Source organism: Schistocerca cancellata, unplaced genomic scaffold (genome assembly GCF_023864275.1).
Source record: "Schistocerca cancellata isolate TAMUIC-IGC-003103 unplaced genomic scaffold, iqSchCanc2.1 HiC_scaffold_1169, whole genome shotgun sequence".
NCBI classification, from domain to species: domain Eukaryota; kingdom Metazoa; phylum Arthropoda; class Insecta; order Orthoptera; family Acrididae; genus Schistocerca; species Schistocerca cancellata.
The window spans coordinates 131,666-420,023 of NW_026047168.1; the positions used below are offsets into that span (position 1 = coordinate 131,666).

Here is a 288,358-nt window from a genome sequence, read left to right on the forward strand (position 1 = left end):
GAGGCAGGATTCGAACCTGCGACGTAGCGGTCGCGCGGTTCCAGATTCTAGCGCCTAGAACCGCTCGGCCAGGCCCGGCCGGCAGTTTGTTAATTGTTGAAATAAAAATTTTGTGAAACATTTCTAAGCAAACCAATAATTGCTAAAAGTTTTTTTTCTGTAATGGTGAGGTCTACAATCATTAGCATTAACTTTTTTTTAATTTATTTGTTCTTTGGTCTTAAAATATTTGCTCCTGACAGAGGTTTAGAATCTCATTTGTTCTATTTAAGTTGAAACTTTTACTGGTATCAGGTGGACAAAGATTTCTGAAGAATTTTATTAGTTTACTATGTCAAGATTTACAACTGCGGTTGGTGCTTTCGTTTTAAAGATTTGCTCAAATTAACTCTTAGTTTGCGTTGTTCAAGTACTACTGTACCAGTTGTAGAAGTATGAAACCGGAATTTCCCTGTAGACGGTGCTAGCCGTCAGTGTGGGGCCCCTTGAGATCGCGTCTGCAGGTCGTCTGCTTCCTGTAACGGCTGACGAGGAATGTCAACACAAAGTAACCCAAGTTCCATACATCGGTATCTGTTTCAAACGCGTAGAAATGTCGAGTTTTGCGTCTGCGAACTATGATTTGCAGACAGCATTGGTTTTTGTTATAATGAGAAGAAAACTGCTGAAGAATCGCATCGAATGTTTGTCGAAGCTTTCGGCAAACATGCTCTTGGGAAAACAAGTGTTTCGAATGGTTCAAAAAATTCAAAAGTGGTGATTTGGCGTGACAAACGACGAGCGCGAGAAACCACCGAGAAAGTTTGAAGGCAACGAATTGCAGGTCTCACCGGATGAAGATGATACTCAAACTCAACAGGAACTCGCGGAAGAATTGAATCCGACGCAGAAAGCCGTTTCATTTCGGTTGAAAGCTATTGGAAAGGTGCCGAAAGTGGGACAATGGGTCCCGCATGAACTGAATGAAAGACAGCAAGCAAATCGAAAGACCACTTGTGAAATACTGCTCGCCAGATACAAAAGAAAGTCTTTTCTACATCGAATAATAACAGGTGATGAAAAATGGAAGTATTTTGAAAATAATAAGCGTCGTAAATCACGGGTGAATCTGGGCAAAAAATATACACCCAGTTCAAGAGCAAATCGCTTTGGAAAGAAGACAATGTTCTGTGTTTGGTTGGATCAGAAGCGTGTCATTTATGAGCTGCTAAAACATCTACATCTACATCTACATCCATACTCCGCAAGCCACCTGACGGTGTGTGGCGGAGGGTACCTTGAGTACCTCTATCGGTTCTCCCTTCTATTCCAGTCTCGTATTGTTCGTGGAAAGAAGGATTGTCGGTATGCCTCTGTGTGGGCTCTAATCTCTCTGATTTTATCCTCATGGTCTCTTCGCGAGATATACGTAGGAGGGAGCAATATACTGCTTGACTCTTCGGTGAAGGTATGTTCTCGAAACTTTGACAAAAGCCTGTACCGAGCTACTGAGCGTCTCTCCTGCAGAGTCTTCCGCTGGAGTTTGTCTATCATCTCCGTAACGCTTTCGCGATTACTAAATGGTCCTGTAACGAAGCGCGCTGCTCTCCGTTGGATCTTCTCTCTGTCTTGTATCAACCCTATCTGGTACGGATCCCACACTGCTGAGCAGTATTCAAGCAGTGGGCGAACAAGCGTACTGTAACCTACTTCCTTTGTTTTCGGATTGCATTTCCTTAGGATTCTTCCAATGAATCTCAGTCTGGCATCTGCTTTACCGACGATCAACATTATATGATCATTCCATTCTAAATCACTCCTAATGCATACTCCCAGATAATTTATGGTATTAACTGCTTCCAGTTGCTGACCTGCTATTTTGTAGCTAAATGATAAAGGATCTATCTTTCTGTGTGAAACCGCTAGCACTGATCGCTACCAACAACAAATGATCCATTTAAATCGATCATTACTCGAAAAGGAACCGGAATATGGGAAAAGGCAACACAAAGTCATATTGCTCCGTGATAACACCGCATCACACACAGTAACAGTGATGATCGAGGCGTCCAGCGGGAAATATTCTCCAGACCTGGCTCCGACCGATTATCACCTATTTGCATCACGCTGTCGCCGCACAACGCTTCTGACAGGTTCCCTTCAAAAGAAGGACTGCTTTTTGGCATGCCATTCATAGCCTGCCGGAGGGTTAGGAGAAATGTATAAAGCAATAGAGATTATTTTGAATGAAATATTGTTTATCAGTTTCAAACAACAGATGTGTAATTATTGCAATCAAATTCCGGTTTCATACTTGTACACCTGATACGTAAGTAATTCCTGTGAGGCCTAATACATGACGAGAGGTGAAAGTCTTAAGGAAGAGGCCCAGTGTCTCGTCACCCGAGGATCTCTGTAAGCAAGCCATCCTGCTCAACCAGACGTGCTGCACTGCGCTGTGATCGCGTTTCTCACTCCTGCACTACAGTGCGTGCATTCTGACGCCAGCACCGAACTCTCTCTCCGCCTCAGCTGAACTGCGCCGCTCTCGCCGGCCCGCAGTGCACCTCCTTCTCCTTCCGACTCCAGGCGGCAGCCGTGGCCCCTCCTGCGCCCGCTCTGCACTCTCCTCCCCGTCTTGCAGTTCAGCCAACAGGCTTTCAACAGTCAGGCCACCTCCTACTCCCGCAAAATTCAGTTTGTACCGTAGTGTATTCCTCGTCTCGATGTTTGGGATGTGTGTGTGGGAATGTGGATCAGCTTTCTATACCTAGAATCACATCAGAAGCCGCAATGCCTTTTCCCGCTCGACAAATAAACTGAGACTGCTGTGTCTCTGAAAATCGTTGGCATCTCGTTACCTTAAACGTACGACACCAGGTACCTAAAACACGCAGTCTCGTGGCAGACATCCTCATAATGTTTAGCGCACTGTATTTCGCACATATGTTCACCGTCGTCACTGTGATCAACTTTTTTTTTCTTTTTTTGCTTAAGGTGCTATTATGCATTATCTCTAAGAGAGGCACGTCTGGCTATTTTTGTGCCGGAATAATAAACCAGCATTTCTGCGATACTTCCTGTAAGCCTGCAAGTGTGCTAATCGAACTCGTTGTCATTCTGAAAGCATGTGGCACACGCACGCAGAAAAGGAACGAATTCTTTTTTGTGACGGCTCTCGAAGCAAAATGGAAAATGGCTGTGTTCCGGACGAGAGACGTCATGCGTCCTGTGGTTAACTCATCCTGCGGAAAGACTTCCGCTACGTCTATCTCTGCACTGTCTCTGCGCCGCACGCGACGCACACTTGGCGTGTTTCCATTACGGCGACAACAGCTCACAATGCATCCGTGGCCTGCAGCCGCGTCGTGGCTGCTTTTTCTGGCAGCCAATGGCACCACGAAGCTCGACTGTTTCTGCACGCACGTCGCCGACGTCTATTACCAGGGCGGTGGTCTACGCTTTCAGACTGATGGCGAAGAAAACTTATGGTTGACCTACTGTGTATATCCGAGTAAGTACTTGTTCACACAGCACGGATTCACGCGACACTATGCGCCGCGCGGTTTTGAGCTACTGAGAAGCGCACTGGCTTGCGCGTACTGCTGCGAAGTGTTACGAAACGTTCTCTGCCCGGCAGAGAGTTTATTAGGAGGAAAATACACTTCATTTTTAACCTTTAAGATCAATGGACGTTGTACAGCCTTTCGCGAGTGAGGAGATAGCCTTTGAAGATCGTTCTTCACGGTATCAGCTAACCATCTACATCTCTTCATTGAGTTCAAAATGTTTCCCGTTTGTCTGAGAACAGGTGGAAGTCAGAGGCTGCCAATAATGACTGATATTACGGACCATGTTCGTGGGGACGTTTTGACTTTGTCACACCCGAGCCTTTTATGTGCAGGGTGTGGACAAATATGTCCTCGAATATAAATGTAGATGCTAGCCAAGCCCGCAGGTTGCACTCTGTGTCTGGCCACGAAGGGGGCCGTGCAGTTTCCTCAATAAGTCGCCAGGGTGAGTCGTGGCCAGAACAGTTTCCTGTGCCACGGTGAGTGCACCACGTCGGGCCTCTGTCCATTCGGACGCGGGCAGAATGTCGCAGCTCGCATAGCGGGTGCTTCAGTAACCGAGGCAACAGAACTGTTAGGTGCTTCAAGAAGTACCGTATCGAACATTTATTCCGCATACAACGAAAACGGAAAAAAGGCATGCCCTAATTCCAACGCAGACGAAATTTTGGTTTTGAGTGATCGTGACGAATGGTCATTGAAAAGGACTGTGACGCAAAATACGGAGACGACAGCTGCAAAGTCACTGCAGAACTGAATATCGCACTCGCGAAACTTGTCAGCACCAAAACAGCGAGGACTGACCTCCGTCACCATAAAATCTGCGCTATGGAACAATGAAAGAATTTCATTTCGTTGAATGAGACTTGTTTCAAACTGTTTAGTAGTTCTGACCGAGTTTACGTTCTAAGAGTGAAAGAATACGGCGGTTTGGTGATGATTTGGGCCGCCATATCACGATGCTCCACAGGACCCCCTGTTACCCTGCCAGGTCACATTAATGCCGAGCATTGTGTGACCACTTTGGCTCATCAGAAGTAGAGTAGGGGACGGACAGCACGAGCACAACTTGTTAGTGCAGGTTGCCTGCATCAGGGGCAAGTATGCATTCAGGGGCAAAACTATTGTTCTCTTTTGACTGACAGGTCCTTAGCCCACTGTTGTGCCAAGAAGATAATGACCTCCTGGAGATAATCTGTCCTTTAACTATTGTTCAGTTAAGTCATTTTCTATGTCACCCCTACCCCCTTCTACCCTTTCTCTTCCAACGCCCTCAGAAATCTAGCACTACTTTTGATGTCAAATTAACTGTCTAATTAATTAAATTGATTGGTAAAATTGGTGGGAAATAGATCAGTTGTGCCACTTTCGGTATTCCTGAGCTGCTCCAGGTTATTCGATTAGCCCCCCCCCCCTACTGTATCAAATTGATGGACTAATTAACTAATTAAATCGATACCTTTCAAATTTTCTTGCCCTTCCATTCTGGAAATATTGATTGATCAATTGCCCATGTATGGAATATTGTTTAAGCAATTTAGACAATATGTGGAATAGTACTTATTTAAGCAATTTATGGGATACAAGGTGGTGATGGAATATAGTTTATTCAAAGAATTATATCGCGATATGTAGAATACTCGAGCCATTGCGGCGATTTTTCATTCCAATCACATAAGGAAACATGACACTACACTGTCACAAACCTATTAAACATATCTGAAAAACTTTCTCACATCTCGCCATCCACAGTTGCGCCACACGATGGCTGTTTGGCTGCCAGACCATGCAGGCCTGTGCAAGTAGCAAGGGCTAATCACCAGCAACGAAAGCACACTTCCTGTTGGCATCCTCTCCCATCTCAAATGGTCTGTAAGCACGAATCAACCTGTCGGGTACCAGCACACGCGTTACTCGCTCCTTCCAAAGGAAGTGCCTGACTGGGAATCGATCCAGAAATACTATTGAATTTAATAAATCAATAATTTACAGTCACATGATCATGGTGTATGGCATATAAGGCTGATGCATTAACTATTTCATACATACACAGATTGGTGATTTCACAAAACTAGTGGCAGCCTGACTCGAAATACACTTTAAACAAAAAGAGAGAGCGAGAGAGAGTCGTAATTTGCTTTGCAGATGACAAAAACTAGCGTGCGATATTTAAAGAAGTGCGACACTTTCCCATTCTGCCTCGGACTCTAAATACCCCCACCTTCCTGGCGTACTTCCTTTGTGGTACACTTGACGTTGAACATGAACTCCTTCAGCAGTTATTAAATCTAGTGTGGATTATCACATTTTGAAGATGGCACGAATGTTGCTTCAGAAGCTGTGCCACAGGAAATATTAATTACATCGTTAATATAGATGTTTAAACAATTTTCTTCAAATACACACAGTAGTTTGCATGCATAAGCAATAGTTCTATGTTTCTGACGAGAAAATTTCAGGGAATAATGTAACCGAAAATTATTTGATATCTCGACTGGAAGCTGTGATGTATGAAATGATTGTTGGAATTTCAAATTTTTATATGAATTTATACAATCATCATTATGCAGTTCCCCACTGCTACTGGTCTGCTAAGCATATTTTGTTTTTTAAAAGCACTGTAGTATTCTTAAGTTGCCTGGTTCTCTCAGGTACACCTCGATGAAGAATAAGGGAAGAAAGAGTTTACCGCGTGATAGGATAGTAACAACAACAAATACCACCGCAACGTGTTGAGAAACACGGTCCGTTCAGGGTGAGATGCCTAAGATCGCCGAAGACACTCTCACAGCCCACATACTCACCTTCTGAACGTCCAAACGCAGCGCGCCTGTGCTCCACCGCTACTGCTCAGAGACCGGAGACAACGACTGCTGTGAACACGGCCCGTGTCCTCTCTGACAGCTGCTGCGGAAGTGTGCGTCAGCCAGAGAGAGGACCACCAGCGATGGAGTGTCCTCCCCGGGAGGACCTGAGTCGTAGGAATTCGAATGTTATCAATACGCCCAGCGCAAACACTCGCCGTATTGAATCTTCTCAGATTTCCACGGAGCATACTTGCAATATGCACGTTCGCGAAAGCTACCTAACACACACTGGGTATTAGTTCACTATTCCCCCGTCCAGGGGGAGCCGCGAGCCAAATTGTCAGAAGCCACAGCACACTGGAAGCTTTCTCGGACTCTGCAGACTGGTGTACGGAGTGCGGGCGAGCCCCGTCCGGGGACAGAGGCGTGCGCTGAGGTTCTGTTCCCAGCCCTGGCCCGCCTGCCGGCTGCTGTGCTGCCAGCGTCCATCTCCAGACTCACGAGAATGCTGGGAACCAGGCGCATGTCCATCAGTGCAAATACAGTTAAATATTACGACTGTTGCTGCAGTCTGACACTGAGCGATATAATGAAAATGTCTCCTCTTAATGTCTTTGGTCCTCGAACGAATCTCACGTTGAAATAACACTATCTATAGATCACACAATTTTCCGTGTAACATCTCTCTCATACGCTGATGTTTTGAAATTTTCCGTATCAAATCATTACCTCCTTCACGATGGACACACAGTCATTTTCTTTGCACATGTCAGAACATTAGCTGAAGTAACTTTATATTGCAACATATACACACTTCACACAAGCAGTGCTGTTCTCGTTTATATGTGTATAGTACATGAAAAAGTTATGGTATGCACATACTCACATCGGCTACAGGTCTCGATTCTCCTCAGTTCCAGAAAATTATTCGACATTTAAGTTTTCCAATCAGCGCTTCCGGAAGGTGCTGTATCCTGCCAAGACTCTCTCAAACAAGTGTTGTGAAGCACAGGCGTCCGGCGCTATGTGATAATCAACGGCGCTTGCATTGACGACAGGGTTGGAAAGACATCATCGACAAGGGTTGGTGTGCTGCAATCAACATCGCAGTAAAAAATGCAACAAAGAAAACGCGAGGATCTTCTTAAGGGTACCCAATAAGGGGATGTTCTGTGTATCAAATTTGTTAAGCTGTGTTGCCTGCCCTGTTTGTACATTAAGCACATCCAGTTGAACCCTCGGACCTGTTTACGAAATGCTTCTATCACCCCTTTCGTCCAGATATACTTCTCAATTCGTTGAAGTCACCATTCACGACGTTAAATCTCTCCTCCCGTACGACTAGACAAATGTAATTTTTTTTTACATGAGTAGTAATCTGATTACGTCCCACAAATGTCCGGCGTTATGTCGGAACATAAGCCACATTATTTGTATGTTCAAGCAGCGTAATATTCCTGATTCTCACTTATGGGTGTAAAAAAAAAAAAAAATAGATTCATTCACACACGCACAAGCTGGGTATAGTTTTAGTACTGCCCTGTAGAAAAAAAAGCCTCCCACCATCTCATGTTTGTCGATGAATAAAGAATGTAATTTCATGGATTTCACCACATCCACGAAACCTTCTCATATTTTTGATACTTGTAAATCCAATGAACACACAATATATTCAGACCGCCAATAGTCGAGGTTTGCGGCACTGCAATCCATGCACAGCTACCGTAGACCTGCCAGTCAGGCATACAAATTTCCCCAGACTAAGAAATCATTGCGAGTGGAATATAAACCAAAGAACAGCCATTCATAGTTAATTTTCAAGGGCTAAGGAAATGGTAGCAGAAACTGGAAAATTGTTATGTATGGAGTCTCGGCACACTTTAATTTCGTGTTGCTGAGCACAGCACCTGCTCAATATTTGGAGCAGGAGGAGGATCACCTCGAGACGGATCTGTTGTCGCAGCTGACAAAATTCTGTTCTTTTCGAAAAAATAAAAGAGCCTGTCAGAACGTCGTACTAAGATTTTGTTTGTTGTATGTGCGATAAACGGCAATACATTCCTGTTTAGAGCCTTTAACGTGTGTGTGGGGAGCTGAATTTTCAGTAAGGAATACCATGTTATGTAGAAACCTCAATTACATTTGAATCCAAAGAATGCTTTATTCCAAGCACACAATCGGCTTCTGTTTGTCTCTACCAGCGCACCAGCTGTATGTAACTAAATAATCACTACGAATCCGCCATCATTCAGTTATTCAACTTCAAATGTGTGCAGGATGTCTGTGAATAAGGTAATGTCGTAATTCTAATAGTGAATTTAAGGAGTGGTGGTGAGTAAATTGTGCAAAGTATGATCGTGCTTTAGTTATCGCCATTACAGGGGGATAGCGACTGCACAATTCTTCTCATTCAAGAACACAGCTGTACCCATACATTAGAAAAAATATTCTAGAGCTCTTACTTCCTCAATACGTTACGACAATTAGCCTTGAGGACTACGGACTCTCTGGGAAAAAAGGAATGTTACTGCTAACAACGTGTTTGAGCGATTGTAAGCAAGAGATGTGTGTAATGTGCTAGCGGATATTTGTATGAAACTGATTAGTACATGTGAACACTTTTGATTATTACGTGTTTCCTCCACAACTTGTACCATTGCTATGTAATATACATTGAAGCGCCAAAGAAACTGGTATGGGCATGCGTATTCAAGAACAGAGATACGTAAACAGGCAGAATACCGCGCTACCGTGGGCAACGCCTATGTAAGACAACAAGTGTCTGGTGTAGTTGTTAGATCGGTTACTGCTGTTACAATCCCGGTTTATCAAGATTTAAGAGAGTTTCAACGTGGTTTATAGTCGGCATACGAGCGATGGGACACAGCATCTCCGAGGTAGCGATGAAGTGGAGATTTTCCCGTACAACCATTTCACGACTGTACCGTGAATATCAGGAATCCGGTAGAAAATCAAATATCCGAGACCGCTGGGGCCGGAAAAAGATCCAGCAAGAATGGGACCAACGACGACTGAAGAGAATCGTTCAACCTAACAGAAGTGCAACCCTTACGAAAATAGCTGCAGACTTCAGTGCTGGGCCATCAACAAGTGTCAGCGTGCGAACCATTCAAGAAACAGAATCGATATGGGCTTTCGGTGCTGAAGGCTGTAACGGAACATATTAAAGGCTTTACTGTACCGAAGTATGCGATACCCTCCAAATTCAACCAGTTTAACGAGTATTTATGATTATAGAAAAGTTATTGTGTATGTTAACAATGATTGCATAACATGTCTGCATAAACAGTCAACCCATTAAATTATACTGAATAACTGACCCACACAAAAGTTTATATCACTTGATCACTGATACAGCAAATGTCATCATGTAAAAACTCTAAGTTCATCTAAAATAATTAATATGAAGTACGAAAATTAGTGGACAACTTGGGTATTTAGGATCTCCTTAAATAAAAATCACCCAGTGAAACCTATTTGTTCACTAGGAGCGGTTTCACTCAGTATTCACGAAATCAATCCTGTTTTAGACGAAAACCAATGTAATTCTTAATAATTCATGTTAATTACTTATTTATGCAAATTAGAGAAGTCAATTGACAAACTTCTAAAAAACGGCCTTTTTGTAACAAAGAATTATTCTGTCAAGTCAACAAATCTGTCTGTCATTTTAATAACATGTTAAATTATGTCACTCGATGCAAATTAATAACTTTTCTGCACAAATTATGATAACAGATGTACATGTGACTTGTAAACTATATCTCTTTTTAGTAGTTCTTTGACAATGTTATAAATACAAGCAGCAAGAACGGTCGAGGAGCAGTCGGAATGTCACTTTGGTAAAGTGTGTTTGTGTGTTATTGTTTGAGGTGGATAAACAATGCAAAGAACATGTAACGGAAATACTACTTTGTGTTGTGTCATGGTCTTTGGTGGACAGTGGAATTAAGATGGCCACCAGAGTAATAAATATTTGAAGTTCACATATTTGTTGGTTTCGCTCGTTCTTTATCATCAAAAGCATATAAAAAACACGGGACCTCATGTTTTTAACCCTAGACAACCAGATTTAGAGCCAGCATCAGCATCGAGACACGGCAGCGATCCAGCAAGTAGCAGCGATTACTACAACACAATGCATTTTAATGGCGCCAACCTAACATCAAGTGCTAACAAGCTCCGTAAATGGGAGTGAAATAGTGCGATTATAGCAATTAGCTATATCTACGACCAGGCGACCATTACAAAAGTGGGGGCTCGTCCGGGATCTTTAAGTGCATCGATGATAATAGTGCAGCGATAAATTTAGTAAGTGCTTATCATTCCAAAAAAGTTTATTTGTGCAGTGTGGCAACAGTGAAAATATGTCAAAAATAAATAAATTGTGTTTGTGCGACTACAGAAAACTATCATCACACCGCTCGGAAGATTAACGTCTGGATTATGTCAATGGAATTCATCAATCAAGACTTCAGCTTCGATAAAACCGAATATAAGTGAAGAAAGCCAACAAGAAGCTACATAAAGCAAGGTATTTTGTTGTTGTCATTTAAAATAATTAATAGTTAACATGTCTCTACCTGAGAGTGATGAGATCGTAGGAAATGTAAAAATTGAACCAGGGGATGGTGAACAATTAAACTTAACAGAGTGGCTAGCAGGGTTTGCAACTCAAATAAGCTCGCAACTTAAACAATCCAGTGAACAAGTACGTTTGGATTTTAAACAATCTAGTGAACATGTAAGTTTGAAACTTAAAGAAAACACAGATAGACTGGTTAAGTTAAGTTTGGATTTTGATCTATTAAATACTCATCTCAATGAGAAGTGTGAGGAAATTAAAACTACCCTCACTACCCTCAGTAAGGACACTAGAGAACAGTTGATACACTTCAGAAAAGAATTTTAAGTTGAAGTTGAAAGTTTAAATGAAAACATACAAGCTAACACAGACAGCATTGCTGTCATCTACAACAGAGTAGATACTGAAGTTGAAAGATTAGATCAGAGAATAGACAAAACTTCATAAAACCTTAAACAAGAATACAACCTGTATACCACTAATGTAGATACAAAAGTAGAAAATATACACACTAAATTTACACAATTGGAGGACGCATTGATGTCAAAACCAATGTTTTACAATCAAAATACAATGTATGGGCACATCCAAGTGAAATGCTTTCCTGGTGAAAATCTGCACCCTATTGACTTTATTCACCAATGTAAGGATATGTTTGTTGTAGGGATGTCAGATAACATAAAAATTAAGTTAGTAAAACGGTTTCTAGAAGGGGAGGTCCTATCCTGGGCAAATGAGAATAATGATTCTTGCAATACTTTTGAAGAGTTTGAAGCTAAATTTATTTGCAAATTTTGGTCACAATCCATACAAGCCAGATTAAAGTCAGAATTTCTAAATGGACCAGTGTATAGAGGGAAAGTATGGGGAATGCAAAAATTTTGCAGAGATCAACTGAAAAAACTTGCTCACTTGAATAACTCTTTTGATATTATGACACAAATTGATGTTTTAAAAAGAAGGTTACCAGAGAGACTGCAGTAGGAATTGGTCCATGGACCAGATGATTCAATGGAAGAGTTCCTGAAATTTGTAGATAGATTAGATAGGGCCTTGGAAAGAGAAAATAACCAAAGTTTTGGCTCTGGCAACAAACAGTATGGGGGGTGGAACAGGAATGTAAATAGAGATTATTATGGGAGGAGAGACTTTGAAAATTCTGGAAATAATGCTCCAAATAGAGGAGATAGGAGATATGAAAATGATTTCAGAAACAATACACAGGAGGGAGGATGGAGGAGAGATAACAGGAATGATAGAAATAGGTATTGGGGAAGAGAACAAGATAGAAGGGGGTTTGTTGAAACTAGTGAACAAAACGACAACTACAAACGGACAGACCAAGGGAACCAGCCGGGAAACGGTGGACAGTCCCACTAGATGTCCATAGTTTTGGGGCTAGACAATATTATGACAGGACAACACATAACCGAAACTGGAGAAGGAGAAGATACAATGTAAAGAGCAAGTACCATGAAAATACTGATGTTGTTAGAATGAATAAATTAGAATTTAATAAAAGGTTTTGGGATACTATGAGTAAAAGTGATACAGTTAATAAAAACAGTGCTCAAGCACAGGTAGTTAGTGAAAGTGCAGAAGTTGAAGGTATTGCAGAGTTCCATAGTTGGGCTGAAAAAGATACTGGTGTTAATAACAAGTCAGACACACCACAAATAGAATCTATTTTGGGGGGTTTATTTGATAAGAAGGGGGATGACGAAGTGTTTAATGGAGCCAAAGACTCAATTGCTGAGATTCAGATACATAGGGGGGAAACTGAAGATGGGGTTGTTGTGGTGGAGGAGGAAGAAGTAATAGAGGGACATTTAAATAATGATCCTAAATCAAGTGATGTTATTGATGAGAGTGTGGAGGGAGAAATAAAAGTATTTGTAGAATTGAAAAGTGATGATGAGGTAAAGGTAAGTGATGTGACAAACATGGGTAATAATGAGGTTAATGTAAGTGAAATGCGGACTAGGGAATGTGTATCTGAGGACAAGCTATTGCCTATTGGGAACTATGAAACACTAATCTATGAGAATGGTAATAATAATAATATTAAAGAAAATATAAAGGGATGGAATTAAATGTGTGTTTTCAAGAGAAAGGGGAAAAGTTTTTAGAAGTTTTGTGGAACAACTAAACAACTATGGAAACTGTATAAACAAAGATGCCTTTTGGAAAGAATTAGCAAAGATAAGTGCAACCTTGTATCCTACATGGTGGACAAGAATCCGTAGTGGACTTTATAAAAAAGGGGGTGAAAACAGTAGGTTGTTAAGTGACAACACAGTGCTAAAAGGAACAGATGAAAAGAAAGGTTTATGTTTAAATGTCAATGCTTTGCAAACAGAGAGGGATGTGTGTAAGTGTAGGAAAGAGACATTTGACTTAGGAACTAAAGAAATTGAACATGATCTATTGTTTGAAAATACTGAAATAGACAAAGATGTTGAGCTAGGTTGTCCATATGTTAAAGTAAACATTGACATTAGTCCATTTGAAATAAAAGAAAGCCCACGTCCTAATGCGTATAGACTTATCTTTCCCAGATCAAGAAGGTTATTTGGATTAAGAAACATCACTGAATTGAAACCATATAAACATGATTAAGCACATTTCCCTGTTTGAATACAGTTACTTACCCATTTTCCATAAAGCATGTTATCAGCAAAGATTTTTACTGGGTGTGTCAAATAGCAACTACCACTCATCCTACAGACCCTGGAAAAGTACCAGATCTCTGTGAGACTGTTTTTATATTTTTATTGTCACTATTGAATATTAAATTTTGAGACATCTTCTTTACTTGCAACGGGCAAGAAGGTGACAAACATTTATTACTTTCCTTTTGTATGGTTGAATATGGGACATACTTGCACCAAATAAAAGACAATGAAAAAATTGTTGTGCAAGACCCATCATTTTGTTACTATTGTGTTCTTAGGCATAAGATTTGTGTACAATTTTCTACAGCTAATCAGATGTTCACCAACTTTGATGTTTGTGTTATGTTGTGACCAATTTAAGTGTCCAATTTTAGTATTAATATGTTCTTGTACTGTCTTGACTAGGTGTCTCAATGGGAAACAAGTTCGTTAAATAATTCCTTTTTTTCAAATGCGTATTATATTCATACGTGTACTTCTCTAGTGTTTGTGTTTATATAACATGTCCATACTTATAATTATGTTCTTTGTTTTCATTTCTTTTATGTGGCTCAAAAAGAGCAGACAGTTGCAATATTTTCCTATGGACATATGACCTGTCCATCTATGTAATATATTTATGTTCCTTCTATTATCTTGATTAATCTGTGACTCGAAGAGAACTGACTTTGAAATAATTTACATATATTTTTGATATATCTTAAAATAGCATGTGATATATTTGTGTCTGTTTTTAATCATTTTCCATGTGGCTCACTGGGAGCAAAGATTAACATTTTTTATTACTTTCATATATTACTAATTATTTTTATTATGCAGTCATACTGAATGACATAACACAAAGTGCATTTGAAACAACACAACTAAAATATTTGCAGGAAAAAGTCATTTTGAAACGGTGTAACGGTCATTACATACGTACACATTATGCATAGTAAAACAAAAAAAAATTATTAAAGTAGTACTTTTCCAAATTTTAACCATTTGACACATTTGTCCTAGTCGGCTAATATCATTAACATTCTGTAAATGATATTACCTGAGGGGGGTATTGTAACGGAACATATTAAAGGCTTTACTGTACCGAAGTATGCGATACCCTCCAAATTCAACCAGTTTAACGAGTATTTATGATTATAGAAAAGTTATTGTGTATGTTAACAATGATTGCATAACATGTCTGCATAAACAGTCAACCCATTAAATTATACTGAATAACTGACCCACACAAAAGTTTATATCACTTGATCACTGATACAGCAAATGTCATCATGTAAAAACACTAAGTTCATCTAAAATAATTAATATGAAGTACGAAAATTAGTGGACAACTTGGGTATTTAGGATCTCCTTAAATAAAAATCACCCAGTGAAACCTATTTGTTCACTAGGAGCGGTTTCACTCAGTATTCACGAAATCAATCCTGTTTTAGACGAAAACCAATGTAATTCTTAATAATTCATGTTAATTACTTATTTATGCAAATTAGAGAAGTCAATTGACAAACTTCTAAAAAACGGCCTTTTTGTAACAAAGAATTATTCTGTCAAGTCAACAAATCTGTCATTTTAATAACATGTTAAATTATGTTACTCGATGCAAATTAATAACTTTTCTGCACAAATTATGAAAACAGATGTACATGTGACTTGTAAACTATATCTCTTTTTAGTAGTTCTTTGACAATGTTATAAATACAAGCAGCAAGAACGGTCGAGGAGCAGTCGGAATGTCACTTTGGTAAAGTGTGTTTGTGTGTTATTGTTTGAGGTGGATAAACAATGCAAAGAACATGTAACGGAAATACTACTTTGTGTTGTGTCATGGTCTTTGGTGGACAGTGGAATTAAGATGGCCACCAGAGTAATAAATATTTGAAGTTCACATATTTGTTGGTTTCGCTCGTTCTTTATCATCAAAAGCATATAAAAAACACGGGACCTCATGTTTTTAACCCTAGACAACCAGATTTAGAGCCAGCATCAGCATCGAGACACGGCAGCGATCCAGCAAGTAGCAGCGATTACTACAACACAATGCATTTTAATGGCGCCAACCTAACATCAAGTGCTAACAAGCTCCGTAAATGGGAGTGAAATAGTGCGATTATAGCAATTAGCTATATCTACGACCAGGCGACCATTACAAGGCCCACTCGTGTATCCTTGATGACTGCAAGACACAAAGCGTAACGTCTTGCCTGGGCCTATCAATACCGACATTGGACTGTTGATAACTGGAAACATGTTGCCTGGGAGGACGAGTCTCGTTTCAGATGGTATCGAGGGTACGGACGTGTACGTGTATCGTGACAGCTTCACGAATCCAAGGATTCTGCCTTGGAATGAAATAGCTTAAGTCCCGACCATTGTTCGTTGGCTAACATGTACTAATGTTTACTGCCGTTTATTAACGTGCACTAACGTGTACTAACCTACATTAACCTATATTACATTTTGTTTATACAAATAGGCCAAGTTTGAATTCTGATGGTCAGTTCGTATTTCGCTACCAACAGAAGAAAATTGTGGCAAACAGAGTCACTAACCGAAGTCAGCTGTGATGACTCAAAATCGCCCGCTCTGCCTCTCTCACGCACCAGGAGCGCGAGAACGCCCACCTCACAGCCTGGACCTTTGTACTCGCGTCGGACAGACTCCTCTGTAAATATTCCAACTAAACTATGACCCGAATACTGTTGTTCAATCCACACGGTCTAGGACATGGCCAGAGCACACCCTCAGTACCTAAGCCGACAACATCGCTCGCCCCACCTGTAGTTAACCGCTGAGAGACGGAGATATGCTGCAAACACATCCCCCGCGCTCTCGTAGCCACCTGCCTCAGCAATTTGATCTAACAAAACATCCAAGTAGAAAAAACAAGAACCAACTCGAACTCTCTCATATTCTATATCGTCCCACAAATACTTAACGTACATTTTATTTACGCATCGAGCATATCTATCACTCTCATACAAAAAACACTCGTCCTGATGTATCTGGTGTCATGTTGCACAATCAGCAGACACGCAAACAGCTCCTAATTTCAGTGCACAATATCAAACTGCTCCTAAATAATACAGTACACATAACTGTAAACACCGTCAGTACTCGTAATCTGTCCAAATAACGCATAGCGAAATAACTCAACAGACGCGCGCAATCGACCTGTCCCACACTACGTCACACAAGTCCGACAGCTCTCAGTTCGCTCAAAGGTCTCTATTCGACCTCTCAAACGTGACTTGAAGACAGCCGCATTCACACCTAACACCTGGACGCCGAACATGGCTATCCAAGCCAGGCCGCGCGCGTCGTCTGTCAACGTCCTATCTCAGTGCGGTCCAGCACACAGGTTAAGGCCGCATTCCATTGCTTCCCGGCCTATTTGCGACACACATCCACCTTCACGTCTGTTGTCAGAATAGCCGAGAGCGAGTTCACACACACACACCGCCTGCACACATCCCAGCGGTGCCCTCCCCTCACAATCTAAAACGATCATCTGACTGTGTAAAAAAAAATAAGAGCCCATTTAACCTCTACGAAATTGTATAGTGCCCCCAGAAATAGTTAACGCTCGCTTTCGTGTTTTCTCAGCTTGTTTGTAAATTCAAATCTTACCCTAACAGAACTTGTTCGCGAAAATAATACTGAATGCGCTCCTGACTTCCTACCCTTCCAGCTCTCAACATACGCAAATGTTCTCAACCCTCCTATATCCCAGCACAACCGATTAATCATTCCTATTCCTTCTTATCGAATTTACTGGCCTAATTTCCTAAGGCCCCGTTATCGAAGTACGATCCTGATTTTCTTTCTGAGGCTTTCTGTGCTTACTTTTACAGAGATCGCCAAATTACCTCTACAGCCCCCTCAATCTACACACACACACACACACACACACACACACACACACACACACACAGACGGTCATCCTCTTTACTCATCCCATAACATAAGCAATAGTAACTTTACAATCCATTATATACAAACCCTACACAATGTAAGCCACAGTAACTTTACAGTACCGACTATATGCCCCAATGCTCTCCATTCCTAAGGAAGTACTGTGAACCTGCTCTTTCTTTCTACACACGCGACACTCAGCGGTAATCAGCCCTTCTACATTAACGGACAGAAGTCCCTCTCCGAACTGTTCCACAAATTCAGCGATCGCTTCCCCTCAACACAAATGCGTTACTGTCTCATCTTCCTTGCCTGCTCGCTTTTTCTTCACAAACATCTCCAGGCTCATAGACTACAAGAACACACCAAATTTTTTCGAAGTACAGCATCCTGTAAACCACTGAGTAACTAGAAACAAACAGACCGAAAAATTATATTTGCACTCTCGAAACCGAAGTCGTTGATATCATTATACTTACAGTTAAATGTTACGATCGTGGTCTCAATTGATTGGCATTCGACAATGAGCTAAGTATCGGAAATACACTCTCCTGACCCCTGTTACTCTGGAAAAATCTCTACCGTCCTTACGACTTCCTTTCTACTCATCACATAACATAAACAATACAGTATATACACATTTGATAGAAAACAGTGCACTTAACCAGTATATCTCTTCAGTATGCGAAAAAAAAATCCCATTCCTACAGCGTCTATATACCGCAATGCTCTCCAATCCTAGGAAAGCACCGTCAACCTGCTCTTTCTCTCTACAGACCAGACACTCAGAGCTAATCTTCCCTCTTACATCAGCGGACCTAAGTCACCCTCAGAACTCTTTTTACAAATTCGGTATCGTCCCCCCTCAGCACAAACGCCTGACTGTCCCTCCTTCCTTGTCTGTTCACTTTTCTACAAACATCCTCAGACTCCTAGACTGCAAGAACACATGTACTTTCTCTATAAACCATCTATATTACACCATTTTAGCTGTACTTCTCAATATCATGCACTTGGCTACACCTCACCAATCACAAGTTCATCATAATTCACAAGATATAGACTTTAAATTAATTCTCTACAAACGCCGAACTTTATCTATGTGCAGCATGCTGTAAACTGCTGACTAACTAGAAACAAACATACGCAAAATGATATGTCCACTCTCGAATACTGGTCTCAGTCATATAACATATTCGAGATCTTGCCTATAATTTACACGTCAACTAAGGTTTGTCCCATGTCTAGAGAACAGACAAGCGTATATCCGACACACCACAGCTGATCTTCACTCAACTAAATAAAGGAAACAAATGTGCAGAAGTAGTCAACCGAACAATCTACATTCTATCGAATAACACCCCAACCCAAATCAATCATCTTCTCAAATTCTGACTTGACCACCAAAGCTGCCCAACACATAATATTATTTCGCTATTCGGTCGTCTGGAGGACATCAAAGTTGACTCTTACAGATCGATACACTCCAACAGGTCTCTGCATTCAGACAGCTGTTCAAGTTCTTTATTATTATTTATGATCATTTATTACTATTTATTATAATTTATTACTCATTATTATTTATATCATGCATGTGTGTTCGCCATGAGGTCCGGAGTCCAATTGGGTTAGTACACATCGCCACCAGCAGAGGGCCTCGTTCAAGATGTCCGATTTTGGTAGGGAGTTTGAATTTTGGCGGAAGATCATACAGTTCGTTTACCTAACAAACATGGCTCCAAGTTCAACTGTGTTTAGCTCCTATCACAACCGCCAGACCGCTTTGTCATCACATCATTTGATTATGCAATTACCATTATTCAAGATGGCTACACCCAGTGCAAAATGTGTCACCTTTCCCGAACCTGCATGCTACAGTAAAATTCCAACTTGGCTTTAGTCACACCCTACACATTGTTCAGCTGACCCCATTTCCAGATCTTTGCGCATCTGATATCTGCAATTTAAGTCAGAGAAAGACATATCCATTACCTTCTGCAGCCTGTATAGAAACAGAATGACCTCAGTTACTGCAACAGGACCTTGTCTTGACCATTCGCCGGAAATGCGAGCACCGTCGGCAGTATGTCAAATCCACATATCTGTCCATCTATACAGCCGTCCACTCAGCCCCAGGACCAGCATGCCGAAGTGGGCTCTCTCTATACCTGCTCTCCAGCTATTGTCTAACCACATACACTGCACAAATAGATTCCTGAATAGTGCAGATCTCTATCCTCCCCTGCATCTCCAGCTCGACATGTAAACAGTATCTCTCCCCCAGCCAGCAAACCCCACGTCATTCACATTGCGCTGACAATTTCCACTCACAAATCTTAAACACTTGCATATATAAATGCCTATTCACTCCTGCCAAAACTCGCTTAGTAATAAAAAAGCATTCTCCCTTTCTAAGTATAGATTAAGATGCATTTAGAACAAACAGACAAACATAATTCCAAGCAGAAGTCATACATATGATTAAAAAGAAAAAAATGACCTCAATTTACGTTATCCGACATTTATTACATGTCCTAATGGTACAGTCGTAGTGTCATCCACTCGCTCATTCCTTCAACATACACGTTCACAGAACTTGTTCTACTTATATGCCACCCACCCTGTTATAATAATTTTGCACAAGCATTTACGGCCCCCACATACAACCCAGCTCAATAGGACATAATAATTCCTTTTTCCACAGATAGTCATATTTGGTGAACAATTAAACGTACTAAATTACGCGTACATGTAGTCAAATAAGCATATACTTTTACCGACATACACAACCATCTCACTGAGGATAGGGCATTTAATATTATATACTTAAACACAGACCAATGATAACAATATTCCGACGCACACCTTGTCCTTGTAATAAAGATAGAATTCATTTTCCTATACATGCAGACTCGATTGACTTTCGAAGCAGCTCCACTTTCTTTGCTCTATTAGTCTCAACTAAAAGTGTACCATTCCTCAGGCGATTGATAGATTTCAGTGTACCTGTGAGTCCTTCTAAACCTTTATGAATATAGAAAGGATACACTTTTTCAAATGAGCCCTCCTTCCTCTTAATCATTTATGACTCCATGAGCCCTGTTACTCAGTTCCATCTGCTTATCTGGAAGACTAGCCTCCCTCATGCGCTTGACTGATTGCGAAGTTGGTGAAGGGAAATTCGTGGTTGCCACGTGCATCCCACGAGCAGCTAGGGAACTAAACATGCGCCCAGACAGAGACCCGCATGCCTGGGTAAGCCTTATACAACTGAGGTGCGGCAGGTTCCTCAGAGGCCGCCCACTAGCGACTGTTCCACCTCAACAGCCATGCATCTTATTGGCGCGCAGTACACCTTAAGATTGAAGGCTTTTTTTATAGAGGTATGTACCGTCCTCGCAATCCAGGCAATCAAGCCAAGATCCCCAGTCCCCGCGACACACAACGTTCCACTGTTGCACCACACGGTGGTCACTGAAGCATGCCCATAGCTTACGATGTCAGAGGACTGGCGGCGCACACCAGTCTACAGCTCGGGGACCCTGGGTTCACCGAGCCCGTACCCAGCAAATGAATGCTGAATCCCCAGACGGGGTGCAACGCGATCTGTGCTATTCTGCCTTCATTGGTAAAGACAAGTGACGCCTGGAGATGCCTCGAATATGAGACTGGTGTTAACTCATTTTGGAATGCTATGACAGTATAACTGTGCCTGTATAGAGGCATGCAATTCTCACCAGTGCTCAACAACACTGGCTCGGGGACTGTGACGGAGCATGCGGGAACTGAGCTGTGGCTGCCTCACTTGGCGTTGGTTGTGGAGACGCGCAGCCCTAAATGGAGGTCAGTGAGTGCTTTGACAGTTGATGGCTGCACTGACTGCACGTGTGATCGCGTCATCATCGGTGTCTAGCGTGTAATGCTATTGTGAATGTAATACTGCCATTAATCTTTATATTTTACATTTTTTTGTTCTGTAATAATTCTGAAAGATTTGAGAGGTGGCATGAGCCCTCTCTCATATTTATATCTTACGATTCTCCTCTCTAATTGCATGCGGTGGAAAGTTGCTATTCCTTCACACGCGGACTTCCCACGCAGCGTCTCTCGTCACCCGGGTGGTCCGGTGACAGGCGGGCTCTGCTGATTTTGAAAGGGTAAGCCGACGGGTGTGAGGGAGTCGAGTGAATGCTTTCGAGACGCCGACATTGTCAAGAGACACGCCCGCAGGGGCCTGAAGTAGTGGCTGGGCTAGAGGTTCTGTTACTTCGCAGAAACTTGGCGAAAACACTTTCTGGCGGGCTACCAGCGAGGCGTGGGAATGACTTGTGTACCCAGGCAGTTGTGGCGGGAACATTCCCGCCCTTTCTGCAAAATAGTAACTGTGATTGGCTTGCTCAGGGCATAGCTCCGTGACGTAACAAAATCAGCGAAGAAATTGGCGCCAAGAATCTCCATTGGTGGAATGGTAGTGTTCCGGCAATAGAGTGGAATTTTCCGCCGGTTTTCGAGTTGCTGATTGGAACGGTTAACCACGGCCACTGTCGTGGGGGCGGGAATGTTCTGTGTTCGGTTTTGTACGGGTGCTCTTGTGGGGAGTCGGCTCTCGCCTTTCGGTCAGGTTAGGTTACAAGACTGAGCTCTCGCTGCTCTGGTCAGCCTGCTTCCGTTGGCTGTCTAATATACGTTTATTTAATTGTAACTGCTTGACGAAGTTGCTGAAGTTTCGACTTCAACGTAACTTTCCGAGTACAGTTGGCAATTGAGCGTTCTGCGTACAAGAGGCCTATGTTGTCTGTCTTGAGCAGTTTTGGCTAAAGTTGACTGTATTGGAGTTACTGTGTGACTCCGCTTGTTGAAATCAATCACTGTACCGTCAGTGATTGTGTGGCGAGCCTTCTTCGTCTCCCTCAGAGGCGCATTTGTATTGCTAGGAAGTCTTTAGTCTGGAACAACCAGACCAGGACAATTTGTTTCGGGCTATACTCGCGACATTATCATCACCACGACGGGACGTCGAAGCAACCAGCCATCGCTTCCAGTACGCCAGATCGTGTCCTTGCAGCTAAGAAGACAGCTTGGTAATGTACGTCCGCAGCACCGGCAAAGCAGGCATTTTTGCTAGGCGATAATCAGAGCTCAGCAGAGCGCGCCTGTTCGTCTTTTCTAACTTTGTTCTATCTTGGGTGTTCATTGTCTGAGTTCTCACCAATGTAGCAGCAATTAATGTTGGGTTAGCTGTGTGTCTCTCTTAAGATTTGAGTTGCTAGGAATTGGCTCCACATACCACTTCGTCATCAACGTCACAATCTAGTTTAGGGACAACTTCACCTTCACAGCGTTTATTTGAGTATCCAATTTGAGCCAATTTGATGTATTGTAAATGTTTCATGTGTTTTTGTTTATTATTTTGTGTTTAGTCTTAATAAATCATATTGTTATTTTGGACAGAACTTTCATTCTGTTAATCGGTAGAGCAACCCTATCATTTCTCACTATGTTAATGAAACCTTCCTTTATTTAACTTATTTATCAAATTAAATTATTGCAGGTGCCAAACTCTTTTCTACTCCACTTGCAGGGTTGATCACAGTCAGTTCGCGTATCTTTTTAATCCATGTGCAACAGCAAAAGTCGGAGTTAGAATAGGGGGCGCTTAGAGCATTATTTGCATATGTAGATTCTAGAAGAATTTAGTGAAATACACTGCTAGTCCCGGCACCTCGCAAGCTCTCACATTCAAATTTTTCTTGGGACTGAGAGCAGTATGAAACCTGAAGTGGAACGCTCTGAGATATTTAGCAAGTCGCGGAACGTATACCAGAAAGACTGATTACAGGCCATAGGAGGGTGAGTCTTCACTACAGCTGACAAAAATATTGTCTTTGTGGAGGTCGAAGTGCAGTGCGTCAGTGAAGTTATCTGGTCGCTTATAACAGGTTTAGGTTGAAACCAAGTTAATTGCTGGGTTTTTCCCAGTCACCTGAATCCTTTCTGACGGTTGTATAGTTATTCGAGGAAAGTCTACGGTCATTAGCGCGTAATACCTAGATCGTGGAATTATAGTTGGAGGTGACTTTAACCTACCAAGCATACAATTGAACAAATTTCCTGAAAACTGTCTGAAGCAGCTAGCTCGGCTGTCCACGGACAGTGGAAATATGTCAGACCTTCTAGCTACAAACAGGTCGGATCTTATCGACAGTGTCAGTATAGAAACGGGGATTAGAGATCGTAGCAACTACGGTTACGAAAGTTAATAAATCTGTCAAGAAGGCAAGAGAGTGTTTCAGCTACATAGAACAGATAAGCAGTTGTTAGCATCTCACTTAGACATGAATTGACGTCAGTTGGTTCTAATAACATGGACGTAAAGGGACTATGAGCAAACTTCAAGCAGATAGTAAGTCGTGATTTGAAGAGTTATGTACCTAATATGTGGATAAAGGATGCAAAAGACGCACCATGGCTTAATAACGAAATTCAGAAGATGCTGAGGAAACAGAGGCTATCGCACCCTCGGTTCAAAAGAGAACGCACAATTGACGCCAAGCAAGGATTAGTACAGATTCGTGCATCTGTGAAAAGATCTATGCTCGAAGCATACAACTAATATCACCGTCACACCTTAGAAAAAGATCTGGCAGAGAACCCGATAAAATTCTCGTCCTACGTAAAATCGTTAAGCTAGTCTAAGGCTTCCACTCAGTCCCTTGTTGACCAGTCTGGTGTGGCAGCTGAAGATAATAAAACGAAAGCCGAAATTTTAAATTTCGCGTTCAAGAAAGCGTTCATGCAGGAGAACTGTACAAACATATCCTCATTTGACCATCGGACAGACGCCTGTATAGACGAAATAGAAATAAGCATACCGGGCGTAGAGAAGCAACTTAAAGATTTGAAAACAAATCACCAGGTCCGGATGGAATCACAGTTCGGTTTTATAAAATGTACTCTACGGCGTTGGCCCCCTACCTAGCTTCCACTGGTGGCGTATCTGTCGCCTAACACAATGTCCCGAGCGACGGTAAAAAAGCGCAGGTAAATTCTGTACACAAGAGAGGGAAAAGAACGAATCCGCAAAATTACACACCAATATCCCCAACTTAGGTTACCTGCAGAATCAAAGAACATATTGTAAGTTTGAAGATAATAAATCACCTTGAGACTGATAATCTTATGTCCAAGAATCAGCATGGTTTTAGAAAGCATCGTTCGTGCGAAACTGAGCTTGCCCTTTTCGTACATGGTGTACTGTGGACGATAGATTAAAGGCAACAGGCAGATCCCACATCTCTGGATTTCCGGAAAGCATGTGACACGGTGCCCCCTTGCAGTCTATTAACGAAGGTACGAGCATGTGGAATACGTTCACAGATACATATGTGGCTCGAAGACTTCTTAGATAATAGAACCCAGCATGTGTTCATCAGAGACAAGGGCATCGTCAGAAGTGCCACAGCGGTGTGTGATAGGACTGCTGTTGTTCTCTTAATATACAGGGTGGTCCATTGATAGTGACCGTGCCAAATATCTCAAGAAATAAGCATCAAACGAAAAACTACAAAGAACGAAACTCGTCTAGCTTGAAGGGGGAAACCAGATGGCGCTATGGTTGGCCCGCTAGATGGCGCTGCTATAGGCCAAACGGATATCAACTGCGTTTTTTTAAATAGGAACCTCCATTTTTATTACATATTCGTGTAGTATGTCAAGAAATATGAATGTTTTGGTTGGACCACTTTTTTCGCTTTGTGATAGATGACACTGTAATAGTCACAAACATGTGGCTCACAATTTTAGACGAACAGCTGGTAACAGGTAGGTTTTTTAAATAGTCACAAACCTATAAGTACGTGGTATCACGTAACATTCCGCCAGGGCGGACGGTATTTACTTCGTGATACATTACCCGTGTTAAAATGGACTGTTTACCAGTTGCGGAGAAGGTCGATATCGTATTGATGTATGGCTATTGTGATCAAAATGCCCAACGGGTGTGTGCTATGTATGCTACTCGGTATCCTGGACGACATCATCCAAGTGTCCGGACCGTTCGCCGGATAGTTACGTTATTTAAGGAAACAGGAAGTGTTCAGCCACATGTGTAACGTCAACCACGACCTGCAACAAATGATGATGCCCAAGTAGGTGTTTTAGCTGCTGTCGCGGCTAATCCGCGCATCAGTAGCAGACAAATTGCGCAAGAATCGGTAATCTCAGAAACGTCGGTGCTGAGAATGCTACATCAACATCGATATGGCGACGACTTTGAACGTCGTGTTCAGTTCTGTCACTGGGCACAAGAGAAATTACGGGACGATGACAGATTTTCTGCACGCGTTCTATTTAGCGACGAAGCGTCATTCACCAACAGCGGTAACTTAAACCGACATAATATGCACTAATGTGCTCCCTGCCGCCGTTGGATAAGCAGCTGCAGCAGCAAGTCGTATACTCCTAGCTCACTCATTTGTTACATAGTTTAATTCTTAATTTCTTTGCGTGTTTTTGGTACTTGCATTGTTTAATTCATAAATTTCGGGCGTATTATAGTATTTGAGAGTTGTAGCATCACGTTTTAGTACTCGAATAGTGTTAAATCGCGTAGTCTCCTTCCGCCGCCGAGCAGTGTGTCAGCAGTGCACAAGTGGCAGCATTACTGCATTTACTAGGCAATCTTGTATTTTAATAACCGCTTCAATTTTGTGTCGTTTTGTTTGCGCTCTCTGTAGATTAGTTCAGACGTTCTTTGCACAGTTTTTAGCATGGATAGGGACTGCAACTGCTGTGTTCGGATGCAGGCTGAGTTGGCATCCCTTCGCTCCCAGCTTCAGGCAGTGTTGGCTTCGGTCACACAGCTTGAGGCTGTTGCCAATGGGCATCACTGTGGGGGTCCGGATGGGGGTTTGTCGGGGACGGCCAGCTCGTCCCACGCATCCCCCGATCGGACTACGACTGTGGTTGCCCGGGATACTGCCCGCATTGAGGCTGATCCCTCACCTGTGGTAGAGTGGGAGGTCGTCTCAAGGTGTGGCAGGGGGCGAAAGACATTCCGGAGGGCTGAACGGAAGGCCTCTCCAGTTTGTCTGACGAACCGGTTTCAGGCTCTGTCTCAGGCTGATACTGATCTTCAGCCTGACATGGCTGCTTGTCCTGTTCCAGAGGTTGCCCCTCAGTCTGCAAGATCCGGGCAGTCGCAGAGGGTGGGCTTACTGGTAGTTGGGAGCTCCAACGTCAGGCGCGTAATGGGGCCCCTTAGGGATATGGCAGCAAGGGAGGGGAAGAAAACCAAAGTGCACTCCGTGTGCATACCGGGGGGAGTCATTCCAGATGTGGAAAGGGTCCTTCCGGATACCATGAAGGGTACAGGGTGCACCCATCTGCAGGTGGTCGCTCATGTCGTCACCAATGATGTGTGTCGCTATGGATCGGAGGAAATCCTCTCTGGCTTCCGGCGGCTATCTGATTTGGTGAAGACTGCCAGTCTCGCTAGCGGGATGAAAGCAGAGCTCACCATCTGCAGCATCGTCGACAGGACTGACTGCGGACCTTTGGTACAGAGCCGAGTGGAGGGTCTGAATCAGAGGTTGAGACGGTTCTGCGACCATGTGGGCTGCAGATTCCTCGACTTGCGCCATAGGGTGGTGGGGTTTCGGGTTCCGCTGGATAGGTCAGGAGTCCACTACACGCAACAAGCGGCTACACGGGTAGCAGGGGTTGTGTGGCTGGGCGGTTTTTTAGGTTAGATGGCCTCGGGCAAGTGCAGAAAGGGCAACAGCCTCAACGGGTGCGGGGCAAAGTCAGGACATGCGGGGACCAAGCAGCAATCGGTATTGTAATTGTAAACTGTCGAAGCTGCGTTGGTAAAGTACCGGAACTTCAAGCGCTGATAGAAAGCACCGAAGCTGAAATCGTTATAGGTACAGAAAGCTGGCTGAAGCCAGAGATAAATTCTGCCGAAATTTTTACAAAGGCACAGACGGTGTTTAGAAAGGATAGATTGCATGCAACCGGTGGCGGAGTGTTCGTCGCTGTTAGTAGTAGTTTATCCTGTAGTGAAGTAGAAGTGGATAGTTCCTGTGAATTATTATGGGTGGAGGTTACACTCAACAACCGAGCAAGGTTAATAATTGGCTCCTTTTACCGACCCCCCGACTCAGCAGCATTAGTGGCAGAACAACTGAGAGAAAATTTGGAATACATTTCACATAAATTTTCTCAGCATGTTATGGTCTTAGGTGGAGATTTCAATTTACCAGATATAGACTGGGACACTCAGATGTTTAGGACGGGTGGTAGGGACAGAGCATCGAGTGACATTATACTGAGTGCACTATCCGAAAATTACCTCGAGCAATTAAACAGAGAACCGACTCGTGGAGATAACATCTTGGACCTACTGATAACAAACAGACCCGAACTTTTCGACTCTGTAAGTGCAGAACAGGGAATCAGTGATCATAAGGCCGTTGCAGCATCCCTGAATATGGAAGTTAATAGGAATATAAAAAAAAGGGAGGAAGGTTTATCTGTTTAGCAAGAGTAATAGAAGGCAGATTTCAGACTACCTAACAGATCAAAACGAAAATTTCTGTTCCGACACTGACAATGTTGAGTGTTTATGGAAAAAGTTCAAGGCAACCGTTAAATGCGTTTTAGACAGGTACGTGCCGAGCAAAACTGTGAGGGACGGGAAAAACCCACCGTGGTACAACAACAAAGTTAGGAAACTACTGCGAAAGCAAAGAGAGCTTCACTCCAAGTTTAAACGCAGCCAAAACCTCTCAGACAAACAGAAGCTAAACGATGTCAAAGTTAGCGTAAGGAGGGCTATGCGTGAAGCGTTCAGTGAATTCGAAAGTAAAATACTAGGTACCGACTTGACAGAAAATCCTAGGAAGTTCTGGTCTTACGTTAAATCAGTAAGTGGCTCGAAACATCATGTCCAGACACTCTGGGATGATGATGGCATTGAAACAGAGGATGACAAGCGTAAAGCTGAAATACTAAACACCTTTTTCCAAAGCTGTTTCACAGAGGAAGACCGCACTGCAGTTCCTTCTCTAAATCCTCGCACCAACGAAAAAATGGCTGACATTGAAATAAGTGTCCAAGGAATAGAAAAGCAACTGGAATCACTCAACAGAGGAAAGTCCACTGGACCTGACGGGATACCAATTCGATTCTACACAGAGTACGCGAAAGAACTTGCCCCCCTTCTAACAGCCGTGTACCGCAAGTCTCTAGAGGAACAGAAGGTTCCAAATGATTGGAAAAGAGCACAGGTAGTCCCAGTCTTCAAGAAGGGTCGTCGAGCAGATGCGCAAAACTATAGACCTATCTCTCTGACGTCGATCTGTTGTAGAATTTTAGAACATGTCTTTTGCTCGAGTATCATGTCGTTTTTGGAAACTCAGAATCTACTATGTAGGAATCAACATGGATTCCGGAAACAGCGATCGTGTGAAACCCAACTCGCATTATTTGTTCATGAAACCCAGAAAATATTAGATACAGGCTCCCAGGTAGATGCCATTTTCCTTGACTTCCGGAAGGCGTTCGATACAGTTCCGCACTGTCGTCTGATAAACAAAGTAAAAGCCTACGGAATATCAGACCAGCTGTGTGGCTGGATTGAAGAGTTTTTAGCAAACAGAACACAGCATGTTGTTCTCAATGGAGAGACATCTACAGACGTTAAAGTAACCTCTGGCGTGCCACAGGGGAGTGTTATGGGACCACTGCTTCTCACAATATATATAAATGACCTAGTAGATAGTGTCGGAAGTTCCATGCGGCTTTTCGCGGATGATGCTGTAGTATACAGAGAAGTTGCAGCATTAGAAAATTGTAGCGAAATGCAGGAAGATCTGCAGCGGATAGGCACTTGGTGCAGGGAGTGGCAACTGACCCTTAACATAGACAAATGTAATGTATTGCGAATACATAGAAAGAAGGATCCTTTATTGTATGATTATATGATAGCGGAACAAACACTGGTAGCAGTTACTTCTGTAAAATATCTGGGAGTATGCGTGCGGAACGATTTGAAGTGGAATGATCATATAAAATTAATTGTTGGTAAGGCGGGTACCAGGTTGAGATTCATTGGGAGAGTCCTTAGAAAATGTAGTCCATCAACAAAGGAGGTGGCTTACAAAACACTCGTTCGACCTATACTTGAGTATTGCTCATCAGTGTGGGATCCGTACCAGATCGGGTTGACGGAGGAGATAGAGAAGATCCAAAGAAGAGCGGCGCGTTTCGTCACAGGGTTATTTGGTAACCGTGATAGCGTTACGGAGATGTTTAACAAACTCAAGTGGCAGACTCTGCAAGAGAGGCGCTCTGCATCGCGGTGTAGCTTGCTCGCCAGGTTTCGAGAGGGGGCGTTTCTGGATGAGGTAACGAATATATTGCTTCCCCCTACTTATACCTCCCGAGGAGATCACGAATGTAAAATTAGAGAGATTAGAGCGCGCACAGAGGCTTTCAGACAGTCGTTCTTCCCGCGAACCATACGCGACTGGAACAGGAAAGGGAGATAATGACAGTGGCACGTAAAGTGCCCTCCGCCACACACCGTTGGGTGGCTTGCGGAGTATAAATGTAGATGTAGATGTAGAATGGGCAACGGAAAATCCACGATGGCTACGACAAGTGGAACATCAGCGACCTTGGTGGGTTAAGGTGTGGCGCGGTATTATGGGAGGAAGGATAATTGGCCCTTATTTTATCGATCGCAATCTAAGAGGTACAATGTATGCTGATTTCCTACGTAATGTTCTACCGATGTTACTACAAGATGTTTCACTGCATGACAGAATGGCGATGTACTTCCAACATGAGGGATGTCCGGCACATAGCTAGCGTGCGGTTGAAGAGGTATTGAATAGCATATTTCATGACAGGTGGATTGGTCGTCAAAGCACCATGCTGTGGCCCGCACGTTCACCAGATCTGACGTCCCCGGATTACTTTCTGTGAGGAAAGTTGAATGTACGTCCGCAGCACCGGCAAAGCAGGCATTTTTGCTAGGCGATAATCAGAGCTCAGCAGAGCGCGCCTGTTCGTCTTTTCTAACTTTGTTCTATCTTGGGTGTTCATTGTCTGAGTTCTCACCAATGTAGCAGCAATTAATGTTGGGTTAGCTGTGTGTCTCTCTTAAGATTTGAGTTGCTAGGAATTGGCTCCACATACCACTTCGTCATCAACGTCACAATCTAGTTTAGGGACAACTTCACCTTCACAGCGTTTATTTGAGTATCCAATTTGAGCCAATTTGATGTATTGTAAATGTTTCATGTGTTTTTGTTTATTATTTTGTGTTTAGTCTTAATAAATCATATTGTTATTTTGGACAGAACTTTCATTCTGTTAATCGGTAGAGCAACCCTATCATTTCTCACTATGTTAATGAAACCTTCCTTTATTTAACTTATTTATCAAATTAAATTATTGCAGGTGCCAAACTCTTTTCTACTCCACTTGCAGGGTTGATCACAGTCAGTTCGCGTATCTTTTTAATCCATGTGCAACAGCAAAAGTCGGAGTTAGAATAGGGGGCGCTTAGAGCATTATTTGCATATGTAGATTCTAGAAGAATTTAGTGAAATACACTGCTAGTCCCGGCACCTCGCAAGCTCTCACATTCAAATTTTTCTTGGGACTGAGAGCAGTATGAAACCTGAAGTGGAACGCTCTGAGATATTTAGCAAGTCGCGGAACGTATACCAGAAAGACTGATTACAGGCCATAGGAGGGTGAGTCTTCACTACAGCTGACAAAAATATTGTCTTTGTGGAGGTCGAAGTGCAGTGCGTCAGTGAAGTTATCTGGTCGCTTATAACAGGTTTAGGTTGAAACCAAGTTAATTGCTGGGTTTTTCCCAGTCACCTGAATCCTTTCTGACGGTTGTATAGTTATTCGAGGAAAGTCTACGGTCATTAGCGCGTAATACCTAGATCGTGGAATTATAGTTGGAGGTGACTTTAACCTACCAAGCATACAATTGAACAAATTTCCTGAAAACTGTCTGAAGCAGCTAGCTCGGCTGTCCACGGACAGTGGAAATATGTCAGACCTTCTAGCTACAAACAGGTCGGATCTTATCGACAGTGTCAGTATAGAAACGGGGATTAGAGATCGTAGCAACTACGGTTACGAAAGTTAATAAATCTGTCAAGAAGGCAAGAGAGTGTTTCAGCTACATAGAACAGATAAGCAGTTGTTAGCATCTCACTTAGACATGAATTGACGTCAGTTGGTTCTAATAACATGGACGTAAAGGGACTATGAGCAAACTTCAAGCAGATAGTAAGTCGTGATTTGAAGAGTTATGTACCTAATATGTGGATAAAGGATGCAAAAGACGCACCATGGCTTAATAACGAAATTCAGAAGATGCTGAGGAAACAGAGGCTATCGCACCCTCGGTTCAAAAGAGAACGCACAATTGACGCCAAGCAAGGATTAGTACAGATTCGTGCATCTGTGAAAAGATCTATGCTCGAAGCATACAACTAATATCACCGTCACACCTTAGAAAAAGATCTGGCAGAGAACCCGATAAAATTCTCGTCCTACGTAAAATCGTTAAGCTAGTCTAAGGCTTCCACTCAGTCCCTTGTTGACCAGTCTGGTGTGGCAGCTGAAGATAATAAAACGAAAGCCGAAATTTTAAATTTCGCGTTCAAGAAAGCGTTCATGCAGGAGAACTGTACAAACATATCCTCATTTGACCATCGGACAGACGCCCGTATAGACGAAATAGAAATAAGCATACCGGGCGTAGAGAAGCAACTTAAAGATTTGAAAACAAATCACCAGGTCCGCATGGAATCACAGTTCGGTTTTATAAAATGTACTCTACGGCGTTGGCCCCCTACCTAGCTTCCACTGGTGGCGTATCTGTCGCCTAACACAATGTCCCGAGCGACGGAAAAAAAGCGCAGGTAAATTCTGTACACAAGAGAGGGAAAAGAACGAATCCGCAAAATTACACACCAATATCCCCAACTTAGGTTACCTGCAGAATCAAAGAACATATTGTAAGTTTGAAGATAATAAATCACCTTGAGACTGATAATCTTATGTCCAAGAATCAGCATGGTTTTAGAAAGCATCGTTCGTGCGAAACTGAGCTTGCCCTTTTCGTACATGGTGTACTGTGGACGATAAATTAAAGGCAACAGGCAGATCCCACATCTCTGGATTTCTGGAAAGCATGTGACACGGTGCCCCCTTGCAGTCTATTAACGAAGGTACGAGCATGTGGAATACGTTCACAGATACATATGTGGCTCGAAGACTTCTTAGATAATAGAACCCAGCATGTGTTCATCAGAGACAAGGGCATCGTCAGAAGTGCCACAGCGGTGTGTGATAGGACTGCTGTTGTTCTCTTAATATACAGGGTGGTCCATTGATAGTGACTGGGCCAAATATCTCAAGAAATAAGCATCAAACGAAAAACTACAAAGAACGAAACTCGTCTAGCTTGAAGGGGGAAACCAGATGGCGCTATGGTTGGCCCGCTAGATGGCGCTGCTATAGGCCAAACGGATATCAACTGCGTTTTTTTAAATAGGAACCTCCATTTTTATTACATATTCGTGTAGTATGTCAAGAAATATGAATGTTTTGGTTGGACCACTTTTTTCGCTTTGTGATAGATGACACTGTAATAGTCACAAACATGTGGCTCACAATTTTAGACGAACAGCTGGTAACAGGTAGGTTTTTTAAATAGTCACAAACCTATAAGTACGTGGTATCACGTAACATTCCGCCAGGGCGGACGGTATTTACTTCGTGATACATTACCCGTGTTAAAATGGACTGTTTACCAGTTGCGGAGAAGGTCGATATCGTATTGATGTATGGCTATTGTGATCAAAATGCCCAACGGGTGTGTGCTATGTATGCTACTCGGTATCCTGGACGACATCATCCAAGTGTCCGGACCGTTCGCCGGATAGTTACGTTATTTAAGGAAACAGGAAGTGTTCAGCCACATGTGTAACGTCAACCACGACCTGCAACAAATGATGATGCCCAAGTAGGTGTTTTAGCTGCTGTCGCGGCTAATCCGCGCATCAGTAGCAGACAAATTGCGCAAGAATCGGTAATCTCAGAAACGTCGGTGCTGAGAATGCTACATCAACATCGATATGGCGACGACTTTGAACGTCGTGTTCAGTTCTGTCACTGGGCACAAGAGAAATTACGGGACGATGACAGATTTTCTGCACGCGTTCTATTTAGCGACGAAGCGTCATTCACCAACAGCGGTAACTTAAACCGACATAATATGCACTAATGGGCAACGGAAAATCCACGATGGCTACGACAAGTGGAACATCAGCGACCTTGGTGGGTTAAGGTGTGGCGCGGTATTATGGGAGGAAGGATAATTGGCCCTTATTTTATCGATCGCAATCTAAGAGGTACAATGTATGCTGATTTCCTACGTAATGTTCTACCGATGTTACTACAAGATGTTTCACTGCATGACAGAATGGCGATGTACTTCCAACATGAGGGATGTCCGGCACATAGCTAGCGTGCGGTTGAAGAGGTATTGAATAGCATATTTCATGACAGGTGGATTGGTCGTCAAAGCACCATGCTGTGGCCCGCACGTTCACCAGATCTGACGTCCCCGGATTACTTTCTGTGAGGAAAGTTGAATGTACGTCCGCAGCACCGGCAAAGCAGGCATTTTTGCTAGGCGATAATCAGAGCTCAGCAGAGCGCGCCTGTTCGTCTTTTCTAACTTTGTTCTATCTTGGGTGTTCATTGTCTGAGTTCTCACCAATGTAGCAGCAATTAATGTTGGGTTAGCTGTGTGTCTCTCTTAAGATTTGAGTTGCTAGGAATTGGCTCCACATACCACTTCGTCATCAACGTCACAATCTAGTTTAGGGACAACTTCACCTTCACAGCGTTTATTTGAGTATCCAATTTGAGCCAATTTGATGTATTGTAAATGTTTCATGTGTTTTTGTTTATTATTTTGTGTTTAGTCTTAATAAATCATATTGTTATTTTGGACAGAACTTTCATTCTGTTAATCGGTAGAGCAACCCTATCATTTCTCACTATGTTAATGAAACCTTCCTTTATTTAACTTATTTATCAAATTAAATTATTGCAGGTGCCAAACTCTTTTCTACTCCACTTGCAGGGTTGATCACAGTCAGTTCGCGTATCTTTTTAATCCATGTGCAACAGCAAAAGTCGGAGTTAGAATAGGGGGCGCTTAGAGCATTATTTGCATATGTAGATTCTAGAAGAATTTAGTGAAATACACTGCTAGTCCCGGCACCTCGCAAGCTCTCACATTCAAATTTTTCTTGGGACTGAGAGCAGTATGAAACCTGAAGTGGAACGCTCTGAGATATTTAGCAAGTCGCGGAACGTATACCAGAAAGACTGATTACAGGCCATAGGAGGGTGAGTCTTCACTACAGCTGACAAAAATATTGTCTTTGTGGAGGTCGAAGTGCAGTGCGTCAGTGAAGTTATCTGGTCGCTTATAACAGGTTTAGGTTGAAACCAAGTTAATTGCTGGGTTTTTCCCAGTCACCTGAATCCTTTCTGACGGTTGTATAGTTATTCGAGGAAAGTCTACGGTCATTAGCGCGTAATACCTAGATCGTGGAATTATAGTTGGAGGTGACTTTAACCTACCAAGCATACAATTGAACAAATTTCCTGAAAACTGTCTGAAGCAGCTAGCTCGGCTGTCCACGGACAGTGGAAATATGTCAGACCTTCTAGCTACAAACAGGTCGGATCTTATCGACAGTGTCAGTATAGAAACGGGGATTAGAGATCGTAGCAACTACGGTTACGAAAGTTAATAAATCTGTCAAGAAGGCAAGAGAGTGTTTCAGCTACATAGAACAGATAAGCAGTTGTTAGCATCTCACTTAGACGTGAATTGACGTCAGTTGGTTCTAATAACATGGACGTAAAGGGACTATGAGCAAACTTCAAGCAGATAGTAAGTCGTGATTTGAAGAGTTATGTACCTAATATGTGGATAAAGGATGCAAAAGACGCACCATGGCTTAATAACGAAATTCAGAAGATGCTGAGGAAACAGAGGCTATCGCACCCTCGGTTCAAAAGAGAACGCACAATTGACGCCAAGCAAGGATTAGTACAGATTCGTGCATCTGTGAAAAGATCTATGCTCGAAGCATACAACTAATATCACCGTCACACCTTAGAAAAAGATCTGGCAGAGAACCCGATAAAATTCTCGTCCTACGTAAAATCGTTAAGCTAGTCTAAGGCTTCCACTCAGTCCCTTGTTGACCAGTCTGGTGTGGCAGCTGAAGATAATAAAACGAAAGCCGAAATTTTAAATTTCGCGTTCAAGAAAGCGTTCATGCAGGAGAACTGTACAAACATATCCTCATTTGACCATCGGACAGACGCCCGTATAGACGAAATAGAAATAAGCATACCGGGCGTAGAGAAGCAACTTAAAGATTTGAAAACAAATCACCAGGTCCGCATGGAATCACAGTTCGGTTTTATAAAATGTACTCTACGGCGTTGGCCCCCTACCTAGCTTCCACTGGTGGCGTATCTGTCGCCTAACACAATGTCCCGAGCGACGGAAAAAAAGCGCAGGTAAATTCTGTACACAAGAGAGGGAAAAGAACGAATCCGCAAAATTACACACCAATATCCCCAACTTAGGTTACCTGCAGAATCAAAGAACATATTGTAAGTTTGAAGATAATAAATCACCTTGAGACTGATAATCTTATGTCCAAGAATCAGCATGGTTTTAGAAAGCATCGTTCGTGCGAAACTGAGCTTGCCCTTTTCGTACATGGTGTACTGTGGACGATAAATTAAAGGCAACAGGCAGATCCCACATCTCTGGATTTCTGGAAAGCATGTGACACGGTGCCCCCTTGCAGTCTATTAACGAAGGTACGAGCATGTGGAATACGTTCACAGATACATATGTGGCTCGAAGACTTCTTAGATAATAGAACCCAGCATGTGTTCATCAGAGACAAGGGCATCGTCAGAAGTGCCACAGCGGTGTGTGATAGGACTGCTGTTGTTCTCTTAATATACAGGGTGGTCCATTGATAGTGACTGGGCCAAATATCTCAAGAAATAAGCATCAAACGAAAAACTACAAAGAACGAAACTCGTCTAGCTTGAAGGGGGAAACCAGATGGCGCTATGGTTGGCCCGCTAGATGGCGCTGCTATAGGCCAAACGGATATCAACTGCGTTTTTTTAAATAGGAACCTCCATTTTTATTACATATTCGTGTAGTATGTCAAGAAATATGAATGTTTTGGTTGGACCACTTTTTTCGCTTTGTGATAGATGACACTGTAATAGTCACAAACATGTGGCTCACAATTTTAGACGAACAGCTGGTAACAGGTAGGTTTTTTAAATAGTCACAAACCTATAAGTACGTGGTATCACGTAACATTCCGCCAGGGCGGACGGTATTTACTTCGTGATACATTACCCGTGTTAAAATGGACTGTTTACCAGTTGCGGAGAAGGTCGATATCGTATTGATGTATGGCTATTGTGATCAAAATGCCCAACGGGTGTGTGCTATGTATGCTACTCGGTATCCTGGACGACATCATCCAAGTGTCCGGACCGTTCGCCGGATAGTTACGTTATTTAAGGAAACAGGAAGTGTTCAGCCACATGTGTAACGTCAACCACGACCTGCAACAAATGATGATGCCCAAGTAGGTGTTTTAGCTGCTGTCGCGGCTAATCCGCGCATCAGTAGCAGACAAATTGCGCAAGAATCGGTAATCTCAGAAACGTCGGTGCTGAGAATGCTACATCAACATCGATATGGCGACGACTTTGAACGTCGTGTTCAGTTCTGTCACTGGGCACAAGAGAAATTACGGGACGATGACAGATTTTCTGCACGCGTTCTATTTAGCGACGAAGCGTCATTCACCAACAGCGGTAACTTAAACCGACATAATATGCACTAATGGGCAACGGAAAATCCACGATGGCTACGACAAGTGGAACATCAGCGACCTTGGTGGGTTAAGGTGTGGCGCGGTATTATGGGAGGAAGGATAATTGGCCCTTATTTTATCGATCGCAATCTAAGAGGTACAATGTATGCTGATTTCCTACGTAATGTTCTACCGATGTTACTACAAGATGTTTCACTGCATGACAGAATGGCGATGTACTTCCAACATGAGGGATGTCCGGCACATAGCTAGCGTGCGGTTGAAGAGGTATTGAATAGCATATTTCATGACAGGTGGATTGGTCGTCAAAGCACCATGCTGTGGCCCGCACGTTCACCAGATCTGACGTCCCCGGATTACTTTCTGTGAGGAAAGTTGAATGTACGTCCGCAGCACCGGCAAAGCAGGCATTTTTGCTAGGCGATAATCAGAGCTCAGCAGAGCGCGCCTGTTCGTCTTTTCTAACTTTGTTCTATCTTGGGTGTTCATTGTCTGAGTTCTCACCAATGTAGCAGCAATTAATGTTGGGTTAGCTGTGTGTCTCTCTTAAGATTTGAGTTGCTAGGAATTGGCTCCACATACCACTTCGTCATCAACGTCACAATCTAGTTTAGGGACAACTTCACCTTCACAGCGTTTATTTGAGTATCCAATTTGAGCCAATTTGATGTATTGTAAATGTTTCATGTGTTTTTGTTTATTATTTTGTGTTTAGTCTTAATAAATCATATTGTTATTTTGGACAGAACTTTCATTCTGTTAATCGGTAGAGCAACCCTATCATTTCTCACTACGTTAATGAAACCTTCCTTTATTTAACTTATTTATCAAATTAAATTACTGCAGGTGCCAAACTCTTTTCTACTCCACTTGCAGGGTTTGTTACAGTCAGTTCGCGTATCTTTTTAATCCATGTGCAACAGCAAAAGTCGGAGTTAGAATAGGGGGCGCTTAGAGCATCATTTACATATGTAGATTCTAGAAGAATTTAGTGTTAAATACACTGCTAGCCCCCGCACCTCGCAGATTAAGCAAATACTATAACGAAAGTAAGCTTTTGTGAAGTGTAGTTTATCTGTTTAAAATAACGTCTTTGACGTAAGTGGAATAAATGTATTAAAACATATTTTGTAAATAATTATGTAATATTTCAAGTACAACTTAATTAATTATGTCAGTTTTGTATGTATATGCTGTCATGCAATTGTAGATGGTTCACACTTAGGGTTTTTGTAAACAGGAGTGTAAATTGAAAATGTGTAGGTATCACAGGTAGAACGGAACTCCGTTCCATGGTGGAATGGAAAAGGTGGTTGGGTGCGTGGGTGAAAATTGGCGCGCAAGTGGCTCAGTCAGTCGGTAGCTGCCCTGCAAGTGGGGAACACACATTGTGTTGGTCAAGCACCTGCAAGACTGGGTTTTGGCCTCGGACGTGTTCTACATGATAGGCGCAGTACGGCAATAAATTAATAACTCAGAAATTTGCAATTTTATCTTCGCCACCAAGAGGAAGACAGAGCTATGTACATCAAGAGCTGTCCTGCGCAATTTTACTACAAAGCACCGCCTCACACCACCTTCGGCATCAATAACAGGCAAAGTACTTTATTTAGAAGTGTATCACAGTTTGAACCACCCACCTTCAATCAGTGGAATATAAGTGTTAAATGTACCTTTGTGTTTAACTGTAATTTTCCTATTTCATCTACCTCAGTAGGGTCCTTACCTCAACGAATTTATTCTGAGTGGCCGTTTCACTAAGCGAAACAGTTTATTGTTATGACAGGCTTTGTCTCACTAAAGGTTTCCGAAAGTAATTATTCTTACTGCTTTTCCCACAAACTGTATGATTCGGAGAAAAATAGTTCGATACTTTACCATTAGGTTGAACACAGTTAGAATCTCTCTCTGAGAGTCGATGGTTTGGAGTGTTAGTGCTGCGTAATTTTGTGGTGGTGTTCCTGCCGCTACTTACTACACTGTTCTGACATTCCGAATCGCGGAACTTCCGTCTTTACAGTGGTAGAATTTAAACGTTCTGGTACCATATTGACGACAACGCGAAAGAATCGTTGCACATGACGACCGTGAAAGGACTTTTGAAGCGGGGAAAATCTAGAACAAAGGTCCAGAGACACGAATTTGTAGCAGTTTGGGAGGTGTGAGTCAATTACGAGACCATTTAAAAGTAAACTGTAAGCTATATTTAATAAATCCATGGATAAATAAGTAGGCACGAGTACCCCAGTAACAACAACAGGGAATGTAATGGAGCCTGGCCGAAGTGGACAGTCAGACAGACAAACATGCAAAGCAACAACAAAACATAGCAGGGGACAAAGAAAGGGATGACATGTGGAGTCCATCAGCCATTAAGAAAGAAAGAGTAGACGAGGAAACTGTAGAAGAATTTGGCTATGTAACTGCGAAAGCCGAAATTGAAAGTAGTAATGTATTTGACATTCACGACTTACTGAGAACATTAATTCAACAAAATAGTAACCTAGAAAAGCAAATGAAAGCACAAATTAAAGAACAGGGTAACCAAATCGGTACACAAATTAGAGCACAAAATCAACAAATTAAGGAACAGAGTAACCAAATTAGTAAACAGGGAGAACACATCAATAAGGGAATTGATGACATGGGCGAAGTATTAAATACAGTTATAGGCGAAGTTAAAGAAGTGAAAACCAGAATGCAAGGGGTCGAGGATAGAGTAAGAACTGTAGAAAGTCAGGTCAAAGGAATCAATGAAAGATTCGACTCCAAAATTGAACAGATTCAAGAGAATGTCAAACCCCTCATTAATGAGATTATAACCGAGCGGTCTGAAGAAATTAAGTCTGAAGTACACTCCTGGAAATTGAAATAAGAACACCGTGAATTCATTGTCCCAGGAAGGGGAAACTTTATTGACACATTCCTGGGGTCAGATACATCACATGATCACACTGACAGAACCACAGGCACATAGACACAGGCAACAGAGCATGCACAATGTCGGCACTAGTACAGTGTATATCCACCTTTCGCAGCAATGCAGGCTGCTATTCTCCCATGGAGACGATCGTAGAGATGCTGGATGTAGTCCTGTGGAACGGCTTGCCATGCCATTTCCACCTGGCGCCTCAGTTGGACCAGCGTTCGTGCTGGACGTGCAGACCGCGTGAGACGACGCTTCATCCAGTCCCAAACATGCTCAATGGGGGACAGATCCGGAGATCTTGCTGGCCAGGGTAGTTGACTTACACCTTCTAGAGCACGTTGGGTGGCACGGGATACATGCGGATGTGCATTGTCCTGTTGGAACAGCAAGTTCCCTTGCCGGTCTAGGAATGGTAGAACGATGGGTTCGATGACGGTTTGGATGTACCGTGCACTATTCAGTGTCCCCTCGACGATCACCAGTGGTGTACGGCCAGTGTAGGAGATCGCTCCCCACACCATGATGCCGGGTGTTGGCCCTGTGTGCCTCGGTCGTATGCAGTCCTGATTGTGGCGCTCACCTGCACGGCGCCAAACACGCCTACGACCATCATTGGCACCAAGGCAGAAGCGACTCTCATCGCTGAAGACGACACGTCTCCATTCGTCCCTCCATTCACGCCTGTCGCGACACCACTGGAGGCGGGCTGCACCATGTTGGGGCGTAAGCGGAAGACGGCCTAACGGTGTGTGGGACCGTAGCCGAGCTTCATGGAGACGGTTGCGAATGGTCCTCGCCGATACCCCAGGAGCAACAGTGTCCCTAATTTGCTGGGAAGTGGCGGTGCGGTCCCCTACGGCACTGCGTAGGATCCTACGGTCTTGGCGTGCATCCGTGCGTCGCTGCGGTCCGGTCCCAGGTCGACGGGCACGTGCACCTTCCGCCGACCACTGGCGACAACATCGATGTACTGTGCAGACCTCTCGCCCCACGTGTTGAGCAATTCGGCGGTACGTCCACCCGGCCTCCCGCATGCCCACTATACGCCCTCGCTCAAAGTCCGTCAACTGCACATACGGTTCACGTCCACGCTGTCGCGGCATGCTACCAGTGTTAAAGACTGCGATGGAGCTCCGTATGCCACGGCAAACTGGCTGACACTGACGGCGGCGGTGCACAAATGCTGCGCAGCTAGCGCCATTCGACGGCCAACACCGCGGTTCCTGGTGTGTCCGCTGTGCCGTGCGTGTGATCATTGCTTGTACAGCCCTCTCGCAGTGTCCGGAGCAAGTATGGTGGGTCTGACACACCGGTGTCAATGTGTTCTTTTTTCCATTTCCAGGAGTGTATATATCGAATGCCAAACAGAAGTCTCAAATTTGAGAGAAACTGTTTGAAAGTCTGAAAAGCTGTTAGCAGAGAAGGTAGGTAATTGTAAACAGAAATGTAATAGCAACACATCCAATATTCTCGGTCATGTTAATGAGCTGGAAAAGAACATACAGGTGACACCTAGTAATGTGATAACTAAAGTAGAGTATCATAAGTTACTGGAAGGGGAGGAAAAATTCGATCCTTCCGAGAAACATAATGGGTGGAATCCGTTAGACTTTCTGAAAAATTGTGAAAGCTTTCCCCGGAAGTCTGAGTGACCAAGAGAAAATAAATTTGGTAATTAGTGCTATGACCGCAGACGCCAAAAGATGGAGTCTCAATCTAGAAACTGAAAGTATGTCTTTTGATGAATTCAAACGGCAATTCACCAACGAATACTGGTCCACACAGAAGCAGGATACCTCGAACATAAATTGCATGTTCACTAGATCGAGACGATACTCGTTGATATATTCCCTGGTTGGAGATCGGTTTGATTCTCCAATATTCTTGAGAGTGTCGTATGTATTTGATGACCTGTAGACAACTTTGCGATGTTTAGTTGTCGGTACAAAATGGTGATCAGTGTAAAATAGCTAACACCACTGAGTGTAGCGTCTGCAGAGAGAAAGACCAGGTTGGGGGCCTACAGATTGAGGGAACTGTCGGTGCAGTTTAGCAGTCTTTGCAAAATAACGACATAAAAGCCCCAGAAAGAAAAGGTGGATGGTGCTTTGATACCGACGGCGTTAGTAATTTGACTGGTAAATTCGATAAGAGCCAATGAGAAAGCTTGGTTAATTGTGGTGGGATATAGGAGCGGTGAGAACATTTGAGTATGTTGAGCGCAGGAAGGCTATCACGTTGTGTCTGGGAGGAAGACTGGGTCCGGCGATGTTGGTAAACAGGTTCTGTTAGGGAAGGAATTTTGGCACATTGAAGCTCAGACAGCAAGAAAGCGAGCGTTAACTATTTCTGGGGCACTATAAAATTACGGAGAGCTGGACTTGGCCGATTTTTTTTTTTCACAAAGCCATGTGACGTAAGAAAAACATTGAGAATGTTTTAGATGGCGATGTGTCAGTCACGCTGTGGAGGGTACGTGCGGTTGAACACGTGTGTCAACACGCTCTGTGCTATTCTGCCTTCGTCGGTAAAGACAAGTGGCACCTGGCGACGCCTCGAATATGAGACTGCCGTGAACGCGCTTTGAAATGGTACGACAGTATAATCGTGACGGAATAGAGGCGTGCAACTTTCACCGGGGTTCGATGACGTGTGACGGAGTGCGCGGGACCCGAGCTGCGGCTGCCTCACTTCGCGGGGGCTGTGTCGTGCTCGGCCCTAAACGGAGGTCCGTGAGTGCTTTGACAGTCAACAACCGTGTCGACCGTACGTGCGATCACATCATCATCGGTGTCCAGCCGATAGGAATTTCTCAGGTGTCACGTATGAATGGGGGTGCCGCCACCTCATCCTTGGGAAGCCGAGCAGGGGACTGTGTGCGCTTTGACACCTGACTGACGCGCCACTGCTCGCTTCCTCCTGTGTGCTCTACAGGACAGGGGGCGGTGGACTGTGCGTGCGTGCGTCGATTGCATTACTCCGCGAGCGGCTCTGTAGGTCGTGCTATGAGCTATTTGGACAGTTTACAAGTACTGAGCGTGTCTACACATCAGCGTGAAGAATTATTTAGGAGCAGTTTGCTATTGTGTACTGAAATTACAAGTTGGTTACGTGTCTGTTGGCTGTGCAACGTGGCCCCAGGCACATCAGGGTTGATCTTTTGTGTCAGTGTGATAGATATAGTCTATCGTTAAATAAGTCTTCGTTTATGTCAGGAAACGGACAACAGTGTCCTCTGCTGGTGGTATTGAGTACTACACCTCGTGGGGAACACAGTGTTTGCCGCAATTATGGATAACTGTACTTGCGTCAATAGCTGTGTCACGGTGGCGTCCTTTGGCGGCGACGAAATGTACTAATTCAGTTGGGTTCTGGAGCTCGTGGTGAATCACTAGGTGGTAGATTACGGTACTTCCATCATCACCTGACGTCACTGCAGCATCCTCTAGTGGCATCGATATGAACTAAGTCAGTTGGGCTGTGGACTCAGTGGCGAATACATTGGGTGGTGGTGCTGCCTCTAATTGTTTAAATAAAGGCTGGTGTATGATTTCGACAGTTGACGATTAGTAAGCAGAGTCTTTTAGAAGGATTATTATTTTGACAATTTAGGAGTTGTTTAGCTATCTGTACGTAAATGTATTGCATTATTTACGAGTGATTCACATGTCTGTAGGCTGTCCAATGCGTTATTTCTGACGGTTCACAATTAGCAAGAGTGTGTGTAGAGCCTTATACGTGAGTTATGTAGGAGTAGTTTGCAGGTCTGTATGCCGTGGAGCATGTCAGAGCTTGTGTTCTGTGATACATATACTCTATCCCTAAATAAAATGCTCCCAAATAAATAAAGTACATTCCTTCCTCTCTCCATCAGTCTAGTGCGGGCTGAGTCCTTTTACCAGCAACCCCTAGGAAGAGGTTGCGTCCTTTAGGCTTAGGGTAGTGGTGGTGGGCTTCGTTTGCAACAATTTTCTTAGGTTGGTAGCGAAAGGGCAAGTGACCTTTCTTTAGTGCTAGAATTCAAACTCGGCGCCGGTTCCTAGGAAGAGGTGGCGGTCTGGTCCTGGAAAAGTAGTTGAAACTAGGTAGTTGAAAGTATAGTGAACGCCTTTTCTTACCTGCACGAAAAGTAGTTGAAAATAGGTAGTTGAAAGCTAGCGAAGCCCTTTTCCTAAGTACATGAGAGAGAAGTTAAAAATGGTTCAAATGGCTCTACTTAAACCTAACTAACCTAAGGACAGCATACACATCCATGCCCGAGGCAGGATTCGAACCTGCGACCGTAGCAGTCGCGCGGTTCCAGACTGTAGCACCTAGAACCGCTCGGCCACTCCGGCCGGCTGAGAGAGAAGGCATTGCAGTACCTCTCTCTCTCTCTCTCTCTCTCTCTCTCTCTTTCAGTGCTTGACTGCAGGTGGGGTGAACTACGATCTAGGATTACGTAATGGGAGCATGCTCTAGCTGTGTCCTGGACCATGCGGATTGAATAACGGTACTCGAGTCATAGTTAGAATATTTACAGGAGACTATGTACAGAGCGTGTATTGAGGTGGCGGCCGAGGGTGTGTGACGCAAGCGGTCAGACGCCGGTGGCGCGGCGCGAGAGAGAGCGGACGATCTTGTGTCATCAACCGACGTCACGGTAGCGCCCTCTGGTGGCCACGATATGAACTAAGCCAGTTGGGCTCTGGAGCTGGTGGTAGATACACTGGGTGCAGCCATTTTGAATGACGGTACTTGCATCACGATCTGACGTCACGGTGGCGCCCTCTGCTGCCGTAGATTTGAACTAAGCCAGTTGGACTCCAGTCTCAGTGGAGAACACATGTGCTTGAAATTGTTTAAGTAATAAAGACAAGTCCTTTTTTCCCGCCAGTTTCTTAGGTGTGACGCATTATGATGTATGAATTAGAACTTCGCGTCATTATTTTTGGGGGGGGGGGGGGTGGAGGTTAGGTTAGTGGAGGCAGGAAAAGTGTCCTATCTTCCCGCCAAAATCCGTCATCTTGATTGACGTCACGGCTGCCGAGACCTACTTTGAGGTGACATCATCTTTGGGGGAGGGGGGCTGTCTATGACGTCACAGCTGTCATCTTGGATGACATCATGCCCTGTTGCCAAGTCTACATGACGTCATCTTTGATGATGTCGTCGTCAACATCTTGGATACATCTGGCAACAATGGAATGTGGGGCGACACATACGTTGCTCTACTACTAGTCTGATGAAAGAAAGAGACTTCATTCTGAAAGGATGAAATAAATTTGGACACAAAGCCAACCATCAAAAGCGACATTGGTTGAGTGTACCTAGCATGGTCCTGTTGGGCCCATATGTGAATAATTAAAAATAAACATTTTTATAGAAAATAACAGGGAAAGTAATTATTCGAATCCAGTAAACGTCTAGTTGCTAAACCAATAACTGGGACGGACTCTACCGAGAGTACACGACCGAGGCAGGAAGTAATGCTAAATCACACAGCAGCCCACAGAGCGCACCGAGTGACACTGTCGGCCCTTACACACATTTTACCCGAGATTTCTGTGTTGGTTACGAGCATAAAGATTTTCAATTTATAAGTTAAGTGTGTTTATTTGTGTCAGATGTTCAAAAATGGTTCAAATAGCTCTGAGCGTTATGGGACTTAACTTCTGAGGTCATCAGTCCCCTAGAACTTAGAACTACTTAAGCCTAACTAACCTAAGGACATCACACACACCCATTCCCGAGGCAGGATTCGAACCTGCGACCGTAGCGGTCGCGCGGTTCCAGGCTGTAGCTGTGTCAGATGTGTATTATTGTAAAGTTTTCAGTGCATAATTACAATTTGATGGCACTCCGATTTTTTGGTTAATATTGATGGCTACCAGTAGTTCTATAAGAGAGCCCTCTTTATCAGTTTGCTGCATGATATTGCTTCCGACTCCAAGGGACGTCATCCTAAACTATTTAAATATCTGCTTACGGTACTAACTTACGGCCGTACTAACTACATCTTAGCTCCCTCGGTGCAACGGATTTGTCCAGTGCATCAGTACAGCTCCAAATTCACTTCTGACGGGCTAAGAGCTTGTCTCTTTTTTCAGAGATATCACATCTCCTTCCTTTTTGCTTAATGCTACAGTCTTGGACTTGTCCCATTTTCGATGCCTCTGGTCAAGATGACTTGAGTCACACTTGCCAGTTAGTGTTTTATTCTTTGTAAGGGAGTCATCGGAGAAAACTGCTTTTGTAAGCCAGAAATCTCTGGTCGTAAACCCTCCGGCAGACGAAAGTAGACACTTCGTTCTTAGTAGGGTTCGACTCACTGCTCTCTGTGCTTTGACTGCTGCTTCATTTCCGGCTTGTACTGATGTGTCAGCCACAGTACCGTACCGGTGGACAAACTCAGTGGGATTATTTTTGAACAATTGGAAAACGTTTAGTAGTTAGCTGTCACAGTAACTTATTTTCAGCTCCAAAAGTGTTGCATGTTCTCAGACAAGTGCAGATCAACAAACTGTATTAAGAGGACCATCACACACGCATGCAAAACAGTGCACGGCAGCACGTTTTTTACCTAGCACACGATGTACCAGGCGTAACCATGGCGATAATTACAGGCGAAATACATCAGCACGTGATTAAAACAAGAAAATAATGATATGTCCCTTATATTAATAAGAATTCTTTCTTTACAGGATGTAGTTATTGTAAGTCAAAGACAAAAATTCTCAGCCAGACTATGATGGGAGAGTCTAAATACGTGTCGCTCAAGGAGATGAGAATGGAGAACGTCTGGAGGCAGGTGTGAAGTCGCCGTCTGTGGCTCCGGCTGGACTGGACCTCTGACGTCCGCAGCAACCCCCCACTGGCTGTCTGTGCTGAGGAGAAGTCTCGGGTCACCTCTGTGAGCTCCACGTAAAACTGCCCATGTCGTGCCTGATGTCTGCCACGAAGCATCGCACTAACGTCTCCCTCCTGTAGTGCTCTGCAAAGTCTTAGGTGGGTGTGTCCATATATCTAGTTGTCCAGCTCACATTCTCCAGCTCGCCAACAAATCGTTTAACAATAAGTGCATCTTTTTTACTGAAAATACACTCTCTGAGGCTAGACGAGTACATTCCAGGCTGCTCTGGAAGAATTTAGTTTGAGCTAGGCTGAAGTTCAGAACTTATGGAACCCGTGTTACGGCTTTACGTGGTTTTGCTCGTGGACTGCTCGTCCGACCATCCGTGCTCTCCGAGTCAGTGACTGCAGTGACTTTACAGATTATCTGTCCGAGAGTGTCTTATATTTGCTGCGTACCGAGTCGAGAAGTCGAAGTACCTTGAACAGATGGGAATTTTAGAGAACGTTATCGCCATGGCAACAATGGAAACCGTCTGTACTGAGGGCAGCTGGGGTGACGTGTGGTCTTGTGTTATCGTGTTAAAGGATAACGTCCCTGAGATCTCGAAGGTAGGGTACCACCGACAGTGCAGCAGCTGCTGTCAAATGACCGGCTCCGTACTGTGCACCAAAGGGCACCCCACACAATGGCGGCGTGACAGTGACGAGTGACACCTGGGAAGCTTTTTTCCTCGGAGCCTCCACGCTGGCAGTTATCCACTCCGATGCTGTACTCACGACGGGGACTCGTCTGTAAGGATACGACACGGTGCCTCTCCCCTGTCCGGCCTCATTGCCATTTTCACGTTGTCGACATTTCATTGGTTAGTAGTGTCGATGCAGACAGAAACAACAACAGCTTGTCTGAGCAGTCAGTGTGCAGACCTGTAGGTGACGGGGAAACATTCCGCAGGAGCTTACAAGCTGGAGGCGACGTGCGAGAACGTGGAGCGGCTGTCGGCGGCGGCTCCGGCCGTGGCGCGCCTGCTGCAGCTGCAGAGCCCCGCGGAGGAGAGGGAGAGGGGCTGCGCCGGCGCTCTGGAGCAGGTCCGCGAGTTCTCTGAGGGGGCGGCAGACGAGTTCTCCGTCCAGCAGTGGTGCCTCATCGCAGACCACCTGGCCGGCTCCTGCTCTGTGCTGGGGTGCGTACGCCACTTGAGGCCACTTCCATTAATTGTACACTTGATCCCCTTTTCCTCTTCTTCAGTTTGCTCTGTACACTATTTACTTTCGCTGTCTTCCGAGATTAACATTGTAAGTGGCGTAGGTAAAGGAAATCGCCATGTGTAAGTGACGTTGACTTAAGTGGTGTTTATGATATGAGGGGAGCCCTGAGCTATATCCAGATGGCTAAAAGAGCCACACGCAAATGGAAATGCTATCTGACATTAAAATCAAAGTAAAAGATCGGGTCGCCACTAACTCTAGCCACACGACAAGTAAGATGTTCGACAGAGTTGGAAAATTATTTAATTTAGTGATAAGAAAAAAATTTATAAAAGAACATTCATTGTAATGTCACTCGTAAAAATGGGATGTAATTATTAATATGATCCAGGGATTGTTCACATGAAACAAATATTAAAATACAGTAAAAAGTGTATGAACACTTGGTGTGACGTCATAAGCGAGTGACTGCGTGTGAGATCGCTCTCTAAGTTTTTCATATATTTTTAGGTTTCAGATACATATTTTAACGGTTTTTGTGATAATATTTACTATATAAGTGACTTATTAGTGGTTTCTTCATTCACCTCTGCCTTTCTTGTGTTGTGACTCGATATTTGTGTTTCGTATCGAGCAACGTAACCTCTTACCTGTGTTTACATTCCGCGCTGACCAGTTGCAGCTGTAGCGGCGCTTCGAAAGCTAAGTACTAATTAATTGTTTGTGTATAGTGGTTTATTTAGGAACTTCAGTAGTCTTCAACCGGAGTTTTTTGTGTTCTCTGATGAAATAATTTCAGAAGAACCTTTTGGGAATTGTTTTCAGATTCGTTACTGTGTCATTAGACGTTTGATTCTCTCTCTGTATTAGTCTTTTGTTTTATTCACATTTGTTGTTTATTAATACTGTTAATAATAGTAGTTACTTCCCTTGTAGAGTAAGTTTGTGTTTATTGTAGTCAGGTTTTTAACATCTTCTTATTGTAGTAGCGGAACTTAGAAAAAGTAAAATTTTACCATGAGTAGAAGTGTGGGATTTGCCGTAGGTTCGTGAGTAGTGGATTGCGGTGTGAGACTTGTCCGAAGTATTTTCACTGGGGGGAATGCAGTGGGGAAGCCAGTGGGCATTCTGGTGAGATCCTCTCCTGGAACTGCAAGTTATGTAGCAAGAGTAAGTTGATAGAAGAGCAGGAGCGTAAGATCTGTGCCCTTCAGGTGCAGTTGAAAAACGCACAGGAGGAGCTAGATAGGATGAGGAGGGAGAAGGGGGTTGGGGAATGGGAGCTGGCTGTTGGCAAGAGATCTGCTAGGAGAAGAAGATTTTCAGATAGTTTTACTATTGGTGTTTACAATAGATATGACCAACTGGAATCTCTAGTAGCTGTAGATGTAGGAAGTACGCAGCAGACCTCAGTAGTTACGGTGGCTAGAACAGTTGCAAAGTCGAAGAGGAAGAAGAAGGTTCTGCTGTTAGGTAGTTCCCATGGCAGAGGTGTAGGCCAGCAGTTGCAGTAAGTGCTGAGGAGTGAGTACCAGGTCACCAGCATTGTGAAGCCTAATGCAGGATTGGCTCAGGTGACTGTTAACATAGGGGGGTTATGTAGGGATTTTACTAAAGAGGATCAGGTAGTGATTGTGGGTGGGGCTGGTAATAGTATTGATAGGGATGGGGAGTATGACATAGATGGTGACCTGGAAAAGATAGACACTCAGACTGGCAACATGAATGTGCATTTCGTGGAACTGTTTCAGCGTCAAGACCGGCCTCATCTTGATACAGCCGTCAGGCGTAATAACATGAGACTTGGGGGTGCGCTGATGACAGAAAGCATGGGTCACATTTCAGTGGTGTCGGTGGAGTCTATCAGCAGGACGGGTTTCACTAGACATGGCCTGCATCTCAACAGGTATGGGAAGGGGAGGTTGGCAAAGCTTGTAGGTGATAGCATAGGTGGGGTTGGTGGGATCACTCATGGGAAAATTCCTGCAGTAGTGGGTGTTAGAGCTGCACCTTTTTTAGATTGAAGTCAGCTGATAGGTATTCCTGCTTAAGGGAAGTCTCTCTAACAAAGGAACCACTTTTGACAAAGCTTAGGTATCCGAGTAATGAGGGAATTAGTATATTTCATCAAAATATACAAAGTATTAGAGATAAAGTTAGTGAACTGCTTATAGATGTTGACTCTGAAATTATTGGTATATCTGAACGTTTCTTAAATAAGGAGATAATTCAGAGGCTTCCTTTACCAGGATACAGGTTGGCTGGCAGCTTTTCGAGGAGCTCTTTGCGGTGTGGGGGAGTAGCCATGTATGTGAAAAACGGCATCCCATTTGAGTCAATTGATGTTTCAAAGTACTGCACTGAAAAGGAGTTTGAATGTTGTGCAGGTGTGGTTAAATTTAACGGAGCTAAACTTCTAACTGTTGTTGTTTATAGATCCCCAGACTCCAATTTCACAACATTTTTGCTAAAGCTAGAGGACGTTCTTGGTTCACTTTATAGGAAATACAAAAAGTTAATTATTTGTGGTGACTTCAATATTAATTGTATAAGTGTTTGTGCAAGGAAGAGGATGCTGGTAGACCTCCTTAATTCATATAATATTATGCAAACCGTATTCTTTCCAACGAGAGTGCAAGGGAACAGTAGAACAACCATAGACAACATTTTTGTTCATTCCTCATTACTAGAAGGGCATTCTGTTAGCAAAAAGGTGAATGGCCTTTCAGATCATGATGCACAAATTTTAACTCTAAAAGATTTTTGTGCTGCAACACGTTTTAAATATAGTCATCAGCTGTTTAGTAAAGCTGATCCAGTTGCTGTAGAGACCTTTGTAAACCTTATCAAGGAACAAGAGTGACAAAATGTTTATAGTGCTGATACAGTAGACGATAAATATAATGCTTTTTTCAATACTTTTCTCGTGTTCTTTGAAAGTTGCTTTCCGTTAGAACGTTCAAAACAGGGTACTAGCACAAGCAGGCAGCCTGGGTGGCTGACTAGAGGGATAAAAATATCTTATAGAACAAAGTGGCAATTATATCAAAACGTTAGAAACAGTCAAAATCTAAATGCAGCAGCCCATTACAAACAGTATTGTAAGGTGCTTAAAAATGTTATTAGGAAGGCAAAAAGTATGTGGTATGCAGATAGAATAGCTAAGTCTCAGGATAAAATTGAAACCATATGGTCAGTCGTAAAGGAAGTGGCTGGTCTGCAGAGACAGGTCGAGGATATAGAATCAGTGCATAGTGGGAATGTCCGTGTTACTGATAAGTAGCATATATGTACAGTATTTAATAATCACTTTCTGAATATAGCAGGTGAACTAAATAGAAACCTAGTCCCAACAGGGAATCATATAGCGCTCTTAGAAAAAAGTGTTCCGAGACTGTCACCTGAAATGCTCCTCCATGATACTGACAAGAGGGAGATTGAGTTAATAATTAAATCACTAAAGACCAAGAACTCTCATGGATATGACGGGGTATCTAGCAGAATACTGAAGTATTGTTCTATGTATGTTAGCCCAGTACTTAGCCATATCTGTAACTTTTCCTTTAGGAGTGGGCGGTTTCCTGACCGATTAAAGTACTCGGTAATGAAGCCACTTTATAAAAAGAGAGACAGGGATAATGTTGTCAATTACAGACCTATTTCTATGCCATCAGTGTTTGCTAAAGTTATCGAGAAGGTTGTATACACAAGCATTTAAATTCACATAATTTGCTGTCAAATGTTCAGTTTGGTTTTAGAAATGGTTTAACAACTGAAAATGCTATACTCTCTTTTCTCTGTGAGGTTTTGGACGGATTAAATAAAAGGTTGCGAACGCAAGGTGTTTTCTTTGATTTAACGAAGGCTTTTGACTGTATTGACCACAAAATATTACTGCAGAAGTTGGACCATTATGGAGTAAGGGTAGTAGCTCACAATTGGTTCGCCTCTAACTTTAAGAACAGAAAGCAGAAGGTAATTCTCCGCAATATTGAGAGTGGTAGTGATGTTCAGTCCCAATGGGGCACTGTTAAGTGGGGCGTTCCCCAAGGGTCGGTGCTGGGGCCACTGCTGTTTCTTATTTATATAAATGATATGCCTTCTAGTATTACAGGTGATTCAAAAATATTTCTGTTTGCTGATGACACCATTTTTATAGTGAAGGATCTTGTGTGTAATATTGAACAGTATCAAATAATGCAATTCATGAAATAAGTTTGTGGCTTGTGGAAAATAATTTGATGCTAAATCACAGTAAGACTCAGTTTTTGAAGTTTCTAACTCACAATTCAACAAGAACCGATATTTTGATCAGACAGAATGGGCATATTATAAGCGAGAAGGAACAGTTCAAGTTCCTAGGCGTTCGGATAGATAGTAAGCTGTTGTGGAAAGCCCATGTTCGGGATCTTGTTCGGAAACTAAATGCTGCTTTATTTACCATTAGACCATTAGAACAGTATCTGAAATAAGTGACATTTCAACACGAAAAGTAGTCTACTTCGCATATTTTCATACGCTTATGTCGTATGGTATTATTTTTTGGGGTAATTCTTCTGATTCAAAAAGGGTATTTTTGGCTCAAAAACGGGCTGTTCGAGCTATATGTGGTGTAAGTTCGAGAACCTCTTGTCGACCCCTATTCAATAGTCTGGGAATTCTGACATTGCCCTCACAGTATATATTTTCTTTAATGTCGTTTGTTGTTAGCAATATTAGCCTATTCCCAAGAGTTGGCAGCTTTCACTCGGTTAATACTAGGCAAAAATCCAATCTGCATGTGGCATGCACTTGCTTGACTCTTGTGCAGAAAGGAATGCAGTATTCTGCTGCATCCATTTTCAATAAGCTACCACAAGAACTCAAAAATCTTAGCAGAAGCCCAAACTCTTTTAAGTCTAAACTGAAGAGTTTCCTCATGGCTCACTCCTTCTATTCTGTCGAGGAGCTCCTGGAAGAGCTAAAAAATTAAGCAAATTCCAGTGTTACAGTGTTGATTTTCTTTGTTTAAATTTACGATTTGGCACCTGAATATTTCATTTTATGTGTTTCTAATATCGTGTTATAATTTCATGTATTGACTCGTTCCATTACCATGGAGACTTCTCCTTAATTTGGTCCCACGGAACAATAAATAAAATAAATAAATAACAAGAGCAGCTTGCAGCAACACTCCTGAAAACAAGATCTATTCTAAAGAATTTGTTGTAAGTAAAAAGGGAACACTAATTATTGGACCTGTGCGCATGGAAAACGTATGGATGGGCTAACAAGGAAGCTACAAGGTCAATGGCGTAGGTAAAGGAGACGTAACATCGGTACAGTGGATAAGACTTGAAACAAAATTATTTATTTCTTAAGACATTGATATAAGACATCTATATAACTGCTGTTGCCTGGTGACTACGAACAACTGCTTGTGAAACGCTACACAATTCACAACAGAATCTCTTAATGTAGAATCGCAGTCGTTATTAGAGGGAGTCGGGAAAGGCTTAATACTCGCATTGAGACCCACATTCACTCAGAAAACATCAAGGACGGCACCAACACCAACATGCAACGAAGCTAGCAGGTTTCTTCCGCCGTGTTGAGAAATGATTAGATAAAAGAGTAAATCTGAATATCACGGTTACATTCAAAACTGAACCTCGGTTTGGAGAAACGGCCTCAACGAGTACCACACATACACGCTTATACGCTTAACATGAAATCACAAACTAAAAATACAATTGAATAATCCGCACAGGATATGTTCAATATTCCAAAATCAGAGCAATAAGTAAACTCTAGGGCAGAGGCAGGGGGCCACAGGAAAGTAAGCTTCACAGTTAACTCGTGTGCCCATGTCGTTGGCGGAGACACAGTTTCAACGTACCGTGGTCAAATTTTAGCAACATTAAACCACGCAGCCGCGAACAATTAACATTTTACACGGGACACATTTGAATAGACAAAGGGTAATGGCGGAGGGCTAACAAACTCTAATATTAACCCATGTGAATGCTTTCCAACGGACATATAGTAATGAAACAAAGAAAATTCACAAAGAGGCAAAAATTGTCAAGATTCGGAAAAGATTAGAATGTATACATACACAGTCGCAGGCACACAAACATTAACACTAAACAGAGGGCGCACTTCCTACGTGAGATCGCTTCAACATATGCAACACCTTTCTGCTACGTTCTCCTTACAGACCACATTCTGCATTAGGTATGAAACTGAAAGTCTGCAAAAACCATGCATTCCTTGCTGCGACCCAACGTAACAATCTTTATAAGAGAAAACGAATAAAGTGTCTTTTTGCTGGGTACCATGGGACCATGGAAACAGTATCTGCCGTAAAATGCCTAGGAGTAACTATCCAGGACGACCTTAGATGGAATGACCACATAAAATAAATCGTGGGAAATGCAGCTGCCATATTCAGTTTCATAGAAAGAATCTTAAAGAAATGTAACTCATCCACGAAGGAAGTGGCTTATAAGGCACATGTTCGACCGTTTCTTGATGATTGTTCATCTATAAGAGATCGCTACAGGATAGGACTGGTAGAAGGGAAGGTAAGATCCAACTAAAAGTGACATGTTACTTCACGGTATCTTTTAATTCGCACAGGGGCGTTACGGAGATGCTCAACAAACTCCACTGGCAGACGTTACAAGAGAGGTATTGTACATCTCGGAGAGATTTACTATTGACATTTCCATAGAGCACTTCCTGGGAAGAGTCGGACAACATATTACCTCCTCCCACATACGTCTCGCGTAATGACCTCGAAGAGAAAATTCGAGAAATTAGAGTCAATGCAGAGGTCTACCGACAATCATTCTTCCCACGCGCTCTTCGCGAGTGGAAGGGTTGGAGGGCTCAGCTAGTGGTACAAAAAGTACTCTCCGCCACACACCACTCCGCTTGCGGAGTATGATGTAGATGTAGATGTAGCAGCCAAGGGATTGTGTAGTGATTCTCACTTACTTTAGTGTACTATACCCCTGCATGCTGTCACCTCGTTATCGTGGTACAGTGTCATGTGTGAATGGGAGTAAGAGTGGCTGGAAGTGATCGATAATAAACTGCGTCTAGCGCAGTCCACAACGCGGCCACGGTGTTATCCTTGTCGCCCACGAAGATGGGATGACGTTCTCCTGACTGGTCTCCAGGTACGCCACAGGCCTCCGACTCGGACGAAAGGATTCATTCTCTGGCGAGAGGCCCCCCCCTCCCCCTTCAGCACAACGTGTGGTGCTTGTGCTGTTCTCATCTCTGTGCGCCACATTTTACTAGACTGTGTTGTATTTTCGGACAAGAGGGCAACGGCAGATTTGCCGGCAGATACGCCCTTTATATTAAGTGACGTTCAACCAAATTTGATGTGGCCTTTAAGGTTTTGTAGTGTGTCCTACTCGATTCCGAAAAGTTTAGGGAGACGTTTTTAATGTGTTAACAGGGTGACTGTCTCAGCTATGTGTTTTTGTAAGTAATCAGTCAGTTACATTTCACTTTTTCTATAGGCTCTTATATGGTTTTACATCTGTTTCATTACCAGGTGTAGCACCCTCCACCTTTTCTCAGTTGTCTTCAACCATGTGAGATAGGGTGATTATGTGGCTCAGTGCGAGTGAGGTGGAAGTGAGCGCACGAGCGTCCTTTTGTAGACTTCCTCCTCACTGTGTGCAACAGGTTTAGAGATGTTATCCACATTCGCTTGTTTTAATGAGTCTAAGGACGCTGATAAAGGCGTCCACAAGATACACTCACACACACACACACACACACACACACACACACACACACACATACACACACAGGCAAATTAGAACATGCAAATGTTAAACCTCTTCATAAGAAAGGTGATAAGACAGACTTAAAGAATTATCATCAAATTTCGTTACTGACATCGTTTTTGCAAAATTTTCGAAAAACTAGTGTACTCAAGAGTACTCGCTTACTAAACTGGAAACAATTTACTTAGCATGTTACACTTTCGAATCCAGGAGGGTTGCCTATTTATACATTCCCTCATCATACATTACAAACCTTAAATAATAATATATCGCCAGGTGGTATTTCTTTCCAAGGCATTTGATTGTATAGATCATGTTACTCCCTTAGAAAAACTCGTTTTCTGGAATTACTGGCTTTATGCACAGCTGATCTGAATTATATTTAAGAAACAGAATGCAAAAGTTGTGCTGAATAGTTCAGACGATGTCGGAAAGCTAGAAAATTTTAGTGAGTAGAGGGAAAAAAAATCATAGATGGAGTCACACAGTTTTCAATTTCGTGTCCACCCTTATTTCTTGTACATGTGAATGACCTTCCAGTTAACAACCAATAAGCAAATCTGGTACGTCTGTACACGATACTAGTGTCATAATAAATCCCATTAGAAAGAAAGCAACGCAAGAGTTGGTAAATTGTATTTTTCAGAGGATTTTAAGGTGGTTCTCTGAAAATGGACTTTCCCTGAATTTTGGAAAAACACACGACATTCAGTCCCGTACAGCGATTAGAATCATACCAACTGATGTAGCGTATGAACATGAGTGAGAAAATAGAGCGAAATATTCTGTATTTTTCGGTGTACATGTTGAGGAGAACTTGATTTCAGCTACTTTCACTCTTCATATAATTGCTAATTTTGGACACCAACATATCAACCTCCTGACATATTTTGCATATTTTCACTCAATAATGTCTTACACTACAATGTTCTGTGGAAATTCATCACTTAAAAAGAAAGTGCTGACTGCAAAAAAGCGATGTGTTTACCCATGAATGTCGTTTGGATACCTCTTTAAGCAGATAGGCATTTTAACTGCGCTGTCACAATACATATATTCGCGAATGAAATTTTATTTTTACTTATTTATTCATTTTTTATTTACACGTCAAGTTCCGAAGGACCAAATTGAGGAGCAAATCTCCAAGGTCATGGAATGTGTCAGTACATGAAATTACTACATAATCAACAATACAAAAAGAATAACCTTAATTTTTCGAGGAACTCTTCGATAGAATAGAAGGAATAAGTCATGAGGAAACTTTAGTTTCGTTTTGAAAGCGCGTGGATTACTGCTAAGATTTTCGAATTCGAGTGGTAGCTTACTGGAAATGGATGCGGCAGTATAGTGCACACTTTTCTGCAGAAGAGCTAAGGAAGTCCGATCAAAATGCTGGTTTGATTTCTACAGAGTATTAATTGAGTGAAAGCTGCTTTTTCTTGGGAATGAGATTATATTGATAATCAATGTCAGAATACCCAGACTCATGAACAGGGGTCGACAAGAGGTTCGTGAACTTACACCACCTATTGCGTGATGCGCCCGTTTCTGAGCCCAAAATATCCATTGAGGATGGAAAGAAAAACCCCAAAATACAATACCATGCGCAATAAGCAAAGTAGACTAATTTTCTTCTCGAACGAACACTCACTTCATATACCATTCGAATAGTAAAAATTGCAGCATCAAGTCTTTGAACAAGTTCCTGAACATGGGCTTTCCATGACAATGTCAACAGTTCAGTTTTACTAATCGTATGCTCATTCTGTGAAATGAAAACGTCATGTTTTGTTGAATTGTGTGTTAGAAACTGTAAAATCTGAGTTACTGTGATTTAGCGTTAGTTTATTTTCTACAAGCCATGAACTTATGTCATGAACTGCACTATTTGAAACCGAGCCAATGTTGGACACAACATCCTTTACTATCAAGCTAGTGTCATCAGCAAATAGAAATATTTTAGAGTTACCTATAATACTAGGAGGCATATCATTTATATAAATAAGGAACAGGAGTGGCCCCAACACTTGTAACCTCCCCCTCACTTACCGACCTTAATGACAGTGAAAGATGAAACCGCGTGTACCTAATGGGAGTTTTGGAAAAGCAATCGTCACCGAAGTTAAGCTGTCGGTAAAGAGGGAGGAAAGGGTTACATCTAAATGAAAGGAAATGTGCTAATGAAACTGGTGGAAATTAATTTTGAAAAGGGGTAAAGTTAATGAAGAAAGTAAATGTGCAGCCGTTACGTTAACAATTAACTAGCGGTATTTAGGTATTTGAGATTTGGGGGAAATCACGGTCGCCAGTCCTAAGGACAATTACTATAGTTACTGAAAAAGAAAGGTTATTACACATATAATTAGCACTAGAAGCGTGGCAACTGAAGGTTGACACGTGTAGTGTGAAAACTGAAAGTTTGTCAGAAGTAATAAATTTCGCTACACCCTGACTTAATTTAGCAAAGAATTAATAAAACCGGAAAATCGAAAGTTAATTTAGTGACTGAAGTTAATAGTGAGCTTTCTTTCTGAAGCACATCGAAATTCAGTAAAATACGGTTAGTCTTGGACTACCTCAACAATCATTTCAAAAAAACTACTTGAATCTACGCAATTTGGAAATAAGAGATTTAACTTTGAACTTGAATTAAATGATTCTGAACAATTAACAATAGTAAAATTTAGTACGTACCAAGCTGAGCTGCAGTCACAGGTAAGCTAAAATACGATAACAAAACTCGCACTCTTAATTTGTGCTTGTGTAATCTGAATATTGTAGCCAGCTAACTGAACTTTGAAATTAAAGCAGTGAAATAGAATTAGCTATATTACTTTAGTGCTGGCGTTTAAATTTCAACGACACTCGGGTTCATTTCGGGAAAGGAAGGGACCCTGCTTGGTAATGCAATTGGGACAATGAGCAACAAAGGTTCATGCTAAGTTGCTGTTGTTATAGTTACGAAAATGGTACAGTTTGGAAAGCTGAGGTCTGCCATACAGTTCTAAAACTTTACTTGCTTCCAGTCTTCCTTGATGGTTGATTGAAGGTTTGAAGCCGTCGATCGAGGAGGTGGCGACAGTCACTCATTGTCGGCCGTCGCTGTTGCAGAAGCTGGATGTTGGCGCGCCTTCTTCTCGACACGGTCACCAGACGAAACGGGCTCTTGATGTGCGCTAGTTAATGTTTCCCGTCCGCGACACCATATCAGAAACTATCATCGCAAGTCGAGCGCAATTACATGCTGCCAAACCCCGAAAGCGCGGCAACTCGCGGGAGCGTCACACAACACACCTGCTCCACTCGCTACCCCCGCCGGACTCCTTCCCTCTCAGCCCGCGCTCCACGCGGCAGAGTTCACACTACCAAAGATCCTACACACTTTGATTCTTCACACGACCTATCGATGTAATCGTTCGATAGCAGTTTTCCCTAGGTAAGACCCAGCGTAAAATACAAATAATATTTACAAAACAACCAACTATACATCGACATAAATGTATAAATATATATATACAAACAGTAAAACAATTACAATATACAAAGAGACAGAAATGTCATATCTTGAGGTAACAAAGCAAGGAAAAAAAATAATAGTACAATAGATGGAAATAGGAGGATATGCATTTCTGGCGTTACACACTGATCCCTGGGGCACCACCCATTTGAATGTACCCCACTCAGACACCACATCGCAGCCATTCTCAACATTGTGAATAATGATCTTTTGCTGTCTGTTGCTAAAGTAAGAGGTGAACCAATTGTTGGCTACTCCCTGTATTCCGTAATTGTCCAACTTCTGGAGCAATATTTTGTGATCAACACAATCAAATGCATTACTTAAATCAAAAAATATGCCTAACGTCCGAAACCTTTTGTGTAACCCATCCAGTACCTTACAGAAAAAAGAGAATATAGAATTTTCAGTTGTTAAACGACTTCTAAAGCCGAACTGCAGATTTGATAGAAAATCGTGTGATACAAGATGATCAATTATCCTTACATACACAGCCTTTTCACTAATTTTAGCAAACACTGATGGCACAGAAATAGCTCTAAAATAGTCTACACCATGCCTTTCTTCCTTTTTATAAAGCAGCTTTACTACTGAGTACTTTAACCGTTCAGGAAACTGACCATTCCTAAAGGAAAAATTACAAATATGGCTAAATAAAGGGCTAACATGTGCAGCACAGTACTTTCATATTCTGATAGGCACTCCGTCATATCCATGAGAGTCCTTAGCCTTCAGTGATTTAATCATTGACTCAATCTCACCCTTGTCAATATCACAAACGAGTATTTCAGACATCAATCTCGGAAAGGCATTTGCCAAGAGAGCTATATGACTCCCTGTAGAAACTAAATTTTTATGTAATTCACCAGCAATGCTCAGGAAGTAATTGTTAAATACTGTGCATGTATCTAATTTAACAGTAACAGGATTATTTGACTACGAACTGACTTTATATCGTTGACTTCGAGCTGCTGACCAGACACTTCCTTCACAACTAGCCATATGGTTTTAAATTTATCCTATGAATTAGCAATTCTATTTGCATACCACATACTCTTTGTCTTCTAATAACATTTTTAAGCATCTTACAATATTGTTTTTAATGGGCTACAGTACCTTGATCATGACTACTTCCACCATTCTGATATAATTCCCATTTTGTTCTACATGATATCCTTATCGCACTAGTCAGGTACCCAGGCTGCCTATTACTGCTAGTGCCCCATTTAGAATGTTCTAATGGAAAGCAACTCTCAGAGAGCATGAGAAATGTGTGAAGGAAAAAATTACATTTATCATCTATGTTATAGGCACTATAATCAATCTGTCACCCTTGTTCCTTGACAAGGTTGAAAAACTCTCTATTGCTGTTGGATTAACTTTCCTACACGTGACATTTATTTGAGTATAAAAGCCTTTAGTGTTAAAATTTGTGCATCATTGTCTGAAAGGCCATTCACCCTTTTGCTAACAGAATGCCCATCTAGGAATGAAGAATGAATTAAAATGCTGTCTATGGCTGTGCTACTGTTCCACTGTACCCTAGTTGAAAAAAAAACACAGTCTAAAACAGATCATATGAATTTAGGAGATCTACCAACATTCTTTTTCTTACACCATTATATACAAAATTTGTACTGAAGTCACCACATGTAACTAATTTCTGGTACTTCCTACAAAGTGTATCAAGAACCCTCTCTCCCTTGAGCAGAAATGCTCTGAAGTCAGAGTTAGGGGACCTATAAACAACAACAATTAGGAGTTTAGTTTCACTAAATTCAACGGCCCCTGCACAACATTCAAATATCTGTTCGGTGCAGTGCCGTGATACGTCTGTGGACTCAAATGGAATACTGTTTTTGCGTACATAGCCACTCCTCCACCCCACAAGGAACTCCTTGAAAAACAGCGAGCTAATCTGTGTCCTGGTAAAGGAAGCCTCTGAATTGTCAAATTATTTAAGTGGTGTTCCGATATACCAATAACTTCAGAGTCAGCATCTATAAGCAGTTCACTACCTTTATCTCTAATACCTCTTATATTTTGATGAGGTATGCTAATTCCTTCTCTACTGGGATACATGATGTCATCTGAGGGTGAGCCCTTAGAGGTTCTTCCTTTAAGCATGTATACCTATCAGCTGACTTCAATCTAAAAAGGATGCAGCACTAACACCAACTACTACAGTAATTTTTTCATGAGTGATCCCAGCACCGCCCACTACACTGTCACATGATTTCATGATCATTCCAGTCATTCCAGTTCCTCTACCTTAGGAGCACATCTAAAATCCTGTGGACACACTATAGGTAATAAGGAAAATAGCTTGAAATTAATACACAAAATTGGTAAATGTGTAGGTATGAACTTACTACAAGAGACTGAGATTTTGTGTATTATTAAACTACACACTAACAGTATTTTAGGAGCCAAAGAATAAATTTTAGAGAATTTCTCTGAGTTCTAAAACACTGACTGGCTTTTTGATCAAGGAGGTTCTTATATTGTACATCTTCTTTTATTTTCATAGTACAAGTGTAATAATAAGGTTTTTAGGTCATTATGATCTTCAATGGTTTTGCAATCAGTAAAATGAGATATTTAGATAAATTAGGAAGGACTATATGTCGATTAATGGATACTTAAATTTGTTTCAACTTCTACACTGAACTTAAATTCATTGTATGCATCATTCTGTGTAATGTAGTTTGCTTACACCTCGATATTCCACAGATTGGATAGGGGAGTATTAATTGGATAAGGAAGCATGAGGAAGGTGAGGGTCGCGCAAGTAGCCTCATGCTGAGCAGTGTTAAAAGCAAGATTGAACCTTGGCAATGACGAATGCCACTTGTTCTGCACGTTAGCATGATAAATAATTAAGGATACCTTTAGGTCCCAGTTAACATGCTCAGCAAACGAAGGCTGGGGATATTAAGGTGCGGTGGTAACATGTTTGATGGCATTATTGAAGAAGAACTTGCAAAACCTTTTTGAAATAAATCCGGGTGCATTGTCGCTTTCAGGTTCTTAGGGGGACCAAAGAGGATGAAAACTATAGTAAGATGGTTAATGGTGCTACGCGTCCTAATCTCCCTGCTGGGGAGGAGCCACGTGAAGTGGCTAAAGGTATCCACGATGACCAAAATATAGCGGTTCCCATTCTTGGTCCTGGGTAAGGGTCCCACGTGATCAGTGAACACCTTATCCATAGGGGTAAACTCTTGGTCGGATTGCAATAATTCCTGACGAATGTTATCTCCCGCTTTCCCGATTTTACAGGCCTCACATTGCCTAACTAATCGACGGACATCCTTATACATCGCGGCCTAGGTGACATGCTGGCACCTTTTTGGCCACCCCTAAATGTCCTCCTAGGAGTGAAGTATGAAAATACTTAAGGTGGGCTGAACAAAGATCTGGGGCAAGCAAATCCTATCCTGATTGGACCTGCTGAACCGCTAACATAGGACTCCTCTCTGTAAGGTATGACTGTGGACCTCCTCCCAGTTCAACACGGCCTGCCTAATGGGCCCCAATATGTGATCCTGCGACTGTTGCTCTTTGAGGTTAACAAATAGTTCAGCGATCTCGGACAGGACAGTTCCAACGAGGATAGCGTTCTGGCAGGTTTCCTTTTTAAGATGTTCCCCTTTCTCCTGAAACATGCGGGTCAGCACATCCGCGATCTGGTTCTCGGCCCATTTAATATGGTGAACCTTAAAAGGAAAGGCTGATATGCATAACACCCACCTAGGAATACACCCGGTTTCTCTGGGCCTGACTAATACCCGGCTTAATTCCTGGTTATCTGTCTCGAAGTCGAACTCCCTATGCTCGAGGAGGAGGAGGAGGAGGAGGAGAGTAGTGTTTAACGTCCCGTCGACAACGAGGTCATTAGAGACGGAGCGCAAGCTCGGGTGAGGGAAGGATGGGGAAGGAAATCGGCCGTGCCCTGTGAAAGGAACCATCCCGGCATTTGCCTGAAGCGATTTAGGGAAATCACGGAAAACCTAAATCAGGATGGCCGGAGACGAGATTGAACCGTCGTCCTCCCGAATGCGAGTCCAGTGTGCTAACCACTGCGCCACCACGCTCGGTCCTATGCTCGAGATAGAACTTAAACTTCTCCAGGGCGAACAAAACAGCAAGAGCTTTATATTCGTACACGGAGTACTTCAGTTCGACCTCGGACAGACACCTAGAGGTGAAGGCAACAGGACGTCTATCCCCTTCAATTTTCTGCAGGAGGGCGGCAGCAATGCCAGTGCTTGACTGGACAATGAAACGGTGATTGAAGTCAGGGATGGCCAAGACTGGGGGGGGGGGGGGGGTTGGTGAGGGCAATTTTCAGGGCGTCAAAGGCGGCTTGTTGCCTCTCTCCCCAAATGAAGCTCACCACTTTCTTGCGTAAGTTGTTAAGTGGGGCAACGAGCTGTGCGAAATTCGGAACAAACTTCCTGAAATAATTGGCCATCCCAATGAAACTTGCGACGCCCTTCTTACTGGTGGGCAGGGGAAAATTTGTAAGACTGATGGTCCGCTCCTGGTCGATACGGATCCCGTCATGAGAAATCAAATGCCAAAGGAAGGAAATTTGCCCGCATCTCGTGGTCGTGCGGTAGCGTTCTCGCTTCCCACGCCCGGGTTCCCGGGTTCGATTCACGGCGGGGTCAGGGATTTTCTCTGCCTCGTGATGGCTGGGTGTTGTGTGCTGTCCTTAGGTTAGTTAGGTTTAAGTAGTTCTAAGTTCTAGGGGACTTATGACCACGGCAGTTGAGTCCCATAGTGCTCAGAGCCATTTGAACCATTTGAAGGAAATTTGTTCTCTGGTCAAGGCGATCTTGGACGGTTTAACCGTCAGACCAGCACCCTGCAGTCTCTCCAGATCGGATTCCAAATGATTTAAATGTTCGTCAAAGGTCTTACTGAAGACGACTACATCATCCAAATAATTATAAAGGAATTCAAACTTGATGTCACCAAAAACACTGTCCAACAGGCGAGATATAACAGCGGTTCCAGTCGACAATCCAAACGGGACTCACTTAAAATCAAAAAGATTCCAGTCGGTACAAAGCACAGTAGCCCTTTTGGACTCTTCCGCCAACGGAATCTGATGGTAAGCCTGATTGAAGTCGAGGACGGCAAAATACCTAGCGCCGGCAAACCAGGTGAAGCAGTTACGAAGGTCAGGAAAGAGAACGGAATCCAGAACCTCATCCTGGTTGAGTTGCCGGTAGTCGACAACAGGCTGGTATTCTCGTCCCTGAGCCTGCGGGACTAAGAACATTGGGGAAGCGTAAGGGGAGGTTGATGGTCTGATAACCCCTTCACGCAACATAGCGTCGACCTTCTGGCGTAGGATCTGCATTTTAGGAGGGGATAACCGATAGGGGGTTTGGTGCACTGGGACATCATCAACCAAGCAAACTTTATACTCTATCCTATGGGTTACTCCCAATCCGTCAGGATAACGTTGCAGTACCTCGAATAGTTGTTGAGCTTGGGGCCTGTGGAGGTGGACGAGGTGAAACTCAGATATAACCTTATTGACCAGCACGAGACGCCACTGACTAATCTCACACGAACAAAACTCTATTTTCTGGTCGCGGAAAAATTTAAAGGAAAAGGTCCTCCTGTTGACATCAAGGATAATTCCGGTGTGCTGAATAAAATCGCAACCAAGCAACAGGGTAACGGGAAGTTTTCTCACCAACAGTAGCTCTACCGGCCAGGAAAAACCCGCCACAGACAACTTGACCCATACCTTTCCCTCCGGGGCACTCTGTCCACTAACTGTTCGACACCACTGAAAACCGGGAGATCGGGCTGGCAACTTAAAGATCCTACGAAATTCAAGATACCAGTCCAGATGGAGCAGGGACACAGCGCTCCCAGAGTCAAGGAAGCTGCAAACAGACTCCTGAATGAGTAGAGCACAGACAAAGGGAAGTTTCGAGGAATTAGTTGTTCTGACATGAGCGCAGCCTTTCGGTAACCTAGAACGATAGTCCCCCTGTTTCCTTTGGCGTCATAGACCTCTTTTGGCCCCATGGTGATCGGGGCAACTCCTGACGAGATGGGTGTCAGATCTGCACCTGAGCCGGCCGTTGTGGCTGAGCGGTTCTAGGCACTTCAGTCCGGAACAGCGCTGCTGCTGCAGTCGCAGGTTCGAATCCTGTCTCGGGCATGGATGTGTGTGATGTCATTAGGTTTGAGTAACTCTAAGTCTAGGGGACTGATGACCTCAGATGTTAAGTCCCATAGTGCTTAGAGCCATTTGAACCATTTTGAACCGCACCTGAAAGACCTCCAGTTAACGACCGATGGGGCAATTGTGCTAGCTCAAACGAAAATTCAGGCCTCTCTGCTCAACAGCGACCCGAAGGACCTCTATAAAGGTAGCCAACTCAGGTAACTGGGAGTAGGTAGTAGGAAGTAGGCTTCCCAGCGAACTACGCCCTTGATCGATCCTCAGGTCTCATCCCCTGCAGAATAACCTCCACACTCCGCTGTTCAGCAACCTCCATACTTAAGGCTCGTTCAGCAGTACGAACTCGGTCGATATATTGCACTAACGGCTCAGGTGGTACCTCAACGCGCCAATTCGTTGCGGGCTCTAGGTGAAAGCTTAGACGTAATCATAGTCCGTTGGAGGTAGGCGAGGGTAGGTCGTTCTTGCAGTAATTCCAATAAGATCGTAGACAGGGTCCTCACATTGAGCGGATACAACATATGCAGAATGGTAGCTTCCAGCAACCCCAACGTCTCAGCATGCAGCTGGAGACGCACGACCAACCAGAGAAAATGTTGAATTTGGTCAATACTGGCAATGGCGAGCTGTGTGACATCTCGGAGCAAATGCATGAGTGGGCTCGGCAATCTGGCAAACTGTACCGTCACCTCTCCCTCCAATATGCCAGCACCTTGCTGTTTGGGACTGCCTGGCTGGAGTGTTTGGTAATGCATAACTTCGAATTCTGCCTCTATTGCAACAGTACTGGCTTTGGCTTGTAACAGTAATTCTGCTCGCTAACTCGTCTATCTCTTCCTTGGACCGTTTATCGGTTTGCATGGAGATAAGATCACCTGCTCTGGCCTGCCAATGGCAAAATTGGGCCTAAATTCTTGCCCTTTCTTTCGGAATGACTAGAGTACTCTCCAACAAAATTCAAGTTCTGCTCGAGCTGGTCAACAGCCTGCTCACTCAAAGGTATAACTTGGTCAACCTTCCGCAGAATGTCAGGAGAAATAACAATTGGCTCGTGTAATGTAACCCACAACCTATTTACTAACTCAGGTACAGTCCCGTGGGTTGACTGTTGACGAATGGTTAGGTCATAACGCAGATGGTCAGTTTTTAAGTATGACAACTATGGACAGCTCCTGGTGGCTATGCTCGTATGAAACCCGACACACTCTGCTCGTAACCCGGAAATAACCACGCTCTGCTACTACTGATATGGTCCTACTCAAGTCTGGATTTGTCGTTAAGTATTAGTGGGAGTGGGAGGGCTAGGCTAAGTTGCGGGGGATCGAGCAATACAGCCTCCGACAGAGATAGCGAGTGGCGTGCCTCAGAATAGGCAACTCTCTCAACCCAAATGCGCGGCCAAGGTACAGGGTACAGGATCACGGCTGGGTGCAGAACATCGGAAACCAATGTCGGCCCTGCAATGATCATAAATACAGACGTTTCTTGTGTTCCCAAACCTTAAGTCGGAAGAATGGATATAAATGGATATACCGAAATTATGGTCACTACACAATCAAACCAACAACTGGGGCACAATTCTCAATAATGAGAGGTCAGTTCTCAGACCTGTTGCGAAAAATGTATGTACTTAAAACTAGAAAAATCTAATCAACCAAGCAAGAAGCCCAGAATACTACAGAAGATGACCGTAAGATACCTGGTAAATCTGCTGAGGGTAAGACTATCAAATGGCCAGAATTATTTTACCCTTTTAAATATTAACAGACATAGATAAAGGACTACAATAACATAATCGTTGAAGTAACAAGTAGCGGGTGTTACTGACAACAGTAATACTTAGTCACCAGACCTGCTGCGACCCAGCATATACATACATTAAAAATAAGAAAGTTTAAACAGCAATATCTATATATAACTACGTTATCTTGCTGCCAACGCTAATAATCAGTCGCCAACCTGCTGCAAGCCAACATACACATACATAAAGGGGGCTTAAACAGCTACATATATATCTATTTTAAAAAACTAAAACTATGTAATCAACCAAGTCACACAAGCCCAGAGTACAACTGCTAGAGTCTGCAAAACATTGATAATAACAGTATATTGAACTGTACTGTGATTAAGCACTCAACGGCTCTCTGTCGAAAGGCTCTTCTCGCGGCTTGCCGTTAAACAAAGTATGATTCAACGGCGCACGTTAATAACAACAGGAAATATCAACGGAGCTCTGTCGAAAGGTAGTAATCTTGCCAAGTAATTAATAATCACGGACGTATTGGGTTATAACAAAAATTTCAACTGTACGCTGACTGAACACTCAACGTCGCTCTGTTGAGAGGCTCCTCTTGTTGTTTCCCTTTAAACAAACCGTCATTCAACGCTACACGTTAACAACAACAGGAAAATTCGGGGAACACGACAAGAAAGCCACGACACGAAGCCGCAAGATGCAAACTTGCAAATCAAGTTGACAATCTACCATTTAACGGTGAACACACACACGCGACTACAGGCAGATTCAAACTGTCAAACAGTGAGCGTCGCTCTACTAGGAGGCAATCTCACCGGTGCAACTTTACGGGCAGCAAAATAAGTGGCAAACAACCGGCACATACTAGCAAGCAAGAGTAGTCTCGTGAGGCAGCTTTGAATACCAACGGCTACAGTTTCACAGACCAAAGGCCACAGTTTAAACCACCACGTCGTATTTAAGGGACGGGGACGGGGGGGGGGGGGGGGGCGTACAATGCACAAGGAATGATCAATTTTACCACAAGAAGCCTGGAACTCGATAAAACAAACGGCAGAACATCACGGCTCCAGGCGCATCGCCTCGCCGCCCTTTTGGATGAGGTGCAACACAAACAGCGACAGCGCGTGGCTCCCCACCTCTAGACAGCTCGCCGCACAATCGGTCCCGCTCGCGAAACGCGGCCGTCCACGCGGGCCGCCTGCCACAAACTGCCCGCGCCCTGCCCAGTGCGGCCCGTCTCCCCAAAAGCCGCCAGCGATCGCACGCTAAGAACTGAGACCCCCCCCCCCCCCCCCCCCACTGGCGATGCGCCAGAGCAAGGAGAGCACAGCTCAGCATGAAGTTGAAGTACTTGTACTACTTGATATCCACACAGTGTGATCGCCGATATCTAACTGAGAAATTTCCCCAATTCTGAGTCACGAGATGCCTGGAGCAAGACTGTGCAGAGGCAAGGTCTCGATTATGTCGTGCTTGAGGTCTAATTAGGCAGTGCTTAAGATCTAGGATGTGTGATGTTAGAGGTCTAGATTAAGTGCAGTGCTAATATTACACGTTCTTTAAGAGATAGATGTAATTTATATATTTCATATAATTTTTACACATTTGTTTTTTAAATACATTTATAGATAAAATTTCTCATATTCAGCGAGAGGGCTGATTTAATTTCCTCAACTTATTTTTATTAATGTGACAATATTTTGTCTTTTCTGTAACACAAATCGATTACTAGGAGATGATATTTAAAATATGAAACATCTTGATTCCCAATATATAAATAACTACTGTCATGTACTCGTTTCAACAGCGGCCAGTTTTTTTTTCTTTATTGTTATTTTGAAACCCGTTTACAGGCAGGCCTGCAGCAGCTTACTACGCCGCTCTTTGGCCTCAGAGAAACACAAAGATACAAATGAAGACAATTAGAGATAATAAGATGGTGGACATATAAACGGACACAAACACTTTTTAAAATACAAGGTGCCGTTCACGGGCGTAGAGTCCAAGATAAAATTGTTCAGACACTTGGACACATACAGAGACGAAAATTGTCACATGTGAACGTAGGTGCACAAAACGAATAACACTGAACCACTTAAGCACAAAACGATGGCACACACAGAACACAAGGCGTTGATCTCCGGTGCGTGAATGTTCACTAACCGTGTACGAGTCCGGGGACCTGCCAAGAGAGGAGGAGGGGGGGGTTGGAGAGGGAGAGGGGAGAGCAGAGATGCCATGGGCAGGGGAGAGAGGGGGAGGGAGGAAGGGTGAGGGGAAGCCTGGGGGAAGAGGGGCGGAGGGAGGGAGATGGAGAAAAAGGAAAGAGAAGGGAGGGAGGGTGCCGAAAGGAAAGCACACAGGAAGTGGGGGGAGGATCAAAATTGATAATAGGGGTAGATGGAGGGGAGGAGGACATCATCAGGGAGGGGGAGCTTGCGAAAGCCACCTTGGGAGAGGGTAAGGAGGGTGGAGAGATGAAGACCAGGTGGGACGTGGGAATACAGGTGCGGCAGCAGGTGGGGGTGGGAGAGGATGGGTGAGACAAGTGGATGAGGAGGATCGAGTTTGCAGGAGGTGTACAGGATCCGTATCCTTTCAAGGAAAAGGAGGAGGTGGGGGAAGGGGATGAGATCGTACAGAATCCGTGTGGGGGAGGGGAGACAGATGCGATGGGCGTGGCGGAGAGCATGGCGTTCAAGGATTTGGAGGGATTTATAAAAGGTAGGGGGGCAGAGATCCAGGCCAGATGGGCGTAACAAAGGATAGGGCGGATGAGGGATTTATAGGTGTGGAGGATGGTGGAGGGGTCCAGACCCCATGTACAGCCGGAAAGGAGCTTGAGGACATGGAGTCGGGAGCGTGCCTTGGCTTGGATTGTCCGGAGATGGGGAGTCCAGGAGAGGCGACGGTCGAGGGTGACGCCAAGGTACTTAAGGGTGGGAGTGAGGGCGATAGGACGGCCATAGATGGTGAGATAGAAATCAAGGAGGCGGAAGGAAGGGGTGGTTTTGCCTACAATGATCGCCTGGGATTTGGAGGGATTGACCTTGAGCAACCACTGGTTGCACCAAGCGGTGAACCGGTCAAGAAGGTATTGGAGAAGGTGTTGGGAGCGCTGCAAGGTGGGGGCAAGGGCAAGGAAGGCGGTGTCATCGGCAAACTGGAGAAGGTGGACGGGGGTACAGAAGGGGGGAGAGGACGGAGCCTTGGGGCACACCGGCGGAGGGGAGAAGATGTAGGAATCTGTGTTATGGATGGTGACAGAGGAACGACGGCGGGAGGGAAAGGAGCCGATCAGACAGACATAGTTAATGGGAAGGGCGAAGGTTTGGAGCTTGAAGAGGAGATCGGAATGCCATACGCGGTCATAAGCTCGTTCGAGGTCCAGGGAGAGGAAGATTGCGGAGCGACGGGAATTAAGCTGGTCAGAAAGGAGATGAGTGAGGTGAAGGAGAAGGTCGTCGGAAGAGAAGGACGGCCGAAAGCCACACTGGGTAACGGGAAGGAGATGGTGCTGGCGGAGATGCTGGTGGATGCGTCGGGTGAGGATAGATTCCAGAACCTTGCTGCAGACCGAGGTAAGGCTGATGGAACGGTAGGAGGAGACAGCGGACGGCGGTTTACCAAGTTTAAGGAACATTAGGATAAGGGAGGTTTTCAACAGGTCGGGGTAGTAACCAGTGGACAGGACTACATTGTAGAGCCTGGCCAGGGTGGAGAGCAAAGAGACAGGAGCTTCACGAAGGTTGAAACATCCCCTTCGAAAAATTATAGAAGACTGTGCTTAAACTGACACACAATATTTTTAGCGCAACGCAATCTGACTTTCAAAAATCCCTACAAAAAAATGGCCCTGACTAACATTAACCTATACCTTTCACAAATCACTTACCTCACAAAAATCTTGATTACTCGAACTACTGCAATACAGCGAGCGCCACTACTGCCAGCTAAATAAAAGATTCAAACTACGGAAGGCACTAACTACTGATAGGCATAGTTAGCAAATGAAAGATTTTGATAGAGAACAAACAATGTATTTACCTTAACAGTCATAATGTATACAGCAGTTCATAATATCCATTTTTACAAATTTCACAACTCCGCCATCTCTCTCCCCACATCCACCATTGCTGGCGGCTCACCTCCAACTGCGCAACGCTACGCGCTGTTAACATCCAGCTGCCCAACACTACAATGGCAGACAACAATGCAAACTAGCCACAGACTGCACACAGCACAGCCAGTGATTTTCATACAGAGCGCTATGTAACGTTGCCAATAAGAAAACATAAACAGCCTACTTACATAGCCCCCCTGCTCCCAACAAAAAATTTTACAAATTGTTTTGGGCAGTGGCCAATAATGATTTGATAAAATTTTTCATAATTACAGTAACAAAGAAATCAAATGCACACACTTATTGATACAATGTTGGTCAAAAGCTAAAATTTTCTCACAGTCCATAAAGACTGTCCTGATCATTCATCATAGTAGTAATTACAGTTTTTGTTTTTACAAAGTCTCATTACTAAAAAAATTGCACACAGAAGTAGTCGATTTCCATGCAGTCTTGAAGAAGTAGTGTTGCCCTTCCAACGGAAAGACAGTGCTGACTCTTGACATGCAGACAGGTAATGGGCCACAACAGAGCAAACCCACAGCAGAGTCAGTCGAAGTTATGAAGAATATTGGTAGGTAGGTCATCACAGAGTAGACCCCACTGTAGTCCTGGTAGAGATTGTGATATTGGTGGGCCACCAGAGGTGCAGACCCACTGTAGTCCTTGTAAAGATAATGGTACCATTATGTGTATGCCATCAAAGATGCTGACCCACTGTAGTCCTTGTGGAGATGGCCAGCAGCCATCTGTTGTGACTGTGCAGGTGCACAATCACCATCGAAGAGTCTTGCGGATAATATAGCAAGTCCATAACCACCACTTGTGCACTCACAAAGTTTGTGGAATTGTCCTTAGAACCAGCAATGCTGTTATCCAGTCCCTTGCTGAATTATTAACACATGTGCAAACACTATCAGTCCCTACTTCTCACATATTGTCCATATACTATGACCAACAGAAACGTGTGCAGTGAAATGTAACTTACAAGTTACTTAATTTGATGAACTGGTGTCAATTACAATTTTATAACATAAGAATACAGTAACAAAGGTACAAAATACATCATTAAAGAACATAACAATACAGATAACATTTGTAGTAAAACAGGCTTTACAAAAGAATAGAAATAGACATATACATCAGTGTTACAGGAATTATGACATAAATAAATATATAAAAGATCAGAATAATTATTGAAACATCAACTTCACACATGAGCATTAAAACAAAACAGAATAAATAATGTCTAAACATCTTTACAAGTTAAATAACATATTATTAATGCCAATTATATTTGAGGAGAACAGTATTCCTCATCATAGTGAATGTAGCTTAATATTAAAAGAAGAAAAAATTCTATGAAACTACACAGAGACAGGAAGAAAAAAAATACACAAGGGTACACAAAAACATAGTGGGATAACACAAAAGGAAAGGACAGGGTTTGTTTTCAGTGTAACATTTGGTACTGCAGTCCAACCCAAAACTTAATTCCATAGATCGTTTGTCTTATTTCAACCTTTGCTTCCACCAAAAAAATCCTATCCAAACATGCCTTCTGTATTTTTCTCGTTTAACCTCTCAGTGCATTTCTTCAAATTCATCGCAACTCATTTTCTTATAGGCTACCCCCTCTTAAGCTAACTTAAATCTACTGAGCTCAGATGCTAAACTAAGGGACGAGGCAATGCAGCAGCACAAAACAATTAACGCAAACTGCAGTGACAAAAAAATGCAAATTGGCAAAGTAAGCAACAATATTACAACTAATATAAGGCACTGTGCAGCAAACAAGAAAAATAAATCAGTAGTAAACTGGCTTAGAAGAGTAACACAAACTCAAATTCAGTAACACTATGCCTGGCAAACAGCAGCAGAAATAACTTATATCTAAACATGACATAGCTCAAGCAGAAAAAAACATTACACTAAAGACAATAATGCAGACAAGGGAAATGTATATTCACATCTTAATGTCTATGTAATTAAAGTGGTGCACCACAACTTATTCTACGAAAAATATTACCAAGTAGTTGAAAAGAAAATTCCGTATGCAATTCCTGTGAAGGGAAACGTCTTTTTATGCTCCTTCGTTTTTTGAATAGATCATAAAATTATTTACTGGATCTGTAGGCATAAAATATTTATATTAGTACATGTATTAAATTTTATTTTAACCAATGCTGCTGCAGCTAGAAACATGATATTAGGCATTTTAGTAAATATCATAAATTAAGAGCTCCACAGTATGCTTTCAACAAGGAAATGTCAATAGCGAGGATAATGGCCTCATCTTTCTTTTTTTTTTTTTTTTTGCACCTAATGGCTTTCTTTTGTCAGACATTTACCTCTCAGCTGGGCGCCCAAAACGCATTACACCAAGGCCACTTACCTTTCTTGCTGAAATATTTACGACGGCAGTTTCCGCTACAGTGACAGTCTCATATAAAAATATTTCACAGGTCAAGAATTTGGGTTACAAATCTGTAGAAACAAAATCCTATTGATATGACAGTGCCCAAAAAATTTTCGTCAGCATTGTAATACATTCACGCATTTACATACATTTCATAACTCTTAAAGTACGATTCTTTGTTTCCAACAACCTTTTTCCCAAACCAGAGTCCCTAACCACTACTCATTATTCCTTACCTTATTCGTCGACACTTCTTCAATATTTCATCATAACATACGTAGCATAATCAAATAACTCATATAGCATCAGCTTATTGATCATAAACATACCGCAATAGCATAATACACATAGTCATTGTAATAATAACATCATAACACTTCAGTCAACTCTCAAAATCGTCGTAGCTTCCTCCAATAATTTCAATACCTAAAAAAAATTCTCTGCTCATGTCAAAAGTGTCATCTGCCTCAAACATACTTTAAAAATCGTGATCTCATACCAAATATATCATTGAAAGCTCTCATATCACAATGGGTCCAAAAAAATATGAACAGTTCACAAAGTACAGACAAAATACAATTTTGTAAGTGTGAAGTTATCCAACGGTGTAATTACGTAAACATGTGTCACTGCCGTAGTAAAAAAGTTTGTCTCTCTCAGTTAAATGATCAGATAGCTGTGTAATTATGTGTTAGAGAAATATGGTACTGATGTGTAAAGTTGTATAAGCAAATACCATATTAGCTAGGGCTCCTTGTGCTTGCCAAACACATGATACACAAAGTAAGCGTGTACCCCCCTGAGGATTAATGTAATTATACCCTCAGGTGTTACAGATTACAGCAATGGAATGAAATGTATAACGGAAAACCTTTGTGTCATTGTACTTCAAATATCTTTAAAAATAAATTTAAGTATAAAATTAATCACTCAAATACGTGTACTGTAGCGCTAAACTTTGCGTCTTGTTGTAAGATAAACTCTGTGGAAATGTCGTAGTTATCGTCCTCCGAAAGCTAAGTTCTGCAGAAGTCAATGTACTTACCTCATGATAAACAAAAGTGAATTGCTTTGCGTATAGATATCTTAGTTATTACGCTTATTGTTGTGATGAAGAACGTACTGTGCTGTAACATATTGTTGTGCTCCGAAAGAGGCTGCCTCATTGTAGCTATACCACAAAAGTTACTACTAAAACATGTTTTACTTTCCAGAATAATACAGAAAAACTGTGCAGATATGAAACAGAAACACCGCAAAAGCAACATTGTAAATTGTCACTCATTAGTAGCATCGTGATAAAATCGTGTAGCTGTCACATAAACCAACCACTGTCTCATCTGGTATCTCACAGAAAGTACCTTAAATCCAGAATGTATTTTCAAGTAAACCAAAATGTTGCATTAGAATCTCATTAGCAGTACTGCTAAATGTTCTAAGTATGTGAGTCTTATAGTCGTTACGTAATCGTGCGACTAACAAGCAAGAATGTACAAATAACAACATTGTGTCGTCTGTTCACTATAACAACGCACTCATAATTTCTGTTTAAATAAGTTCTCTTGGTTCTTGACTGGATATTTAACTTCAAACATTGTTGCATGGTAACAGTTTCTAAAGCATACTAGTAATGTGAAGTGAAACGTTTTATGGCAAAGACAAAGTTAAAAAGCAGATTATCTATCAATAAACGGTTTTACATGTGAAATGTGGTGTAAACCTTTACTCTATATAGTGCGCAGAGTTTCGACTTCAAAGCAATTATCATGTTGTATACGTCGGTAAGGAATGCTAAAATTTTTTTAAAGGTTAGCGTGTATGCTATTTTTCCCTGAGCCAGCCGGCGCACGCAGCTGCCTGCGGTGCGTGTCATTGTCTGTTCCTTTGTTGGCGCGCGTCGTTACTGGGATTTGGAGACCTAACTTCTACAAATTCGCCTTGCCGAGATGGCCCAGCCCTGTTTAAATCCTGCCAGTTCTGATGAAATTCACGTCTGTCGTTACGATCACATCGTCTGTTGTCATGTCGGTAGATTGCATAGTTTCTTTCCTGTCGGTTAAGTGGTGGAGAATTTCTCCCTGAATTATCACTGCACGGTGGACTGTTGCGTCTCAAGTTATTCTGTCTCCCGTGATAATAATTATTTTGGTTCCTATATTGTCTGTTTCTCTGATTGTCTCTGTGATAGTCATTACTACGGAAATGCGATCTCTCTCTGTAACTATTACTCTGCCAGTGGTTGTTATACGGGTGGTGTCTCTTTTGGTCACGATTTACGTTGTAAGAATAGAATTGTTGTGTCCAGTTATTGTTTCTATCGTCACGGAATTGTGACGGATGTGACCTGTAGTGATTGTTTTCCTGTTTTCGCATCCCGTGACTGTCTGTGTCAATTTCTAATTCTTGTAAGAGTCCCTGAAAAGCTTCAATGTCGTCTTTGCAACGCCCTACCAAAATAATATTTCTTAAATGTTCAGGCAATTTCATTAAGCAAATGCAGATGAGTTCTGAAGGGCTGTATGTGTTTGAAAGATATTGGTTCTTATGCAACATGTCTTCAAAATATTTCGCAAGACTGGAAAATTCAGATTGTTCGAAATGTTTCATCATTATGATGCTATGTTTTACTCGGTCTTGTGTAGCTTGACACCAATATGCTGAGAGGAGCGCATGGTAAAATTCTCCTTCACTGTGACAATCGTGAATGACCGATCGCATTCCTACAGCTGGTTCATTCTCCAGGTAGCCACACATAATTTCTAACCTGTGCTCCAATGACCAGTTGGGAGGAAAACAATGAGAGAATGGATGGAGCCACGCTTGTGGATGAATGTCGTTGCCAGAATTCTTAAACGTTTTGAATTTACGTGTAGTAATGAACAAAATATAGTCAAAATCATCATGTCGGCGAGTCGCATGTCGGTCATTGTTACGTTGTTTCGGCGGTTCCATCTCAAAATTCGGTGTACCTTGCCAATTTCTTTCATAATTTCCAAAGTGCCCTGTGTTATTATTTTGTGGCTGTTCCGTATTCCTATGTCCCTCTTCCTGTATTGGAGCGCGAGTGTCCTCTGAAATACGTAATTCTTGTATTACCTGTGTCAGCTGATCTTGTACTTCGCGGATTTCTCTTTGGTGTTGCGTATTAATTTGATTCAGATTTTGTTTCACTTTCCTAATTTGTTCGCACTCTTCTGTGTCATTAAAGACTACTGGTTTTGTGTCATTCAGATTATCATCTACCTTCGTAGATAAGTTAGTGAACTGATCCGAAAGTTCGGCTACTTTCTCCGATAGTGTACTTATTTCCTCAGTGTGTTTTTCTGAACCAAGTTTCAGAATGTCCATTTGTGTTGAAATCGTATCTACTGTGTCCTTTAAGTTTTCTTCAGTTTTTGCAAGTTGCGTAACCGAATCGGCAGATGCAACTGAGTCAATTTTAGCTTGCAAGGTCTCATGATTTTCATGAATAATAGTCTGCAGTTCTTTTATGGCTGCTTCGTGATTCTGTAATGCATTTTCATGCCGCGAAAAAATAGGTTGGAAATGCTCACAAAGTTGTGTTTTTACGTCATTACAGACTTTTTGACATTTCGATTCGATGTTATGTAACTCAGTAGTTAAATCTTCACGTGTTTGTTCAAGTGTGGTGTCTAACTTTTGAAGATTTTGTTCCATTGTGTCTAACTTTTTAAGATTTTGTTTCACTGTGTCTAACTGTTGCTGTGTTTGTCTCTGGTGTTGTTCCATTGTGTCTAACTTTTGAAGATTCTGTTCCATCGTGTCTAACTTCTGGAGATTTTGTCCCATTTGTTTCTGATTTTGTTCAAGCGTTGTGTCTAACTTTTGTAGCCTTTGTCGCATTTGTTGCATTAACTGTAATAACAATGCATTAGTGTCTGGAATCTGTTCCTCTACGCTTTTCGGCAGTGCATTTGCACCGGCAACATTCACATTTTGACAAGCAGAAAATGTGTCTTGACTTATTTGAGAGAACGGTGAGGACGCAAAACCTGAATCTACAGTATTTGCAAAATTGTGTCCTATCATTTTGGATTCTTGAGGCGAGCTGTTGCCGAGCGATCGATCGATAATGCTTCCCTGTTCACTAATTGTTTCACTGCCTACGCCATTGTTTGCCGCCCGCTCCATTTCCCTATGCACAATTACCAAATTAATATGTTGAACATTAGTTAATTCATTACACGGTGGCGCTAACACACTACTTTCGTCTTCACTGTCATTTCTCAGTTTACTTTGGGGCCTAGTATTACGTTTTTCACACGCCATTATTGTCACAATATTTCACACGACAACACAGAAAAACACAATTTGAAGAGAAAAAATAGGGGAACACATTAACATAGCACTGAAAATAATATCTAGTTAATTGCAAGCGCAGCTGCGAAATACTTGGTGCAAATCTACATGCATGCCACAACTGTTTTACTGTGCAACAATGAAAAACCACAACTACCCAGGAAATTCTCTCTATAATTACGTGCTAGCAATAAACAAAAGCTACACTAAATACACAAACTACAAGAAAACATCAGAAGATTCCAGTGAGGTATCCTGGCAGGGTCGCCATATGAAACATCCCCTTAGAAAAATTATAGAAGACTGTGCTTAAACTGACACACAATATTTTTAGCGCAATGCAATCTGACTTTCAAAAATCCCTACAAAAGAATGGCCCTGACTAACATTAACCTATGCGTTTCACAAATGACTTACCTCACAAAAATCTTCATTACTCGAACTACTGCAATACAGCGAGCGCCACTACTGCCAGCTAAATAAAAGATTCAAACTACGGAAGGCACTAACTACTGATAGGCATAGTTAGCAAATGAAAGATTTTGATAGAGAACAAACCTTATTTACCTTAACAGTCATAATGTATACAGCAGTTCATAATATCCATTTTTACAAATTTCACAACTCCGCCATCTCTCTCCCCACATCCACCATTGCTGGCGGCTCACCTCCAACTGCGCAACGCTACGCGCTGTTAACATCCAGCTGCCGAACACTACAATGGCAGACAACAATGCAAACTAGCCACAGACTGCACACAGCACAGCCAGTGATTTTCATACAGAGCGCTATGTAACGTTGCCAATAAGAAAACATAAACAGCCTACTTACAAGGTGCCGGTAGGTGACACGATCGTGACCAGGAGCGGTGTTGCGTTTTGTGCGGAGTGTAGCAATGAGATCCTGTGTAGTGATAGGGGCATTGAGTTCTGTGTGTGCAATGTTGTCCAAGTACTGGAAACCAGGTGCGAGGGGAGGGACAGAGGTGCCAGTTCGATCGCGGACATCCGGGAAGACGGAGTAATCGAACTGGGGGTCATCGGGGATCGAAAACACATCGGACAGGTAAGAGGCAAAGTTATTGGCCTTACTAAGGGAGTCAGGGAAGGGGTGATCATCATGGTGAAGAGGATAGTAGTGGGGAAGGGGGGTTTAGTCCCGGTAAGGCGACGGAAGGCTGACCAGAACTTGGGGGAGTTGATAGGTAGGGTAGCATTTAAATGGGTGCATGTCTGTCGCCAGTCCCGGCGTTTCTTAGCCGCCAGCGGCCAGTTGGTTGTGCTGTCCTATATTAATAAATTAAATGTGACTTGGTAACGAATCCCTCACATAAAGGTTTCCTTAGATAATATTGCATCAATAACTGTTAACTGAGCTGTTTCGATGACGTATATTATTCTGGACTGTAAAGAGATGTATACTTTTCTTTTGCGCCTACTGAAGGTAAGTGTATACAAGAGGTGTTCTTTAGTAGATGTTTTTCAGTATATCGTTTCTTCTGGCTACTATATTTCTTCATGCTGTTAACAACCCAGACGCATTGTAAATGTTATGTTCTTTTAGAGACAGACATCACAGTTTGTATTTTATTGATGGTTGACCATATATATCTTTTAATAAGTTTCCTTTAATTTCCGTCTATGGTCACAATTTTTTTCTGTTTAACAGATTACCGGTTTCGGTCTTTAATGACCATCATCAGATCTGCAGCAAAAATGGGACAAATATAAATACACTTGCAAACTGAATACAGCTTAAGAACAATACATAGAGCATACCTGTCTCATAAAAATAAAGTCCTAATTCACTGCAGCCACAGTGGCATAGTTAACTATTAAATGCGGAATCAGCACCAGCATCGTCAAATACATACAAATCACATCACATGCACAAGTCATGTTGTCAGTAAAACTAAAGAAACGTTTAACAAACAGCAGGCACACACACACCCACACACAAAAGAGAACCGGCAAAGATAGAATAAAAACTATTCCCATGAAATTTAACGGCAAAATGTCCCTGCAAATAGAAAAACGTTTAAAAACGTCTGATGTCAGATGTGGCTTTCAGGTCAATAACACTATAAAAATACGAATTAAACATAAGTTGAAAGGGAACTATGATAAATTTGATGGCTCTGGAGTATATAGGATCGACTGCAGTAACTGTGACAAATATTATATAGGTCAAACAGGTCGCTCTTTTAAATTGTGGTTCAATGAACACTCACAGCCACGAAACAAAACGGCTTTGGGACAGCATTTGTCTGATACTGGTAATTCCATAGGGAGCATTGAGAGCTGTATGCGTATTCTTCACAGGGTGGAAAAAGGGCCTTACTCTTAATTTGCTGGAGAAACTTGAAATTTATAGAGCAAAAAATAGAGAACCGGATAAACTGCTTAACTGGCAGAGCGATTTTGTGCCCAATGCCTACTTTGCTTTATTTGACAATGTTTTACCCTAGTCACTCCACGCCTCTGTTATTTATAGTGTGTTCGTAAGTTCTCCTAGTATTGAGTATATCACACATTTACTTTGTTTCCATACGTTTTACGCATGACTCTAGTAGGTTCTTGTTCCTTCTTTATTCATTTCATTGACTGCACTACTCAGATGATGTAAATCATCCACTGTTGTGGTATTTCATCATACTCTGCTTGCAACAAAGTACCTCAGGGCACGAGGAGCCCTCTGCCGGTCACGTTCCTCCAACCACTTCCCGCCTGTGCGGAATTCTAGAGTTAGCGCTAACAGGGGGCGCTGATTATGTGCAGAACTATATTTCCTTTCATTTATGACTCATTTAGCGATTTGTTTTATGTTGTTTATATTACTCGGTGCAATATCAACGGTGTTTAATATTTATGTTATTGCCCAGAATATTGGCCCTAGAGCACATGTCAACCACTGTTTTTAACTCTTCGTCTTTTTAACAATATTACTTTTGTCGTGTTCTTTTTATTGCTTTTTAGTACTGTAACACTTTTTATACTTTATGAGCTTATTACAGATTTTAACTGTGCTATCCCCCCCTTTTATTTTCGCTGTTTCAATTAATTATTGAAAAACAGTGTATGCTGACATTAGCGACATCTGTTCAACTTACTACACAAACATCTGGCAGCTACTGTACGGCAGCTAGTTTTAAACAGTAGTTTTACTGACAACATGACTTGTGCATGTGATGTGATTTGTATGTATTTGACGATGCAGGTGATGATTCCACATTTAATAGTTGACTATGCCACTATGGCTGCAGTGCATTAGGACTTTGATTTTATGAGACAGGTATGCCTCTTTACATTTAAAGGGCACAAATGTAAATTTTGTCAGCACTACTTTTCAATATGCTCTACGTATTGTTCTTAAGCTGTATACAGTTTGCGAGTGTATTTATATTTGTCCCATTTTTGCTGCAGATCTGATGATGGTCATTAAAGACCGAAACCGGTAATCTGTTAAACAGAAAAAAAATTGTGACCATAGACGGAAATTGAAGGAAACTTATTCAATATACGGGTCACTGTGTTTTTCGCGACGATGTCGCAGCTTGTGAATATATATCTTTGTGTATAACACAAACCGAGTATTATAAGGTATCTAGATTTCTGGTATAAAAGTTCTTTGAGGTACTTATATAAACAGAGGTGTCCTTGCGTTGGTATGTTAATGATCGATTCGTTTTATTATAGTGAACTCAATCACGGTTGATATTCTGATCATGGACTGTTATATGTCGTTCTGTAGGCATTTGAAGAGTAGTGGTTTTCAGTTTATCCTGTGGAAAGTTGAACTGAATATCCATTTTAGGTACAGCTCTTTCATAAGTACTTCCTCATGTTTAGGTTGTTCAACTTGACAACTCATTTCTTTTATCTTGCGTACACATTGTTCGTTTGTTTTGTTGACATAGTCTTCCTGTGAAGATGGTCGCTACGACCGAAACCGGCAGAGGATAAAGAAAAAATCTGATAAATTTGTACATCTGATGGCAAACATGTATTTGTTCCAATTCTGACAGCTGTATCGAGTCCCCTCGTCAAAATGTTTGTTTTAGATTAACATTTGCTACAGCAAGTCACTCTCCATTTTATTTTGAAAGGTTGGACGATACGGATTGGAACGAAGAAACACTGGCAACGGATCACCTGAGGCGTCCTGTTCTCTCGCAGTTACTACGCGCTCTTCGCCAAATCATGAAAGCTGTAAGTGCCAGGAGAGGATGTGCCGACCAGCACGACTGGAATTTTCGTCAGCGGCACCTGAATAAAAGTGGTGAGTATCACATTTGTATGTTCCTTTGGTTGCAGGCCCTCTCGGCGAATTCCTGTGATAAAGTCTTCTCGAGTTGTGAGCCAAGCTGTGCCGTTGTCTTGATGCAGCTTTCGATGAGTTTCCTATTGGTCGCTTCAGTTGAGCATGGCGAGTGAGAAAATTGCCCAAATGTTGCGACAACATGACGGCAGGTCTCGCCTGATAACTCGAGAATGTTTGAGCAAGTCTCTTAATGTCACATAAAGTGTGATGTGCTCGTTAATGTATACTGTCAAGAAAATCTCACGCAGGTGACTGGAGGTTGTGTCGAAGCTGACGACTCTCTCCTAATCAAAGAATATAAGAAACAATAACTTAGAACTAACTAATAAGCACACGAGAGGAAAAGAGCAATGTCTACTGATAAAGCACGCATTATGTTTCATAATCAACACTAATCTTGAGGACAAACTTCTATTGATGTCAGTTCAGGACATCAGACAAAATATTAGTGACCTTCGAGTAGCGATCGCCCCAATACCGCAGCACAGCACACTGCCCGTACCACTGATGAAGGCCTGCGTTCGACGACGCAGGGAGTTGACAGGTTTGTCCAGAACGACCGTCTCCAGCTGGAGTCACTCGCTAGATCCCACGGAGCTTCCGAATTTCTGGGATGTTGACTGCCACGTTTCACATGCCTGTCCTAGACATCTTCTGTGAGAATATGATCGGATGATTTAGCGGGCTAGTCGAGATGCGATAGCGTGCCTAACTAGTCGTCCAACCAGTAACGTATCTTTACATCCCTGTGGACACAACTGTTGTGTTAAAAAGCAGGAGTGTGCACGGCATACACAACATGAAGGTGTCGTAGATATCAGGAATTAAAGTTATTGCGTGATGTGAATTTATGTAGACTGCATGCGGACAAAACTTCTACGCAAAGCTCCGAAACGTCACTGTGGAAATGGCGAAAGTGCAGAAAGCTGCTGCCATTTTCTTACGAAATTGCCAGCCGTGGTGGCCGAGCGGTTCTAGGCGCTACAGTCTGGAACCGTGCGACCGCTACGGTCGCAGGTTCGAATCCTGCCTCGGGCATGGATGTTTGTGATGTTCTTAGGTTAGTTAGGTTTAAGTAGTTCTAAGTTCTAGGGGACTGATGACCTCAGATGTTAAATCCCATAGTGCTCAGAGCCATTCTTACGAAATTGATAGAGCTTTGAGGCCATGTGGTGCCCTGACGCACTCATGCCTTGAGTTTATATGGTTCACTACACAACATTAACCCCAGAAGAACAGGCAACATGAAAATTAAGAATAAACACCTTATTCTTAGAGACAGTTTAATATGGATTACAAAGCACACTGGAGTTTGGCACATTTAGTTTATTTATTTACCAACAGAGAACTCGGCTTTGTACGGTTATTTGTTTTTCCAGGCTTCTATTAGTCCATCTTCTCCTCCCTGTCTCTCTGCCTATCTCCTTCCACCCATTCTCTCTGCCCACCTTTACATCTCCCCATCTCTGTGCATCCCCTCCCTCTTCTGTCTGTCTATCACTTCCTCTCCCTTCTCTCTGGCCATCTCCCTCTCACCCCTCAATCTCTTCATCTCTTCCACAATCTTTCTCTGTCCACCTCCTTATCCTTCCTCCTCCTATTCACCTCCTCCATCTCTCAGCTCAGCTATGCCCGTCGGCATGTATAGCCTCTGGAACCCATTCTGACGCTATCCACACAACACACCAGTCATTAATTCAGCCTAGATGTCAAGCATTACCAGTCCTTTTCGTTCTCACCCCTAGTGGAGCGAGGTGTTTCATACCCCGCAGTATTTGTTTCCAGACAACAGTATTATGTGTACCAAGTTAGGCTGAAATCAATCCAGTGGTTTATGGATATGGAACACACACACATACATCTATTTTATATATGTATGATGGTCAGAAACAGTTTGAAAATTTTGAAAGGGTGTTTCAGAGGAGGTTGTTCTGAGAAATAATTATTAAGAGAAAATTCGATGCGTTTCGCCGTTTTCCAGTTAATTAGCATTGTAGTTAGCCAATCAGGTCGTCTCACGTGCAAATTCAAGCAGTCTCACAGAGGTTTTCGTTTCCTCCGACCGAAAAAACGTAGCTTTTGCTCGCTTATGTTTAGTTTCTCACTTCCAAAAAACTATAGTGTTGTGCAGTGTCTCTGTTATATAGGGTGTTACAAAAAGGTACGGCCAAACTTTCAGGAAACATTCCTGACACACAAATAAAGAAAAGATGTTATGTGGACATGTGTCCGGAAACGCTTAATTTCCGTGTTAGAGCTCATTTTAGTTTCGTCAGTATGTACTGTACTTCCTCGATTCACCGCCATTTGGCCCAATTGCAGGAAGGTAATGTTGACTTCGGTGCTTGTGTTGACATGCGTCTCATTGCTCTACAGCACTAGCATCAAGCACATCAGTACGTAGCATCAAGGGAATAGTGTTCATCACGAACGTGGTTTTTCAGTCAGTGCAATGTTTACAGATGCGGAGTTGGCAGATGCCCATTTGATGTATGGATTAGCACGGGGCAATAGCCGTGGCGCGGTACGGTTATATCGAGACAGATTTCCAGAACGAAGGTGTCCCAACAGGAAGACGTTCGAAGCAATTGATCGGCGTCTTAGGGAGCACGGAACATTCCAGCCTATGACTCGCGACTGGGGAAGACCTAGAAAGACGAGGACACCTGTAATGGACGAGGCAATTCTTCGTGCAGTTGAGGATAACCCAAATGTCAGCGTGAGAGAAGTTGCTGCTGTACAAGGTAACGTTGAACACGTCACTGTATGAACAGTGCTACGGGAGAACCAGTTGTTTCCGTACCATGTACAGCGTGTGCAGGCACTATCAGCAGCTGATTGGCCTCCACGGGTACACTTCTGCGAATGGTTCATCCAACAATGTGTCAATCCTCATTTCAGCGCAAATGTTCTCTTTACGGATGAGGCTTCATTCCAACGTGATCAAATTGTAAATTTTCACAATCAACATGTGTGGGCTGACGAGAATCCGCACGCAGTTCTGCAATCACGTCATCAACACAGATTTTCTGTGACCGTTTGGGCAGGCATTGTTGGTGATGTCTTGATTGGGCCCCATGTTCTTCCACCTACGCTCAATGGAGCACGTTATCATGATTTCATACTGGATACTCTACCTGTGCCGCTAGAACATGTGCCTTTACAAGTACGACGCAACATGTGGTTCATGCACGATGGTGCTCCTGCACGTTTCAGTCGAAGTGTTCGTACGCTTCTCAACAACAGATATGGTGACCGATGGATTGGTAGAGGCAGACCAATTCCATGGCCTCCACGCTCTCGTGGCCTCAACCTTCTTGACTTTCATTTATGGGGGCATTTGAAAGCTCTTGCCTACGCAACCCCGGTACCAAATGTAGAGACTCTTCGTGGGCGTATTGTGGACGGCTGTGATACAATACGCCATTCTCCAGGGCTGCATCAGCGCATCAGGGATTCCATGCGACGGAGGGTGGATGCATGTATCCTCGCTAACGGAGGACATTTTGAACATTTCCTGTAACAAAGTGTTTGAAGTCACGCTGGTACGTTCTGTTGCTGTGTGTTTCCATTCCATGATTAATGTGATTTGAAGAGAAGTAATAAAAAGAGCTCTAACATGGAAAGTAAGCGTTTCCGGACAGATGTCCACATAACATATTTTCTTTCTTTGTGTGTGAGGAATGTTTCCTGAAAGCTTGGCCGTACCTTTTTGTAACACCCTGTATAGTCTGTCACAATTTTTCTTTGGGAATGCTTGCGAAAAGCGGGAAATCACGGTTTGAGTCCCAACCTGGAACCAATTTTCATTTGTTCTGAAATATTCTACAAGTGATACTGAAACACAATCGCAATTTGCGAGGTCATGCTTACGAAAGAGGCGCATTTTACCTGGTAATGAGAGCTGAACAAGTGGTAACTCGTGGACTCAAAAGATGTATATTCATTACCGCACTTTATCGTGCGCATATGCCAGAATTAGCGCACGCAACAACTTGATTGGATAACTTCAATGCTGTAAAACTCGCAAACGGTGCAAAGTATCGAACTTCTTCCTTAAGAATTATTTCGATAGATCCTTCCCTGCAACACTCTTACAAGATTTTCAGGCTGTTTCAGACCACCCATATATAGATTTATGTATGTATTTCAGCTTGCACATTTACGGTATTGATGCTCGTGTTGACTGGCACCGCTTCTCATGACTGCTGCTTGCACTGCTTCTCGTGACATTGTTGCTTGCAAGTCATTAATGTTATCTGAGACTGTGCGGGCACGTTCTGGTACAGAAAGTGCATCTGTTGCTGTTGGCAAACGACTGTGCACTCGCTGTAGACATTGTTGTAAATTACGTTAAGGTGACAGGCTATATAAGTAACCACACAGTCGCTCGCTTGGCGTTAAGGCGTGTTTGTATACGGCTTCCTACTACGTAAAATCAGCTTTATGATGTAGAAACTGACTACAATTGTCACATCATAATCACACTCAAATCTAAATCCGAAAGAAAGAAACTGACTAAAATTTTGCAAGTTGTAACCACACTGAAACCCAAATCCGAAAGCTGGGTCGTTAATGAAAGACAACATTACGCCCTGAAGCATTTTCATTAAGAACACCAATATCCAGTCAGAACGGAACTGATCCTCTTAGTGGGGAGCACAGTTATTTACACAAACTTTGAACATTCCGGAAAGCTAGTATCTGTGCAACCACCGAACATTTCAGATGTAGAAACATTACAAAAATAAGATAGTTCAAGAACTTTCCAGAAATGATAAATACGTCATATTGGGCCCAGCGACTGGCAACACGCCAGCTAGTGGTGCTGGCATTACATTACATTAATACTTGTTCCGTAGATAATGAACACGACACTTTGTAGTGATGTGGAACATGTCAGTTTAACATAAGTCTTCATCACACAGGTTTTAATTTTTTACTATTTTTGTTTTGTTTTATTTTATTTTTACAGTTACTCCTTTATATCTAGAAATTCGTCTATTGAGTAGGAGTTGCCGTTCAGAAACTCTTTTAATTTGGTTTTTAAATATTGGTTGGCTAACTGTCAGTCTTTTAATGCTATCTGGCAAATGACCAAAGATATTTGTGGCAGCATACTTCAACCCCTTTTATGTCGAAGTTGGATTTAACAGAGAACAGTGAAGATTATACATCCTTCTAGTGTTGTAGCTATGCACTTCGCTATTACGTTTGAATTAGGATGGATTATTAATAAGAAATTTCAGTAGTGAATATACGTCTTTCGAAGGTACTTCGAACATCGTCAGTTCCTTAAGTAAATGTCTACAAGGTGATCCTGGGCGCGCTCCGGCTATTATTATGATTATATGCTTTTGTATAATGAATACTTTTTCTCTTAATGATGAATTACTCCAAAATATGATGCCATATGAAAGAAGTGAATGAATCACCAACATTAGCAATAACCCTAATAGCATAAGTAGTTAAACCTAACTCTTCCAGCAGATCGTGAATGTGTTTTTTTTCCAATTCAGCTTCTCATAAATGTATACGCCCAGAGATTTTGAATATTCTGCCTTAGCAACAGATTCCTGTAGAGAGTTTATATTTATCAATGGTGTTAGGCCATTTACTGTAGAGAATTATGTACACTGTGTTTTCCCAAAATTTAGTGAGAGTCCATTTGTAGCATTGGCCCCTCTATGGAGAAAGAGCAACATGCTGCTTCAGATCTTCACATTGGAACCGACTAGTGCACCTTGGCTCTAGATCTTGTCACTGGTCTTCTGAAAGGCAATGATGATGGATTCTCACATCCTGGTCGAGCTGTTACATTCTCTTCACTATGATGAGCATCAAAGGTAACTCTTACTATGGAAGCTTCACGTTCTCGCTTCACTTTGTTGAATGCGAATGTCGCCACATCAGCATAAATTAAGAACATATCTGCCAACATCTTATTAAAGCATTCGTGGGAGCGTCTCTCTGTGGATGATAGGCAGTTGTCATCCTGTGGGTGAAGTCACAACATGAAACTACTTCTGATACTAGCCTCGACTAGATATCTTTTTACGATCAGAAATCATCACACAGGATTGTCTGTGCTTCAGAATGACGTCTTCTACGAGGAATTTTGCAATTTACAGAGCTTCGGTATTTGACACAGCTTGCATGCAGGGTACAGACTATTATCCATCGATTCCCATTTGTCGACTTCCAGTTTGGTGTAATGGCGCTGCTGCAGGCGCGATTGGTACGAGATATGCTGGAGGTAATTGTAGCATGTATTTTCATTGTTGACATGCCTTACAGTGGCTCATATAGTGTCTAATGGATCTGTAGAGACGTTGCCGGTTATACGTGCATCTAGTTTGGTCCAGAGTCTTCATGACTCCAGGTAACCAGATGTTGGAATGTTGTGAGAACACTTCAGGATCGCTGGCAGCAAATGCGCTAGGATGATGAGCAACCATTTCTCCCTCATTGGGTCATAGTTCCTCTTATACCGCACGAACGCCAATTAGTCACACAAAAACCACACTAAATCGATCCAGGCAAATGCCGGGATGGTTCCTTTGAAAGGGCACGGCCGACTTCCTTCCCCGTCCTTCCCTAATCCGATGAGACCGATGACCTCGCTGTCTGGTCTCCTCCCCCAAAAAATCCAATCCAATCCAAAAACCACACTCCTCCTTCATATACCAATCCGTACGAACTTCATTGCACAAACTATCGCCATCCACACTATTTACTTCAGTCCTCCCTAAATGTTCTGTTATTTATTCCACACATTTCGCTGGTTCACTACCCACAGCATGCACAACTTTACTATTTTCCCCCTCCAAATTATCGACACTTGCAGCTTCAGCAAAATTACACATCAATTCACGGTAAACACTTTATCTTCCTGAAATAATACGCTGATGCCTAAGCCATCATCACCATAAATATCCACCTCAGCAACCTTATCTATTGATACACCGTTTAAATCGCTACAAATTCACATCAGAAACCTCACTTTCCCCAGTCGACCAATTAACTTTACGTGAACCATACAGAACTTTATCCTCCGCCAATACATTACACAGATTGCTGCTACCTTGTTGTACAATTTTGGGGCTTCCAGACTTGCTAGCTTCCGCTGTGATCGGACAAAAATCAGCACACACTACCGTTTCTACACACTTTTCATCCAGATTAACAATCGATCCTACTTTACATACATTCTCACATTCACAGTCTGACAAACGTCTAAAGATCCACACATTCATCAATAAGTTCCGTTTCGCCTTCATTCGTGACTAGAAACGCTCAAATTCCTTCCTCCGAAGTATCAATGCCAGTAGCTTTTACATCACTACATAAATTATCATTACTCTGTTCCTTTATACAGGAATCATCTACCTCCTTCGATACAGTTTCAACTTCAACTGCTGGCGAGACCAACGCTACGCCTCCCTTAGTAATATCGACGCTTACCGCCGAAACACAATCACCCTCACTTGCAGCTGGCGAGGCCAAAGCTACGCCTCCTTCACTAACATCGACGCTTTTCGCTGACTCACACATACTTGTTACTACGACACCTTCCTTACTGCAATTGCTGCTATTTGCTAATACCTCTTCAGAACTCTCCACATGCCGCGCGGGATTAGTCGAGCGGTCTAGGGGGCGCTGCAGTCATGGACTGTACGGCTGGTCCCGGCGGAGGTTCGAGTCCTCCCTCGGGCATGGGTGTGTGTGTGTGTGTGTGTGTGTGTGTGTGTGTCCTTAGGATAATTTAGGTTAAGTAGTGTGTATGCTTAGGGACTGATGACCTTAGCAATTAAGTCCCATAAGATATCACACACATTTGAACATTTGGAACTCTCCACAAGATTTGCTTTCACAAAATTCATCTCCTCTTTAACTTCTTTTTGAACCACTGAATCTTTCCATTCATCACCATTCACACACTCATTCATTACACATTCATAACTTACATCATACCCCACAAATTTATTCCCATTACTTTTACTGAAATCTCTCACCAATCTATGCTTCCGCCGTTCGCGCCTGCTTTTATTGGAAGAGCCACTTATATAGCCTTCCTCTTTAGCATACTCCATACTACATATTTGGTGCCTTTCTCCAAACCTATCAACATTTCTACCATTACCATTATCTCTAGTCCTTTTCATCGCCTGTTTAGATCGCAATCCTCGGACCTGAGATGTGGCCAACATCAGTTTCCCGACCGGCTGTTACGCGACTGCACTTCGCGCGAATTTCTCCCGTCAAAACTGCGTTCTTTACTCGGATCCCGTTCACGGAAGTTATCACTCCTGTCCGTTCTTCGGCCATTCCAGCTACTATCTCCCTGAGAATTCCTTTGATTTCTCTCACGATTTTTATTCTGGTGGTGATTATTTGGATTCCCATTTTGATAACTACCACCCGGTCTGCTCTGAGGTTTGAACTTCAAAGCCCTCTCTAACTTCTCCACAAACTCTAGAAATTCGTCCACGGAATCACATGGACTACAGACAAGATCCCACTGCAAATCTTCAGGTTATCGCCTTTTTAACGTAGTGATTTCCGTTAAAACCCAAACGGATTTTTCACGTGCATAAGTTTGCCAAGTTCGCGTTTGCAAAAATCTATCATTGTCCCATTACCGTACCTGTAACTCAGCCCCTTTATGAATTCATTTTGGATCCACGTCTGTTTTGCCTCGCTCCAAAATTTGTTCAAAAATCACTTTTCGAACTCTTCGTACGATTCGCACTAACTACATCTAACATTTGCCCAAGACTGTGGGTCTCCCTCCAAATGCCGTTTAACGTATTTTATTTTCGCTTCGTCCAACATGCCGCGAACAAAAGCGTCCCTACACGCAGCCAAGAAATTTACTGGGTGATATCTTCCGTCATCTGTGTAACATTTCACAGCTCTGGTATTTGCCCAAGGGATATTTGTAACCGCCATGGCTTGTTGGGAGGCTAACGAATTTAAATCATTTTTTATCTGTCGCAATTGTTTCTTAAATTTATTTTCACTAGTGATACTGGACTCTATTTTATCTTGAATTTTGCCCATTTCTTTCTCCCCATCACCCACACGATTGGCAATGTCACTAATTGCTACATTTACATCGCTTTTGTGAGCATCTTGCGCTTTTATACAGTCGCTTAGCTTGTCCCCACGTTCTGTTTGTATCTTATCCATTTTTTCCCCAAGATCTATTTTAATGTATCATCAATTGCTTTTTCAAGGTTACCCATAATTTTTTCAACTTCCTCTTTCACAGTGGAACATATTTCAGTTCGCATTGTACCCATATCAGTCCGAATTGTATCCGTAACTGTTTGCAATGTGCCCATACCTGTTTGCAATGTACCCATATCTGTTCGGAGTGCACTGATATTATTTGCCATTCCCTGGATCATTTACATTAGCTGAGACATCATATTTCCCCCACATTCATTCTCCTTGCCTCAATTCCTACTAGGTACACTTTCGCTCTCTGATTTCGGACTAACCTGCTCACTTCCGTTTTCAGAATTACAAATACTAGGTGACTATTTTATAATTGCAAGATCGATAAGTGGAGCTAAAACTCCAGAAACAAGCACTATCTCTCTATTTGCGCAAGCATCTGATCTGAGATGGTTCCCTCTGCCACGGTGTTGCCGTCGGTTGTAGTGGAAGTGTACATTGAAGACTACCGTGGGCTACTCGAAGAAGCTGACATGGTCCGTCCGCCTCTGGAGAAGTCGCCTGACGTAATTGTAGCTGCCGCCGGTTACCGCCTGTTCCAACCGTCTTCGATACAGCTTTCCGTTAAATGCTCTAACCGCTACTGCTCCCTGCACTCAAATTATTTACACTCTGAGCCCCCACGAAAATTGTCTTTAAAGTGATAGATTAGGACCTCTATCGATAGCATGTGTTAATTGTGAAAACTGTTGCGTAATTTCACTATTTCCAGAGACCTACTTGCGCAAGAAAAACCCGATCTCACACTGTGTTTTCTAAGAGGTTCACTCTACAGAATTCTGTACTGGTTTTGCAAAGGTTTTTACACTTTGCATAGTACGATGAATAACAGACAGCAAAGGCATTACCACTTTGCAGGGTACAAATCCCAGACGAGCCCCCAATTGCGGGCGTTCAAATAAACTACGCACCCTCTGATTCAACGGTGAAACATTAAAAGTTTTGGCTGGTGTCGTTGTCTAGGGACTGGGATACGCAGTTGCCGCATTACAGGCCAATTCCTGCTGAGTCTACAGTATACGATAAGAATCCACACGTGAATCGAATGGTAGAAGGTTTCTATCACTTGCCAATTGCGAATTATGAATGTAACATATAAATTTATAAATGAAAGATTGCAATTAAATAAAATCTGCAGGTACTATCTTAACGACTTTAAATGATGAGTACGACAGTATAAGTTTTGAGAATGTGATATAATTCTGCAAAACACTTATTGATGTCGATGGTACAGCAATTAAATAAAATATAAGTTGTGATTCTTGAGTTTGTCCCGGCGTATTTGATAATCAAAATATCCACGGGTGTGCTGCCGGTCTACAGTGTCCAACGGGCACAATATTTCGGCGATCATACATGTCGCCATCATCAGGTGAACTGACGGACTGAGCTCCTGTGAACGTGCCGGCATGGAGATCCGTACACTATGGCTGCTCAGAGGGAACTGAGCAGCCATAGTTCCCTCTGAGCAGCCGTAGCGTACGGATCTCCGTGCCGGCACGTTCACAGGAGCTCAGTCCGTCAGTTCACCTGATGATGGCGACATGTATGATCGCCGAAATATTGTGCCCGTTGGACACTATAGACCGGCAGCACACCCGTGGATATTTTGAAAATATAAGTTGAATAACAGGGAAACAATAGATTCCTACTGCACGAACGACAATATAGCTCGAGAGATATTCACTTCGAAACGCGTGTTACGTCTTCACTGTAGAAGCCACGGAAATCTCACATGTCCACAAGTCGGCACTCCGAGGTATTCCTGTCTGTCGCGACCACGCTCAAACCGCTCCACACTCTGCAAGCCTCTCTGCGACTCCCCGCCCGTCGCGCCGCCGCGTCCAGCACTTTCCGTCCTGTGCCACTCCCGTGTCGGCTGCCGTCCTCTCCAGAACTGCCCCCTGTTCCCAACTGTCTCACCATTAACGAGCGCTGTGATTGGCTAGAGCGCTCCCTCCATGTCTCCAATCCAACGTACACTCACAAACATATTTAAACACACACGAAATACTGGATTTACATTTAAATAACTTGAAATTAAATAAATATTCCTACGGCTGGACCATAAACACGCTCTAACACACATTATTAGATACATAAACAAATCAAATAAACATATATCAAAGGGATAGAACAAAAGGTAGGCCAGCAGCCTAATGTCTCTGTGCTTTCTAAAACACAGTAAATAATTGACGAGTTTCTTCATAAATAGCATATATCGGATATTAACAAAGACATAGATGAATCAATATATTTATAAGCATGCTGCTACCGTTTTTTCGTGTAACTGTGGAGTACTTATGTCCTGATACGATCGATACTAATTGGCCACATTGACCTCCAATAAGTTATGTACTGTTCAAGTTACATGCCTGTAATTCATACCAATTTAGGTTTACACTAATAGGTTTCTAAAGACACGTAGATCGGAGAAATGGGATGAACCGTTTAGATTTTGGAAATTCGTTGCTGGGTGTTACTTGCGTAATTTATCGTCAGATACTTATCTCATCATCATCATCATCATCATCATTTAAGACTGATTATGCCTTTCAGCGTTCAGTCTGGAGCATAGCCCTCCTTATACAGTTCCTCCATGATCCCCTATTCAGTGCTAACATTGGTGCCTCTTCTGATGTTAAACCTATTACTTCAAAATCATTCTTAACCGAATCCAGGTACCTTCTCCTCGGTCTGCCCCGACTCCTCCTACCCTCTACTGCTGAATCCATGAGTCTCTTGGGTAACCTTGCTTCTCCCATGCGTGTAACATGACCCCACCATCTAAGCCTGTTCGCCCTGACTGCTACATCTATAGAGTTCATTTCCAGTTTTTCTTTGATTTCCTCATTGTGGACACCCTCCTGCCATTGTTCCCATCTACTAGTACCTGCAATCATCCTACCTACTTTCATATCCGTAACCTCAACCTTGTCGATAAGGTAACCTGAATCCACCCAGCTTTCGCTCCCATACAACAAAGTTGGTCGAAAGATTGAACGGTGCACAGCTAACTTAGTCTTGGTACTGACTTCCTTCTTGCAGAAGAGAGTAAATCGTAGCTGAGCGCTCACTGCATTAGCTTTGCTACACCTCGCTTCCAGTTCTTTCACTATGTTGCCGTCCTGTGAGAATATGCATCCTAAGTACTTGAAACCGTCCACCTGTTCTAACTTTGTTCCTCCTATTTGGCACTCAATCCGTTTATATTTCTTTCCCACTGACATTACTTTCGTTTTGGAGATGCTAATCTTCATACCATAGTCCTTACATTTCTGATCTAGCTCTGAAATATTACTTTGCAAACTTTCAATCGAATCTGCCATCACAACTAAGTCATCCGCATATGCAAGACTGCTTATTTTGTGTTCACACATCTTAATCTCATCCAGCCAGTCTATTGTTTTCAACATATGATCCATAAATAATATGAACAACAGTGGAGACAGGTTGCAGCCTTGTCTTACCCCTGAAACTACTCTGAACCATAAACTCAATTTACCGTCAACTCTAACTGCTGCCTGACTATCCATGTAAAGACCTTTAATTGCTTGCAAAAGTTTGCCTCCTATTCCATAATCTTGTAGAACAGACAATAACTTCCTCGTAGGAAGATACTTATCTTTAAAGTAATAAATATATTGAAAATCTGATTACACCATCAGAATCGTCGTGCAAATAATGGTAATGAACATGTTTCTTTTCTACACGAACTGTGAAATGTCTGCTATTGTGGTTTAAAAAAGTCTGCCATCTTTGACACTCCCACAAGAGACTTCTCCTTAATCGACACAAAGCACTGTCGCCGTCACAGTGTCAACATGGAATTCCCAGCCGCACCACGCGTGGGCCCCGGCTAACGCTCGGCACCACGTGCTCCAGCTACTGTGCGGCACCACGCGGTTGCTAGCGAGCCGCGGCTTTGTCGAGCGTCCTGTGCGGCCGCCCCGACTCCAAACATAGAATATTTCCAGGGCGCCACAGCTCATTACCTCACAATGTGACTATAAAAGTTGCCACAACTACACTTGAATTTACACTGCCTAGTGAAAGTGTGTGGGTAGGCCACTGGCTGAACGTCTGTTCCTGCTTTTTCTTAAAGCGAAAGAATTGAAATCTGGCTGCTGCGACCTGAATCCGCTGTTCGTTATACTGACTTAATGCACTTACTACTTCATCACAGGAGAGTGCGTCGGGAGACGACCTAAGGAAGAGGTTTTGAACTAAGCGAAACACAGGAGTTCTCGCGACAGACAGGAAATAATAAGATTTCACAGTACCTTGAATTCGAGGGTCTGGACAGTGGGCGTTGAACTGGATGAGATATTCGAGCCATTGCTCTTCTTTTTCATCCGAGTCCTGAAATGGTGGAATTTTGGTTGGGCAGCCGAAGCAGTTTGTGCAGCAAGCAACAATAGACAGCAACGTGGCGATTTGTTGGTTCTGAAAATGAAAAACCCGATTTAGTTCTAGAGAGCAGGAGCAGTCTTTGGCTGAGGCGCAGGAACTGTGGGTGAAGGGGGTGGGGCAGCCATTCTAACGCTAACAAGTTACAGCAAAATATGAAAAGACAAATAGAAAAGCAATGTGCAAAGCACCTGAAAAGAGAAATAGATTAGTTCTGCAGCTCCCCTCCTGTAAAACACGCAACAAAAAGAACAAATTATCAAATAGAATCACTGTAACGACAGCTCCCCTGGAGCGACAGAGAACACATGAAAAGCACACAAAACTTGTTGATCAGACTTAGCGCCACTTGTTGTGGCTGAGCGCTCTTGTAATGTTTTGTGGTTCCTGCCTGGATGAGGAGCGGGTGGTATGATAGGTGGGTGGCCGGTTTCCTCTCATTACAACACGAAATGTAAGCGTGGTTAAAGTACACTTTATTATAGGAACCAGCCGGCCGCTGTGGCAGAGCGTTTCTAGGCACTTTAGTCCGCAACCGCGCAACTGCTGCGGTCGCAGGTTCTAATCCTGCCTCAGGCACGGATGTGTGTGATGTCCTTAGGTTAGTTAGGTTTAAGTAGCTCTAAGTCTTAGGGGACTGATGACCTCAGATGTTAAGTCCCATAGTGCTTAGAGCCATTTGAACCATTTGAACAGGAACCAACAGAGCACTTATATTCAATGATGTCCAATCTGAAGTTCTGCGGTTAACAGAAATCAATTATTTGACTTCTGTTAACCACAGAACTCCAGATTGGACATCATGAACTAATTCTTGAATCTTGTCTGTGTCCATATCACAACTACATACAGTGACTAACTGAGCCTTGCAAGGCTCGTGTTCATGCCGTTTATTGTTTGTCATTTCCTATTACTACCGCCTCGTCTTCTTCTGCCATTCACTGGCGTCACTAACTTCCTGCCTTACTTGCCCGTGAGCGGCAGCAGCCGGGCGTATCGAAAAGTGCACTGTCTTACCATCTCTGGAGTGACCGGAAGTATTTCCGGGTCGTCGTGTGTATGGCAGTCAGTTGGAGACGGACCAGCAGTGCAGCCGGGATGCAGCAGCAGTGGATTCGGGGACGGAGCGCTGGGAGGTGTCGACAGAAAGTGCTCGCCGACCGCTGGCGACACACATCAACTCTCCGACGGAGGGAGATTGGAGCGGGACGACCGTTGGTTGGTCGTTCGGTCGGTTGTCTTATCGGCCAACGTATATTTGGTCCTTTCACCGTTTCCTTGCCTGGGAAGTCGGCCGGTTGGCTCGGAACAGCTAGGAAGTCACCGTCGCGCGGAGTCGGGCCAGAGCCACTGGCGGCGGGCACGCACGGTCGGAGTGTGAGGTGCTGCGAAGTTCGTCACCCACCGATCTTGGACATCAGACTTGAGTCCTCACTTAACCTAGTATCAAGCCTCAGCTATTTACATTTCTTAGTTTGATCCTGGTTCTCACTTTTGGGACATTCCCGTGAGCAACAACGTGTGTATTTCAAGTCGATTAAGATTCCAGGCGTCTTCCTGTGGAGTTTAACTTAATTTATTCCCTGTTAATTTGACCAGTGGTATCTTCTGCCTTGTGGCCGTTGATGTTCCGGTTACCTGCCCTGGTCGGTGACGTAATTTTAGGCAGTGCATTTTCCTCGCCATGCTGTTGCTGTCCAGTACGTCGTGTAGTTCGACAGCTGTGGTGTTGTTGGTCGTTGTGGGCGCCAATATTCTGTGTGTCGTTGGATTGAATCTTGTGGCCGTTTTCCTGGTTGCGTGGAGAGGAACTGATCTTGTTCATTGGTCGGTCGGCTGGTGTATGAGTTTGGTAACGTTCCGCCAAGCTCTCCACGCTGTAACTCTTTCCATTTCTGACAGTGTAAATTGATCTGATTTCAAAAAGTAAAATCTGCTTTCATAGGCTCTGTGAGCTGGTGGAGGCGGAAAGTGAATGTTGTACATCTGCAGAAATCTGTTCCACTCGATTCTCCACTAGTATGTTATTTGTCTTCTTGTGCAGAATTCGAGGCTGATTACTCGGTCTACCTGGAGCACCTGGCAAACTACACGAAGGACATTGCGCACCTGATCTCACTTGGTGTGACGCATACCTCACAAGTGTTCGTTCCCCTCGCATTCGAACACATGGTAAGTGTTGTTACACAGCGATCGTAATTACAGTATTTAATATGCAATAGTTGAATAAATTTTTGTGTGCTGTTGTGTATGGCGTAAAGAAAAGTCTCATCCATCTTTCTCCACCGAGTTTTTGTAATTTACTGTAAACTCAGCTGCAACTGATTATGCAAGGAGCTCTCACGTTTCGTTTCAGTTAAACTGCCAGATAATTGTATACGTTCTTGAAATAATCACTGATGACAATCACTGTGTTGATACCAAATTACTCAGCATACTGCTAAGAAGTACTCTTCTTTTCAGAATGGAGACCGATATATTCTTTTAAAACTGATGGATAAAGCTGATGGGTAAAGCTACAATAATTATCACAATTTGGACGAAAGAAAGTGACACAGTAGATGCACACAATAAAAACATACGTAAGTTCGCAGTTTCACAAATACAATGGATCTGGCCATAATAGGGTCCATACACAGTCTGGAGTAAAAGCTAATGTATTATAATCGATGTTTTGAACTGCAGGCGCATGTTTATAGCGGATCGGTGGTTACAGGGGCCACCAGGTGATGTGAGATGCACTCTGGGGGCGTGGCTGCTTCCCAGAGCTTGCGGTGAAAACTTGCACATGGCTGTGCCACTAGTGATGAGTTCTATAAGTACTAGTCGATATCTGACAGCTGTGATGGGTCAATGTTGCTACCGAACCACTTACAGCATTCCTCCCTCCCCACCCATTCAACAAGGAGGCGGCACTTATGGGCTTAATTGGTCAAGCTTTTATCAGTCTCGCTTTTGCATGTGGAGACACTACTGCTGCTGCTGCTCTCCATAATTCTGTTAAATGTCGCCTTGGAGAGTGTAATGTGAAAGACACAAAGCAACAACCCTGGGGGAACACTGTTTAATAGAGTGACTCAGGAGCTTGCATATGCTGATGATATTGAGTTGTTATCCAGGAGGAAACAGGACCTGGAAGAAAAGCTGGAAAAGGTAGGAAGATATTGTGCAGAGATGGGGCTGACCATTAATCAGTCAGTGACCAAGTATATGTTAACATCTAGGAAAAGATATAGTGAAGGAGGAAGAAGCATAACTTTGAATGGAAAAGAATATGAACACTGTGAGAGCTTTAAATATCTTGGTTCCCTGAGAATAATGTTAGGAGACAAGAAATTCATGCAAGGATTGCAGCTGGTAACTGGAGCTACTTTGCGCTGGTTAAAGTGTTTAAAGCAAGGAGCCTCAGTAGGAATCTGAAGCTGATGGTGTATCTTACAGTAGTTAGACCTGTGGTATGAATGGTTCGGACACCTGGACTATGACACAAAACGATGAGGAGTTGTTGCTAAGATGGGAAAGGAAGATACTTGGGAAAAACAATGGGCCAGTGAATGATAGGAATTTTTGGAGAATCAGAAATAATAAGGAGATCTGAGAGTTGTACAACAAACCAGATATAGTGACTGAAATAAAGAGTAATAGACTGTGTTGGTTGGGACATGTAGGAAGAATGCTGGAGAACAGCACAGTCAAAAAAGTTTTCAAAGGAAAACCCAGTGGATGTCGTAAGTATAAGGGGCAGACCAAGAACTAGATGGCTAGACAGCGTGCAAGAGGACTTCAGTAGAATGGGAGTGAGAAGATGGAGAGCCAAGGCAGTTAGCAGAGAAGAGTGGGCAGAGGTTGTCTGGGAGGCCAAAGGCCTACAAGGGCTGTAGTGCCAAGGAGTAGTAGTGGTAGTAGTAGTAGTAGCAGCAGCAGTATAGAAGTTCCAGTGCTGAGCATGGATTAGAATAATAATAATAGTCATTTATCCTGAAATGTATTAATTTGTTTCCAAACTTTGCAGACGTTTAACTTTCCACACAGTTGTCATAAATGTCTACTGACTTTTGGTTTTTAATCTCTAACCACAAGCACTGAATGTAGCAAATGTGAAAAAAATCAGGTGTTTCAATTGAAAATGTATCCTTTTTGTGTTGTTTATATAGAATGAACCATTAATATGTGTGTTCATCACATCCCTAACAGAATTCACCAAATATCCATTTCCAACCCATCTGATCTAAAATAATCCTCTGGAAGTTAAATAAGTTGTGTCAACATTTGCTCTTATAGAAACTACCACTTTTGGAACAGTTGCTGATTTTATAGGTATTAATGAATTATTGGGAGGTGCTCTATGGTGGTACACATATACCAGTAAATGCACAAGTGAATACATACAACAGGAGTATACTCTTCCTCTGATACATACATTGCAACTGGGGATTAAGAGTGTCTTCTACAGACCATAACTTTAGAAGGTGGCTACCAATTTATTACTTTTGCTTTGTTTTAAATTTATATGAGTTCAAAATTCTAATTTTTAAGTGTGCTGAAAGTTTATTGTAGCAATATAAATACTACCTTGGAATTGAATGTCGGTGGGGGTGGGAAGTCTACGTGAATCACATAGTAACTTGTCATGATTATATATTTCACAGTTTATCTGAAATTTATTGTAACTAACAGTCGCAAACGTCACAAGTATTGCCACTTTCTCTCAAAGGGTTTTTGTCGTGATATTCCAAGCGCCAAAAACGAGCATCTTCTTAGTGTCAAACTAAAAGGTTTGTATGTTGTAGTATATATTAGTAAATTTACAGTTATTAGAATACTTCAATAACATCCAAATGTTTAGTAATCCTGATTAATGGCTCCACCTCAAATCTCCAGCACAGTGGCTAATTTACAAGTATGTGAAATGAGCAAGGTGATAAACACAATAAATTCTATAATGACATACTTTTATTGACTCAGTAAAATTCTTGTAACTACTTAACACATTGGAATAAAGCAAATGTGTGAACAAGATGTAGGTGACATACAATTGGATTGTTCAAATTTTCAGTTGACTTTGTTAGTGTGATATGCTCAACAGTAATGGTACTGTTCAATAGTTATTAATGATTTCATTCTGTTAACTCTGTTATAGATGATTAAAAGATTTTCAGTGTTTACTACAGTGAAACAAACTGACTATTTCTAAGGGATAACGCATGTTCCTAGCTTCACCTAAAATTCAAATCTTTCTCAAATGTTTTGAAATAAGTTAAAACCCAGTTAAATGATGACTTTTGTTTGAGGATGCCAAATATCATTATTGGTACACTCTCCAAAAATACGTTAAGACTAGTGTGGTTTTAGCAATGATTGGAATGTGTAACACGATCTGTTTCTCCTTTCGACTTTGAAAAATTTATCTTCACTGAATAATTCTAGGTCTTGTGATTTCACACATAAGTTATGTTCGGTTTGGAAAGAATCCACCCAGCACTTTTTAGAATCAGTTTCAAATGCACACGTTTCTGTTGCCGTTCCCCACGAAAATTTTGCTGATGGTGTTGTAAACTACTTTACATATAAATATAATTGTAAAGAATTGTGAATGAAGGTTTTTAAAAAAACTACTTTAAGTAAAATCCTTATCGCGTAAGTAGGAACCACCAATAGGTAGACGAATGTTCGTTATCTTTACGGGAGTCATCATTTCGCTCAGATTCTGTGAGTTCGCTGTGGAAATGCGCTGCTTCAGAGGCCTGCGGTATTTGTACTCGATTCCTAAAAACTCACATTTAAAAGCACTCATTTCAGAACACTGTTGCAACGAAGAAGCATCAGCGGTAAAATAGTACTACAAAGACGAAGCAGATGCTGTAAAAGTCACAAAGGAAATGTGGAAAAAACGTAAATACTGCTGCAATGCACACGTACACTACAAAGACGTCCAAGGAAATACGTTAAAAGATACAAATACTGCAAAGAAACAAATACTGCAAAGCAGTAAAACAGTGCTCGCTACTATAATGTGCAAACAAACGCAGTAAACCAAATGGAAGACTATGCACTCTAGGGGAAGATCCCAAAGAATATATATAGCAGCTGCAGAGGGGATGAAAAGGTGGGACTTGTCCCTTACTGTGGAGGGGGGTGAATGGGCGTGAAGTCCTGGCGCTGACGACTGCCGCGGCTGCCGCGCAGCGCAGCCAAGGCGGCGGACCCCCTCGCCGAGCCCCCCACCGGCTGCCGCAGTCCTGCGTGAATTCGAAAGCCTGGGCTGTTTTAAGGGCCTCGTCTCGGGAAGAGTCCGAATACCGCAAAGTCTGTGCACACACTTCCTTACCGTTTGAACATTGGAACAGCCTTCTCGAGTCGTGGGTCGGCATTCGATTTGTGACATATTCGATCTGAGCACGAAAAAGCATTACACATTAAGACCCCGAATGTCAGTGATCCAGTGCTTGTACGATTCTGATTGAAATTTAAAATGCCGGTAAAATTCCAATCTAATTTGCGCCACTCGGGAATGACACCAGTAAACATGTGACAATAGTTTAAAAAGTTCAGCAAAAGACAAACTATTAGGATTTATCGTGAGGAACAAATTATGGTGCAACACCAACACACTATGCGAAGACCCCGAAATAAAAAGATCGTTTTCGATAAGAATCAGTTACATCGTACACTGTGAAATGATGCTTTAGGTGCGTTTCGAAATCTTCAGCGCCGTCGAGCAATCAGGGAAACGGGGGAAATGTCGATGGTGTCACGTTTCTGGCAGCAACGGTGTTAATACTGCTGTGGTAAGGACAGTTGCTGCTGCTGGTGTTCCAGTAGTTGTGTTTGCTGTTCCTGCCGTTGTGGAAGTCACTGCTAAGTAAATTCTGGGTCCATATTGCCTGATATGTCGACGCACTGACAGTTCAAATATACTCGTAGCCACTGTTGCAGTCTGCAGTTATAAGCACAATGTATTTGGCGAAATACACTGACGCAGTACAATACGGTTAACACAAACAGATGCAAGTTTGGAAGAAGAACACAAATGGAAGGAAGCCGACCGGAACAGATACCCTGCGGGCGCTGCTGTTCCCGCGGCCTCCGCCTACAGCTCCGCTTGCAGAGGCGGGGGGGGGGGGGGGGGGTGCATCTCCGGCAGCTGTGTCGGCTCCACATCGTTGTCGCAGACGGTTATAGCATTGGTGACTGTGATAGTTTCACTTCCAAAGAACTGTACAGAGAATGAAATTCAGAGACGTCAGTCACACAAATTTACCTACTTTCAACGTAATTATTTTATCGTGGAGTCATAACGTTATTAAAACTAAAGAACTAGAGGTGTTTATCCAGATCCTACATAGGAATTTCTATCTACAAGAGCCAAAAATATCTTTGCTCTTAAATGAGATCATTCACTCAGTAAATAAGGTCTCACACCATTCTTCTGGTAATACTAGAATGCATGCGATTTGAAGGGAAACATATATTTCAAAGGAAGACAGCTTACAAGCAGATAACGTCCAACAAAGCGCTGAAACTGTTTGCCTGCTTCACAGTGTATGTTTCTCAGCTTCTTGCGAGCTGGTCACTTGTGCGCCACGACGTTCACGAGGAGTATCCTGTCTTCTGGTGTCACCAGCTGTGCTTCTGATGTTTCCAGGCACTCCAGCAAGCGCAAGACTACCACACGAACCACATTTTGTTCACATGATACGCACTGAATCTCGAAACCGAGCTCTTGCAGAGCTAAGGTCCATCGTGCTAATTTCCCATGTCACAATTTACTTACTAACAGGGAGAACCAAGGTCAGTGGTGTGTTACCACTACAGATTTCTAACGGGCTAGATGTCGGCAGAATTTCGTGAATGTGTATGGTACCGCCACTGCTCACTTCTCTGTCACAGGATATTTTTATCCATAGTTTAACATTCTGCTCCAAAAAGCAGTCGTTACCGCACTCTTCTTCTTCGTCGATCTGACACAGGTGTTTCCCATGTTGTAATCAGATTCATCGAAGGCTAAATAAAAAGTTTTGTGAAGACCTGTGTGTAACAATACCACTGTGTTGATTATCGTTGTTTTAATCCATCGAAATGTTTCCTCACAATCTTTCCTACAGGACCACATGCTACGTCTGTTAACTAGGTTGTGGAAGGACTCGTTTTTTAGCACTTGGCAATACAAGTCGCTCAAACGTTGAAAATTTCCAAGTTGCTTCTGGCAACTAGATATCGGAAAACTGTATACCGCCTCCAGATTGTCCCTGTTTGCTTTTATACCTTACGGTGTAATTACATGACCAAAGAGTTTTGTTTCCTGCAGACTGAACTTTGTGTTTCTCAAGTTCAAGTTAGCTTCCGCAATTTCAGATTTTTGAATAATTTCTTCCAACGCTGCGAAATGCACTCTCCATGCAATATTTTTTTGGTGCTCTCCATATGACCGAGTGATACCAGAGGTCTACATTTTTGCTCTGTGTGTTTGAAGTCAAACTGCACTTCCTCAACCTGCTAACCTTACCTGCCCTTATCAGTCATCCAGGAATTCATACACTGGACTTCCATTTGTCATATCTGATTAAGCATTGCAATAACACAAAACTACTTCAGCAGAACATGGTAAAACATCAAATAGATAACACACCACATTTATGAAATAATAATATACTGCTTTGGCTCTATGTCTTCCAATTTGTTTTGTGTACATTACCCACAAGAAATATACAAAACTCTTATTCCTGCACAGCAGAATTCCAGCAGCCTATACGAGAGACTCTAATTCCGACTGGCGATAAACGTTCAGTTACAAAGGGACTCCCATAATAAATCACAATAACACTTCTTCTCTGATTCGGGTCTTGGAATCGAAATGCCAAAGCATTTATGAATTTGCTTGGTATGAAGTTGTAAGATATTCTCCAAGACAATATAAATCTGTCCCCGAAGTCGCAACCAGAAGGCCATTAGCGACGATTTAATACGGCACTGGGAAAGTTCGCAACCAGATAATGAACATTATCTGACTTGCCATCAGCAGGTAGAGAGCTGACGCAATGACGCGACCTAAGCTGTGTTCATTTACACTACCCACGTCTAAGTCTGTAAGTGTAGTCATCATTGGAATTACAACTTTGAAACACCAATTAAAAAAGGGCTGACTACGTCACTTACGACTTTGAATACAATTTGCCATAAAATGACAGTTTGGAGAGCGATCATATGATGTACATAATTTTTTATTTAATTGTCTTAATCGCAAAGTTTTTTGAAGACAGTTGCCATCTTCAGAACATACAACAGAAGTACACCCAAGAGAAAAAGAAACTGGTACACCTGACTAATATCGCAGCAGTGCCACGACGACATGGCGTGGACTCGACTAATGTCTGAAGTAGTGCTGGAGGAAACTGAAACCATGAATCCTCCAGGGCTGTCCAAAAATCCTTAAGAGTACGAGGAGGTGGAGATCTCTTCTGAACAGCATGTGGCAAGTCATCCTAGATATGCTCAATAATGTTCATGTCTGGGGAGTTTTGTGGCCATCGGAAGTGTTTAAACTGAAACGAGTGTTCCTGGAGACACTCTGTGTCAATTCGGGACATGTGAGTCCCGCGTTGTCCTGCTGGAATTGTTCTAGTCTGTCGGAATGCACAATCGACATGAATTGATGCAGGTAATCAGACAGCATGCTTGTCACCTGCCAGAGTTGTATCTAGACGTAACAGGGGTCCCATATCACTCCAACTGCACACGTCCCACACCATTACAGAGCCTCCACCAGCTTGAACAGCCGCCTGCAAACATGCAGGGTCCACAGATTCATGAGATTGTCTCCTCATCCGTACATTTCCATCCCCTCGCTACAATCTGAAACTAGACTCGTCTGACCAAGCAATATGTTCTGGTCATCAACTGTCCAATGTGTTGATGCCCCCAGGTGAGGCATAAAGATTTGTGTCGTGTAGTCATCAAGGGTACGCGAGTGGGCCTTCAGCTCCTAAAGTCCATATCGATTATGTTTCGTTGAATGGTTCGCTCGCTGACACTTGTTGATGGCCAAGCACTGAAAGCAGCAGTAGTTGCGGAGGGGTTGCCCTTCTGTCACGCTGAACGATTCTCTTCAATCGTCGTTGGTCCCGTTGTTGCAGGATCTTTTTCCGACTGCAGTGATGTCGGAGATTTGATGTTTTATCGTATTCATGATATTCACGGTACACTCGTGAAATTGTCGTATGGGAAAATCCCTACTTCATCGCTATCTCGGAGATGCTTTGTCCCATCACTCGTGCGCCGACTATAACACCAAGTTCAAACTCACTTAAATCTTGGTAACCTGCCATTGTAGCAGTAGTAACCGATCTAGCAACTGCACCAGACATTTGTCTTATATAAGCGTTGCCGACTGCAGTACCGTATCTGCCTGTTTACATATCTCTGTATTTGAATATGCATGCCTATACCAGTTCCTTTGGTGCTTCAGTGTAAAAGAAAATAAATTGCTGCCTACTACATTAAGGGATTAAAAGAACGACAAAAATTATAATATAAACACGACATACCTCTGCAAAAAGTCATATGTAAAAATAACAGTCGAAATTGCCACACTTGCTTCAACCGGTTATCTGAGGGTATGGGTTGGAAAGCGATTCTAGAGGTCGTTGATGCTTACATAAGCTACAGATAGTTGTACAAAGTACTTAGAAAGAGGTTCATTAGAAAGTAGAGTTCTATAAAATATTCGCAGCTGAATGCAAGTAAGCAAAACGATTTTTATTTAACCTTGTAAAAAATCTATTTATCTTCTGACAGTTTAAAGTTGATGACGATTAATAAAATATTAAAAAAATAAAAACTTATTACAGAAATCATTCTTAAATTGAATACATTAACATGTCTATTTTCCTATAATGTTATTTCATCCCACTTGCCCCATTTGGGCTGTTGAGTGGACTGTCAATGGAACAATATTCCGCTCTTCAGCAAAGCGAATGAAAAAAAAAATGTAGAATGAGGAAAATTTTGTGACTTATTTTCTACTTAAAATTATAGACAGACAACCAAACTAACGAAAATTAATACATTTTTAAGAACACATCACAAAAGCTCAAATTCTATTCATAAAAAACGCGGAAGCACTGCACTTTCATTTAAAATCTGAAGGACTTGGTCTAGGTGAGAAGTATTATTGGAGGAGAGTATATGTTCCATATGGTTGAGGGGTGTGGGTAAAGAGGTACATAAGGAAACTGTGGAGAGGCTAGGTAGAAGGTGAGGTGGATAGGGGGAATAGAGACAATGGGAAGAGAGAGGTTGAAGAGTACTGTAGTGCTTGGGGACGTTAGTGGTAACAACAGGAAAGAGATAGGGATGGATGGAGAGGGAAAAGCAGAGAGGAGACCCCAATGTGGTGTGCCACAGGCGGAGGAGCATTAAAATTGGTAGGAAAGATGAATATAGGGGAAAATCTCGTTATTTGGGAGAGCAAGTTGGTTGAAGTTGCATTGATAATTAGGATATGGAGTGTGTGAAGGGGTGGAAGCATACCAGGGTTGGTGGTCGGAGGGAAGACAGTGGTGTTATTGGAATCTAGTTTGCAGATGGAACAGGAGATGCAAATATGTTCGATGTTGATAAGGAGAGGTAGGAATTTGATAAGATTGCAGAGGATCCACGTGGGAGAGGCATATGTGGAGTCCATAACTTTCAAGGATTTGGAGGGACTTACAGAACTATGGTGGGGTGGAGATCGATGCAGCATTCATATACCAGAAGGTGGATCAGATCAGGGTTTTTTATATGAGCAGAATAGTGGAGGAATGTAATTCTCAAGTTCAGGCTGTAAGTAGTTCTAGTCTATTGAGACCGCTCTGTTGGATTGTTAGTAGGTGACGTTTCCACATTAGTGGCTGGTCGAAGGCTAATTAACTGTAAGGGACAGTCATAAATGGTAAGGTAGAAGTCATGGAGGCGGAAAGTGTAGGTTCTTTGTCCTTTAACTATTCCCTGGTTTTGGAGGGATTGGTCCTGAGGAGCGATTGCATACACAAGAAGGTAGACTGATTGAGGTGGATTTGGAGGGATCATTGGGATTTCTGGAGTGTAGGGTAGAGGGCGAAAAAGTGGTATCACCAACACACTCAAGGAGGCGATCTGGCGAGGGTGGTTTGGGCATATCAGCAATGTAGAAGAGATAATGGAGAGGAGAGAGGATGGGACTCTAGGGTACTCCTGCACTAGGATGGAATATATGGGAATTGATATTGTTAATACAGATTAAATGAGGGGCGAGTAGATGGGAAGGATGTAAAGTGGTCATAATTAATTGGAAAACTATATGTCTGGATTTTGAAAAGAAGACTGGAATGCCAACACGGTCACAGGCTTTTTCTACGTCGAGGGAGACAAAAATAGCAGATTTATGTGAGCAGAGTCAGTGGGATGAGAGATGGATGAGTGCAAGAGCTGGTTATCAGAGGATAAGTTGGGGCAGAAGCCATACTAGTTAAGGGGTAGGAGATGGTTTTGGTTCAGGTGTTGATAGATATGTCTGGAGAGAATGGATTTGAAGACCTTGCTAAACGCTAAGAATAGGCTGGTGAGGTGGTAGGAAGAGGTTTGTGTGGTTTGAGGAAAAACAGGATTTGGGATGTTTTCAATTGTTGAGTATTGTAAGCTGTAGAGGGGTTAGTGGTGTAAAGGACTGGAGGGGTGACTACAAGGGAGAAGGGGTATTCTTTAAGGTGTCAATAAGTTATGCAGTCTTGACTCGGGGATGTGGTGTGTTTTTTGTGGAGTAGTTGATTTATGTCATGTCCTGTAACTGGTGTATTTAATTCCATTTGCTGTATGTTATTCAAGTACTGGAAGCTGGGAACAATGGGTGGGACAACGGTATTTATACATTTGTGGATGTTTGGGGGAAAGTGATTAGTCAAGGTGATAGGATGCAAAATGGTTAGCTCTGCTCAGGTGGTCAGCTAAGAGATTGTTATTCTGGAGTAGCAGGTAGTGAGATATGGGATTAGTGTCTGTGACTTGATGGAATGCTTTGGAGAACTTGGGAGAGTTAATGGAGAATGGAGTGTTGAGTCTGGTGCAAGTCCCAGGGACTTTTTTTTCATTTAATGAATTCCTGGTGTGTCCCTGTATTTGCCAGTGATGTGTGAGTGTATTCCTGTAATGTGTCTGCACCAAAAAACAGTACATGCAGCAGTATTCTTGGAGGAGTAGTAGGCCTTGTGTGGGGATTGGGGGGGGGGGGGGGTGGAGAGGGTATACAGTCTTCGTAGGAATGTGGGTGGATATAGCGTTTGATGTGGTCTGCTGAAGAAAGGCTGTGACATGAGGGAAACTGTGAGGTTGCTGGAAGGTTATAACACTACCGCCTGCCACTGTTATACCTTAACCACAAAACAGGAGGGGGTTCGGATGAATGAAATCATTTTTATTAAGGCAATTGCCGTATAAAGAAGCATAGACGAATTTTGTTATGTTGACTGTGTTGTACCTAACGAAGGTGGCTTATCGGAAGTGCAAGTCAGAATTACGTAAATATTTAAACAGTAATACAAAATATTTTACCTATCTACACTGTTGAAAGAAGAAAGAAACTGGTCGCCTGCCTAATTAAGCATTAGAATGATTGACATACTTGTTCAAGAAACTGAAAATAAGTAACTTCAATGGGCAGTCACAGCCTATACTTTGTCACACGATTGTGCAATGAACTCTGGCACCTGCATATGTTCACGTTAAAGAAAGTGCTAACAGATATAAGAGAACATGGCTATTTGCATAATGGTAACAGAAAATAACATACACTTTTGCCTTCAAGGCTTGGTCAGACTGAATGGTCTCAATAATATTACTATCAATATTCACTGTAGAATCATAAATAAAAATTAAAAAAAAACAAAATAAAATAAAAAATTAAAAATATTGAGTGACATGTACTATTTTGTCTAATGTAATATCTTTTATTAACCTGACATGTTCCACATTATTACGAAGTGTCGTATTCATGATCTATGGAACAAGTACTAATCTAATCTATCAATACTCACTGTAGAATCATAAAATAGGCATAGGTTCAATATTACTTTTCAAACATTTTCCTATCTGACAAAAAATTGTAAATGTAGTTCACTGCAAAACTATGAACTGGTCATAGGTTAAGTCTCTCTCAGCTTAATACTTTTCTATTTAGAATGAAAGTTAAATGTATTTCGCTAACAAACAATTTCACACTGTATTTTGAACAAAAGAAGGTACTATTTTCATAGATAGTGGTCTTTCTATTAATTGTTATTTATTATGAGCATAAAGGGTGAACTGTGGATCCTATTACACTACTAATATGCACTTTCAATACACAAGAGAAACAAGTGCTTAGCAAGCATGAGTATATAACTTTCCACAATTGCAGTTTTCAACTTCTACTACACTGAGACACAAAATTGACATATTTGTAAGATATTGACTCACCTTTTGCGATTTACAACAGGCAGCAATGTGAACCATTACTAAGCTAAACATTATAAGCCTCAGTTTTCATAACTTTTAATTTTGAAGTTGGCAAGAACACATTAATAAGCAGTTTTAATAGAAAAATTATTTTCAGCAAGCATCATGGACTTAAGCTCACTCTCTTGCCACAATAACTTTAACTTTCTTTTTTACTATGTTCAAGAGGCATTAATTAGTAAAACACTAGGCTTTAATGTTCTTTCAATAAGGACACTCGGTAATTATTTTAGCATGGGAAAGACCCTAAGTGGAAATGTGGTAGAGGGATAAAAAATCAAGGTAGGTATAAGAGTTTAAGTTACCTTATATTTGTGTACACTAAAGTATCCAATGAGCTGATCCTTCATCATACATTTCTACTATTCCTTAGTTCCTTTTCAGTGATTGTGCAATGTGGTGGCGATTGCATGTTGGTAGGTGGATTTGCAGGTAGAATTGCTGGACTCTCTCATTTGTTGGTGGCAATGATAGATATCAGTTCCAGAATAGTTCCAGCTCTTTATCCATCCATCCATCCGAGGCATTGGAAAGCGGCACAGAAAGCCTCTCTCCGCACCAGCACAATACACAACTTTTACATGAGCAGTTGACTGACTCTCAATTCCACCTTTTCTACCTAGGCCAGCTACCATTTGCGTGCGCGGCATGCTTCCGATCCCAAGGGGAAGCACAACACCTTTTACATACAAAATAACTAAGAACCCTAAGTGAGGATCAGCAATTTACATAACAGCAAACAAACGTTTTAAATAAAACAGAACATTTGCATATATTGGTAGTTCTACACAAAATTATTTAATTTTAAAGATAACCAAAGGGATTATATGAGGAAGACAAAAGATCATTTGCTCATATTGTGCATATTACAGAGATTACACTTTATTGCAGTATCGAATTAATCGTATGCCAATTACAGAAGTTCAACAATGGGATGTTGAACAAAATAGAAAGCTAAATGAATCAACAAAAGGTATGCAGTGTCTAAGCTTTGGTGTTACAAGGTCAGGAAGAAACTTCCAATTTGGGTTTCTATGGATTCCCACTAGGCATTCCAGTAGATGTGTGAGCAGTCTTAGATAACTTTTGGACGGAGGTTGGGATGGGCTGCACAAGGATGAGATTCTGTGTGAGAGATGATGAGGAATACAGGTAGACATTCACTTCCAATCATATTATAGACTTCTGCAGTGAGGCGTCCAAAGAATTTGGGAGATGCTAGGACGACATAGGGGGTGGTTTTGCTTTCAGGATGGGTGTGGTGTGAAATGGGAACAATAACACCCTGCAGGGAGTCAGAAAACTGATGCCACCTCTGGAGTCCTCCAGGTGATTTACTACTAATTTTGAGATCAGTGCCATGATGTAAGTGGAAAATGAGTGACGATGTCATAGGGGATAGGATGAATAGGTCAGATGTAGATGGTGGCACAGGTAATGGTTAGTCTTCCGAAAAATAGGGCAAGCATAAGACGTTTGGTAGGATTATTATATAAGGGTTGTGACTGAACTGGGATGTTCTTGTGGTGGCCAATTGAAACTCCATCTCTGACCAGAGGAAGGTGGTTATCTGTGCAGTGGATGATACAGAGAGAGGTCTGGGCAGTGTAATGACTGAAGGAACATTTCAAGGAGAATAAAGGTATGGATTTTGTCTTCAAACAGGGCATGCATTAAAAGATTTTTATTAGTGGGGAGGGAGGAGATATATTGGTACAGGCTTTTGTAGTGCTGTCACACCATTAGAATGGTTTGTTTGGGGGAAGGGGGTCTGCTGAGGTTTTAGACAAGGGCATAGAGGAAGGTGAAGGGAAAGTGAACCTGGTTCTGGGAGTAGGTAGCTTCGTTGTTGAGATGGAGTGGGCAAAAAGGGAGATTTGTTAGAGAGTACATGGATGTTGGAATGGATGAATGCTTTGGAGGATAATTTGATAACATCTTCAGCAGTGGGTGTTGGACAGGGGAATTGTTGGGGTGAGTGCGAGTATCAGTGGAACAGAGTGGGACAGTGAGCTCAGGTTTGGTAGGTTGCAGCTTAGTTTTGCATCGAGGGGGGGGGGAGGTGTTACAGATAGGAGGAGGTTAGGGCATTGTTTAAGAAAATGGAAGGCTTTGCAGTTTGGATAGGAGGTGGTTTTTTACGATCTTCAGTAAGCTGATCATTGTAATGGAGGCATTTTCGTCATTGGTGGGACTGAGTAGGAATTTTTAAGGTTCGACCTTGTGGCAGTGGTGGTATATTAGGACTCCTTCTTTAGGGAGAGTGTCCATGGTGGCAGCAAATTTAGAGAAGACATGGCAGTGGTGAGTGGGGCCAAAGTCATTATTAATTCAAAGGGCTTTCTGGAGTTATAAATCCATGTGGTTGTTTATTTCAGATGCCGCTTCCTAATCCATGATCACAAGGCTGACATTTGTGACACTGCATTGGGGGTGGGAGGACGGTCGAAAGGCTGGTGTTGTTTGGCCGTGGGTATGCTGGTGAGAGGTGTTGAGCAGGCTTTGGTACCAAGGATAACCAAAGGACATTTGGAAAGGTCAGTGTGGAAACTGGGATTCAACGACTTTAATGAGATGGAGGCTTTTCTTGGGATGATTTGTTGGATGTGAAGGCTTGGTAGGTATTTAATTTCGAGGATGAGGCATTTGGGTTTGAGGAACTTTTGGTCAGAGTTGGAGAGAAAGTCAGGTTGGACAGTAGGTAAACAGTGCGAAGGGACAGGAGTTGTGTCCATATGCTGAATGTCGTCAGATTCAGTTTGCTTCTTCTTAGGTGTGGGAGTAGGAGAGATGTTGGTGTTTTGACGTTTTGTAGGCTTCTTACTGGCTCTTAGATGGAAGAATGGTTGTATGATGGGGGTGGTGAGATGCGACATTGTTGATGGTTACCTGGGAGTTCTGAAGGTCCTTCAGCCCTGCTTGCATTGGTGACTGCAGTGAGACTCAGTGAATGGTGCTTGTGACATCATCTGTTGCAGCTGTTGCCCAGCAGACTGTGATGCAGGCAGCCAGTGATGGAGGTAGCAGATGACTGATGGCTGATAGAGAGAAGGTAGGGGGAGCTGGGGATGGGGAAAGATGCATTTATTACTGCTGTGATGGGACAGGGTACTGTAGCTAAGGGAGGATGAATGTAGGTATGTTGGGGTAGAAGACAGACTCCGTGTAGTTAGAGTGGGAACAGGAGATGGAGAGGTGTATATGATTGATAGAGTCAATGTTCCATAGTGGCAAAGAGTTCAAAATGGTTCAAATGGCTCTAAGCAGTACAGGACTTAACATCTGAGGTCATCAGTCCCCTAGACTTACAACTAATTAAACCTAACCAACCTAAGGACATCAGACACATCCACGCCCAAGGCAGGATTCGAACCTGCGACTGGAGCAGCAGCATGGTTCCGGACTGAAACGCCTCGGACCGCTGGGCCACAGCGGCCGGCGGCAGAGAGTGTTTAACGGTGTTGATTAGGGTGAGTGGTCCCCAAAGTGGCGTTGGAAAGACTGTGACAAATTGTGGTGGAGTAATGAACGATGAGAATGTCTCTGATGTGACAGTGAAGGAAGCAGCTAAATCGGCCATAGTGCAGTGACAGCGATAAACAGATGGAGGCGGCGGTGGTGACAAACAGGCGATGAATCGGCGCTGATCAGATGGTGGAGGCGAAGACTGGCAGTGAAGATATGGGGTGGCGATGACCAGTGGCTAGGGCGAGGTCTGGATGCGAATGATGACAGGCAGTGAATACATTGATGGATAATGAGCACCGACGATGACGCCTGACAACAAAGTCATCGACCATTACGTAGATGGTTAGAAACTTTTTCCTATCTGAATTTAAAACCCTGAGAGTAGCCCAGGTAATTCATATTCCCAAGAGGAAGAGGGGTTCCAGCCCTTGGATCCATACATTCTGATGTTTTTTTCCCTTTGTTATTTCGACGTCGCTCGTCCCATGTGTGGGGGGAGGAGGGGGGGGGGCTGGCAGTGGGACAATCAACATGCTCTTCAGCCAACAGATATTATCTATGACATAGACGCTAAACACAGAACTAGGATACATATTTATCATGAATTTAAAACTACCTGAAAAGGTGATGTTAATGAGAGAATATAATAAATAATGCTATCTTCGCGAATAGTTTAAAAACACTGATAAAAATGAGAATCGAGAGCGCAGTTAAGAACGTTTGAAGAGCACTAAACATTTGAATAAACATTTGAAAGACACCTAACACAACAGAAAAAATACTGGCAAACGTTAAAAACAGAGCACTCTACATTTTCGATAAAATATGGAAAAGGACCTGCCTTGGAATTATAGCTTACTGATGAAAAAAAGGCTGGTATAGAGGGCGATAGGAAAATTATGGTGGTAAGAGGTTGTGATGAGATGGGGTGGCTGTGGGAACAAGGAGAGAGGGGTAGGTGGTGTTTGGCTCTATAAATTTGAATGGAGAACAGGGAGGGGGGCAACAGGGGCAGGGTGAATGGGGAAATGGTACAGAGAGAGGGCAAGGAGGGAGCAATTGGGGAAGAATCTGACAGGGTGGGTTGGATTGACAGTTGGTGGGATGGGTATGTTGGGATGGAGTTCGTGATCCAGGAGTGGGACACAGTTGAAATTTATTTAGGAGAGGACACTGAGGGTGTGCAAATGGTGGGTTGGTGGTATGTGTAGCTAGAGGCATGGCAGCATGATAGGACTGGAAAGGAGAGAGCACACAATAGGATTGTTTGAAATTTTGGAGTCGGGTTTGTTGATGTTGTAGGTTTTTTGGAGGTATTCAGTATGACTGAGGAGAAGTGAGAATGTAAGGAGTTAGTAAAGCATCGTTATGGTTGTGGGAAACGAGATGGAAAGCATAGCATTCAAGTGTCTGGAGGGAGTCACAGAACGTGTGTGGGGTGGAAATCCATGCAACATTCGTGTAGCAAAAAACATGTCAGAGCAAGGTTTTGTGTGTATGGAGGACAGTGGAGGGTTGCAACTCCAAGTTAGGCCAGTTAGTAGTTTTAGTAATTTTAGTTTAGTTTGGGATTTGTGTTGGATGTCTGGTTGGTGAGGTTTCCACGTTACTCTCCAGTCGAAAGTTAGTCCAAGGTATTTTAGTATATTAGTTAGCTGGATGAGACAGTCGCAAATGGTGAGGGAGAAGTCGTAATGACGAAAGGTGCAGGTGGTGCATCCTATGATTACTGCTGAGTTTTGCAGGGACTAATCTTAAGAAGTCACTGGTTACACCAGGAGAGAAACGGATTGGAGCTCCCAACTACTTGTAATCACAACCTCTTTGATTTCCCGGATCTTGCAGGCTGAGAAGTTCCCTCTGAAACAAGTCAAGCGACTGCATCTGGCTGAGGGGCAGTGTCAGCCACAGACAGCACATGGAACCTGTTTGTCAGATAAACTGGGGCGACCTTAGGAAGTCTTTGGCCGCCTGCCACTCCCCGAGGCGACCTCCCACTCGATCACAGGTGAGGGGTCAACCTCAGCGCGAGCAGTGGCTGTGCTGCTCGCCGGTAAGGACCGAGCTGTGTAACCAAAGCTACCACAGCCTCAAGTTGAGAGTGAAGTGTCGCCAACCTGGATCGCATCCGCATATAGCCATCACAGTCCCTTTCCATACTTAATTCCGATAAAAACTACACTACACAGACAAACGAGGACGTTCGACACGCACTTTGGCACTGTACTGTGAACAAGGAAGAAAACACAAGAAATGTGTCCAATAATTAAGATTGACGCAGAGATTCTAAAACTGAACTGCCAAAGTACACAGTTGACACTAATTAATTCGCTCCTGCTTAGAAACTTGCAATACATCACAAAATCGGTTTACTATCCGACGCAAACGATAACATGAAGATTGTGTTTATTAAATATGAAATTAACGCGCAGAAAGTCAAGAAACTAAACTATGAAAGTATACAGATGAAACTATACAATTCGCTCCTGGTTATGAACTCGTAAAATATCAAAAAATCGGTTACTTCCCTATGGCTAGTTGCGTCTCGCGCGGCTGCTGCTGACTGACATTTTACTCAGACATATTGCTGCAAGAGCAAGCATTCGTAGTCAACTGTTTCAACTGTAACTGCCTAGAAGAATCTGAAGCTTCCTTATCTGATGTTATAGGCAGAGAACAGTGTGTATTTGATAAGGCATCACCAGATATTTACTTTGTATTAATCTTGTAATGACTATATAAAATTGAAACTGCGGTCATGCGCTGACGATAATTTAAGTGTTATGTAGTAGCGATACCTACAGGGCGTTTCAAAATTACACCGACAATCTTCGAGAGGATGTAGAAGGTATCTTGAGGAACAAAACAAGGATAGAAATGCGTGTCCGCTAACATCATCCAAAGATACCAAGGAGCCTCGAAATTACAGGCGCTGGCGGAAGTATGAATATATGAGGGTGATCGTGATGGTGTTACAAACTTCCAGGGATGATGGACAAGGATAAGTGTATCAATTTGAGGTAAGGAACCTGGGTCCAGAAGCGAGCGAGTCGAAAGTTATGAGCGCAAATCGTTCTGATACCTCTGACACTGGGATACATGTACAGGTCCTGGTGTTCAGATTGTAATTTAGGCAACTTCCAAAGGTGGTAGTGTGGACAAAAACAAGAAAAAAATATCTGGTAAACGTGACCTGTAAAACGTATACCTTAAGAGCAATGACCACTTGTTCAGTAGAGGAAACATGTTTCACATAGCTCCTAGGGTATTCTCTCAAGAGTCCACCATTACTAGGCTGTTTTTCTTGTTCTGGTTCACGCTACCACCTCTGAAAGTTGCCTATATGACAGTCTCAGCAACAACAGTACCGGTGCATATACCCACTCCACTGTCACAGGTATCAGAACGATTTTAGCTTATAATTTTCGACTCGTTCGTTTCCGGACCAGGGTTCCTTACCTCAAATTGATACATTTACCCTGCTCCAGAATCCCTGAAATTCTGTAACATCATAACGAACTCACCCTGTATATTCATGTATACGCAGGCGCCGGCGCCTATGACTTCGACGCTCTGTTAGCGTCGTTTGGTGACGTTTCCGGACACAGGTTCCTGTCCTCATTTTGTTCTTCAAGAGAACTTCTACAACCCTTGGAAGTTTTCTGGTGTAATTTTGAAACACCCTGCCTAAGTGTAAGTAAACATTCACTAATGCTTGGGAATATCATGCACTTAATTTGAACTATTTTCTGTGTGGCTTAGGGTATTCACCCAAATGATCAGCGACTCCATGGATGGATCAAGGACGTGCGACGCGTGAGAGACATGCTACACACGAAATTAAGAGGTTGGGTACACGATATGCAATCCGTCAGCGAGCAGATGATGAACTACAAGATAGAAGAAGACAAGAACAGTTCTGGGATCTATCTAATAAGGTACAAGCTATTGCACGTCGAAACTTTGTCGTACTTGTTATGGTTTGTGAATGTTTCACTTTTTCCCCTGGTGCGTCTTACTTACTGATATACAAATAACTGACGTCATGTAGTTCAGGACTGAGTAAAGGATTTGTGACTGATGGCCAACAGTGAGGGAGACTGATGCTGTAACTAGCCGTTTGCAAAGTTCTGGGATTCCGTATATTCTTCAGTTTTTGGTTGGCTTCCGTCTTAAAATGTGCCACATGTTATGCAGAATATGAGCAAAACAAACAACAGCATTGAATGGTGTTACTACTTTGACTAGAGAAAATACCCTTGTTGCCAAATACTAGCTAGGGTCTCGTAATTTACGGAAACGGTACCTGACACAAAAACTTGGTACAAGTACCACATGGGAAAAGAAAATGTCGCCTCCAGGAGAAATCACGCTAATGCCTTGTGAAACTTCTTTATTTAAAAGTATTTTGTTCTAAAACTACTGAGTGAAATTAAATGCAAGTGTCACTTTCGTATTCTTTATCATTTCAACACTGACCTACAGAATTTGCACTGACTAACAGAACTCAAACTTTTGCTACACATTAATTACCCACAATATTCAAGGATAACGTGATATGACTGCTCAAAAAATGATAACCAAAATTCAAATAATTAATACAAAAGAATGGCCCCGAATAAGAAGGAATCCCTAACAATAAGCCATACATATCAAAAGTCACTTACCTCATAGAATGTCTTCATTACACGAACTACAGCAATGTCGCAAGTATCAACACTGCCAGCTAAATAAAAGATTCTAACTACTGAAGGTTCTAACTACTGATAGGCATGTGGTTAGCAAAGGAAAGATTGTGTTCCAAGGCAAACAATGTATTTTTACCTTAATAATGTGACAACCAGTTCAAAAAAATATATAATCATCCGTGACATCCAGTTCCAAAAATTATATGGTTCAAATGGCTCTGAGCACTATGGGACTTAACCTCTCAGGTCATCAGTCCCCTAGAACTTAGAACTACTTAAACCTAACTAACCTAAGGACATCACACACATCCATGCCCGAGGCAGGATTCGAACCTGCGACCGTAGCGGTCGCGCGGTTCCAGACTGAAGCGCCTAGAACCGCTCGACCACCAGCGGCCGGCAAAAATTATATGATCATTGACAAAATTAAATTTCCATAACGGACACATGTCTAGACCGTCAGCTCGTGCTAACACTTCAGACCTCTAACCACCATCACTGCCAACTATTAACATCCAGCCCCCCCTCACTGCTGGCTATTCACCACCAACTTCCATCACTGCTGGCTGTTCACCTCCAACTGCTAGTCTGAACATCAACAGAGTCTCTTACAGAGTGGTCACAGCGCTGGCAGGGTTATTAATGCAAAGTTCTACATAGCACTGCCAACATACAAACTCATAAACAGCCTACTTACATAGCCCTCCTACTCCTTCAAAAAATTTTGCAAATTGTTTTGGGTAGTGGCCAGGACTACTTAGTTAATTTTTTTTTATGTTAACAATATAAAATAGATCAAACGCACATAATTAGTAATATACTGTCGGTCAAAAGCAAAAAAACACCTCACAGTCCCTAAAGACAGTCCTAATCATTCATCAGGAGAGTAGTCTATGACAGTTTTATGCACAAAGTCTGAGCAGTAAAAGAAAATTCACACACAATAGCAGGTCCATAAATGTGTGTGAATTCCTAAGGGACCAAACTGCATAGGTCATCGGTCCCTAGACTTACACACTACTTAAACTAACTTAAACTAACCTATGCTAAGAACATCACACACACCCATGCCCAAAGGAGGACTCGAGCCTCCGGCGGGAGGGGCGGCGCAGTCCATGACATGACGCCTCAAACCGCGTGGCCACTCTGCACAGCAGCAAGTCGATAAACCACTACTTGTACACTCACTAACTTTTTGCAGTATCCTTAGAACCAGCAGTGCTGTTAACCAGTCCCTTGGTGAATTATCAACACATGTGCAAGCATTAACACAGTCATATAGCCTCTGACATTTTATACATATACTATGACCAACAGAAATGTGTGCAGTAAAATGAATCCCTACTATTTACTTAACTTAAAGAACTTGTGTCTATACAATTACAATTTTACAATATAAGAATACAGTTACAAAAGTACAGAAAACATCATTACAATCATGAACATGGTAATACAGATAACATTTGTAATAATATAGGCTTTACAAAAGAACAGAAATAAACATATACAAGTGTATTACAGGATTTGTGACATTAGTAAATTAATAAAAAGTGAGAATATCCTTAGAAATATTAACTTGACACATGAGCATTAAAAGAAAACATAACCGAATAAATAATGTCCAAACATCTTCCCAAAGTAAACAATACGTTACAAAACCAGATTAGATTTGAGGATAACCGTATTCCTCATCATAGCGAATGCTGCTTAGTATTAGAAGCAAAAAAAAAATTCTACCAAATTTATCTTACCAGGTAAACACACAGTCAGGAAGAACACAGACACACAAGGGTACACATAAACATAGCGGAATAACACAAAAGGAAAGGACAGTGTCTGTTTTCAGTGTAACATTTAGTACTGCAGTTCTGACGAGCATTTCAACTCTTTTTCAATTTTTTTCTTTCAATAATATACTTCATACTGATAGGTCTGTAACTTTCAGTCAAAACTACTTCATTTCCAACTAAAACTTCATTTATCTCTCTTACTTCAACATTTGTTCCCACAAAGAATCCCATTTATCTATATTTAAACTTTCATATCTTTCTTACCTGATCATTTGTTTCCAAGAAAATCATAGCTAACAAAATAATTGTTCCTCATTAAACAAAACATTTTAGCCAAACCTTTTTCTTATAGAGTCTCAATACATTTCTTCCCAACTAGTCATATTTCATTTTCTTGTATAGCATAGCCCCCCTTAAACTAACTTAAATCTACTGAGCTCAGATATATAAACTAGAGAACGAGGCAATGCAGCAGTATAAACATTAACACCAACAAGATCACCAAAAAAATGCAAATGGCAAAGCAAGCAGCAATATATTTAAATTAGCAAAGTAAATGAAACATTACAATTCATATAAGACAATATGCAGCAAATAAGAAAAATAAATCAGTGGTAAAACTGGCTTATCAGAGTAATACAAAGTACAACTCAGTAGAACAATGCCAAACAAACAGCAGCAGCAAATGCAATAATTTATACCTAAACATGACAAAGCACAAGCAGAAAAAAGTATTACAGTAAAGATAGCAATGCAGATAAGGGAATGTCTGTTCACATCTTCATGCCTGTGTCACATCTTGACACTAAAGTAGTGCACCTCAACTTATTCTATCAAAAAGAAATACCAAGGCCTTGAAAATAAAATTATGTATGTAGTTCCTGTTACTAGTCAATTCTCCTTCTTATGCTTCTTTCCTTTCCTAGTGCTCCTTCCTTTTAAGAATGTAGATCATCATCATCATCATCATTTAAGACTGATTATGCCTTTCAGCGTTCAGTCTGGAGCATAGCCCCCTTATACAGTTCCTCCATGATCCCCTATTCAGTGCTAACATTGGTGCCTCTTCTGATGTTAAACCTATTACTTCAAAATCATTCTTAACCGAATCCAGGTACCTTCTCCTCGGTCTGCCCCGACTCCTCATACCCTCTACTGCTGAATCCATGAGTCTCTTGGGTGACCTTGCTTCTCCCATGCGTGTAACATGACCTCACCATCTAAGCCTGTTCGCCCTGACTGCTACATCTATAGAGTTCATTCCCAGTGTTTCTTTGATTTCCTCATTGTGGACACCCTCCTGCCATTGTTCCCATCTACTAGTACCTGCAATCATCCTACCTACTTTCATATCCGTAACCTCAACCTTGTCGATAAGGTAACCTGAATCCACCCAGCTTTCGCTCCCATACAACAAAGTTGGTCGAAAGATTGAACGGTGCACAGCTAACTTAATCTTGGTACTGACTTCCTTCTTGCAGAAGAGAGTAAATCGTAGCTGAGCGCTCACTGCATTAGCTTTGCTACACCTCGCTTCCAGTTCTTTCACTATGTTGCCATCCTGTGAGAATATGCATCCTAAGTACTTGAAACCGTCCACCTGTTCTAACTTTGTTCCTCCTATTTGGCACTCAATCCGTTTATATTCCTTTCCCACTGACATTTCTTTCGTTTTGGAGATGCTAATCTTCATACCATAGTCCTTACATTTCTGATCTAGCTCTGAAATATTACTTTGCAAACTTTCAATCGAATCTGCCATCACAACTAAGTCATCCGCATATGCAAGACTGCTTATTTTGTGTTCACATATCTTAATCTCACCCAGCCAGTCTATTGTTTTCAACATATGATCCATACATAATATGAACAACAGTGGAGACAGGTTGCAGCCTTGTCTAACCCCTGAAACTACTCTGAACCATGAACTCAAATTACCGTCAACTCTAACTGCTGCCTGACTATCCATGTAAAGACCTTTAATTGCTTGCAAAAGTTTGCCTCCTATTCCATAATCTTGTAGAACAGACAATAACTTCCTCCTAGGAACCCGGTCATGTGCCTTTTCTAGATCTATAAAGCATAGATACAACTCCCTGTTCCACTCATAACACTTCTCCATTCTTTGCCATAAGCTAAAGATCTGCTCCTGACAACCTCTAAGAGGCCTAAACCCACACTGATTTTCGTCCAATTGGTCCTCAACTAATACTCGCACTTTCCTTTCAACAATACCTGAGAAGATTTTACCCACAACGCTGATTAAAGAGATACCTCTGTAGTTGTTACAATCTTTTCTGTTTCCATGTTTAAAGATTGGTGTGATTACTGCTTTCGTCCAGTCTGATGGAACCTGTCCCGACTCCCAGGCCATTTCAATTATCCTGTGTAGCCATTTAAGACCTGACATTCCACTGTATTTGATGAGTTCCGACTTAATTTCATCCACCCCAGCCGCTTTATTGCACTGCAATCTATTGACCATTTTTTCCACTTCCTCAAATGTGATCCTATTTCCATCATCATTCCTATCCCATTCTACCTCGAAATTTGAAACATTACAGATCGCATTTTCACCTACATTGAGCAACTCTTCAAAATATTCCCTCCATCTGCCCAAGGCATCCACAGGATCCACCAGCAGTTTTCCTGACCTGTCCAAAATGCTTGTCATTTCCTTCTTACCTCCCTTTCGAAGACTGCTAATTACACTCCAGAATGGTTTTCCAGCAGCTTGACCCATAGTCTCCAACCTGTTTCCAAAGTCTTCCCACGATTTCTTCTTGGATGCTGCAATTATCTGTTTGGCTTTGTTTCTTTCTTCAACATAACTTTCTCTGTCTACCTAGGTTCTGGTATGTAGCCATTTTTGATACGCCTTCTTTTTCCTTTTACAGGCTGCCTTGACTGTATCATTCCACCAAGCTGTTTGCTTCATCCTACTTTTACACACTACTGTTCCAAGACATTCTTTAGCCACTTCTAGTACTGTGTCCCTGTTACTTGTCCATTCCTTTTCCAATGACTGTAATTGACTACATTCAACTAACTGGTACCTTTCTGAGATCGCTGTTATGTACTTGTGCCTGATTTCCTTATCCTGAAGTTTCTCCACTCTTATCCTCCTACATATGGACCTGACGTCCTGCACTTTCGGCCTCACAATCCCAATTTCACTGCAGATTAAATAATGATCAGTGTCATCAAAGAATCCCCTGAATACACGTGTGTCCCTGACAGCCTTCCTGAATTCCTGATCTGTTATTATATAGTCAATGACAGATCTGGTTCTCCTGCCTTCCCAAGTATACCGGTGAATGTTCTTATGTTTAAAAAAGGAGTTTGTGATTACTAAGCCCATACTGGCGCAGAAATCCAAGAGTTGTTTCCCGTTCCTGTTGGCCTCCATATCCTCTCCAAATTTACCCATAACCTTTTCATACCCTTCTGTTCGATTTCCAATCCTGGCGTTAAAATCACCCATGAGCAGAACACTGTCCTTGTCCTTTAACAACTACATCACTGAGTGCCTCATAAAAACTATCCATCTTATCTTGATCTGTCCCTTCACAATGCGAATATACTGACACAAACCTAATTTTCTTGCTAGACACTGTCAAATCTATCCACATCAGTCGTTCGTTTACATACCTTATTGCAACTACGCTGGGTTACATTTCTTTCCTGATGTAAAGCCCTACACCCCATTGTGCTATTCCTGCTTTGACTCCTGACAGGTAGACCTTGTATTCTCCCACTTCCTCTTCTTTCTCACCCCTTACCCGAATGTCACTAACAGCTAAAACGTCCAGCCCCATCTTACTTGCAACCTCTGCCAGCTCTACCTTCTTCCCAGAGTAGCCCCGATTGATATTAATAGCTCCCCATCTCATTACCATTTGCTTGCCAAGTCGTATCTTAGCAGTCCCTGGTTTGTCAGTTAGAGGTGGGACTCCGTCACCTCCAAAGGTCCGAGGCATTTTGCTCTGATTGTTGCCAGCATCATATTTAAAGTACCAGGGAAGCAGGTTGCTAGCCTTACTTGCCCCGAGTCCCATTGGGTTTTACCCCTAACGGCTGAGGGACTAACCGGTGGATTTGGTAGTCTTTGCCGTGTGAGCACAAAGGTGACCACGACTCAGAATATGTCCGAGATGCCCAGCCTTATTCCAAAGTAACTGCTATCCCGATTGTCGGGACCACTTACTTGGCCACTCATACGTTGCCCGTGGTTCATGAACTAGGACATGACTACAGGAACGCACACCATGAACCACTAAGAACGTAGATTATAAAATTATTAAATGGGCTCTGAACACTATGCGACTTAACGTCTGAGGTCATCAGTCGCCTAGAACTTAGAACTAATTAAACCTAACTAACCTAAGGACACCACACACATCCATGCCCTAGGCAGGATTCGAACCTGCGACCGTAGCGGTCGCGCGATTCCAGACTGAAGCGCCTAGAACCGCTCGGCCACAACGGTCGGCTATAAAATTATTATTTCATGTATCTGTTAACAGAAAGTATTCACATTAGCATATGTATTAAATTTTATTTTATAAAACCAATGCTACAGCTCAACTAGAAACTAGATATCAAATTAAAGAAACAGATATGTACAAGGCAAAGCATGAAAACATCATTCAATAGCCATATGGCATTTCATAAATCAGTAAAAATTCTTTCAACTCTAGTAGAATGATACTTGTCTCAGGTGTGTAGATGAAAGAATATTTCTCGTCGCTTCATAAGCATTTCAGTAAGTAGTATAAGGTATAAGCTCCAAAGTGTAATCATATATTTCCAAGTAATAGAGTGTTGTGTTTGTGGTGCGTTGTGCAAAGAAGTGTCAATATAGAGGTCAACGGCCTCTCTTTTCTACAGCTATGCGAGCGCTTGCGGAAGTGCGGCAAGCTTCAAAGTTGCTGAAGCGGCACGAGGAAACTTTAAAGTCCACACAGCAATAGGTGTATTTCAAAGTGGCTAGTGCGCAGCTTAGCGCAGCGTTACATCAAGGTCACATGTACTCTTTACCGAAATATTTACGACAGCAGTTTGAGCTACAAGAACAGTTTCATACCAATAAAAAAATTTCACAAACTGAAAATTTACAGAAGTCGGCATTGTCGTAATCACATTCACATATATACTCAGTGCTTTTTTTCTAAAAAAAGAGTTTGAGGGTACTCCGACATTGGATATAATGCAGGAAAATTACTTATAACTGAAGCATGGGATACCACCCGTCTGCTTTTAGCCATGACGTCATCAACATCATCATGGTTGCAGGACCGTAGAGACAGCTATCGGTAGCTCGGCGTTTGAGCGTACGCATGTCCGTCTAGCACTACCATCGCCCACTATTAGCGGGCGAGGGCACTACACGCTTGTCGAATTGGCTGCCAGCGATTGAGTTGTCGAGAACTGTTGCCGCAGCATCCAAATGATTGAAACAGTCAATGACTTCGCTTTTTCCACCAAAAACTGGACTGGTATCGTTCGTATTGCAATTACCAACACGAAAAAATGAAATAAAATATTTACTTCCGTGAAATAAATCTTTGGCACTCTTCCAAGTTTTCAACATCGTAAAAAGTTTAGGGGTACGCATCCCCAGCGTTCCCCCCAGAAAAACAGCACTGTATATACTCGCCTATCATAACTCTTAAAGTTAAAGTATAAGAGTTAGCTGCTTGATAATTCCATTTCGCCGGCCGAAGTGGCCGTGCGGTTAAAGGCGCTGCAGTCTGGAACCGCAAGACCGCTACGGTCGCAGGTTCGAATCCTGCCTCGGGCATGGATGTTTGTGATGTCCTTAGGTTAGTTAGGTTTAACTAGTTCTAAGTTCTAGGGGACTAATGACCTCAGCAGTTGAGTCCCATAGTGCTCAGAGCCAATTCCATTTCCATATGCTGGAAAGCTTCCTCACCCTCGTTCGACCACATAAAAAGACCCATACAGCACCTTTCTTGGAAAAAATAATTTAATCAAAAGTCATTAAGAGCCGGCCTGAAAAAAATTCATCTGAATCCACATCATACTTCGCAAGCCACCTAATGATGTGTGGCGGAGGGTACTTCTGGTACCAGTATCAGATCCCTCCACCCCTGTTCCACCCACGAATAGTGCGTGGGAAAATGATTGTCGGTAAGTCTCTGTGTAGGCTCTAAATTCTCGAATTTTCTCCTTGTGGTCAATAAGCGAGATGTATGTGGGGGAAGTAATATGTTGCATAACTCCTCCTGAAAAGTTCTGTCCCGAAATTTCAATAGTAAATCTATCTGTGATGCACGCCTCTCTTGTAAAGCTTGCCAGTGGAGTTTCTTAACATCTCCGTAACGCTCTCTCGCCAGCTAAACGATCCCGTGACGAAACGCTCCGTATTCGTTGGATCTTTTCTATCTCCTCTAACAGTCCTACCTGATAGGGATCCCAGATAGATGAATACTCAAGACTCTGACGAACAAGCGCCTTATAAGCCACTTCTTTCGTGGATGAGTTACATTTCCTTAAGATTTTTCCGATGAGTCTGAGTCTGGTATCTGCTTTTCCCACTGTCTGTTTTATATGGGCATTCCACTTAAGATCGCTCTGGATAGTTACGCATTTATATTTTACGGCAGGTGATGTCTCCAACTGTTTGTCATCAATAGTGTAGCTGTACGGTAGTGGATTTCTTTTCCTATATATGCGCAATATGTTACATTATTTACGTTCGCGGTCAACTGCCAGAGCCTGCACCACTCATCAATTCTCTGCGGGTCCTTCTGCAAATTATTAGTATCTAAGGCGTGGCTACTTTGGTATAGACAATTGCATCATCTGTGAATAGCCTTAAAGAGCATCCGACGCTTTGTACTAGATCATTTATACATGAAGTAAACAGTAACGGTCCTATCACACTTCCCTGTGGTTTCCGTATATTACCTTTACATCCGTCCATTTAGTTCCATTCAGAGCAATGTGTTGAGTTCTATCCGCAGGAAAGTCTTGAATCCGATCGCAGGTCTGCTCCGATACCCCGTAAGCTCGTAGTGTTTCATTAAATGGCAGTGTGGGGCGGTGTCGAATGCCACACTGCAGTCAAGGAGCGCGGCGTCAGCCTGGGCGCCGGTGTCCACTGCGCTGTGGGTCTCACGGAGGAACAGAGCGAGCCGAGTTTCGCAGGGTCTCTGTTTGCGGAATCCGTGTTCATTTTTATAGGGGAGATGTCTGTTTTCCAAGAACCTCATAATTATTGAGCATAAAACATGTTCCATAATTCTACAACAGACTGACGTCAACGATATAGGTCTATAATTGTGTGTATCTCTCTTAAGGCCTTTCTTAAAAACGGGAATGAACTGCGCCTTTTTCCAGTCGTTAGGTACCTTTCGTTGCTCAAGCGATCTACCATAAACTACAGCTAGAAGGGGAGCAAGTTCTTTCGCATAATCTTAATACAATCTTATAGCTATCTCGCCTGGTCCTGCAGCCTTTCCACTAATAAGCGATTGTAGCTGCTTTTCAGTTCCGCGATCGGTTATCTCAACATCTGCCATTTCGATGTTCGTACGACGATTGAAAGGAGGGACAGTGTTACGATCTTCCCCGGTGAAACAACTTAGGAAGACCGAATTCGGTATTTCCGCCTTCTCTATTTTTACTCAGGTCGGTTGACGACGTGTTACTTTCAGAATCACTGAACGCTTCTCTCATTGCTCTCCTTACGCTCATTTTCGCTTCGTACAGCTTTTGTTTGTCGGCTAGGTTTTTACTGCACTCGAATGTGAGAGGAAGTGCTCTCTGTTTACGTAGCGCTTTTCTAACACGGCCATTAAACGATGGTGGGTCTTTCCCATCAGTTCAAACCTTATTAGGAACATACTTGTCTAGGGCATATTGAACGATGCCTTTGAATGTTTCCATTTGTTCTCCACATCTTCATCCTCATCTCCGAATATTTGATGCTGGCTGCTGAGATATTCTGAAATTTATATCCCGTCACTCTTGCTGAGCAAATGTATCTTCCTACCTTTCTTAACATCCTTTGTAGGCCCGTCGTCATAGATGCTGTCACAGCTTTATGATCGCTGATACTTTCCTCTACGTTAACTGATTCGATAAGTTCAGGTCTGTTTGTTGCCAGTAGGTGTAAGACGTCACCCTCACGAGTTGGTTCTCTAGCAATCTGCTCAAGGTAATTTTCGGACAAGACCTCCAGAACAATGCCACACGATTCCCTGTTTCTGGCAGCAGTTTTGATGGCATAACACTCCCAATCTATACTTGGAAAGTTGAAGACACGCCCTATTACAACGGCATGATCAGGAAGATTACTAATGACATCCTGCAAGTTCTGTCTGAAGTGCTCTACGACTACAGATCCTGACCCAGGCGGTCTATAAAAGCATCCGATCACCATTTTTGATCGTTCTTTGATACTCGATTTCTCCCAGATTCATTTACATTCGGAATCCGCGATAACCTCGCTAGATTTTATCGAATTTTTTAATGCAATAAACGCGCCGCCATCATTGGCGACTAACCTATCCTTACGATAAACATTCCACTCCGAACTTAGGATTTCGCTGTCATTGACATCAGGTTTCAATCAGCTTTCTGTTCTCAATACTATCTGTGCATTGTAACCTTCAGTAAGCGATACTAATTCTGGGACCTTTCCTTGGATGCTCCTGAAATTTACTAAAATCACAATAATCTTTTCTGTCTCTCATCTGAGAGGACCAAGATTCTCTCAGGGCACTGTGGCCGATTTAACAGCCAAATCGTCTTTGCTCCCAAGGGAGTGGTTCTCTAACCGAAAAAATGCCCTATGTGTATGTCACACGTACTTCGCTACCCTAGTAGCCGCTTGCTGCAGGTAATGCACGCCTAACCTATTAAGGGAAACCCTAGAATTCTCCATCCGATAGCGGAGGTCGGGAAATTCGCGTCTGATACCGTCGCAAAGCCGTCTGAGCCTCTGGTTTAAGTCTTCCACTCCGCTCCAAACCAGTGCACCCCGCGTGCGTTGCTAGTTGCCCTCACCAAATCAGCCAGCCGCCAAAAGGAGCCGAGGGTGGCCTCAGAAGCCAAGCTCCAGGCGTCATTCGTGCCGACATGTGCCACTGCGTGCAGCCGGTTGCACTCAGAGTGCGCGATAGCCGCCGGCAGGGCCTCCTCCACATCACGGATGATACCTCCCAGCAAACATACCGAATGCCCAGTGGAACTCTCTCCCGCCTTGCCTGCTATCTCCCTGAGCGGCTCCACCACCTGCCTAACATTGGAGCTCCCAGTGACTAGTAACGCTGTTAATATTCCAATGTACAGATTGTATTTCCAGTGCATGACATACATCCTTCTTGCAGGTTTCTCTACGATAAACTATCGTAACAAACTATAAAATGAAAAAAACTACTTCCTTAAAACATTGGCTTTGTCTGATATATGCATAATATAGCTTTCCAGAGATGTATAGCGTCCACTGTCCACGTCCGATCACGGTTCAGAAATTATACTATTCCCACATCAGTCCTATACGAAATGATGGTTAGTAACGGAGAATACCTCTTACAAGGGAACTGATAAACGCATTGCAGCGGCGTCCGACATGTGAATTTATACGTCATGCCGCCACTAACTCTGTAAACAGGACATCTGTCAGGCAGACGTATACACGGGGAATGCAGTCTCACAAATACCTATCGCTAACTTAGAATCATCTTAGCTATCAAACTGACGTCTCGATTTTATACCGAAGATGTGACAGGGGAATGGAGTAGATCGCAAAAATCTTCGCTCCTTTAGAGGAATGTGTCGTAACAAGATTGTCACGTTTCATCACACATGGGATGGAAGACCTCTGATGACCGAGAGGTTTGCTGTTAACGATCGCAAGTAAATAGTGCTCTAAGTCACATACAGAACACATGGTTGTATAAGAGCGGAACGCAGGCTATGCCACGCGACTGATACATCCTGACAGAACAGCGGAAGAAATGTTCAAATGACCCGCAGCAACATCTCCCTCTCTAGAATGCATCATCAGTCTGCCATTAAATTGAACCTCGTTACAGCTCCATCTCAATTGATCACTCTGTCCACTCTCTGTTATCCTTTAACGCAGATGCAAGTAAGTATAGAGGCAGATGGTTCTCTGTTTGCCTGAAAAGCGTCAAATCCAGTAGGCAATTCGCATGTATTACGGATACCTCAATAGACATAGAGTAGACTGTTGCCCCGATGGAAAAAGTGACTGTTTCGCTTGTTCCCTTCGCTTCCATGTCAACGTTTACTCGGATTCCTCTTGCTGCAGCATACTTGTTCCCACGTACAAATTGTTCTGCCCCAACCTGAAGACACTCAAGTATTTCATCAATTTACCCGCATTTCAGTGTACATTCCCTCAATTTATACGTATTTTCCCGTCATTTTCCGCAATTCTATCGATTTTATGTCAGTTCTACCCATGTGACCCTGACATAACCTCTCGTTCTGTGCTCTGAAATTGCTTGTAAATGTAGTACAGCTGCCAACATCTAGCGCAAATGCACTATTTTTGTGATCGGGAGGCATAGTATAGCACTGTACTCGGTTGCTTCCAGTCACCTCCACCCACATATTCCACATTTGCAGTGTGTTTGCTCCGTTTTCAGTATGTTGTCTGTGTATGTGTATGTGTCGTGGATGGTTCCCAGGACCTGCAGTAGACATGAGTAAGCATTCGAGTCCGGATCCGCTGCGCGTTTTATCTGGAGTGATGTTGGGATGCGGATCCACAATATACCACGCCTGGTATAGGGTTTCAAGGTGGATCTGCCACGCACAATGTATGGAGCGATGTTGGGATGCAGATCCACAGTATGCCACATCCGATTTAGTGTTCGCGAGTGGATCTGCTGTACACTATACATCCAGGTCGATGTTCAGAGGCAGATCCACCACATGTCACAACTGGGATAGGGCTCACAGGAGGACCAACCACGGGTTACGTCCGAAGACGTGCTCTAGTTCGAAGTTGGGTGCGCCAGTGGGAGGATTAAAACAGTGATGGTATACATGTCTGCGATATGAGGAATCAGACGAAACAAAATGCAGAGCTCAATCACCTTCGGTCAGCAGTTTGGAAACGCTCCAGAAGGCCACCAAACGTTTCCAGTTTCCTTATGCTGTAACTGTCTTCTTTAAAATCATCCGGTGTGTGTGGTTTGTTATGGTAGCTGCAGTAACAACATGATTTGCACCATGTGACATCTAGTTTTCTGTGAGAAGCAATGGATCACAACGTGTTAATGTCTGTTTAGAACGTGACACAGACCTCGATGTTGTGGCGGAAAAAACAAAATTTATGGCAGTGTACAAAGCGTATTACAGCAGAAAAAAAACAATGTTTCATACAATGACATAGGGTCACAGTGAGTGTCTCTTGCGACTTATAGTATAGTTTGTGGCATACGGTCATCCTCCTACAGTACAGGCGATGCAATTTTACACTGGTCTGTGCAGTGGATCAATACCTGTATATTTAATAGGATCATCACAAGTGCTCGATGCCGGCATGCAGATGATATTTGTTTTCGATATATGGGAGGGGAGAGATGTGGTAAAAATCTTAACGAGTTCTCTACCGGATGAAGTTAGTGGAGCTTTTATAGTTTGTAATTTTTCTCTGTTGGATGGTACAGAATAACGATGATAGCATGTTGGGGTGATAGACGTCAATGCGCCCAAAGGGACGCAGATCTGCTTCACGCAGCAGTACTCGTGTGTAGTTTGGGGATTCACCACAATGCAGTAGCAAAATCCTCGTTCTTCTCTCAGTTTCGTAATGTCTTTTACACTACCTCCTGTTGCAGGAGCAGGCTTTGTTTGGCGCTAATCTTACACATCGTCCTTTGTTGGCGGAGCTACGACAACTTGTTTTCCACCGAATGGTCAAAACACGGTCCTGCCGCACTAACTCAGGTCACTCTGTTTCTACACGGATTGCAGAAGGTGGTGGTTCTGACTTAAATTGGAACGATCACATGTGCAAAGCTGCAGTAATGGTAGCTATTCCAAGAGGCATAGGGACTATCTAAGACTTTACTGTAGCTGATAGGTTCGAAAAATGTGACTCGTTTCGAGATATGAGAGTGCCAGAAATATGATTCACTAGAGGCTATAATCATTAAAGAACTTCTCCATCGGATAGAACACAGGTATGTGGTTGAACAGAAAGACTTGATTCCAAATCATAGACATCATTTCTACTGGAAAGCATAGCACTAGAGATCTGAAAAGCTAGTGTACATTTCTTACAACCTCAATCAGCACACCATCTTTTGTTTGTGATCCTTTCCAATTAAACATCGCCTATAAGCCAGTCAATATATCGCCGGACCTCTGACATGGCACCGAGACAGAATGCATTACAAATACTAGAGAAATATTTAGCGGCAGCATGAAGGAGTATCAAATACCAGTTATACCACGTTCGTTAGCCGAATCACCTTATAAATTCGGTAATTTTATTACGAGGTTGCAACATCGGCGACCGTGTAACCACAGAGTTGGTCTGATAGTATACACTCCGGCGATCACCGTCTATATTCAGTGACACGGTATTTGGAAAGGACCATTTCATTTGGAGATAATGCCATACCTCGATTCATAAGGCCAGTACAGCTTTTAACATGGATACTTGTATGCACTTGGAGAACCAAGACCAGTTGTGACTGTAACATACAATAGTTGTGGCGATCGTGTTTCTTAACATTTGGCAGTTTGTAAGACGATTACACCTCCCTTTCCGAGACACAGTGGTACTGAAAGGGGTTTCTTTCAATGATTGATGATAAGGGGCCCTAGGCGGTTCCGCCAAATGTCGAGGGGTTTTAACAAGAATGCTTTTACTTGTTCACTTTCCCTACTGGATCGCATCGTTGGCTCTGGCTGAAGTCCTGTTATGAAACCCAACCTGTTAATTAAAACTGCCCCTTTACTAATTTTGATTAATATTTAATAATTAAATAGTGTTCAGGGAACTGATCACTACTAAGCAAACAAGAATAGCATTGAACACATTTATTTAACAATAATCTTCCCAACATCAAAGTGAACAAAGACATACATTTATAAGTGATAAAATCAAGCTAGTAATGACAATGGCCCTTAAATTCCGAAACTAACTCTTAACGTCGGATAACGCATCTGTATTTTCTACTCTCTCACCTTGTCAGATGGCATAAAATACGTCAGACAAACCTACTTCAATTACCAAATTTTCAATAAGAGCGTGGGTGGAAAACTGAGCTCTGGTAATCACAGGCGTGCGTAATATCGGATTAAATGCCGAAGCTGAGCATCAAGTTACCAAATGCAGCGTCGTGGACAGGTCAGCAAGCCGCCGATGGCGTCTGCGTCGTCAAGGAGCCTCAATTGCAACAAAATGAATTTATTTTCACGAACAGGCTTCCTGTTCGTAAACTCCTATTCAGAAGCTATTTCTGCTTTCTTTCCAGTCGTCTCGCACTCGTTACGACGGGACTCACCAGCCCAAAGCCGGAATCCAGTAACGTCTTTAACAAAGTGTGGCTCAAGGAAATTGCTCTGCTCCTGTATGCTTCCTGTGAGACAGCATTCCCAACCGCAATTAGCGGAATCAGCCTGTCTCTAACAGTAAAACATGACAGTACCCCTAACTGAATACTAGTTTCAGTTGCAGCTGGCAGACTTATTCAAAGTTCTGCAAGCACACTGAAAGGAATTTACTCTCCTACAGCAGAGCCGAAAGCACGACGTCCGCTCGCTACAGGAGCTAAGACGCTTCCCCCCGATAACAGCTCCAAAAGCTTCCCTCTGGAAAAATGAGCAGCCCCACGCTATTTTTCGAGGTGGCCAATCCCGCGGCTCTAGACCAGCACAGTTCGCTCCCACTATTATTTCCTGGCATCTTCCAGCCAATTAAAACATTCTGCGCCTTACTGCGCCTAGAATGTTCTGGAACAAACCGAAACTCCATTCAAAATTGAACCCACCAATCGTGTCTCTCTTTTCGCCCTCGCGCGGGAAAAGGTCATTGCACTAGCTTAACCGCCAACGAGGCGTCGTCCCTCGAAGGCCTGCCTCTGTTGTCTGCGCAGTGGGTGCCTACCTGCTCCGGCGGCGCGTCTCCCCCAGTGGGACGCGTTAACATGCCGACTCGTAATGGCCGGTTGTAAACTTTAAACTTCCACACCCCTCTACCCTGCCTTTGAGCAGTGCCACTCGTCCGCTCCAACCAAACTCCGTGAAAATATCACCTGAACCCCGATTTCATGCAACATGCGAATTTCTTAAAGTTAATACGCGTCTTATGCCGTCTGATACTCCCTATATTAATTTCAATGCGCTGATTGCCTAACAAATAACATAATAACCGATATCTAACTGGTCTTTGCAACAATTATTATATTACAGAAAGGTGCAAAATACTGCTACCTTACAGTACCACTCGGAAGAAAGCTTATGAGGCATGTCCACACATCGCTGATTTTCGGTCAGTATTATTTCGTATCGGCTGCAATCAGTTATTGGCGAACTATAATACTTAGTGGTAGGGGATGTGTGATAGGTTTGCCTTGAGCATCTGGCTTGTAAAGTATGTGTTTGCATTCCAACATGTGTAAAGGCAATGACTATGTCCAGTCATAATGAAGGTATGGATTTGACATTGAATACTGTGATAGCAAAGGGAAGAGTATGTCAAGTCATAAGACTGATACGGATATTTCTATTTCTAGAGCCACAGCCGTCAGCAGGGTGTATTTACGATACTTCGTTCACACCGAGCGGGGTGGCGCAGTGGTTAGACACTGGACTCGCATTCGGGAGGACGACGGTTCAATCCCGCGTCCGGCCGTCCTGAGTTAGGTTTTTCGTGATTTCCCTAAATCACTCCAGGCAAATGCCGGGATGGTTCCTCTGAAAGGGCACGGCCGACTTCCTTCCCAATCCTTTCCTAATCCGATGAGACCGATGACCACGCTGTCTGGTCTCCTTCCCCAAACCAACCAACCAACCAACTTCGTTCACTGTCCAATGTAGATCAATTGAGAATGCAATCATAACATTTAATTGTAAGTATAGTGATGAAATATGTATGTGGCTGGTTTCCTAGTATGGTTCTGTCTAGGGGTGCGTGGTGTGCCATCAGTGGCCTGTGGCGGGAATGATCCATGTTGCCCATTAACGGCAGGAGCCGTCCAAATGGAAAGGCCTGTTGGGATGCAGGAATGTAGCTGACTCTACCGTGTCGTCCTGTAGACGGCCGAATAGCGAACTAATACTTAGTATGTGTTGGACAGCTTTCGTGGTCATGTGGAAATTGAGAAGATCAATATGGACGTGTATTTGCACTGGACCATTATTTCCTCCCATGTAAATTGTCCGATTGACTGCTTCTTCACTTTTCCGATCTTTATTTCGTTGAGAGAACATTGATTGTGGTGTGAGTGCATCTAGCAGGTGCAAGACGGGTGGAGGCCGTGTTTGCTGGTTCTCTATACATGAGAAACACTTATTGACTTTTTAAATTATAAGGATGATTTGGAATCTTTTATATCACCAACATCGGTATTCGCAAGTGGAAATATCAGTTTTTTCTAATTTTTTTCGAGGTTTCACTTAAAGGTTTTCACAGGTGAGATACGTTTCTAGTTACTCAGTGGTTTACAGCACGCTGCACGTCGCAAAAGTTTCAGTTTCGAGAGAAATAGTTTCCAGCCTATATCTTCGGGATTATACTGTGCAAGCAATACTGCTATGCAAGCGATATTGCTGTGTGCTTGATATCGAGAAGTATTGCGAAAATGGTATGATATTCTGGCAAACCATGTGAAATTACAAATTTTCTTGTAATCCCAGAGACTGAAGATGAGTGTAGATATCAAGCAAGCAAGCATGTCAGGGACAGAAACAGTAACGCCTTTGTGCTGAGGGGAACTGACCCACCTTTATACAACAGTTCTGAGGGTGACTTCGGTCTGATGAGGGCAGTCTGGTCATATGTTGGGAGTGGATGACTTGTGACCATTGGCTGTGGTGGATGACTGCCTGACCTCGCGTGAAATATCTAATGCTGTGAGGAGTACATTTGGTGCATGTGCTTACGCTGTCTGTCTTCACACTATATACACGATTGTCTGTCGGTCAATAGCTATATGCATGATGCAAAAAGGGCCGATTTTGTATGGCGCAGGATACAAATTGTGTCTTCACTTATGGTACGTGGAGATCGGTTTCACACTGAGATATTCAAGCTTCCCTACTCAGTGGCAGAGCGTTATCATTGAGCAAGACTCTTTCCGCATATGACGATCTGTAGGCCACCTTTGCAGGGTGCAACTGAGAGTCTCGTATGCAGAAAGAAATAGTTGGACAGTGCTTCCACACCAGCAGCATTTGGTGGGTAAATTCAGAATGCTTCATTCTTTCACAAGACATCCTTTGTGCTTCGACATAGGAGCCTCTACATAGGAGTTAGAACCTTTGCATTTCAGAGATGCTTCTTGAAGGCAGGACTTAACACTTTCCAGGGAGGGTAACACGTGATGGACAGTGTGCCACGTTAGGACCATCAGGAGGAATGCATTCGGCGATATTCTGGGATATTTTTCTAACCAGGTTCTGTTAGGACAAGAATCTCAGCGCAGGCAAGCTGAGAAAGTTCCTACAAAAGCGACTGTTAACTGTTTCTGTGGCACTTAAACTACACTCCTGGAAATGGAAAAAAGAACACATTGACACCGGTGTGTCAGACCCACCATACTTGCTCCGGACACTGCGAGAGGGCTGTACAAGCAATGATCACACGCACGGCACAGCGGACACACCAGGAACCGCGGTGTTGGCCGTCGAATGGCGCTAGCTGCGCAGCATTTGTGCACCGCCGCCGTCAGTGTCAGCCAGTTTGCCGTGGCATACGGAGCTCCATCGCAGTCTTTAACACTGGTAGCATGCCGCGACAGCGTGGACGTGAACCGTATGTGCAGTTGACGGACTTTGAGCGAGGGCGTATAGTGGGCATGCGGGAGGCCGGGTGGACGTACCGCCGAATTGCTCAACACGTGGGGCGTGAGGTCTCCACAGTACATCGATGTTGTCGCCAGTGGTCGGCGGAAGGTGCACGTGCCCGTCGACCTGAGACCGGACCGCAGCGACGCACGGATGCACGCCAAGACCGTAGGATCCTACGCAGTGCCGTAGGGGACCGCACCGCCACTTCCCAGCAAATTAGGGACACTGTTGCTCCTGGGGTATCGGCGAGGACCATTCGCAACCGTTTCCATGAAGCTGGGCTACGGTCCCGCACACCGTTAGGCCGTCTTCCGCTCACGCCCCAACATCGTGCAGCCCGCCTCCAGTGGTATCGCGACAGGCGTGAATGGAGGGACGAATGGAGACGTGTCGTCTTCAGCGATGAGAGTCGCTTCTGCCTTGGTGCCAATGATGGTCGTATGCGTGTTTGGCGCCGTGCAGGTGAGCGCCACAATCAGGACTGCATACGACCGAGGCACACAGGGCCAACACCCGGCATCATGGTGTGGGGAGCGATCTCCTACACTGGCCGTACACCACTGGTGATCGTCGAGGGGACACTGAATAGTGCACGGTACATCCAAACCGTCATCGAACCCATCGTTCTACCATTCCTAGACCGGCAAGGGAACTTGCTGTTCCAACAGGACAATGCACGTCCGCATGTATCCCGTGCCACCCAACGTGCTCTAGAAGGTGTAAGTCAACTACCCTGTCCAGCAAGATCTCCGGATCTGTCCCCCATTGAGCATGTTTGGGACTGGATGAAGCGTCATCTCACGCGGTCTGCACGTCCAGCACGAACGCTGGTCCAACTGAGGCGCCAGGTGGAAATGGCATGGCAAGCCGTTCCACAGGACTACATCCAGCATCTCTACGATCGTCTCCATGGGAGAATAGCAGCCTGCATTGCTGCGAAAGGTGGATATACACTGTACTAGTGCCGACATTGTGCATGCTCTGTTGCCTGTGTCTATGTGCCTGTGGTTCAGTCAGTGTGATCATGTGATGTATCTGACCCCAGGAATGTGTCAATAAAGTTTCCCCTTCCTGGGACAATGAATTCACGGTGTTCTTATTTCAATTTCCAGGAGTGTATTTCTGGGAGGTGGACTTGGCTCTCATTTACATAGCCATGTGACATCAGTATAACATTAAGAACCTTTTACCTCTGGCTATGATGATGAGCCACTATGCGAACATTTCACAGCGATGCATAAGCCACGCTGGGCAGGTAAACATGTGCATGGCTAGACGCATCTTACATGTACCGTTAGGACTGCTGTGAAAAATGCACCCTGTGCTATTCTGAGGAGCATTGCAACAGATTTCTATAGTATGTTCAGGGACAGAGACTTGGCTATTCTTAACATAGACATGTGACGTCAATATAACATTGAGAACCTCTTATCTGCACCTACGATGGTGAGTTGCTCAGCAATTAGGTCTTCACTGGTTCGCAGGTAGGGAGGTATCGCGCCAGCAACGGTAAACATGTGCGAGTGGCCCGAAGGCGTCTCGCATGTGGGACCAGCGTAAGCACGCCGCCCAGTGTGTGCATCTTTAAGTTCTGTAGGGGGCCGGGGGGGGGGGGCCGTTTGCTGATACGTTGCGGCTGACGATAGTTTGAAAGCGTTTTTTACCTGCAATGAGTGTTTGTGCACTGCACTGTTTTTGGCTGTTTAAGCATTGTAAGCGTGTTTGCATAGCGTTACAATCGCATTATCTTTTGACAATTTACGAGCTGTTTTTGTGTCTATAGCATTATTTCCTGAACAGGTGTGCAGGCTGTGCAATGCATTATATACAGTTGACGATTATCAAGCATGTTTGCAGAGCCTTTTACATACATTATTTTGACAATTTACGAGTTCTTTGCATCTCTTCACATCAGTACTGCATTATTTTGGTGATTTACGAGTAGTTTGCAGGTCTGTAGTCTATTTACTGTGACCCCAAGCACTCCAGGGTGAGTGTTTTGTATCAGTGCAATAAATAAACTATATGGAATCAGTCCCTAAATAAACTGTATGCATTATTTCGACGGTTTATAATTAGTGAGTGTGTCTGAAGGGCATTTGACATGCATTATTTTGACAATTTACGAGCAGTTTCCGTATCTGCACGTCAGTGAACTGCATTATTTCGGTGATTTACAAGTAGTTTGAGGGCGTGTAGGCTGTGCAGTCCATTATTTTGGCCATTTACGAGTTGTTTTTGTGTCTGTGCATCAGTGTATGGTATTATTTCGCTGATTCACGAGTAGTTCGCAGCTCTGTAGGCTGTGTATGGTGACCCCAAGCACGACAGAGCGAGTGTTTTGTATCAGTGTAATAATTAAACTATGAGGAAGCCAACCCTAAATAAATTGTTCCAAAATAAATAAAGTACAGTCCTTCCTAGGTTAGTGGAGGTAGCCCAAATGACTTTTTTCCTACCATTTTCTCAGGTTAGTGTAGGTAGCCCAAGTGACCTTTTTTCTGCCAAAATTTGAACTTCCCACCATTCTTTTGGGGAGGGCAGGGAGGGGATGGGAGGGTGTTAGGTTAGTGGAGGTAGCCCCATCAACCTATTTTCCAGCCAAAATTTGAACCTCCCACCATAACAGTGTGATATTGTCACTTCTATCGCCACCATCTTGGATCCGCCATCTTGAATAAATTTGGCAGCAATGCAGAGTGGGGCGACTCTCTCTTTCTCCCACTATTGGCGTGATGACACCCAATAACACTTCACAGGCTAGCCTGCCAACTTCCACCTATATTTGATCCAACAGATAGGTAACACGTCCTGTTTAAAGCCACACCTCCAATCTCCACACTGCTGCCAGCATGTCACATCCTCTCTGCTTGGCGCACGTGCTGTTACATCCCTGTTTGCCGCTGCTCTCACGCCCTCTTCTGCGCTGACGTCCTCCAGTTTCCCAGCAATGGAGGAGAGAGACATATGTGATTCAGATGCTGTGAATAACACATCGCCATAGGTGTTGGGGCTGCATGGCACAACCCTCCCCTCCTTAAAGCTGGAGCACATGGTGGCGGGAGTGGCAAGATATGAAAGGATTCGCCAACATCCTCGTTCCCAGTGGTGATCTTCAACTGTCTGATGTGGTCGCTGGTTGATTTACGTGTGGAAAGGTCCTGAATCGGGCAGGGCAGTGGGGAAGTGATTTTCACCACGTCAAAATATATCCACTGGCAATAGTTTAAGCGAATAAAACAAAAGCCTTACCCTAAAATAAGTACATTTTTCAGTAGATGCAAAGACGGACTTGATGTACCTCAAGTGATCGAATCGTGTGGCCTTAACCGCTGGATCTGCTACAAGGGACTGGATAAATAAATAAATAAATAAATAAATAAATAAAGATAAGTGGAACTGTTTCATACATTCACGTTTATCGATTAGACGTCATGTGTCTCTGAGAGTTCTATTTGCAGGACCTTCTATTCTTGAGAACTGGTTTTCTTCTGGCAGACTCATTGTTAATTCAGATAAGAAACTTGCTGGCAGATTAAAACCGTGTGACAGCCCAGGACTGGAACCAAGGACCTTTGAGTTTTGCGGGCAAATACTCCCCAACTGTGCTACTCATGTACGGCTGGCGACAAGCCCTCACAATTTTGCCTCCACTTCGTTCTGCTGCTTTGCAAATTTCACAGTAGTTCTCCTTCACACCTTACGAAATTAGCACTTCTGACAGAAATGATATTGCAGTACAGCCTTAGCCAAAACCTGGAGGATTGTTTTCTGAATTAATTGTCGCTCTGTAGAGGAATTTTTGCTGGTTTGAAACTAACTGGCTGTTTCAGTGTCTGTGTCAGACGGGGACTCAGTCCCAGAAGTTTCGCATCAGTGCATGCTCTGCTGTAGAGTGAAACAATTCACTCGGGAAAATATCTCACTTTCCTGCAGTATACTTTCTTTCGGAAGTGTTGGTCCCGGAACAAGTAGAGGACATCTTAAGTGAAGTGTGGAAAGCAGGAGATGAGATACTGGAAGCAGCAAAAAATGTGAGGTTGGGTCGTGAGTCCTGTCTGGGTGACTCAGTGTGAGCTGTAGTCCAGCTTTTAGTTCTATTGTGCACACAGCTTAGATATCGCAAATTGGGCAAACTTGCTTCACCTATTACAAACCTGAACATGTCATTAACATCACTAACAGATATAAAATATGTTCGATTTCTTGTAACGCATGTTTAATTATTATTTAAAGCTTGATATGTATTCTTCAGAAATAGCAGTTCTGAAGTTTAAATTCTAAAAACAGGGAAAGATTAAGCTTTAACGTCCCGTTGATCTTAGTAGTTACTGGAATTTCATCTATTGTAAAATCATTTCAAACTATATGTCAGCACAGAACAGAGAAACTGTTGTGCAAGAAATCTTTAAAGTCATTTTATGTTATTTTTGTAATTTATCACAACAAAAGACTTTCAGTTAAAAAAAGCAAAGGTGCTCAATTCGTGTTCCAGTCTAGCACATAGCTTTTATATGCCAGGGAGTTTGAAATCGGCGTACACTCCACCATTGAGTGAAAACCCATTCCAGATATTTTTATACATTATTTGCCATGCCGATTTTATTGGTTTTTAATTTTTAAAAATGAAGTTTACATGTTACAGGCGGCCGCTGTTGAATCATCGGCTACTGGCATATCAAACGCAGTTCCTGTCCTTTCATGACGACTTTAGTGCGCTATGCGAGGAGCAACATCCAAAGGCATCAGAGATGTTCGGTCTCGCCAACGCACTGTACTCCCTCTATCGTAACAGCTGGACTGAAACGGCACGAATCTTTAACGAAAACAATTCATCTTATTTCTACATTGTAGGTAAGTATATTACTGTTACTCACCACTTCATGTTTAAGACCTAACGACTGTTGACTGTGCACTAATTCGAGGAATAAAGTTCAAAACCCCATTCCTATATCAAATTTTATATCTTCTGTAATTTCCAATGTTAGCAAGATAATTTCTGGTGTTGTTTTCATTATCAATTTTTCTGTTGGTTCACCGCTGTCCATTGTGATCTATTACCAGCCAACTACTTCATTTCGAAGTGTTACTGACTCCTGTGCTATACAGTTTCGAACAAAACTATGTGTACAAAATTTTAGCGTGTTCAGCGAAGAGAAGAAGAAACACATTTTTATGTGACATAAGTGTCACCGTTTTCCCACCAGGAAGGTTTTGACGCTAGAGTTCTTCCGGGACAGAGCTGACACTGGCATGTGATGATTACTGTTTTGGAGATGTTGCTGAAAAGATAGTTCACTTACATTAATGTACAACTGCCATCTGCTCGCTAATGGTTGTGTAACACGGCAACCAGGTGTCCCACGAATAATGTCTGCAGCTTCAGCCAACCTGACAATTAGCGCTTGTGGATATCAGGAACGCATACACTAGACGCTTCATTTCCCACTGCAGAGTGGAATCCATGGGAGGCAGAAACATCTGTAACACAACACCACACTTATGAGTGACGCAGAACATATCAGCAAAACAGAAGAAGTCATAGAAGAGAAAAATATCATTAAATTAATCGGTGATCCCACAGTGAGATACCAAAGAAACATACAGAAACTTCGAAGAATCCTCAAACTTACCATTATAAATGCTCGCATCAAATAAAACACAAATCTTTTCCCAAGATACGTAACTGTAACTGTCCAATTAGACCAGTAATTAACTTCAAATACGTGCCATCTTACCACGTAGTTAGACACATTCATACAGTACTTCGAAATTGTACACTTTCATGAAAACAAAACACAAATGAACTGATAAAAAATAGCACATAAATATTCGAACAACAGCAAACCTGCGACTAATTCATACAACATCTATTTACACATGTATTCCAGAGGGAGATACAATCAGTATTACTGAAGAACAGCTGCAGAAAGAAGGGAATGTAAGAAATGTACACATGGGTGAAATTAAAGCCATCCTAATGGCTCTAACAGAACTGAAATACTTTGTTTTCAGCAAGGCGTTCTAGCCACAAAAAGATAGCTCACCAATGGGGTCACCCATCAGTGGTCTACTTGCAAACATATTTCTGAACTACACTGACCAAGAAATATTCAAAGAAATTATATATCCAAAGTAGTTCAACCTTATACACTTACACCACTATGTAGACGACATCATTTGATTGATAGACAAAACAGACACACAGGTAAAACAACTACGCATTCACATAAATGCAGTTCATTCAGAAATAAAACTTGTCAATGAGACAGAAGCAGACATGTAACTTACTTTGTGTGACATCACTATACACAGAATCAACAACAAACGTAATCTTGTAATATTCAGAAAACCAACAGCCACAATTACAACAATTTACAAACTTTCCGATCACCCTCCACCACACAAACTCCAAAGTTTAAGAAACATGCTACATAGACTCCATAGTATTCCCCTGGACAAACTCAAATACAATAAGAACTAAACACAGTACACCATATACCAGAGACAATGGGTACAACGTACAAGTAATAAACAAACTGAACAACAAAATAAAGTAACAAATTAAAAAATAACAAACCAGCCACGACAGATAACGAGGAACACAAACATTTGACAAACACAGGAAATCAGGAACACCTTACAAAGCACACATACTAACATACAGCAACAAAAAGTCCACAATGCGGTGATCATTTTAAGAAATAAGGGCTATGACCGTAACTGTACACAAACAACACAGTATAGAAAAATCCTAAATCCAAGTAGACATCAACAGACAAATTTTCCAAATCTTGAATCTACCGATTAACATGTAGTTCATGCTAGTCTGTCCCAGTCTGTTTACAAAGGCTAATCATGCAATCTTTGAAAACGAGATATTCTCAACACCTCAGAGTCTTAAAAGTCAAGGTAGACACTCCATTTTTGCAGATATATTTATACAAGAAAACCACCACCCAAACAACAATGAGACTGATCTTAAGATCCTCAGCGAAAGCAATAGTGTCTATCGAGAATGGTCACATACAAAAATTAATTATATGAGGAAAGAAAGCCTTGAATGAAAACAGAGTACTGTGTGACAAAAACCTGTGTGGAACAGTCGATGAACTATACAAAGACACTTCCTCACACGTTAATTAAACACACTCAATATCCAAAAACATCTGTTATCTCAATCCCACTCCAGCCCTCCACTCTTTACAGCTCTCTCTGCCACTGTCTCTGTCTCACTCTACCTGTCTCTGTCATTTTTACACACACACATGCACAAGCATCAGTCCTCCTCACCTGTGATCCCAATACTGTTCACACGAAACAATGAAAGTTAGCATCACATGAAACATAAAGGAAGCAATGAACGCTTGAGAAAGGATAAAAACTTAGTTCCTCTCAATGAATATGGAGACACAAGGATCTACTCAAATCACGTGTTGTGAAAAATACTTGTGAAATAAACTGTGAGCATCAAATCACATAAAAACGGATGAAAAAAATGTAATGAGTAGCATTAAGAAGATATATCTTGCAGAGATACACAAAAGGGTGGAAAATGCAGGTACAGTAAAATATAGTGCAACAAGGGTTACTACAACAACTTCATCAGTAACTGACCATGTGGCCACAAATATGGACAGGGAAAAATGTGATATAGCTGTAAAAGATATCGGACTATCAGACCATCTTTGTCAAATAACAACACTAAAATCAGGCATCGAATCATTCCCTAAACTACAAGCCTACAAACGACCTCTATCAGAAATCAAAATAAAAGATTTTTGAAAAGAACTAGAAAAACAAAGCTGGGATGAAGTTTATAAGGAAACCAATGTGAATATGAAATTCTATAAATTATCCACATTGTTTAAATTGAACTTTGAAAAGGCATTTCCAAAAGTAGGTATGTCTGTATCAACATCTCACAAAACAGATGGATAACAGCGGGCTTTAGAAGTCCTTCCAAACACTTAAACACCTCAGTTCCATGAAAAAGATTTGCTATGATCCAGAATTCTTAAGTTTCTATTAAAAAAATCAAAGATATTTATAGGAAGGTGTTGATTGCTGCAAAAAAGTCATTTAATGACAAAATAATATATAATGCACAGAATAAAAGCAAAGTAGTCTGAGATGTTATAAAAAAGGAAATGGGGAGAGGCAAACAAACGTAGAATAACATACTGCTAAGGGAGAAGGATAAGGTAATAAATGATCCACAACACTTAGCAAAATATATAAACGAGCATTTTTCAAGCATTGCAGAGAAGTTACAGCAAAAAATTCCCCAAAACAAATATAACACCTTTAAATAATGTTGCACTAAATACAATGATGTTGCTTCCAACCACAGAGAATGAAGTCAATAAAACTATTCAAAAACTAAAAAATAAAAAGTCAGTAGGCTTAGATGAAGTACCAATGTGTGTACTGACACTTAAAAAAGGCCCCTTAACAAATATAATAAATGAATCCTTCACATCAGGGACAGAGCAGTTCAAACAGGCAAAAGTTGTACATTTTCTTAAGACATAGAAAATTACCAGCCCATTTCCCTGCTGTCACCATTCTCAAAAATAATAGGAGCAATTATGAAATACAGACTAATGAATTGCCTGAATATATACAATCTTTTAAGCTAATCACAGTTTGGTTTCCGAAGTGGCAAAAATACGGAGTCAGCCATTGTGAAATTCACAAAAGTTGTACTTGATGCTTTTGATAAAGTTGAGTGTTCACAGACATATTTTTGGATCTTTCTAAGGCGTTTGACACAGTAGACCACAAGATTCTATTAAATAAATTAGGAGCATTAGGAAGAAGAGGAGTAGCTAATGACTGGATTTGATCATTCCTAACAGGCAGCGCACAAAGAGTAGAGATAACACATACTTCAAATAGATCTAAACGTTTTGTAAAACACTTAACAGAACCAAAATACATTAATATAGGGGTCCCGCAAGGTAGCATATTAGGACCAATACTATTCCTGATATACATCAATGACTCTCCCAGTAGCGTTACTCAAGGTGAAAAAATTCTCTTTGCTGATGACAGCAATAGTATAGTCACTGAGAAAACAAGAGAACTCCTTGCCGAGAAAGCAAATGAAACTCTCAAGGAAGTTTACGATTGGTCAATAGGCAATAAAGTGACATTGAACATAAATACTTATTTATTTATTTATATTTATTTACTTATTCCATGTGATCTGATGGTTCACAGTGTGTTGCAGATGTCGGAAAATATCAGTCAACATTGTTAACATATATTAACATATAATATCCTAAAATATTATATTGCAAAGATTTGTTAAGTTTACTTCACTCCAATTGCTCAATGTTTTCAATTCTACATAAACAGCAAGATTACTGTTCTAAATATTAATTTATAGAGTAAAAACAGAGACACAACAAATATGACTTCACGATTTTGCTAAATTTTATTTTGTCTTCTATGGACTTAATACTAGTGGGAAGATTGTTGAACAGTTGGAGGCCCATGTGGAAAGCTCCATTTTTACACAGTTGAGTGTTTGTACATAAAACACACAAATTTGAGTTTTTCCTGGTGTTGTGTTTATGTATTTCATTATTTTTTACTACTCTGGACTCAGTTGGAACTATGTGGTTTCTGAAAAAATTTAGAGTCTCGAGAATGTATAGGCAAGGCAGTGTAAGGATTTCCAACTTTCTGAAAATGGGTTTGCAGGATCTCTGGGTTTGTTTCCATTAATAATCCTCATTTCTCTCTTCTGGATTTTGAATGTGCTCAGAGCAGTTGGAAAATTTCCCCAGAATATCACACCATATTTTAGGTGGGCTTGTATGTAAGTGTAGTATGCACTGCTTAATGTTTTCAGGCTAGCACATGATTTCAGCACACTCAATGCATAACAGTCAGTACTAATTCTGGCATTTACTTTTCCTGTATGTGTATTCCATTTCAGGTTATCTTGAACCATCACACGTAGGCATTTGAAAACAGTGTCCATATCTATTGGATGGTTATTTACAGTGACAAATGACTGAAATGAATTTGCATTTTGTGTTGTGTGAAAGTTCATGGAGTAATTCGATTTTCCTCTCCAATTGCATGCGGCGAAAAGTTGCTATTCCTTCACACGCGGACTTCCCACGCAGCTTTTCTCGTCACCCGGGTGGTCCGGTGACAGGCGAGTTCTGCTGAGCTTGAAAGGGTTAAGCCGACGGGTGTGAGGGAGTCAAGTGGATGCTTTCCAGACGCCGACATTGTCATAAGAGTGGGAGCGACACGCCGAAAGGGGCCAGAAGGAGCGGCTGGGCTAGAGATTCCGTTATTTCGCAGAAACTTAGTGAAAACACTTTCTGGCGGGCTACCACTGAGGCGTGGGAATGACTTGTGTTCCCAGGCAGTCTTGGCGGGCAAATTCCCGCGTTTTCTGCAAAATCGTAACTCTGATTGGCTTGCTCAGGGCATAGCTCCGTGATGTAGCAAAATTGGCGCCATGAATCTCCATTGGTGGACTAGTAGTGCTTCGGCAATAGAGTGGAATTTTCCGCCAGTTTTGGAGTTGCTGATTGGAACGTTTAACCATGGCCACTGTCGTGGGGGCGGGATTGTTCTGTGTTCGGCTTGTACGGGTGCTCTTGAGAGAGTCGGAGTAGGTTACAAGTCTGAGCTCTCGCTGCTCTGGACAGCCTGACTTCCGTTGGCTGTCTAATATACTTTTATTTAATTGAAACTGTTTGACGAAGTTGCTGAAGTTTCGACTTCAACGTAACCTTCCGAGTACAGTTGGCAATTGAGCGTTCTGCGTACAAGCGGCCTATGTTGTCCGTCTCGAGCAGTTTTGGCTAAAGTTGACTGTATCGCAGTGTGACTTCGCTTGTTAAAATCAATCACTGTACTGTCAGTGTCTGTGTGGCGGGTCTTCTTCGTCTCCCTCAGAGGGTCATTTGTATTGCTAGGAAGTCTTTAGTCTGGAACAACCAGACCAGGACAATTTGTTTCGGGCTATACTCGCGACATTATCATCACCATGACGGGATGTCGAAGCAACCAGCCATCGCCTCCGGTACGCCAGATCGTGTCCTTGTAGTTAAGAAGACAGCTTGGTAATGTATGTCCGCAGCACTGGGAAAGCAGGAAATTTTGCTAGGTGATAATCAGAGCTCAGCAGAGTGGGCCTGTTCGTCTTTTCTAACTTTCATCTGTCTTGGATGTTCATTGTCTGAGTTCTCACTACTGTAGCAGCAATTAATGTTGGGTTGGCTGTGTGTTTCTCTTAAGATTTGAGTTGCAAGGAATTGGCTCCACATACCACTTCGTCTTAAATGTCACAATCTAGTTTATGGACAACTTCACCTTCACAGCATTTATTTTAGTATCCAATTTGAGCCAATTTGATGTATTGTAAATGTTTCATGTGTTTTGTTTATTATTTTGAGTTTAGTCATAATAAATCATATTGTTATTTTGGACAGAACTGTCATTTGTTAATCGGTAGAGCAATGCTTTCATTTCTCACTATGATCAGGAAACTTTCCTTTATTTAACTTATTTATCAAGTTAAATTATTGCAGATGCAAACTCTTTTCTACTCCACTTGCAGGGTCAATTACAGACAGTTTGCGTTTCTTTTTAATCCAAGTGCAACAGTAAAAGTCGGAGTTAGGAATAGGGGAGGGGGGGGGGGGCTTAGAGCATCCTTTATTATCAAGATTCTAGACGAATTTAGTGTTAAATACACTGCTAGCCCCGGCACCTCACAGTGTTGTCAGCAAATATTATCGTTTTGTGTGCATCTATATTCAGGCTCATGTCATTAACATACAGGAGGAAAAGTAGAGGTCCCAATACTGATCCTTGTGGTTCACCTTGCTTTACAGTTTTATTACTCGATAGGATTTCGGTTATTGAGTTGGTTTGTCTGTTAGTGTATTTCATGCTGACTCTCTGCATCTGATTGGTTAGGAATGTAGCAATCCCATTGTTTGCAAATCTTCTGATATCATAGTGTTCTATTTTTTCCAACAACTCTGTGAATTTCAGTTTGAAGAGGAAAAATGACAATGTTAAATTAACTGTAGATGACACCTCTATAGACTGTGTAATAAATGCAAAATTTCTAGGAATCAATATTGATTCTCAGTTGAAGTGGTGTGAGCACACAAAGGTACTTGCAGCAGAATGTCATCAGTATGTTATGCCTTTAGAATCCTATCTTCAGTGTGTAACATGCATTGTCTTTTAGTTACATATTATTCATATGTACAATCAATTCTTAGATATGGCATTCTTTTTTGGGGAACAAATGCACAGAATATGGACACAATTTTCAGACTCCAGAAAAGAGCCATAAGAATAATAACCAAAAATACTTGTCAAGCTCATTGTAAAGATCTGTTCAAAACACTGGAGATTTTAACTGCTTCATGTGAATACATTTACAAGTCAGTTTTAAACATCAAAAATAACATTGATAATTACTGCTCAAACAGCTCTGTCTATGACCATGCAACAAGAGATAGATTCAAGTTACATTTACCAAGAAAAAATAAACATAAAACTAAAAACAGCATTTTCTACCAAGGAATAAAACTGTACAATAAATTACCAAAAGAGATTAAAGAAATTGCAAAAATAACTTATTTAAAAAGACAGCTAAAAAGCACCTGGTATGCAATACATTTTATACATTGAAGGATTACTTAGCTAAAACAGAATAGAGGTTTGATAAAAAAAAATGTTATACAAATAAATAATAATAATAATGATTATAAAATAGCCAACATTCCACATAACACTTTCACTTTATATTGTTTTCCTTCTGTTTTCCTTTCTAGAAATATTTACCCACAAGTTATGCATAGCACAATACTAACACCTCTTCCTCTTTCTGTGCTCAACATCTCACTCATAAATGTTCTCGGGTTTCCAACCGCGTCAACTGCTTAAAACTACACGAGCTTTCGGCCAAGCACTCCTTGGCCATTGTCAAGTGAATGACTGCCAGAGGGTTTTTGGTGCGCCCTTATATACGCTAGCTGCCAGCTGCGACGTCACTGGTGCCCGTGACAGTGCCATATATGCTCATGTTTTGAGGCGGTGTTCGATGTTCCCTCTTCAATCGCGCGATCGCTGGATCCCACGCAGCACTGAGCTGCAAGCCACCGTCTCTATTCAGGGTGTTTGCGGTAATTTTTATTTCAATAGCTTCCTTTATTAAACTGTCCCAGAAGCCGTTAGTGCGAGCCACGACAGAGGTATCGCCAAATTTTATGTGGTGACCGTTTTCTAATGCATGCTCAGCTAATGCAGATTTCTCTGGATAGCGTAGGCGATAATACCTCTCATGTTCTTTCCTGGGTTGGTCCACAGTGCGCACTGTTTGTCCGATGTACTTCTGGCCACACTCACAAGGTATTTCGTAGACTCCAGGTGTTCTGAGACCTACTGCGTCTTTAAGTGGTCTCAGTAATTGACGGATTTTCGTTGGAGGACTGAAGATTGATTTGATATTGTGTCTTTCCAACAGGCGGCTTATCTTGCCCGACACAGAGCCACAGAATGGCAGGGAAGCAAGTTTGTGTGTAAATGTGTGTGAAATCTTATGGGACTTATCTGCTAAGGCCATCAGTCCCTAAGCTTACATTCTACTTAACCTAAATTATCCTAAGGACAAACACACACTCCCATGCCCAAGGGAGGATTCCAACCTCCGCCAGGACCAGCCGCACAGTCCATGACTGCAGAAGTAGGGGGATGAAGTATGTAGCATGCCGAACTGCTTTGTTGCCAAATTTATTCAAGATGGCGGCGATGACGTCATCCAAGATGGCGGCATGTAGACTTGGCAACATCGCATGACGTCATCCAAAGATGGCGGATTTTGGCGGGAAAATATGGCAAATTGTGCTATGTCCACCAACCTAAACTTCAGAAAAAATGGCAGGAAGTTTGAATTTTGGCGGGAAAATAGCCCAATTGTGCTACGTCCACTAACCTAAGCGTCCAGAAGAAAATATGGTGGGAAGTTTGAATCCAACAGGATAATGCATGCAAAAAACCGTACTTTTCTTTATTATTATTGATTATCATTCATTAACATTCATCATCATTCATTATCATTCATTATCATGCACTATCATTTATTTACATTCATTATTTTTATTATAATTTATTATTATTTATTATTATTGACCTGCCTCCACTAGAAAACTCCCTCCCGATTCAAATTCCTACACGATAATGGCTGCAAAACCTTACTTTTGTTTATTATTATTGATTATCATTTATTAATATTCATTATCATTCATTGTCATTTATTATCATTTATTATCATTCATTATCTTTTATTATTATAGGCCTACCTCCACTAGAAAATTGCGCCAAATTCAAATTCCAACACGATATTCTCTCCAAAACTGTACTTCTATGTATTATTATCATTTATTATTTATTCAAGATGTCCGATTTTCTCGGTGAGAAACCTATTCTCCTTACATCCATAACAAAAATCTATCAAAGGTCAAATCCCCAACACCATAATTGATCACATGTACGAGCTTTCTCCGTCACTTATCTTTTTTCACTGGTAGCCTATCATAATCGTGTCAAATAATAAACTGCACTTATAGCGACATAATTCACGTCCTTTGATTTTGCAGGGGGGAAGGGACTGAAGACTTTATTTCAAGCAGTACGGTCATCACTTGTTCTCCAACACAGTCAGCACACACATCTTTGATATCGCAGTGCAGTCACCACGACGTCCGCGCTCCAACTGAATTAGTTCAAATCCTCGACACCCCTTGGCCAGCGCGGAGACACTGGCTATGCCTGCCACGTGAGGTGGGGAGGGGGGGGGGGCGAGCCCAGCGATCGCTCCCACATCGTAAACATGTTTTCGCTGGACACGCTGGAACTTGTCGAGTTTGACGTCACAGCGGCCCCTTGTCCACCCACCACGTGTATTTGTCGCCTCCACACGTTTCCTGCCAAAACTGTCTCCCTCCGAGCTGAATCACACAACGGTCGGCCGTTTCCCCGCAACACTTTCGGCTCCACATATCACCAGAGAAATTGATATCGCCTATGCGCCTTAGATTACGCTCCAAGGCAGGCTGCGCGCACGTGCCAAGTTCATCTTCCGAGCGCTCATGACAGCCGACACATGTGAAAGCTGCCTCCACGTCTAGTGCCCAATGATCACACCAGATCTTGAGTCAGAAATAATACTATTACTCCATCAGGTGTATATAAAAAATTATAGTTATTAGCAGCCGGTACATCCTACAAGCAAACAGATACGTATAACAGCAGCGTCCATTCCTAAATAAAGTAAATTCGTGGACGTAGTGCAGGGTGAGTCCATTTACCAGAAACGTGCAGGAAGAGGTTGAGTGCTGGTGGCTTAGTTTGAAACAATTTTCTTAGGTTGGTGGCGGAAGTGCAAGTGAGCTTTGTTTACTGGCAGATTTCAAACTTGGCGCTGGTTCCTAGGAAGAGGCGGAGGTGGTGGTCTGGTCCTCGAAAAGTAGTTGAAATTAGGGAGTTGAACACGTTTGAATATGTATATGAAATTGTAAATGGAATTATTTAATATAGCGGGGTGGTGAGAGTGAATTAGCGAGCGTTCTCGCGACGAGCAAACGCGCTGTTATATGGTCATGGTGGATTCCACTGTCGGTCAAACTCTGGCGCCAAACGTGTCCTTTGTAGGGCACGCGGTCGACAGGAAACATCATGTCCGGTGTTAAGTGCTCGCGGGCGCGGCCAACCGTTTGTGGCGGGACACTCAGGCGCCGCTCGCCGCCGCCTACCCGTCGCCCTGGCCGTGGGCGTATGCTTGACGTCAGCGGGCCAGGGAGCAGGCTCAGCCGGCCGCACGTACGTCAGCTGCGCTCTGGAGTTTCACCGTGTGAGCATGAAGAAGTCAGTTGGGACACAACTGCATGACCGTAATGTCTGAAATAAAGAGTCATTTTCCAGGTAGTTACTGAAGGCTATGCCCGTCGCGTGTATGGAGGGTGTGTGACGTAAGCGGGGCGGCGGCGCACCGATTGTACAGTTATTACGCGCGTGCGAGAGCGAGTCAATTAGCGGGCGTTCTAGTGCGGTCCAAAGGTGCTGTTATACAGTCATGGCAGTTTCCACTGTCGAGCAAACTTTGCCGACAAAAGTGTAGCACTGCGTAGTTCGATACATTTGTAAGCAATTCATCCAATCTATCATGAGTAAAGTATTGTTCTAGAGTCCATGATCGGTGAGAGAGAGAGAGAGAGAGAGAGAGAGAGAGAGAACATAAACACACACACACTCCTAAGACTAGAACGTTCAGCACTTGAAAACGGGCAATAACCTTAGATCGCTTACTTTTCCGTCCTGTCAGACAGACATCCATCTCCCCGGTCACCTTACGCTGAGCTATCTCTACCCGAATCGTAAAACTTTTTCCTTTCTGTGATACGAGCCCAATATAGCCCTGCAGACACGTCTAGTGCCCAATGATCACACCAGATCACGAGTCAGAAATAATACTATTACTCCACTATTACTCGCATAGGGACACGTGGCGAACGGCTGTGTTAGGCCGGCATCGACAGGTTTGAACGTGGAACTGAAAGTGTTGCAGGGAAACGGCCGACCGTTGTGTGATTCAGCTCGGAGTGAGACAGTATTGGCACGAAACGTGTGGAGGCGACGAATACACGTGGCGGGCGGACAAGGGGCCGCTGTGACGTCAAACTCGACAAGTTCCAGCATGTCCAGCGAAAACATGTTTACGATGTGGGAGCGATCGCTGGGCTCGCCCCCCCCCCCCCCCCCCCTGCATTCACGTGGCAGGCATAGCCAGTGTCTCCGCACGCTGGCCAGGGGGTGTCGAGGATTTTAACTAATTCAGTTGGAGCGCGGACGTCGTGGTGACTGCACTGCGATATCAAAGATGGGTGTGTAGACTGTGTTTGAGAACAAGTGATGACCGTACTGCTTGAAATAAAGTCTTCAGTCCCTTCCCCCCTGCAAAATCAAAGAACGTGAATTATGTCACTATAAGTGCAGTTTATTATTTGACACGATTATGATAGGCTACCAGAGAAAAAAGATAAGTGACGGAGAAAGCTCGTAAATGTGATCAATTATGGTGTTGGGGATTTGACCTTTGATAGATTTTTGTTATGGATGTAAGGAGAATGGGTTTCTCACCGAGAAAATCGGACATCTTGAATAAATAATAAATGATAATAATACATAGTGAGAGGCACCCACATGCCTTGCTCATACTGTGGCATGAAGCAGTCAGGCCTGCAAGAGGAGTGGTCTGCCAAGCGAGTGGATTCATTCTTATTTATCGAGTAATATGAACTCTCGTACTCACAATTAAGTTACAAATTATGCTCCTGTATGAATAATACGCCACGGAAACGCACATCTGACTATCAGTAATTTACAGAACTCTGACTGTTCACTACGCACTGGCAATACCACATTTTCTTTTTGTCTTTTATTTCACGGCTTTTATCAACACGTGGCCACCGCACTGAATATGAATGGCGCACACATTATAAATTCGGGACATCATGACAACATACAATTGGAAGGAAAAGTCCACCAATCTTTTTCTTTTCGCTATCTTATTTATTCCGATAAATTCTATAACCTAAACACACAAATTCTATAACCTATAACAATAACACATGGGAAATTCTGCAGTGCACTACTACACCCAGAACAAGTTTTACAGATCCTGCTATCAACTGAACGAAAGCTGGATGCAATGCATACTATGATTTATCCTGTTAACTCTTACAATTTATATGCTTACTATAAGTTAACCATCACACACTCCTTATTGATTAAAGATTAATTAAATGTTATTGTTTCTATTTCCATTGCTAGATCAAAGCATAATTTTGAAATGTATAAGATTTATAGTTACCCTGTGAAATGGAAACAGTCAGGTATTCATGTAAAGTATGTATTGAATGATTATCTACTGATCAGCAAGGATCGAAGATATTTTGTGTCTCTAAATGAAAATGATTTGCATGTGTGCAAACATAGTCATAAGTTAATTTGCCCTGAATCGGCAGTATTCTCAGACAGTAGAGTGTACAGCTGTGAGAAAGAATTGTTTATGAATCATCCCCCAAGAGATGATTGCCCTAGAATTTTAACACATCTTTATCATCCATTTCTTAAACGATGTTCTGAAGGTATAATTTTCTCATTTAACTCCACCCATGATGTCACATTTACATGTAAAAACTATGTTACACCTGAGGTACCCTTTACACTAAAATTGAACAACAGTGGATTAATCTTGAATGCCACACATTGTGATTTATCATGCAAACTATTTGATATGCCTAATGTATTGCCAACTACATTTCATGGAACTGGTCATTTGCCATTAACAAGAATGTTATCTATTTATTACAATGATTCATACATATTATCATATTGAAAGCATTCCTTATCAAGTTTTTCTGATGGTAGTGATTTAATTAAGGACATCCATGAAAATGTAATCTCTTTCAATAACAAGTTAAATTTCATTGAAGCAGCAAATAGAATTAAGTCCTTTGATTCATCCAGTAATGTTAATGCATACTTGATTGTCAGGGTATTGTGTTTTTATTGCTTTTATTAATTTGTCATGTATGAAATTGGCATCTTGAAGGCACGCTTCTCTGTACCGAACGTCACTGTGTCTGCAAGTGGAATACATGTTGCAATGCCTTGTGATGCCACCAATGGCGAAATAGATTCATAACGTCCATGAGGTCGTTTTGAGTCACCAATGGTTGCTCTTTTTCTCTGGGGGGAGTGGTGTAAGGGTCTACGGATTGCGCGCAGCCGTACGGTACGTTAACACGTGTTTTATAATCCGCCTTCGTTAATAAAACTGTTTAAACTTACTTCTCGCGTTCGCGTATTGCTGTACCTCAAGGACCCACCGCTTACAAATCCTGACAAAATATTCGCGTAATCATCATCCGGGGCAACAACACAAACAATCCCCTTGCTTTTTTTCGTACCCAAGTGCAGTTAGAACTCGCGTTCTTAGCATTCCATACAAACTTAATTATCTACATAGATAGAGTATCCATACCAGAATTCAAGAGTATCGATGATTTTTGTCTGTTATAAACATCGACACTGGCAAGATATTGACCTCAGAAATTCCAAGACTTTGGATAATGTTTTAATTTTAAGTTTTATGTTTCAATGTTTTCTGTAATTTCCCATTTCCCATCGTAATTCCTCCGAAAAAGGGGTCTCAACAGATGGGTAGAACGACCGCCAGATAACAAATGACAAAACGAATTTCGGTGATTTAATTATAAATTAACAATTTTCGGATTTTTTCTCCTTACTTGTATTGTGAAAAGTTGCGTCTTGCCTAATTTGGTGATTGTACGCTAATGGGAAGTACGTTACAGGTTTTGATGAGTGAGTTTGCGAGTATCAAAGCATATAACGTAAATGGCCATATGTTTTGAGCACATTGACTTACAAGCTAAAACTACTTACACCGCCAAGGGACTGTAGACCTTAACGGGTGACATAAATATCAACCTGACTCTTGTAGCTGTTCAGGAGAATAGACATACAGACGGAAAGACTGACTATCAGATAACAAAAGGAAAGAAGTAGATCTTTTCGTGTGATATAATTACAAATCAATAATTTTCGGGTATTTCCCTTGTTTGTACTGGGTAACCTTGCTTCTTGTCAAATTTCATGATTCTGGGTCAACGGGAAGCATCAAATTATGTGAAATAATTGGCTGTGTGGTTTGATTGCGTTGACTAAGAAGCCTAAATCTTTTACATCTGCAGGGGACCACAGACTTTTGCATATGACATAAATCTGAAACTGGTAAGTCTAACCGTTCCTGAGGAAAAGAGGTCTCAACAGTCGATCAGACAGACAGGCCGACAGATAGACAGACAACAAGGTGGTCGTGTAAGGGGTTCCGTTTTCATCGACTGAGGTACAGAACCCTAAAAATGACGAATGGAGTGTGTAACACAGCAGCTGCAGACATAATTCGTTGCCAAAACTGTAATCGGTGCAGCGTTCTAAACTTCTGTAACATGACCTCTACATAAAATACTCATAATTTTTTTCTTTAATAAATGATATTCCGATTTGTAATTGAATAGTTAATTTCGGAAGGCAAACTACCAATACTGTTCTCATTAATGTTAACGCTGTAAACTGTTATGAGAAGGTAGAAGCGCTGTATGAAAGTGTGCTGAAAGCAGTAGTGGAGGTGAGGAATGGTTTTATAAAATCCGCGTTAATGCGGTGCACGCAAGCAACACAGTGGGGTGCGAAGGACTGGACTGTACTGTAGGTCTAGTACACGCTCATGACGTTAAGAGGCGTTGTGGTAGCGCAGGCCATTAGCTGCCATCCTGGGAATTAGCGTGTTGGAAAATGAGATGGTCGCGCACTACCTAGAACAACTGCCCACCGGTCTGGTGACGAAGGCAGTGAGGGGATGAGGGGAGACGCCAGCCGGGTTGAGGGGGAAGTGAGGGTGAGTGGAGTTCATCCACAGTCGCGCGGCTGACTGCGTGGACTCCGTTTATAAAGTCGGAAACTAATATACATGTACAGTATATGCTATATAAACTAATACATGTGTACGAGTATAGTGATAAACACATTAGGACAGACAGTAACTCCGGACAATAATTCAAACATTAAGAACTGCTAGAAATGCGGACAGATATATTAGTTAAAGACGTTTTGAGCTACATTGCACCAAGTATCAATTTTGATTGGAACTGTAATTACTGTCACCGTTCAATAGTAAAGTAGTTGATATTATAGATACCATGTTTTATGGTTGCTGTTCCATCACAACTCTCCCCAACTCCTTCTTTCCTTGTGCTGAGCCTTCTACAATTTGTGAAGGACCAGGTTGTGCTCATTGTGTCGCTAATCCACTAACATCTTCTTCGATTGTTACATTCTGCCGGAACAAAGGAGGTAAGCATTTGTAGAGAACCTTCTATCTTGGTCAAACGAATAGTGATCGAGGAAAACTTGTAAACAAGCAGTTTATGTACGTTCTTGTTCCAGACGTCATGCACCAGGGAGGGCTTGATGCACTTCTCAGCAGTCGCTGCTTGTCAGTTGCCTTCTCCATTCCAGCAGTCCCTAATAACCAGTGACCTGATTCATACACAGTGAAATGAAACTCGAAACAGTGTCATATTAAACCAACCGTTATTGACTTGTGGATTATACCTTAACAGTTTAGAACAGATTCACCATGTGCAACTGATAAAGGCTGATTGGTTAATATTTGCATGGGAGTTATTTCATATCAAATCCAACAAAGCTAATCAGGATGTCAGGTAGCAATAATCCGTACATACTTTGTTGTTAATGTTCTTTATGTGTTGTTTAAACAGCACAAATGAGGCAGTTAATCCCTTCGTCTGACAAAGTAATAACGGTTAACTCATCACACTTCCCCTATAGTATTGGGACAAGGGGGATTTTGAGCCACTCTACATTGTTGCCAGATGTATCCAAGACGGCGACGATGACTTTCTTCCAGGATGGAGGCGAGTACGCTAGGCAACAGCGTATGACGTCATCAAAGACGGTGGCTGTGACGTCGTTCAAGATGGCTGCTTTTGTGGGAAGTTTGAATTTTGGCAGGAAAGTGTCATACCCCCGAGTCCCCAGATAAAAGGATGGTAAGTTCAAATTCCAACAAGAGAATGCATTACACTTCGGTCATCTCTACTAAGCAAAGAAAATCGAAGGGAACATAGGTCATTTGGGCTACCTCCACTAACATAAGTCACCCGATCGCCACCTCTTCCTACGAACTGGCACCAAGTTAGAATTTTGGTGGTAAACAAAGGTCAGTTCGCTTATCTCTATTAAGATAAGAAAATGGCGCAAAAGAAAGGACACTTGTACTAACCTCAGTTGCCTGACCCCCACCTCCTCCTAAGGATTCATGGGAAAAAAGTACTTGGACATAAGTATTTATTATTTAACCAATTTCATGCAGGTGTGTTCACCACGAGGTCCAGAGTCCAACTGACTTAGTAGATATCGCCACCACCAGAGGGCGCTACCTTGACATCAGGTGATACCGCAAGTACCGTTATTCAAGATGGCTGCATATATTTTGTTCGCCATGTTGTGAGGCGGTGAGTGAAAATTTAAAGAATTATTTCTAGGCCGGAACATTGTATGTGAGGCGGCGAGTGCAAAATAATTATTATATATGTATATCTTTATGGTTGTTCTCAACACAGGCTCTCTAACTACACTGTTGGCAACGAGAAAGTGATAAGCAAAAACGTGACGCCTGCAATTAAAGTTCACTGTGCCCACTCTGATAGTAGACATAAAGTTATTGATTATTGAAGTTCATTACTCTGAGGATTTAGGATGATGTCTGGGATTCATAGAAAACGAACAATTTTCACGATAAAGTGTAAAATTCCCAGCAAATGATTACCCATCTCAGTTATTGTACTATAAGAGCTGTTCAGAGTCTATTGCGCAGATCCTATTTCCCTAGATAACGAAACTGTTCAGTAATCGTTATCGATGTAAATGTTCAAAGTGAATGCTCGCCAAAATTTGATGTTAATACTCATTAAACGCCACGCTAGTAATGATAGAAGCCTGTCCTGAGGCGACACGTGAAAATACGACATACGCAGACTGAGATTAAATCACTGGAGTCGTTGCATAATTAACATTTTACCCCAATGCGAACTCATCGTTACGTATATACCGACTTACATAATATGGCATCCAACGCTGTTCCTGACAACTAAACAAACGCGTCGCGGCTTCCGACACAAAGTGCGCTGAGATAGGAATCTAGAACAGAACTGGGGCCTTACTCTAGGTCGCACGCTCTTAATTATATAGCCGTGGTGCGAACCGCCGAAGGCACAACCGACAACATTTGCCTTACTGACTAGCCGCTGGGGCTAGCAGAATACCACTTCAATTTGCTAAATAATTAAATGCTTCATTCGCTGCAGGCCAATCAAGCTCTCGATTTAATTGTGCAATCAGCACACAGGTAAATATCTATAGTAAAATTCTAATGTGGCTAGGTTAAATACTTTTGACGAGAGAATTATGTTAGTTGTACTACACGCAGTACATGAGCTCTGAACTTGCCCTTTGGATCTACGCTACAACTATAATTTCATAGCTACCTTTTTGAAACTTCTCACATTTTTGTTATTATAGTGTATCTCCCTTCTACCTAAATCTAACATCCTAGCTTTATCTGATCACTTACTTAATCTATCTTGCTTCCGAACTTTTAGGACACAAAAAAAGAAAATCATGAATTTCAACCAAAATATTACTTTGTGGGATCCATCATGCTGTTTCCATTAAATTACAATGAAAAAGGAATCTGAATACAAATATTGAAGTTTGTAGCTCCTTTCTGTTGCGCCGCTGAATTTTACGTAAAACGTCCAAATTTCGAAAACTGTTCGTTACCAAACTGAAACTTAACACATTATAATTTTAGCCTCACTCCTGACATGCTATCAACTTTTTAGATTATTTACTTTACTTTTAAGGTATTGTGCAACAGTCCTGACGTCATAGCTAGTTACAACGGACTAGGCTGACACACAATGGAAAGCATATGAGTTTTATACGGTGTGAGTAGGCTGCTTCCCTACAATGTGCTCTAGGACACAGTCACTGCACAGTCCCATTACGTAATCCAAGACCTTCTGCTTTCTCTCTTTGACGCGTTTATAACGGGACACGCAGCACGTGTACAGCCAGTGAGCGTGTGACTGCTGACGTCACAGCATCCAGCCCACACGTTCTTACACGCACCGCAGATACTCTGCTGTAAATATCCTAACGGATGTAACTGAACACATGTGACACCCACATCCCGCATCTAACGTATGAATTACCTACGTACTTAATTCCATTTCAGTTTTAATGATATTCAATAACTGAATGTATCATTTCAATATTCAATGATCAAATGAGAGGTTCCACATTTTCCCACTAGGAGCACAGTGTTCCCTCATGACGTAGCACCCCCCACCCCTAGAATACTCCAATCATATTGGCTACTGCATTAGTCACGTGATTCGACGTCATAGAACCTATATAAACCAAACGACAACCCAACTCACCCTCACTCTGTTCCTGTACGTGCTCCAGTGCTTTTAACGTCACTACACTTCGTCTTTCACGATGAAGCGAACAGAATCCGCCAGCAGCAGCGGCAGTGGCAGAGGCAGCAGAAAGCACTGCCGAGCAGACGAAGTTCAGTTACCTGGTGAGTACAGTTTCAGTGCTCAAATAACTCTTTTAGCCACAGTCCACTGACTGCAGCATCCTTTAACTCATTGAATGCGTGTTATATCTGTTTTGGATCGCACTCTATACAGAATGCTGCGTCCTTTAACAAATTGTGTATGTGTGTGTGTGCAATGTCTATGTGTTTAGTGTCTCTATGTTATATCTGTTTTGGGGCGCATTCTACCCAGATTGACGCGTCCTTTAACAGTTTTTATGTTTGTGTCTCTATGTTATATCTGTTTTGGATCGCATTCTATACAGAATGCTATGTCCTCTAACAGATTGTGTGTGTGTGTGTGTGTGTGTGTGTGTGTGTGTGTGTGTGTGTGTGTGTGTGTGTATGCTCATTGTCTCTGTGTTCACTGTCTCTGTGTTATATCTGTTTTCGACCGCTCTATATACAGACTGCTGCGTCCTTTAACAGATTATATGTTTGTGTAACCTGTTATATCTGTTTTGGACCGCAATCCATACAGATTCCTAAGCCCTTTAACGGATTCTGTGTCTATGTTGTGTGTTATATCTGTTTTGGACCGCAGTCTATGCAGAATGCTGCGTTCTTAACAGAATCTATGTCTGTGTTATATCTGTTTTTGGACCATATTCCAGCCAGATTGCTGCGTCCTTCAACAGATTTTACGTGTGCGTGTCTGTGTTCAATGTCTATATGGTCAATGTCTCTATGTTATATCTGTTTTGGACCATACTCTATACAGAATGCTGCATCCTTAAACGGTTTTGAGTGTGTTATATCTGTTTCTTTCGGATCGCAGACTGCTGCACCCTTTAAGTGATTGCGTGTGCGTATGTGTGTGCTACAGAGATTTTTTTTTCCATACTGGATACTATGATAGTGGTCCCTAAGACGAGTTTCCGCTTTTCTATCTGAGGCTAGTCCACAAATATTACAAGTAACCGCCTTTTCATATAATTCGTCATCTTCCTTTGGTTTGGTCATGGGAATGTTGGTGGTGTAGAGATTATCAACTTCCCATGAAAGTGAAGCCAAACTGCCGGATAGATCCCTACATAAGACTGGTAGCCGTTAAGTTTAGAATCATATCCACATACACTTGGAACACTGCTGCATAAGGTACATGTATTTGTGTGAAGGTTCTGTGTGAAGCTAAGAGGTTCGCTTCACAACGAGTAATAAGAGCTAGCAGACATTCAAAGTCGCTGGTGGTGAGCATTTTGAAATTTAATGAAGTTATTTTCCTCCGTGGGCATAATCACACGTACTGGGTCCTTGGAAGCACACTCTAATAAATATATTGCTAATAACTCTTCAGCTGAAAGATAATTCAGACACCTTTAACAAATATGCTTTTTACATTGCTTCTTACTTAACTGGAAACAAAGGAGGTGGGACATGTCTTTGATCCAGAAGCAGTGACAATTATCACTTTCAAAGAAGAGCAGCTTTGTTTACATGCAGCTCTCGCTCACCTGCAAATTTTGAGAAATGGAGGGGCCCACTACAGTGTGCTTATCTTGCTCGTCTGATGTGTCATTATTCTTCTTCTCCAGGCCATAAAAGTGAAGCGATATTCCGGTATTCTGAGCCTCAAACTTATGTTTGTCCTGGATCTACACAGGTAACTCTATCCCATCAAAGTTAGAATATGTGTTAATATCACTGACTTTGTAACTGCTCGGACGCTGCAGATGATCTGTGTCTTTGTAATTTTTCTCACAAGCCAGGATTGACCATGTAAAACAAGCCTCATCTTTTCTATTTTCAAAATTTATTCATGCCTCAAAAATGGTTCAAATGGCTCTGAGCACTATGGGACTCAACTGCTGTGGTCATAAGTCCCCTAGAACTTAGAACTACTTAAACCTAACTAACCTAAGGACAGCACACAACACCCAGCCATCACGAGGCAGAGAAAATCCCTGACCCCGCCGGGAATCGAACCCGGGAACCCGGGCGTGGGAAGCGAGAACGCAACCGCACGACCACGAGATGCGGGCATTCATGCCTCCTTGTTAGCTATATCCTCAGGGAGTTTAATATAACTGGACCCTCCATTTATTGGATCATAGACATGAATACGGATGTCGAGGTGTTGTATATAACTGAGCACTACAGCGGACCCGCGTACTTCCATCTCGGAAAATCAGGTCGCAATAGCGCTCAAGGTGGATTCACAATACCACTCAGCAATGAATGTGCTCCGAGAAATAACGCCATTGTCAACCCATATTTAGTGCAGAGGCGTAGTCTCTGCATCACCTGAATGTTTAGGGGGTGATTCAACTCGCAGTATAATACTACACTGCACTTTTTTTTTGGGGGGGGGGGGGGGGTCATCAGTCTACTGACTGGTTTGATGCGGCCCGCCACGAATTCCTTTCCTGTGCCAACCTCTTCATCTCAGAGTAGCACTTGCAACCCACGTCCTCAATTATTTGCTTGACGTATTCCAATCTCTGTCTTCCTCTACAGTTTTTGCCCTCTACGGCTCCCTCTAGTACCATGGAAGTCATTCCCTCATGTCTTAGCAGATGTCCTATCATCCTGTCCCTTCTCCTTATCAGTGTTTTCCACATATTCCTTTCCTCTCCGATTCTGCGTAGAACCTCCTCATTCCTTACCTTATCAGTCCACCTAATTTTCAACATTCGTCTATAGCACCACATCTCAAATGCTTCGATTCTCTTCTGTTCCGGTTTTCCCACAGTCCATGTTTCACTACCATACAATGCTGTACTCCAGACGTACATACTCAGAAATTTCTTCCTCAAATTAAGGCCGGTATTTGATATTAGTAGACTTCTCTTGGCCAGAAATGCCTTTTTTGCCATAGCGAGTCTGCTTTTGATGTCCTCCTTGCTCCGTCCGTCATTGGTTATTTTACTGCCTAGGTAGCAGAATTCCTTAACTTCATTGACTTCGTGACCATCAATCCTTATGTTAAGTTTCTCACTGTTCTCATTTCTACAACTTCTCATTACCTTCGTCTCTCTCCGATTTACACTCAAACCATACTGTGTACTCATTAGACTGTTCATTCCGTTCAGTAGATCATTTAATTCTTCTTCACTTTCACTCAGGATAGAAATGTCATCAGCGAATCGTATCATTGATATCCTGTCACCTTGTATTTTAATTTCACTCCTGAACCTTTCTTTTATTTCATCATTGCTTCCTCGATGTACAGATTGAAGAGTAGGGGCGAAAGGCTACAGCCTTGTCTTTACACCCTTCTTAATACGAGCACTTCGTTCTTGATCGTCCACTCTTATTATTCCCTCTTGGTTGTTGTACATATTGTATATGACCCGTCTCTCCCTATAGCTTACCCCTACTTTTTTCAGAATCTCGAACAGCTTACAGTATTTTATATTGTCGAACGCTTTTTCCAGGTCGACAAATCCTATGAAAGTGTCTTGATTTTTCTTTAGCCTTGCTTCCATTATTAGCCGTACCGTCAGAATTGCCTCTCTCGTCCCTTTACTTTTCCTAAAGCCAAACTGATCGTCACCTAGCGCATTCTCAATTTTCTTTTCCATTCTTCTATATATTATTCTTGTAAGCAGCTTCGATGCATGAGCTGTTAAGCTGATTGTGCGATAATTCTCGCACTTGTCAGCTCTTGCCGTCTTCGGATTTGTGTGGATGATGCTTTTCCGAAAGTCAGATGGTATGTCGCCAGACTCATATATTCTACACACCAACGTGAATAGTCGTTTTGTTGCCACTTCCCCCAATGATTTTAGAAATTCTGATGGAATGTTATCTATCCCTTCTGCCTTATTTGACCGTAAGTCCTCCAAAGCTCTTTTAAATTCAGATTTCAATACTGGATCCCCTATCTCTTCTAAATCGACTCCTGTTTTTTCTTCTATCACATCAGACAAATCTTCACCCTGATAGAGGCTTTCAACGTATTCTTTCCACCTATCTGCTCTCTCCTCTGCATTTAACAGTGGAATTCCCGTTGCACTCCTAATGTTACCACCGTTGCTTTTAATGTCACCAAAGGTTGTTTCGACTTTCCTATATGCTGAGTCTCTCCTTCCGACAATCATATCTTTTTCGATGTCTTCACATTTTTCCTGCAGCCATTTCGTCTTAGCTTCCCTGCACTTCCTATTTATTTCATTCCTCAGCTACTTGTATTTCTGTATTCCTGATTTTCGCGGAACATGTTTTTACTTCCTCCTTTCATCAATCAACTGAAGTATTTCTTCTGTTATCCATGGTTTCTTCGCAGCTACCTTCTTTGTACCTATGTTTTCCTTCCCAGCTTCTGTGATGGCCCTTTTTAGAGATGTCAATTCCTCTTCAACTGTACTGCCTGTACTTCCGTATCCCACTTCTTTGCGTATTGATTCTTCCTGACTAATGTCTTGAACTTCAGCCTACTCTTCATCACTACTATATTGTGATCTGAGTCTATATCTGCTCCTGGGTACGCCTTACAATCCAGTATCTGATTTCGGAATCTCTGTCTGACCATGATATAATCTAATTGAAATCTTCCCGTATCTCCCGGCCTTTTCCAAGTATACCTCCTCCTCTTGTGATTCTTGAACAGGGTATTCGCTATTACTAGCTGAAACTTGTTACAGAACTCAATTAGTCTTTCTCCTCTTTCATTCCTTGTTCCAAGCCCATATTCTCCTGTAACCTTTTCTTCTACTCCTTCCCCTACAACTGCATTCCAGTCGGCCATGACTATTAGATTTTCGTCCCCCTTTACATACTGCATTACCCTTTCAATATCCTCATACACTTTCTCTATCTGTTCATCTTCAGCTTGCGACGTCGGCATGTATACCTGAACTATCGTTGTCGGTGTTGGTCTGCTGTCGATTCTGATTAGAACAACCCGGTCACTGAACTGTTCACAGTAACACACCCTCTGCCCTACCTTCCTATTCATAACGAATCCTACACCTGTTATACCATTTTCTGCTGCTGTTGATATTACCCGATACTCATCTGGCCAGAAATCATTGTCCTCCTTCCACTTCACTTCACTGACCCCTACTATATCTAGATTGAGTCTTTTCATTTCCCTTTTCCGATTTTCTAGTTTCCCTACGACGTTCAAGCTTCTGACATTCCACGCCCCGACTCGTAGAACGTTATCCTTTCGTTGATTATTCAATCTTTTTCTCATGGTAAGCTCCCCCTTGGCAGTCCCCTCCCGGAGATCCGAATGGGGGACTATTCCGGAATCTTTTGCCAATGGAGAGATCATCATGACACTTCTTCAATTACAGGCCACATGTCCTGTGGATACACGTTACGTGTCTTTAATGCAGTGGTTTCCATTGCCTTCTGCATCCTCATGTCGTTGATCATTGCTGATTCTTCCGCCTTTAGTGGCAATTTCCCACCCCTAGGACAAGAGAGTGCCCTGAACCACTATCCGCCCTCTTTGACAAGGCCGTTGGCAGAATGAGGCTGACTTATTATGCCGGATGTCTTCGGCCGCCAATGCTGATTATTTATCAAAATTTAGGCAGTGGCGGGGTTCGAACCCGGGACCGAAGACGGTTTGATTATGAATCAAAGACGCTACCCCTAAACCACGGGTCTAAGGCACTTAAAGGCGTTACATCTCAGATCGTCTAGGACTTTGAAGAGCTCGGTCTCCAAGACAGGGAGGCACGCCACTAAAAACCCGACAGGGTCGCAGTACCTCCCTCTCGGATTCTCAATCCACATGAAGGAGATGCACCCCTCAAAAGCCCTATCAACTGCTGAGTATTCTAGGTGGGTCATTAAGCCATTATTCCGATCCACTTCACTATCAATAGGATGGGGGAGGGCAGTACCGCTAGCCACAGGATAATCACTATTACTATTAGTACTACAACTAGGTGTCCAGAAGGTCGAAGATGGGGCTGGCGATGACACATCATCTGTAGGGAGGGGTATACGGAGAGGTATATTCACCTTGCGATGGCGGTGGGGGTGCACTGGTTGAGTAAGAGTCGGAGGTGGTGATGGCCGGCTGGAGCAACCAGTTTGCGGTGATGGCCTCCGGGGTGTGATGCTCCCATTAACGGCCAGTGGGGTGAGAGACCGATGCACCTGCTGTTCTTCTTCCACCAGCTGCATTGTTCATGGGCGCCAGAGGGTTTGGATTGGTGTGAGGGGGGTACTGCGGCTGCTGCATCTCACGCACCTCTGACTGGGGCTACACCTCTGTGGTTGTGTGCCCCTGATTTCCACTCCCGTAACCACCGCTCTAGATATTTGGCACATGCCATGTGATATACCTGCAATGTAAATAAAAAGAATTAGTTTAATGATATAGATTTAAAAGGGAAAATAAATAATAACAGTAAATAAGGGTAATTATAAAGCTCAAAAATATTCTCCTTGTCCACTCTGGCTCCAAGGTTTGAGCAACGCATTGGCACATTCACTTATGTCTCCCATCCACTCAGGAATATCGACCTCCTACTCTAAAAGGTCCATAATACGACGCCTTTCAGCTTCTTTCCGTTGTTGTTCTGCAGCGCCTGCCATCTCGTGGACGGAGTCAGGGACTTCACCACCGCCTTGCACGCTGTCCTCAGTGAACCCCGTCCTATGCATGGAATCATCTAGAAAGAAAAGAAAAGATGTTTAAGAAAGCTCAATCTAGACACTCGGAAATTATTTAATCTAAGAACTATGTTTTTTTTTTTTTTTTTTACAAATGTACTTACATTCGCGCTGTGCTTGAGTCCTCTCGACCTCTAGCTGCTGGTCTAGCTGGGTCAGCATTTGCGGGATGTTATCTAGAAAGATGGAAAAGACTGAGTAGAGTATAATATCCAGTATGGAAAAAAAATCTCTGTAGCACACACAAACACACACGCACTCACTTAAAGGGTGCAGCAGTCTGCAGTCCGAAAAAAAATACAGATATAACACACACAAAACCGATTAAGGACGCAACAATCTGAAATGAGTGCGGTCCAAAACAGATATAACATGGAGACATTGAACATATAGACATTGAACACATACACACAGACATAAAATCCATTAAAGGACACAGCAGTCTTGGTATAATGCGGTCCAATACAGATATAATAGGTAACACAAACATATAATCTGTTAAAGGACGCAGCGGTCTGTATATAGGGCGATCCAAAACAAAACAAAAAACAGATATAACATAGAGGCACTGAACACACACACACACACACACACACACACACACACACACACACACACACACACACACACATCTGTGAAAGAACATAGCATTCTGTATAGAATGGTGTCCAAAACAGACGTAACACGCATACAATGAGGTAAAGGATGATGCAGTCAGTGGACTGTGGCTAAAAGAGTTATTTGAGCACTGAAACTGTACTTACCAGGTAACTGAACTTCGTCTGCTCGGCAGTGCTTTCTGCTGCCTCTGCCATTGTCGCTGCTGCTGGCGGATCCTGTTCGCTTCATCGTGAAAGACGAAGTGTAGTGACGTTAAAAGCACTGGAACACGTACAGGAGCAGAGTGAGGGTGAGTCGGGTTTTCGTTTGGTTTATATAGGTTCTATGACGTCGAATCACGTGACTAATGCATAGGCCAATACGATTGCAGTATTCTAGGGGTGGGGGGTGCTACGTCATGAAGGAACACTGTGCTCCTAGTGGGATAGTGTGGAACCTCTCATTTGATCATTGAATATTGAAAAGGTACATTCAATATCATTAAAACTGAAATGGAATTAAGTACATAGGTAATTCATACGTGAGATGCGAGATGTGGATGTTACATGTGTTCAGTTACATTCGTTAGTTTATTTGCAGAAGACTATCTGTGGAGCGAGTATGAACGTGCGAGCTGGAGGCTGTGACATCAGGAGTGGTGTGCTCGCTGGCCGTACAAGTGCCGCGTATCCTGTTATAAACGCATGTGTGAGAGAAAGCAGAAGATCTTGGATTACGTAATGGGATCATGCAGTGACTGTGTCCTAGAGCACATGGCGAACAAAATGTATGCAGCCATCTTGAATAACGGTACTTGTGTGATCCCCTCACGTCACGGTAGCGCCCTCTGGCAGTGGCGATATCTACTAAGTCAGTTGGAGTCCGGATCTTGTGGTGAACACACTGGGAGCCACCATCTTGGATTTCGTTACAGTTGAGAACGCCCTCTGATGGTGGCGATGTGTACTAAGTCAGCTGGGCTCTGGACCATGTGGTGAACACACCTGCATGAAATTGGTTACATAGTAAAGACTTAAACCCAAGTCCTTTTTTCGCATGAATCCTTAGGAGGAGGTGGCGGTCAGGCAACTGAGGTTAGTACAAGTGGCCTTTCTTTCACGCCATTTTCTTAGCTTAGTAGAGATATGCGAATTGATTTTTGTTTACCGTCAAAAATCAAACATGGTGTCAGTTCGTAGGAACAGATGGTGGTCGGTTGACTTAGGTTAGTGGAGATAGTCCAAGTGACCTATGTTCCCGCGATTTTCTTTGCTTAGTACAGATAATCAGTGTGTCATGCATTATGCTGTTGGAATTTGAACTTACCACCATTTTCTGGGGGGGGGGGGGGGGGGGAGCGTGACACTTTCCTGCCAAAAATCAAACTTCCCGCCAAAAGCAGCTACCTTAAATGACATTTGGCCACCATCATTGATGACGTCATGGAGTGTTGCCAAATCTACACGCCGCCATCTTGGATAACGTCATCGCCGCCATCTTGGATACATCTGGCAACAATGCGGAGTTGCTCAGAATCCCCCCTTGTCCCAATACTCCCTATTAATGTCGTCACACGCCAATACTCTTCATGTGGCACTGAATAGACAGTCCTCATTGCAATCCAAATCGTGGATGTCTGGCGCGGTTGTCACGTAATCATGGTACACAAATGAACACTTAAACACATAAACTAATCACTCAACCAACGCCATTTACGTATTTGCTGAATGTCAGGCCCACGGTGTTGGATGACACACACAGCTGTTAAACAATTGTAAACGCGGTCGGCCGCCCTGCCGAAATCCGCCCTGCTCACTTAGCATCGCCTCACTTGCTCAGAGTCTCAACACAGACTACTGTGGCGCACTGGGCGCTCGAATATCTATATTATCTAGAGCGACCTGAGTGAGGCAAAGATATATCGTTCTCAATACGTAAGGGGCCGTTGAACCCTTACAAACTCCTTCTAAAACATGATGTTTTTCTGGAGTATTTTCTGAGTATTTCTCTATAACGGACTCGTGATCTCCAGTGGCTCGTTACACAGTAATTGTATTACGTTTGATTTGCTCTCTCCATTTATGTTCGTATCTGCATGACAACAAAACGTGAGCATGACATTGCAAATGTCGTCGGTATCGTACCTGTGCCCTGTTCGGATGCAAATTCGCTCCTTCCATTAACGGTAACTACAGCCGAAAACGGAAGCGCACACTTCACTCTACGCCCTCACGCCTACATAAAGTACTGCTCAGCTCTGTATCGGGTCTGATTTTCCGGCATTGATAGCTGAAAGTAAACAGCGATACGCAGCAGTATGGAGATGTTTACTGCTGAAGAGCTGTACAATAAGAATCCATGTTTGACTTTACAAAATACAATGGAAGAATGAAGCCACTGTATGTCTCCATATCAGGCCTAATTTCTCGTACATTATCCCCATGGTCGTTACGCACAATGTATGTTGGTGGCGCAGAATTATTCGGCAGTCAACTTCAAAATCCGGTTCTCTAAAGTTTCTCAATTGTATTTCTGAAAAAAAACGTCGTCTTCCCTCCAGGGATTCCCATTTGAGATTCCGAAGCATCTCCATAACATTGTGTGTTGTTCGAACCGACCGAAGTCAACTACTCGCCTACCCTACCAAACTCCCCACATGCCCATTCGATTTCATATCCACTTTCAACGTTACGCCCAGATATTTAAACGATGTGACTGTGTCAAGCAGTATACTACTAATCCTGAATCCGAAGATTAGAGCTTTGTTTTCATTACTCATAGCATCAAGTTGCATTTTCTCATTTAGAGCTAGCTGCCATTCATTGCATCAACTGGAAATTTTGTCTAAGTCGTCTTGTACCTTTCTACAGTCACTCAAGTTCGACACCTTGCTATACACCAAAGACTGCTGCCTACCCCGTCCTCTAAATCATTTATACAGGGTGGTCCACTGATCGTGACCGGGCCAAATATCTCACGAAATAAGCGTCAAACGAAAAAACTGCAAAGAACGAAACTTGTCTAGCTTGAAGGGGGAAACCAGATGGCGCTATGGTTGGCTCGCTAGGTGGCGCTGCCGTAGGTAAAACGGATATCAACTGCGTTTTTTTAAAAATAGGAATCCCCATTTTTTATTACATATTCGTGAGGTACGTAAAGAAATATGAATGTTTTAGCTTGACCACTTTTTTCGCTTTGTGATAGATGGCGATGTTAATAGTCACAAACATTTGGCTCACAATTTTAGACGATCAGTTGGTAACAGGTAGGTTTTTTAAATTACATTACAGAACGTACGTACGTTTGAACATTTTATTTCGGTTGTTCCAATGTGGTACATGTACCTTCGTAAACTTATCATATATGAGAACGTATTCTGCCCGGCCGCTGTGGCCGAGCGGTTCTAGGCGCTTCAGTCCGGAACCGCGCTGCTGCTACGATCGCAGGTTCGAATCCTGCCACAGGCATGGATGTGTGTGATGTCCTTAGCTTAGTTAGGTTTAAGTAGTTCTAAGTCTAGGGGACTGATGACCTCAGATGTTTAGTCCCATAGTGCTCAGAGCCATTTGAACCATTTTTTGAACGTATGCTGTTACAGCGTCATTACCTGTAAATACCACATTAATGCAATAAATGCCATAAATGATGTCCGTCAAACTCAATGCATTTGGCAATACGTGTAACGACATTCCTCTCAACAGCGAGTAGTTTGCCTTCCGTTATGTTCGCACATGCACTGAAAATGGGCTGACGCATGTTGTCAGGCATTATCGGTGGATCACGATAACAAATATCCTTCAACTTTCCCCACAGAAAGAAATCCGGGGATGTTAGATTCAGTGAACGTGAGGGCCATAATATGGTGCTTCGACGACCAATCCACCTTTCATGAAATACGTTATTTAATACCACTTCAACCGCACGCGAGCTATGTGCCGGACATCCACCATGTTGGAAGTAAATCGCCATTCTGTCATGCAGTGAAACATCTTGTAGTAACATCGGTAGAACATCACGTAGGAAATCACCATTTAGATTGCCATCGATAAAATGGGGGCCAATTATCCTTCCTCCCATAATGCTGCACCATACGTTAACCCGCCAAGGTCGCTGATGTTCCACTTGTCACAGCCATCGTGGATTTTCCGTTGCCCAATAGTGCATATTATGCTGGTTTACGTTACCGCTGTTGATGAATGACGCTTCGTCGCTAAATAGAACGCGTGCAAAAAATCAATCATCGTCCCGTAATTTCTCTTGTGCCCACTGGCAGAACTGTACATGACGTTCAAAGTCGTCGCAATGCAATTCCCGGTGGATACAAAAATGGTACGGGTGCAATCGATGTTGTAGCATTCTCAACAACGTCGTTTTTGAGATTCCCGATTCTCGCGCAATTTGTCTGCTACTGATGTGCGGATAAGCCGCGACAGCAGCTAAAACACCTACTTGGGCATCATCATTTGTTGCAGGTCGTGGTTGACGTTTCACATGTGGCTGGACACTTCCTGTTTCCTTAAATAACGTAACTATCCGGCGAACGGTCCGGACATTTGGATGATGTCGTCCAGGATACCGAGCAGCATACATAGCACACGCCCGTTGGGCATTTTGATCACAATAGCCATACATCAATACGATATCGACCTTTTCCGCAATTGGTAAACAATCCATTTTAACATGGCTAATACTGTCCGCCCTGGCGGAACGTTACGTGATATCACGTACTTATACGTCTGTGACTATTTAAAAAACCTACCTGTTACCAACTGTTCGTCTAAAATTGTGAGCCATATGTTTGTGACTATTACAGTGCCATCTATCAAAAAGCCAAAAAAGTGGTCCAACCGAAACATTCATATTTCTTTACATACTACACGAATATGTAATAAAAATGGGGGTTCCTATTTGAAAAACGCAGTTGATATCCGTTTGGCCTATGGCAGCGCCATCTAGCGGGCCAACCGTAGCGCCATCTGGTTTCTCCCTTCAAGCTAGACGAGTTTCTTTCTTTGTAGTTTTACGTTTGATGTTTATTTCGTGAGATATTTGGCCCGGTCACTATCAATGGACCACCCTGTATATTTAGAGAACAACAGCAGTCCTATGACACACCCCTGTGGCACTCCTAACGATACCCTTGTCACTGATGAACACGTACTGGGTTCTATTACCTAAGAAGTCTTCGAGCCACATATGTATCTGTGAACGCATTCCACATTCTCGTACCTTCGTTAACAGACTGCAATGGGGCACCGTGTCACATGCTTTCCGGAAATCCAGAGATGTGGAATCTGCCTGTTGCCTTTCATCTATCGTCCACAGTACACCATGTGCGAAAAGGGCAAGCTCAGTTTCGCACGAACGATGCTTTCTAAAACCATGCTGATTCTTGGACATAAGATTATCAGTCTCAAGGTGATTTATTATCTTCAAACTTACAATATGTTCTTTGATTCTGCAGGAAACCTAAGTTAGGGATCTTCTTCTTATGGTCTTCAGTCCTGAGACTGGTTTGATGCAGCTCTCCATGCTACTCTATCCTGTGCAAGCTTCTTCATCTCCCACTACCTACTGCAACCTACATCCTTCTGAATCTGCTTAGTGTATTCATCTCTTGGTCTCCCCCTACGATTTTTACCCTCCACGCTGCCCTCCAATACTAAATTGGTGATCCCTTGATGCCTCAGAACATGTCCTACCAACCGATCCCTTCTTCTGGTCAAGTTGTGCCACAAACTTCTCTTCTCCCCAATCCTATTCAATACTTCCTCATTAGTTATGTGATCTACCCATCTAATCTTCAGCATTCTTCTGTAGCACCACATTTCGAAAGCTTCTATTCTCTTCTTGTCCAAACTATTTACCGTCCATGTTTCACTTCCATACATGGCTACACTCCATACAAATACTTTCAGAAATGACTTCCTGACACTTAAGTCTATACTCGATGTTAACAAATTTCTCTTCTTCAGAAACGCTTTCCTTGCCATTGCCAGTCTACATTTTATATCCTCTCTACTTCGACCATCATCAGTTATTTTGCTCCCCAAATAGCAAAACTCCTTTACTACTTTCAGTGTCTCATTTCCTAATCTAATACCCTCAACATCACCCGACTTAATTCGACTACATTCCATTATCCTCGTTTTGCTTTTGTTGATGTTCATCTTATATCCTCCCTTCAAGACACCATCCATTCCGTTCAACTGCTCTTCCAAGTCCTTTGCTGTCTCTGACAGAATTACAATGTCATCGGCGAACCTCAATGTTTTTATTTCTTCTCCATGGATTTTAATACCTACTCCGAATTTTTCTTTTGTTTCCTTTACTGCTTGCTCAATATACAGATTGAATAATATCGGGGAGAGGCTACAACCCTGTCTTACTCCCTTCTTAAACACTGCTTCCCTTTCATGTCCCTCGACTCTTATAACTGCCATCTGGTTTCTGTACAAATTGTAAATAGCCTTTCGCTCCATGTATTTTACCCCTGCCACCTTTAGAATTTGAAAGAGAGTATTCCAGTCAACATTGTCAAAAGCTTTCTCTAAGTCTACAAATGCTAGAAACGTAGGTTTGACTTTCCTTAATCTTTCTTCTAAGATAACTCGTAAGGTCAGTATTGCCTCGCGTGTTCCAACATTTCTACGGAATCCAAACTGATCTTCCCCGAGGTCTGCTTCTACCAGTTTTTCCATTCGCCTGTAAAGAATTCGTGTTAGTATTTTGCAGCTGTGGCTTATTAAACTAATATTTCGGTAGTTTTCACATCTGTCAACACTTGCTTTCTTTGGGATTGGAATTATTATATTCTTCTTGAAGTCTGAGGGTATTTCGCCTGTCTCATACATCTTGCTCACCAGATGGTAGAGTTTTGTCAGGACTGGCTCTCCCAAGGCCGTCAGTAGTTCCAATGGAATGTTGTCTACTCCGGGGGCCTTGTTTCGACTCAGGTCTTTCAGTGCTCTGTCAAACTCTTCACGCAGTATCGTATCTCCCATTTCATCTTCATCTACATCCTCTTCCATTTCCATAATATCATCCTTAAGTACATCGCCCTTGTATAGACCCTCTATATACTCCTTCCACCTTTCTGCTTTCCCTTCTTTGCTTAGAACTGGGTTTCCATCTGAGCTCTTGATATTCGTACAAGTGGCTCTATTTTCTCCAAAGGTCTCTTTAATTTTCCTGTAGGCAGTATCTATCTTACCCCTAGTGAGATAAGTATCGACATCCTTACATTTGTCCTCTAGCCATCCCTGCTTAGCCATTTTGCAATTCCTGTCGATCTCATTTTTGAGACGTTTGTATTCCTTTTTGCCTCTTTCACTTACTGCATTTTTATATTTTCTCCTTTCATCAATTAAATTCAATATTTCTTCTGTTACCCAAGGATTTCTACTAGCCCTCGTCTTTTTACCTACTTGATCCTCTGCTGCCTTCACTACTTCATCCCTCAGAGCTACCCATTCTTCTTCTACTGTATTTCTTTCCCCCATTCCTGTCAATTGTTCCCTTATGCTCTCCCAGAGTACAGTTTGTAAAACCGAATTGTGATTCCATCCGAACCTGGTGATTTGTTTTCAAATCTTTAAGTTGCTTCTCTACGCCCGGTATGCTTATTTCTATTTCGTCTATACGGGCGTCTGTCCGATGGTGAAATGAGCTTATGTTTGTACAGTTCTCCAGCGTGAACGCTTTCTTGAACGCGAAATTTAAAATTTCGGCTTTCGTTTTATTATCTTCAGCTGCCACACCAGACTGGTCAACAAGGGACTGAGTGGAAGCCTTAGACTAGCTTAACGATTTTACGTAGGACGATAATTTTATCGGGTTCTCTGCCAGATCTTTTTCTAAGGTGTGACTGTGATATTAGTTGTATGCTTCGAGCATAGATCTTTTCACAGATGCACGAATCTGTACTAATCCTTGCTTGACGTCAATTGTGCGTTCTCTTTTGAACCAAGGGTGCGATAGCCTCTGTTTCCTCAGCATCTTCCGAATTTCGTTATTAAGCCATGGTGGGTCTTTTGCATCCTTTATCCACATATTAGGTACATAACTCTTCAAATCACGATTTACTATCTGCTTGAAGTTTGCTCATAGTCCCTCTACGTCCATTTTATTAGAACCATCTGACGTCAGTTCATGTCTAAGTGAGATGCTAACAACTGCTTATCTGTTCTATGTAGCTAAAACACTCTCTTGCCTTCTTGGCAGATTTATTAACGTTCGTAACCGTAGTTGCTATAATGATATCACGATCGCTAATCCCCGTTTCTATACTGACATTGTCGATAAGATCCGACCTGTTTGTAGCTAGAAGGTCTGACATATTTCCACTGTCCGTGGTCTGCCGAGCTAGCTGCTTCAGATAGTTTTTAGGAAATTTGTTCAATTGTATGACATCCCAGTCTATGCTTGGTAGGTTAAAGTCACCTCCAACTATAATTCCATGATCTAGGTATTACGCGCTAATGACCACCTCCTGCAGCCGCCTGTAAGAACTGAGGGTGGCCTCAGAACCCACGTGATAGGCGAGCCGTAACTTGCAGCCGCCTGCATCCTGCATGTTCGACTGCCGCAGACAGGGCCGCCTGTCTGCCTCCCTGGCAGACGTGCAGAATCCACATTGGCTTTCTCTCCAGCACTGAACGCTGTCTGTCTAAGGGTCTCCACAACACGCCTAATGTTGGTGCTCGCGATAGCCAGTAGACCTCTCCCCCCAGTGTGCCTGCCGAAGCAGCGGCCACCCGTTCATTGACTGGGTGAGTGGGCGGGGCCAGGCGGCCAGTCTCCACATCGGCCCTCCGCCTCGAGCGATGCGCACCTGTCACCACTCGCCACTGGCCCTGCGCTGAGGACGGATCCACAGCATCGGGTACAGTAGGAGGAGCAGAGCCTGTGCGCAAAACAAGCGACGCCTGAGCTGTCCCGTGCGATTTGCCAGATTCTCCGCCTCCGCTACACCCCGAGGCAGCGGCCTGTAGATGATGTAGATGTAGACGCAGCCAAAAGCGGCCAGCTCTTCTTCCTGCGACTGCACACAGCATGTACATATCGTAACCACCCCAGAAAGATTGACTTAGCAAGGAAGCTATACAAGCAGACAGAATTCAAGATTTGCAACTTGCTACCATCCCCATGTTACACCAATGGGCGTTGATGCGTTAATGGAGCATGTAGCTCACTGTTCAGTGAGCACTACTGCGTTACAGACTGAATGAATTTACGATTTTCTTATTATTTATTTATTCTTTCTCGTTGCACGACTTGTTCATTCCTTGCTCGATCCTTCCATCTGTTTACAGTGCACCAGATCTGAAGCGAGTTCTAATCGTTCTACCTCTGTGTTCATACGTGTTTTATAAACAGCTCATCCTTGGGAGAGGAACGTATCATTGCTGGTCTCAAACCGCTTGAGGCAATCGAATTCGTCGCTACCTCACTACTTGACACGCTTCAGGGGTTGCAAAGGATTAATTAAGAAACTGACGGGATGGACAGATGTTACACCACAGAAAGAAAACATTTTTAATGAGAATTTTCATATGTGTTAAAACCAGGGCGTTTCATATTACGTTCACAAAGTTATGCAACTGCCAATAATTTGGTACACAAATCAGTAAGCCTAACACTGACACTTAATGTTACTTAGTTGTTAGTTTTTCGTTACTTATGAAACAAGTAACTGCGGAAAACGTACCGCTATTCTAGAAATTAACATTAACCTATGCACTGCACATACTGTCAGGGGAAAGCTTTCGAGATGAACCAAAGAGATAGGAGAAATCATTGCACTCATGCGAGTTCAGTCGATATGAGAGAATGGGGTGGGGGATGACCGCAAAGTCTCCTCATCGGCCGGCCGAAGTGGCCGCGCGGTTCTAGGTGCTGCAGTCTGGAACCGCGAGACCGCTACGGTCGCAGGTTCGAATCCTGCCTCGGGCATGGATGTGTGTCATGTCCTTAGGTTAGTTAGGTTTAACTAGTTCTACGTTCTAGGGGACTAATGACCTAGCAGTTGAGTCCCATAGTGCTCAGAGCCATTTGAACCATTTCTCCTCATCGCGTGACGATATCGACGGTGGCTTCCAGCATCGAGTAGGTTGTCACAAAGATTTTTCCAAAAACGTTTCTCTCGCCGTGTTAAAAAGGTGACACTTCACTGCGGGCGTCTTTATGTGTCGTTCTCGAAGGTAATTCAAATCAAAACTAACGAGACTCTAGGTGGAAATTGCCTGGAGCCGAAAGCGATAACCTCTTATAATCTCGGAGTGGCCGGTCTGAAAGGAGTCTACTGGGGTACACTTATATGTTACACCCGAATATGTCGGTAATATTAAAGTAAACAAAAATGGAAATTTGATTTTATAAACGATGTATGTCTCTGATCGGCTTTATAATGCGGATCGATGACTCTGCACTACCGCAGAGCCAAAGATACTGCCTCTGGCCTGAGATTATAGTGTTGGAGTGAGAGAGCGCTTGGCCCACAGTAGTAGGTGGCTGTCTGTGAGCGAAAGAGGACGGTGTAGGCAGTTTTTGTTCTATGCTTTGTGAAGCCACCAAGTGTTACATCAATGTAGGAATTAAGAGAACATGAAAGCAGAAATCTTCTCACAAGCAAGGTCAAGATGTTAAATAATTATGATTATGTTTTGTCAGCGCGTTAGTATAGATCAGTTGGCTGATAATTTGTAATTATTGAGTAACCCCAGAATGTACGTAAACTGATTAGATAAAAAGGCTAGTTAAATATTTCACTTTTTTAATACCTCTAAGATGCAATAACACAGCTATATGTAATTTGATGATTTGTATTTATGCTGGGTTAGTGACGCTCGATAAAACTTGCTGAATAAATCTCATTGTTTATGGATCGGTTAGTAAATATGATATGTTTTTTTGACCAATGTAACTTCAATTGTTAGAAGGTTGAGAGGTGGCATGAGCCCCCTCTCATATTTCTATCTTACGATTTTCCTCTCTAATTGCATGCAGTGAAAAGTCGCTATTCCTTCACACGCGGACTTCCCACGCAGCATCTCTCGTCACCCGGGTGGTCTGGTCACAGGCGGGATCTGCTGATCTGGAAAGGGTTAAGCCGATGGGTGTGAGGAAGTCGAGTGAATGCTTTGCAGACGCCGACATTGTCAAAAGACACGCCCGGAGGGGTCTGAAGTAGCGGCTGGGCTAGAGGTTCCGTTACTTTGCAGAAACTTAGCGAAAACACTTTCTGGCGGGCTACCAGCGAGGCGTGGGAATGACTTGTGTACCCAGGCAGTTGTGGTGGGAAAATTCCCGTGCTTTCTGCAAAATAGTAACTGTGATTGGCTTGCTCAGGGCATAGCTCCGTGACGTAGCAAAATCAGCGCAGAAATTGGCGCCAAGAATCTCCATTGGGTAGTGCTCCGCCAATAGAGTGGAATTTTCCGCCGGTTTTCGAGTTTTTCTGATTGGAACGTTTAACCACGGCCACTGTCGTGGGGGAGGGAATGTTGTGTGTTCGGCCTGTACGGGTGCTCTAGGTAGTCGGCTCTCGCCTTTCGGTCGAGGACGTCGAAGCAACCAGCCATCGCCTCCGGTACGCCAGATCGTGTTCTGGCAGTTAAGAAGACAGTTTGGTAATGTATGTCTGCAGCACCGGCAGATAGGGATTTTCCTAGGTGATAATCAGAGCTCAGCAGAGCGCGCCTGTTCGTCTTTGTCTAACTTTGTTCTGTCTTGAGTAGCAGCAATTAATGTTGGGTTAACTGTGTGTCTCTCTTAAGATTTGAGTGGCAAGGAATTGGCTCCACATACCACTTCGTCTTAAACCTCACAATCTAGTTTAGGGACAACTTCACCTTCATAGCGATTGTTTGAGTATCCAATTTGAGCCAATTTGATGTATTATAAATGTTTCATGTGTTTTTGTTTATTATTTTGTGTTTAGTCTTAATAAATCATATTGTTATTTTGGACAGAACTTTCATTCTGTTAATCGGTAGAGCAACCCATCATTTCTCACTATGTTAATGAAACCTTCCTTTATTTAACTTATTTATCAAATTAAATTATTGCAGGTGCCAAACTCTTTTCTACTCCACTTGCAGGGTTGATTACAGTCAGTTCGCGTATATTTTTTAATCCATGTGCAACAGCAAAAGTCGGAGTTAGAATAGGGGGGGGGGCCTTAGAGCATCATTTACATGTGGAGATCCTAGAAGAATTTAGTGTTAAATACACTGCTTGCCCCGGCACCTCGTATAAAATGGCGACCCTTAGCCTCGGATCTTTCCTGTGAATCGCTGATAAGCAAGTATTATTAGTAGTAGGGACATTCCGAATTTTTTTTGCTGAATTTTTTTTATTGATTAATACCCAAGTTTTTTTCTGGTAGTTCCGCATTTAGTTTTAAGAAGCGGCGCATTATTACAGTTTTTGTTTTCAGTGTATATATTCTTTTTTTCATTGTTTTTGTGTTCCTTTGATGGTGTGTCCGTATCACATCACACTTTGTCGAGTTTGTGTGCGGTTTCTGTACCACAACAAATCGTGCATATAATTACAGCGTTGGAGAGGAGTTGTTGAAATTTTATGTCTATGTGTAAAAAATATATGGAGTAGGTTAATTTTATTGTGCATTTTAGATAAATTTGTTTTTCATGAATGATAACGAGAAGTAAGGCACGACTATTATCGAGCGAAGCTAAAACAAATGAGGATAGCATAATGGATAAGGGGCAGTTTACTGACGGGAATAGGTTCAGAGATGAGATGGGCACATTTTTAGCAGGTCAGGACGACAGACTGATTGATGAGGAGGGTGATTTGGACGCGATCATAGAGCAGCGTCGCGGCCGTGATTATGATAGTGAGGTAGAGGATGAAACAGAGACCGGCACACAGATCGAGACGGTAGCAGAAGTTTATAATCAAACGAACGAGAGCAGACAGGGGCCAGCTCGGCCACGTCAGAGCTCTAGCGCCCAGGTGTCCAGAGTTACATCACCCATGTGTGACGAGGATCAAAATGATGGCATTAACCCAATACTGAGCTTCCTACGATCAATGAAAGAAGAAGATGACGAACAACGTAAGAAGGAGAAGGAAGAAGATGAGAAACAACGTAAGAGGGAGATGGAAGAAGAGGAGAAACAACGTAAGAAAGAGAAGGAAGAAGCTGACGAACAGCGTAAGAGGGAGAAGGAAGAAGAGGAGAAACAACGTAAGAAAGAGAAGGAAGAAGCTGACGAACAGCGTAAGAGGGAGAAGGAAGAAGAGGAGAAACAACATAAGAAGGAGAAGGAAGAAGCTGACGAACAGCGTAAGAAGGACACTGAGGCAATAATTTCGCATATAGGGGAAATTCGTGGGGAATTACTAACAATGTCAATGGCTGCACAAAAAGTAGCAGGCCTGGCCAAAACGGCAGCAATAGGGGCAATGAAAGTCGCGGAAGCAACTTCTAAACTCGCAGGGCGCTTGCGACGTACAACACAATCCCACTCAAAATCCCTAGCATTCTTAAAAACTCCAGGTAATATCGCGGTTGCGAACACCACGAAACGAATGGAAGAAGTAGAGAGTCGGATAGCAAAACTAGAGCAAAACGGGCACACGAGCACTGCGCTTTCGGATACCCATGATGGAGTACACAGAATTGTGTCTCCGAGGAAAAGCCCGCCGTGCTCTAGCCCAATGACCGAGTGCGGAACTAACAATGCACACGCAGAAACAGCGAGTAATAGCTCCAATAATTATAGCCCTCTTAGGAGAGTGAATTCTGAGTGCCACTTCCACTGTGATACAGAGGTAGCACATCACAGTTATCAGCAAGATAGAGCAGCACACTCAGCAGACGTGCAAGTATCGGAAACGAGTGACAACACCAGTGCGAGGATCAGACAGGATTTTGATCACAATCACTTCCTGTCGATACTAAAATTCCAGAAGTTCAAAGAAAATGGAGGGTCGATGCATCCGAAGAGCTGGGTGATGCAGTTCACAAATTCATTACCGGCATCATGGCCAACCCAGGCAAAATTAGAATTCATGTGTGGACACATCGAAGGCCAAGCCGCGGAAAAGATGCGGGGTGTGGCAGTGACGTGTCGGACTTATCTGGAATTTGTTGGTGCATTCCTGCGGACCTACTGGTCAAAGGAAACGGAAGACAGGATTAAAGAGGAAATAATATTTTGTCCTGAACTGGAAGTGTCCGGGCATAGGAGCGCAACCAAATTTCTTGATTTAATGGTTTCTCCGTTGCTATATGGACTATCTAAAAGATAGTCCATATAGCAACGGAGAAATCATTAAATTTTGCTTTTCCAAATTGCCAGTTAGGTACCAACAGACACTTGTCGGCAAGTGTGGATCTGACATAGAAGCATTCAAGAGTCTATTGCGCGAACTCGAAGTAGTCTTTGATAAACAAGACGCAAAGGACAGGAAGAAGGGGCAAAGTAACAAATACCACGGGCCAGGAAGGGAAGACGACAACAGATCGCATAATCGCACTGGTCAGTTAGGAAACCAGGGTTACGGAAGTCAAGGTTACGCTATTCAAGGTTATGGAAACCAAAGACACGGAAACCAGAAAGTCAGGGAGCAGGATCAATCTAGGCAAGGAATCTGGGATAGGAGGAATAACGAACGGCAAAGCGACCGTAATTGGAGAGAGCGAAACCAAGGACAACAGTGGAACCAGGAGATTGAAACTAGACCCGCAAATCATAATGCACGTCAGAGGAGGGGGAGCTTAACAAGGAATTGACGCCAGACTAGTGCGAACACATGCCGCCGGAATTTCGCACGTAATCTCGGACCTGGCCAACTACGGATGATACATTACGAAGATTTATCAGAAATCCTGCTCGAGGAACGTAAAGCAACTCCTCGACAAGATCGGCAGCCTCTTATCACAGTAGCAATAGCTGAAAAGAGTATGAATGCGATAATAGATAGTGGAAGCTACAGAACAGCAATATCTGAGGCAGCATCCAAGAGGTGCTCTCAGGAGATGGACTGGCCTGTTCTATCGGTTAAGAAAACCAAAATAAAAGGGGCATTAGCGGGTAAATGTACGGAGGTCACCCAACAAACAAGTCTGAAATTCTCCTGCCAAGGACACAAAATAGAGTCTTACTTCTGAATCGTACCAAACCTGGCGATCGTCATGATAATAGGAACGGACTTCCTAAATGAACATGAAGCGATAGTTGATCTAGGACGAGGTGAAGTGGTTTTGAGGAAAGGGAATCCCGTCCACATTAAGTTCGACGACCAGCTGATCCCAGCTCAACTACCGTCTAACTGTGTACGGATAAACTATGCGTGTCTGAAAGACAGAAAGGAAGAACAGGTCGACGTTGCGGGTAGGGGAGAGGACACGGATGAGAATGAAGTCGGAATAATGGGAGAAATAAAGGAGAAAATAGGAGAAAAAGTGGAAGCAATAAAGAATATAAGGTGCGACCACCGCAAAGAACTTCATAAATTACTAGTAGAACATACGGAGGTCTTCCTTCCCAAAACAGGATCAATAAAGAACTTCCAATATGAATTTCGTGTACGTCCGCACAACCAGTTTCGTGTGCCACCCTATCCAATCCCCTTGGCATATCGACAGAAAGTAGCAGCTGAAATTACGCGAATGCTGAGTGAAGGAATAATAGAACCTACGGCTTCAGCCTATAATAACCCGTTAAGAGTAGTCGAGAAGGCAGATGGTAGTATTCGTTTAGTCTTGGACTCGCGACAAATTAATACCATAATAGAACCCGAAACAGACAGACCGGAACGATTAGAGGAACTCTTACAAAACTTCCATGGAATATCAATCTTCTCATCACTTGATCTAAAATCGAGTTTCTGGCAGATCGAGCTCCATCCAAATTGCAGACAGTACACAGCCTTTTTAGCATTTGGAAGATGTTACCGGTTTCGTCATCTCCCATTTGGTTTGAACATTTCGTCTGCCGCATTCATTCGGGGGCTGGACGGCATACTAAGCGATAATTTGAAACGTCATGTCACCAGCTATATGGACGATTTGCTGATCGCGGAGAAATCTTGGGGAGAGCACAATGCGGTCCTCGGTGAACTCCTTGCGACATTCAAGGAATACGGAGTGACTATCAATATCGAAAAATCGAATTTTGGGACGTCCTCTGTCAAATTTCTAGGACATATCACATCACGGTGAGGGCATTGCGCCAAATCCCGAAAAGATCGAAGCGATTGAAAAGTTTCCCATTCCTACGACAAAGAAGCAGTTAAGGGGGTTCTTGGGGATCATAAATTTTTACAACCGCTTTATACATATCAAAACTCAGAGCAGTCCTGGGTTGCATCAACTTACAGGAAAGAAGATTCCTTGGGAATGGGATGAGGCGGCCGAATCCGAATGGAAAGCATTAAAATTCGCATTATTACAAGCACCCATCCTATCACACCCTAATTTAGCAGAAGAGCTTTGCATAGTAACGGACAGTTTATACTCAGGTCTGGGTGTCATGGTGTTCCAAGACTATGTACATGAAGGAAACAGGGTGTGGAAGACAATTGCGTTTGGTAGCAGAGTACTAGCCAAGAGTGAGAGGAATTACTCAGTAACCGAGTTAGAGGCGCTGGCTATTGTATGGGCGTTTGAAAAATTCAGATACCTTCTGTTTGGTCGCAAGACGAGGGTCTACACAGACCACAAGGCTCTCGAGTTCTTGATGACTGCAAAGCTTAATCACAGGCGGCTCATTAGGTGGGCATCATATCTGCAGCAGTACAACTTTTCGATAGAATATATCCCCGGCAGTCAGAACATTATTGCAGACGCCTTATCACGGTCACCGATCGGATTTGAGCACAACATGGAAGAAGATCTGGAGGAAAATCACTACTGCCTTTTCTATATGCAGAAAGTAGCCTTTGAAAATTTTATTACCTGTAGTATGCAGGACATCAAGAAGGAGCAAGACAAGGACCCTGCCCTAGTGTTATTGAAACAGAAATGGATAGACAGAAGACACGCCACCATCAGGCAGTTCTACCTCTTGCGGAAAGGCATAATTTTCCACCGAAATTATGCCAATGACACTGAATGGGGGGTATGCATCCCTGAACACCTAATAAACAAGGTTATATGGCATACTCACCTCAGCTATGGACACTTCGGACCACGCAAGTACAATCTCAAGCTAAGGACCATGTGTTACTTTCGAAACATGGAGCGTCGAATACGGAGGGTACTGTCGGTGTGTAAAGACTGCCAAAAGGCTAAGCACACCACTGTGAGCATGCAGGCACCATTGTACCCAATAGTACCGACCAAATTAAGACACTTAGCAGCAACAGATTTGATGGGACCTTTGCCAAGAACAAGAAGAGGATATACTTACGTATTAGTGTTTGTTGAACTAACGTCCAAATACGTTACCTTTACGCCATTGAAGAGGGCGACAGGACGAACTGTATCACGAGCCCTAATCCGGGATTTCCTACCACAGGTTGGTCATGTGAGTAAAATTATTTCTGATAACGGGCCACAGTTTAAGTCAAAAACATGGAAGGAGACGTTGCGTGGATGTAAAATTGATCCCATTTTTATATCTTCACACCATCCGAGCTCGAATGCTGCAGAACAGGTTATTAAGGAACTCGGAAACTTGTGCCGGTTGTACTGTAACAAACAGCACACGACATGGGACGTTTTCCTTAAAGACTTCCAGGAGGTGATCAATGAGGCACCCCATGGGATAACAAAATTGGCACTCATTACAGTACTGAAAAACCGGATTCCTAAGGACTTGATAACCGAGGTCGTAAACTTCCCACCAAGGGCGCGAACGCAGCACCAAGCCATAGTGGATTTGGCTCTCAAGAGGATACGGGCTGCAGCAGAGGTCAGGAAGAGACGTGCCGACAGGGGAGCTCGTCTACGACACTTCCAAATTGGACAAAAGGTGCTCGTGAAGTCTTTCCGACTTTCGAACAAACAAAAAATGAAATGCCAAAAATTCTATTCTGTTTACAACGGCCCATACCGTATAAGGAGAGCAGCTCACCACAATGCTTATGAATTGGAGACGCTGAAAGGAAAGAAGTCCATTGGACTCCACCACATCTCTCACATAAAGGAGTTCGTGGAACAGTAATAGTGTAAGTGGTGTACATAGTAGAATGGGCAAATACATGAACCTTTCTATAGTAGTAGTGTAAGTGGTGTACATAGTAGAATAGGCAAAGATATGAACTTTTCTTCGGGGAACAATACTCGTCGCATTAATAGATTAAGATTGTTAATTAAAGTAATAACACGCTGCGTTTTCTCGCATAAGAATTTACTGCTGCTATCCTTTATTTTTTTCTGTTCGCAACTTCCAATGTCGGTGGAGTAGGAGACACTATCTTTCCATGATGCAATGTTTTAGTCCTTTCCTGTCTGGTGTCCATGTTGAGGGATAATGATGAGAGAGGAGATGTCGCACAAACGGGCGCATACAAGAACGTGCTCTTGGAAGCGTTCTGAGAAGTCATGATACGCTCCATAGAGGCCACAACCAGTTCGTGAGACGTTCATACCAATGCTTGCAGGCACGCGTCATTGCACTGCAAGATTGTGGTATATTGCGTGATTTCGAGGATGAACATGTGCAGTATAGTTTGAAACATCCCCTTTGAAAAATTATATAAGACTGTGCTTAAACTGACACAATATTTTTAGCGCAACGCAATCTGACTTTCAGAAATCCCTACAAAAGAATGGCCCTGACTAACATTAACCTATGCGTTTCACAAATCGGTTTCCTCACAAAAATCTTGGTTACTCGAACTACTGCAATATAGCGAGCGCCACTACTGCCAGCTAAATAAAAGATTCAAGCTACTGAAGGCACTAACTACTGATAGGCATAGTTAGCAATTGAAAGATGTTAATAGAGAACAAACAATGTATTTACCTTAACAGTCATAATATATATAGTAGTTCATGACATCCAGTATTACAAATTTCAAAACCCCGCCATCTCTCTCCCCACATCCACCACTGCTGGCGGCTCACCTCCAACTGCGCAACGCTACGCGCTGTTCACGTCCAGCTGCCCAACACTACAATGGCAGACAACAATGCAAACTAGCCACAGACTGCACACAGCACAGCCAGTGATTTTCATACCGAGCGCTACGTAACGTTGCCGATAAGAAAACATAAACAGCCTACTTACATAGCCCCCATGCTCCTCACAAAAAATTTTACAAATTGTTTTGGGCAGTGGCCAATACAGATTTGAAAAAAAATTTCATAGTTACAATATCAAAGAAATCAAATGCACACACTTATTGACACAATGTTGGTCAAAATCTAAAATGCTCTCATAGTCCATAAAGATAGTCCAGATTGTTCATTACAGTAAAATTGCAGTGTTTTTCTCAAAGTCTGAGCAGTAAAAGAAAAAGCACACGGAAGTAGTGGATTTCCACGCAGTCTTGAAGAAGTAGTATTGTCCTTCCAACGGAAAGACAGTGCTGACTCTTGACATGCTGACAGGTAATGGGCCACAACAGAGCAAACCCATCGCAGAGTCAGTCAAAGCTGATGAATATTGGTAGGTAGGTCATCACAGAGCAGACCCACTGTAGTCCTGGTAGAGCTTACGGTATTGGTGGGCAACCAGAGGTGCAGACCCACTGCAGTCCTTTTAGAAATAATGGTACTGGTGGGTCATCAAAGATGCATACCCACTGTAGTCCTTTTAGAGATGGCCAGCACCCATCTGTCGCGACCATTCAGGTGCACAATCACCATCGAAGAGTCTTGCGGAGAACATAGCAAGTCCATAAACCACCACTTGTGCACTCACAAAGTTTGTGGAATTGTCCTTAGAACCAGCAATGCTGTTATCCAGTCCTTTGCGGAATTATTAACACACGTGCAAACACTAACAGTTCCTACTTCTCACATCTTGTCCATATACTATGACCAACAGAAAAGTGTGCAGTGAAATGGAACTTACAACTGAAATGGAACTTACAAGTTAATAATATGATGAACTGGTGTCAATTACAATTTTATAACATTAGAATACAATTACAAAGCTACAAAATACATCATTAAAGAACATAGCAGTACAGAAACATCTGTAGTAACACAGGGTTTACAAAAGAATAGAAATAAACATATACATCAGTGTTACAGGAATTATGACATAAGTAAATACATAAAATAATGAGAATAGTTTTCGAAACATTAATTTCACACATGGGAATTGAAACAGAACAGTATTAATAATGTGTAAACATCTTTACAAAGAAAATTACATATTATAAATGCAAATTATATGTGAGGATAACAATATTCCTCGTCATTAGTGAATGCAGCTTAGTACCAGAAAAATTCTACAACATAAATCTTATCAGATACACATATAAATACAGGAAGAACATAAATACACAAGGGTACACAAACGCATAGTGGGATAACACAAAAGGAAAGGACAGGGTTTGTTTTCAGTGTAACATTTGGTACTGCAGTCCAACCCAAAACTTCATTCCATAGATCTTTCTTCTTATTTCAACCTTTGCTTCCACCAAAAAAATCCTATCCAAGCATGCTTTCTGTATTTATTTAACAAATTTCGTACCTCATTATTTATTTCCAAGAAAATCCTACCTATACCTGCTTTCTGTACTTTTTTCGTATAACTTCTCAATGCATTTCATCCAATTCATCGCAACTCATTCTCTTATATAGTCTACCCCCTCTTAAGCTAACTGAAATCTACTGAGCTCAGATGCTAAACTAAGGGATGAGGCAATGCAGCAGCATAAAACAATTAATACAAACAGCAATGAAAAAAAAATGCAGATTTGTGAAGCAAGCAGCATTATAGAAATTAGCAAAGCAATTGCAATATTACAACTAATGAACCATGGACCTTGCCGTTGGTGGGGAGGCTTGCGTGCCTCAGCGATACAGATAGCCGTACCGTAGGTACAACCACAACGGAGGGGTATCTGTTGAGAGGCCAGACAAACGTGTGGTTCCTGAAGAGGTGCAGCAGCCTTTTCAGTAGTTGCAAGGGCAACAGTCTGGGTGATTGACTGATCTGGCCTTGTAACAATAACCAAAACGGCCTTGCTGTGCTGGTACTGTGAACGGCTGAAAGCAAGGGGAAACTATGGCCGTAGTTTTTCCCGAGGGCATGCAGCTCTACTGTATGATTAAATGATGATGGCGTCCTCTTGGGTAAAATATTCCGGAGGTAAAATAGTCCCCCATTTGGATCTCCGGGCGGGGACTACTCAAGAGGATGTCGTTATCAGGAGAAAGAAAACTGGCGTTCTACGGATCGGAGCGTGGAATGTCAGATCCCTTAATCGGGCAGGTAGGTTAGAAAATTTAAAAAGGGAAATGGATAGGTTGAAGTTAGATATAGTGGGAATTAGTGAAGTTTGGTGGCAGGAGGAACAATACTTCTGGTCAGGTGACTACAGGGTAATAAACACAAAATCAAATAGGGGTAATGCAGGAGTAGGTTTAATAATGAATAGGAAAATAGGAATGTGGGTAAGCTACTACAAACAGCATAGTGAACGCATTATTGTGGCCAAGATAGATACGAAGCCCACACTTACCACAGTAGTACAAGTTTATATGCCAACTAGCTCTGCAGATGACGAAGGAATTGAAGAAATGTATGATGAAATAAACGAAATTATTCAGATAGTGAAGGGAGACGAAAATTTAATAGTCATAGGTGACTGGAATTCGAGTGTAGGAAAAGGGAGAGAAGGAAACATAGTAGGTGAATATGGATTGGGGCTAAGAAATGAAAGAGGAAGCCGCCTGGTAGAATTTTTCACAAAGCACAACTTAATAATAGCTAACACTTGGATTAAGAATCATGATAGAAGGTTGTATACATGGAAGAACCCTGGAGATACTAACAGGTATCAGATAGATTATATAATGGTAAGACAGAGATTTAGGAACCAGGTTCTAAATTGTAAGACATTTCCAGGGGCAGAGGTGGACTCTGACCACAATCTATTGGTTATGGCCTGTGGATTAAAACTGAAGAAACTCCAAAAAGGTGGGAATTTAAGGAGATGGGACCTGGATAAACTGAAAGAACCAGAGGTTGTACAGAGTTTCAGGGAGAGCATAAGGGAACAATTGACAGGAATGGGGGAAAGAAATACAGTAGAAGAAGAATGGGTAGCTCTGAGGGATGAAGTAGTGAAGGCAGCAGAGGATCAAGTAGGTAAAAAGACGAGGGCTAGTAGAAATTCTTGGGTAACAGAAGAAATATTGAATTTAATTGATGAAAGGAGAAAATATAAAAATGCAGTAAGTGAAGCAGGCAAAAAGGAATACAAACGTCTCAAAAATGAGATCGACAGGAATTACAAAATGGCTAAGCAGGGATGGCTAGAGGACAAATGTAAGGATGTAGAGGCTTATCTCACTAGGGGTAAGATAGATACTGCCTACAGGAAAATTAAATAGACTTTTGGAGATAAGAGAACCACTTGTATGAACATCAAGAGCTCAGATGGAAACCCAGTTCTAAGCAAAGAAGGGAAAGCAGAAAGGTGGAAGGAGTATATAGAGGATCTATACAAGGGTGATGTACTTGAGGACAATATTATGGAAATGGAAGAGGATGTGGATGAAGATGAAATGGGAGATACGATACTGCGTGAAGAGTTTGACAGAGCACTGAAAGACCTGAGTCGAAACAAGGCCCCCGGAGTAGACAACATTCCATTGGAACTACTGACGGCCTTGGGAGAGCCAGTCCTGACAAAACTCTACCATCTGGTGAGCAAGATGTATGAAACAGGCGAAATACCCTCAGACTTCAAGAAGAATATAATAATTCCAATCGCAAAGAAAGCAGATGTTGACAGATGTGAAAATTACCGAACAATCAGTTTAATAAGCCACAGTTGCAAAATACTAATACGAATTCTTTACAGACGAATGGAAAAACTAGTAGAAGCCAACCTCGGGGAAGATCAGTTTGGATTCCGTAGAAATACTGGAACACGTGAGGCAATACTGACCTTACGACTTATCTTAGAAGAAAGATTAAGGAAAGGCAAACCTACATTTCTAGCATTTGTAGACTTAGAGAAAGCTTTTGACAATGTTGACTGGAATACTCTCTTTCAAATTCTAAAGGTGGCAGGGGTACAATACAGGGACGGAAAAGCTATTTACAATTTGTACAGAAACCAGATGGCAGTTATAAGAGTCGAGGGACATGAAAGGGAAGCAGTGGTTGGGAAGGGAGTAAGACGGGGTTGTAGCCTCTCCCCGATGTTATTAAATCTGTATATTGAGCAAGCAGTAAAGGAAACAAAAGAAAAATTCGGAGTAGGTATTAAAATCCATGGAGAAGAAATAAAAACTTTGAGGTTCGCCGATGACATTGTAATTCTGTCAGAGGCAGCAAAGGACTTGGAAGAACAGTTGAACGGAATCAACAGAGTCTTGAAAGGAGGATATAAGATGAACATCAACAAAAGCAAAACGAGGATAGTGGAATGTAGTAGAATTAAGTCGGGTGATGCTGAGGGAATTAGATTAGGAAATGAGACACTTAAAGTAGTAAAGGAGTTTTGCTATTTGGGGAGCAAAATAACTGATGATGGTCGAAGTAGAGAGGATATAAAATGTAGACTGGCAATGGCAAGGAAAGTGTTTCTGAAGAAGAGAAATTTGTTAACATCGAGTATAGATTTAAGTGTCAGGATGTCATTTCTGAAAGTATTTGTATGGAGTGTAGCCATGTATGGAAGTGAAACATGGACGGTAAATAGTTTGGACAAGAAGAGAATAGAAGCTTTCGAAATGTGGTGCTACAGAAGAATGCTGAAAATTAGATGGGTAGACCACATAACTAATGAGGAAGTATTGAAGAGGATTGGGGAGAAGAGAAGTTTGTGGCACAACTTGACCAGAAGAAGGGATCGGTTGGTAGGACATGTTCTGAGGCGTCAAGGGATCACCAATTTAGTACTGGAGGGCAGTATGGAGGGTAAAAATCGTAGAGGGAGACCAAGAGATGAATACACTAAGCAGATTCAGAAGGATGTAGGTTGCAGTAGGTACTGGGAGATGAAGAAGCTTGCACAGGATAGAGTAGCATGGAGAGCTGCATCAAACCAGTCTCAGGACTGAAGACAACAACAACAACAACAAGGCAATGTGCAGCAAACAAGAAAAATAAATCAGTAGTAAACTGGCTTGACAGAGTAACACAAAGTCAAATTCAGTAACACTATGCCTGGCAACAGCAGTAACTTATACCTAAACATGACGAAGCTCAAGCAGAAAAAAATTACACTAAAGACAACAGTGCAGACAAGGGAAATGTATATTCACATCTTAATGTCTATGTAATTAAAATGGTGCACCACAAAAACTAATTCTACAAAAAAATTACAAAGTACTTGAAAAGAAAATTATATATGCAGTTACTGTTATTAGTCCCTTCTTATTGTTCTTTCCATTCCAAGAGCTCCTTTTTCGAAGAATGTGGATCATAAAATAATTATTTAATAGATCTGTTGACAGAAAGTGTTCACATTAGCAAATGCATTTAATTTTATTTTATGAAATCAATGCTGCAAGACAGCTGGAAACCAGATATCAAATGAAATAAACAACTATGTACAAAGTAAAGCATAAGAACATCATTCAGTAGTCATGTGGCATTTCATAAGTTAGTAGGAAAATCTCTCAACTCTCATAGAAAGATGCTTGTCATAATCAGGTGTGCAGATGTAAGAATGTTTCCAAGTAATGAGCGTGTCGTATTTGCAGTGCTTTCTATAAAGGCATGTCATTAGCGAGGTTAATGGCCTCCCATTTTTTTTCTACCTGTGCCTCTGAAAAGGACACACTAATGGCTTTTTCTCCAGCCGTCTGACACAGCTGGGTGCCCACGACGCGTTACGTGCAGGTGGTCACTTAATTTTTTTACGGAAATATTTACGACAGCTGTTTCTGCTACAGCGACAGTCTCATATAAAAATATTTCACAGGTCAAGAATTAGCGTTGCAAATGTGTAGAAACAAAATCTTATGAATATAACAGTGTCCAAAAAATTTTCGCCAGCTTTGTGATACATTCACGCATATACACACACATTTCATAACTCTTAAAGTACGATTCTTGGTTTCCAACATCCTTTATCACAAGTCAGAGTCCCTAACCACTACTCATTATTCCTTACCTTATTACACATATACATATTCGTCGACACTTCTTCAATATTTCATCATAATAAATACGTAGCATAATCAAATTCCTCATATAACATCGGCTTATTGATCATAAACATACCGCAACAGCATAATACACATAGTTATCGTAATAATAACATCATAACACCTCAGTCAACTCTCAAAATCGTCGTAGCTTCCTACAATAATTTCAAAACCTAAAAAATTTCTCTGCTCATGTCAAAAGTGTCATCTGCCTCAAACGTACTTTAAAAATCGTGATCCCATACCAAATATATCATTCAACGCTCTCATAATATCACAATGGGTCCGAAAAAATATGAACAGTTCACAAAGTACAGACAAAATACAATTTCATAAGTGTGAAGTTATCCACCTGTGTAATTGCGTAAACATCTGTCACTGACATAGTAAATAAAAAATGTTTGTTTCTCTGTTAAATAATCAGGTAGCTGTGTAATTCTGTGTTGGAGAAATATGGTACTGGTGTGTAAAGTTGTATAAGCAAATACCATTAGCTAGGGCTCCTTGTGCTTGCCACACACATGATACACAAAGTAAGCGTGTACCCCCCTGAGGATTAATGTAATTATACCCTCAGGTGTTACAGATTACAGCAATGGAATGAAATGTATCACGGAAAATTTTCTTTGTAATTCAAAAATCTTTAAAAATAAATGTTTAAGTACAAAATTAATCACTGAAATGCGTGTCCTGCAACGCTAAATGTGCATCTTGTTACAAGATAATCTCTGTGGAAGTGTCGTAGTTATTTTCCTCTGAAAGCTAAGTTCTGCAGAAGCCAATGTACTTACCTCATGATAAACAAAAGTGAAATGCTTTGCGTAGAGATATCTTAGTTATTACGCTTATTGTTGTGATGATGAAAGTACTGTGCTGTAACGTATTGTTGTGCTACGGAAAAGGCTGTCTCCTTGTAGCTATACCACAAAAGTTACTACTAAAACATGTTCTACTTTCCAGAATAATTTAGAAAAACTGTGCAGATATAAAACAGATACACCGCAAAAGCAACATTCTAAATTGTCACTCATTAGTAACGTCGTGATATAATCGTGTAGCTGTCACATAAACTAACCACTGTGTCATCTGGTATCTCTCAGAAAGTACTTTAATTCCGAATGTATTTTCAAGTAAACCAAAATGTTGCATTAAAATCTCATTAGCAGTACTGGTAAATGTTCTAAGTATGTGAGCCTTATAGTCGTTACGTAATTGTGCAACTAACAAGCAAGAATGTACACACACAATAACACTGTGTCGTCTGTTCGCAATAACAATGCATTCGTAATTTCTGTTTAAATAAGTTCTCTTGGTTCTTGACTGGATATTTAACTTCAAACATTGTTGCATGGTAACAGTTTCTAAAGCATACTAGTAACGTGAAGTGAAACGTTTTATGGCAAAGACAAAGTTAAAAAGCAGATTATCTTTCAATAAACGGTTTTACATGTGAAATGTGGTGTAAACCTTTACTCTTCCTAGTACGCAGAGTTTCAACTTCAACGCAATTATCATGTGGTATACGTCGGATTCTGTAAGGTCCATTGTAAACTAGAAAGAATTTGTGACTCAAGTGTTTCTTCTTATGTGACAATGAATGAGCTTTAATGAGAACTTTCTGACCAATATATAATTTCTTTGCATTTGCTTTACCGTGTAGTTTTCTCCTTTTGTCTGCTGCAGATTTTATATTTTTAAGAGCCAAATCAATTATGTCTTTGTGTCGAAGTTTACGTGTATTCGGGAAAGGTACAAGCTCTCTGATTCTGTTCGTTGGTTCTTCATTCTTCAGTAGGTGGTAAAGCAGTGGTGTCATGAGGCATTTCATTCAGCACGTTTTGAAATAAGTGTAAATATCTGTCCCAATGCTGATGCTTTCTGTGACAATAAAGTATGCAAAGCTTATTGATTTCTTTCATAATCCTTTCAGACGGGTTACAATGTGGTGAGTACAATGAAATAAAAACAGGTTTGATTTTATGGTTCCGAAGCATGCGTGACCAAACAGCAGATCGGAATTGCGGTCCGTTATCTGAAATGACTTTACTGACGTGTCCAACTTCACGTAAGAAATTTTTAACAAAGGCTTTGGATACAGATCGTCCAGTGGCATTACGTAACGGTGTGAAAGAAACAAATTTTGAAGTAAGTTCAACAGCGACTAGAACGTACGAAAATCCATTAGATGTTCTGACAAGCGGTCCCAAGAGATCAACAGCAGCAAATTCTTTTAATTTAGAAGGAATAATAGGAAACAACGGAGCACGATGTGAGTTAGTAGATGGTTTCGCCTTTTGACAAAGTTTACAAATAGAGAAGACTCTTCGAATTCGCTTTTCCATATTGTTAAAATAACAAGTCGTTCGAAGAATATGATAACATTTTCGTGGGCCAAAATGTGCGTAGCTGAAATGAATGTACCAAATGAGCTTATTAACAAAATCGTCTGGAATGCAAAGTACCTATAGCTTGTCATCAACAGTGCAGCGTTTGAAAAGTATGTTGTTTCTAACCAGGTAATAATGCCGAATCTGAGTGTGTGTCTTTTCATGCCATTTACTTTTGATGTCTTTCCAAATCGGATCTTTATCTTGTTCATGAGCAATGTCCTTTAAAGATGTGGTGATGAAGTTTTCAAAGGCGACTTTCTGAATGTAAAGAATACTGAAATTTTTTTCAAGGTTGCCTTCTGTGTTACTTTTCTCAAGCCCAGCCGGTGCGCGTGACAGCGCGTCCGCAACAATGTTCTCCTTGCCGGGAATGTAGACTATTGTGAAGCGGAATTCTTGCAGAAACAATGCCCAACGTTTTAACCTGTCATGATTTAATTTTGAAGACATAAGAAATTGTAATGCACGATGATCACTGTATACTTTTACGTGCTTGCCAGAAAGAAAGAAACGGAATTTGTTAAATGCCCAAACGATAGCTAAAGCTTCTAATTCAGTAACGGAATAATTTTTTTCCGATTTTGTTAGCACTCGGCTAGCAAAAGCAATGGTTTTCTGAATGGTAGTGTCATTTTCTATGGCTTCTTGAAATAAATGGGCACCAAGACCGACTTTAGAAGAATCCGTGCTAAGGCAGAAATCTTGTGACAGATCTGGATGAGCTAGTATTGGCGCGTTAAGTAGCGAGTCTTTCAAAGAATTGAATTCCAAATGTGCTTGTTCGTCCCAGTTCCAAATAGTATTTTTTCCAGTGAGAGAACAAAGTTTTGGTGTAACAAGAATTTGCATATTCAGAAAACGACGGTAAAAATTTACGAGACCTAGAAAACTGCGGACTTGTTTTTTTGTGGATGAACCTAGAATGGCTCTGATTGCTTCTAACTTTTCAGGATCCGGCTGAATGCCTTCAGAAGAAATAATATGTCCCAAAAACCTCACCTTTGACCTACCGTATTCAGACTTTTCCAAGTTAACTGTAATTTCAGATTCTGCAAAAATACGTAACAAACTGTTGAGGATGCGATTATGCTGTTCCCATGAAGCTTCTGCTATTAGAATATCGTTCACATATAAGGTGATGTGACGTTTTAAGAACTCAGGTAATATGGAATTTAGCCTGCGAATGAATGCTGCTGAAGAAATGTTCAAACCAAAAGGAAGTTTCCGAAACTTATAACAAACGCCGAAGCAAAGGAAAGCTGTGTATTTTCTACATTCTGGATGAAGTTCGATCTGATAAAAGCTGGATCTGAGATCAATGGAAGACAACACTTTTACACCATTAAAATTTTGAAGAAGTTCTTCCAACGTTTGCGGCCTGTCTGTTTCAGGAATAATAACAGTATTGATTTGTCTCGAATCTAAGACAAGCCTGATCGATCCATTTTTCTTCTCAACAACATGTAATGGATTGTTGTATGAGCTTACTGCAGGCTCAATAATGCCCTCATCAAGCATAGATTGTATTTCTGTTCTAACACGTAAAGTACCTAGCGACTGGAAGAAAGCGCAGGTCGTTCCCATTTTCAAGAAGGGTCATAAATCAGATGCGAATAATTATAGGCCTATTTCGCTTACGTCAATCTGTTGTAGAATAATGGAACATGTTTTGTGTTCTCGTATTATGACGTTCTTAGATAATACAAATCTCCTTCATCATAACCAACATGGATTCCGCAAACAGAGATCATGTGAAACTCAGCTCGCCCTATTTGCCCAAGAAATTCACAGTGCCGTAGACACTGGCGAGCAGATTGATGCCGTATTCCTGGACTTCAGGAAGGCATTTGATACGGTTCCGCACTTACGTTTAGTGAAAAAAAATACGAGCTTACGGAATATCGGACCAGGTTTGTGATTGGATTCAGGATTTCCTAGAAGAAAGAACACAACATGTCATTCTTAACGGTTCAAAATCTGCAGATGTAGAGGTAATTTCGGGAGTACCGCAAGGAAGCGTGATAGGACCTTTATTGTTTACAATATACATAAATGACTTAGTTGACAACATCGGTAGCTCCGTGATGCTATTTGCAGATGACACGGTTGTCTACAAGAAAGTAGCAACATCAGAAGACTCGTACGTACTCCAGGAAGACCTGCAGAGGATTAATGCATGGTGTGACAGCTGGCAGCTTTCCCTAAACGTAGATAAATGTAATATAATGCGCATACATAGGGGCAGAAATCCATTCCAGTACGATTATGCCATAGGTGGTAATTCATTGGAAGCGGTAACGACCGTAAAATACTTAGGAGTTACTATCCGGAGCGATCTGAAGTGGAATGATCACATAAAACAAATAGTGAGAAAAGCAGGCGCCAGGTTGAGATTCATAGGAAGAATTCTAAGAAAATGTGACTCATCGACGAAAGAAGTAGCTTACAAAACGCTTGTTCGTCCGATTCTTGAGTATTGCTCATCAGTATGGGACCCTTACCAGGTTGGATTAATAGAAGAGATAGACATGATCCAGCGAAAAGCAGCGTGATTCGTCATGGGGACATTTAGTCAGCGCGAGAGCGTTACGGAGATGTTGAACAAGCTCCAGTGGCGGACACTTCAAGAAAGGCGTTACGCAATACGGAGAGGTTTATTATCGAAATTACGAGAGAGCATATTCCGGGAAGAGATGGGCAACATATTACTACCGCCCACATATATCTCGCGTAATGATCACAACGAAAAGATCCGAGAAATTAGAGCAAATACGGAGACTTACAAGCAGTCGTTCTTCCCACGCACAATTCGTGAATGGAACAGGAAAGGGGGGATCAGATAGTGGTACAATAAGTACCCTCCGCCACACACCGTAAGGTGGCTCGCGGAGTATAGATGTAGATGTAGATGTATAATGTGCTGGAATTACGTATGGTCTAACACAAAATTTAGTATGCTCACGAACACGAAATTGGTATTGAAATCCCTTGATTGTTCCTGTTTTGTGAGTAACAACTGTGGAATGTGCTTGAAAAATCTCAAAAAGGTCCTGCCTATCAGTGTCATTACAATTCTCAATTGTTTGAATTTTATTCTGAATTAACTCATCAATTTCAAATATGCCGTCGATATCATCCCTGTCAGTACTTGCAGAGTGATTGTTAGTGTCTAGTTCCGTAGAAAATTCCGAACTGTTGTCTAACAGAACGTTAAGCCGATTAATTTCCTCATCATGGTTTGAGAGCCAGTCTTCAAATTTCAAAGCTATTGAGTTACCTTCTTTCTCTAAACTTATTTCAGCATCGTGAAAGCTTAAGATTGCTTTGTATTCATTCAAAAAGTCTACTCCCAGTATAATTTCCGTCGATAATAATGGAACAATAAGAAAGTTCATAGAGAAGCTGTGGCTTTGGCAAAAGAATTCTAAATTGGTTTGTTGGCGTACATCTACACTTTTTCCAAAGATTGCACCTTGTAATTTAATCTTACGTAACGGAAGTGTGGGGCAATCGTTCGATTTGTTGCATTTACTAAAAGCTGTTTAACTAATTACTGAAATGGGACTGCCAGAGTCAAGTACTGCCATAAATTTTACGTCATTTACAGTAATGTGAATCACAGGATATGCAATGTTTTTATGTTTTACGCCGTGTTCCTGGAGTAAGATGTCCCTAATGTCTTCCATTTTTACGTAATTACTAGCTATGGCAGCTGCGTCGTCAGTTTCATAAGTACGTATTGTGGCTGCCAGCGGTGTGAGTCATTGCCTATTGTCTCTTTGTTGGCGCGCGTCGTTATTGGGATTTGGAGACCTAACTTCTACAAATTCACCGTGATGAGACGGCCCTGCCCTGTTTAAATCCCGCCAGTTCTGATGCAGTTCAGGTCTGTCGTTACGATCATATCGTCTGTCGTCATGTCGGTAGATTCCATAGTTTCTTTCTTGTCGGTCACGTGGTGGAGAATTTCTCCCTGAATCGTAACTGGGCGCTGGACCGTTGCGTCTGAAGTTATTCTGCCTCCCTTGATAATAATTATTTTGGTTCCCATATTGTCTGTTTCTCTGATTGTCTCTGTGATAGTCATTACCGCGGAGAGGTGATCTTTCCCTGTAATTATTACTACTCTGCCAATGGTTGTCATACGGGTGGTGTCTGTTTCGGTCACGATTTACATTGAAAGAATAGCCTTGTCATATATTATTTCTGTCATCGCGGAATTGTGACGGATGTGATCTGTAATTGTTGTGCTTCTGTTTTCGCATTCCGCGATTATCAGTGTTAATTTCCAGCTCTTGTAACAGTCCCTGAAAAGCTTCAATGTCGTCTTTGCAACGTATTGCCAAAATAATATGTCGTAAATGTTCAGGTAATTTGATTATGCAAATGCGTATGAGTTCTGAGGGGCTTGTATGGGTTTGACAGGTACTGATTCTTGTGCAACATGTCTTCAAAATATTTCACAAGACTGGAAAATTCAGATTGTTCGAAATGTTTCATCATTATGATGCTATGTTTTACTCGGTCTTCTGTAGCTTGAGACCAATATGCTGAGAGGAAGGCATGGTAAAATTCTCCTTCACTGTGACAATCGTGAATGACCAATCGCATTCTTACAGCTGGTTCATTCTCCAAGTAGCCACACATAAATTCTAACCTGTGCTCCAATGACCAGTTGGGAGGAAAACAATGAGAGAATTGATGGAGCCACGCTTGTGGATGAATGTCGTTGGCAGAATTCTTAAACGTTTTGAATTTACATGTAGTAATGAACAGCTTATAGTTAAAATAATCGTGTCGGCGAGTAGCATATCGGTCATTGTTACGTCGTGTCGGCGGTTCCATCTCAAAATTCGGTGTACCTTGCCAATTTCTTTCATAATTTCCGAAGTGCCCTGAGTTATTATTTTGTGGCTGTTCCGTATTTCTATGTCCCTCTTCCCGTATTGGAGCGCGAGTGGCCTCTGAAATACGTAATTCTTGTATTACCTGTGTCAGCTGATCTTGTACTTCCCGGATTTCTCTTTGGTGTTGCATATTAATTTGATTCTGATTTTGTTTGAATTTCCTAATTTGTTCGCACTCTTCTGTGTCAGTGATGGCTACAGGTCTTGTGTCATTCAGATCATCATCTACCTTTGCAGATAAGTTAGTGAACTGATCCGAAAGTTCGGCTACTTTCTCCGATAGTGTACTTATTTCCTCAGTGTGTTTTTCTGAACCAAGTTTCAGAGTGTCCATTTGTGTTGAAATCGTATCTACTGTGTCCTTTAAGTTTTCTTGAGTTTTTGCAAGTTGCGTAACCGAATCGTCAGATGCGACTGAGTCAATTTTAGCTTGCAAGGTGTCGTGTTTTTCATGAACAATAGTTTGGAGTTCTTTTATGGCTGCTTCGTGATTCTGTAATGCATTTTCATGCCGCGAAAAAATAGGTTGAAAATGCTCACAAATTTGTGTTTTTACATCATTACAGACTTTTTGGCATTTCGATTCAATGTTATGTAACTCAGTAGTTAAATCTTCACGTGTTTGTTCAAGCTTATGTTCCACTGAGTCTAACTTTTGAAGCTTTTGTTCCATTGTGTCTAACTTTTGAGGATTTTGTTCCATTGTGTCTAACTGTTGCTGTGTTTGTCTCTGATTTTGTTCCATTGTGTCTAACTTTTGAAGATTTTGTCCCATTTGTTTCTGATTTTGTTCAAGCGTTGTGTCTAACTTTTGTATACTTTGTCCCATTTGTTGCATTAACTGTAATAACAATGCACTGGTGTCTGAAACATGTTCCTCAATGCTTTTCGGCAGTGAATTTGCACCGGCAACATTCACATTTTGACAAGAGGAAAATGTGTCTTGACTCATTTGAGAAAACGGTGAGAACCAAAACCTGAGTCTACAGTATTTGCAATATTGTGTTCTGTCATTCCCGATTCCTGAGGCGAGATGTTGCCGACCGATCGATCGATAATGCTTCCCTGTTTACTACCTGTTTCACTGTCTACACCATTATTTGACGCCCGCTCCATTTCCCTATGCACAGTTACCAAATTACTACTTTGAATATTAGTTAATTCATTACATGGTGGCGTTAACACACTGCTTTCGTCTTCACTGTCATTTCTCAGTTTACTTTGGAGCCTAGTGTTACGTTTTTCACACGCCATTATTGTCACAATATTTCACACGACAACACAAAAAAACACAATTTGAAGAGCAAAAATAGGGGAACACATAAACATAGCACTGAAAATAATATCTAGTTAATTGCAAGCGCAGCTGCGAAATACTTGGTGCAAATCTACATGCATGCCACAACTGTTTTACTGTACAACAATGAAAGACTGCAGCTACAAAGGAGATTCTTTCTACAATTACGCAATAGCAACAAACAAAATCTATACTAATTACACAAACTACAAGAAAAAATCAGAAGATTCCAGTGAGGTATCCTCGGCTAAGGGTCGACATATGAAACGTCCCCTTTGAAAAGTTATACACGACTGTGCTTAAACTGACACACAATATTTTTAGCGCAACGCAATCTGACTTTCAGAAATCCCTACAAAAGAATGGTCCTGACTAACATTAACCTATGCGTTTCACAAATCGGTTTCCTCACAAAAATCTTGGTTACTCGAACTACTGCAATACAGCGAGAACCACTACTGCCAGCTAAATAAAAGATTCAAACTACTGAAGCCACTAACTACTGATAGGCATAGTTAGCAATTGAAAGATGTTAATAGAGAACAAACAATGTATTTACCTTAACAGTCATAATATATATAGTAGTTCATGACATCCAGTATTGCAAATTTCAAAACTCCGCCATCTCTCTCCCCACATCCACCACTGCTGGCGGCTCACCTCGAACTGCGCATCGCTACGCGCTGTTCATGTCCAGCTGCCCAACACTACAATGGCAGACAACAATGCAAACTAGCCACAGACTGCACACAGCACAGCCAGTGATTTTCATACCGAGCGCTACGTAACGTTGCCGATAAGAAAACATAAACAGCCTACTTACAAGTTTTTACAGTGATGCGCCAGCATCGTTGTCTTGCAAGTCGGGGTGAACCTGTGAGCGTTTGACTCCAATGGTGCCCTAGGGCCTAGACGGTAGAAATGCGGGCATAAAGCCTACCATGCCAATGTGCTGGGTGGGGATTTAGCGTGCTGCTTTTGACTGTCACAGATGAATAACCAAGGAATTATACTTGGAAATTCGTGACATACTGTGTAGCTGACGTGTGGTGGGCGACGGAATCCTCAACAGGAACCAGTCCTGGCTTGGTCATATTATATTGCCTCTGGAAAGGTGTGCTTTGATTGCGAATACAGCATAACATAGAAAAAGAAGTTGCAACTATAAATTTATTGTCCTGTATAGCCATGGCTAACCCAGTCTCTGGAGTTTCAGTGAGGTGTAGTGAGAACTCGGAGGCCATGTCGTACGGCGCGCACATCACTGTCGTCAATAGCGGCGAGCAGCGAGACATCTCATCGTAACAGGAATTATGTAAGAGTATTGTATAAGGTAAAAAAAATAGAGAGAGTACCATATACTAGGATAAATTAAACTTTAGGATTTTACAATAACTAGATCCTTAATAGTGTGGCGGTTTTCTACCACAAGTGTTTGGCGCGCGCCTGTTGAGATGCTATTTTTCAGGTCACCAAACCACAGACCCGAGATGGAGGGACGACGGGCGAGAGAAAGTAGCATAGTTGCATGTTCTTTATAGCACAGTAGAACTTAGACCTGCATAACAACATAATTTAATTAAAAGACATAGAATGTAGATCGTTGGCAAATGGTAGTTAATTCTTGAGCATGTCTACTGTCGATCTATATAATTAGTAGTAATATTAGTGCGGGCCCGCACATTTAGCTGTTCATCCAGTGTAGCGTCACACACCATGTACAGTAGTGAGACCGGTCTCTACACAAATATCAAGATAAATTATTTCCATGTCTAAATTTGATACACCAAGATTTTGTTATAATGATAGCCATAGATTAATAACTATAAAAGTAAAATAAGAGTGTCTGAAATGACAGACCATCAATGTGTCATTATGTAAATTTATTATAACATAGAAGGTCATGGGAAAAAGTTAGTCATAAGATTTTTGTCAGAACTGTGCAGATGACGGGTATCGTGGCAATGCAGAGGCCAGCCATCACAAAAACAAGAGGTCTTCGGCTACCTGCAAGAAGGCGAGCGTCCGGTCCTGCAAGCTGACAGTCACCGGGCCATATACCTGAGGGATTAGGCGAGATCCCCGCCGGGCCACAAGCGAAAGTGAGGCTGGCCGTTGACACTGACACGCGACCCACACGCGACAGCCTGCTAGCTCTCCGGACGCGGCAGCCGTTTGGAGGGATTCCCTGCGGCAGACCACGTTGTCGTGAGTACACGAAGAAGATCACATATCGTGTCAGAACCTGCGCCTCATGTGCCTCAGGACAGAAAGGGATGCTATATGCTCACCTGTTTGGGTTTTTAAAACTCACTAGCATTGGCCGATCTGCATACACAAAGCAGTATCGTGCCACACTAACAAATGTATGGTCTCATTTCTAACTTCTCCTCTCTATTAGAGAGTAATTTTAGCAATTGTCGCTCCTAGTTCGATACTGTATGGATGACCTCACACACTTGTGGAGTCACTCCACGTGCCTTCATCCCTCGTCGAACTGCAATATTGGGAAACGTAAAGTACTGTCCAGTGAGAGAAGAGACCTAGACTAGTGATGTATCACAACAAGTAGACCTCAGAGACAATTAATCGACGTGAGGAGAGCCTATCACTGTGTCTTCCTACCGTACTGCCGTGATCATATGCGTAGGTCTTGGTGCAATCTCAACAGAGTACTGCAGATGCTCCAGCACACCCTATTGCCGTTGCAACAACGTAGCAACAACACCCGACGTTTAGCCCTATGTGATGTCAGTACTGTGTAATTTGTGAAGTGCTTCGAATATTTCTAACAATGTGATTTAGTGCCTCATTCTCAGCACAGTCGTGAACTTTGTGCAATGTGCACGCACAACTTGATGCCCCATGAACCTTGTTTTTTTTCTTAAATTTCTTTCTCCAGTGTTGTTTTTGTAATGTATGTTATACCTTGTATGTGTTTGTATTATATACTGTAATTCTTATTACAAATTACTGTATTGTTCTCCAAACCATTTTTTTTGTATTTTGTATTTATTGTTGTGTGTATGCAAACAGTGTGCCTGAAGTCCCCATAAACTGAAGCAGATACCACCACTGTCATTGTGAATGGACCATAAGTTCAGGGAACATTTTGTAAAGGTTATTCTTGCTGCAGGGAGACAGAATGAATCAGAGGTTGTAATTAGATTCTGAAAGCTCACCAAGAGATTGTTAACTTAAATAGTATCATGTGTGAGTGAGTTCAGGTTAGTTTAATGATTAAAATTGTTGTAATATCTTGGGCATTTAATTGCGGAGCACTCCAACTCTGATTGTAAAGAATAAATTGCTCCATATTTGGCTCACATTCCCGGGCCATATTTAGAGAGTGAATGTCTGTGTGAATCGGTGTTTGGAAGGGGCTCTCTGGGTATGGATGTGTGATGTGAGTGTTAGTGTTCCATATTAAGAAGGTGAAGTTGGCTACATCATAAATAATCCTCCCTCTATCAGCTGCATTTTTCAGTTGCAGTGATTTTCTTTATAGAGTGTGGCATGTGCAGCCAGTTTGCGAGATTGTTCTTGGGCGATTGACTCACTACCTTGCTCCTAAGTGAGCCAACCGCTCACCAATTACAATCTAAAATGGCGTAGGGGCTATGAGAGGTGGCATGAGCCCCCTCTCATATTTCTATCTTACGATTTTCCTCTCTAATTGCATGCAGTGAAAAGTCGCTATTCCTTCACACGCGGACTTCCCACGCAGCATCTCTCGTCACCCGGGTGGTCCGGTCACAGGCGGGATCTGCTGATCTGGAAAGGGTTAAGCCGATGGGTGTGAGGAAGTCGAGTGAATGCTTTGCAGACGCCGACATTGTCAAAAGACACGCCCGGAGGGGTCTGAAGTAGCGGCTGGGCTAGAGGTTCTGTTACTTCGCAGAAACTTAGCGAAAACACTTTCTGGCGGGCTACCAGCGAGGCGTGGGAATGACTTGTGTACCCAGGCAGTTGTGGCGGGAAAATTCCCGCGCTTTCTGCAAAATAGTAACTGTGATTGGCTTGCTCAGGGCATAGCTCTGTGCCGTAGCAAAATCAGCACAGAAATTGGCGCCAAGAATCTCCATTGGGTAGTGCTCCGGCAATAGAGTGGAATTTTCCGCCGGTTTTCGAGTTGCTGATTGGAACGTTTAACCACGGCCACTGTCGTGGGGGAGGGAATGTTGTGTGTTCGGCCTGTACGGGTGCTCTAGGTAGTCGGCTCTCGCCTTTCGGTCAAGGACGTCGAAGCTACCAGCCATCGCCTCCGGTACGCCAGAGCGTGTTCTGGCAGTTAAGAAGACAGTTTGGTAATGTATGTCCGCAGCACCGGCAGATAGGGATTTTCCTAGGTGATAATCAGAGCTCAGCAGAGCGCGCCTGTTCGTCTTTTTCTAACTTTGTTCTGTCTTGAGTAGCAGCAATTAATGTTGGGTTAGCTGTGTGTCTCTCTTAAGATTTGAGTGGCAAGGAATTGGCTCCACATACCACTTTGTCTTAAACCTCACAATCTAGTTTAGGGACAACTTCACCTTCATAGCGTTTGTCTGAGTATCCAGTTTGAGCCAATTTGATGTATTATAAATGTTTCATGTGTTTTTGTTTATTATTTTGTGTTTAGTCTTAATAAATCATAATGTTATTTTGGACAGAACTTTCATTCTGTTAATCGGTAGAGCAACCCATCATTTCTCACTACGTTAATGAAACCTTCCTTTATTTAACTTATTTATCAAATGAAGTTATTGCAGGTGCCATAGTCTTTTCTACTCCACTTGCAGGGTTGATTACAGTCAGTTCGCGTATATTTTTTAATCCATGTGCAACAGCAAAAGTCGGAGTTAGAATAGGGGGGGGGGCCTTAGAGCATCATTTACATATGGAGATTCTATAAGAATTTAGTGTTAAATACACTGCTTGCCCCGGGACCTCGCAAGGTTTTGAAAAGACAAACTTAACTTGCAATATAATTTTGCTAAAAAGAAATAAGTGTTAGTAATTCACCACAACCAGTATCACCTCCCTGTCAAGCTCATATGTTTTTCAATGAAATTGGATTTTTCTTAAATGTTTTCATATATCAGCCAAAAGAATTTCATGTGCATTTCAAAGTATGGCCAGTATTGCACACTGCTGAGCCTGTAGCTAGCATATTTATATTTCTTTATGACAGACCAGAATACATCGCGTTCCACCGCTGCTGCCTTAGAGGTAAGACAATTTAAATATTTGTATGCACTTGCCATCATTCAATGAATTCCATACAAAGCAGAATAATTTTACTAAGTATCCAAAAGACTTTATTTTTTTAAAAGCATGTTACAGACCCTTAATAAGCCTCGAATGTCAAAAAAACGATAACTGCAGAGAAAGGCAGCGGCCAAGTCCTACCTGCTGAGTCACTGACGGCCGATAACACCATCATTCGTCAGAGGTTTCTCATCCTGTCTACGCACCATACCGCGTAAGGAGGGACATTTTACTTGTTAAAGCGCCCTTATGAAGGAGGAGTCGTTCAAATTCTCTGCAGATACTAAGGATTTGGCCATTTGGGAGAAGTTGCTAACTTCTCTCATGGTGATCGTATCATAGATCAGATTCTGGGGTACTGGTCTGCAGCATGTACGGAATCTGCATCCGATTGCCTCTTTAATTTCCGATGTTTCTTTAAGGGGGGCGGGGGGTGGAAATACAATTAAACATCCCTACAGCACGGACAGGGAGTGTGGGTACAAGTTGCCAAAGGCCTGACTGCCAGCGATCTCAGTCCACCCAGAGCCGCGTGTGTTTGCCAGCAGGCAGCTCCACGTGGCCCGTCTTCAACAGTGTAAACAAGCGGCCTCAGCAGATGTGCCATTCGGCATGAACGTCTCTCTACAGGACAACACTGCCCCTGGGTACAAGCTGCCGATGCGCTCTTCCATCTCAATCAATTGCTGGAGTGTGACATCCCTCTGTAGAAAATATAACGTCGGGGCCACCTGACAACCTTTTTTTTCTTTGTTGTTATTTTCAAACCTTTACATAAAGGTAGGCCGGCAGCAGCCTATCTACGCCGCTCTTCGGCAATAGAAAAACATGCATTAAACAGGAAGACGTAAAAACAAACATACATGGAGGATAAAAACAAGAGACATACATATTAAAATAAAGGAAGGCGTTCGCAGACGCAATGGTTGCATAAAAAAGTTCAGAACTATACACAGACAGAGACACAGAGCTGCAGACGTGAACGTAAGAGCACTGAAGAAGAGACACTGATGAACTGATGGGAAGAGAAACACAGCACAGTGGCGACGACCTTCGGCTCACTAAAACACGCTATTTGCGAGAAAAAGTTGGGGGCCTGCCATAGGGAAGAGGGGAGGGAGGGGAGGGAGGATGCAAGTGGGAGAGAAGAAGGGAGGGGGAGGGGAGAGGGTATGAGGAGGAGGTGGAAGCCCAGGAAAGGGGAGAGTAGAGAAGAGGGGGAGGAAGTGAGGAGGGAGAGAGGGGAAAAGAGGGAGCCCTAGGGGAAAAAACACAGGAGGGAGGGGAGGATCAAAGCAGGTAGAAGGGGTAGATGGGGGGGACGAGGGCATTATCAGGGAGGGGGAGTTGGCGGAAGCCATCTTGGGTAAGGGTATGGAGCATGGTGAGATGGAGAGCGGGTGGGATGCAGTAATATAGGCGTGGCAGTGGACGGGGGTGGGAAAGGATGGGAGAGACTAGTGGGTGAGGGGGATCAAGTTTACAGGAGGTGTAAAGGATCTGTCTCCGTTCAAGGAAGAGGAGGAGGCGGGGGAAAGGAATTAAGTCGTAGAGGATCCACCTGGAGGAAGGGAGGCGGATTCGATAGGCGAGGCAGAGTGCATGGCATTCCAGGATTTGAAGAACTTGTGGAAGGTTGGAGGGATGGAGATCCAGGTAGGATGGGCATAACAGAGGATGGGGTGGATGAGGGATTTATGGGTGTGGAAGACGGTGGAGGGATCTAGACCCCATGTGCAGCCAGAGAGGAGTTTGAGGAGGTGGAGTAGGGAGCATGCCTTGGCTGGGATCGTCTGGAGATGGTGGGTCCAGGAAAGGCGACGGTCAAGGGTGACACCAAGATACTTGAGAGAGGGGGTGACCTGACAACGAAAGTAAATTGGTATATACAGAACTTCCCCAGAATTTAGCCAAGATCTAGCGGTTACTGACCTCTAAAAGGACCGCGATAAAGACGTAAGTGGTATAGCTGGATTAGTGTTTTATAAAGGCGTGGCCATGCACCCAAAATAATTTTCTTCAAACACAGAAAATGTCGTAACGTCGTAAATCTGAAACCATCCTACCCTGGTTTGTACAGTTGGTTGGATCAAGTCTCATGAGTGTGTAAATGTATTGTTTATTAATACACTCCTGGAAATTGAAATAAGAACACCGTGAATTCATTGTCCCAGGAAGGGGAAACTTTATTGACACATTCCTGGGGTCAGATACATCACATGATCACACTGACAGAACCACAGGCACATAGACACAGGCAACAGAGCATGCACAATGTCGGCACTAGTACAGTGTATATCCACCTTTCGCAGCAATGCAGGCTGCTATTCTCCCATGGAGACGATCGTAGAGATGCTGGATGTAGTCCTGTGGAACGGCTTGCCATGCCATTTCCACCTGGCGCCTCAGTTGGACCAGCGTTCGTGCTGGACGTGCAGACCGCGTGAGACGACGCTTCATCCAGTCCCAAACATGCTCAATGGGGGACAGATCCGGAGATCTTGCTGGCCAGGGTAGTTGACTTACACCTTCTAGAGAACGTTGGGTGGCACGGGATACATGCGGACGTGCATTGTCCTGTTGGAACAGCAAGTTCCCTTGCCGGTCTAGGAATGGTGCAACGATGGGTTCGATGACGGTTTGGATGTACCGTGCACTATTCAGTGTCCCCTCGACGATCACCAGTGGTGTACGGCCAGTGTAGGAGATCGCTCCCCACACCATGATGCCGGGTGTTGGCCCTGTGTGCCTCGGTCGTATGCAGTCCTGATTGTGGCGCTCACCTGCATGGCGCCAAACACGCATACGACCATCATTGGCACCAAGGCAGAAGCGACTCTCATCGCTGAAGACGACACGTCTCCATTCGTCCCTCCATTCACGCCTGTCGCGACACCACTGGAGGCGGGCTGCACGATGTTGGGGCGTGAGCGGAAGACGGCCTAACGGTGTGCGGGACCGTAGCCCAGCTTCATGGAGACGGTTGCGAATGGTCCTCGCCGATACCCCAGGAGCAACAGTGTCCCTAATTTGCTGGGAAGTGGCGGTGCGGTCCCCTACGGCACTGCGTAGGATCCTACGGTCTTGGCGTGCATCCGTGCGTCGCTGCGGTCCGGTCCCAGGTCGACGGGCACGTGCACCTTCCGCCGACCACTGGCGACAACATCGATGTACTGTGGAGACCTCACGCCCCACGTGTTGAGCAATTCGGCGGTACGTCCACCCGGCCTCCCGCATGCCCACTATACGCCCTCGCTCAAAGTCCGTCAACTGCACATACGGTTCACGTCCACGCTGTCGCGGCATACTACCAGTGTTAAAGACTGCGATGGAGCTCCGTATGCCACGGCAAACTGGCTGACACTGACGGCGGCGGTGCACAAATGCTGCGCAGCTAGCGCCATTCGACGGCCAACACCGCGGTTCCTGGTGTGTCCGCTGTGCCGTGCGTGTGATCATTGCTTGTACAGCCCTCTCGCAGTGTCCGGAGCAAGTATGGTGGGTCTGACACACCGGTGTCAATGTGTTCTTTTTTCCATTTCCAGGAGTGTATCATCTTCCTTCATTTCATTTTATATTCCCATATTGCTAATTTTCTTTACACACAAAAAAGTTGTTCAGATTGTTGCGAAATCATAAAGACAGCAAATCTTCTTCGTGTTACTTACTGACCACAATGTTTGCTCCTGGCAGACCATCCGGGCGTGCCTATCTCTTTCCAACCGCCCCACAAACTCCTTCACAATACAGCCCACCGACAAGAATAAACAACAGACTCAGCCTTGAGAAATCTCCCGATCTGGAGAAAAAAACGGAAGTATAATCCTGACAGTATCATACATTTATATTCCATCCATCGACTTATTTTGTCTGATCCCGCCAGCCACCGAATATCTTTGATCAAAATCCTTAGCGTCAAAGTTAGAAACATACCTACCAAGTCTAAACAGAGCAACTGATTCCTAGGAAAGATGGTATCATAATAAAATTCACAGATCTTGATATCCCAACGATTTCCTACAAACAGTCCCTTGGCGTCCACTCATTTTCACCACTGTCATCCAGATTAGTGAACTTACGATATAGCGGAGGAAGTCGAGTGGGATTTAAATCACCATTGAAGCGTCCAATACGCCAAGCCCTCCATAGGCACAATGATTTTGGCCCGATACTCGGCAGCCATATTTTTACCAAATCCATGTTACAATAGATGGTCGTATTAATAATGAAGCAGTGATCTACTATCGCTGCCATCGTGTAGAATCATACAAATCCTAACCACCGGTCTACAGGTGTCAGAACTGTTTCCAGTACAGTGACTATCTGACACAAAATTGCAAGATCCTTCCGACCCATCCACAACACAAACAAAACCACTACCATAAACAGTGCCAAAGCGTACAATCCTGACTCACCTGCAGCACCTACAGTGACCCCAACTCACATATATCCATAAATGCAAAGTAAAGGCGTCTTCCAACGGAAGGACAGTGCTGTCTCTTGACATGCAGACAGGTAATGGGCCACAAGAAAGCAAACCCACAGCAGAGTTAGTCGAAGTTTAGAAAGGATATTGGTAGGTAGGTCATCACAGAGCATACCCACTGTAGTCCTGGTAGAGAGTATGGTATTGGTGGGCCACCAGAGGTGCAGACCCACTGCAGTCCTTGTAGAAATAATGGTATTGGTGGACCATCAAAGATGGAGACCCACTGTAGTCCTTGTAGAGACCGCCAGCAGCCATCTGTTGCGACTGTGCAGGTGCACAATCACCATCGAAGAGTCTTGCGGACAATATATCAAGTCCATAACCGCCACTTGTGCACTCACAAAGTTTTTGGAATTGTCCTTAGAATGCTGTTAACCAGTCCCTTGCTGAATTATCAACACACATGCAAATGCTACCAGTCCCCCTTCTCTTCTCGCATATTCTGTGTGTACTATGACTAACAAACGTGTGCACTGAAATGAAACTTAATTTGAAGAACTGGTATCTATACAATTATAAATTTACATCATAAGAATACAATTACAAAGGTACAAAATACATCATTAAAGAACATAATAGTACAGATAACATTTGTAGTAATACAGGGTTTACAAAAGAATAGAAATAAACATGTGCATCAGTGTTACAGGAATTATGACATAAGAAAATAAATAAAATATTGAGAATAGTTTTCGAAACATTAATTTTACACAAGAGCACTGAAACAGAACAGAATAAATAATGTCTAAACATCTTTACAAAGTAAATAACGTATTATTAATGCAAATTATATTTGAGGATAACAGTATTCCTCATCATAGTGAATGTAGCTGAGTATTAGAAAAACTCTGCAACATAAGTCTTATCAGATTAACATCTAAAGACAGGAAGAACACAAATACACAAGGGTACACAAACACATAGCGGTATAATACAAAAGGAAAAGACAGGGTTTATTTTACTGCAGTATTTTGCAAACAAAACTTTCTTTACTTCTTGGAGATCTCCCTTCATTCATCATTATTCCCAAAAAGTCTTATCTATACCTGCTTTCTGTATTCTATTCATATTTTTTTCAAAATAATTATTTCTCAGTGTACAATACTCATTTTGGCCCAAATCTTTTTCATATAACTTCTCAATGCATTCTTTCCCTATTCTCCATAGTTAGTTTCTTATATAGTCTACCCCCTCTTAAGCTAACTTAAATCTACTGAGCTCAGATATATATACTAAGGGATGAGGCAATGCAGCAGTACAAAACAATTAACACAAACAGCAATGACAAAAAAAAGCAAATTGGCAAAGATAGCAGCAGTATATCTAAATTAGCAGAGCAAATGCAACATTATCACTAATATGAGCCAATGTGCAGCAAAAAGAAAAATAAATCAGTAGTAAAACAGGCTTAACAGAGTAATACAAAGTGAAATTTAATCGCACTATGCCTGGCAAGCAGCAGCAGCAAATGCAATAACTTATACCTAAATATGACAAAGCTCAAGGCAGAAACAATATTACAGTAAAAATGGCCATGTTTAATACCTAAGTCACATCTTAACACTAGAGTGATGCATCACGAGAACTTTCTCTAGCAGACAAGTTACAAAATCGTAAAAAAAATTATTTATGCAATTCCTGTGAAGGGAAATGTCCATTTATGTTCCCTCGTTTTCTTGGAAGTAGATCATAAAATAATTATTTACTGGATCTGTAGGCATAAAATAACTATATTAGTGCATCTATTAAATTTTATTTTAACCAATGCTTCAGTGGAGCTAGAAACTAGATATTAAACAAAATGAGTAAATAAATACATAAAGCAAGCCATATGGCATTTCATAATGCAGTAAAAAATCAACTAGCAAGACAATAGCCGTGAAATGTTTCTCATCGTTTCATTAGGCATTTTAGTAAATATCATAAATTAAGAGCTCCACAGTGTAATCATATGTTTTCAAGTTTGAGCGTGTCGTATTTGCGATGCTTTCGACAAAGAAATGTCAATAGCGAAGATAATGGCCTCTTTTTTTTCTCCACCTAATGGCTCTCTTTTGTCAGACGTTTATCTCTCAGCTGTGCGCCCAAAACGCATTACGCCAAGGTCACTTACCTTTCTTAATATTTACGACAGCAGTTTCCGCTACAGTGACAGTCTCATATAAAAATTTCACAGGGCGAGAATTTGCGTTACAAATGTGTAGAAACAAAATCCTGTAAATATAACAGTGTCCAAAAAATTTTCGCCTCATTGTGATACACTCACACATTTACAAACAGTTCATAACTTTTAAAGTACGATTCTTGGTTTACAACATCCTTTTTCACAAACCAGAGTCCCTAACTTATATTCATTATTCATATACATATAAACACGTAATCACATTCCTCATATATGGTAGCATCATCTTATTGATCATATACATACCTCAACAACATAACACACATCGTCATCGTAAGAATAACATCATAACAGATCAATCACATTTCAAAATCGTCGCAGCTTCTTTCAATAATTTCAAGACCTAAGAAAAATTCAATAGTATCATCTACCTCAAACGTACTTTAAAAATCATGATCCCATACCAAATACATCATTCAAAGCTCTCATAATATCACAATGGTTCCGAAAAAATATGAATAGTTCACAAAGTACAGATAAAATACTATTTCATATGTGTGAAGTTATCGAACTCTGTAATTGCGTAAACATGTGTCACTGACATAGTAAAAAAAAATGTTTGTTTTCCTGTTAAATAATCAGATAGCTGTGTAATTCTGTGTTAGAGAAATATGGTACCGATGTGTAAAGTTGTATAAGCAAATACGATATTAGCTAGGGTCCTTGTGTTTGCCACACACATGGTACAAAAAGTAAGCGTCTACCCCCATGTGGATTAATGTAATAATACCCTCAGGTGTTACAGATTACAGAAATGGAATGAAATGTATCACGGAAAACTTTCATTGTAATTCAAAAATCGTTAAACATTAATGTTTTAAGTACAAAATCAATCACTCAAATACATGTACTGTAGCTCTAAACTGTGTGTCTTGTTGTAAGACAATCTCTGTCATTACTTAAGGGTGAAAAATGTACCAAGTGTCGTAATTATCGTCGTCCATAAGCAAAGATCTGTAGAAGTCAATGTACTTACCTCGTAATAAACAAAGTGAATTTGTATGCGCATAGATATCGTAGTTGTTACGCTTATTGCTGCGATGAAGTAAGTACTGTATTGTATCGTATTCTTGTGCTGCGGAAAAGGCTGTCTCACTGTAGCTATACCACAAAGTTACTACTAAAACATGTTTTACTTTCCAGAAGAATTCAGAAAAACTGTGCTCATATAAAACAGATACAGCGCAAAAGCCATAATATAAATTGTGTCACACACTAGTAGCGTCATGGTATAATCGTGTAACTGTCAAAGCAACCAAATACTAAGTCATCTTTAATCTCACAGAAACTACTTCAAATAAGGAATGTCTTTTCAAGTAAACCAAAATGTTGCATTAAAATCTCATTACAGTATCGGCATATGTTCTAAGTATGTGAGCCTTATAGTCATTACATAATCGTACAACTAACAAGCAAGAATGTACACACACAATAACAGTGTGTTGCCTGTTCACTATTACAATGCAGTGGCAATTACTGTCTAAATATGTTCCCTAGGTTCTAGACTGGATAGTTAACTTCAAAACATTGTTGCATGATAACAGTTTCTAAGTGTGACAACGCGTACTAGTAGCATGAAGTGAAAAATTTTATGGCAAAGACTAAGTTAAAAAGCTGATTATCTTTCAATAAACGGTTTTACATATGAAATGTGGTGCAATCCTCTACTCTTCCTAGTATGCAGAGTTTCAACTTCAATGCAATTGTCATGCAGTATACATCGGTAAAGAATGCTAAAATTTTTCTCAAGGTTATCATCTATGTTATTTTTCTCTGAGCCAGCCGGCGCACGTGGCTGCCTGCGGTGCGAGTCATTGTCTGTCTCTTTGTTGGCGCGCATCGTTATTGGGATTAGGAGACCCAACTTCCACAAATTCACCTTGCCGAGAGAGCCCAGCCCTGTTTGAATCACGCCAGTTCTGATGAAATTCAGGTCTGTCGTTATGATTATATCGTCTGTCGTCATGTCGGTAGTTTCTATAGTTTCTTTCTTGTCGGTTAAGTGGTGGAGAATTACTCCCTGAATTATCACTGCACAGTGGACCGTTGTGTCTGAAGTTATTCTGTCTCCCATGATAATAATAGTTCTGGTTGCCATATTGTCTGTTTCTATCATTGTCTCTGTTATGTTCATTACTACGGAAATGCGATCTTTCTCTGTAACTATGACTCTGCCAGTGGTTGTCATATGGGTGGTGTCTGTTTTGTTCACGATTTGCGTTGTAAGAATAGCCTTGTGATGTCCAGTTATTATTTCTGTCGTCACGGAATTGTGATGCATCTGACCTGTAATTGTTGTGCTCCTGTTTTCGCGTTCCGCGATTGTCAGTGTCAATTTCCAGTTCTTGTAAGAGTCCCTGAAAAGCTTCAATGTCGTCTTTGCAACGTCCTGCCAAAATAATATGTCGTAAATGTTCAGGCAATTCGATTAAGCGAATGCGGATGAGTTCTGAGGGGCTGTATGGGTTTGACAGGTACTGATTCTTGTGCAACATGTCTTCAAAATATTTCACAAGACTGGAAAATTCAGATTGTTCGAAATGTTTCATCATTATGATGCTATGTTTTACTCGGTCTTGTGTAGCTTCAGACCAATGTGCTGAGAGGAAAGCATGGTAAAATTCTCCTTCACTGACCGATCGCATTCTTACAGCTGGTTCATTCTCTAAATAGCCACACATAAATTCTAATCTGTGCTCTAATGACCAGTTGGGAGGAAAACAATGAGAGAATTGATGAAGCCATGCTTTGAATTTACATGTAGTAATAAACAGTTTATAGTCAAAATCATCATATCGGCGAGTCGCAAATCGGTCATTGTTACTGCGTTTCGGCGGTTCCATCTCAAAATTCAATGTACCTTGCCAATTTCTTTCATAATTTCCGAACTGCCCTGTGTTATTATTTTGTGGCTGTTTTGTATTTCTATGTCGCTCTCCCCGTATTGGAGGGCGAGTGTCCTCTGAAATATGAATATTCTTGTATTACCTGTGTCAACTGATGTTGTACTTGCCAGATTTCTCTTTGGTGTTGCGTATTAATTTGATTCTGATTTTGTTTGAATTTCCTAATTTGTTCGTACTCTTCTGTATCATTAAAGACTACCGGTCTTGTGTCATTCAGATTATCATCTACCTTCGTAGATAAATTATTTAGCTGATCCGAAAGTTCGACTACTTTCTCTGATAATGAACTAATATCCTCCATGTGTCTTTCTGAACCAATTTTCGGAGTATCTACTGTGTCCTTTAAGTTTTCCTGAGTTTTTGCAAGTAGTGAAACTGAATCGGTAGATGCAACTGAGTCAATTTTAGCTTGCAAGGTCTCGTGATTTTCATGAACAATAGTTTGCAGTCCTTTTATGGCGGCATCGTGATTCTGTAATGCATTTTCATGCCGCGAAAAAGTAGGTTGAAAATGCTCACAAACTTGTGTTTTTACATCATTACAGACTTTTTGACATTTCGATTCGATCTTATGTAACTCAGTAGTTAAATAGTCACGTGTTTGTTCAAACGTGGTGTCTAACTTTTGAAGATTTTGTTGCATTGTGTCTAACTTTTGAAGATTTTGTCCCATTTGTTGCATTAATTGTAACAACAATATGTAATTGTAATAACAATATGGCTGCCTATACTCGGCAACCATATTTTTACCAAATCCATGTTACAATAGATGGTCGTATTAATAATGAAGCAGTGATCTACTATCGCTGCCATCGTGTAGAATCATACAAATCCTAACCACCGGTCTACAGGTGTCAGAACTGTTTCCAGTACAGTGACTATCTGACACAAAATTGCAAGATCCTTCCGACCCATCCGCAATACAAACAAAACCACTACCATAAACAGTGCCAAAGCATACAATCCTGACTCACCTGCATCACCTACAGTCACCCCATCTCATATACATCCATAAATGCAAAGTAAAGGCGTCATATACTAAACCAAACTTACCGTCTGTTTATCCCAATAACTTCATGCTTTCTATCTACACCTCAAAGAGATTAATTGTAGAACCACTGCTTTCTACTACATCCAATACCTTTGCACGTCCACATATCATACTACAGACAACGATACCAGCCCCAGTCAACTTCCAACTTAATGTATAAGTCATGTACACCCAAAGCTAATCCTACATGGTCTTCAGCTACCCCAAAATACTACCTTAAAACATTTACCTAACCCTGTTTCGTCACTAAATACATTATGGCATACTAGCAGCACAACATCCTATCTATAATATCTGTTCTCTCAGCACCAACAAAATGCTCTCCATGCATGTGTTATATCAGCATGTCACCAATGCGTTATTTGTCAACATACACCCTATGAAGCACAGACATTCCTACCATGTTTGCCTGAGTTAGGGTTGCATTGACTGCCTGTGCCTTTCCAGTACTTCACCCTCTCAGTTTGCCTCAAGAATATGACTGTAAGCCTTGTAGCCATCTACATCTGACCCTACAACTTCTTCAACCATAATCGTCACACTATCTTCACCTACATCAGTCACAGACCTTAAGCTTTGAAACGTCCCCTAAGAAAAATTAATGAATTACTGTGCTGGTAAACCCCTTTCGTTATTTGATTTTCAAACAGCTGAGCAGAACTGAACGTACTGAGACATTTCTCTCTTTACTTATTTTGACCATCACTAAGCTGACACACAACATTTTTAGCGGAACACAATCTGACTTTCAATAATCCCTACAAAAGAATGGCCCTGACTAACATTAAACTATACCTTTCACAAATCACTTACCTCACAACATTCTTCGCTACTCAAACTACTGCAATACAGCGAGCGCCACTACTGCCAGCTAAATAAAAGATTCAAACTACAGAAGGCATTAACTACTGATAGGCATAGTTAGCAAATGAAAGTTTTCGATAGAGAACAAACAATGTATTTACCTTAATAGTGTTCAAAGTTCATAATATATAGCAGTTCATGACATCCAGTCTTACAAATTTACTGTCTCTGATGGACACATGTCCAGATCATCCGCTCTCAAAACTCCGCCATCTCTCTCCCCACATCCACCACTTCTGGTGGCTCACCTTCAACTGCGCAATGCTACGCGCTGTTAACATCCAGCTGCCCAACACTACAATGGCGAATATTCTAACAATGCCAACCAGCCACAGACTGCACACAGCACAGTCAGTGATTTTCATACAGAGCGCTACATGGCGTTACCAATAAAAAAACCTAAACAGCCTACTTACAGTTTCATAGCTGGTCCCCCAAAAATATTGTGTAGTGGTGTTACATTTCTGCTGGTATTTTGGGAGTTATATCCACAGAATGTTAAGAATAAACCAATCAGTGTGATTTAAGATTCTTCTTAAACCATCTGCTGCAGTTTGTTAATTTTTTCCTTATGTGTCTCTCTCTAACTAAATGAAGTAATGATGAATCTGTTCTGCCACCTCTCTTAAATAAACTTGATAAGGTCTTTAGGCTAACAAAACTGGTTTGTCAGGAAGACGATACGGTATTTCAGAATGTGTCCCTTTCATACATACTTTCAGAATGTCCCCTTGCCCCAAGCTCAAAACAGTGTATTCTTTAATGGAGTATGCAGATAGAAAAAAAAAATGTATCAGGTGGATCTGTATATGGACCATCGTGCCTTACACAGAACATCAGTGTCTCCATATCTCCATTCACATCTTATGAATCATCACGGGAGTTATGCTTCCAAAGGCTTCGCCTAACTCTTAAGTGATTTTTCATTAGTCTCGCAATGTTGTACCACATAATGTGACTTACGATCAAACAAAAATAAAGACGCCCCACGAAGGAATTATCCGAATGGAACGGAAATCAGTAGATATGATGTAAATCTCCAGACAAATAAATGGTTACAGTTTCAGAAAATTTGGCTGATTTATTCAAGAGAACGAGCTTCACAAATTGGCTAGTCAATAACACGTTTATGCGTTGGATGTGCTCCTGAGAGACAAAGGGATATCATGCCAAATTTTGTCCAATTTGCGCATTAGATCATCAAAATCCCGTGCTCCATGAGAGCCCTGTCCATAAGGCTCCAAACATTCTCAGTTGGGAGAAATTCAACGACCGTGCTGGCCAAGGTAGGATTTGACAAGCACGAAGACAAGCGGTAGAAACTGTCGCTGCCGCTGTGTGCGTGATGACACTCACTGCCAGAGTGACCTGGCATGAAGGGCAACAAAACCGGGGGTAGAATATCGTTGAAGTACCGCTGTGTTATTCGGGTGTCTTGGATGACAACCAAAGGGAAAAGGAAGGAAAGTTCGGATTTTACGTCCCTCGACATCGAGATCATTACAGATGGAGCATAAGCTCGGAATGTTTCAGCAGCGGCGAGGAAATCGGCATTGCCCTGTCAAACGGATCTTCACGGCATTTGCCTGGAGCGATGTAGGGAAATCACTGTTAACCTAAATCTGGGTGGCCGAACGCTGATTCGAACTGTCATCGTCCCGAATTTGAGTCTCTCTCAGTGACAACCAAAGGGGTCCTGCTATGAAATGAAATGGCACGCCAGACCATCACTCTTGGCTGTTGTGACGTATGGCAGGCGACAGTTAGGTTGGTAACCCACTGTTGTCAGGGAAGGCTCCAGACACATCTTCGCAGGTCATCGTGCTCATTTCTTAGTGGGAGTCATCACTGAAGAGAATTCTAGCCCATGAAAGAGATTCCAGGCCGAATGGTCCCGATACTGCTGCAAACGAGCTTCTCGGTGTACAGAGAACATCTGTTAACGATCCTTGTCACTCAAGCACCAGCGGCACGACGGATCGATAATAATGATGAGTCCGGGGCTTTGATAGCCTCACTGACTTTCACTCGGTCCTCACGTTTGTCGTCCCTCTAGGCCGACAGCTTCCTTTCTGTCGCTGTGATCGGCTGTGGTTCACCCATTCCTGCCAACATCATCGCATAGTGGCATCGCTCTTATTCAAATGTCTAGCAATTCTTTGAACCCAACCACGCGTTCCCTCTCATATGCTGACATCTGAACGGACTGTTCACGTTACTGTAGCGAGGCGTTGTTACAGTCCAACTGAGTACACGGAATTACATTCGCAAAACCTTTATACTCTGTTGTAGTATCCTCACCAGCTGCGCGGTGAAATTGCGCTGCAGCGTCACACATTCATCCACCGGCTGCGAAAGCTCAAAATTTTGTATTTTCCTTCGATAAATGTACGAAGATTAATTAGTAACCAATTTGCAAATATGTTTGACTGGAGACTGCTCAATTCATTGACGGTCGACTGCACACGCTTCCTCTCGCGTTTTCTTACGTCGACTACGCGGCCTGCCTTTGACATTGCCGGGTAAAACAGCACATTTCTCTCAATCTAGCAGGGTTAATTTACAAGGTGGACCATGGCAAATGTTCTTATTATCACTCTCAATACTTGCTCTGTCTATGGATTTCGTGAAGCCACACATGCGCCTCTAATCGCTCATTTAGACAGTAAAGTCATCGCCAGGGGTCACAGTTGAAACAATGAAATATGAAACAAAGTAATACGATAATGACAAATCTTTTTGTCAACTCCAAGGCAGCGATGTAAAAAAAAAATTATTTCCTCAGTTCTACAACCCCAAGTGAGAGATGGGGACTTTTCGGATACCCTGTAGATGAAATAGACTTGCGTAACATTTATGCAATGAATCTCTAATATCTGTCTTTCAGAACAGATTCCGCCTTACTTAATTTCGGGTAATTACCTCCAGATATATGTTGGTTGTTAGATATTCTAACTGAGAACGAAGTTTTTCGCGGCGGCACTTATGTATAAAATATTCTCGGTATTCTTGCCGCGTCAGTTCTAGATAAAATCTCGAGCTTTCGACGATTACCTCCATCGTCATCGTCAGGAGCTGACTGTCTCTACTGCTGCTATGGTAGCCTCTATATAGCCCGAAGACGGCTTCTGATTGGTCGGCTTCTGATTGGTTGGCGATTACGTGCTGCTGTCTCAGACGGTGTCACTGTGTGCGCCGGTGGCGCCACCGCTTCCGTTTAAACGTAAACCTTGGAAGGAACGCCTCTGCTGCTTCTCTGCATCAAGCGCTCGTTTCCACGCACAGCTCAGATGGTATCCGCTATCGCGGTTAAAGTTCTTTTGGCTCATTCTGATTTCAACAGCCTCCTTAATAACCGAATCCCAGTACGTGGAGGCATGGGACAGAATTTTAGTTTCATCGAACAATATTTTGTGTTTGTTCGTGAGGCTGTGCTCCGCAATTGCCGATTTCTCAAGCTCTCTATTTTTAATGTGGCGTTGGTGTTCTGCGCAGCGTTCGGAAACGGTACGAATAGTCTGACCTATATAATTGCTTCCACACTCACAGGGTATATTATAAACACCGGGGACCCTGAGGTCGAGATTGTCCTTAACAGGGCGCATCATCTCCTTAATTCTCTTAGGAGGACGAAAAATCGGTCTAATACCACGTCTACGCAGGACTCTTCCTATTTTGCTGGAAATTGCGCCACAAAAAGGAAGAACCGCAATTGGTGTATCATCCTGTGAGGTTGCAGCATTATCACGTTTCCTTCTTTTGGAGAACGCTGCCTTTATATCGCGTGCACTATAGCCGTTCTTTCGGAACACGTTCTTTAGGTGATTAATCTCGAACCTTAAGTGGTCCTCGTCAGAAACAGTTTTGGCTCTATATACCAACGTGTTCAAAACGGCTCTCTTCTGAGCAGGGTGATGGAAACTCTGTGCGTTCAGGTATAAATCGGTATGCGTCGGCTTACGGTATACAGAGTGGCCAAGACGTCCGTCCGTCTGTCGTTGTACTAAAACGTCTAAGAAAGGCAGTCTCCCTTCCTTCTCCATCTCGACAGTGAACTGGATGTTCGAATGGATGCTGTTCATGTGTTCAATGAATTCTTTAAGAGCTTCTTCGCCATGTGGCCAGATCATAAATGTATCGTCAACGTAACGATAAAATAAGGACGGACGGAGGGGAGCCGAATTTAGTGCACGTTCTTCAAAATTCTCCATAAAAAAGTTAGCCAGTGATGGAGACAACGGAGAGCCCATTGCCATACCGTCTGTCATTTCATAAAATTTATTACCATACAAGAAGTAGGTGGTCGTCATCACGTGCCGGAACAATTTTATAGTTTCAGGAGGAAAAAGATCCGCCAGCATTTTCAAAGTGTCCTCCACAGGAACTTTTGTGAACAGCGACACCACATCCAGGCTGACTAAAATGTCATTTGGACCAACTCTAATATCTTTGATTTTCTCAATGAACATCTGGGAGTTTTTGATGTGATGTTCACACCGGCCAACTATAGGAGTCATCAACTTTGTTAAGTATTTGGCCAGCTTATAAGTAGGAGAACCAATTGCACTGACAATAGGTCTCATGGGAACATTCTCCTTATGGAGCTTCGGTAGTCCGTACAACCTGGGCGGTCGAGGAGCTCGGACTCTGAGATTTTTTGTAATATCGTCTGGAAGCCCGAAATTTTTCAGTAACTTCATGGTTTTTCTGCTGTACGTCAAAGTTGGGTCCCGTTTAAGACACTTATACGTACTGTCCTCCAACAGTGAAGTCATTTTTCTATGATATTCGGTAGTATTAAGGACCACGGTGGCATTTCCTTTGTCAGCTGGTAATATGACAAGATCTTCATCCTTCTGAAGTAAACGGAGCCCCTCCCTCTCCTCTCTACTGATATTAGACCTGGGAGGCTTAGCTGATGCCAAAAAGCGACTGGTAACAAGTCTCACTTCGTCGGCGTCGTCCTGTGCAAGATGCCGCACAGCCTGTTCTACTCCACTGATAAGATCCACGATGGGTATAGTACGTGGTGTAGGAGCAAAGTTCAAACCTTTATTAAGGGCCGAGATGGCTCCTTTGTCCAGGTTCTTGCCCGACAGGTTGACGACAGTGCGTGCTGTTTCATGCGCTGACTCTGATCTTTGCACAGCTACAAGATGCTCAAATTTCTTTACTTGTCTAGCAGATGTATTGCTAAGATGAGCTCTTTGATGAGCAGCCGTCGTCATATCGACCCACTCCCAGTCAAACGGCGAGAGAACTGTAGATAACAAAAGATGGCAACTGTATAAGCTTCGTGCATTAAGATCCAGTTCGTACCTTGTGTGTCGTAATCTTTCTCTGACGATCGCCCGACTTGTCTTCTGTAATATATTCTTCATTCCAACCGACTTGATATGGTGTTTAACCACAGCAAACTTAGGCACAATCTCCTTATCGCGACAGCGTTGCAGAAATGCCAAATTACTCCGCAACTGTGCATATTTGACGCGCAGCTTCTCCAGTTGACGAACCTGGCGTGCGATGTCCTCCCCGTAGAGGAAAGTAATATGAGAACGAAGTTTTTCGCGGCGGCACTTATGTATAAAATATTCTCGGTATTCTTGCCGCGTCAGTTCTAGATAAAATCTCGAGCTTTCGACGATTACCTCCATCGTCATCGTCAGGAGCTGACTGTCTCTACTGCTGCTATGGTAGCCTCTATATAGCCCGAAGACGGCTTCTGATTGGTCGGCTTCTGATTGGTTGGCGATTACGTGCTGCTGTCTCAGACGGTGTCACTGTGTGCGCCGGTGGCGCCACCGCTTCCGTTTAAACGTAAACCTTGGAAGGAACGCCTCTGCTGCTTCTCTGCATCAAGCGCTCGTTTCCACGCACAGCTCAGAAGCCGACCAATCAGAAGCCGTCTTCGGGCTATATAGAGGCTACCATAGCAGCAGTAGAGACAGTCAGCTCCTGACGATGACGATGGAGGTAATCGTCGAAAGCTCGAGATTTTATCTAGAACTGACGCGGCAAGAATACCGAGAATATTTTATACATAAGTGCCGCCGCGAAAAACTTCGTTCTCATATTACTTTCCTCTACGGGGAGGACATCGCACGCCAGGTTCGTCAACTGGAGAAGCTGCGCGTCAAATATGCACAGTTGCGGAGTAATTTGGCATTTCTGCAACGCTGTCGCGATAAGGAGATTGTGCCTAAGTTTGCTGTGGTTAAACACCATATCAAGTCGGTTGGAATGAAGAATATATTACAGAAGACAAGTCGGGCGATCGTCAGAGAAAGATTACGACACACAAGGTACGAACTGGATCTTAATGCACGAAGCTTATACAGTTGCCATCTTTTGTTATCTACAGTTCTCTTGCCGTTTGACTGGGAGTGGGTCGATATGACGACGGCTGCTCATCAAAGAGCTCATCTTAGCAATACATCTGCTAGACAAGTAAAGAAATTTGAGCATCTTGTAGCTGTGCAAAGATCAGAGTCAGCGCATGAAACAGCACGCACTGTCGTCAACCTGTCGGGCAAGAACCTGGACAAAGGAGCCATCTCGGCCCTTAATAAAGGTTTGAACTTTGCTCCTACACCACGTACTATACCCATCGTGGATCTTATCAGTGGAGTAGAACAGGCTGTGCGGCATCTTGCACAGGACGACGCCGACGAAGTGAGACTTGTTACCAGTCGCTTTTTGGCATCAGCTAAGCCTCCCAGGTCTAATATCAGTAGAGAGGAGAGGGAGGGGCTCCGTTTACTTCAGAAGGATGAAGATCTTGTCATATTACCAGCTGACAAAGGAAATGCCACCGTGGTCCTTAATACTACCGAATATCATAGAAAAATGACTTCACTGTTGGAGGACAGTACGTATAAGTGTCTTAAACGGGACCCAACTTTGACGTACAGCAGAAAAACCATGAAGTTACTGAAAAATTTCGGGCTTCCAGACGATATTACAAAAAATCTCAGAGTCCGAGCTCCTCGACCGCCCAGGTTGTACGGACTACCGAAGCTCCATAAGGAGAATGTTCCCATGAGACCTATTGTCAGTGCAATTGGTTCTCCTACTTATAAGCTGGCCAAATACTTAACAAAGTTGATGACTCCTATAGTTGGCCGGTGTGAACATCACATCAAAAACTCCCAGATGTTCATTGAGAAAATCAAAGATATTAGAGTTGGTCCAAATGACATTTTAGTCAGCCTGGATGTGGTGTCGCTGTTCACAAAAGTTCCTGTGGAGGACACTTTGAAAATGCTGGCGGATCTTTTTCCTCCTGAAACTATAAAATTGTTCCGGCACGTGATGACGACCACCTACTTCTTGTTGTTGTTGTTGTTGTTGTGGTCTTCAGTCCTGAGACTGGTTTGATGCAGCTCTCCATGCTACTCTATCCTGTGCAAGCTTCTTCATCTCCCAGTACCTACTGCAACCTACATCCTTCTGAATCTGCTTAGTGTATTGATCTCTTGGTCTCCCTCTACGATTTTTACCCTCCACGCTGCCCTCCAATGCTAAATTTGTGATCCCTCGATGCCTCAGAACATGTCCTACCAACCGATCCCTTCTTCTAGTCAAGTTGTGCCACAAACTTCTCTTCTCCCCAATCCTATTCAATACCTCCTCATTAGTTACGTGATCTACCCACCTTATCTTCAGCATTCTTCTGTAGCACCACATTTCGAAAGCTTCTATTCTCTTCTTGTCCAAACTAGTTATCGTCCATGTCTCACTTCCATACATGGCTACACTCCATACAAATACTTTCAGAAACGACTTCCTGACACTTAAATCTATATTCGATGTTAACAAATTTCTCTTCTTGAGAAACGCTTTCCTTGCCATTGCCAGTCTACATTTTATATCCTCTCTACTTCGACCATCATCGGTTATTTTACTCCCTAAATAGCAAAACTCCTTTACTACTTTAATTGTCTCATTTCCTAATCTAATTCTCTCGCCATCACCCGACTTAATATGACTACATTCCATTATCCTCGTTTTGCTTTTGTTGATGTTCATCTTATATCCTCCTTTCAAGACACTGTCCATTCCGTTCAACTGCTCTTCCAAGTCCTTTGCTGTCTCTGACAGAATTACAATGTCATCGGCGAACCTCAAAGTTTTTACTTCTTCTCCATGAATTTTAATACCTACTCCGAATTTTTCTTTTGTTTCCTTTACTGCTTGCTCAATATAAAGATTGAATAACATCGGGGAGAGGCTACAACCCTGTCTCACTCCTTTCCCAATCACTGCTTCCCTTTCATGCCCCTCGACTCTTATAACTGCCATCTGGTTTCTGTACAAACTGTAAATAGCCTTTCGCTCCCTGTATTTTACCCCTGCCACCTTCAGAATTTGAAAGAGAGTATTCCAGTCAACATTGTCAAAAGCTTTCTCTAAGTCTACAAATGCTAGAAACGTAGGTTTGCCTTTTCTTAATCTTTCTTCCAAGATAAGTCGTAAGGTCAGTATTGCCTCACGTGTTCCAACATTTCTACGGAATCCAAACTGATCTTCCCCGAGGTCGGCTTCTACCAGTTTTTCCATTCGTCTGTAAAGAATTCGCGTTAGTATTTTGCAGCTGTGACTTATTAAACTGATAGTTCGGTAACTTTCACATCTGTCGACACCTGCTTTCTTTGGGATTGGAATTATTATATTCTTCTTAAAGTCTGAGGGTATTTCGCCTGTCTCATACATCGTGCTCACCAGATGGTAGAGTTTTGTCATGACTGGCTCTCCCGAGGCCATCAGTAGTTCTAATGGAATGTTGTCTACTCCCGGGGCCTTGTTTTGACTCAGGTCTTTCAGTGCTCTGTCAAACTCTTCACTCAGTATCTTATCTCCCATTTCATCTTCATCTACATCCTCTTCCATTTCCATAATATTGTCCTCAAGTACATCGCCCTTGTATAAACCCTGTATATACTCCTTCCACCTTTCTGCTTTCCCTTCTTTGCTTAGAACTGGGTTGCCATCTGAGCTCTTGATATTCATACAAGTGGTTCTCTTCTCTCCAAAGGTCTCTTTAATTTTCCTGTAGGCTGTATCTATCTTACCCCTAGTGAGACAAGCCTCTACATCCTTACATTTGTCCTCTAGCCATCCCTGCTTAGCCATTCTGCACTTCCTGTCGATTTCATTTTTGAGACGTTTGTATTCCTTTTTGCCTGCTTCATTTACTGCATTTTTATATTTTCTCCTTTCATCAATTAAATTCAATATTTCTTCTGTTACCCAAGGATTTCTATTAGCCCGCGTCTTTTTACCTACTTGATCGTCTGCTGCCTTCACCACTTCATCCCTCAGAGCTACCCATTCTTCTTCTACTGTATTTCTTTCCCCCATTCCTGTCAATTGTTCCCTAATGCTCTCCCTGAAACTCTCTACAACCTCTGGTTCTTTCAGTTTATCCAGGTCCCATCTCCTTAAATTCCCACCTTTTCGCAGTTTCTTCAGTTTCAATCTGCAGTTCATAACCAATAGATTGTGGTCAGAATCTACATCTGCCCCAGGAAATGTCTTACAATTTAAAACCTGGTTCCTAAATCTCTGTCTTACCATTATATAATCTATCTGAAACCTGTCAGTATCTCCAGGCTTCTTCCATGTATACAGCCTCCTTTCATGATTCTTGAACCAAGTGTTAGCTATGATTAAGTTATGCTCTGTGCAAAATTCTACAAGGCGGCTTCCTCTTTCATTCCTTCCTCCCAGTCCATATTCACCTACTATGTTTCCTTCTCTCCCTTTTCCTACTGACGAATTCCAGTCACCCATCACTATTAAATTTTCGTCTCCCTTCACTACCTGAATAATTTCTTTTATCTCGTCATACATTTCATCTATTTCTTCATCATCTGCAGAGGTAGTTGGCATATAAACTTGTACTACTGTAGTAGGCATGGGCTTTGTGTCTATCTTGGCCACAATAATGCGTTCACTATGCTGTTTGTAGTAGCTAACCCGCACTCCTATTTTTTTATTCATTATTAAACCTACTCCTGCATTACCCCTATTTGATTTTGTATTTATAACCCTGTAATCACCTGACCAAAAGTCTTGTTCCTCCTGCCACCGAACTTCACTAATTCCCACTATATCTAACTTTAACCTATCCATCTCCCTTTTTAAATTTTCTAACCTACCTGCCCGATTAAGTGATCTGACATTCCACGCTCCGATCCGTAGAACACCAGTTTTCTTTCTCCTGATAACGACGTCCTCTTGAGTAGTCCCCGCCCGGAGATCCGAATGGGGGACTATTTTACCTCCGGAATATTTTACCCAAGAGGACGCCATCATCATTTAATCATACAGTAGAGCTGCATGTCCTCGGGAAAAATTACGGCTGTAGTTTCCCCTTGCTTTCAGCCGTTCGCAGTACCAGCACAGCAAGGCCGTTTTGGTTAATGTTACAAGGCCAGATCAGTCAATCATCCAGACTGTTGCCCCTGCACATACTGAAAAGGCTGCTGCCCCTCTTCAGGAACCACATGTTTGTCTGGCCTCTCAACAGATACCCCTCCGTTGTGGTTGCACCTACGGTACGGCCATCTGTATCGTTGAGGCACGCAAGCCTCCCCACCAACGGCAAGGTCCATGGTTCATGGGGGGGCTACTTCTTGTATGGTAATAAATTTTATGAAATGACAGACGGTATGGCAATGGGCTCTCCGTTGTCTCCATCACTGGCTAACTTTTTTATGGAGAATTTTGAAGAACGTGCACTAAATTCGGCTCCCCTCCGTCCGTCCTTATTTTATCGTTACGTTGACGATACATTTATGATCTGGCCACATGGCGAAGAAGCTCTTAAAGAATTCATTGAACACATGAACAGCATCCATTCGAACATCCAGTTCACTGTCGAGATGGAGAAGGAAGGGAGACTGCCTTTCTTAGACGTTTTAGTACAACGACAGACGGACGGACGTCTTGGCCACTCTGTATACCGTAAGCCGACGCATACCGATTTATACCTGAACGCACAGAGTTTCCATCACCCTGCTCAGAAGAGAGCCGTTTTGAACACGTTGGTATATAGAGCCAAAACTGTTTCTGACGAGGACCACTTAAGGTTCGAGATTAATCACCTAAAGAACGTGTTCCGAAAGAACGGCTATAGTGCACGCGATATAAAGGCAGCGTTCTCCAAAAGAAGGAAACGTGATAATGCTGCAACCTCACAGGATGATACACCAATTGCGGTTCTTCCTTTTTGTGGCGCAATTTCCAGCAAAATAGGAAGAGTCCTGCGTAGACGTGGTATTAGACCGATTTTTCGTCCTCCTAAGAGAATTAAGGAGATGATGCGCCCTGTTAAGGACAATCTCGACCTCAGGGTCCCCGGTGTTTATAATATACCCTGTGAGTGTGGAAGCAATTATATAGGTCAGACTATTCGTACCGTTTCCGAACGCTGCGCAGAACACCAACGCCACATTAAAAATAGAGAGCTTGAGAAATCGGCAATTGCGGAGCACAGCCTCACGAACAAACACAAAATATTGTTCGATGAAACTAAAATTCTGTCCCATGCCTCCACGTACTGGGATTCGGTTATTAAGGAGGCTGTTGAAATCAGAATGAGCCAAAAGAACTTTAACCGCGATAGCGGATACCATCTGAGCTGTGCGTGGAAACGAGCGCTTGATGCAGAGAAGCAGCAGAGGCGTTCCTTCCAAGGTTTACGTTTAAACGGAAGCGGTGGCGCCACCGGCGCACACAGTGACACCGTCTGAGACAGCAGCACGTAATCGCCAACCAATCAGAAGCCGACCAATCGGAAGCCGTCTTCGGGCTATATAGAGGCTACCATAGCAGCAGTAGAGACAGTCAGCTCCTGACGATGACGATGGAGGTAATCGTCGAAAGCTCGAGATTTTATCTAGAACTGACGCGGCAAGAATACCGAGAATATTTTATACAGATATTCTAACTATTGATCATCGACGATATAGCAAAACAGCACCTAATTTTATCGTGCAGAGGAGACTCTTATTTCAGCTACCGTTCATAGAACAGCACGTACTTGCTGTGATTGTTTTGCAGACGAGGAGTGGCAGCTGAAGGACAGAAGCAACGCTACGCTTTCCGTGGACACTGGCTGCCTGCAGTTGTTGGCCGACGCCCTGGACCACCCCACGTGTCCGCTGGAAGACCTGCCACCGGAGACCATCGAGCAGCGCGAGCAGTGCCGCGTCCAGCTGTGGGATGACATGGTGCAGAGGCTACCCCACATACCCGTCACCAGCTACCTGGCCTACACGCAGAGGGCGAACGTCAATCTCTGCCTGTTGGCCTGGATGAGTGTCAACTCGTTCAGCGTTTGTCAGGACGTCTCCTTTAGTATGATACAGTCTGTGGATGATGCTCGGTGCTTCTTCGATAGTCCTGACCACAAATCCTGTCCGGAATTGAACGTTACATATGCCATCTGCTCTGTTTCCAGAGCTATTCTATTATTGAAGTGTCGCGATTTTTCCTTCCATAAGCAAGTCGAGGTATGTGGTGTCAGTTTACGCCCAGATGGGTTGCATTCAGGTAAGATGGGAGGATCGTCCATCACTCCCTTGAAAGGGTATGTAAAGCCAACTGAAAGAGCACTGAACTACAAAGCCAGATTAAGCAATGCTACCTTGAAATACAAGGATTTTAGAATCGATCGCTTAAAACCTTTAGAAATTTCATTTATAGCTCTAAATATTCTTTTCCGTTCTCTCACTGCCGGGGTATACATGTACCTTCCCCAGCTACGCAATTTGCCTGGAAAGATATTCTTGTCCTTCCAGATCACAGGTATAATCCAGGTCTTGGGTTCTGAGGTCGTGTATCGTATGTCAGGTGTCCCCAACTTATCTACAGCGGTGCAGATTGATAGTGCCCTCACACTTCTCAGCTGTATGTGGCTAAACTCATTCTGCTACCAAATGTACGCATGCATTCGCCATCTCAGGCTTCCTAATGATCTGCTACCTACTGAAGCAAGCAAGATATTCCGTCGTCAGGCGCTGTATGCACTAGCACCGTGGAGCATACTATGTGCGGCAAGTATTTCTTTGGAAAATACGAGCAAGTATTACCTGATCCACAGTCGGATACTATTCCTCGTAGGGATTTCACTCTCGATAACTCTCAATTTGGTTCTCCTCGGATTGGTGGGATACATGTACCTACGTAATCGGAACGCCATGCGGCGACTCAGAATTTCTAGTAAAGACAAATTTGGGTCAAAGAAACAAATTGTTTTCCTGTCAGTTAAGACAGTCTTCTTAAGTGGCATAGGTATAATCGTTAGAATTGGTTTCCACCAGGTGCAAGGTATTGCACAGTTCGTGTACTACGTTCATATAGCTACGATGGCCCAGGGACCTCTGCTATTCGTTTTTTTCATTTGTAACGAATCAACACTCCCTTTGCTGAAGACGACCTTGCTAGTATGGTGGAAACCAGATACTGTCAGTCCGAGGCAAGAGTTGTGTTCGGCAGCTGAGAGAAATCTGGAAAGGAGAGCCGCTGTTCACTGTACATTTGCAGAATCCTCGTTGTCATGTCCTTGAGTGTTATTCTCAGAACACTGTTTCCATTGTAGACCGTACAGTTTCTGTTAGTTATAAAGATAGAATCTACCTTACGAGACAAAATTAGCTGTGACCGATATGTTAAAACAGTGACTCGCTTTTGAAATTTGTTCTTCATTTTCAACCACGTGGTTATTTCTACATGGTAGCCTATCTACGTATAGTAAAGGACGCTAATAATTAATTACAAGTGTGAAATGTAGCTTGAAGTGAACGCAAATTTTAAGCAACGGTGCTACACAAGATTGGAGTAAAGGCATTTTTGAGGTGGGGTGTTGAGCGACTGACGGGTAAAGGTACCATAGAAGACGTTACAAATGAATGTATTTCCTGTGTGCTAGCTTTATACAAGGATGAACGTTATTTAGAAGAGAATGTATACAAACAATATTGACGAAGGAAAAGCATGTGCCTGTGCTCAACTAAAAGAGGACTTCTTTTTCCAGGAGTTAAACTGTATGTGTACAGTATGTACAGTTTAGTGAGATTTGTAGTCGGTAAACGATGGTCCATTTGTTCAAATACAAACTGACTGACTGACCTACGCAGATGAAACAGGTGTCTATGTATACCTAATATCGAGTCCTACTGAACACTCTGCAATAAACGATACTGAGTAGGTTTGATTTTTAGATACTCCAAATGTCATGACATGTAATAAGAAAGGGCTGTCATATTTGATGCAATGGCAAAATGGGAGATGTCGCCTCACTCGCCATCGTCATACATCACGCTGTAGGTGCCATGTGCAGCTCATTTTCACACATCTTGGATCACAGAAGAACACTGACAGTGGAAGCGAACCAGGCTGAATCAGGTATGATTCCACAGTGAAGCAAGCATTAACATTCTGAAGGATATATATGCATTAAACATTCATCGAATAAAATAAACTTCGACCAGTATCAATCATAAATACATATGTAGTCTTCAGTTACTCAACTTCTCTCTCTTACTTGTCGAAACAAATTGTTTTGGACGCATTCTCGCTGGCGAAATTACTTGAAGAGTTGTTACATTAGCTCAGTGGTTCTCGGACATTACGGTTTTAATTGTGAAGTTGGATCTTCTACGTTCTCCACCATGTTTGTTACCTTGTTTTAAAGTTTGTGAGTACACTTGTATTTTTACCCATTCTCGTAATTAGTGCTTATGGCTCTCACATTACTTTCATTTACAGGAGTTTAATCATTATCATTGTGTTTTCCTTGTTATTCCGATACATTCCTGATGAAGTAGTTACAAACCACGAAACCAATTGTACCTAAACAAAATTGGTTTACACAGTGCTGTTTGCGGAGTTCCTGCTGCATCATCTACTACCACAGCAGCAGGTGCCCGGACTACAGAGTCGTTTGTAATTATTTTCAGTACGTTGTTTATTCCAAGGTTTGTTAGTGCCACTGATGTGTCAGGATAAAACTACTTGTAAATCTTGGGCATTATACGAATCAGATGTTTCAAACGTGGAAGATTGTTCTCTTTGGTGTTCTTGACAGGACAAATGTGAATCAGCGTAAACATTTTGAATTTAAGATGTTATGTTTCTAGCAACTCTGCCTGTTTTCAGAGGGATATGGTTTGCGCTTTTGAAATTTTGTCCGAGTCTCTACAAACGGATTCGTCCATCGTGACGCTGTAACCAGAACCGGAACTCGTCTTTGCTGGAGCAGGAAAGTCGGCTGTCTTGTAAGCCTTCGTATGAACAGGAATTTCGTTTTGTTCGGTTGATTCACATTTCCTTTTTATGAGAAATTCTCTGAGTATTTACTGCTTGACATCATTTGTAGCGCCGCATGTCCAGCTGATTCCCAGACATTCAGAAAGTCAACTTGACACTCGAGGAGGCACCCCTGTCAGGACTTCATCGATCTTCGAAAAGAATTTTGCTGCAGTACCGAACAGACTAACGGCAAAAATAATAATTCCATAAGTTTTTTCGAAAGTGAAATTCAAGTCATAGGAGCCCTTACATAAGAGAATCGAACTATGGTGATTTCAACTTTCTTCACAGGCACAAGAAAATGTCGACTGATAATTACATAAAAAGTCAACGAGTACCGAAACCAGCATAATACTATTCTGGCCTTGTGACACGGACAGTCATTTCACTGGAGGGTGCCACAGTGTCAGGAAAGACGCGAAGCATTACGGGATGCAAGTGGTCCGCAGTAACGTTCTACATTTACATCTACATCGATACTGCGCAGTCGACCTTAAGGTGCGTGGCGGCGGGTACTTGGTACCAATACCAATCATTTCCTTTCCCGTTCCACTCGCAAATTGAACGGGGGACAACCGACTGTCTATATTCCTCCGTATGAGCCCTAATTTCTCGTATCTTATCTTCGTAGTCCTGGCGCGCAGTGTATGTTGGAGGCACCATAATCGTTCTGCAGTCAGCTTCAAATGCCAGTTTCCTAAATTTTCTCAATAGCGTGTGTTACCTCCCATTTCCTGATCGGCCTACTGAATTGCTACATAATTGACCGTGATCGCGTATGCCTAATGAAATTTTACAGTGATTAAGGCTACCATTATCGAAGGAAAATAATGCCTGTTAGTAGGAGGAAATTGTACAGATGCTTCTGAAGGAATGATCTAGTCTAAACCTAACCTTAAAATTTGATAATAGTTTTGAAATGGATGGGAAATAGTGCAATCGCTCACGAGCCACACAAGGGAAAAGGACACCACCCAATATTTTTAATACAAAAAATCCTGGTTGTACAAAAAAATACTGATTAGTAAACAAGGGATAATTTACAGTCGCCAAGCCAATAACGCCATGAATCTCCAGAACCTTAAGAAAGATAATGACAAAGAAAATCAAGCAAATAATCAATGGTGTAGCAACAGAACGTTGTCTCCCTGTCCCACAACACAACAGTTCACCAGAAAATAAATGAATCGGAAAGCACTGAGTTTACAGTTACTCGACCTGAAGCACTAAATTTTGAAAGCAAAGTTAAACGAAGTTACTGGTGAAATAAATGACTGGCTGTAATTTAAGCTTTCTTACTAAAAAAATGACTCTCAGTAACCTTAGCGTAGCGTGATGCAAAATTTGGAAAAGAGCAAGCTATTTACCTTTAATTATTGAAAGACTGAACTAAATTAACTTTAAGCAAATGAGTAAGTGAATTTACTTTTAACGCAAGAGCAGTAAGGTACTTACAAAGCCAGCAGAAGTCAATCGCTAAGCTAAATACAAAATAAATGAAACTGGCCACTCTTAATTTGTGCTGTACGCAAGTGAAATTTTACATTACTTTAAGTGAGTGAAGTTAATACTCAAAATTTCAAATTCATGAAAGATCTGTTATACAACTCAATAATGAACAGTTACAGAGACAGCAAAATTTAAACAAACTAGTCATTAGCAAACAAACAAAACTGGTAATAAACAGTTCACCAATTTTCATATTTTTACGACACTCGGTGATTACATGGTAAAATAAGAGACTTTGTATGGTAATAATGTCTTGGACAATTATAACACAGGTGACACACATGTTTTAACTATTGCAGGTTATTATGAAAGAAAATTAGTAAGGTTTGTGAAAGAAATGTCACTAAGTAATGCCTATGCAATATTAGCAATACACTGTCAGTTAACAGTCTTACGATGTTGTAGCTTTGCGGACGACAGAGAATGTAGCCGAACAGTGCTGAACTGCTGCTGTTGCTGCTTTTAGCGAACCACGAGTCGTTTCCAGATCCACGGATAATTATGTGACAGGCAACAGTTACAATTGCTGGTTGTAAATTACCCTCCTACACATCACCATTATATCTCTCTACTATATGCAAAATTTTGAAAGCTTCGAGAGGAATAAGATATACGAAAGAAAAACGTTTTACTTATCTTCATTTTCTCTTCTTGTTGTTGTTGGCTGCAAGTCTTGTTGTATCTAGGGTTACATCCTTGAGGCCGAAATTTTGATTTAACGGGTTCCTGATGACTGAACAACTGATGAAGATTTGCCTGTTGCTATGAATATCTCTTTATTTTATCCCATTCTTTTACATCACACCGACTTTGCACTTCCACTTCAGAACATCAATTCACATTGTTGTTGACAAGATTAGAAATTCGTCGACTTCCATCATAGGCATGCCCACTAGTACATAATAGTCTGTATATTCACGATATTCCAAAGAGTTTACAAAGCAAAAGAGTTCACAAAGTTTCTCGGCAGAAGAAGAATCTTGGATAAAATATATATTATTATTTTATAAATGATTTTAGAAAAAAATATAATAACTTGCGTTACATCAACCCATTAATAATAATAATTTTTAGTATACCAGTAATTTCGTAATTTCAAATATTTTTAAAAGAAGAGTAATTTTAACTGTACATACAGAGTACTAACAAATTAATTTCTCTTTACACATTTTACCCATAAACATAACACATCGTATACAAAATCAATTGAAGTTCATTCAGTTAGACAGCTGATGTAATGTTCACCTATACAAGAATCGACAGTCTACATGGTATCGGTTATTTCTATGAGAAAAAAGATAATGCTAGGGGAAGGTGACCCATTACAATATCCCCCTCACAAAATTTGGAACCAGAATGTTTATAATATTTTGTGACAGACTATAAGATTTTCCAAATGGTGTACAAAATGATGCCCGGGATAGGCCACAGACGTATAGAAGTATCTTGTACATAACATTAATGAAAACATAAGAAAAATATCTCTTATATAAATCATAACATATACATATATCAGGATATGGCATTCAGATTTTCAGATTTGTGGAACATTCTGTCGCAAGACAAATAATACAAGGTCAAAACTACATCATTACACCACTAAACTATAGAAAAAAACTATGGAAAAATATTAGGGCCTGAGTTTACGGTGTGGGGATTGACCGATGAATCCAAACCACACCGGGTACAAACCACAGAAATGAATAAAGATCATAATCATATCAATAAGTTCGTTTACATGCAAAGAGTAAGTCCAAGTAGCATCTAGCCTCAATCAATGGTTGCACGTTCTCCTTGAGTACATACACACACACACACACACACACAGTCACGATGACAGGGGTACCAAAAACAGAGCTTAGCATGAGTGTGTTCACAACTCAAGTTCCAACAAGATATAATATTGCATTACTCAAGATAAATACAGGTAAACAGTCATAAATTAGCTTTGAATGATGACACAATCCAGTAGCTTGAGAACAAAAATCAGTGTATGAAAGCAGGCACATATACATCTTATTATATTTTCCATACTAGCAAATGTCTTCCACACTACTTGCTAATGGTCCACCCAAACTAACATACATGCATAAAAGCCTAGAAGATTCACTTACAAATAAAAAAATACATACCGATTTAAAGTTACATAATGATTCGAAAGCCAATCCTCCTACATTTATTTATTCTGAATAACACTTTCTTTAGCAGTCTTGGCTAACAATTCACAAATACCAGTCGCAACACAGATCCAGTCATCAGATACTTGAGTCCGTTACCCAGCACCCATGATCTCTTGAAAGTTGACTCGTCCAGCACGGTACAGCCATACACCCATGTGGGGAGTGAATCCACCCACATTTTTCAGTTTCCTCCTTAGAGTTCACATCAAAAACTCCGACAGACAGGTAACTTCCTCTCTAGCATTCACATCAAATCTTGAAACATTGTTTTGTGTACTAACTATGCTGTTCAACACCTCCTTCACATCACACAAGATATGTTCTCCTTAGTAGCATTTAAAGTCAGTTATATGGGATTTATGTCAGCTGAGATTAAAAAGCGTTAACATATGAGACATTAAAATCAGAGTTAAATGCAATGAAAAGAATGAACTAATAAGGTAATACACAGATATGCTGAGATACCATTTGTAATTTTTGCAACACAAATTATGAATATTGTCCCATATCAAAACTGCAAAAGGATCTACTCATTTAGCCTCATGGCATATATTTATCAAATTCTAAAGCATAAATCTATAACATAACATAATAATGTAGTGTATCATAGGTTTTAATGCAGTCAACAGGTAAGACAGAACTTTAGAAATCACATCACCTTACATAACAAATTCCAGGCAAACAAAACACAGTTGTCTAGTCTCATGCATCTACAGCTAGATTTAAACTCAGTCAGTGGATAAGACAGAACTCTAGAAACTACATGATCTTACACACTAAATTGATGGCAAACAAAACAAAATTATGTAAAAAATCTACAGATGCATTGTACAATTTCTTCTAGACTAAGGATCATTATGCATCCATGTTCATATGTCTTGTCCTCTATACTACATGTTAACAGTACTTGACATTTTACATACTTGCTTTGCTTACCACTAGCTCCTGTTATCTTTACACATGAAATGGGCATTTCCACAAAATTCTTACCATATTTAATCTTGTCTCTAAATTGCTCAGATATACAACAACGTGGACTACCTGTATCAATAAAACAGTTCCCTTCCCACTGATCAGTCTTAATCTTAATGTAAGAACATCCAAAATCTGAATCATCGTGTTTGTTATTAGACACTTCATGTAAAAGATCACTTTCTATTTCATCAAATGCTACAGCTTCACTGTTTTTGCAGGGTTTTATCAACTTTACTGGTATCATAGCATTACTTTGATCATTCATATTGTCAGGTAAGGATTGCACACACTGAATGGGTTCCATAGCACAACTAATATCCTTTATTACAGAAGGAACACAAAATGTATTACTATCAAAATTACATTTCCTACTTAGATATTCTTTCACTTGCTTCCACAAATTTTGACTAACCATGGCTAACTTATTCCAGAATGCACATTTATCTATGGTATCATCAATTTGGTCTGAAACAAATTTGAAAAAATTTCACCTTTATTTCCTAGGTTTACAGATAACTCACCTCTACTGTTTGGACCATTATTCTGCATTACATTAATGAAAAACTGCTTGGAATGGACTGGTATCCCATGACTCTCACTTCATCACGAACATCACTTACCTTACCTGTATTCAAAAATAACTCTGAAATTTCATTATTCTTAAACCCCACAAAAACCTGATACTCATCATCATCATATTCTTCCAAAATTACTTCACCAATAACGTACTAAACAACACAAGTCTCATCTCTATTAAAGTCACACACCTAACATACATTCGTTAGCAATAAGCTACGAATCTCAGGCTTACCAACCTCAGTCATTTCACAGCTCGCATTCACATCTACATCAAACATACCACCTGACTGAGATCCAATACAGTCATCACCTGTTTTGTATACATCGATAAAACTGTTTTCTGACCAAGAGAAGAAATCATTAGTAAATACTTCATCAAAATTGTCGTTACTCTCACATTCGGTTTGTGATTAGTATCTACACCATTATAATTAAACACAGTATTTCAAAACTTATGGTCAAAACATAAATGAGAAATCTGGTGTTCCTTCTGTTCAACTTCAGATACCTGTGCCACATTCTTAATACTCTTATAATCGTCTAATTCTAAGTGTAAATTAGGGGTCCTATACTTGTTGCGTTTCCTCATCCCAAAACTGTGAACCTTCATTGACGCCGACAGCCGCTTGCTGAATGGCCACCTCTATCATTGTTTCTTCTGTTAAATTGCTCATGGTTATCCCCATTGTTGCTATTCTGCTGATGTTCTAAATTTCTGTCTCTATTACTATGTTGACCCTGATAGAAATTATCATTACCTCTGTTTCTGTATTTGCTACCATTGTGATTTCTATCATTACGATTGTTATGGCACATACTTCTTTCTACTGCCCTATCCTACCTGTCTACATATCATAAAAATTGTTCAAGGCAATTGTCAGATCCGTGTACTAAATCCCATTGCAACCCTTCTGGTAATCTCCTTTTAAGTGCCTGAATCAGTCATTTAATCGACTGGTTTGTCAAGGTGCGTTGATTCTTATAAAACGCTTTCAGCGTACCATCCCTATTCCTATAATTAGGACCCCTGTTCAGCTCCCAACCAAAATTTATTTTTAAAAAATTTTTCGAGACTTTGGTGTGTTTCCCACATCCAAGAGAGAGCCTCCAAGACATCTTTTAAGAAATTTTATTTTTTGATCATCACTCATGCCCAACACAAAACTACCTCTGCAGTGGTGTAGGAAATCCACTGGATGTAAAATGTCTGACAGAAAACTTTTGATTGGAATATTGGACCATGCAATACCATTATTGGAATACAGATTGTTGTTAATAAAATTTCCTGAACTACTGAAATTTTTTGGTCTAAAACATTTACATTAGTTAGCATACTATTTTTAACATTAAAAATTTTTTGACCTAAACTACTAAAGTTCTATTCCATTTTTGCTCCTACAGATTTCTGTTCAATTCTGATGTCATTATCATTATTCTCCTGATTTGCAGATTGTGCAATTGACTCATTTCCAAAACAATAAACTTATTTTTTTATACACCAACTTTTTCATTCACACTTTTTAATCCCCCTGACATGCGTCTTTTAGTTCCGAAAACTGATTACTAAGTTGGTCTATACTATTTTTGTCCATTTTATCATTGTTTTCAATTCGTATTTCCGTTAACTGACCAGTAACTGCACTCAGTTTTGCCAGAATGAACTGCATAACGTCAGTTTTAACGGTTTCTTTGCTTTCTACAGTTTTACTTGGTTTAAATAGGTCTTGGCTGGATCCTACAGCTTCCACATCTACATCACTACCCTGGTCTCTACTCATTTTCCAAGCATTCACACGAGTCCATCAAAAATATTAATTTCACAAATAGTGTACTTATTTTTTTTGATGTCCTTCGTCGTATTTGTAAAGTCCTCTTCCAATTCATCTAGTCTGTCATTGTTTATATTACCTCGTCACTCTTGATCCGACTTTGTTGGGCCACCCTCAGGTCTTCTTTCAGCAAGTGATTGGAGCTTCCGAATGTACAGTATATAACAACTGGAAGAGGTATAAATTACTGTCCTTTCTTCTTCTGCAACAGACCAGACGCCGAAACTAGTAATCTTACCCTCCTACACATCACCATTGTATTTCTCTATTATTTGCAAAAGGTTCGAAATCTTCGAGAGGCGTAACATATTTATTTATTTGGTATAAATTTATTTCGTATAAATCTCTCAATTGCGGCCGATACTATTTCTTTGGATTTAAGCCACATCTGGTCTACACTTACATCATTAATTTGGAAAGTGTGGAGATTGTCCGTCAGGAAGGCGGCAAGTGACTTTTTAACTGCTTTTTTGAATAGGTATAATTTTCGCATATTTTTCGAGGATTTGGGGATAACAATATTCAGTCTCATCACGACAATCCTGTGTTCATTAATCCCTGAATCGCTTTTGATGCTCGTTATTAACTCAGGATTATTTGTTGCTAAGAGGTCAAGTGTGTTTTCACAACCGTTTACTATTCGGTGGGCTCATGAACTAACTGCTCGAAATAATTTTCAGAGATTGCGTTTAGCAAAATTTCGGATGATATTTCATGCGTACCTCCGGAATTGACCATGTATTTTCGCCAACATATCGAGGCTAAATTAAAGTCACTACGAACTATTATCGTATGAGTCGGGTACGTGTTTGAAATCAAACTCAAGTTTTCTTTGAACCTTCCAGCAACTGTATTATCTGAACTGAGAGGTCGGTAAAAGGATCCAATTATTATTTTATTCCGGTTGCCAACCATGACCTCTGCCCATACTAACTCACATTAACATTTATTTCAATTTCACGACATGTTAAACTACTTCTGACAGAAACAAAAGCGTCACCGCCAACCGTGTTTAGCCTATCCTTTCGGAACGCCATTAGGTTCTTCGAAAAAATTTCGGCTGAGCTAATATCTGGCTTTAGCCAGCTTTCAGTGCCTATAACGATTTGAGCATCAGTGCTTTCTATTAGCGCTTGGAGCTCTGGTACTTTCCCAACACAGCTACGACAATTTACAACTGTTATACCAACGGTTCCTGTATCTACGTTCTTCCTGTGTTCAGTCTGCACCCTTTGTGACTGAAGCCCTTCTTGTGTTTTCTCGAGATCTTCTAACCTAAAAAACCGCCCAGTCCACGCCACACAGCCTCTGCTACCCGTGTAGCCGCCTCCTGCGTATAGTGGACACCTAATCCATACTGCAGAAACCGAAACCCAACCACCCTTTGGCGCAAGTCGAGGAATCTGCAGCCTACACGGTCGCAGAACCGTCTGAGCCTCTGATTCAGACCCTCCACTCGGCTCTGTACCAGAGGTCCGCAATACTGACTCACCGTAATACTGACTGTCGTAATTGTAGCAAGCAGAAAGATTGTTTCAATTTAGCAGTTATTTTGATATTTCTTTGTAATAAAAGTTACAAACTATGCCACAAGTTATAAATTAGAACTGTGCTCTGACAATCAAATTCAGGATCCAAGTTACGTAAAGTTTTACTATCAGTTTTTTATTATGAAAGTTACTCTATTTTTTAGCATATGAATTAATACTGACTTTGGCATCATTCTATTTCTGACATCATTTATATTACAAACAAAGGTTTCATTATTACTTAATTGTGCAAAAGTTGGAAAAAATATGTTATGATAATCTAATAAATTAATGTTCACTTCATTTTTAGTTCATTTTCTGATTATCTTGGTTCATACAAAGGGATAGGATTGATACTTCTTGGATAATGACTTAGGAAAATTATTTATTTGACAACATGCACGAAAATAATGTTATTCAAGCAATAAAATTCCAACTACTCTGGTCAGTCTGTTACAGTTTTAGTCATAAAACCTCTAGATCTTACTTCACTTCATGATGCTGTTGGCTTGTCGAGTGGCTTCATTTAGCGGTAAGGCACAGGTTGATCTTCTTGCCATACCATAGCCAATAACAAGGGCCCACAGTACTCTTGATGTTATGAGAATTACTCTTGCTGCATTTGTGCTGTGCACAATAAAGACCATAGTTTTCCCATACTAAACAATTAAATTTTCACTGCTCCGCACTTCGGATACAGACTTTTGTCTCTGCACTTTTGCATAGCGACACGTACGAATACATACAACCAATGACACCAATCTTCTCCTCTCTAATTCCAACTGCTACTACTGTTGGCATGCTCTCACGCACAGCGACAATGCATTTAAATTTATTACACTCTTTGACAATAATTTTTCCCTGACTACACCAGCACGTCTACTTAAAAAGTGCGAAAATTCCGTGCGTATTCCCTTTCTTAGGGAACAAATAGCATTTGTAACTTGACAACATATTATAAGAATAATATTCAGCACAACTAATAACGCAAACTTTGCAAAACACGTAGAAATTGTATGATCATCCACAGAGTTATGGTTTTACATGTGCCCCACGTTGTACTATTCTTCATCACCAGATGAAGAAACAAGGAAACGTCCAAACCAACAACACTGTGGATACCATACCAATATGTTACATAAATAATAAAATCAACTTCACACACAGTATCACATTGTAATAATATCCCATTGTATTCCACACTTGAAAACTAACACCAGAAACTTCTAATATTCACAGCAAATAATGTATACACATGCTATAACGACAGTCACTCCTTCCTTTAAACACTAGCACATAGAAAATAACCATAACTTAAAACATCACAAAATCAATATTTTCTATCACACAGCATGACATTCATTTCTGTCCATTTTCAAATATTTTAAATTTTATTTCCTGTAAAAGAACATGACATTTTCTATGCACAATATTGCACTTCCTGTACAAGACTACGGAATTTCCTGTGCACACAACAGTGCACTTCTTGTAAGGTATCCTGGCATTCTGTGGACACAACAGTGCACCTGTACACTTCACTGTGGTGCTTACTTGCCAAGCTATTACGTATGCACTGTGTTTCTCTTTCACCCCACTTACAATCCTTTGTCATGAAAGTAAACTGTTTGACATACTTTTACCTGCAACTTAAATGACAAATCTTAGTTCATTTCCTTTTACATCAATATTACATACGCCAAATATTCTCGATACTACTAAAACTAAATCTTATCTACATACTCTTTAAGTACATGACTCCTTTACAAAAACAGTTATTTGTATTTTCATTGTAAAATTGTATCTAACTCATAGAATGCGTAGGTTTATGTGGCATAGGTCCATGAAACATGGACCTTGCCGTTGTTGGGAAACCTTACATGCCTCAGCTATACAGATAGCCGTACCGTAGGTGCAACCGCAACGGAGGGGTACCTGTTGAGAGGCCAGACAAACGTGTGGTTCCTGAAGAGGGGCAGCAGCCTTTTCACTAGTTTCAGGGGCAACAGTCTGATGATTGACTGATCTGGCCATGTAACACTAACCAAAACGGCCTTGCTGTGCTGGTACTGCGAACGGCTGAAAGCAAGGGGAAACTACAGCCGTAATTTTTCCCAAGGACATGCAGCTCTACTGTATGATTATATGATGATGGCGTCCTCTTGGGTAAAATATTCCGGAGGTAAAATAGTCCCCCATTCGGATCTCCGGGCGGGGACTACTCAGGAGGATGTTGTTATCACGAGAAAGAAAACTGGCATTCCACGGATCGGAGCGTAGAATGTCAGATCCCTTAATCGAGCAGGTAGGTTAGAAAATTTAAGAAGGGAAATGGATAGGTTAAAGATAAATACAGTGAGAATTAGTGAAGTTCGGTGGCAGGAGGAACAAGACCTCTGATCAGGTGAATACATGGTTGTAAATACAAAATCAAATAGGGGTAATGCAGAAGTAGGTTTAATCATGAATTGGAAAATTGGAATGCGGGTAAGCTACTACACACAGCATAGTGAACGCATTGCTGTGGCCAAGATAGAAACGAAACCCACGCCTACCACAGCAGTACAAGTTTATATGCCAACTAGCTCAGCAGATGACGAAGAGATTGATGAAATCCAGATTGGTGAAATCTTTGATCAGATAAAAGAAATTATTCAGATAGTGAAGGGAGACGAAAATTTAATACTCATGGGTGACTGGGGCACGGTAGTAGGAAAAGGAAGAGTAGGAAACGTAGTAGGTGAATATGGAATGGGAGTGAGGAATGAAAGAGGAAGCCGCCTGGTAGAATTTTGCACAGAGCATAACTTAATCGTTGCTGACACTTGGTTCAAGAATCATAAAAGAAGGTTGTATACATGGAAGAAGCCTGGAGATACTGACAGGTTTCAGAATATTATATAATGGTAAGACAGAGACTTAGGAACCAGGTTTTAAAATGTAAGACATTTCCTGGGGCAAATGTGGATTCTGACCACAATCTATTGGTTATGAACTATAGATTAAAAGTAAAGAAACAGCAAAAAGGTGGGAATTTGAGGAGATAGGACCTGGATAAACTGAAAGAACCAGAGGTTGTAGAGAGCTTCAGCGAGAGCATTAGGGAACGATTGACAAGAATGAGGGAAAGAAATATCGTAGAAGAATGGGTAGCTTTGAGAGACGAAATAGTGAAGGTAGCAGACGATCAAGTAGATAAAAAGACGATAGCTAATAGAATTCCTTGGGTAACAGAAGAGATATTGAATTTAATTGATGAAAGGAGGAAATATAAAAATGCAGTAAATGAAGCAGGCAAAAAGAAATACAAAAGTCTCAAAAATGTGATCTACAGGAAGTGCAAAATGGCTAAGCAGGAATGACTAGAGGACCAATGTAACGATGTAGAGGCGCAAATCACTAGGGGTAAGATAGATACTGCCTACAGGAAAATTAAAGAGACCTTTGGAGAAAAGAGAACCACTTGCGTGAATATCAAGAGCTCAGATGGAAACCCAGTTCTAAGCAAAGAAGGGAAAGCAGAAAGGTGGAAGAAGTATAAAGAGAGTCTATACAAGGGCCATGTTCTTGAGGACAATATTACAGAAATAGAAGAGAATGTAGATGAAGATGAAATAGGAGATGTGATACTGCGTGAAGAGTTTGACAGAGCACTAAAAGATATAAGTCGGAACAAGGCCCAGCAAGTAGACAACATTCCATTAGAACTACTAACAGCCTTGGGAGAGCCAGTCCTGACAAAACTCTACCATTATAGTGGGCAATATGTATGAGAGAGGGGAAACGCCCTCAGACTTCAAGAAGAATATAATAATTTCAATCCCAAAGAAAGCAGGTGTTGACAGATACGAAAATTGCCGAACTATCAGTTTAATAAGCCACAGCTGCAAAATACTAACACGAATTCATTTCAGACGAATAGAAAAACTGGTAGAATCCGACCTCGGGGAAGATCAGTTTGGATTTCGTAGAAATGTTGGAACACGTGAGGCAATACTGAGCCTACGACTTATCTTAGAAGAAAGATTAAGGAAAGGCAAACCTACGTTTCTAGCATTTGTAGACTTACAGAAAAACTTCGCCAATGTTGACTGGAATACGCTCTTTCAAATTCTGATGGTGGCAGGGGTAAAATACAGGGAACGAAAGGCTATTTACAATTTGTACAGAAACCAGATGGCAGTTATAAGAGTCTAGGGGCATGAAAGGGAAGCAGTGGTTGGGAAGGGAGTGAGACAGTTTTTTAGCCTATCCCCGATGTTATTCAATCTGTATATTGAGAAAACAGTAAAGGAAACAAAATAAAAATTTGGAATAGGAATGAAAATCCATGGAGAAGAAATAAAAACTTTGAGGTTCGCCGATGACACTATAATTCTGTCAGAGATAGCAAAGGACTTGGAAGAGCAGCTGAATGGAATGGACAGTGTCTTGAAAGGAGGATATAATATGAACATCATCAAAAGCGAAACGAGGATTATGGAATGTAGTCGAATGAAATCGGGTGATGCTGCGGGAATTAGAGTAGGAAATGAGACGCTAAAAGTAGTAAATGAGTTTGCTATTTGGGGAACAAAATAACTGTTGATGGTCGAAGTAGAGATGATATAAAATGTAGACTGGCAATGGCAAGGAAAGCGAGAAATTTGTTAACATCGAGTATAGATTTAAGTGTCAGGAAGTATTTGTATGGAGTGTAGCCATGTATGGAACTGAAAGGTTAACGATAAATAGTTTAGACAAGAAGAGAATAGAAGCTTTAGAAATGTGGTGCTACAGAAGAATGCTGAAGATGAGATGGGTAGACCACATAACTAATGAGGAGATAATGAATAGAATCGGGGAGAAGAGGAATTTGTGGCACAACTTGACTAGAAAAAGGGATCGGTTTGTGGGACATATTCTGAGGCATCAAGGTATCACCAATTTAGTATTGGAGGGCAGTGTGGAGGGTAAAAATCGTAGAGGGAGACCAAGGGATGAATACACTAAACAGATTCAGAAGGATGTAGGTTGCAGTAGGCACTGGGAGATGAATAACCTTGCACAGGATAGAATAGCATGGAGAACTGCATCAAACTAGTCTCTGGACTGAAGACCACAACAACAACAATAGGTTAATATAGTTCAAATGGCTCTGAGCACTATGCGACTTTACTTCTGAGGTCATCAGTCACCTAGAACTTAGAACTAATTAAACCTAACTAACCTAAGGATATCACACACATCGATGCCCGAGGCAGGATTCGAACCTGAGACCGTAGCGGTCGCTCCGCTCCAGACTGCAGCGCCTAGAACTGCACGGCCACTCCGGCCGCCCACAGGTTAATATTATCATTTCATTGAAATACCCATTATTTATTTTATAATGACATTTCAAACAACGTTTATGTTTTTATTTTGTTTTATTACAAAATTCAGTCATTTCTGCTTTGGTAATGCTTCAAGTCTACTACACTCCTGGAAATGGAAAAAAGAACACATTGACACCGGTGTGTCAGACCCACCATACTTGCTCCGGACACTGCGAGAGGGCTGTACAAGCAATGATCACACGCACGGCACAGCGGACACACCAGGAACCGCGGTGTTGGCCGTCGAATGGCGCTAGCTGCGCAGCATTTGTGCACCGCCGCCGTCAGTGTCAGCCAGTTTGCCGTGGCATACGGAGCTCCATCGCAGTCTTTAACACTGGTAGCATGCCGCGACAGCGTGGACGTGAACCGTATGTGCAGCTGACGGACTTTGAGCGAGGGCGTATAGTGGGCATGCGGGAGGCCGGGTGGACGTACCGCCGAATTGCTCAACACGTGGGGCGTGAGGTCTCCACAGTACATCGATGTTGTCGCCAGTGGTCGGCGGAAGGTGCACGTGCCCGTCGACCTGGGACCGGACCGCAGCGACGCACGGATGCACGCCAAGACCGTAGGATCCTACGCAGCGCCGTAGGGGACCGCACCGCCACTTCCCAGCAAATTAGGGACACTGTTGCTCCTTGGGTATCGGTGAGGACCATTCGCAACCGTCTCCATGAAGCTGGGCTACGGTCCCGCACACCGTTAGGCCGTCTTCCGCTCACGCCCCAAGATCGTGCAGCCGGCCTCCAGTGGTGTCGCGACAGGCGTGAATGGAGAGACGAATGGAGACGTGTCGTCTTCAGCGATGAGAGTCGCTTCTGCCTTGGTGCCAATGATGGTCGTATGCGTGTTTGGCGCCGTGCAGGTGAGCGCCACAATCAGGACTGCATACGACCGAGGCACACAGGGCCAACACCCGGAATCATGGTGTGGGGAGCGATCTCCTACACTGGCCGTACACCACTGGTGATCGTCGAGGGGACACTGAATAGTGCACGGTACATCCAAACCGTCATCGAACCCATCGTTCTACCATTCCTAGACCGGCAAGGGAACTTGCTGTTCCAACAGGACAATGCACGTCCGCATGTATCCCGTGCCACCCAACGTGCTCTAGAAGGTGTAAGTCAACTATCCTGGCCAGCAAGATCTCCGGATCTGTCCCCCATTGAGCATGTTTGGGACTGGATGAAGCTTCGTCTCACGCGGTCTGCACGTCCAGCACGAACGCTGGTCCAACTGAGGCGCCAGGTGGAAATGGCATGGCAAGCCGTTCCACAGGACTACATCCAGCATCTCTACGATCGTCTCCATGGGAGAATAGCAGCCTGCATTGCTGCGAAAGGTGGATATACACTGTACTAGTGCCGACATTGTGCATGCTCTGTTGCCTGTGACTATGTGCCTGTGGTTCTGTCAGTGTGATCATGTGATGTATCTGACCCCAGGAATGTGTCAATAAAGTTTCCCCTTCCTGGGACAATGAATTCACGGTGTTCTTATTTCAATTTCCAGGAGTGTATATTAGGCATACCTAATTTTTTATTTGACGGTAGGTGAACTAGACAGAAAGCATTATGGTGAGGAATGCTTTCAATTTTGAAAGGTCTGTTATAAATGAAATTAAATTTCGATATTTCATCATCTGTGTCACTGGATTTCTCAAGAGTTTTAAGGAGAACGAGGACCCCAACTTTAAATTTTGCTGACTTTACTCTCTGCTTATGTCTTTTAATTCGTGCCTCAGCACGGTTTATCATTTTCTCTCCCGCTAACCTTTTTTCTGTGACATGTCTAAATCTTGTTGTGGTGGAAAATTAATCAAATCTTCTACTATACTTTTTGGTTTGTTACCCAACATAATTTCAATTGAACTTTACCTTGTACTCTCATGTGAAACGGAGTTTATGATTTCTTCAATTTCTGAATTATTCTTGCCTCACACCCTGTGATTACTATGGCAGTAAGTCCTAAAATACCTACCCAGTTCACACATATAGCGTTACAAAGGGTTACTTTGTGGATGGTATGGCGATATATGAATAACTTCTACACCTTTTTCTTTCATTCCTTCTTTCCATACCTTAGATATAAATTGTGGACCATTGTCAGATAAAATTGCTTTCAGTTTTCCGATTTGCTCAAAATAAGCAACCAAGTTACCGAATATTGACTTAGCAGTAGCTTTTCGTAAACGGTATAACTTTACAAATTTGGAAAACGTATCTAACACGACCAAAATCTATGCAAGATTTCCAGTAGTCTTTGGTAAAGGCCCACATAACTCTATTGTCAAAATTTCTATATTGTCTTTAGGTTGTATACTTTGCATTGGACCATAGCTAGTCACATTTGTTACTTTTACCTTCTGACATTTATCACAAGTTTGTACTCTCTCTGCTATTTCCCTTTCCACGTTAATAAACGTTACTGACCCTGCTATCTTATCTACTCTGCTATCTTCTTCGGTCCGCAATGACCACATGCCAAATGAAAATAAATCACTTCGAGTACGTATTTAGATGGCGAACATGCTCGGCAGTGTTCTTTACTTTCATCTTTCCGCAAATACAACACACCATCATACACCTTGTAATACTTCCTTAACCTTTCTCCTTCTCCGTTTCTAGCACCGAATTTAGTTTTCACTAACTTTAAGCACTCGTCATCCGTTTGATATCAGCGCATGTTCTTACATATATCCTCCTCCTTTTTCTTCCCTTCATCATTTTTTAAATACATAACTTTGAACGTCTTTTCTCCACTTTCCCTATTACCCGATCCATTTGGATTGAATGGCAACCTTGGTAGAGCGTCTGCTGCACAGTTGTGTATACCTCTACTTCTTGCATAATAAATTTCGTAATCAAACATCTGTATGTACGTCGCCCACCTCGTCAGTCTGTCATGCAGTAGTCGACAATTCTTCAAAAATGTTAAGGCTTTATGATCTGTATGCACTATCACCTTGCGTTCCCATAAAAAACTTTTAAATCTCTTAAATTCCCAAACAATAGACAGTGCCTCTTTTTCTGACATATCTCGTCAAAGTTCTACTCGCAAACGATATAGAATGACATTATTTACTTCCTCCTACCACTGTTTCCTCAAACATATGAACTGCAACGCCATAATCGCATGTATATGTCCCCATATGGAACAGTAATGATAAATCAGGATGGTGTAAAATTTGGCTTATTATAAGTTCCTGTTTTAATCTGTCGAAAACTAACTGAGACTTTTCCGTCCACACAAATCTACTATTTTTCTTCGGTTTGTTATCAGCACTCCGTCGTCAGGCCACAAGTGGCCCATCGGGACCATTCGACCCCTGTATCATCCTCAGCTGAGGATGCAGATAGGAGGGGCGTGTGGCCAGCACACTGCTCTCCCGGTCGTTACGATGGTTTCCTGTGACTGGAGCATCTACTATTCGGTCGAGTAGCTTCTCAGTTGGCATCACGAGGCTGAGTGCACCCCGAAAAATGTCTGGCGGCCCCAACGGTTACCCATCTAAGTGCCGGCCACGCCCAACAGCGCTTAACTTCGGTAGTCTGTCGGCAACCAGTGTATCCACTGCGGCAAGGCCGTTGCCTATTTTTCTTCAATGTATTACATAAATCTGGATCATTGAAAGCTTGCCCATCTACATATTTGCGAAAGAAATTACATAAGCAGGAAAACAACTTAAAACATTTTTTCGTCTTTGGTGGTTGGCAATCTCTAATCGTTTCTAATTTTCGCGGAGCTTTCGTTATTCCCATAGTCGTTACAATACGACCTAAGAATTCTAATTCCTTTTTTACAGATTCACATTTCTTGATTTTTAACGTCATTCCACCTCGTCTCAATGCTTGAAAAATTTATTTCATCATCTCATAATGCTCTTCCCATGATGATGTATCATCAGCCTAAATTGTTATTCTACTCGCTAATTCTTTTCCTAACACTCTATCCAATGCTTGAATAAACACGGATAAGATGTGTTTAATCCAAACGGCAATGGCTTTATATTGATAGCACTTTCCCACAAAAAGATGTGCTGTCAGTTTCCTTGATTTTGGATCTAATGGAATTTGCCAATATCCAGACATCAATTCAAGACTCCTCATGTATATAACAACATAAAACTTCCGATGCATATCATCCAAACATTTTGGTCTATCAGTCTCACGCTTCACTATCTTATTTCAATCACCCGCGTCTATCACAATTCTCACTCCTCTGTCTTTCTTATTGACCAGAACAAGTGAATTATTATACCGACTCCTAGATCTTTCAAATGTTCCCCATTCCTCCATACGATTTATATCTCTCTGTACTGATTCCTTCTAGCTAACGGGATTTGATACGTTGGTCCGAAAAATGGTTCATGCTCTACAGTTTCGATTTCATATTCAAAGTCACGTACTAAACCAGGCTTCTCTGGCAATACTTCTTTATTAATGGCTGAAATATTGTACAATTCCCTTTTTTGTTGTACTGATATTCCCAAAAACTTTTTTCTAAGTCTTTCACTTCATCAGACAGCAACAATTTATTCAAGTTTCTAACATGATAACGCTCAGCTCCTTCACCCAGACCTGCACACATTAATAGTTTAAATATTCGTAAATTAATTTCACTCCTTTCACCAGTTTCTACTACTTCATCAAAAAACACATTTATCTTCTCTTCTCCCACTGAGCAGATCATTTTCTTCCTATCACAGTCAATAATTATTTTATGCTTAGTCATCCAATCCATACCTGCAATTAATTCAGTACTTAGCTAAGAAATCGTGTTCGAACAATACACTTTTCATAACCATTTATAACAACACCTTAGATTTTATTGGTTTACTACAACAACCGGTAGCATCTATCAACTGGCATTCGAATACTTCACGTTCGTTCTTAATATGCTCATAAAATGACTGGGAACACACACCAATCTGACTACCACCTTCGATTATTATCTAAGTTTCCACACCATGTACATTTAACGGGATCATTATCTGTTCACATCGTCTCGACTCATCACCTCTATCTTCCCATAAAAAATATTGTTCCACTTCCAAATCTTTCCGCAGAGTACCACCCGGCTCAAGCATTTTATCCGGTGGCTTTTTCTGCCTCCTACTGTTCCCTTCTTCTGTTTGAAACAAAATATGTTTTACTTCCGCAGTATCTGTTGCGTCGTCAAACTGGCTTTCTTCATCTGTACGCAATACTTCTGCCGTAACTTGGTACACATTGGAATCTTCCGTTTCGCTCACTAATCTCACCCACTTATCAGAGAAAACATAATGTTGCCCCATAACACAGTTTCCGGCTGTCATTTCTAATCCGCTGACTTCGTCGAGTTCGGGAATGGCATCAACAAACACATTATTATTACGCACCTCACGTGCCCAAAATTCTTTATTACATTCACATATCTCATCAACATTAGCTACATTACGTAATAGCTCTTTAAATTATTTGCCTCTTTCGTCTCACAAACAAAATACTCATCTTCATTGCTCATCACTTTCTCATTACTTTCCGTAAAATATACGCTGCTTTCTTTCTTCCATTCCTCCAAACTATCGTACATATTACTTACTTGCGTCAGCCATTCCTTATCCTTAATTATTTCAAGTTCATTTACCGAGACAACTTGCTTATTCGCTACCGTAAGATGCTCTAAACTCGGTGCAGCGGTACTGTCTGAACTCGCACGAGTACATTCGTGATTTCGCTTGCTAATACATCTGATTAGACCAGCGTCCGAATCGCGACATTTCTGTATCGTTAATCATTCTCGCTGTTTCCAGCGTACGCTTGACCTTCTTTAAGTTCGTTACTCGTTTTGCTTGCCTTTGCGTCCTCATCGTTGCGGCGGCAATACCGCCTCTGAAGCCGGGGGGTCTCGCATAGCGATCCGCAGCAGTATGACGCGATACTGTTGCGGACCCCCGTTTTGCACTCCATCATTGCCATGGTGGCTACAATTACAATCTCCCCTACCACGACCGAAACCTCTTCCGCCGCGTCTTCCATTATCTACATGTGCCGATCTCATACTGTAATCACTATTTAAGTTTCCTCTTTGACTTTGATTTTGATTATTTTTACTTCATCTGTAGCAATAGTTACTACTTCCGTTCTGATTATAGCTGCTGTTGTGGTGACCGTACCGGCGAGTTTCGTCGTCACGGTATAACACACCTACGTCTCCTACGTTTTTCAAAAACGCTGTTCTGCTACGGTCACCAATCACGTGGGCGCGGACATCACGTGGCAACGTGCCGCACAGTATGCCCAACATTCTCTTTTCGGTTATATGTGCTTTTACATGCTAAATGTTCTTACACATACCCTCGCAATAACTTTGCATATTTGAGTCTCTGCTGGCATGGTACGGGGGAGCATACGTAAATTCCGTACTTACTTCCCCCTGTGTACTGGTTGACCAGTATTCGTCTTCAAATCGTTTTAAGAATTCGTCAAGCGTTTTGCAACCGCCCAGGGCGCTAATTGCCCAACTATCTGCGTCATCACTCACTGGCAATCCTGATGCGAATTTCTTCTGGTAATTCTTTCGGAATTATCTACTTACATTTGTCCATGAACACGACAGGATTTCTACTACCTTTATGATCAAATTTATCAATCTCACTGCTTACTTGACTCTGACATGTCCCTTCTATAACGTACGTGGTGGTTAGATGTCTTGCTTTCTCAGATTTTTAATACGCTCATTTATTTCACCTACATCTTTGTCTTTTATTTCACAAAACTTATCATTAACATCTGTTTCCAACGCCTGAACACTGACCTTAACACTTACAGTTTGACAGTTCAAAGAATCCGCCGAATTTTTAAAGTCAGAACGGATTTTTACTTTTTCGCAATTTTCCTTTTTGTTGACATTTTCATTGATCTCGTCCGTTCTCACACCGATACCATACCTCAATTGATTTTCGATATTTCCGTATTTTTCATCTACTAAGTCGCCCAATTGTTGTTGCATGTTTTCCTTGATTTTTTTTCATTTCGTCCCTAAAAAATTTTATCATATCTTTTCTGTCATTACTAAATTTAGTATCTAAGTCATTTCTTTCTTTTTGCAAAGTATTGTTTGAAATTTCTGTTTCACCTCTCACAGCAGTTATTTCCTCTTTTACAGAACGTATGTCACTACTTATGGTCTTCATAATCTCACTGACAACTAAATTCATAATTTCGCTTTTCCCTGAGCTAATCTCACCGCTTAGAGAATTTGTGATTTCGGTTTTCACAGAGCTAATCTCACTTCTTATATGCTCAATCATTTTTTGAATCATTTACATTAAAGCATTCGTACTAAGTACCGGCAAATTACTACCTGGCTCCATTGTCTGTTTCGTTTTCGTCTCTGTTACCTTTACATCACTTTTATATATTCCGTTTCTCCAGTATTGTTTAGTTTGTCGTCAATATATGAAACGTTGTCGAACATACCTATGCTCGTATCGTTATGTTGTAACCCCAATCCCGCCTGCACTGTTGTAATTAAAATTTTCTCACTATTATTCATTGAAATTAACCACTGGTGATTTTGCAAGGCTCAGGACAGTCGTAATCATAATGCACCGTCCTGTCACCGGGAACCACGTATAACCCTGCCACCTCTCAAGCTAATTACGCTTTTCTGTATGACTGTGTGCCTAAAGTCCTTAATCTGTGGGGAAAAGGCATCTACTCCGAAGAATAATGCAAAACCGAGAGAAGTAGATGAAATTATAACCGAATCGCCACTCCTCAGTGTTTTAGCAATGACGATTACAAATAAAGTTCAGTTAACTTTGTATACTTCTAATTATGTAAACTAGTTTTTTAAATAACAGTGGTTAGTGGAAAATTTGGAAGAAAGGTTTTCAAAGTATGTCGTTAATGAAATAACCAACGATCGTCAGTTCCTTACCAGAACGAGAATAATTAAACTGGAACTGAACATTACAGTCGTAAGCAATCTTATGTGAGAATAGTTATTGGCATCATGATGTGGGAACAATACATAACGCACACTTTCAGTACTTCACACTAAGCAGGTCACAGTTGTCAGATAATAATCAAATAGCAAACACATGCGACATAGCACATTAATTTTCAAAGATTAACTAAAGTACGATTGTTACTCGCCGTAATAGTGTGTGTCGTAATTGTAGCAAGCAGAAATATTGTTTGAATTTAGCAGTTACTTTTATAATTCTTTATATTTCTGAAAGGCCATTCACCCTTTTACCAACAGAATGCCCATCCAGTAATAAAGAATGAATAAAGATGTTGTCTATGGCTGTGCTACTGTTCCCCTGAACCCTAATTGGAAAAAACATAGTCTGCATCAGATTATATGAATTTATGAGATGCATCAACATCCTTTTTCTTGCACCATCATATACAAAATTCCTATTGAAGTCACCACATATAACTAATTTCTGGTACTTCCTACAAAGTGAATCAAGTACCCTCTCTAGCGTGAGCAGAAATACTATGAAGCAGAGTTAGGGGACCTATACACAACATCAATTACAAGCTTAGTTTCACTAAATTCAGCTGCCCCTGCACAACATTCAAATATTTGTTCACTGCAGTGCTGTGATACGGCTATGGTCTCAAATGGAACACTGTATTTTACATACATAGCCACTCCCCCACCCAGCGAAGAACTCGAAAAACAGCCAGCTAATCTGTATCCTGGTAAAGGAAGCCTCTGGACTGTCAAATTATTTAAGTGGTGCTCTGATACACCAATAATTTCATAGTCAACATTTATAAGCAGTTCACTAACTTTATCCCTAATACCTCTCATATTTTGATGAAATATGCTAATTCCTTCTCTACTTGGAAACATTACATCCGCAGAAGGTGAACACTTAGTTAGGTATACTTGCTTAAAGGAAGTGCCTCTATCAGGTGACTTCAGTCTTAAAAAGGTGCAGCTCTAACACCAACTACCACAGGAATTCTTCTTTCTGGTGACGTCTGGGATGGCATTTCCTGCATTGACCTATTGGCACAGTACCAACATCTTCTTCCGTCGAGCAGCGTAGCAGGTAAGTTGTTGTAGCGAAATATGATATCCACTGGTCTGTCTGTCCAGGCGACGTTTCTTCGTATCTTCTGTCTCCTCTCAAAGGACCCACTCATGCCTGTTTGTCGGAGGTATTTATTAGGTGTCTTTTTCCCAATGTCACTGAGTTTCTAGGGCAGCGACTGACCTCTCGGTCGTTGATCTATGCTTCTAAAGTTGGGCAGAAACGTGACCAGTATCGACACGCATGCCGAATTTCCTTGTTTTACCTCTATGTTGGCGTGGTCGGGCATTGCGCTGTCTTCCTCCTCCGCATCGCCAGATACGTCACGCACCTGAATTCATTATGCAGACAGTTCCTGGAGCATTGACAGTGATGTGTGAACTACGCTGGTCGTTGTTCTCCTCGGAAGCATTGCTCGTCTGCTCTGTCGAAGTGCTGACTGCTGCTGTGCAAACTCCGCTGGTCGTCGGCCTCCTTGTTAGACTGCTGCCACTTGCCAATATTGTGGCTCAACGTGTCAAAGTCTGTAAAATGTTCACTTAACCTGCAATAAGTCTTTACGTATTTTTCTGCCGGATCTCTGCTTTGAAGAAACATAAATAAAACATAATTATTACAGACAACCATAAATAACACATAATCAATATACATAATTATTATACACATTGCATTCGCTTTCCCTATTACCGACCTGACGTGCTCACTCCATTTTATATCGCTTTGCAACCTTATGTTTTGGTATTTAATCGAAGTGACTGTATCAAGCTGCACACTACTAATGCTGCATTCGAACGTTACAGGACTTTTCTCCTACTCATTCGTATTAACTCATTTTTTTCTACATTATGAGCAAGCTGTCATTCATTACACCAATTAGAAATTCTCTATAAGCCGTCACTCAACGACGACACCTTCCCGTACACTACAGCGTCATCATCAGCAAATGTCCATAAATTTCTGCTCACCCTGTCCGACAGGAGATTTATCTATACAGAGGACAGCAGCAGTGTTATCACATTTCCCTGAGGTGCTCCTGACGATGCCACTGTCTCTCACGAGCTCTCGCCCTCAAGGACCACGTAGAGGATTCTATTACTTAAAAATTCCTGGCGCCACTCACATACCTGTGAACCTAAACCGGAAGCTCGGATCTTTGTCAACGATGTGCAGTGGGGCACTGTGTCAAATGTTTTCCGCAAATTTATGAATGTGGAACGTGCCTCTTGCCCTCCATTCACGGTTTGTAGGATATCACGCCAGGAAAGGCAAGCAGAGCTTCGCATCAGCGATGCTTTCTAAATCCGTGCTGATTTGTGTACAGAAGCTTTCCTGTCTTAAGGAAATTTATTACACTACTGGCCATCAACATTGCTACACCAAGAAGAAATGCAGATGTTAAACGGGTATTCATTGGACAAATATATAATACTAGAACTGACATGTGATTACATTTTCACGCAATTTGGGTGCATAGATCCTGAGAAATCAGTACCCAGAACAACCACCTCTGGCCGTAATAACGGTCTTGATACGCCTGGGCCTTGAGTCAAACAGAGCTCGGATGGCGTGTACAGGTACAGCTGCCCATGTAGCTTCCACACGATACCACAGTTCATCAAGAGTAGTGACTGGCGTATTGTGACGAGCCAGTTGCTCGGCCACCGTTGACCAGACATTTTCAATTGGTGAGAGATCTGGAAAATGTGCTGGCCAGGGCAGCAGTCGAACATTTTCCGTATCCAGAAAGGCCCGTACAGGACCTGCAACATACAGTAGTGCATTATCCTGCTGAAATGTAGGGTTTCGCAGGGATCGACTGGGGGGTAGAGCCACAGGTCGTAACACATTTGAAATGTAACGTCCACTGTTCAAAGTGCCGTCAATGTGAACAAGAGGTGACCGAGACGTGTAACCAATGGCACCCCATACCATCACGCCGGGTGATACGCCAGTATGGTGATGACGAAGACACGCTTCCGATGTGCTTTCACCGCGATGTCGTCAAACACGGATGCGACCCTCATGATGCTGTAAACATAACCTGGATTCATCCGGAAAAATGACGTTTTGCCATTCGTGCACGCAGGTTCGTCGTTGAGTACACCATCGCAGGCGCTTCTGTCTGTGCTGCAGCGTCAAGGGTAACCGCAGCCATGGTCTCCGAGCCGATAGTCCATGCTGCTGCAAACGTCGTCGAACTGTTCCTGCAGATGGTTGTTGTCTTGCAAATGTCCCCATCTGTTGACTCAGGGATCGAGACGTAGCCGCACGATCCGTTACAGCCATGCGGATAAGATGCCTGTCATCTCTACTGCTAGTGTTACGAGGCCGTTAGGATCCAGCACGGCATTCTGTATTACCCTCCTGAACCCACCGATTCCATATTCTGCTAACAACTTCATTTGTGCACACATGTCAGGGACAGTAGCAGAGGTGATGCAAAAGATCGCGGCTACCTGTACGTCTTACCTACAGTTCAGAACAGTATTTCTGGAAAAAATATTGGTCTAAGGAGGCGCAAAACAAAATTAAATATTAGTTACTTCAGATGACACCATATGAAAACTCAGGAGAGAAAAGCGTGGTAAAATTCTTTGATACAATGGACAATAAGAATCAATGCCTAGACAAACCATGCAGTAACGGAGAGCTGATACGTCTATATAGAATGAAATTACCGGTAAAGTATCAACAGGCGACAGTAGGAAAAAATTAAAATACCGAAGAATTCAAAGAGGTTTTAAGGGAACTCGAATTTATCTTTAAAGAAGATGAAGTGAAAGAAAAAGGAAAGGAAAGAGAACAGCAAAAGGAGAGGACTAGAAACGAATATTCCAATAATAATAATAGTAATCCTAACACCAATAATTTCAGGCAATTTAACATACAAGGACAGTGGCACAATGGAGACAATTGGCATAGAAACGGTAACCAGAATAATTGGTACCGAAATACAAACAGTAATGGACACTCATACAGTGGCGGATATGGGTTTAGGAATCAAAATGCCAACGGTCAAGGGTACTTTGAAAGAGGTCACGATGATAGAAACAGCAACTGGCGAGACCAGGGCGCTAATAATTACAGAGGAAATTATGGTCCACAGAGGCAAGAACAACACAGCAAAGAGAAACCAGATGTAGAAGTTAGGCCACCGAATACTGCAAAACGTAAAGATTGAATTGAAAAATGCGGAACAGGTTAAGCAAACTAACGCTCACCCTATCTTATACTAACCACTAAATAAAAGTTAAATTAATAGATCAACAAAATAAAACATTAATTAAAAGAAAAAGAGTTGTTATAGTTACATCGGAAAGAAACTAGGTCCTGCTTGTTTCTTGTGTTATAATTATGTCGCATGTCATACTGTTGATAATTCGGATAGTTTTCCTTAATATGCATTACACACTGTAGTGTAAATATTGACGGCAGGGTCATAATCTGTAATTTTTTAAAGCTTGGCCTACAGTGAGCTCTGGGTGCCAAGCTACATATCAGTCTTATTGCCTTCTTTTGTAGTTTGAAGACATTAGCTGCCTTGCTTTGATGTCCCAGCAGTATTGTACCATAGGAAATGTGACTGTGTATTAAAGCAAAATAAACCACTTTTAAGTACTGGCACGTTTAGACAAAGACGCAGCTTCCTTAGAACAAATATTCCTTTGCTAATGCTGCTTCCCACTTTTTCTATATGGCTACCCCCAGGATAATTTTGAATCAATTGAGATTCCAAGGAAATTAACAGCATTTGAGCTCTGCTCAATTCAGTGTTATTATTCCACGAAACGTACAGGTCTTGTATTTTTTTTCTGTTGATGCAAAGGGAATTAGCTTTACACCAATTTTAAACTTTGACAGTGCACTGGTCTGCTTCCTATTTCACCTTCTGTGCTGTTACTTCAGTTATACATCGTCTGCAAATAAGTAAGTCCTAGTTGACGGCTCAACTATGTTACATGGTAAGTCATTTATATAAATAATAAATAGAATTGGGCCAAGTACAGAACATGTCCACAGGTAAGTAATCTGATTCAGCACCATTAAAAACCACCTTCTGCACTGTATTACTTAGATAAGATTTTATCAGTTCCAGAGCACTTCCTGTAAAGCCATAGAATTGCAGTTTGTTCAATAAGATTTCATGAGACACAGTGTCGAAAGCTTTTGATAAATCAAAAAGTTTATTCTGAACCACTAGCTTGCTTTCTAGTTGCTTCACACACTGTGTTAAAAGTAATAAGGCAGATTTAACAGTTCCTAACCCCAATCTCAATCCCAAAGAAACCAGGTGTTGACAGATGTGAGAATTAGCAAACAATCAGTTTTATAAGCCACAGCTGCAAAATACTAACATGAATTCTTTACAGACGAATGGAAAAACTAGTAGAAGCCGACCTCGGGGAAGATCAGTTTGGATTCCGTAGAAATACTGGAACATGTGAGGCAATACTGACCTTACGACTTATCTTAGAAGAAAGATTAAGGAAAGGCAAACCTACGTTTCTAGCATTTGTAGACTTAGAGAAAGCTTTTGACAATGTTGACTGGAATACTCTCTTTCAAATTCTAAAGGTGGCAGGGGTAAAATACAGGGAGCGAAAGGCTCTTTACAATATGTACAGAAACCAGATGGCAGTTATAGGACTTGAAAGGGAAGCAGTGGTTGGGAAGGGAGTAAGACAGGGTTGTAGCCTCTCCCCGATGTTATTCAATCTGTATATTGAGCAAGCAGTAAAGGAAACAAAAGAAAAATTCGGAGTAGGTACTAAAATCCATGGAGAAGAAATAAAAACTTTGAGGTTCACCGATGACATTGTAATTCTGTCAGAGACAGAAAAGGACTTGGAAGAGTAGTTGAATGGAATGGATGGTGTCTTGAAGGGACGATATAAGATGAACATCAACAAAAGCAAAACGAAGATAATGGAATGTAGTCGAATTAAGTCGGGTGATGTTGAGGGTATTAGATTAGGAAATGAGACACTTAAAGTAGTAAAGGAGTTTTGCTATTTGAGGAGCAAAATAATTGATGATGGTCGAAGTAGAGAGGATATAAAATGTAGGCTGGCAATGGCAAGGAAAGTGTTTCTGAAGAAGAGAAATTTGTTAACATCAAGTATAGATTTAAGTGTCAGGAAGTCATTTCTGAAAGTATTTGTATGGAGTGTAGCCATGTATGGAAGTGAAACATGGACGGTAAATAGTTTGGACAAGAAGAGAATAGAAGCTTTCGAAATGTGGTGCTACAGAAGAATGCTGAAGATTAGATGGGTAGATAACATAACTAATGAGGAGGTACTGAATAGGATTGGGGAGAAGAGGAGTTTGTGGCACAACTTGACCAGAAGAAGGGATTGGTTGGTAGGACATGTTCTGAGGCATCAAGGGATCACCAATTTAGTATTGGAGGGCAGCGTGGAGGGTAAAAATCGTAGGGGGAGACCAAGAGATGAATATACTAAGCAGATTCAGAAGGATGTAGGTTGTAGTAGGTACTGGGAGATGAAGAAGCTTGCACAGGATAGAGTAGCGTGGAGAGCTGCATCAAACCAGTCTCAGGACTGAAGACCACAACAACAACAACAACCCCGATCTGAAGCCAAATCGACTATGAGTGAAGACTTTGTTTTCTTTAAAGTATTTTACTATTTGATTATTTAATATAGCTTCTATCACTTTAGACAAGATTGGCACAATTGAAACAGGCCTAAAATTATCACAACTTGAGAGGCTGCCTTTATTGTGTATTGCAGTGACTTTAACAAACTTCAGTGCCTTTGGGAACTGAGCCTCCAAAATACATGTATTTACTACATATGTTATCAATTCTGGCAGTTGAACTGAATCACACTTTAACATGGCTGAACTTAAACCATAAACGTCATTACTAAAACTGTTCTTCATTTTCCTCAGTATATTAGTAACATCCTGTACCTTGACCAGTTTAAAGCTAAATATACTTTCAGGCTTTGTGGTGTTTCTCAGGTAGTATTTATGGTCAGTGGCTATATTGGAAGTGCCAATCACCTTTATTATATCCTGCACCTTCTCAGTGAAGAATGTATTTAACTGTGCAGCATTCAGATTACTGCCTTCAGCCTGTGAAGTCATTTTCCTGTTGCAATGACTGTTAATGATATGCCACATTGCACATGTCTTATTTTCAGATGTTAGTATTATATCTTCATTTTTTTTACACCTAGCTTCCTTTAAGGCCTGTCTTAATCTTATCTTTTTCACTGTGAGCATGTCTTTAAATACTTGAGAACCTCTACTTCTATACCAGTCATAATATTGATCACACTCCCTCCTGATCTTCAACACCTTATTTACTCTTAGTGCCTTTTTATTATTTAGTAACTTAATGGGAAATGACATCTTAGCATATACAGAAAGAGTAGATATGAGTTCTTCCACCTTTCTATTTATTACATGTTCTTGATAAACCTGCAACCAGTTACTTTTATCAATATGAGACTTAAACATATTTAGATTATCATAATTGACCACACATACTTTCTTTCCTGCCATGTGCACTGAGTCAGTGTTACAATTTCTTGTTATATCTGTTCTAAGAAGTAGTGGCCAGTGGTCAGATACCCAGGTCTTAATTACCTCTGACTTGAGATGCATTAACTCATTTGATACAAATATATTGTCAATACAGGTACCAGCACCTTTATAATGTGGCCTTGTTATTTCAGTGGTTGTAATATAAAGACCAAAAGAATTTAATAAATTATTTACATATGAGTTATAGATAGTGGACAACTGAAAATTCAAATTGAAATCTCCACAGATTAGTATCCTACACTTATACTTACAGGCTGTCTCACATAAAGACACTAACTTGTTAACAAAACCATCTATTGAATTGCCTCCAGTCTTAGTTGAGTACAAAGCTACAACTATTAAATTTAAATCTGTTAACCTAACAGCTGCAATTTCACATAACATTTCTAGAGTTAATACTTTAACCTTCACTATTGGTTCATATTTAATCCCTTTTTTTCAGAAATATAACACATCCACCATGATTTTTATTAGTTCTACAATATTTGTCAGCTAGGGTGTAGCTCTCATTGCAGTATAGATCTATTTCATTATGCTTTAACCAGTGCTCTACGAGACAGATTACATCTAAGTGATAACTCTCTATGACATCCTCCACTACTTCCAACTTATTAGATAAACACTGTACATTCCAGTGAAGGACATTAAAATTGTCTGATCTGTGCCTTGGACAATAAGCGACAAAGTGACATTTAACATACCGAAAATTAATGCCATGAGTTCCAGTTTGAAGAGAGAAAATGACAATGTTAAATTAAATGTAGATTTCACTTCTATAGACTGTCTAACAAATGCAAAATTTCTAGGAATGAATATTGATTCTCAGTTGAAGTGATGAGAACACATAAAGATACTTGCAAACAAAATGTCATCAGCATGTTATGCCCTTAGAATCCCATCATCAGTGTATAACATGCCAAGACTTCTAGTTACATACTATTCATATGTACAGTCAGTTATTAGCTATGGCATTCTGTTTTGAGGAAAAAATGCACAAAATATGAACACAATTTTTGAACTTCAGAAAAGAGCCATAAGAATGATAACCAAAAATAGTAGTTCAGCTCATTGTAAAGATCTGTTCTAAACTCTGTGGATTCTAACTGCACCGTGTGAACACCTTTACCAGTCAGTTGTACATATAAAAAATAACATTGGTAATTACTGCACAAACCTTTCTGTCCGTGACGATGGAACAAAAGCAAGACGCAAGTTGCATTTATCAAGAAAATATAAACATAAAACATAAAATAGCATTCAATTAAACGTAAATCAAAATGCAGTCATTGTGAATTGGAACAGAAAGGTGACACTGAGGATATTTGAATTCGTAGATGTATCACAAGGCATTTAAGTTTTGTGCATAACACAGAATTAATCTCATACCTGGTGGGCTGTGTGTAAGCTGTTGCTGCCATTGATTCCAGTTGTTTTGCAACACCTAAAATATTTGCTTTTATGTCACTCATACTAACAGCTACTCTGTTTTCAAATTCTGGAATATTTACTTTGTCTTCTTTCATGAAGGAATGACTGAAAACTGTATTTAGTAACTCCGCTTTAGTGGCACCATCATTGGTAACATTTCCATCACTATCACGCAATGATGGTATTGTCTGTTTTTTGCCACTGGTGTAATTTACATACGACCAGAATCTCTTTGGCTTTGCTACCATATTTTGAGACAATGTTTCACTGTGGAAACTATTAAAAGCATCTCACAATGATGTCCACACTAAAGTTCAAGCTTCTGTGAGACTTAGCCAGTCTTGGGGATTTTGCGTTCTTCTGAATTTGGCATGCTTTATTCATTGCTTCTGTAGCAGTGTTCTGATGTGTTTGGTCTACCACGGTGGATCAGTCCCGTCTCTTATTAACTTATGTGGTATGAATCTATCTATTGCTGTTGATACTGTATCTTTGAATTTGAGCCATATCTGGTCTACCCTTACATAATTAGCTTGGAAGGAATGGAGACCCTTTCTTAGGAAGGCATCAAGTGATTTTATTAAATCAGAATGTGACCATTGTCCATATGAACACAAAAGTAACAATGAGCATATTTGGATTTATAGATGTCTCACAAGGTATTACACAATTCTGCATATCACAGAATTAATCTCATACCTGGTGCAGTGTGTGGATGCTCTTACTGGCATTGTATGACAAAATCTTACCCCCTTACACTGAGTGACAGGCCCATTAAGTAAACAATTAAACATTAAATCAGAGTGCAGGCATTGTGCGTTCGATCAGAAAAGTAACGTTGAGCATATTTCAATTTATAGAGGTCTCACAAGACATTTCAGTATTGTGTGTAACACAGAATTAATCTCATACCTGGTCTACTGCCATGGTAAGTCACAAACTCTTTCTTCAGATTCACTGACAGATGCTGTAAGTAAAGATTAAAACAGTGTGCAGGCATACTGCATCAGAACAGAAAGGTAACTTTCAGCATATGTGAATTTAGGGATGGCTCTCAAGACATTTTAGTGTTGTACGTAAGACAGATTTAATCTCATATCTGGTGTGGTGTGTTGGAGCTGTTGCTGCCTTGGTTGACTCAAAGTTTGTTGCCCACATGTACTGACACTTATAGGCTTTTAAATCATGTTCCATACATAGAACAGAAACATGGCACTATGTATGTGTGAAATAAAAGATAAATTACATGCAGTGTGGTCCACTTCACAGAATTACATTCACATACCAAGGTGATAAATGTTGCATATCTCACTGCCGTATATACAACTGAGTTTTCACCCAGTAATTCTATCAGTTCTGCTGGAACCTGCAAATACTTAATCTGTCATACTTAGAAAGCACTTGATTCTCTAAGCATTCACTCAATATGCTGAGTTGTGATAGGCACAACAAAAAGATTCACACAATTATAGCTTTCGGCCAATGAGACCTTTGTCAGCAGTAGATACACATACACACGCACACACACTCATGCAAATGCAACTTGCACACACGCCTGCAGTCTCAGAAAACTGAAACCACACTGCGAGCACCAGCACCAGTGGCAACTGGGTGCTGGTAAGGAGGAGGCTGGGGTGGGGAGGGGGAGGGATATTATGGTGGGAGTGGCAGACAGTGAAGTGTTGCGAGCGGGGAGGGGGTAAGTACCGCAAAGGAGAGAAATTAAAAGAGACTGTCAAACAGCTTTGCTGTTACAAGCAACATGAATGCAGGTATACCTTTATCCAAATGTTTTACCTGCTTTGCATTACCATGTATGTATTTCAGTGTCTTATGCATACTCTTTAGGTGCATGTCTGTGTTGAGCCGGTTCGCATCCTATGACAATATGCCCAACACTTCACATCTTTTTCATAATACATCTGGAAATAGTGACCAAATTGTGATGTCTCTGAATCGCTGTTGAGTTTCTGAAGTGCTTTTATCAACGATTCCTGAAACACGGCAGTGTCTCTTACCTGCATTAACGTCTTAAGGAGTTTGTACACCTTGTGGCGGCAGCACCGTCCAACGCACGAAGGGCTGAACTACGGCACTGCCGACACAAGTAGGGGCAGCTGTACCGTTACGCGGAATTTCGGCAACGGTGCGTCGCACACCGGAACAAAGCTGCCACCAGTGCGAGCTAGTCGACGCGACGCGACACACGTCTCCCCAGTTCTTCCGCCGCGGACCACGTGCGTCGAGTCAACGTGACTCCGCCGTAAATGCGTACGCGCGGTCGTAAACACAGTCGCCGTTAAATTGTCTTTCGCTTCTTCGCGGACGTTACGGCGCCTCCGGTCGCACCAAGAGCAGAACAATCTGTGACGCGGCCTTTTGTCTCGCTCAGTCCACGCGGTCGCGCCACGGCTCGTCACTGGAGTGTACACCCTCCAGGATCGGTGAGCGAGCCGTGCCGCCAGTGCAACGCGCCTATGTAGACGGACATTAGCGAAGTATATTATTTGTCATATATTGTAACGGTAGGAAAAATAAATGTGTCCTGTCCCGAAACCGCTCTAGTCGTTTATTGCCACAAAGCCTCTCCCTTGAGCATAGTGCGTGGGCACGGCGATAAAGCTGGTTCACTGCACATGAGCGACTGTAAGCGGAGATACAACACGTTCCCGCTTCGACCTCATTTCTCTTGTGCAAATTTTGAATTTTGCTCTTAATATTGGTTCTCCAGGCTCTGTCGTCATGCCAGGTACAGAAAAGTCTCATTTCAGGAGGTCCCATTGGTTTGTTCCAAGCAATACTACACGATTCTGCCAAAACTGTCATGAATACTTTTGGGGAAATATGTTCAACCTGAAACTTGACACAATTGAAAAATATACTCAAAACATCTGAGTAATTCCTGTTAGATATGAGGAAAGCACACAAAAATCCTTGCCTCATATCACCCAGTACAAGTAATGTTGTAACTTCAAAATCATAGCCATCTAGGCCATGAGTTCCATCAACACAAATACAATCACTTCCGTATTTTGCTTATATGTCGTTCATTATATTTAACACAAAGTCTTCACTTCTCAGTGCAGGGTGTAGATCATTAATTGTTTCTTGAGGCCTATAGAACAATACACATGGATTGTCACTTTGCTGCACTTCTTGCACCCAAGCTTCAACACTGGTCACATCATTTGGATGTCTGACTGACTTTGACGACAGGTTATATGCAGCTGCAAATTATGCAAATCCTGCATCATTGTAAGATGCACTTTCTCCAAATTTGAATTGTGCACTATTTCTTCAATTGTTTGGAGGACAGTAGGAAATGAGATTTATGCAGCAATGTCTTCAGCTATCTTCATCCATTCTTTTTCTGTCAGATTCAGATGACTGAGGTCCAGATCGTGACCAACATGAGTGGACACAAAAGTAACATGGCATTTTCCTTCCTTGTATTAGATTTTAATGTCTGCAGGGCACTTTACACTGATTTTGTTGCTCCCTGTCAATTTTAGATGTCTGATTCCATCACCTTTAGAGATAAACTGACCTGAACGATGGCAAACATGACAACATTTGGTGCCATCATTGTAAAATTTAGTGCCACAGCTTTTAATGAATTTGGAATGTGTGGCACATTCCATTTCAAAAATTCTTCTTCACTGGAGAATTATAAGGCTTCTGGTTTCACACATAAGGAATGTGCAAACTAGAAATGATCCATCCAGTACTTTTTAGAATCGGTTTCATAATGCACACATCGCGCTGTATAGTGGTTCCACTCATATCTTACATGCCATCAGTGATGTGTAATGATTGAAACAGAGAAGTCACAGAGAAAGAATTTAGTATCAAGGGACCCACAAGGATCTGTAATGAGCCCATTACTTTCCTCGTTATATGTTAATGATGTGTCGAGTGTTGTCTCCCACTGTGAATATGTTTTATATGCTCATGACCTGCAGTTATACGTAAGTGCAAGCCCAACAAATCTTCACTCAGCCATCCAGAAAGTAAATGCTGACCTACTTGCCTTATCACAATGGATGCAGAACACTTCATTCACTACAGAAATATAAAAAGATATTTCCTCTCGAACTTAAAAAGAAACTTGTAGAATCGCTAATACTCCCCTCATTGGTTATGGTGATCTTATTCTCCGAGGATTTTTGTGTGAGAGCTCATGTCAGTTGGAACTTGTAACCTCCCCCTCACTTGTCGACCTTAATGACAGTGAAAAATTAAACCGCATGTACCTAATGGAAATTTGGGAAAAGCAATCGTCACCAAAGTTAATCTGTCGGTAAAGAGGGAGGAAAGGGTTACATCTAAATGAAAGGAAAAATGCAAATGAAACTGGTGGAAATTAATTTTGAAAAGGGGTAAAGTTAATAAAGAAAGTAAATGTGCGGCCGTTACGTTAACAATTAACTAGCGGTAATTATATTTGAGATTTGGGGAAATTACGGTCGCCAGTCCTAAGGACAATTACTATAGTAACTGAAAAAGAAAGCTTGTTACACATATAATTAGCACTAGAAGCGTGGCAACTGAAGGTTGACACGTGTAGTGTGAAAACTGAAAGTTTGTCAGAAGTAATAAATTTCGCTACACTCTGACTTAATTTAGCAAAAGAATTAATAAAACAGGAAAATCGAAAGTTAATTTAGTGACTGAAGTTAATAGTGAGCTTTCTTTCTGAAGCACATCGAAATTCAGTAAAATACGGTTAGTCTTGGACTACCTCAACAATCGTTTCAAAAGCTACTTGAATCTACGCAATTTAGAAATAAGAGATTTAACTTTGAACTTGAATTAAATGATTCTGAACAATTAACAATAGTAAAATTTAGTACGTACCAAGCTGAGCTGCAGTCACAGGTAAGCTAAAATACGGTAACAAAACTCGCACTCTTAATTTGTGCTTGTGCAATCTAAATACTGTAGAATACCTTAACTAAACTTTGAAATTAAAGCAGTGAAATAAAATGATGCTGGTGTTTGAATTTCAACGACACTCGGGTTCATTCCGGAAAAGGAAGGGACCCTGCTTGGTAATGCAACTGGGACAATGAGCAACAAAGGTTCATGCTAAGTTGCTGTAATTTTGCGAGGCAAATGGAACAATTTTATAAGCTGAGGTCTGCCATACAGTTCTAAAACTTTACGTGCTTCCAGTCTTCCTTGTTGGTTGATTGAAGGTTTGAAGCCGTCGATCGAGGAGGTGGCGACAGTCACTCATTGTCGGCCGTCGCTGTTGCAGAAGCTGGATGTTGGCGCGCCTTCTTCTCGACACAGTCACCAGGCGAAATGGGCTCTTGATGTGCGCCAGCTAATGCTTCCCATCCGCGACACCATGTCATAAACTATCATCGCGAGTCGAGCGCAATTACATTCTGCCAAACCCCGAAAGCGCGGCAACTAGCGGGAGCTTCACACAACACACCTGCTCCACTCGCTACTCCAGCGAGACTCCCTCTCTCAGCCCGCGCTCCACGCGGCAGAGTTAACACTACCAAAGATCCTACACACTTTGATTCTTCACACGACCTATCGACGTAATCGTTCGATAGCAGTCTTCCCTAGGCAAGACCCAGCGTAAAAATACAAATAATATTCACGAAACAAACCAATTATACATCGACATAAATGTATAAATATATATATATATATATACCAACAGTAAAACAATTACAATATACAAAGAGACAGAAATGTCATATCTTGAGGTAACAAAGCAAGGAAAAAGAAATAATAGCACAATAGATGGAAATAGGTGGATATGCATTTCCGGCGTTACACGTGCCCCACATTGTCTGAGGATGTTCGCGTAACGTAAACAGACTCAGAAAACGTCCCAAAAAAGAAACAGCGGAAATGCATATGCTCAAAATATCAAAAAAATTTAGCATTCGTTTAATTAACCATAAACCAATTTTTAGACAATAATAATTGAGTGGAGGCACTCCCAATCTTATTCCACTCTGTCATCTTGCACAAAATAAAACAGGTTGACAATATATCAAAATTCATAGAAAACATAGAAAATGGTTTAGCTATTCCAAAATCATTAAAATTCGTAACACTATAAGAAATGGAATACTATTTGCAAAATTAATCAGAGTACATGGTCATAAAAAACAGGTATATCAAAATACGCAAACTAATGATTAATTACATAGAATATACATTTTTATGTAACCTTTTCATAATTAATTTTCTCGTCATGTCCAATTAACGCTAAACAAGAAAATAATATACAGCAGATCGAAAAAAAACATAAATATTGACAGCAGAATTCTTTCACATCAGCTGTCCGGGAAGAAAAGCAACTCCACATTCCGTACTCGCGAGTACAAAGAATGCCGACAGTGGCACAAGAGCCGACAGCAACACAAGAGCCGACAGCGGCTCAGACTTGCCAGTATTGTTGCGCCCGCCTGTGCGGCACGCTTGATCTCATTCGCCCTTGTAACGCCGCTTTCACACTATACGGTTTTGACCGTACGGCAAAAAGCCGTACGGCTGTAGGTGTGAAGAAATGTATGGCGCCTTTCACATTATACGGCGACGGCAAAATGCCGCTGCCGTGCCGTGCTGCAGCCGTGTCTTGCCACTACAACAGACGGTCGCCGTACGGCAAGTTCGACAACAGTGGCCTACGTGACTAAGTGCATGCTTTCACACTGGACGGTTTTGAGCCGTACGGCGTCGACTAGTTCGTTGTAGTGTCGTTTTATTCATTTGTGTTTATTCTTGTTTACTGAAAAGTGTAGAAGAATGGATGAAATTGATACTGAACTTTTGATAACCTTGGTGGAAGTAAGACCTGTTCTGTGGGACAAAACTCTAGATGCGTATAGAGATCGTATTGCTACAAAGAATGCTTGGCGGGAAGTTTGCGTAGCACTGAAGCAAGATTTTGATGAGATGGAAGACAAAGATAAAAATGCGTTTGGTAAGTATTTATTTAATATATTAATATTACATTTAATACGTTTTAAACAGTTTTTATTTAACGTTATAAATTTTATTCTAAAAGTAAATCGTTTGTTTATAAGTAAATTACTGCTACCAGTCACGTTTTTTTTGTTTTGTTTATATTTTGCACGACGCGTTTCGGGAAATAATTCCCATCCTTAAGTGCGTTTTTCTCTAAGTTTTCATCATGTGTGGTGTCTTTTTATGTGTCAGGTCTTGCATTCTGTTTTCTTTACTGTAATTTATAAGAGAAACACGCACAAGACCTCACAAATAAAAAAACACTACACATAATGAAAACTTAGAGAAAAAAACGCACTTGAAGATCGGAATTATTTCCCGAAACGCGTCGTACAAAATATAAACAAAACGATTAAAAACGTGAGTGGTAGCAGTAATTTATTTATAAAGAAAACTATTTACTATACAGTCGCAGGCTTTCACAAACAATCTACAAAAAGGAAAAGGCTTGTTAATTTATATCTTTGACATCTGCCATGACACGCTTCCAGCATTTGTCATAAAATATTTACAAAGAGTGTTCCTTATGGCGTTGGCTGTCAGTCCTCCTCTTATGTTGGCATCTTGGGCTAAGTCTTCCAAACCAGTGAAGGATGTGGTGTCTTCAATTATAAATCCATCTCTCTGACGTACAAAATTGTGTAAAACAATGCAAGCTTTAACCATTTTTACTGCAAAATCTGGATGAACATTTAAAGGTCGGTGAAACAACCGCCACTTATTGGTGAGGATGCCAAAAGCACATTCCACATACCTCCTTGCTCTGCACAAACGGTAATTAAATACACGTTTCTCAACTGTCAAGTTTGTTCCCCCAAAAGGCCGGAGCAAATGCGTGTGTAGGCCAAATGCTGCGTCTCCCACGAAGAAGTAGGGTACTTTTGGACCTTCCGTACCAGGCAGACATTGGACGTCTGGAAATTCCAGGGAATTACTTTCTATTGACTTCCATAAACTGGACCGTCTGAACACTGAAGAGTCACAGTCTTTGCCATAACTTCCTACGTCGACATAAATGAACCTGTAGTTGGAATCCGCTACAGCCATCAGAACCACAGAAAAGTATTCTTTGTAATTGAAGTACATTGATCCGCTATTAAATGGGGCAGTAAGACGGATATGTTTTCCATCCACCGCTCCTAAGCAGTGGGGGAAATTAGCAGTACGTTCAAATCCAGCCGCTATTGATTCCCATACCTCTTTGGTCGGTCTTTGTATACATTCTTCCCGCAGTGATGACCAAATTGCTGTGCATACATCATTAACCACTTTACTTGCTGTAGAAATCCCAATTCTGTACTGGAAATGTAAGTCAGTGAAGGAACAACCGCTTGCCAGATACCTGAACAAAACGAAAAAAAATCAGTGACATTTAGTTTGCAGTGGACATTTTTTGTTACAGTTTTGCTTTTTTCTATACAAAATTAAAATGTTTTCATACAGTTTTGTTTCCTTTTGATGTAGGTATAGAAGTAATACGGAGGTGGACCAATCTACGAGACTCCTTTGTGAAGTCAAACATAAAAATTCAAGCTGCGAAAAAAAGTGGCTCAGCAGCAAAGAAAAAGAAAAAGTATGTATATTCTGATCAGCTGCAGTTTCTAAAAAAGCTGTATGATGCTCGAGAGACGGAGGACAGTTTTCAATCGGAACGCACCGCCAGACTGGAAGAAGATATAGAAACGCAGGGCTCCGTCGAAAATACTGAGAATGTTTCTGGGCCATTTGATACAGCACCCACACAACAAACATCCAAAAGCGAGTGCCATACAAACAGAAAACATAGAAAACCTGATGCAATCGAAATGAAAATATTACGAGCTCTGGAAGAAGACAAACCTTGCAGCAAAATGTCATTTTTACTTAGTCTGAAGCCTCATCTGGAAAAATTTGATGAACAGGATTATCTTCAGTTTCAGATGGGAGTCCTCAAAGTTATAGAAAATATATATGAAAGGAGAAATATATTGACAGCTCAACCTCCTCCATTTACCCATTACACACCTCCCATGCCCTATAATAATAGATTTCAAGCTTATTCTTATTCACCTATGGAAAATGCTGCTCCAATATCCTCTTACCATACGCATCAGATTCGTCCTCCTCCAGCTGCACCAAACCCAACTACTTTTCTCGAACAACCATTACAGACTTCTCAAGGTCGCAGTTCTTATCAACGAATTAATAAAGTGCCACCACCATACCCTTCGCCTTCCACAAGTAGCCATGAAGGCCCACCATCAACAACGCAGTTCTACAACGTTTTTGCAGAGAGCCTGTCGCCACAAAGTGACAGTACAGTCAGTCCTGCTACAAACTCTTTGGTTTCAACTGCTGATATTGATATTGACTTTTCTACTTCATAATCTGAGCGTAATAAAAATGTAAAACACAAATAAATAAGTAAATAAACAGAACTAGTTTTTATGTATTAAATTACCTTAACGTGATAGCCAGCATTTGAACAGGTTGGATGCAATTGCGGAATTGTGTGTTTTGTCGTTGTAACACATCCTTTAGTTTTCTATGTAATTCGTCAAACGAGGTAATAGACATTCGGAAATAGTTAAAGAATTTATTTCCGTCGTTCCTCAAATCTTCAAAGAGTGTATAAAATAAACCCACTTCGTCTCTTCTCTGGTTAATGGGGTGTACCCACAAAAGACGACCTTTTCTTTTGCGGCGACGATGAAGCAACCACAAAGCAACAACTCGTTTACGGTTCATCTTGATACACACATTAAGCAAACTGAATAGACACCAACAACTGGTCACGTCAAAAAGCCGTGTAATGTGAAAGCAACACAGGCACGGCTAAAACTCGTACGGCTTTTTGCCGTACGGTCAAAACCGTATAGTGTGAAAGCGGCGTAACGGCGTGTCCAGAACGTCCGTTTCACTGAATTCTTTCGGAAAAACTCACTCCCGAGTAATCTCAAGGAGTCCATAAACACTATCACAGTGGATAACTCAACACTGTCCATCATCACACGCATGTACTAGCCTGAAACTTAAAACAGCGTCTAAGTACATCGGCAATGACTAATAAAAACACACATTCATGAAATATTACAGCAAGTTACAAAATCATATTTACATTCCTTAATCTACTGTGACTCAGCTGAAAACTTAAACTAGCAGCTTGGATTTTTCAGATGATTACTAATCAGTTACTCTTAAATCATTTAGTCAAAATTAATTACTTATTAATTACAACTTCTTTAATGACCTCTAGGTCAGGCAAAAGCATCGTAACATGGCACATCCTTAAATCTTACACTCTATATTTACATACTGTACAAATTACCCATTGTGTGGTATTAATCGATCCTAGGTTGGTACAATTTCAAGTCTACAGTATTCCGTATACCTAATCGTTTTCCAGAGCTTGGATACTCTAAGCAATAAGCATTTGTGTGAGGTATACCAATGACTTTATATGGTCCATTATAAACAAACTTAAATTTAGAGATTTCATTGTCTATCTCGGTCGATTTCTCATGAGCTTTTACAAGTACTAAGTTCCCGATTGCAAACTTAGCAAAACGCGCTTTAGCGTCATGACGACGTATGCGACCATCGGTTCTTAGCTTCATTATTTCTGGCAAACGATCTTTTTTCACACCAATACTCGGTTTGTCTGGAAACACTCTCTTATTCCTCATTATTACTTCATACAGGTCTCGTCTTTGTTCGTGTGTTACGTTTGACACACCATCTACAATACTTTCCAAATCACTTTCTACAATATTGTCAATGCCGAGATTCCTCACATTACAGTAGTTCAAATTCATACCTACATCAATAGCATCTGGCCAGTTAACAATGTGTATAGGCTGGTATTGCCTATGCACACAGTCTCCTGCCTCGTCAAAACTAACTACTATTGTTTTATCTTGTGACATACATGTCAAAGTTTTGCTTTCGCAATTAATCACTGCACGGTACTTTACCAGCCAATCTAACCCGATAATTACTTCCGTAGTCAAGTCTGGCACGACGACAAACTCTTGTTCAAATCGTGCCCCACATACCTCGAAGTTGACAAAAATCTGTTTTGTGACCGGTTTACTAGCCTTCCCAGTAGCACCGATAATTTTCACTCCTGTTACTGGCATAACTACGATGCCAGGTCTGTCTTTCAGTAACTCAAATATTTTCCCAGAAACAGCACTCAATTCTGCACCGGTGTCAATCAACACGTTTAGTTGTAGGTCGTGCATATTAATAGACACTACTATCTGTCTACACTTGTCCTCGACTGTTTCTTTATTTTCCCACAGTAGATCCTCGTCCATATCCAGGTCATTCCAGAAAAAACCATCCGGCTTTGATCCTAAATCCGGCTTATCTGGCGGCTTTTTCAGCCTCTGTTCAAATACAGTTTTAATTTCAAAACGTTTGTCCTGAGGCTTAGTCTGTAGCTTCACCTCCAATAACGAAACCTTTTCCTGTAACTCGTCAACTAGTGAGTGTTGCTTTGCTATCAATTCACTAATTGTCGCCTTCGTTGATTCCACTTTGGTCAGATTGATCTCATCTGCCAATCTACCTGGAGGAATGTGCCCAGTAGTATCTGCAATTACTTCCTCTAGATCTGCGCAACCCACACTGCTACCGTCCGACCGTATAACGTCAGCTCTTACCTCACACACGCTGTAATCTATGTGCTTTTCTACCAGTCGTGTCCGGCTATCACTAAAATTCTCGTACTCTTTCTCCTTAATACTTTCGCAATGTTTAAACTGGAGGTTTGCGTCGGATGGGTCGGCTACTTCTACCACTATTACTTTCGGTAAAGTCTGCCGGTTAGGGCCAGAACCTTCCGTTACTACTTCAACATCCAACTCCTGCGGGACGAAACACGACGAATCTTGCTCGTGCTCCCCATTAACATCAACTATTTCTAGTAAAGTCTGTCGGTTAGGGCCAGAACTTTCTATCATTTCACAAACACTATCTTCCTGCGGGACGAGACGCGGCAAATCCTGCCCGCGCTCCCCACAAACGCTTCTCCCATACATGCCCCTATAATCTCTTAGTACGTCGTATAAGCGACCGAACTGCCTTAACCAGACCTCATCCCTCTCTGCATCCCCTCGCTCGATGACGGACGTTTTATCCGACATCTGATATTCTCTCAACACTTGCGAATCATTCTTAAACTCAATCTCCAGTTCCGCTGTGGGTATTACAGCTGCCACTTTATAATCGATTTCCGGAACACTACTTAAATTGTTCTCACTGACAGTGAATGTACTTCCTACTGCCGTGTATACAGCTGATCTACTACTTGTGGGCTCACTCCTTTCTCCTAACACTATCACACTCTCCCGCCGTTGATTATTCCAGACGGAATTTTCATAACGGCGACACCTGGGTTTTCTCCTGTTATTGGGCCTCCAAAATTTCTCCATGCCCGGTCGGCCCCTCACCGGCGCGGCTAATGGTTATTACTATTCTGTGAGGCCCGTATCACGTTAGTACGATACTGGTTTCCGTCATTCCTGTTATTATTTGCATTGTATCGATTGTTATTACGGTCCGAACCATTATTGTTATTGCTGCCATGGTTGCGGTATGCATTATTTCCATGGTTATCGTTGTTGTGGTTGCTGTGGTACCCGTTGTTGTTACCACGACCTCTACCACTGTCGCGATTATTGTGCCAATTGTCCTCGTCCTCCACTCTTTCCAGGAAATCATTTATTGTCCTGTAATTGCTTCCTACGTAGCGTTTTGTATCATCTGGAAGCTTTTTGTAGAGTTCCCAGACTATTTCGGATTCCGTGCGGCGATCACGCAAATATTCCAACTTGCGGATCCAGCCCTCACAAAACTCCTTCATCGAACCGCGAGAATTCGCATCGAAAGGCCTCGATACGACAAATTCGCTCCAGGCACTTTGCTGTTTTTGCTCTGACCAGTATTCAGCCAGAAACAAATTTTTAAACTCGTCAAAAGTTAGGTTCGTAATGTTGAGGTTTAAGCCCCAACGCTTGGCATCACCAGCCTGCACATCAATAACCGCATTAATTTTTCTCTCATTAGTCCATGATCTGGGTAAAACTCTTTCACAATTCTTAATGAAATCCGTCGCGTGTATACCGCCTTTTTTCAAGGGGTCGAACCGCTCCTCTTTCGTCAACAATTCCGAACTATGTGCATAGATTGGCACATAGCTCTGTTTTTCGTATAGTTTCTTTTCTAATTCCGACACTCTCGTAATTACTTGGAAAGCGGTCGTCGCAAGCGTTTCCACTTCCCTCCTTTTCTCTTCGCAGGTATTAGCCTGCTCCCTCACTTTAGCATCTACTTCGGACACTAAAGCCTTTAAAGTTTCCACTTTCTTTTGATCCTCTTTTTTCACTAATTGAATTTGTTCCGTCACCTTATTCTCGATGATCGGAGCAACTGACTCTCCTACACTTTTCTCGATTCTGCTAATTTCGGAATAAAAACGAGTATTTATGCTCGCAATTTCCGCCTGAACGCCTATCATTTCCTGTTTAAGATTACCGATTTCGGTATTAATTACAACAATATCTTCTTTGATTTTATCAACTTTTGTGTTAACAACTCCAACATTGTTGTTAACAACGTTAATAGCTTTGTTCTGATTGTCTAGCATCCGTTCAATTTTTTCAGACTGAGCTTCTTGCTTGGCAGCCTTTCTTGCTTGGCAGCCTGAGCTTCTAGCTTGGCCGATTGACTCTTGATTTCGTTAATCAAAACATTCAATAAATCAGTTAAATTCCCGGAAACTACCGGTTTCACTTCCGTAGCGGCTTCCTCTTTAATTGTCCCCCCGTATTCGTCATCAAGGGATTCAGATTTGATTTTCACTTCCGATTCCGAAACATTTTCTAAAGTTTGGAATTCCATTTCTGCTCTTTGTTGCGTTTCGGCGGTCGCGTCTTTCATGCTAGCCGCCTGCCCCTGAACAATGGGTACCGCGGTGCGCGTTTCCCACTGTTCGACCAATTGTTCCGTATCCAAGTCTACCAAATTTTTGCAATTGTTGCCTTCACTCATGTTAATAATTTTCAATATAAATTCCAAATCTCAAATATAATTAGGATTACTCCCACTACTTATTCTCGCTGATGTAACGGCCTGTACGTACCCAATACTTTGTTACGAGATTTGCACAATGCAAAATTCGTGTCCAGAACAACATCAAACCTGAAGATTGTCCTGTCACCAGGTCGCCACGTGTAACCTCCCCCTCACTTATCGACCTTAATGACAGTGAAAAATTAAACTGCGTGTACCTAATGGAAATTTGGGAAAAGCAATCGTCACCGAAGTTAATCTGTCGGTAAAGAGGGAGGAAAGGGTTACATCTAAATGAAAGGAAAAATGCTAATGAAACTGATGGAAATTAATTTTGAAAAGGGGTAAAGTTAATAAAGAAAGTAAATGTGCGGCCGTTACGTTAACAATTAACTAGCGGTAATTATATTTGAGATTTGGGGAAATTACGGTCGCCAGTCCTAAGGACAATTACTATAGTAACTGAAAAAGAAAGCTTGTTACACATATAATTAGCACTAGAAGCGTGGCAACTGAAGGTTGACACGTGTAGTGTGAAAACTGAAAGTTTGTCAGAAGTAATAAATTTCGCTACACTCTGACTTAATTTAGCAAAAGAATTAATAAAACAGGAAAATCGAAAGTTAATTTAGTGACTGAAGTTAATAGTGAACTTTCTTTCTGAAGCACATCGAAATTCAGTAAAATACGGTTAGTCTTGGACTACCTCAACAATCGTTTCAAAAGCTACTTGAATCTACGCAATTTAGAAATAAGAGATTTAACTTTGAACTTGAATTAAATGATTCTGAACAATTAACAATAGTAAAATTTAGTACGTACCAAGCTGAGCTGCAGTCACAGGTAAGCTAAAATACGGTAACAAAACTCGCACTCTTAATTTGTGCTTGTGCAATCTAAATACTGTAGAATACCTTAACTAAACTTTGAAATTAAAGTAGTGAAATAAAATGATGCTGGCGTTTGAATTTCGACGAGACTCGGGTTCATTCCGAAAAAGGAAGGGACCCTGCTTGGTAATGCAACTGGGACAATGAGCAACAAAGGTTCATGCTAAGTTGCTGTAATTTTGCGAGGCAAATGGAACAATTTTATAAGCTGAGGTCTGCCATACAGTTCTAAAATTTTACGTGCTTCCAGTCTTCCTTGTTGGTTGATTGAAGGTTTGAAGCCGTCGATCGAGGAGGTGGCGACAGTCACTCATTGTCGGCCGTCGTTGTTGCAGAAGCTGGATGTTGGCGCGCCTTCTTCTCGACACGGTCACCAGGCGAAACGGGCTCTTGATGTGCGCCAGCTAATGCTTCCCGTACGCGACACCATGTCAGAAACTATCATCGCGAGTCGAGCGCAATTACATTCTGCCAAACCCCGAAAGCGCGGCAACTAGCGGGAGCTTCACACAACACACCTGCTCCACTCGCTACTCCAGCCAGACTCCCTCTCTCAGCCCGCACTCCACACGGCAGAGTTAACACTACCAAAGTTCCTACATACTTTGATTCTTCACACGACCTATCGACGTAATCGTTCGATAGCAGTCTTCCCTAGGCAATACCCAGCGTAAAAATACAAATAATATTCACGAAACAAACCAATTATATATCGACATAAATGTATAAATATATATATACCCACAGTAAAACAATTACAATATACAAAGAGACAGAAATGTCATATCTTGAGGTAACAAAGCAAGGAAAAAAAATAATAGCACAATAGATGGAAATAGGAGGATATGCATTTCTGGCGTTACAAACTGATGCAAAATGCTTCTGTGATACATTTGTGACTTACACTATTTCCACCATATCAGTCCTATGAACAATTATCATGGCTATGTGCTGATAGACATAAAGATTATCATACACTGTGTTTGCTGCATCGTTCAGATGTTCAAATGTGTATGAATTCATAAGGGACCAAACCTGAGGGGTCATCGGTCCTTAGACTTACACACTAGTTAAACAAACAACACACACACACCCATGCGCAAGGGAGGACTCGAACCTCCGGTGGGAGGGGCCGTGCAAACCATGCCACGGCGCCTCAAATTGTGTGGCCACTCCACGCGGCTTGCTGCATCATCTTCTCAATCACTGCACTCCTGCCTATTTATCTTCAAGTCTTACACTGCTGTCTGAACAGCACAGCAGATATACTCATTCTCAATAAAGTAAAATCCTCTCTGCGTCACAACACAGCACTGCCATTTTCTGTATGAGGAACCTGACTTTGGGACAATCTTTCTCAAAAGATTAGAGAAATAAAATCATTTCGAACTTCAGAAGAGAGCTAATGACTCACTTTCTATCACAACAGTGAAGTATCTCTTCTTGCAACTCACTGTCGTCAACCCTCCCTCCCCCTCTACTTTTCCCTCCTCTTGTCTACAGAGTTCTCTGTTGATATTACCTTCTTTCCTACAAGCTGTTGTCATTTTAATTTCAACCCTGTTCTCCTCCATTATCCCTTCCACTTCTTCTAATACCAAGGAAGGCTTCAAAAGCTCCAAACTAATCAATATCATTCGTAATGCCTCTGTTATTTTATTATTCTTATTCTCATTACTATAACTTTATTATTATTTTTTCCTTTCTCAGACGTTATGTCTGGTTAAAAATGGAAAGTGACATGGACCTTGATCAAGTGTGACTTCCTTTTAACTGTACGGTATATGTTACATTGCATTTAGGAACTTTCGGGTAATTGAACATGTATCAGTAATTACAGATTTCTGTAGTTGTATATATACGTTTGGATGTAGCTGTATTGCGTTGATGTACTGGTGGATATTGTGTGGTATGACTCCCGTAGTTGATAGTATAATTGGTATAATGTCAACTTTATCCTGATGCCACATGCCCTTGACTTCCTCAGCCAGTTTGGATGTATTTTTCAATTTTTTTCCCTGTTATCTTTTGTATATATGTTGTATTGGGTATGGATATTTCGATTAGTTGTGTTAATTTCTTCTTTTTTATTGGTGAGTATGATGTCAGGTTTGTTATGTGGTGTTGTTTTATCTGTTATAATGGTTTCCGTTCCAGTATAATTTATATTCATCATTCTCCAGTACATGTTATGGTGCATACTTGTATGTGGGAACATGTTGTTTTATTAGTGTATGTTGTATGGCAATTAGTTGATGTATTATTTTTGCTACATTGTCATGTCTTCTAGGGTATTCTGTATTTGCTAGTATTGTACATCCGCTTGTGATGTGATCTACTGTTTCTATTTGTTGTTTGCAAAGTCTGCATTTATCTGTTGTGGTTTTGGGATCTTTAATAATATGCTTGCTGTAATATCTGGTGTTTATTGTAACCATGAATCCTTCCATCTCACTATATATATTGCCTTTTCTTAGCCATGTGTTGGATGCATCTTGCTCGATGTGTGGCTGTGTCAGATGATACGGGTGCTTGCCGTGTAGTGTTTTCTTTTTCCAATTTATTTTCCTTTTATCTGTTGATGTTATGTGATCTAAAGGGTTGTAGAAGTGGTTATGAAATTGCAATGGTGTAGCCGATGTATTTATGTGAGTGATTGCTTTGTGTATTTTGCTAGTTTCTGCTTGTTCTATAAAGAATTTCCTTAAATTGTCTACCTGTCCATAATGTAGGTTTTTTTATGTCAATAAATCCCCTTCCTCCTTCCTTCCTTCCTTTCTGCTTAATGTGAAATTTTCTGTTGCTGAATGTATGTGATATATTCTATATTTGTGGCATTGTGATCGTGTAAGTTTATTGAGTGCTTCTAGGTCTGTGTTACTCCAAATGAGTAGGTCAATATTGGTATAACATAACTATTTATAGCTTTTGTCTTGTTTCTTGCTGTCAATTTTTTGTTAGCTTTTGTCTATATTTTTCTTTAATATTTGTATTATCTATTCCTATTTTTTGTCTGTATCCTAGACTTTTATAGACATCTGTTTTTTCCATCGCTTCTATGCAGTCCCTGTGGTTATCCAATATATAATCTTCTTGTTTAGTGTGTTTCCCCTTGACTATGCTATTTTTCTTACATTTGTCTGTTCCAAAAGCCATATTTATATCATTGCTGAATACTTCTGTTAACTTTAGTAATTGATTGAGTTGCTGATTTGTTACTGCCAGTAGTTTTAGATCATCAATGTATAGCAAATGTGTGGGTATGTTCCAGTAATATTGTATCTATAATTTGTATTATTTAGCATATTGGATAGTGGGTTCAGAGGAAGGCAGAGCCAGAAAGGACTTAATGAGTCTCCTTGGTATACTCCACGCTTAATCTGTATTGGTTGTGATGTGATATTATTTGAATTTGTTTGGATATTAAGTGTGGTTTTCCAATTTTTCATTACTATGTTTAGGAACTGTATCAATTTAGGATCTACTTTGTATATTTCCAATATTTGTAGTAACCATGAGTGGGGTACGTTATCAAAAGTTTTTGGTAATCAATGTATGCATAGTGTAGCGACCTTTGTTAATTTTTGCTTGATATGTCACCTCTGCATCTATTATCAGTTGCTCTTTACATCCTCGTGCTCCTTTGCAACAGCCTTTTTGTTCTTCATTTATCATTTTGTTCTGTGTTGTATGTGACATTAATTTATGTGTAATGACTGAAGTTAATATTTTGTATGTTGTTGGTAGGCATGTTATGGGGTGATATTTTGCTAGGTTTGCTTGATCTTTAGGTTTCAGATAAGTTATTCCATGTGTAAGTGTATCACGGAATGTGTATGGGTCTGCAATGTAACTGTTAAATAATTTATATCTAAAAACAAAGATGATGTGACTTACCAAATGAAAGTGCTGGCAGGTTGACAGACACACAAACAAACACAAACATACACACAAAATTCAAGCTTTCGCAACAAACTGTTGCCTCATCAGGAAAGAGGGAAGGAGAGGGAAAGGCGAAAGGATGTAGGTTTTAAGGGAGAGGGTAAGGAGTCATTCCAATCCCGGGAGGGGAAAGACTTACCTTACGGGGAAAAAAGGACGGGTATACACTCACACACACACACATATCCATCCACACATATACAGACACAAGCAGACATATTTAAAGACAAAGAGTTTTGGCAGAGATGTCAGTCGAGGCAGAAGTGCAGAGGCAAAGATGTTGTTGAATGACAGGTGAGGTATGAGTGGCGGCAACTTGTCTTTCCCTCTCCTTCCCTCTTTCCTGATGAGGCAACAGTTTGTTGCGAAAGCTTGAATTTTGTGTGTATGTCGACCTGCCAGCACTTTCATTTGGTAAGTCACATCATCTTTGTTTTTAGATATATTTTTCCTACGTGGAATGTTTCCCTCTATTATAACCATATCATTAATGTTAAATAATTTAGTTAGATGTGAATGTGTTGAGGTGAGCTTCTTTAGCCAGAAATTTGCTATTTTATCTTTTCCAGGGGATTTCCAATTGTGAGTAGAATTAATTGCTTTGGTGACTTCATGTTGCAAAATTATCACTTCAGGCATTTGTGGTATCATCTTGTATGTATCTGTTTCTGCTTGTATCCACCGTGCATGCCTGTTATGTTGTACTGGGTTTGACCATATGTTGCTCTGGGAGCGTTCCATGCCTGTTATGTTTGGTGGATTGTGTATTTTAATGTGTGTGTTATCTATTGTCTGGTAAAATTTCTTTTGGTTTGTGATGAATGTTTGGTTTTGTTTCCTTCTATTTTCACTTTTTTAGTATCTTCTAAGTCGTTTGGCCAATGCTTGTAATTTCTGCTTCTTTTCATCTAATTGCTCTATCGCTTCTTGTTGTGAGATTTTACCTAACCTTTTTCATTTATTTTTCTGACATTTCATTTCTTATAAATTGTGCTAGCTGTCCGATGTCTTTTCTCAGTTTTTCTATTATGATCTGTAGCCTGTGTTGCCATGCTGGTTTTGTGGGTTTCTTCTGTGTGTTGGTTGGTTCTGATCTCTGCCTAGTGTGTATATTGAATGCTCCTATATAAACCAGTGGTTGTAACTCTTCCGTAGTTGTGTTTTCATTTATTTTGTAGTGTATGATTGTGTTGATAGTTGTTATTGTTGTTTCGACTTGTGGGTTATTTGGCGGTCTGTGCAAGAATGGTCTAATGTCTGTATTTGTGTGTTTGTATTCTATATATGTCAGCTGAAATTTTTCTTCTATATTTAACATGTGTGTTACTTCGAGTTCTATTTCTGCTTGTTCTGGTGGCTGTCTTAAGATTTCGTTTTCCTCTGATTGTTTAACTGATGCGTGTTGTTCTTTGATTGTTTGCTTTGGGATGTTTGAGTCCATTACTGTATTTTCTTCTTCTTCTGATTGCACATTATTTTGTTCCAGTATTTGTTGTTTGATGTTTTCTAATTCTGACTGGGGTATCCTGTTATTTTTTATTATTACATGAATCTGATCAGCTAGTCATTGTTCTGTTAAAAATTTTAATTCTGGGTATCTGGTAATAAATGTTGTGTATACTTGTGATCTGTATCCAGTTGTGTTGGTTCCTAGGTTTGTTGCTTGGTAATAACAGAACATGAGGTGTCGATTAACTTCATCTGACCATCTCATCCTCTGTTTTTGTTTTCCCTCTAGGGTGGTTGCAGGAAGCATATCCTGCAAAACACGTCTATTTGGATTTAAATCATTTTCCGTGTGGCTAGCAGTGTCGTTACCTTGAAGCGTCGTCTCCGACCATGACAGCGCTTGTCCAAGGCTTCATTAGTTCTGTCCTGAACTAACTAATTATTATTGTGGTGTCACCACCAGACACCACACTTGCTAGGTGGTAGCCTTTAAATTGGCCGCTGTCCTTTAGTATACGTCGGACCCGCGTGTCACCACTATCAGTGATTGCAGACCGAGCGCCACCACAAGGCAGGTCTAGAGACACTTCCTAGCACTCGCCCCAGTTGTACAGCCGACTTTGCTAGTGATGGTTCACTGACAAATTACACTCTCATTTGCCGAGACGATAGTTAGCATAGCCTTCAGCTACATCATTTGCTACGACCTAGCAAGGCACCATTACCAGTTACTATTGATGCTGTAAAACATGTACCGTCAAGAGCGATGTTCACCAATTATGGATTAAAGTTAAGTATTCCAGAAGCTACGTACGTTTTTTTGCTAGTCTCAATAACTTGTCCTGTTCCAGACCTCACGCCAGCCTGCGTGAGCTTAAACACGTGCCTTTCGGCTTCCTTATAGTGGGTTGGCTGTCTTGCCAATCCACAACAGTTATAACCAGGAATAACACAATAACTTCTTCAGTCTGGTTTATTAAATCACAAATCACTTTTTAACAATTATGTTAGCCAAGTGTCTACCCAGGCTCACACTCAGAAGTAATGCAGAATTAAAGTTTGGTTATACCAATGTCCGAATGTGCTTGGTGGGGTGCACGTCCCGTAATTATTCCCAAGTCCAGTGAAGTTCAATCTCTCCAAGTGAAGTCGCAAGATTTTCCGCCGAGCAGCCAGGTAACCTCAAGTTGTTCGGCGAGTCATCCACAAGCAGCTGGAACACAGCGTACTGCACTTCCCGATGAGAACTGTCATTTGCGGCAGCAGCTGGGTTTATATAAGGCTTGCTAGTTAATGGAGCCATTGGCTGGGGTCACTGTTTTCCAGGGAAAACCAATCGCAATGTTTCCTGGCATAGCCAATTGCTGTGTGCTGACAAACGCGCGCGCGCGAAGGCGGCCAGCGATGGTAGCCACGAACCGCCCGGAGAAGTGCGACCAGCAATGTACTTGGCCACGTAAGGGAGC

At 41.9% G+C, this 288,358-nt stretch overlaps 3 protein-coding genes across 3 annotated transcripts; all 3 read left to right on the plus strand.

The window, feature by feature from the left end:
* Positions 1 to 3,309: 3,309 nt before the first annotated feature.
* On the plus strand, positions 3,310 to 232,744 carry LOC126160953 (uncharacterized). Its single transcript, XM_049916944.1, has 8 exons — positions 3,310 to 3,493; positions 48,276 to 48,504; positions 82,780 to 82,952; positions 98,692 to 98,819; positions 118,386 to 118,561; positions 142,775 to 142,983; positions 232,303 to 232,577; positions 232,703 to 232,744. Exons 1-8 carry the CDS (start codon positions 3,322 to 3,324, stop codon positions 232,742 to 232,744), a joined length of 1,404 nt encoding a protein of 467 aa, XP_049772901.1. The 5' UTR covers positions 3,310 to 3,321.
* A 55-nt stretch (positions 232,745 to 232,799) lies between these two features.
* LOC126160955 (uncharacterized) lies at positions 232,800 to 233,810 on the plus strand. Its single transcript, XM_049916945.1, has one exon. The coding sequence runs from the start codon at positions 232,800 to 232,802 to the stop codon at positions 233,808 to 233,810; it is 1,011 nt and encodes a 336-aa protein (XP_049772902.1).
* A 39,523-nt stretch (positions 233,811 to 273,333) lies between these two features.
* LOC126160956 (uncharacterized) lies at positions 273,334 to 275,921 on the plus strand. Its single transcript, XM_049916946.1, has 2 exons — positions 273,334 to 273,511; positions 275,020 to 275,921. Exons 1-2 carry the CDS (start codon positions 273,334 to 273,336, stop codon positions 275,919 to 275,921), a joined length of 1,080 nt encoding a protein of 359 aa, XP_049772903.1.
* Positions 275,922 to 288,358: the final 12,437 nt, after the last annotated feature.

Excerpts from the sequence above, each read along its gene's own strand:
- LOC126160956 (XM_049916946.1), top strand. The coding sequence starts at position 273,334 with ATGGATGAAATTGATACTGAACTTTTGATAACCTTGGTGGAAGTAAGA. Across the intron at positions 273,512-275,019 it reads CAAAGATAAAAATGCGTTTG|GTATAGAAGTAATACGGAGG; the intron begins GTAAGTATTTAT and ends CTTTTGATGTAG.
- LOC126160953 (XM_049916944.1), top strand. The coding sequence starts at position 3,322 with ATGCATCCGTGGCCTGCAGCCGCGTCGTGGCTGCTTTTTCTGGCAGCC. Across the intron at positions 98,820-118,385 it reads CCCTCGCATTCGAACACATG|GGTATTCACCCAAATGATCA; the intron begins GTAAGTGTTGTT and ends TGTGTGGCTTAG. Across the intron at positions 232,578-232,702 it reads TGAGTGTCAACTCGTTCAGC|AGCTATTCTATTATTGAAGT; the intron begins GTTTGTCAGGAC and ends CTCTGTTTCCAG.
- LOC126160955 (XM_049916945.1), top strand. The coding sequence starts at position 232,800 with ATGGGAGGATCGTCCATCACTCCCTTGAAAGGGTATGTAAAGCCAACT.